This window comes from Magnolia sinica, chromosome 5, assembly GCF_029962835.1.
Source record: "Magnolia sinica isolate HGM2019 chromosome 5, MsV1, whole genome shotgun sequence".
Classification (NCBI taxonomy): Eukaryota; Viridiplantae; Streptophyta; class Magnoliopsida; order Magnoliales; family Magnoliaceae; genus Magnolia; species Magnolia sinica.
In genome coordinates, this window is record NC_080577.1 from 39,776,295 (window position 1) to 40,064,652 (window position 288,358).

The 288,358-nt window shown below is 40.9% G+C and overlaps 4 protein-coding genes and 2 long non-coding RNA genes across 8 annotated transcripts; 2 read left to right on the forward strand and 4 right to left on the reverse strand.

Annotated features, from left to right (window-relative positions):
• Window positions 1–65,144: 65,144 nt before the first annotated feature.
• Window positions 65,145–66,487, reverse strand: LOC131247025 (uncharacterized). Its single transcript, XM_058247470.1, has 2 exons — window positions 66,271–66,487; window positions 65,145–65,677 (listed from the first exon to the last, which is right to left on the reverse strand). Exons 1-2 carry the CDS (start codon window positions 66,485–66,487, stop codon window positions 65,145–65,147), a joined length of 750 nt encoding a protein of 249 aa, XP_058103453.1.
• Window positions 66,488–94,512: 28,025 nt separating this feature from the next.
• Window positions 94,513–109,147, forward strand: LOC131245951 (CASP-like protein 5A2). Its single transcript, XM_058245772.1, has 3 exons — window positions 94,513–95,221; window positions 107,390–107,522; window positions 108,325–109,147. The coding sequence occupies exons 1-3, from the start codon at window positions 95,007–95,009 to the stop codon at window positions 108,514–108,516; spliced, it is 540 nt and encodes a 179-aa protein (XP_058101755.1). The 5' UTR covers window positions 94,513–95,006; the 3' UTR covers window positions 108,517–109,147.
• A 6,156-nt stretch (window positions 109,148–115,303) lies between these two features.
• On the reverse strand, window positions 115,304–118,727 carry LOC131247283 (uncharacterized). 2 transcript variants are annotated; one of them, XR_009171601.1, is made up of 4 exons: window positions 118,488–118,727; window positions 117,978–118,083; window positions 116,180–116,248; window positions 115,304–116,095 (listed from the first exon to the last, which is right to left on the reverse strand). It is a non-coding gene; the product is annotated as an uncharacterized LOC131247283 (long non-coding RNA). The 2 variants fall into 2 exon arrangements; XR_009171600.1 differs by having other exon boundaries at window positions 117,978–118,727.
• Window positions 118,728–140,155: 21,428 nt separating this feature from the next.
• On the forward strand, window positions 140,156–190,223 carry LOC131245952 (mRNA-decapping enzyme subunit 2-like). 2 transcript variants are annotated; one of them, XM_058245775.1, is made up of 9 exons: window positions 140,158–140,424; window positions 146,300–146,395; window positions 150,505–150,656; window positions 151,724–151,851; window positions 158,498–158,596; window positions 172,690–172,842; window positions 173,612–173,715; window positions 173,827–173,894; window positions 189,773–190,223. In XM_058245775.1, the coding sequence occupies exons 3-9, from the start codon at window positions 150,602–150,604 to the stop codon at window positions 189,955–189,957; spliced, it is 792 nt and encodes a 263-aa protein (XP_058101758.1). In that variant the 5' UTR covers window positions 140,158–140,424; window positions 146,300–146,395; window positions 150,505–150,601; the 3' UTR covers window positions 189,958–190,223. The 2 variants fall into 2 exon arrangements, with proteins under 2 accessions (XP_058101756.1, XP_058101758.1); XM_058245773.1 differs by lacking the exon at window positions 146,300–146,395 and having other exon boundaries at window positions 140,156–140,424.
• A 6,543-nt stretch (window positions 190,224–196,766) lies between these two features.
• LOC131245953 (double-stranded RNA-binding protein 6) lies at window positions 196,767–234,714 on the reverse strand. Its single transcript, XM_058245776.1, has 3 exons — window positions 234,163–234,714; window positions 204,884–205,103; window positions 196,767–197,693 (listed from the first exon to the last, which is right to left on the reverse strand). The coding sequence occupies exons 1-3, from the start codon at window positions 234,406–234,408 to the stop codon at window positions 196,981–196,983; spliced, it is 1,179 nt and encodes a 392-aa protein (XP_058101759.1). The 5' UTR covers window positions 234,409–234,714; the 3' UTR covers window positions 196,767–196,980.
• LOC131245954 (uncharacterized) lies at window positions 222,222–223,014 on the reverse strand. The gene is made up of 2 exons (XR_009171046.1): window positions 222,861–223,014; window positions 222,222–222,776 (listed from the first exon to the last, which is right to left on the reverse strand). It is a non-coding gene; the product is annotated as an uncharacterized LOC131245954 (long non-coding RNA).
• Window positions 234,715–288,358: the final 53,644 nt, after the last annotated feature.

The window sequence follows — 288,358 nt, forward strand, 5'->3', positions numbered from 1 at the left end:
AGCGACAGTCAATGTAGATGTGATGGCCTGAATCATGGGGATTCCACGTAGAGAGGTGCAAGCTAGCAAGAAGAACCTCAGGAGTGTATGAAAAAGAGATCACCGCACGCGGTTTCTTTGTGGTTGATTGGTCCACTAGAAATGAGGCAATTGCCTCTCAGCGACCGAGATGACTCATGACTTCCGCCTACTCCACCACATATTCACATACAATGTGTATCCTAGGTGGGGCAACCGTACCGAATGCACTCATCTGATGGTAGACTTCTTGTATAGAGCTGGGTAGGGAGATAAGCTGTCTACCTACGTTCACCCTATTACAGATAATTCAGACTGTGCGCATTGTCTGGACAGATGTCTCACTTCCATTTGGCCGGCTTAGATGCAAGGTTGCTCGAGAGTTCGGCTATAGGCTTAACATGGATGAGGTTGAGCCGATGCACTTTATTAACGATACTACGCTCGACAACATGGGAATCGGCCCTATTCAACATCAAGCCCGGCTCGATCAGTTTGGGGATGAGACAGAGAGTGAAGAAGAAGAAGAAAGTAATGAAATAGAGGATGAGAGCAATGAAGAAGAGGAAAAAAATGAGACGGAAGTAGGAAGTGAGGAAGAAGAAGTGGAGGCCCAAGACTCTGATGGGGGCTCTCCTCTTACTACACATGAGCCCCACCATGATCGGGCTACTATAGAAGCCCGCTTAGTTCAGATCGAGGAGGGTCAGGTTGCTCTGCGACAGGAGGTCAGTGAGACTAGGGCCAAGCTTGAAGAGGGTCAAGCCCTCATGAAATAAAAATTTAAGAAGGTGTCTCACACCTTGAAGGCTATCCTGTGCTGTATGTAGGACAATGGTGCTCCTCCTCCATCACCAGATTCGGACGACTAGTCCTATGTTGTAGTCGTCTTTAAGTTTTCTTTACTTTCTTGTTTCCTGTGTGATAGCCTTGTTAGGCGTAGTAGTAGCGTAGGTTTGATGGTGTGTTTAGTGTTTAAGGCTTTGTTAGATTAGCTCACGTGCATTTCTTGTCATAATTCATGTAAAGCTATATCTCATGTATTGTGACAAATTTTGTTAAATGAAATACACGCAGCTCCTTTTGCTATGAAATGTGTAGAATGCTTGAGAAATTGAGTGTTGTATGGTAAATCTTACATGTGTTGCACCCTATGTTATATATAGGGAATGCCACCTAAGGCCACACGGAGTACGACATGTCTTACACTTGGCGACTCGATTGACAAGGTACCTCCCTTAAGCGATAGCCATACAGACCCCAGTTTGGGCTCGGATCGCGAGACTATGTCGAATTTTCAGCTGGTCACTGGCCCCACAAATGGGTCGACACCTTTTGCACCACCGGTTCCTGAGCAGAACCGTGTGTCCTCGTTGACGCCCCACATGCATTAGGCTCCTCCTCCTAATAAGCTGGAGCAAATGATGCTCCTTATGCAGTAGCAGCAACAGATTTGGACCACTATTGCTGGGGCTCTTGCCCAGAACATGAGTGTGGTTCCGCCGGCATCACATGTGCACCATGCTGGGAATATGAGTGCCAACGGCCTATTTGAGCAATTTTAGCGCTTCCGAACTCCCACGTTTGCGGGTACTCATAGACTCGAGGAGGCCGAGTATTGGCTTGACTGCATCTCTAAGATGCTGAAGCCGCCGCACTGCACTGAGGCAGAGTAGGTCAAGTTGGTCACTTACATCGAGAAGGAAGCCATTCTCTGGTAGGATAACATCCTACGGACCGTTGCTCCTGGTCACGTATGGACTTAGGAGGCTTTTGAGACACACTTCCACGAGAAGTATTTTCCTCTTACCTACTGTAATAAGGAGGGAGAGTTCCTTCACCTCCGATAGGGAGGAATGACCGTGGCAGAGTACAAGAACCAGATCACGGAGCTGGCCAGATACGCTCCTTTAATCCTAGTGAACGAGCCGATGAAGATGCGATAATTTTCTGAGGGTTTGCGGCCTGAGATCCGCTTGAAGATGTGTTACACTAGCATTAACAACTATGCTGAGCTAGTGAGCAGTCCCTGCGAGCTGAGCAGGATGGGGATAGATTATCCCGTATACGTGTGCCCATGGATCCTAGGCCTCAACCAGATTTGCCGAGCAGGCCGTTCCTTGGCAAGAGGCCTCGTGCAGATTCGCCTCCTCGGCTTACGACTCATCGACACAGCTGAGGCGACCTGATGTATGGTGCACCTACTATAAGAGGTCGGGCCATTTTGACACTTACTGCTTCACCAGGATGAGGAACAATGGCTTCATACCCCCTCAGAGGATGAATCGTCAGATGCCACCAACTATCTCGACTCTACCTCTACGATCGGCACTGCCTGCACAGCCTTCTTATAGGCCACCTGCACCATGATTTAGGCCGCTTCAACGGCCTATGGCACTGCAGTCGAACCGTTCTCAACAAGCTCGTGTGCACTCACTTTCAGCTGAGGCATCCAAGATGGCAGTTACAGCACTGCTGGCTTTCGAAGTCACGACACATATCCAAGGTATACTAATCTTCTTATTGGTGGACACCGGGTCCACTATCTCTATAATATCATGCGCAGCAGTCAAGCAACTAGTGCTAAAAACAACTCCTACGAAGGGGGTGAGAATCCTTACCGCCATAGGGACCTTTTTAGACGTTACCAAGATTTGTAAGGGTTGCTCGATAGACTTAGGAAGCAGGACAGTACTCGTTGACCTGATTATCGTGCCACTATACCATTACGACGTTATCCTCAGTATGGATTGGCTCACTGAGATGAAGGCAGAGATCGATTGTAGCACAAAAGTGGTAATAGCCCGTGCACCTAAGGGCACAGTCTTTACGTTTCTAGTACAGGTCAGTTTGCCCTGCCGCATGAGTTGTTACACTTCCTTACTGGAGAATGTTAATGGACCGACATTGGGGAACACACCTGTAGTCTGAGATTTCATGGATGTGTTCAGGACGATACCTGGATTACCTCCTCGGTGCGAGATCGATTTCACCATTGATATAGTGTCTGGTGCGACACCTATATCTCTACCAACGTATCGCATGCCTCCATGTGAGATGAAAGAACTGAGTAGACAGATTGATGATCCGTTAGATGCAGACTTCATACGACTGAGTGTATCTCCTTGGGGAGCACCCGTGTTGTTCGTGAAGAATAAAGATGGATCACTACAATTGTATATTGATTATCGCAAGTTGAACTAAGTCACAGTAAAGAACAAGTATCCTTTGCCCAGGATAGATGACTTATTCGATCAATTAAAAGAGGCACTGTGTTTTTTAAAGATCGACTTATAATCAAGGAATCACCAGTTGCGCGTCAGAAATGAGGACGTGTAGAATACAGCGTTCAGAACCATCTTTGGGCACTACGAGTTCCTTGTCATGTCGTTTGGACTCACAAATGCACAAGCTGTGTTTATGGATCTAATGAACTGGGTGTTTCGACCGTATCTGTACCGATTCATCATTGTATTTATAGATGACATCCTGATATACTCTAAGAGTCGAGTAGATCATGAGGAGCAACTGCGAGCAGTCTTTGATAGGCTCAGGAAGAACCAGTTGTTTACCCAGTACAAGAAGTGTGACTTCTAGAAAGAAGAAGTCAAGTTCCTGGGACATGTGGTGTCCAAGGAAGGAATAGTTGTGGACCTTGCTAAGGTGACCACAGTATGGGACTGGGAGCAGCCCGGTTCGGTTATAGAGGTGAGGAGTTTTCTGGGACTTGCTGGCTACTATGGCCGATTCATCAGGGACTTTTCCAAGATAGCCAGACCGTTGTCTCAACTTACTTGGAAAGACCTTAAGTTTGCCTAGAATGAGAAGGTAGAGGTAGCCTTTCAGGAACTGAAGGACAAGTTCACATCTGCACCCGTGCTAGTATTGCCAGAGCAAGGGGTCAAATATACGATTTACACCAATGCATCTCGTGTTGGTTTGGGTTGTGTTCTAATGCAGAAGGATAAAGTTATTGCCTATGCATCGCGATAGTTGAAGAAGCACGAGGAAAACTATCCTACACACGACCTAGAGTTACCGGCTATCATCTTTGCATTAAAGCTCTGGAGACATTACCTTTATGGAGAGGAGTTCGAGCTCTTTTGTGACCACAAGAGCCTCAGATACATATTCACACAGAGGGACTTGAATATAAGGCAGCGACGGTGGATGGAAACCTTGAAGGACTTCAAGTTTGAGGTCTCCTACCATCCTGGTAAGGCTAACCTTGTGGCAGACATGTTGAGCAGCAAGAAGACGATAGTATTTGTAGCTCTGCTAATGATCGATGAATGGAACATGGTAGAATTTGTGCAAGACTTCGAGCAGAAGCTTACGATAGAGGAGCCGTTTGAGAGCGTCGCACACGTTCATGTGCAGCCACTTATTGATGATAGGATTATTGCGGCTTAGAAGGACGATGAACTATTAGCAAAGATGAGGGAGCAGGTGAGCGATAGTGAAGACTCAGAATGGAGAGTTGGTACGGATAGGGGTTTACGTTATCGTGGCCGCCTATGCATCCCAAACCTTCATGACTTGAGAAGGGAAGTTCTTGAGGTTGCTCATCCTAGTAGTATGACGATGTATCGATATATGAAGTGCTCGTATTGGTGGGACAACATGAAGGCCACATTGCAAACTATGTATCTCGTTGTCTCACGTGCCAGCAGGTCAAGGCCGAACACCGCCGACCTCCTGGACTGCTTCAGCCTATGCCCATAACAGAATGGAAATGAGATTTCATTTTTATGGATTTCATCTCAGGGTTACCGAAGATGAGGAAGGGGCATGACTCCATTTGGGTGATCATGGACCGGTTGACGAAATCGGCTCATTTCCTCCCGATTAAAGTCTTAAACTCCGCAGACGAGTTAGCCAAGCTATACATTAGGGAGACAGTACGTCTGCATGGAGCTCCTATGGAGATCGTGTCTGATCGTGACCTGCGAATCACATCTATCTTCTGGACTCGTATCTAGGAAGCAATTGGTGTGAAACTGAAGTTCAGTACCGCATTTCACCCACAGACGGATGGGCAGATGGAACGGGTGAATCAGGTGTTGGAAGATATGATGCAAGCTTGTGTGCTTGATTTCAAGGACAATTGAGATGACTGTCTTCCCTATACTAAGTTCGCTTATAACAGCAGCTTTCAGACGAGTATTGGCATGGCCCCCTACGAAGCACTTTATGGGCGTCCTTGTAGAGCACCGCGTTGCTGGGCAGAGGTTGGCAAGAAGAGTTTGATTGGCCCAAAGTTAGTATAGGCGACCTCAGAGAAGATCGACATTATCAGGCGTCGACTCCTGGCAGCACAGAGCAGACAGAAGAGTTACGTCGATACGAGGCGGCGACCGCTAGAGTTTGAGGTTGGGGACCACGTATTCCTGAAAGTTTCTCCAATGAAGGGAGTCTTCCAGTTTGGAAAGAAAGGGAAGCTCACACCGAGATTCATAGGCCCATTCCAGATACTAGATCGAGTGGGTGTGGTAACGTACCGCCTTACTTTACCCACACCACTCGCAAGCGTACACAACATATTTCATGTATCGATGCTGAAGAAATACGTTCTTGACCCTTCCCACATTATCAGATAGGAGTAGGTACAGTTAAGTGAAGATGATACTTATGTACTACGATCGACCCGAATTCTAGATAAGGAGCAGGTTCTGCGTTGAAAGGTTATCCCGCTAGTGAAGGTATTATGGACGCACCACACTGAGGAAGAAGCTACTTGGGAAACAGAAGCCGATGTCCGCAAGAACTACCCTTAGATTCTCGAGGAGTACGAAAATGTACTAATTTCGAGGATGAAATTTTTCTTTAAGGGAAGTAGATTGTAATGTCTCAAAAAAATCCGTACAAAGACCCGAGTACCACCTTAAGCAGAAATCACTGAGTATCAAATTCTTTAGAAGTTAGACGAAAATTAATTAAGTACTAAACTGAATTGATCGACGAATTAGCTCGAATCACTTTCTATATGAACTGCAAGATCTAAAACTAGCAAAATCACTAACTCTACATTTTTCAAAAACCTAGGATCAATCTCAAAATCCAGTTGCTCTCGGGAGCATCTTGAAACTCCGTATCAGACCTGGACCGCGCGTCGAAAGCCTGATTTACACGAAACTATACGGTTATGACCGCCTTACTGGGCTTGACAACCATGTCGGGAATCAAGTCCAAGTGGTATCCAGAAACGCACAACTTGAGCCCGGAGCAAAGTGTGTGAGAAATGCGAATATTTTTAGAAAATAAACTCAAACTTAAGTGAATTGGGCCATTCGCTTATAAGCCAAATTTAAGGTTTTAGACCGTCAAATTCTGACCCAACTACACCCTTAGATAAGAAAAATTTCCCTACACATGTCAGTGTACTTATGGCCTTGATCGAGAGACGACAATCGTTGAACTGAAATAGGTCCACCGTGGTCGATCCATAAATCTGATCAAACCAAAATCTTAACCTGGCATATATTTCCATCATCAGGAAACTTTCTTCAAACCGTATGCAGGAAATGGACCTCCAGATGAGCTCCGTTGGCCCGAAACAGCCACTCCTTGGCTATACCTTAAGTATACCATGGCCCTAGGGCCATTGACATCAGTTCTGGGCTTATATAAGGGCCCTAACCCACCCCTCTCTCATCCTATACGAATTTCCAGAACCCTAAGAGAGAGGAGAGAGAAAAGAGAAGGATAAAGTGAGGAGAAGTGAGAGAGTTGTGGTTTATTGCTGGGATTCAATCCCGCTGCTCCACGTGCCGAATCATCCTACCTGTATCGCTATACTGGCGATTTCAACTCCATTTTTGGGTAAGGAATCCTAACCCTAATCTTCTTTAGGTATCTAGATAGGTAGATCGGTGAAATAACTAATCTATTTCATGATTTAGGTGGTCGTGGTGCCGTAGACAAAGGCATAGTGTTCGGACTGAGTTTGATACGATTTTACCGACAGAAGGTACGGACTATAAACGTTTAGGTTATGGTTTTCAAGGCTTTCAATGTCAGTAATGATTTATGACTGACTTGATTGCTATCGCATATTCTTAGATGCGATGTTTTCTGCGTATTATATATATATATATATATATATATATATATATATATATATATGAACTATATTGAAATTAATGCATTTCATGTGTTTGTTGAAAAGTTTGCATGAATATGGAATTATGATTTGTGCTTGCCATGATTGTTGTTTGGGAATACATGATTGTTGTACGTGTGGCAACTCTTTTATGAAAGGATTTGCTATAATATACGTTATAACTAATTTATTACATAAATGTTGATATGTGTAGTTTAAGTGTTTGATAAAATGCCTGAATGAGAAAATGCTTGTTTAAATGTATTTAATGAGCGTGTTGAGATTGGATTCTTAATTACCTTATCTATAGCTACAGTTTTCTTTGTGTGACCTCTCTTACTACTATGTGAATTATGGATGAAATGCCTATGTATAATAACATGTGTACTATGTGTTTGTTGAAAGGCTCAAATGAGATTTATGTTTAAATTGGCTGTCACATGTTACTTAGACTATCACATATGAATGCCTATTATGTTTGAGTATGGTTGAGACTAATACATAGTCCAGAGAATCGGTAATGGTTTACGATTAGTGGCCGAACCAGTTTCGCCGTGACGAATACGTTCGATGAATCCGAGTCGTACAGTGATTATCAACAGTGGTTAGGCCACACGGAGTGCTTACGGTCCATGTCGATTAACTCAACGTATGCTCATACCAGTTGAGCTTATCAAGTAACCGATTGGCCTAATATATGTTCACCATATATGAACGCTACTGTTTGAATCTAATGTACCACTTACCATTGAAAAACTCGTTTAACCTTGGTACTACGATCCGCTAAGACTCATGAGCCGAGCATGGTGGTATGGGACACCGTTGTCATGCTGTCGACTTACGCTAGGGTGACAAGCCTCCCGGTAGTGTCCAGTGAGCAAACCAAACTCATGAGCCGAATACAGTGGTATGAGACACTGTATTCGAGCTGTCGGCTTATGCTAAGGTGACGAGCCTTTCCCGTAGTGACCTCGAGTATTAAATAGGCCTACGATCGGGTGACGAGCCCCCCGTAGTGACCTCGAGTGTGAATTAAGCCTACGCTGAGGTGACAAGCCTCTCGTAGCAACCTATAGTATAAACTCGCGAACTTGCCCATCATATGTGATTAACTAGGATTGACGACCCTAGATGAATCATTGTTTGGGTAAGTGATATAAAGGGATGTACCTTAGCTTCCCGAATCTGCTGTATGAATAAGTCTAATTAAGAACTTGGCTAACACGACCATGCACCGCATTGCATGTGCCTTTGGCATGGGTGTTAAGTATAATAGGAGTTTAGCATGCGCGACCATAAGATGATGTCACAGAGAGAGTACAGGCGAGGGCGTGCATCATTAATACATATCATCCTTGCATTAATCAGAGTACTTAGGAATGCTTGTTGTATCGCTTTATCATTATTGCTTAACCGAATTGATAACATGTTAACCTTTGCCTTATAGCTCCACTGAGTTGATCACTCACTCCCACTCTGGGATGGTGTTTTAAAACACCAACCAGACTCTATTGTAGTTTCAGATGATGGCGAGGCTTACGAGTTGGAGCCAGCCTTTTACGACAACAAGGAGTTCTCTTACCAACAACTCTCTGGCGGGTCTATGTAGACCTGAAGTTGCGTCACCAGGGCTATAGGGATATGGATTAGATGACATTATACTTTATCATTTTGTATATTTTGAAATCATACATGTAATTATTTAACCTGGTAACATGTTCACACTCTGGAGACTTATAATAACTTATATGTTTTATATACATATCACAGTCTTCCGCTTGCGTAATCTAATTGTTTCTGGAGTATGATATGCTGATTTGGTAAATCTCATTCATGTTTAATACACTAATATGAACAACATTTAATCATCATTATCTATGTTACATAAGTGATGCGTTGGAACTCGGGAGTTTAGCGTCTGCTCGACCCCCGATTTTCAGGGCGTTACATAAGGTGATTGAGAATCCTATCTCAACACCCTCATTAATTACATTTCAACAAGTAATTTCTCAATTAGATATTTTATCAAACACTTAGACTATACATCTCAACATACATGTAATAAATTAGTTATAACACATATTATGGCAAATCCTTTTACATAGGAGTTGTCATATGTACAACAAATATGAATCCTAGATTAATAGTCATGGGAAGCATAAATCATAATTTCTTGTTCATTCAAACATTTCAACAAACACATGAAATGCATTTTAGTATACAACTTAGTTTACACATACATGATATATCGAAAACGTCATAACTAAGATCATATGGCAGCAATTAAGTCAGACATAAATCATTGCTGACATTGAAAGCCTTGAAAACCATAACCTAAACGTTTATAGTCCGTACCTTTCATCGGTACGCTTGTTACGAACTCGGTTCGTATACCACGTCTTTATTTACGGCACAACGGCTACCTAAATATTGAAATAAGTTAGCTGTTTCATCAGTTTTTAAATTTTGATTCCTAAAACAGATTAGGGTTAGGATTTCTTACCCAAAAACGGAGTTGAAACGAGTCGAGTAGCTAGACGTAAAGGCGATTTGATGCGTGGAGTAACAGAATAGGAGTACTGCAGCAAACTCCAAGGATCTCCCTTCGATCTCCACTCTTTTCTCCTCTTCTCTCTTCTCCCTCCTAGGTTTAGAGAAAAATCGTATGAGGTAGGAATGGGGTGGTTTAAGACCCTTATATAGGTCCAGAACTGATGTCAATGGCTCTAGGGCCATGGTATACTTAGGGTATAGCTAAAGGGTGGCTATTTCGGGCCAACGGAGCTCATCTAGAGATCCATTGCTCGCATACGGTATGGAGAAAGTTCCCTGACCATGAATCTAAGTCAGGTTAAGGTTTTGGTCCAATCAGATTAGTGGATCGACCGTGGAGGACCCATTTCAGTTCAACGGTCATCGTCTCTCGATTAGGGCCACAAGTATACCAATGGGTGCAGGGAAGTTTCCCTGATCCAAGGGTGTAGTTGGGTCAGAATCTAACGGTTTGAAACCTTAAATTTGGCCTGCAAGCGAACGACCCAATTCACTTAAGTTTGAGTTCATTTTCTGAAGATATTCGCATTTCTCACACACTTCGCTCCAGGCTCAAGTTGTGCATTTCTGGATACTATTTGGACTTGATTCCCACGATGGTTGTCAAACCCAGTAAGGTGGTCATAACCTTATAGTTTCGCAATTATCGGACTTTCAATGCGCGGTCTAAGTCTGATACGGAGTTTCAATGCGCTCCCGAGAGCAACTGGGTTTTGAGACTGCTCTTATGTTTTTAGGAAATGTTAAGTTAGTGATTCTAATAGTTTTCGGTCTTGCAGTTTGTATAGAAAGTAGTTCAAGCTAATTCGCCGTTTAATTCAATTTAGTACTTAATTAATTTTTGTCTAATTTCTAAAGGATTCAGTCCTTAGTGATTTATGCTTGAGGTGGTACTCGGATCTTTGTACGGATTTTTTCGAGACGTTACAGATACTTCCTTTTGCCATCAGCCCAGCCCTAAAAAAAGTTAGAGAATTTCCTTTCCAGATCTTCCAGGACAGATACAGGAACCTTAGATGCAGCAAGGACATGTATTGGGATACTGCCCAGGACGTGTTTGAGCAAGGTGACTCTCCTAGCTTGGGATAAGAATTTCGCAGACCAGCCATTTATCCTATGTTGGATCTTATCCAAAAGAAATTGGAAGTCTACCCTCTTTAATCTGCCCTTAAAGATAGGCACACACAGGTACCTAAATCCAGCCCTCGCTCTAGGGAAACCCAACAAACGCTCCATAATTCTAAGCCTTCTCTTTGGCACCTTATTCGAGCATAAGAAGGAACTCTTAAGAAGGTTGATTTTTTGACCTGAGGCCTCTTGGAAAGAGTTGAGAAAAATCTTTGTGGCTTGGATAGACACACGACCCCCATTTAGAAAAAACAGGGTATCATCTGCAAATAAAAGGTGAGAGATGATGGGGCATCCCTGCTTGAGATGAAACGGATGCCCAAGCCTCCTTTCCATAAGCCTCTTGAAACCTTTGCTTAAAACTTCTACAGTGATGATGAATAGACTAGGAGATATAGGATCGCCCTGGCGGAGCCCTCTCGAGGGCTTGAAGTAGCCTGACGCTTCCCCATTAACCAAGACTAAAAACCAGTTATTAGACCAACACCTCTCCATTAAGCTGATCCATTTCTCACCAAATCCAAATATGATCAAAACCTGCTTCAAGAACTCCCAATTAACTCTGTCATAGGCCTTTTCCATGTCAATCTTTAGAACTAAGTTACCCCCCCCCCCCCAACCTTCCTGCTAATATCCCTAAGCATCTCTTAAGTAATGGCAACATTCTATGCAATGGACCTCCCCCTAGTGGACGCTCCTTGCGCGGAGGAAATTATCTTGGGCAGGAGTAGACTCAATCTGGCTATAAGAATCTTGGAGAATACCTTGTACACATAATTACATATGCTGATTGGCCTAAAATCTGCAAAAGAAGAAACCGCAACCGACTTTGGGATAAGGCAAATCAAGGAGGACGTGAATGCTCTAGGGAATTCACCCCCTTCAAAGAAGAAAACTACAGCTCTGAGGAGATCCTGGCCTATTATATGCCAACGAGAGGCAAAGAAACTCCCAGAGAATCTATCCGGGCCTGACGCTCCATCCTTAGGGAGGGAAATGACAACCTAGTAGACCTCATGAAGGGAGGGAGAAGATAGAAGCTCCTCATTATCATGAGGTGTGATCAATTTAGGAATGGAAGACATGATGGCTGGGTCAATGGAGGGGCTTTCCTTAGTGAAGGACTTCTCAAAACATATGGCCTCTGCCTCCATGATTGCGCATTGGTCTGTTAGGACAGTTCCACCTTCTAAGACTATGGAGTTAATTTCTGATCTTCTGGACCTGTCTTGGGCAGAGGCATAGAAAAATTTTCTATTTTTATCCCCTTCATGGAGCCAAGAATTCCTAGCTTTCTGTTTCCAAAACACCTCTTCCATCAGTTCCGCCTAAACCATTGACTGCCTAGCTGCCGAAAGCTCGATGGTGGTAACCTGGCCTTGCGATTCTTGCATCCTTTTCTCAAGGTCTTCCACTACTTTTTTCAGCTAACTTGACTTTCTGGAAAATATCCCCAAATTCATCTTTGTTCCATCTTTTTAGGGCTCTCTTCACATTCCTCATTTTAAGCTGAATATTTAGCATCGGATGAGGCGAAGACTGCTACTCCTAGGCCGTCTTGATGAGCTGCTGAAAAGAAGAATGGAATGTCCACATCCTTCGAAACTTAAAAGGGGTTGCAGCTGAGTGAGATACCTCTGGGCACACTAGCAAAAGTGGGCAATGATCAGAGCTCACTCTTGGGAGGTGTTCCACTCTGAAACGCCGAAATTGGTTGGGCCAACTCCCATTAATTAAAGCTCTATCCAGCCGAGCCCACACCCTAGCAAAGCCAGCTTGGTCGTTGCTCTAGATGAACCTGTTCCCGACAAATCCTGCATCCTGAAGCCCTGCATTATCCATAGCTTCTACAAATTCAACCAAGCTTGGATCAGCAGATCTCCTTCTGCCCAATCTCTCTGAAGCTTCTAAGACTGCATTAAAATCATCGCAGGCCACCCACGGAGCCTGCCAAGATCTGCTAATAACTGTCATCTCATCCCATAGCCTTCTTCTAGCGATTCTCTCGCAGCCAGCATAAACAAAGGATAGGAGGAAAGGAGGAGTATAACCTGTTGGACAATAATCAAGGAAATCATTTGGTTAGAGGAAGAGAACACACATACATTGAGATGGTTCTTATAGAACACCTAGCTTTTCCCTCCCTCTGTGTAATTGAACAAGGAGGAATGGAATCCCAGCTTGATTCCAATCCCTACTCTTCGATCATCTCTAGCTATAAACTCGAGGAAAGCAACAATCAAGGGGTTATGCTTTCTGATTAACCTTTCTAACGTTCTTAGCATCGGCACATTTCCTACCCCGCGGGCACTAGGACCTTATCCATCAGTGACACAATCAGAACTCATCGCCCTTCTCTTCAGCCTTTGCAATCTGCTATACCAATTAACATCTGCTATCGACTTAACCGCCACCTTTCTTTTAGCTTTCTCACACTTAGTCTCCTGTATAACAGACTTTGAGGGTGGTCCAACCTTGCCTGTGATGGACTCCTCTTGCAGATCCTCATCAGCCTGGATGATGGGTCCTATATCCAGTATATCCTATGCGGACACAGTTTTAACTGTTAGGGGTTGAGTCACTGACCTATCTTCATGAGAAGCTAGGAGCAGTTGGTAGACATTATCCTCATGATAGTCCAGAGTAGCATGCTGCTGAATGACAGTCCCCCTACTGGTTCCAGTCACCTAGGCAAAGTATGGTGAGAGATCCACCTCCAATTCCATCCTCCTATTGGTCTCACAACCAGTGTCTTCTTGGATATTGGAAGCAGGAACCAATGGTGATGAACCCACTGATCTGGATCTCCCCAAGCCTATTCTATTCCCGATGCATCCAACAAGGGATAAAAGGAGCAAATGAGGCAAGGAGGTGGCCTCCCTGATGGGGTCCTCAGGTAGCCAGGTGAGAAGATTCGTATTTTGAATCTTGGTGAAATCGCTTGTGTTGGAGACATCTCGAATAGGATCTGTTCCTGAGATAGCAATCAGTTGCCTATCTACACCACTAACTGCTCCACAATCCGTGGCCGCTCCTGGGTTAGGATTCTCTGATACGGGTTGAGCAGAGGCCACACAGGGCTCTTCAATAAAGACTATAGCAAGGTGATCTGCTCCTGAAGTAGTATTCAGATGCCTATCTGTCATGCTAACTATTCCGCAATCTGTAGCCTCCCCTGGATTACGATCCACGTTGGCCTCGCAGGGTTCTACAACAGGTGGAACTGTGGTTCTGCAATCAGGTAGCTGCCCTCCAACTACGATGCCCTCCTCACTCTCTTTGTCGTTAATTGTCTAGTTGCCTTCCATCCTCAAATTGGGGGCAGTAGTACTACAAGCATGCTGTAGAATATCATCACTGGTCTTTCCCACATTTTGACAAACAAGTGGTAGGCATTCATCTCTAACTACATTTTTTTGCCCGAACCTTATGGTAACCCGTTCTCTCGTCGACTCTATCCTAGGATCATGAATTCTCTAGCCTCCCTCACTACCCGAAGGGGCTTCTTCTTGCTGGGCATGGATTGGGATGACGACATCCCCAACCACTAATCTCAACACTTGGTTCAGATTGGCCCACTACGCCAAAATTGGGAATTTGCGCCGTCGCAAAAATCGCTTCGTTTAATGACGGGTTTAATCCGTCGCTAATGGAAAATGTCCATCGCTAATCCCTTTTCCTGAAAATCCAGTCCAAAAGTTGTGGAAATTAGCGACGGACCAAAATCTGTCGCTAAAAACTTATTTACGACGGATTTCTGTGACAGATTAAATCCATCGCAGATTTTGATTTTGCGATGAAATATCAATTGCAAATTCCCTCCCAAAATAGCACTTCGCGACGGTTTTTAATTGTTTTTGCGACGAATCATGGTCCGTCGTAAAAGGACTTTTGCCTTGAATATTTGTTTTTTTCTTTTTCTTTTTTAGAATATGGTGGAAAATTATGTTTTTTTGTAGTCTAAGAATTATTTTTTAATAGAATTTTAGTGGTTTAATTGTACATATTTGTATCTAAGATTATTTTTTAACAATTGATTGAATGCAAAGAATTTTTTATTTTATTTTTATATCAAATGAGTGGAAATATTTATTATTAATTTTTTTAATTTAAAACTAATATTTAAATGATTTGTAATATCACATGAAAAAGAATATTGAGAAGTTTAAAAAATTTAACAATGTTTGAGAAAAATTGAGATTTTGAAGAGAAGAAAAACGTGATTTAATAAAAATTTATTTTTTGGGGAAAAAAAAGAATGTTGAATAAAGTTGATAATTTTGAAAAAAAGAATTTGATTTCAGGGAAAAAATAATATCCTAAGATAGAAAATTAAAAAGATTTTAAAAAAAATATGAAAATTTTGACAATGTTGAAAAATGAAAATATTTTGAAAAAGAAAATGAGAGTTTATATTTTGAAAAATAAAATAAAATTGAGAAGTTCGATAAAAATTTACAAGTTGGAAAAAAATGCTTTAAAAAAATGGAGAAGTTCGAAAGAATTAAATTTTTTAAGATAAAACAATATTAAAAAATCGATACTTTAACAAAAAAACAAACAGTTTGAAATGGAAAATAAAGAAGTTGAAAAAATTTGTGATATTGAAAAATAATTAAAAATGTTCAAAATTTGAAATTAAAAGAAAAAGTTATTTATAAAAACATCGAGATTTTGAAAAAAAAAAAAATCATTTTAAAAAAGAAAATTGAAAAGTTGAAAACAAAATGATGCCCTTGAAGAAAAAGAAAATCGGCATTTTGAAAATTTTGATAAAAATAAAATAAAATTTGAGAATTTTTTTGAGATTTTGAAAATAAAAATTTAGAATTTGTATTTTAATTTTTTTTTTTTTGAAATATTTGATAATAAAAATGATATTTTGTTAAAAGTTTTGAAAGAAAAATTAAGAATAAAAAAAATGTGATTTTTAAATGGAAATTGAGATTTATCTGTGAAAAAAAAACATTTTTTACTAAATTATTAAGCACATCCACTAATTAAACCTTCAACCATTTTTTAGGCAATCTAATCAGTCCAAATCGAAGAGTAAATAACTTCAGATGTTTAAATCAAATTTCACTCAAATTGTTGATCAATCTTGTATGCCCAATATCTTTCTCATATGTAGCCTGATCAAGGCAAGTAACTAGTCAAATTGAGGGTATTGATCAGTAAAATAGAGTGAATGGACCTGACATCTAAAATGAGCCAAATATTTCAGGTCAAATTTATGACCCAACTTACTGACCTCGTGAAAACCTAAGAATTGATGTAAGTTTTGTGGGCCCCATCATGATGTGTGTCAAACATCAACACCATGCATTTGATGTGTCCCCTTTAGGTTATAAGATATCTCAAAAATCATCTGTATACGAAACTCATGTGGGCCATACCATCTAAAACTATGGGAAGACATCCTAAAAAATATAAAAGCACTTGGTGGGGCCCAGATGAGTTTTGGATGCAACTGAAACTTGGTCTTACCCCTCATCCAAGTGGGACACACATAATGAATGGGCTGGATCTGTGAATCACTTTTAGGTGGGCCCAATATATGATTATGAATGTTTTAAGGAAACCCCTCTCCACTATATTATGTGGTGTGGCCCACCCAAGCCATGAATTGACTTTGTTTTTAAGCATTTGGCCCACCCAAGTCATGGATTGACTTTCTCCATACCGTTCAACACTTTTCTCGGATCGTTTTAAGATATTAACTAAAAAATGGGGCGGGTCCAAGGCTTAAGTGGACTACAAAGTAGGGATTGAACGTCCACCATTAAAAACTTCCTGGGAGCTAGACAAGTTTCAGATGAAGCTGATATTTGTGTTTTCACTTCATCCATGTCTACATGACCTTATGAATAGGTTGGATGGTAAAAAAACATCACGTTGGCCCTTAGAAAGGTTTCAACGGTGGGTGTCATTATCACTACAGCTTCCTTTAGTGTGGTCCACTAGAGCCCTTTACCTACCTCATTATTTTTTTACTCATACCTTACAATGAATTGAGAAAAATGATGAACGGCGCGGATAGCACTTACATCACTGTGAGCCAAAAATGATGCATATCCAAAGCTCAAATGGACCACACCATAAAGAGAATGAATTGAACATCTACCATTGAAAATTTCATGGGGGCCACAGAAGTTTTAGATCAATCTGATATGTGTTTCACTTCATCCATGTCTCTGTGATATTATGAACAGGTTGGATGACAAAAAAGTGTCACCTTGGGCCATAGAAAGGTTTCAATGGTGGAAATCATTATTCCCATGGTTTCCTGTGGTATGGTCCACTTGAGCTTTAGATATACCTCAATTTTGAGCTGAACTACTAAAATGATTTGAAAACATGGATGGATCGAGTGGATAACATAAATACATTCACGGTGGGCCCAATTGAGTTTATGATATCATTTTAGAGGATTATTCAAAAAAATGAATCATATCCCAAGATTAAATCTACCACACCACAAATACGGGATGGTGATTTTCACTGTTGAAAATTCCGTAGGGCCCGCTGTAACATTTTTTTCCATCCAATCTGCTCGTAAGGTCACAAAGACCTGGATGAAGAGGAAAAACAAATTTCATATTGATCCAAAACTTCTGAGACCCCCAAAACGGTTTCAATGGTAGATGTTCAATCCCCCACTGATTTTTACAGTGTGGTCCACTTGATAGTTAGATCTCTCTTATTTTTCGTCTCAAGCCTTAACACAAGCTTGTCAAATGGATGGACGGTTTGGATATAACACATACCTCATGATGGACCCACAGAACTTGCTGACGTCAGCCACCTGACTTCTCAAGCGGACTGCCCTAACCAGTCTCTGTTTCATCTCTCCCTCGTACGCTCGCCTCTCTCCTCTCTCTCTCTCTCTTCCTAGATCTCTCCTTCCTCTCTTCCTGTCGATATCTCTCCCTCCTCTCTCTCTCTTCCTTGCTTGATCTCTCTTCCCACTGTCTGTCTCTCTATCCCCACCCAATATCCTGTTGTCGACTGCCCTACCCACGCACGCCCTCTCGCTCTCTCTGAATCTGTGGTTGAAGGCTTAAATCTCCAGGAACAGTGAGGTATCTCTCTCTCTCTCTCTCTCTCTCAATGTCGATTTAGGGTTTTTCGGATTTTAGGGTGGATTCGATTTTTTCTGGGACTTCGATTTCCTGCCTAGGAGTACCTTGGCGTAAGCTCTATGGGCCACATTTAGACGTCAGCCCAAAAAATAAGGTAGATCTAAAACTTGATTTGATGTGGACCCTCATTTAGAGATTTTGGGGATTTTAGGGCTTACAGATTTGAATGTGGACCCGAAATTGGGGTTTTTCTGATTTTACAAATTAGGGATTTGGGGATTCTAGGATTTTGGGGATCTGAGGATTTTTGGAATTGGGGATTTCACCTTCTGTGTTTTATTTATTTATTTCTCTTTCTTTATTGACATTTTGAAGTCCCCAATCCATTGATCTAGACTGTTCATTAGGTCTAAGGCACATTTCATGTGGTTGCCATGTAAACACCATACCAATCTGATCCAGATCTTAGGGTCTGTCAAGCAGATTTGAATGTGGACCCCAAATTGGGTTTTTCTGATTTGAATGTGGACCCTTATTTCAGGATTTGGAGATTTTAGGGCTTACAGATTTGAATGTGGACCCCAAATTAGGTTTTTCTGATTTTACAAATTGGGGATTTAGGGATTTTAGGATTTTGGGGATTTGAGGACTTTAAATTGGGGATTTTCTGATTTTACAAATTGGGGTTTTTAGGAATCGGGGATGTGAAGATTTTAGGAATTTTGGATTTTAGGATTAAAGAAAATAAGTTTTTAATCTTAGGTTTGAAGGTTAAGCATTGGCTAATTGATGTGGGTGTTTAACATTTTATATGACTCGTACTAGAACCCAACATTTTGGGTACTGATATGAGTAACAACAATCATGTACTAGATCGAAATCCTTATTTAAGCATTAATTCGATCTGGTCTAATTTCAGTCATGATTCATATAGAATCTGGTCTAGTTTGGATCTGGATTTAAATAAGCATGATTTTTTAAAGGCTTAGTTTTTGCATTCCTTGTGTTGTGGCAAAGTTTTGGATTGGAATGATTTTTAAGAACCCATGGTGAAAATCTGGTGACTCGCCTGATGGAAAGGGTGGATCTGATGTACGTTTGTCACACCAAGCGCTTAGCTTGTGGCCAGCAAGCCCATCCAATGCCCACGGGAGTCAGGCTAGCGCAGTGCAATGACAGCTTGTTGAAGATTCCCTTATTGGTTCCATTGGAATTGAATTTTGACTAGTCAAAAGGCTGGTGAAATCTAGGTGTATCTTGGACATGTCCTGAGATCACAGTTCCTGTAAAAATTGACCTAGTTGATTGCAATACAGGCCTTTGTAATTTCCACAAAGACACCTGCAGAGTGTACTTCTTGAGCATGGAAAGTAGTAGCAAATGGGAAGGTTCCCATACATCTAAATCGATAACATCAAAAAAGGTTCTGAGCATGGCACTGTACTGAAATTAGAAAAGAAAATACATGTCAAAGTACTTTCGCGGACAGTGCAGTGATCGGAGACATACTATTTTATCCACACAAGGAATGACACTCATGCAGTTCAAATCATATCTGTGAGGAAGTTCATGAGTACATGGCAAGCTAAAGAAATTGATAAGCAAACATAGGTGATATTTGGGTTGATCATTGGTGATTTTTCGAATTCTAAAATGTTTAAGACATGAATTTGATCCTAGTTTACCAATCAAATGTATATATTTACCAACAAAGGAAGAGAATATTTAACGTACTCTGTTTCCTTGTCCTTGCCAATTGCTACTCTTGTTTTTTGTTCTAGCACTAAATAGATTTTTTATTAGTTTATGAATGTGAAAGCAATGCAAAGAGATGCCCTCTACATTTCTAATGCCCAAATGTGATTAGAAAAGCCATTTGATCAGAGATAGAAGACCCAATTACCTATGCAAGGAAACTCCAGATTACTCTATTAATGCATTGGCTCCAAGTACTGCACCTTATTGCTCAGTGCGCCTGTTGGGTCCAGTTAGATGAAAAGAAGTGGAATTTCTTGTAAATTTGTAAGGTGTTTCTATAGCTCTATTTGTCCAAATAAATTTTTATTCTTGAAGTTAGTGAACAAGGCAACAGCATTTCTCGTAAATTTGGTGCAAGTTGGTGTTTTTATAGGTGAGAAGTGAGCAGCAGTTGTAAATTTGATGAGTTCTGTTTCTTTAGATTTTTATTTATTTATTTATTTTATATTTTTTGAAATATGTTTCTTTAGATTTTTTATTTGTTCATTTGCATAAATCTTCAAAAAAAAAAAAAAGTTCAGTTGCCCAAGAATTTAGTGCAATTTCTTGTAAACTCAATGGCTGTTCGCATTTCGATAGTTGTATCAGTCAAGCAATGGTTGATGTCATTCCTTGTAAAGTCAATGACTCAGTCAACTCAATGTGACTTATGGTAATTCATGCCCGGTTGCTCATGACCTTACCGAGGAAGCAAACATCTGTAACAAGCACTCCGTTGCATTGCATTTTTTTAGTAGTGTGTTTGGTTACACCACATGATATTTCATGATTAATCAGGTACCAATATCATGAAATATCATGATATTGGTCCATCCAAACTTATCTGATGGGGATCCACATTGGATGTTGGGATGCTCGAGAATCTCTTAGATCTGTGCCCTTTGATCTTTGACTATTTTTCTCTGAATGTGGACTATCTCTGTATTTCCTTCTCAGCAGTCTATTCTTAGGTCATTAATAGATGGGATTTTCCAATCTTGAAGATTGATGCATTCCCCATCCACTGTGGGGCCCATCAGATCAAGGTTTGGATTATTGAGCCATGGGCCCACATGTATGGAATCTTGTCTACCAGGAAACCATAACTTTACTGATGTGCGGAACCCTAAAATTTCTCAATTTTCTGTTTTCAAATGCTGCAGTTCGTAAATGTGATGCAACATTTTGGGTTTTATGTCTTAAATTTTAGATTATGCATGTTATGCTGTTGTGAGAATCCAAACGACGGTTTCTTATCTATTTGTACCTATGCAATTAGAAATCCATTTCCAGTGCTGAACTTCGTAGTGATATTAACAGTTCTGTGTCAACTTGCATTTTGGTTTGAAACCATGCTTCAAAAAAAGGTACTTTTCATTAAGGCATATAATGATGGTGTTTGTCATACAAGGATAGAGAAATGGGACCATTTGTTTTTGGACAACTCATAATTACAGTTTTTCAAATTGCTGACAAGCGAATGTGGTGTAGATGCACAACAATCCAAACCTTTCAAGTCATAAAACCCTTGATGATTGTATGATAGCCCAGAAATCACACCTATAAAACAGAGGTTGCATGTGAGGCTAAAAATGAAGCGGGTAGAATGCTCTGTTTTTCCAGATGATTTTAGGGTATTATACCAAAAATGAAGTAGATCCAATCTATTGATAAGTTCACATAAGCCAGGATGAAGGTGAAAAAACAAATATCAGCTTGATCCAAAACTTGTGGCCCACTAATAGTCAGTCACCACTGTTTCTTCTGGTATGGTCCACCTCATTATTGAGGTCTGGTTCATTTTTAGTTATCACTATTTGCATTTCTGCAATGAGGTGTGGTGTGCTTAGAGAGCATCTACTTTCTTCCTAGGGTTTGGGGTTGTGTTGTGTGTAATGTATAGCTTATATTGTCTTTTAGCCATTGGTTTGGTTTAGTTTAGGCCATGTTTCTATACACCCATTATTATTTTTATTTTACTTGTTTTCTGATGGAGTTGACAAATTTGAGAATAATTATCTCTCAAATTCTTGATATCTTTGATTCAGCTTTAAGATCCTTTTGCTTTGTTTCTATACTTTTACTGTCTGTAAATCCCACAGCTCATTCCAACTCATCACCAGATGCATTGCTCCTTTTTTGTTGGAAATTTCTGGTTCTAGGACTGTTTGGCCAAGTTAACAATTTCATCAATAGTTGATCTAATTCTGGCTATTTACTATATATTTAGTTCAGTTTCTTATCAAGGCCTACTCCAAACACATTAATATTTAGTCCAGCTTCATATTCAGCCCAATCTTTTGAACCTCGTGAATGTGATTCTTATTAAACAATCGTGTGAATTATTTTTTGAATGACTATCAGGTGTAAGAATCAAAAAAAATCTGAAGATATTTTTTTTATTTACAGATATTTTAGTGACGGACCAAGTCCGTCGCTAATTTCTGAACAAGCTCGATTTGAGGTCCGTCGCTACTATTTTTAATGACGAATAATATGGGTTTTTTGGAAATTTAGTGACTGATTTTTTATTTATGCAATGGATCTTATCCGTCGTAATCTGCGACAGACCTTATCCGTCACAAAAAAAAAGACCCACTAAACAGCCTCAGACCGAGCGACGGACGAAATTCGTCGTTTATTTGGTTTTACAATGGATTTGGTCCGTCACAAATTCGTGATTTTGGCGTAGTAGAGTTAGATTGTTCCTGGCAAATATTTAAAAAATACCAAATCTGCTAACAGAATCTACTTGAACTACCCTGCTGAAGAAGCTTCCCAAATCCAGAAGAACAGATTCGAACCAGGCGTATAGAGGGATCCTAAACCACCGCACCCAGGTTCCCTCACCTTCTTCTGCTTCTTGCTAGGACCATGGATATAGATCCACAAGGCCCATCTATAGGTGAAGAGGTTTATCGCCCTTGAATTCACTATATTCCTCTCCTGTTTCGAGTGTTATCAGAAATTTAACCGGGGAGATTCTAACAACATTAATCGATGAGGCCGCATATTTGGATCCCTTGATGGCTTCAGTAAGTTTTTAAGGATGGAAACAGAGTAGTCTGCTGCAACTCCTACCAGACTCAGTTTGAGGCTCTGAAGTTTGGTAGAAACTGCATCTACATCCGCTACTGTTGTTATATTCCTATCGTACCTCGGGTCTGGGCTGGCTGCTGCAATGGCCCTACCCCTTTGGCCTCCGTGGGCAACCGCCCTTGCATAGGAATCAGGGCAACCCTGGAACTAATATCTGGGAACGGGATCTGGTGGACTTATATTGCTCTGAGAAGATCGTCTGGGTTTGGCATCCATGATAGATGCTACCCTCCCATCTATTCTCTGATCGTCTAGAACTCCCATGGCCACTCTTGCATTAACTTTATATAAGAAACAAATGAAAGCATATCCCCTAGGACGCCCCGAATCTGGGAATGTTGGGATGAAAACGTCTGTCACCTTCCCAAAATTTTGGAATATTTTTATCAGATCCAGCTGGGAGCATTCGAAGGGGATATTACCTGTAAAAACACTAAATCCATATATTGCTCTGAGAAGATCGTCTGGTTCTGGCTTCCGTGACAGATGCTACCCTCCCATCTATTCTCTGATCGTCTAGCACTCCCATGGCCACTCTTACATTAACTTCATATAAGAAACGAATGAAAGCATATCCCCTAGGACGCCCCAAATCTGGGAATGTTGGGATGAAAACGTCTGTCACCTTCCCAAAATTTTGGAATATTTTTATCAGATCCAGCTGTGAGCAGTCGAAGGGGATATTACATGTAAAAACACTAAATCCATATACCTTACCTCCCAACCTTTGATACCTGACGTACCTCCCTCTCCTAGGCGATCTCCCTTTGCTTGGAGCAGTGTTGGCAATAGGCCTGCCGGATTTGTTTCTTCTTGAATGTCTTCTGTCGCTGCTCTTAGAAGAGGCTCTCCTTCCATTGCTACCCCTGGAAAGGGCTCTCCTTCTACCCGGCATAACTTGCACTGCATAAATATTTCAGGCTAGACTATTTTGGCTCGTCATGGGCTTACGTCGAGCTTAAGCTTACATTAAATAATATAGATTGGTTTGGACAGCTTGGCCCAGCCGTAACCCAAATTGTAGACACCCCTAGAATTCAACCTACCAGACTAGAACAATTATATCAATTAAGCAATCTTGCCATTTGATCTTTTCTTCCAGCATTGGGGCCAATGCCAACCCATTATATCAATTAAGACTTAATACTGCACACATACTGCATCGGGACCCGAAAATTTGGACAATTTAACTTGACTTGCATGCTCCATGTGTACAAATTCTAAGTGCCTGTTTATCATCTATTAGAGTATCAAAGTTTTTCGCTTTAAAATTGACCCAGTCATGCATATCCAGACCACTCTCCCAATGGAGGCCTATGAGTTCTTCATGTTTTAATACAACATTCTGATACCATGTCAAACAACCACTTGCTTTGTTTGGATCTCCCGAAATTCCAACACAAGACTTTCTGCTCTAATACCATGTCAGACAACTATTTGCTCTAAAGCTGGAACTGTTAGAGAATAACGTATCAATGCATATCAACGGACTTTAATATATGCCCAATGGGTGGTCCAACCTTATTCTTTATTTATTTTTATTTTTTAAATGCCATGCCCACTAAACACCTATTGGATGAAGATCTAAATAGTGTGGTCCACTTGAGAATTGAGATCCAAAATAGTGCGACCCATCTCATCTAATGCATAGAACTGGCCACATGTGGCATGTATGCTTGCCCTGGTGAAAGGCATACTATTCACACAATGTCTACAGGCATGGACAATTTCCATGGCATTCAATAGATAGGTCTGATTGTGTAGATGCTCTCAAGCAACAATCAGGGTGGTTACTAACCAGGGTCCACTTTCAATGGCAATAGACCAACAATTCCAATGAAGTGATGCCACCAATGGCTAATTCACAGGCATACACTTGATGGTTAAAATGAAAAATAGTCAATGGTCTAAAATTCGATAAGCAAATTGTCCACTCATCAAATGCTAGGATTTTCCCAATTTTCTAATTTTGGGTTATGATCTATCTACAACAGGTTTTATGATCCAGATTGCCTATCATGTGTGGTCCATTAGTCCATGCATGAGAACCATCATGCCCTATCAAAGTATTAAATAATTCAGCATCAGAACTTTGTTGGGTAGGAAGTGCATGTTTTTAGACTACCGACGAAGGCTATTGTGTATTTTATGCTTTGGCCATTAGGACACATGCTGGGGATTCAAGGCTCAAATCTTTCAAAGACACAACAAATGAATGTGTATTTTTTAATTTCATGGATTAACAAGCTGAGGTTTATTCAACTTTCATGTTGATGTTATTTTTTTTAATCTTATCTAAGTAAATGGATTAACTTGAAATCCATCCAAGCCTTCAATTGGTAAGCTTTGATGATACTATGCACTATATCTAAAAATTCAAGTGCTGTAGAAAAATCCTGAAAGTGAAATTGAAGAAATATTTCAATTTCAATCTGTGTACTGACTACAAATCAAATTATTTAAGAAGACGCATGTTGAGTAGTTTACGGACTGTATGTTGATGGGTTTGCATATGAACTGGTTCTTTAATTGTGAAAGCGTGTGTTTGGTCCAACCAAAAGCATGGGTGGGAAGGTCTACCATCCCAATTAATTGCTATAGAAAGGACGGTGATTTAGGACGTGGGACCAATACATTCCTAGCATGGTTGGACCAAAAGAGGGTGAACCGTAAATTAGCCATAACTTTTGATGGGGTGCACAACCTATCAATCTTTATCACAACAGGTCATTTGAGGTGAACCGACCTGTAAAGTGGGTTGCATCTATCCATTTCACTAGAAAATGTGTGCTTTCAACTCAAAAAACAAAATTTTAAGAAAAAATTACTTTTTTAGTAATTTTGATTTTTATAATATTTTTTTATTTTTAGAGTTTTAGATTTTCTTCTTTTTTAGAAATAACTTTTAAACATGTTAGGACTCTTCTAGCAAAATTTTATTTTAAATTTTTATTTTTAGAAATTAGGCTTTAAAAGAGTCTTACTAGAATTAGGATTTTTATTAGAGTTAGAATTTTGCTATTTTTGGTAATTACAAATTTTGGTTTAGTTTTTTTTTCTTATTAATAGTGTAATGGGAACACATACGGAATGGACAGTTACCAATCAAGTTATTTTTGATTTTATTAAAATTTATTTCTTTCCCTTGTAGATTCAAGGAATATCTGTGAGGACTCCAGAAAAACTCTGTAGATTCAGAGTAGTTATCCTTAAGGAAGATGGTGCTCGACCTCATCATGTCTATCCCTACATCAGACAGACCTTATTTGTTGACAGCAAGTGCTATGGAAAAGGGTCTTCGTGTGAGTTTCCATGCAAATACTTCCCCATTGGGACACCCATCATGGAAAGACGTCCCAGGTCCCACAAGGATGAACAGATTCAATGAAGAAAATAACAAATATTAATTTAACATGAAGCTTCGGCGGGTCCAAATTAAGAAGGTTTTTACGTATGTGGTCCAATTAAGTTTCGAATTGGGTTGATTTTAGTTTCATGCCCTGTCATGATTGATACAAACAACACACATCATGTGGGCCCCACTGAAATTTTTGTTGCATCAAGCAGCCGTCAACCTTCAAATCCTACATGTGTCGTAAGTCGTACATGTCGTCGACACGCCAAGCACATTTAGAAATACAAAACATGAGTGTGAGATGAGTCAAACATTCGCCTTAATTAGGCAAATTCTACCAGGATGAACAGATTCGAGGGGAAAACAAATAATAACCAACATAAAGCTTTGGTGGGTCCTAAGAAACTTAGGATGGAAAGTATCCAATCCCCACTTTTCAATGTGGTCTGGCCCAAATAAGTTTTGAATTTGGGTTGATTTCAGGTCTGCACGCTAATATAATTGGCACAAATGATGGATGGAATGGATGCCATCCACACATAAGCTTTCTATTACATTGGCATAAACTATGTGTATCTTATGTCTCACATGTCCACATGTGGGCACATGTACCAGTATGAGAACCACCTTGTTCGGAGGCTGATTTTCTTCCTTTTACTCCACACACACACACATAGAGAGAGAGAGAGAGAGAGAGAGGAATGCTCACTTGCGCACGTGAGCACCCATCCTTTGCACACGTCATGGGTACAAAAACTCCATGGGCTCAATTTTCAGCATGATTCAAAACTCTAGTGGGCCGTAACAAAGAGAAATGCAAATCAAGGGAGGAAACTATTTCCTTTTGCCATGGCCCATCAGAGTTTTATATCGGGCTGAAGTTTCAAGTGGTGCTACATCACGTGGACTTGTTCAGATTCTGTGCCCATGACAAGTGTGCAAAGGTGCACAGGTGAGTATTCCTCTCTCTCTCTCTCTCTCTCTCTCTCTCTCTCTCTCTCTCTCTCTCTATATATATATATATATATATATATATATATATATAAGTAGATGGATTAACTTGAAATCCATTGAAGCCTTCAATTGGTAAGCTTTGATGATACTAGCACTATATCTAAAAATTCAAGTGTTGTAGAAAATCCTAGAAGTGAAGAGAAAATTGAAGAAATATTTGAATTTAAATCTGTGTACTGACTCCTAATCGAATTATTTAAGAAGACGAGCGTTGTATATTTGGATTTCGAAACTATATGTTGAGGGGTTTGCATATGAACTGGTTCTTTAATTGCAAAACCTTGTGTTTGGTCAAACCAAGAATGCATGGGTGGGAATGTCTACCAATACAATTAATGGCTATAGAAAGGATGGTCCCTATTTGTTGACAGCAAGATCTTCGCCCACCCGAACTTTTGCGCCAGTTTCCAAGCGAAGACTTTCCATTGAGACGAATACCTGGCACCTCCCCAAGTGTTTAGTTTAAGGGTTAGACATGACACTGATTAGAGTTATATTTTTGAGATTGCACACCCATTATAGATGGATCATTATCCAAAATTCAAATTCATTGAACTATCTAATCCTTTGATTAATGGGTGTTTGTTTGTTGAATTGTAATTTCTAGTCTTGGGAAAATTGCGAAAAGGGATGTTATTGGAAGATAATTTCCAAAAGGGTTCAAGAATGAGAGATCAGTAATATGAGTTACCTTTTAGTTGGACTCTCTTTTGGGTCCTTATCATGTCTGCTAGTGAGTTTTTTTGACTCATGGGAACAAAAATGCCATTTTAGGAGAGACAGAGAGAGGGTGATGTTCGTGTGATATCCAATCAGTCCATTTGTGCCATCTAATGTTAGGACGTGAGCCCAAATATCAGCCCCATCCCAAAATTATATCGGTCACACCATAGGGAATAGTGGGGATGGGTACACCCATCATTGAAACACCTCTCGGGGTCCACCATGATGGTTATATGCGAAACCATCTATTAATAAAGCATGCCCCCACAAGGATGAACAGATTCGTTGAAGAAAATAACAAATATTTATTTGAAATAAAACTTGGGTGGGTCCTAAGAAGGCTTCAATGGCAAGCATTTCAATGTAGTGTGGCCCAATTAAGTTTTGAATTGGGTTGATTTTAAGTTCAAATGACACACATCATGTACTCCCCACAGAGCCTTTTGTTGCATTTAGCGGTCGTCAACCTTCAAATCCTTTGAAAGGTTTGCTAATCCTATTTCTTACGTCATACATGTCTACATGCTAGGTGTATTTACAAATATGAAACATGAGCGTGAGATACGCCAAACAATCTATCAATTATAAGGCAAGTTCCACCAAGAACATATTCAAGGGAAAAAAACAAAAATAACGTAATATAAAGCTTTGCTGGGTCCTAAGAAGATTACAATGGCAAGCGTCCAATCCCCACATTTCAATGTGTTGTGGTCCACATAAGTTTCGAATTGAGTTGATTTTAGGTCTGCGCGCTAATATGATTGACACAAATGATAGATGGTGTAGATGCCATACACACATCATGGTAGGACCCATTAAGCTTTTTGTTGCATTGGCATGATAAACCATGCACATACTAAGTCATACATGTCCACATGCATGGGGGCACATGTACAAATATGAACCATGAGTGTGAGATCTTTGGAAATATTTCTCTGATCTTTTGTGAAAGAAATTAAATGATTTAACTGTTCAGAGGGGCACGGCGTACTGAAAAAATTCATGGAGGATTTTTTGAAGCATTCATTTGTTTAGGATATATTGTGGCCCAAGTGAGGTATGAAATGGACTGATTTTTATGATAGAATGTATCTCACATGATGAACAAATTTCTATTTCACACACTTCAAGTTATCCCACTTACGCTCCCATATGCATGTTCACGACCCCCCGCATGCTAAATGGCTCTCTAAGGGCATTTTTTTTGTCCATATGAACCACTTGTTGGATATGGGCATGTGGTTCGCTTGTGACCAGCCACTAGTGGGGTGAGCCCCACACAAGTTTCCTTTTATAAATTTTTTTTTTCTACTTTATTTTTGGAGATTATTTTGTAGATTAAGATAATTAAATTTAATTTTGATGGTTAAATACGATTTTAATTCTGTTTGAATGAGTTAGGAATATTGGATGAGATAAATGTATTCTTTTCTAATCCAAAATTTTCGATCCCTCACTATAAAAGTTAGATGGATCTCTTATACTCTTATGTATTCCACGATTCTTTAAGAAAAAAGAGGAAAGAGAGTTATATATATATATATATATATATATATATATATATATATATATATATATATATATTGCTCATTGGATCATTCCTTATAATATTTATGTTAGCGATTGTAATCCGGAGTCATATTAACCATAGAATCAGGAGGGGTTACCCTTTCTCTACTCTACAATGGTAACGCAGACCATTAAATGTTCATCGTTCATCTTTAGCTTTGCGGAGGTCTTAAGATCGTGTAGATCATTGGACCCTATAGGCGTACCCATACAGGCCATCTGTCACCACTAAATTCACAGGAGGCAGAGCCAATCACCTGGCTCTCTAAGGACATTTTTGTTCCATTTAATTGAGCCACCCAATCGCCTACCTGTACCACAGATACCACTCCCTGTGGTACATGTCAGTGCATCCAATGGCTAAAAATTTGATGTACCACAAGAAGTGGTAGATGATCACGTGTAGGTGATCAGCCACGAAGACAAAATAAGGACTAAGAAAGGAAGTCCAACTATAAAGTAACCTTTTTCGTAATTTCCCATCCTTGGGTCTTTTTTTATTAGTTATTTTTTGAGAGCATGCCTTGTGATAATTTTTTTCCTTTTATTTTATTTTCATCCATTTCGACCGTCCATTAAATACCCACCATTCATTTGGTTAGGTAAATAAATTTTCTATAATTTATTTTGTCCTCATTCAAAAGCCGAAATGATCCAGCAATACAATGCTGTTATGATCGGAAGCTTACTAGTTGAGTTTCAGCTGTGAAATTTCTTTTCAACCGGACCGTCCAATAAACGTCCATCATCTGAAAAGCTAAAGTAAGTTTAAATGCAGGCCACTTAGTGTTCTATTCTTTGCACGGCTCTGATGGAGCCGCGAATTGCCTGCCACCTTTCTTGCAGTTAGTAGGTGATGTAGAGCGGGTCATGGACAGTTTCATGGCCAAGATGGATCAGAAAAAGCCCGGTCGACGATAGAAGTGATTCGGACCGTCGGACCTTAGATCGGGTGTATCTCACAATCCGGAATGATTTATCGGGCGTAAAATATATGAATTTTTGGGTAAAACAAGCTACTTTAGCCAACCAACCCCACTACGCCGGGTTTCGTAAGCCGGACTTGCAAAATACCCCTGGATGGATGGTCATTTCTCTATTTTAATTTCATTTTTACTATAAATAGTAAGTTTTAGTTTCATTATAACTATTCATCCGTCGGGCTTTAGGAGTTGCGCCCAACGTGAAAAGAGCTTAGAATAATTAGGAAAACGGTTTGGTGAAGCCAAATAGGATACTTACTATTTTTGGCCGAAAACCTTGCACACTAGTAGACATCACAACCGTCTATAAATAGTAAGTTTACTATTTATAGTAAGTTGCAAATTCTAGGAGTTTTAGTTGTAGTTTACTTATAATTTCTCTCTCATTGCTTGATATCCCTATTTAAAGGGTTGTGAACTCATTTATTTCATTCATTAATCAAATTCGAATTTTATAGAATTTATTTTCTATTTTGTTTGCTTTCTTTCTCGTGGATTCAAGAAGCATCTGTGAGGAGTCCAGAGAAGTTCCGTGGATTTAGAACAGTTACCCTCTTGAGGGAGACGGTACTCGACCTCATCATGTTCATCCCTGCATCAATTGGTATCAAAGCGAGGATTCTCCTCGGGCCGATGGCAAACAACGAAGGTATGAGCCAAAATCCTGTGGACAGTGATACAGAGATTCGTGATCTTGCGGAAAGAATGGTAGCTTTTCACCAGGAGAGTCAGTTGACCATGCAAGGGTTGTAGGCAACCCTCGACCGTCTTGCGAATGCGCTACTTCCGCCCCGAGCCCTAGGTAGTGCTCCACCACTTATGGTTGCTCCATCACCTGTGGTTAGTATATAACACAACCCCGACTTACGTAGAGTACTACCAGTGGTAAACCATAGGACTATACAAAATTATTCAAGTTCTAGTGACGAGGATCACCTTAATGAAGGTTTTGCCCGACGACCAATCCATGGAGGCGATCATCTAGATCATGCTGAAAGAGACTATCGAGGGAAGGTTGAACTTCCTAGTTTTAATGGTTTATTACGCATAAAAGATTTCCTCGATTGGCTCGCCGAAGTAGAGAGATATTTTGATTATATGGACGTGTCAGATTATAAAAAGGTAAAATTGGTAACGTTTAAATTAAAATCTGATGCTTCTGCATGGTGGGAGCAATTACAACTCTCACGAGCCCACCAGAACAAGGTGTCCATCTCATCATGGCCACGGATGAGACGTCTCCTTCGATCACGATTTCTCCCTAGTGATTATGAGCAGATATTATTCCAGCAATACCAGAATTTTCGACAAGAAAATCAAATCGTCACAGATTACACTGAAGAATTTCAGCAGTTGGCAACACAAAACGATTTATCAAAATCTGAGTCACAAAGGTGGCACGTTTTATAAGAGGGTTACGATCGACAATTCAAGATCGAGTTCAAATAACTCAGTCGGGACCATGGATGAAGTGCTTCAGTTGGAAGATAAGGCAGAAAAGTAGCTTGCAAGAGTTTTGAATCGGCCTTATCCTTCAACTCGACCCCCCATAACGGGTCTCATGCAGGATCCAGTGCTGGCACGAGCAAAAGAACCAGTAGGAGAGCGTCTTCAACCTCCTGCAACCGCAAACCGTGATACGAGGAGTGACTCATTTAGGCCTCAACGTGTAAAATCCACAACAACGAGCCTGAGTAGAATTTTAAATCCTTACGTTCTGTCAATGTCAAACAATTGTTATCGCTGTGGCCAATCGTGCCATTTATCAAACACCCGTCTTCAACGTCCCGCAGCACACTTGACCATAAACGAAGGGGGCACTGAATGTGAGGCCGGAGAAGAAGACATTGGCTTTGATAAACATGAATAAGCCACTGAGAAAATAACAGATGGCGATAAATTGACGGGCGAGGATCATGGCGAATCTCTAATTGTGAGGTGATTATTATATACCCCACGGAAAGAATTACATTCACAGTGACACAATATATTCCATCGTAGTGCACTGTCAATAGAAAGGTCTGTGATGTGATTATAGACAGTGGTAGTAGTGAGAACATCGTCTCAAGAGTGATGGTGGACAAGTCGCAGTTACCAACGACAAAACATCCTTCCCTGTACTCAATTGGCTAGATAAAAAGAGTGAACGAGACCAAGATAACTGAACAATACACTATCTCATTTTCAATTGGTAAAAATTATAAGGATCAAATACTTTGTGACGTGGTTGATATGGAAGCACACCATATGTTACTCGGTTGACCGTGACAGTCGGACCGTGATGCGACCCATCGAGGATGAGACAATGTATACATATTCGTCAAGTATAATAAAAAAATAATCCTTGCCCCTATGACACTAGATAACCACCCTGAAGCTCTCTAAACAATTCAGGAATTCATGGAGGAATCTAAGGGCCCGTTTGGCCGGGTGGATTGGAAGGGATTGAACGGTAATAGGGTGGATGGCATGGATTTCTAGGTAATTATGGCGTTGTCAGTGGATTGTCTGGAGATCCATGGGATTGCTATATCCCTGGATTGCTAAATCCGGTCTGTTTGGCATGCCCGGCTAATCCCGGGATTAAACCTTCTCATCGCTTCCAATCCCTCAAACCAAACACGTCCGGGGCAAATTTGAACGGTTTAGGGTGGATTGGATGGGATTTAAAGGTAATGATGGTGTTGTCAGTGGATTGTCTTAAGATCCATGGGATTGGGATCACACCACTGACTCTGTTTGGCACGCCCGGCCAATCCCGGGATTTAACTTCTAATCCCTTCCAAAACCATCCAATCCCTTCCAATCCGACCGGCCAAACGAGCCCTAAGGAAACCGGCGAGGTATACGCCGTAGTGGCAGAGGGCGAGGAATTGGAACACTCAAACATTCCTCCAAGTTTAAGACTACTACTAAATGAATTCAAAGAAGTCTGACCTAAAGATTTACCTGATGGATTGCCCTCGATGAGGGACATCCAACATCACATAGACCTCGTCCCTGGGGCTAGCCTGCCCAACCGCCCTCATTATCAGATGAGTCCGAAGGAGTGTGAGATACTTCAGGTGCAAGTGGAGGAATTAATCCGTAAGGGTCTCTTAAGAGAGAGCATGAGCCCATGTGCCGTACCAGCTTTATTAACGCAAAAAAATGGAAGTTGGTGTATGTGTGTCGACAGCCGGGCAATCAACAAAATTACCATCAAATATCGGTTCCCAATACCATGATTAGACGACATGCTCGATATGTTAGAAGGGGCTAAGGTGTTATCTAAACTAGACCTAAGGAGTAGGTACCATTAGATTCGTATCTGACCAGGTGATGAGTGGAAAACGACATTCAAGACCAAAAAAGGGTTGTATGAGTGTCTGGTCATGCCCTTCGGCGTATTGAATACACTAAGTACTTTTATACGTTTGATGAATCAAGTTCTAAAACCATTCAATGGCCGATTTGTGGTAGTATATTTTGATGAGATAATGATGTATAGCCAGGATGAGACAAAGCACAGGAAACATCTCAGGCAGGTGCTGCAGGTCCTATAAATTAACAAGTTGTATCTCAATTTGAAGAAATGTAGTTTTTTAACGGACAACCTATTATTTCTAAGATTTGTTGTAATATCCACAGGCATTCGTGTGGACGATGAAAAGGTGCAAGCCATTAGGGATTGGCCGATCTCGACAAACATTCTTGAGGTGAGGAGTTTTCACAGGTTGGCGACCTTCTATCGTCAATTCGTGCGAAATTTTAGCACAATAGCCGTGCCTATTACAGATTGTATGAAAAATGACCGTTTTAGTAGATCGATGAAGCTGACAAGAACGTTCATGAGATCAAGTATCGTTTGTCTACAACACTGGCCTTAGTGCTTCCTAATTTGGATAAGTTGTCTGAGGTTAAGTGTGACACTTCATACATTGGAATTAGAGGAGTATTATCACAGGAAGGGAGGTCAATAGCCTTCTACAATGAGAAGCTCAGCGAAGCTCAAAAGAAGTGGCCGACTTATGAGCTTGATTTGTATGCAGTTATTCAGGCGCTATGACATTGGCGACATTATCTGATTCAAAAAGAGTTTGTTTTGTACACTGATTCTCAAGCATTAAAGTTTATTAATAGTCAGACTAACGTGAATCGTGTGCATGCTAGATGAGTTGCGTTTTTATAGGAATTCATATTCGTTCTGAAGCACAAGTTATGGCAGCAAAACAAGGTGGCTGATGCACTTAGCCGTCGTGTATCACTACTTGTTATGATGAGCAACGAGGTGGTCGACTTCGACTGTCTTAAGGAGTTGTATGCCGAGGATAAGGATTTCAAAGATTCTTAGATGAAGTGCCAAGAAGGTCACCCTAGTGACCTTCATATACAAAATGGTTTCCTCTTCAAAGAGAATCGATTATGCATCCTCCAAAGTTCGTTGAGAGAGTAGATTATTCAGGAGCTACATGGAGGTGGCCTCGGTGAACACCTTGGGCGAGACAAGACGCGAGCTCTTGTGGAAGAGCGGTATTACTGGCTGCAATTGGTACATGATGTGAAAAAAGTCATACAACGTTGTCATATTTATCAGACCTCTAAGGGGCAATCTTAGAATACGAGCCTCTACACCCCATTACCTATGTCTGACAGTCCTTGGGAGGATTTATCTATTGACTTCTTGCTTGGTCTCCCATGAACACAATGTGGCCTGGATTCGATGTTCGTGGTGGTAGATCATTTCTCCAAGATGGCCTACTTTATCCCATGTAAGAAGACCCTCGATGCAACACACGTGGTGAATCTATTCTTAAGGGAGGTCGTACGGCTACACGGGGTCCTCAAGACCGTTACTTCTGATCATGACACGAAGTTCATTATTCACTTTTAGCGAACTTTGTGGACTCGATTTGATACACGACTTCAATTTAGTAGCGCCTACCACCCACAGACTGATGGGCAAACCGAGGTTGTGAATCGCACGTTGGGAAACCTCATTTGTTTTACTTGAGGAGAAAAATTGAAGCAATGAGATTTGGCCTTGTCTTAAGCAGAGTTTGCATTTAACAACATGGTAAACCGCTCGACAGGGAAATCACTGTTCTAGATTATCTGCGGACGAGTGCCTCACCACACACTTCATTGGTCCCTCTGCCCAAGCTCCCAGGCATGAGCATTGCAGCAGAACATATGGCAGACAGGATCATGGGCATCCATACAGAAGTGTAGACCAAGTTACATGCCTCGAATGAGAAGTATAAGGAACAAGTGGACAAGCATTGGCAACAAAAGTGTTCGAGGTGGGCGACCGCGTTATGGTCCATCTACGTAAAGAGAGATTTCCTATAAGGCATGTATCTTAATCCGTACCGTTCCTTAGACTTCCGCGATCCTCTCTGTCAAATTTTGACAACCCGCCACCTGTAGTCGGTATTTGTGCACGACCTTGAGTCGCGCCCTATCAACCATAGTCGACTCGACCCAAGACTTATACCCTAGCAACCGCGCCGTCGCTGTGGTTCCAACATCGTGACTTGCGCACCGATGCAATACTGAAGTCAGGAGTTGTGGGCCCACATATATTTCGAAGAAATACCGCGCATTGCGAATTTCAAGAGAATCTCTACCACCTATCACATCAATCAATCAATCACTAGTCAAGTACACCTCCCATCATAACCCATACCTCTCTCTTCACCAAGTCAAATAAACCCATACCTATCCCATCCCTTTCTTACCAACAAGTCAACAACACCCATGCTTTCCATCCCTCTCTCCCATCCATCACTCCATCTTATCCCATTTCTCTACCATTTTCCAAGCAAAAATAAGAGAGAAAATCCTAAGGAGAGAAAGAACCCAAGATCAAAGCCCATTTCTTACCCCCTCATCTCTCATCCTAGCTCTTCAATCTTCATCATCCTCCATCAAAGTTGAAGCCGTGGAGCTTAGCATTCTAAGGAGCCAAGAAGGAGTGAAATCGGTGGGTGTTCTATAGGTAGATCCTTTCATTTTCTTGCATAAGGCAAGTGGGACCCACCAATCAATGGTGAGGATCCCATCTTGGTCCCTTGGTGTGGCCAATGGCCCACCTTGATCGCATGCATGTATTGTAACGCAAGAGGGGCCCATAGTGGCGAGGCCCCTCCCACAACCGTCGTCTCTCTCTCTCTTCTTCTCTCTCTCTCTATCTTTCCTTATATGATGGCCCACCCGTGATGATCATGGATCTTAACCACGTTGTCCCCTTATGGGATGCCCTTGCTACCCAAAACGGGGCCCATATGGTAGCTCACCTTAGCAACTACCCTGCTGTCCATTTTGGACAGGCTTGAACGCAGGGAAAACACAAATGTTTACTTGATCCGAGTAGGGTGGCCCACTCACGTGGACCCCACCTTGACTCACGCGTATTGTATCCATGTCGTCCACCAAGCAGTGCCACCTTACTGATCGTCCAGCAGTGGTAGCTGCTACCCATTTTTGGGCAGACCCTGATGAAGGGAAAATATGAATATCAGTTGATCCTAAACTCTGGTGGGCCACATTGATGTGGACCCCACTTGATGCATGCATTTTATCCAGCAATGGACGGTGGAGCCACATGATGTATGTGTCCATATCCACACTGTCCACCGTCCAGCTTAGGATGGTGGAACTCATTGATGTAAGTGTTCTATCTATGCCGTCCACATCTCACGTGGGCCCCACCTTGATGATGGATGTATCCACACCGTCCACATCTCACATGGACCCCACCTGGATAGATGTATGTATCCACACCGTCCATTCAGATCGGAGAGGCCACAGGCCTGGACGTTGTAGGTAAAAAATGGAAATATCAGCTTGATCCCAAAAAATTCTGGTGGGCCACTCATGTGGACCCCACCTTAATGTATGTATCTAATCCACACCATTCATCCTATTTCCCAGCTCATTTTAGGCGTTGAGCCGAAAAATGAAGACAAACTGAATCTCTGGTGGGCCACATTGTAGAAAACAGTAGTTTTGGTGATATAGGCTGTTAGGGCCCACTATGATGTTTCTATGCACTGAAAAATATTATATATTGGGCTTGTTAGGCCTGTCATGAGCCCGGGAACCCAACTGGTGGGGTGGATCCTCCTAATGTGGGCCCCACCTATGAAAATCCTTAGATAAACACAAAAAAAAAGAAGATGTTGGACGTTGTTGCTGCCAGCGTCTAGGGGACGTTGCAGCAAGCAGCATCCTGCTACTTGGAGTAGAGGCTAGGTCCGTGGGTCCCACCACAGGCCCCACCATGATGTATGTTGAACATCAGCACCATGCATTTGATAGGTCCCCTTTAAAGAATGGGTCGTCCTAAAAATCAGCCATACACGGAACTCAGGTGGCCCACACCATCTAAAATCATGTGAAGACATGCTAAAACATATAAAAGTACTTGTCGGGACGCACCTGAAATTTGAATGCATCTGAAACTTGGCCTAATCTCTTAACCAACTGGGCCACACATAATGAATGGGCTGGATTTGTGAACCACGGCTTGGTGGGCCCAATAAATGATTATGAATGCTTTAATGGAGTGTAACCTCTCAATTGTTGTGCATGGTGTGGCCCACATAAGCCACAAATTGACTTTATTTTAAGTCCTTGGCCCCACCATAATGTGTGTATTATACCCACTATGTTCATCTATTTTTCCAAGGCCATGGCCCCATTGCATTGTATGGCCCACCATGATGTATGGGTTATGTACACACCGTTTGCCCAATTTTTTCTAGGGCCATGGGCTGCCCCATAAGGCCCACTATGATGTAAGTGTTGCACACGTGGTCCACTCATTGTTTCAGGGCCATGGGCCCCTTGTCATGAGAGACCCACCTCGATTTATGTGTTTTACGCCAGCTATGGGCTACCTTATGCAAGCCCACCATGATATATGTGTTGTATATGGGTTGTCCATCCATTTTTCGGGCCATGGGCTTCCCCATGAGGCCCACCATGACGAATGTGTTATATATATCCTTGTTCACCCATTTGCTTTAGGCTATGGACTGCCTTGAGAGGCCCACCGTGATGTGCATGCTATACGCCCATGTTGGGGGTTGCCTTGAGAGGCCCACCGTGATGTGCATGCTATACGCCCATGTTAGGGGTTGCCTTGAGAGGCCCACTGTGATGTGCATGCTATACGCCCATGTTAGGGGTTACCTTGAGAGGCCCACCGTGATGTGCATGCTATACACCCATGTTAGGGGTTACCTTGTAAGGCCCACCATGTGTGAGTGATGTGCATGTGTTGTCCATCCATTTTCTAGATAGTATAAGGGCCGTGGGCCCCATTGTGAGTTAGATTCCATATTCCAAATAGGTCGTGCCTTAGGAGCAATGGTAGTTAAATGTCCACATTGTAAGCCTTCCTAAGGCCCATTGTAAGCCCATTTTCCACCCTTCCTTATTGGGCTATCTTAAACTATTGTGCTCCCATTAGTTACTAGTAGGATTGTTTTAATCTTGAAGTCCATTTAGGACTTATTTGAGCCCCTTAGGGCATCTAGCGGGCCATATGATAGTATGGTGAAGGAAGCCCGTTCCGGATCCTTAAGTAAGCCACCTAGGCCTAACCTTCATATGAGGAGAGTTCATCATCACTGTAGACGGAAGGATCCATGTTATCAGATTTGTTATATCTACAGTTGAGGATTGTCCCTCATGTTATATATGTGTTGTCCATTTATGGACCCCGCCTTGTGTATAGGCCGATTATCTATGTCGACTATGTGTACGTGCTATTATAACATCATGATACAAGCCATTGAGATGGTATGAGGCCCATTATGATTGTATTAGGCTCATTCTCATTTTCCCTTAGTGGGCTAACGCAAATTAATGGGCCCCCATTATTATTAGTATGATCCATCTCACCTTATTGAGCTATCCCAATTCTTTGGGTCCTCATTGATGCTAGTAAAGGTACCCAAACCTAGAAGCCCACTCTTAGGCCCATGAGTAGGCCATCTAGACCCATCCTTGTTACGAGGAGGATGCATCATCACTTTTGGCTATAGGTAGAAAAATTTGTGGTATTAGATTTGGTATATTTGCTGTTGAGGACCGATCCTCATGTTATGGATTAGATCTGCTGTCCTTCTATGGATCTCACCATATATAGGCCAATTATTGATTACGACTATTTTAGTATACATACTGAGTATGTGTTAGTATAGTATTATGATTGTATAAGGTCATTGTAAGGTTAATTGTTATATGAGGCCCATTGTGACCTTGTGAGGCCCGTTGTGATTGTATGAGGCCCGTTGTGATTATGTGAGGCCTATTGTGATTGTATGATACTCATTAAGATGGTATGAGATCCATTGTGATGGTACGAAACCTGTTGTGATCGTATGAGTCCCATTGTGATTATATGAGGCCCATTGTGATTGTATAAGACTCATTATAATTGTATGAGATCCATTGTGATGGTACGAGGCCCGTTGTGATTGTATGAAGCTCATTGTGATTGTATAAGGCTCATTATGATTGTATGAGGCCCAATTATGATGTAAGAGGCCCATCATATGTATGAGGATCATTATATGCGTGAGGCCCATTGCATGTGTGAGACCCACTATGTGTAGGTGATTATTGCACACCACCCATTCACCTATATGGGCCATGGGCTGTCTTATACTGGCCCACTATGATGTATGCGATTATAATTATACTTGGTATACTCATGATACATGCCCATACGCATCATCTGCATGCTTGTTATGAGGAGTGATTGAGCATAGCATGTGTTATTGGGCTGATTGTTTATATGACTCCCTAAGAAACGGAGTTGCCCCACATGAGCATGTGGTACGTGCAAGTTTAATGCATGACAGGATGGTATGACTCATGCATATCGCATTTTGTGATATGACCGATATCAGAGTTGTGGCCTCCACAGGCATATCGTAAACGCCAGATGGGACACCAAAAATGTTTGGTTCTAGCATTGGAGCACCATATATGTCCCTGGGTGAAAATTTCTAAACTCCCGAGGCCAAGGGATGACCCTAACGTCTAGACCGAGTGGATGCACGAGCGCATGAAGGCCGAATACCAGGAGGCCGCGTCTCCCACTATGTCGTGGTCTGTTGGGAGGGGGTGTGGCCTTACCCGCCTGAGGGAGTAGGTAATGTTAGGTTGAGTTTAACCAGTTCGTAAATGGCTCCGTTATCGATGAGCAGGGCCAATATTTGTAGGCAGATAGTGAGGTCTCTTCCACTCACCCAGTTGTGCGTTTGATGGGGCAGCAAGCTGGCGTAGAGTGTACTAGACCCCGGTGATGATCCCAAAGATGTACTGTACTGATATGTGGACTTATTGAGCAAGAGTTGCATAGTCAGCATTTTATTCTATTGAAGCATAAAAAAAATATTCATTGCATGGCCATTGCATTGGTCAGAGAATTCCATGGTGCGAATCTTTTTCAGGGTTGTTCACTCCTTATTTTTGTAAAAATGAGTGAAGAAGGGTATTTTGGTAAAAATCAGTAAGTTGAGGTATTTTGGTAAAAATCAGTGAGTTGGGGTATTTTGGTAAAAATCAGTGAGTTGGGATATTTTGGTAAAAATCAGTGAGTTGGGTTATTTTGGTAAAAAGAGGTGAAGAGGGTATTTTGGTAAAAAATGGTGCACGGGTGTCATTTTAATGGAGAAGAGATGTACACTACCATTTAAGGGAGAGGTTGGTGAACACCACTATGTAAGGAAAGAGATGGAAGTTGTACGAGGAAAGAAGTGGTGGTGAACACCACTGTGTAAGAGAGGAATGCCTACAAATACCCCTTCCTCTCCTCATTACAAGGTTGTTGGTAGGGAGACAAGAAGGTTGGAAGACAAGGAAGACAAGAGACAAGAGAGGGAAGCTGTTTGTGCGACCCTGCGGAAAGGGAAGTCGTTGCGTGACCCCGTGCAACCCAAAGAGAAGGAGAAGCCCTTGTGCGTCTCCATGCAACACTTTAGAAGTCTCTTGCACCACTTAATATGGGACTTTGTCCTAATGGAAACCTTTTAGGAAACCTTTTGTGCCACTTTTAAAGGGCGGTGCGCCACCTTTTGTGGACTCATTGTCCTAATGAGAAGCTCTTGTGTGACTCTGCACAATGGGAAGCTCTTGCGCGACCCTGCGCAATGAAAAATGGAAAGAGCTTATGCACCACTCCAAGAGGGGATTGTCCTAATACAAAGCTTTTGTTGTCTTAAAGTCTATTCCATGCGCCACTCCAAGAGGAGATTATCATGACTCAATGCTTTTGTTGTCTTAACGGATAGCCCATGCGCCACTTTAAGAGGAGTTTGTCTTAAAGAGAGGCTTTTGTTGTCTTAACGGATACTCCATATGCCACTACTCTCTCCCCTTTGTCCTAATGGAAAGGCTTTTCATGTCTTAATGGATGCCCCATGCGCCATTCTTCATAGAAGTGTGTCCTAACGCATGTGTGCTCCACATTTTAAGGGATGATCATCGCTCCACAATTCAAGGGAAGTGCGCTCCACATTTCAAGGGATGATCATCGCTCCATATTTCAAGGAAAGTGCGCTCCACATTTCAAGGGATGATCGTCACTCCACATTTCAAGGAATGATCATCGCTCTACATTTCAAAGGATGATTGCTCTACATTTCAAGGGATCATTGCTCCACATTTCAAGGGATGATCGCCGCTCCACATTTCATGGGATATTCGCTCCACATTTCAAGGGTTTCAAGAAAGAATGAATGGAAGGATGATCAGAACTGATCTCAACGACCAGATCAAGGGTTTCAAGCCCACATAACCTTTCCACCTTAGTGATGAACATCAAAAGCGTCAAAATGCTACTAAAATCGCCGTTAAAATGCTACCGAAATCGCCATTAGACTGCCTTATCTTTCATTAATTGCGTTGCATTGGTTGTACTTTGTTTTCAGAATCAAGGGAATCCGAGGATGTAAATGAACTTAGAATGAATAGATATCTTGTGATCATTTTTCTCTCATTATTTCTTTGTTATCATTGAATAAATCTCCCAAATCAAACGCATTTGTTTTCTTGTCAAAACATACTTATTCATTCATTCATTCACTATCCACTCGAACTGGTAGTGCTCAACTAATTTGTTGTGTACATTCGCAATGTCAAGGATTTCGGTTGGGGCGTGCGACCAACCTGAGATCAGAAGTTTACCACATTGAGTCTAGCTATCCAAATTTAGGTATGAGACTGGTTTGGATAGAAATCCTTTGTAATGGACCCCACAGCTTGTGATACTACATACTATCATCCCAACTTCATACTCTAGTTTGATCATTTCTTTCGCACCGCATATTACATTGCATCCTCAGCACATAACATTTAGGTTGGTATGTTTCTGCATTTATATAGCCTAGATGAGGCTGATGGTATTCGTAGCTCTTCAAAATTACATATTGTATTACATCTTCGGTATCAGATATTTGGCTCATTATGACTCTGCATTGCATAGCCGATCTGCATTGCATACTCTGATATTGAATGACTTATAGCCTTGTCAGTATTCCGCTTACGCTGATATTTGTGTGCTTGGCACTTATCTTGTGCACACACATACACCACCCTCTAAGCTTTCTATAAGCTTATACACGATAGATGCGTGCAAGTGATGATAAGAAACAATCGAGCTAAGGCAGGAGCGTGCGGCTGAGCTTCTGAAACTTTTGGCATTATCTTATATTTTCCCTTCGTGTATTATACTCAAGTTTTGATATTAGTGGATATGTGATGATGATGTTACCTTTGTCAATTGGGTACACTTATGGTTATGCTCCTTTATTTATAAAAAATAAAAATAAAAATTCACATTGAAAATCCTCCTTATAGGATCTCAGGATTGGAACTTGGCGTATGCGCGCTGGGAGTCAAGAATTGGGTATTACGAAGGCTATCAGAACCGGATTCAGCGATCGGAAATTCTATGAGCTCGTTTTTCGAGTTTAGGGCGTGACATTTTAGACCGGGACATACAACAAGTTGAAGAATAAGAAAATTGGACCCATCTTAATCATTCGAATGATCAATGGCAACGCTTATGTTGTTGACCTTCCAGATGACATGGTGATCTCACAAACTTTCAACGTCACAGACCTAACCGAGTATCATGAAGCAAAGCAGGACGAGAACTCAAGGGTGAGTTGTAAGACCCGTATCATAATCCGTACTGTTCCATCGACTCCCGCGATCCTTCCCGTCAAATTTCGACAACCCGCTACCTATGATCGACGTTTGCGCACGACCCTAAGTCGTATCCCATAGATTTGAGTTGGCTTAATCCGAGACTTGTACCATTGCGACCGCACCGTCGCTGCGGTTCCAACACCACATCTTGTATACCGATCCGATACCCTCGCAGGGAGATGTAGGGCGACGTTCATTTTGAAGAAAATGCCATGCATTTGCAATCTCAAGAGAATCTCTACAACATGTCCCATCAATCAATCACCTCATGTCAAGTACACCCACCCATGCTTTCTTTCTCCATAAGTCAAGCAAACTCTAAAGTCAACCAATCTCTCACCTCACCCATCACTCACCTCACATCCATCACCTATCACTCTCTCTCCTTACAACCCCCTCTCTCTCATTTCCCAAAACACAAATTTTCAAGCAACACCAAAGAAGAGAAAAGTGGTGGACGTCCATAGTTTTCCAAGAGAGAAAGTGTGAGTTGTGTGGCCCACTTCCCACCCCAAAAACCGTCATCCTAGTCACTCATATCTCATCTTCCACCATGAAAGTGAGACATAAGGAGATCGGCTTTCCAACGGACCAAGAAGATCGAACGGTGGGTGCTTATTAGGTTAGATTTTTCATGTTTTGATGATGGGTCAAGTGAAGCCTACTGATTGATGGTATGGATCTCACTTTGGACCATAGGTGTGGCCGATGGCCCACCTTGATCCTCATGATCATTCCATGATGGAGCCATTCTCCATGGACCCCATCATGATGTTTATTTTCCTTACATGAAAAGAGGTCATCTAGACCGTCCATTTTAGGTGGAGAAGGAATCTCCACCGTTGATCTTTAATTTGGTGGGCCCACATGTATTGGGACCCCCTTGATGTATGATTGAATGCTTGAAAAGGAGGGCCCATAGTGTCGAGGTCCCTCCATCACACCTCTCTCTCTCTCTCTCTCTCTCTCTCTCTCTCTCTCTCTCTCCCTCCCTCCCTCTCTCCCTCTCCCTTTCTCTTTCATTTTTTTCCTATCTTATGTGATGATGTGGTTGTGTGGCCCACTCGGATGGACCCCACCTTGGTGTATGTCTTATCCATACCGTCCATGCATATGGTGGCCCACCTGGACAGCACGTCTGAAGGTGGTGCCCACATTAATATGTGTTGTATCCAAAAACCGTCCAGCATCCCTGGACGCTGGACTTCAATGAAGTGTGAATTGACGGGCGGTGTACTGTCCAGAGAATATATATATATATATATATCCGTTGGATTTAAGAAAAATTGGGTGGACCGCTCATACAGGCCCCACCTTGATGTATGTTTTTAATCCAAGTCGTCCATCCCTTTCCCCAGACCATTTTAGGTGTTGAGCCGAAAAATGGGGCCAATCCGACTTTCGGGCGGGCCATAGCATAGCAAACAGCGTGTTTACCGTTAAAATACCCCTTGTCGTTTCTATACATCAAAATATATCGGATATTAGGCTTGTTTGGCTTGTCCTGAGCTATGGGAACCAGTGGGCGGGGTGGATTCTTCCTATGCAGGCCCCGCGCATGAAAAACCACGAAAACACACGATTTCAACTAAAAAAATAATATATGCAGCAGATGCTGCTGCTGTCAGAGGACGCGCAGGCAGTGCCTGCTGCATTTAGGCGGACGGATAGTAGGACCCACGGTCCCAGCCGTGGGCCCCACCATGATGTATGTTCAACATCCACTCTGTGCATTCGGTAGGCCCCTTCCTGAAGTGGACCCCCTCCAAAAATCAGCCATTTACCATGGCTCAGGTGGCCCACATAACAGGAAATAGTGGGATTGAATGGCTGCCATTGAAACCCTTTTTAGGTTGTCTCAGAGTTTTGGATTAATATGAAATTTGTTTTTCCTCTACATCAGGGTATCTGTGACCTTATCAACAACTTGGATTGTAGAAGGACATTAAGGTGGGCCCCACGTGGGACCCACTAATGTGTGTATTGTACCCCACACCGTCCGTGGGACGACTGGTGTACCTCAATCCAGCGCATAGCTGCTGGAGTGGCATCACCAAGCTCTGTGGGTCCACCTGTATCATCCACGCCTCCTAGTTATGGGACCCACCGTGATGCATGTGCTGCATCCAAACCGTTCAACCATTTTAAAAGCTCATTTTATGGCATGAGCTAAAGAATGAGACAGATCTAGGATCAAGTGGACCACCCAGCAAAAAGGTAGTGGGGATTGAGCTTCTGCCATTGAAACTCTTTAGTTGTCACAAAAGCTTGGATCATTAGGAAATTTTCTTTCCTCTTAATCCAAGTCTGTGTGACCTTATGACCAGATTGGATAGAAAATAAATGTTATGATGGGCCTTGAGAATTTAATGGTGGAATTCATTACCCCCCTCTGTTATTTGGAGTGCAGTCCAGTTGATCTTTTAATATGATTCATTTATATATATATACACACACACATATGGATATACTTGTGGCCGTCCGTTGAGACCCATTTGATATACATGAGGCCATGTGATTAGGCTCATTTTGATGTATTTTAAGGGCCCATGGGTCAAGACCCATTGTGATGTATTAGGGCCCATGGGTTGAGGCCCATTGTGATGTATAAGGGCCCGTGGGTTGAGGCCCATTATGCTGTATTTAGAGCCCATGGGTTAAGGCCCATTGTGATGCATTAGGGCCCATGGGTTGAGGCCCATTTGATGTATTTGAGGCCCATGGGTCGAGGCGCAATGGGATGCATACAAGGTATATTGCATTATGTGATTCCATCATGGTTTATGTAATGACATTTATGGCAGGCCATGCCTTTGGAGCAATGTTGGTTTGACGTCCACATTATAAGAATAATGTTGGTTAAATGTCCGCATTATAACTCTCCCTAAGGCCCATTGAGAGGCCCATACTTGTTGTGTGTAGGCCATCAAGGCTCATCTACATTGTGTGGATAGTTCATCACCATATAAAATGCTTAGTATAACTCCATGATTCATGCATACACATCATATGTATGCCCGATATGAGGAATGTTTGATCATAGCATACGCCATTGGGCAAACTATTTACGGGACTCCTTATGAGACGGAGTGCCCACATTATCGCGCCGTACGTGCAAGATTACTGCATGACTGGATAGTGTGACTTATGCATCTCACATACATGTGACTTGATCATTGTACGCCCTAATGACATCAGGGTCGTGGCCTCCACAGGCACATCGTGGATGGCTAAATGAGAAAACAAAAATACTTGGTTCTAGCACTGTGGGCACTTAGGATATCTTTGAAAGTCCTAGAATCCTCCGAGGCCAAGAGATGCTCCAACATCTAGACCGAGTGAAATATGAGTGCCGGTGCCTATATCATGAGGCCGTGTCTCCCACTGTGTCATGGTCGGTTGGAATGGATGTGGCCTTATCTGCCCGAGTGAGGGGGCTATAGGCTAGGCTGAGTATAACCAGCTCGTAAATGGGTCCGCTATCGACGAGCCGAGTAGGTATTGACAGACTTCTGGCTAGGCGGATAGTGAGGTCTCTCTCACTCACTGGGCTGTGCAGCTAGGGAGGAGGCAGTCGGTGTGAAGTGTAATAGACCCCGGTGATTTCTCCAGAGAGCAACCGTACTGATATGTGGACTTATTGAGCAGGAATTGCATATCCATTCATTCATTCATTCACCATTCACTTGGGCTAGTGGTATGTAACTATTTGTTATGTGTACCTTTGCATTGCCAGGATTTCGGTTGGGCGCGCGACTAACCTGAGATCAGGAGTTTACCACATGGAGTCGGACTATCTAAATTTAGGTAAGGGACTAGTTTGGATAGAAGTCCCTTGTGGTGGACCCTGTAGCCTATGATACTACGTACTATCATCCTGACTTCGCATTCCAGTATGGTCATTTCATTCGCACTGCATATTACATTGCATCTATAGTCTTAGCATTTTGAGTTACTATGTTTTTTGCACTTATATGGCCTAGATGAGGTTAATGGGATTCGTGGCTCGTCAGGATTTGCATATTGCATTACATCCTCAGCATTTGTTATTGTCTTATTATGTTTTGCATCGCATAGCCTTTGTACGGCTGATAGACTCATGAACTTACCAGTATATTTCCGCTTACTCTGATATCGTATGATTCATGATCTTGTTAGTATTTCCGCTTATTCTGATGATGTATGATTTATGGGCTTTATGGTATACTTAGCACTTATCTTGTGCACACACTTTCACCACCCTCTAAGCTTTTGTAAGCTTATGTATGATAGATGCCTGCAGGTGGTGTTAGGTTGCAGCAGCGTTGAGCTTGGAGCGTGCAGCTGTCCTTTGGAGCTTTGATTTCGATATATGTATTTCCTTTTCAGCATTGTATTCAAATGATTATATTAGTGGATATGTGATGATGGTGTTGACTTTATGATTTGGGTATACGTATGGTTATGCTTCTTATGAGACAAATGTACATTGGAAAATCCTCCTTGTAGGATCTCAGGATCGAAACCTGGCGATGTACGCCGGGGGCCGAGAATGGGGTACTACGGAGGCTGTCGGCACCGGGTTCGGCGATCGGGATTCTTGTGAATTCGATTTTCGGGTTTGAGGTATGACATGAGTTCTTTTGAAGTTGAGGGGACTAATGTAGAGTGGGTCACGGACAGTTTCATGGCCAAGATGGATCAGAAAAGGCCCGGTCGACGACAGAAGTGATCCAGACCGTCGGACCTTAGATCGGGTGTATCTCACAATCTGGAATGAGTTATCAAGTGTAAAATATATAATTTTGGGATAAAACGAGCTACTTTAGCCAACCAACCCTATTATACTGGGTTATGCAAGCCGGATTTGCAAAATACCCCCAGATTAACGGTCGTTTCCCTATTTTAATTTCCTTTTTACTATAAATAGTAATTTTTAGTTTCATTGTAAATCCATCGGGCTTTAGGAGTTGCGCCCAACGTGAAAAGAGCTTAGAATAATTAGGAGAATAGTTTGGTGAAGCTAAATAGGACACTTCTATTTTTGGCCGAAAACCTTGCGCACTAGTAGACATCACGACCGTCTATAAATAGTAAGTTTACTATTTATAGTAAGTTGCAAATTCTAAGAGTTTTAGTTCTAGTTTGCTTCTAATTTCACTCCCATTGCTTGGTATCCCTATTTAAAGGGTTTTGAACTTGTTTATTTCATTCATTAATCAAATTCGAATTTTATAGAATTTATTTTCTATTTTACTTGCTTTCTTTCTCGTGGATTCGAGAAGCCTCTGTGAGGAGTCCAAAGAAGATCCATGGATTCGGAACAGTTACCCTCTTAAGGGAGGCGGTACTCGACCTCATCATGTTCATCCCTACGTCAATAAGCTAGGTGCCATGCAGTGTGATATTTGTGAGAAATTCATTATGTCCATCCGTTTTGGTAGCTCATATCTTATATAGGAACGCAAAAATAGGGAGATCCAACTCAAGTGAGCCACATGACAAGAAACGTGGGGATTGAACGTTGAAACATTTGTGAAGCTATATATGTTGAGATTTGTGGTTTTTTGAAAAAAAATCAAATATTTAAAATTTCGGGATTTTGCCACCAAAATGTTTTTTGGAAATTTTGAATCGAAAAGTGCAGTGTATACTTTTGTCCCACATCGAAAATGAAAAGAAGAAAATTGTGGTTTATATGAGAATGTTTGTGTAGTATTCTTACACGAAGTTTTGGAGATTGTGACGCTTGAGTTGCGTGTTCGCGCGCACTCGGGCATGGGCATGGGCATGGGCAGTGGGCAGTGGGGCTATAGTAAATGCACTTTGCACGTGTGCATCGTGCCACAGAGGGGTCGCAAGATGGTGTGCTCGCGGTGTAAGTGGTCTAATATAAGCTTAAGTGCGATGAGTCTGAAATGAGATGGGGCTTTATAGGCGACTGAGAATGGTTGGGTTATTAATCCGAAATGGTCAGCCGTTTCTAAAAACGACTAGCTACATTGCAAGCTACAGTCCGAAAACAGAGGGGCCATGATGACCACCTAGCAACGGTCCACTCCCTGGTGCCTATATAAATTGTACTATTCCAGTCCAAATTTCATCATCTCAAAATCACATCTCTCCTCATCCATTAGATCCTAAAGATTGCATCTCCATTTTAGAATACTGTTAACACATTCTCATTTTGATTCTGCTAGAAGATTTGCTGCATTGAAATTGTTCTTAGATAAACCCTTTACCCATCAGCAATTTGATAAGGGAGCAAATCACGCTTTAAGGATAGCATATATTTTACGTGATTAAGCCTAGTGAAAGAAAATAATTAATTTTATTTTTCAGTATTTCCAACACATTTTTCCAACAACAGGAGCTTTGTATTAGGCTAGTATTTTTGCGTTTTCAGCTCATCCTAGTGGGAATGACCATGTGAACGGTTTGGACGGTATAAAAACATCATGGTGGACCTTGGAAAGATTTCAAGGGTAGGCATTTCCCTCCCCACCTTTTCCTAACGTACAGTCCACTTTAATTTTGGTTCTCCTTAATTTTGGGTCTTATTTTTTAACATGAGCTGGAAAAATGGATGGAAGGAGTGGATTTCTCACAAATACCATGGTGGGTCCCACCTAACGTTTTTTATTTTTTTTAAGAAAAAAAAAAATAAGAAAAAGAGAAAACTAATCACCTCCGCCACGTGCTAACTCAGAATGGGCCCCATCTTTTTCACTAACTTATAACCTGTGAAGGACATTCTGCAAATGGCAGGGCGGGCCCTTCCAAAAGAGCACTCGGCCAAAAAAGATGCCGATGCACTCAAATGACAAAGCCACACCAATTGAATTCGAAGAACCATCTATTCTGTTACTATACTGTTACTCGTTGTGTATATCTGGCCCGTATGACGGAGGATTGACGTAATTTTCAATTCATCTGATCTTGATGTTGGGGCCCACCGTTTACATGGTGTGGATGTCCTAAACAAGTGATACCTTGCAAGAAAGACGAGGTTGCATGCTTAGCGTGGAGTTAGCTGTAGGTGATTCCTGCTACAGCCGAAAGTGGTTGCAACCCATTATATCCCTCCCCATTTTAAAATTAATTTTTGTAGCCTGCTTTTTAGAGTTAGTGTTGGACGATGCTTAATTTACATTTAGCATTTGATTGAGAGCTTGTAAATGGAGGTAAACAAGAAATGGGATTGGAGGTAAATGAATTGGGAGTAAATGGCTTAGTTGTGTTTCCATGAAAGTAAATGAAATGCATTTGAAATCCAATGATTCCGTTTGTAGTAAATGGGAGAAATTGGGAGGTATTGAAAGATTTTAGTATATTCATAGGAGCATATGTAATATCCCATATTAGCTTTAATATTCTAAATTAGCGTACATATGTGATATCTAGGAAGTTGGGGTGTATTCTTGTGGACGTAAAAGAAGGTAATTGATAGTAAATGGAGGTTTAGGTGTGTTTGAATGGAAGTAAATGTATGAATATGAAATGAAATTGAAGCAAATGAGCATGTAAATGAAATTCTCTTAGAAATTCTCTGTAAGAGAGAAGATTTGAAAGTAAATGGAGTGAAATGTCTTTTCCAACTCCCTTGGAGAGTCACACGAGTGAAAAAAAAGTGGTCCACGTACATGTCCATCATATACATCATGCTAGTAATACTCTTAAACAATTCAATTATCGACTACATCACTAAAATCACACCGATAGCATAATCCAAATCATTCAAATGTTGTCCATTCAAATGAATGGTTAAAAAAACATTGGTAAGTAGCTTGTTTCTAATCCTTGTATTTGTGGCCCACCTGAGGCTCAAAATTTTCTAATTTTGTATAAAGTATATTTTTCAATGGGCTTATTGCAATCAATCTGCTAAATGTCACATATGTACAATAATATGGGATATCAAAGCTAATTTGGAATATTACTTTTGTTCTTGTGAATATATTGAAAATTTTCAATGCCTTTCATTTCTTTTCATTTACTCCCATCCAAACAGAATATTTGGATGTCAAATGCATATCATTTACTGTCATCCAAACACAACAAACTAAGCCATTTGCTCCCAATTCATTTATCTCCAATTCCATTTCTCATTTATCTCCATTTATAAGCTCCTAGTCAAGCTCTTAGTCAAGGGTTTAAATGATCCAAATTATTTTACAACCATGTAATACCACCATCTTCTTTTATACATTGATAAAAAATCTCATTAGTCACGATTTTAAAAGCAAGAGAAGAAAAACCCTTACAACACTATAGTAGCTTTGGGGCCCGCCATGTTGTATATGAAAGACTAGTCTCTTGACTCGGGACAAAGCTTGAATCGAGAAGAAGATCACCTTCTTCTCTAAGTACACAAAACTTGGAGTTCACAAGGTGATTTTTAAGCCCACAAGAAAATAAGAGAGATAATTTTAAATTTTTATTGAATAATATGTGTATATGATTTCTTGATTACACAACTAATAAAGAAAATCAAAATTCAAATTCAAAATTACCCAAAATAGAAATATTATTTTAAAGTCTAATTTTTTAGTTATAATAAAACTTTTTTAAAGTTTAATATGCCAAAAATACAAATGTCACTGAAGTGTTCCTAACATTATTATAAGCAATTTCTATATATATATATATATATATATATATATATATATATATATATATAAAGATGAAAATATTAAATATCTAAAATTACGGAGATGTATAAAAATTACTAAAATTAATAAATTTTTTCTAAAATAACAATTTTGAATTAGAAGTGTATGTTTTCTTACACGACCTGCCATGTGGGTTGGTTGACTTCAGAACCATTGTTACATAAAGTTTGATATATTGTGTGTTCCATGACGATGCTTGAATAAAAAAATTATGATTCTTTATGGTTAAAATTTTGAATGATAAAATTTTATATTCAAAATGAATTTCTTTGAACCATACGTGGGGCCCAATACATCATACCCTATATAGAAATACTTTCATTTTTGTTTGGACTTTTTTTTTTTATACAACCATATTAAGAATGCATTTGTACCACATCCTACATCATATTTGCATTATGTGGGAATCAAGAGTTGATATTTGAATCATGCATTAAAAAAAATAGTGTGGAAAATTCAGTGAGACTACAACAAGGAGGGCTATAAAATTGCTCCTTAAAGATATAAGTGTTGGACATAGGCCAGTGGGGCCCATTAGTGGGCAATCACTAGTGGGTGAGTCCCATGTGTTTAGGCCTCTTCTGGCCTATTCCTTTTAGTTGCATTTCTAATTCAAATTTGAATTTGGTTTTAGATGGGGAGATAGGGATAAGACCAGATAACTTTTGGCCTCATCTAAACTCATATCCTTTCCTATAAATAGGATAAGGCTATCTCGTCTAAACATATGAAAAATAACGAGAGTAAAAATGAGGAATAGTGGTACATATAAATTTGTTCATTTAGCTTGTCCTTGAGACAATCTAAACCATAGATCGTGATCCGGGGCCATCTATACCGTAGAATTAGAGGGGTGATTAGACCCATCTGCTCCAGTAGTGGATAGGTGAGCTGCTGGATCTGGACTGTTCATCTTCGGCTTTGTGAAGGTTCCATATCATGTAGACCGTCAGATCTTGAGGGCTCACACTTTCGCACTTCCTATCAGTGATATTAGAGCCTCAAGGCGGATCTCCAATTTAATATTTTCATCACGAAAGGTAAGTGGCTCTCTTTTTTTTAAACGGTGGATGTAATGTCATTTTCCTTTCTCGTTTTTTAGGCCATAGAGGCTTCTTCTCGTGGGCCAGATCCAAGCCGATCATTAGGCTTACTGAACCTTTTAGCCTAAATATTAAGGCAATCTGCTCATTAATTGGGCCACTAGCATTCGAAATGAATGGATGGTTAAAAAAAGGCCGTGTACATATGTGACACACCTTTAAGATGATTGAATTCAGGTAGCGACATGTAGATGGTAAGGCCCACTTGATGAGTAACTTGGATCTCACACACGGATTCATGTTGGCACGTGTGCTCATGTGAAGGTGTTGATTGTAAACATGTCAGGAGGGTTCGTTACCACCATTTTGTAAACATTGGAAAAAATTTGCGTCCTGCCCTCTCCGTGGACGGACTCCGGATAGGGGCTCTATGGGGCCCACCGTGACCTATAGATTTTATCCACATGTCCAACCACAGATGGTGCATTCGTGAGAATGCTCAGGATCTAACTATCAGGACTCAGACCCTTTTTCTGTTGAAAGTGAACAGTTAATGTATTTTCAAATCTGGACCGTTTATCAGTAACACAGAAATAATAGAATGTTTATGTCATTGAAGCCACATGTCCATGGCTATTCACCGTGGGACACTATAGACCAATGGTCTGGATTAGAAACCTTGCGATTCCCTGCCAGAGATATAAATGGGTGTAGATTGTGACGTGTGTATTACATTCAAACCCTTAAATAGATGCACCCTACCATGATGATCTGGCAACAAAAATTCTAACAAATCAAATCATAAGATGGTGTCCCACCATCCAGGTTGTCCCCATCAAATGGACCCATGTCAATGTTGGTCCACTCAAGCTTTTGATATGCTTTAATCTTGTGCTCACGCCTATAATGAGCTATCAGAACGGATGGATGGTGTAGATAAAATATACTTTGAGAATTAGTGATCTAGATATCATTAGTCATCGAAATAATCATCAACCATGATGATCAATGTTGATGATAGGATCCATCATCAACAATGATTATTAACAGTAATGATCGGATCCATCGTTAATGGACATGATCACTGGTGATGATAGAACTCTCTTGATATCTAAGCATTTTATATTTTTTAAAAATCCAATGATAATGCTTATATGTGTGACATAATTAGGCTTGATGTGATTATATCTAAGCCCATTTTTCATTGGAAAATAGAAAATTTAGTGCTAGAAGCTCCATATATATAAAGGTTGTGGATAACCTTAGTGGGAGTTAATTCTCCTCCACTAAATGATGCATGCAACCTATAATGGAAGGTTGCACGTTATACAAATATATTCTTATAAAAGCATCAAATTCATCTTTAAAAATAACTTGATTGATCTACACCGCCCATTCGAATATGTGGACTTTCAGATCTCATTAAGATGTGTTGACTACTTTTATACCATAAAATTTGGAATAACATGTAGAAACGTTGATGATTAGTGTCAATACCTTAGATCATAACTAAGTAGTAATACTTGATGCAATGTAGAGATGGCTACCAAAGCATTAATCGTTGAACAGCTTAAAGGACAATTATTCGACGGTAACAACTATGAAGACTGGTCCGGCGTGGTGCAAAGCCTTCTGGACAAGGATGACATATCACTGTGGACACTAAAAATCGGCGCCCACGCTGATTTATATGTTTTTGTTTTGATGGTGGGGGTGACTAGGCTGATTTCTAGATGTTGGAGTCGCTACTAGCTGATGAATCTTAGAATCCCGCGGTCAGCTAGAACCGAGGAATACGTAAGGTTGGAGAAATTCGAAGACTCTTCTACCTTAGGTTGACTCTTGGTCTGTGATTCGGCATTCCGAGTAAGGGACCTCGGTTATAGAGGGGGAAGGTGTTAGGCACCCTCTCTATCCATACAAATGTACGGTCTCTACTTCGTGTGATAGAATACTCTTAAGGGAAGATGAATGTGGTAAAGGTATGACTAGGAACATGTGGATTTCTGATGCGGCAAGATTCGAGTTTCGACAAGCCACAAAGCATACGTCTAACAACGTGTTTAGAAGGCGGATGTGATGATGCTCATGCAACAAGATAAAGAAAAGTAGACTAGACCACTAGGAATTTCTGATGTGACAGGATCCGTAGTACGGCAAGTTATAGAACATACGTTCGCTAGAAGTCTAGAGGAGCAGGGGGGTTAAAAAGGGAGTAGATATCATGATGGTATATGAGATGAGTGGATCTTTAGCTTTGGACTTAGATAGGCTAGAACATGGATTGAATCATGACCAACATGGGCTAGGCTAGAAGAGTCAAGAAGAAAGGCTAGGGGGTAGCTAAAGGATCAAATCTTGGGAGGCTTGAGAGATCCCTCCCTTTCTTCTTCTCCCTCTTTCTCTCACTCTCTTGGATGTGGAGATGCTTAAGGCGTTGTTATTGTTGAAAATGAGAGGAGGAGAGGGCTATTTATATCCTTCTCTAATGGCATTATGGTAATTGTGAGGTTTAAGAGGGGTAAAAGCTGAGGTGGCAAGTGGTGATTGGTTGAGGAGAGGGAAACGCCATGTGGCACACTCTCATTGGCTCTTGGACTTGGTAAAATGGTAAATAGGATCGGGTAGGGGGGTAATTCCTAGAGAAAGTTGACTTTCGGACGTTGTGCCAGCTGTTGCTCGGAGGACACATGCGTTCGGCGAGCGGAGGTAATCAGAGTACCGCCGGCGATAGTCCAACTACTGGCTGGGCCCGAACGTGCGGTCCTTGTGTAGCGTGTTGGTTTGTCCGATGGTCCTTTTTTCAATTTTTGGCTCGACCAGGTGTATTTCTAAGCTGACTTGGCTCGAATGGATCCTAAATTTGGGATTTTAGGCTAGGTTTGGCAGGTTCTAATGGTTTAGATTAGGGTTTTGGGTTCGGGTATGGTTAGGATTAAGGTTTCGGGTTCGGGTGGGGCTTAGATTAGGGTTTCAGGTTCGGGTAGGGTTTAGATTAGGGTTTTGGGTTCTAGTTGTCGATCATGGTCCATATTGTCCTTGTCTCTTCAAGATGTTAGCCTGGGTGGGGTAGCTACAGATGCCTCTCTTTGGCCCAGGTTGCGAGCAACCGAAGGCCAAAGCGAGTGGACACCCTACCCTTCTGGTCAGAAAAGATAGTGATTCGAATCTGTTGCCTACCATGGTATCATTGTCAGCAGATTGTTTGGAAAAAAGATGAGTTGCACATATCATGAAGGTTGAGAAAAACGTTGTGATTGTCTGGGTCACCAATCATAACTCTTTCACGTCAGATTATTAATAGCATTGGAGGGTAAGTCTGAAAAGTAGGGCCTCTGCGTGTTGGTATGACTTTACGAGGATTCTCGTACTCTTTGGTCTATCGTTCCTTTGCTACATAATCACCTTAGGAGTATTGATCCATTTGATCATCAAAATGGTTAGCTGCTCTGCGCGTTGGTGCGGCCTTATGGGGAACTCACTACACCGACTTGGATTCGATCAAATTTTATAAACATCCCGGACTAGGTATGTGCAGGTAATCTTTTGCCATGCAATCTGCTGATTCTGATACTTTCGTTACAATTAATTGTTGTCACTTCAAGTTTGATTATTCTTTCCAGAGATAGATCCACAAATTTCTACTAGCATTCGTACGACTGTCCAGATTAAGAGATCGGGCCAATCGTACATGTATCATGTACGAATTTGATCATCCTCCGAAGAAACCGGAAGGGATCAAATCTTATTTAACTGTTTGCACTGGCCGCAACTAGAGAATATGAAAGATTCCTCAGTATACTGCACGCCGCGTGCAGTTTTGAAAGTTTTTGTTTGAAAGCTATTCCCTTTGGAACTAGACTCCTTGGGGATTTTTTTTTAGAAAGTATCCGTTCGATCTCGCGCGCGAGCGTCGTCGTTCAGTTTTTATTTGCAAAAAAGTCAGATTGCCTCCATTAATAAGTTAATGGGGCTAATGGTTTGAAATATTTTTGAATTTTTAAAACATCCGTCTGATCTCACGGATGGTTGTGATCATCCGATTTTTATTGTACAACTCAGACAGTCAGATGGCCTCCACTAATGAATTAAAGTGGCATTTTATTATATTATATTTGCATTTTCTAACATTTTTTCTTTTTTTTCTTTTTTCTCTTTTTTTTTTTAAATTTTTGTGTATTTTGCATTTTCCTAGCAATTTCCAAGGTGCATTCATTAAGATTCTCAATTTCTCATGAGATTTTAAGACGGAATCATAGGGGTTGAGAGAATCTTTCTCTTTTTTCTTTCTTTGTCTTTTCTAAAGCTTTTATCCACTGGACTAAGGGAAGATCCGGAGTCCCATCCTATCAAAGGGGACAAGCCCACTGTCCCATGTATTTCCGGTCAAGGGCGGCAGTCCAATTACCGCCGGTCCGAGCTTTCGTCCGCTGGTTCGAGTTGAACACTGGTTCGATGAGTGTGATCTCCTTCTCTATTTGTTCTCACCTCCTGGACGTCTAGGGACACCATTGTTGTCCCTGGAAGCTCTCTTTGGCCTTTGATCTTGACGATTTTTCCTAGTCTTCTCACCTTCTTTGCTTTTTAGGTGGATGATTCATGGATTTTATCATGTTTTGCTTTGGCTGGATCCTTTTTGTAGGATATTTTTTGAAAGAATTTATCCATAGCCTTGAATCTTCTTTTGGTTTGGGAGAACCATGATCGGGACCGTTGGATCATTTTGACCAGATCTCAACCGTTGGATCTTACTGGATTTTTTTGTTTTGTGCCAAAGAGTTGGCTAGATTTTTCTATTTTGTTATTTTTTATATTTTTTGTTAGAGTGGGGTGTGATAAGAAAGGGAGCCCCACTCTTTTATTTCTTTTTCATTATTTTTCTTTGTTTTGTGTGGGATGATTTGGACCGTAGGATGGATGATTTTGGGGTCCACTTGAGTGCTTTGATGGCATAGATTTTGATGGTGGGCCATGTTTTATCATGATATACGGATGGGATCTCTCAAGTGGGCCTCACATCATGATCCTGATGTAGTCAGATGTGTCTTGACTTTGATATGTGGTCCCAGAGATGGACTTGTGAAAGTGGGCCTGAGTTGTGGGCCAAAAGAAAGGGCCTTTAAGAAGTGGGCTTTTGATGGGCCTTTGGAAATAAGCTTTGAGCATTTGGGCTTTGGAAAATGGGCCTTTGGAATGGGCCTTGAGAATGGGCTTTAGAAAATGGGCCTTTAGGATAGGCCTTGAAAATCTTGACCATTGACTTGGACCTTTTACTGTTGACTGTTTGACTTGGGCTTTGAGTAGGGCTTTGACTTTAACCTTTGAATTTTGACTTGGACCTTAAGTTGGGCTTTTTTCAATTTTTAGGGCTTTTGTCTTTTAAGCTTGATAGTAAGGGGGTGCTTACCTGTGGGTTTTGCTTGTGCAGCATGCCTCATCGTGGTAGGAATGATGTTGGCTCTTCTCGTCAGTCGGCCAATCCCTGTTTCGTGCCTCCTGAGGGTCGTCATTTATCTGATGTGGCCCGTGAGGGTGGTTCTCCTGCGATCCTAAGGGGTCGGGGAGTCAGGACCCACTGGCCAGACTGGTTCCATGACCCTCAGCCTCTATTTTTCAATGTGCTAGAGCGTACTCTATTTGCCAGTCTGTTCCAGGTTCCCTGAGCAAGAAAAACATGTCTCTTCTGTCGGCTTTGACGGAGCAATGGCATGCTGGGACTCATACATTTCATTTGCCCTTCGAAGAGTGGGGGATCACCCCATGCGATATCTATATGCAGCTGGGCCTTAGGTATGACAGGGGATCTGTCCCTTTTGAAAATGACCTCTCGATACCTTCTAAGGATGATTGGATGAGTTTGTTGGGAATGATGCCGGATGTTTCAAATTTTTTCGACCATCAGTTCAGGTTGCTCTGGCTGTTGTCGAACTTTGCCCGGCGTATCCCTGAAACCGAGGCCACAGCTATCATGAAGGCCCGTGCCCTGATACTATACACTATGGGGGCAATGATCTTCTGCCATGGGAATGAGCTGGTGAGTTCCCGTCTATTAACATTAGTGGCAGATATTACCTTCCCCACACCATACAATTGGAATGCGGCTCTCCTCGCCCATCTGTATGAAGGGTTGTACAAGGCCAACCGCTGCATCAGTAGGTCTCTAACTGGCTTTTATCTAGTCATTGAGGTATCCTTTGGATCTGACTCTTCACCTCTTTGGGATGATTGGAACCACTTTTTGACTGTGATCGCATGCAGGTTTGCTTTTTCGATCATTTCCCTCACTTGGCGCCCACTCTGATCGATCATTTGCCTCCTTTTCCCTGCATGATGCTGTGATACAAGGATAACCGCAGCCGCACGCATATGTTTTCTGATCTCGCTTGGAGGTCAAACATAGACGTCCTGGTCCCGGATGATGTAAGGCACTCAACCGTACCTTTGGTCGAACGCGGCCCTTGCTCCTGTCGCCTAGGAGGCTTTCCAGGCTTTGAAACAGCGTCGTATCCTGGAAGACCCTCGAGTGACGAAGTGGTACCTCGGTGAGAGGCTCTTTTGGCAGTTGGATGGGAGTTCGCTTGTCCCATTCAGTCCACCATCTAGTCCATCTGACTGAAGAGTTGTGCCTAAACGAGAGCTGACTGTTGCTTTGGAGGGTTTTGATGTTAGCACCTTCGTCGACCCAATGAGGGAGTACAGCTCCTGGTGTGAGCAGTATGGTATTGGTCCCATACTGTAGCCTGTTTATGCTCCCGGTGATGGCGCGCGCTTCGCCAGTGGAGGTCTTTTGGGTTCGCATGTCCGCCGAAAGGGTAGAGATGAATATATACCTGATGAAGACTACTAGTTTCTGTTGTATCTTATGATCCGTATGCTTATTTTGTACAATCCTTTCTTAGATATATAAAAAGCTTTTCTCGCCTATCTTTTCTGCCCTTGGACTCTGAAACATTGTTGTTGATGGCCCAAATAATTTTTTGAAGATGAATTGGGCTCCAGGGTCTCATAATTAGACCCTACCGTTAATTGCGTGTGATTGTGGGCTCGGGCGGTAGTTAGACTACCGCTGGTGGTAGTCCGACTACCGCCCACTGACTTTTGTCGGTTCCCCTATTTTGTCAAGTGCAGCAGTGATACAGTGGTGTCAGTACCTGCAATGGTACTCCAAGTACCACCAGCGGTAATTCGATTACCGCCTCCGTCCATCTTTTCTTCCAGCGAACTCTTTTCTTCTCTATCTGCTTTCAAGAACCTCTCCTGGTTATTCTCTCCTTGCTCGGACCGTCCGATCATTCCCTTTTGTCCCCTTCCCTTCCTTTTGTCTCTTTTCTTTGTCCTCTTTAATCCTTTATCTCTTTGTCCTTCATTTCTTTTTTCCTTATTATGGCTGGATTTGGTGGAGCCCATATCAATGATGATGGTGTGGTAGGTGGGGACCCATTTATGGGTGTTGAAGGTGGTTGGATGGGGGTTAATGATGGAATAGTGGGCCCTCTTGAGGAAGTCCATGCTATTTATGGCATTGTTCCTCCCACTATTAATGGTGAAGATGAGATATGGCTAGGAGGATTTGATGGGTTGGATGGGCTTGGTGGATCCATGCTTGGTGGGCCATTGGATGTTGGGATGGTTGGATCATTGGATGGTATGGATGGTGTTGGAGGAATAGTGGATGGTCCGGATTTTGGTGGACAGCTTTTGGGTGTCAGAGATGCTATGTTGATGGGAGTGGATGGTGTGAATGGGATGGATCGGGTTTAAATGGGTGGCGAGCCCCACCTTGGCAGTTCGAGCGGTTTTGATCTGACAGGTGATGGACTCCTGGTGGATGGCCTGGGTCAGATATTTGGTGCGGACTTCAAGGTAGTGATGGGACAGGCAGCTATTGTCAGGGATTAAGGTGCTGGTCCAGTCAGCTACTGGGATACTTTAAACGTTGCCGCTCTTGGGGCATGTGCTTTCCAGACTGCTCCTGATGTGGCGATCATAGGCAGCTCGGGCCCACCTGTTGTAGCTTTTCAGGGCACTCTACGGGATGCAATGGGTGAGTTTGGTTTCTTCCGTCACCATGAGATAGATCTGTTGGACGAGAGGATGCCCATCTTTGATGATTCTCCTATTGACCCGGGGTTCCAGATTGTAGAGGGCGTACCTGTTCAGACTTACCGATTATAGCCACACTGCACCTGTTCTGAGCGGTTGCATATCTAGATAGAGAGCTTAACCGAGTCTGAGATCTTTGAGCTAGGCTCTTTGGGTTTCCGGGAGGTTCTTCACTTTCACCAAGTTTTCCTAGATTGGCGATTGTTGAGTGCGGCTTCGTATGATTGGGTTCCAGCGTTGAACTTATTTTCTTTCAATGATTTAGAGCTAGGCCCATCTTTCGAGGAGTTTGCATGCCTTTCTGGTCTTCCTCTCGCTTGGGAGCCTTATGTTCCTTCATTTGAGCCAGTTCGTCCAACTGATCTGATTCCTTGGTTTGGGTTTCCATCTGCTTTTCCCACTGCAGAGGGTAGGGCTGGTGAGCTTTTGCTTGAGCTCATGTACGATTGTTGTTCTACGACCCGAGGAGGCCCTGGATCAGACCACCAGCTTCAGTGCTTGAATGCATTGATATTCTGTGTCTTGGTTGAGCTGCTTTTCTCAGGCTGGCAGCAGTCATCGCTGTGGTTTTACTAGATGTATTCCGCCACGTACTGTTCCATAGGAGCATTGTTTCTGTGGTGTTGGCGGAGCTCTTTTTGGGTTTGACCGATTGCTCTCTTGGTCACACTCGTATCCTCTGGGGCTGTTGTTCCTTCCTCCAAGTATCTTTCATTTTCACTTTTCTTTTACTCTGATGCTTGTTTGTGACTTTGAATTTGACTCATACCTCCATTCAGGTATGGCTGTGGGAGCACCTCTGTATGACCCCTCCGCTTATGTGGCCTACCTCTCATCGTGACAACGTGCTGTCTTTATTACTTAATGACCTACCTCTTAGTGCGGAAGCCACTGAATCATTATACCGTCATATGCTTTCTCAGCTCCAAGGGTGGGAGATTAGCTAGGAGGCTCCCTGGCTCTGTCGTACTCCTTTGATCTGTAGTGCAGCTCGCATTCATCTGTTGTTGCTGGGCCTCCGGAGATACTGTTCTTATCATCCTACTCGCTTTCTTCGGTAGTTTGGCTTCTGGTAGGATGTTCTTAACTTCACATTTTCTAGATTTGGACATGCTCCTCTTCCTTCCAGCTTGATCGCTCTGTATCGATGAGTCTAGATTTCCTAGCAGGGTTCTTTGGATGCGGAAGCTCTGGAGTTTGAGTCTTGGGCTCTACCCTTGGCGACAGTACCATACTAGCGATGGGTGGAAGAGTAGTTGCTTTATCGTCAGGTCCTTGGTTAGCACTTGATGGATGAGGCTGATGATCGAGACACGGTTGGCGATACTGCTTCGTCCTCCTCATGTGTTGTTGATTCATTGGAGGCATTTGAGGAGCAGTCGTTCATTGATCCGTCGTTTCTACTTGCGACACATGGCCATCTCATATCTAAGATTGTCATCCTTCGTCACTCTTGTGAGGACATGGCTCATCGACTAGCAGTAGGGAGGCGATACGATGAGAGTATGCTTGCCGCACATCGCTTGGAGAGGGATGAAGTCTTTTACCTGCGCATGGAGATAGAGAGGCTCAAGCAGAGGCTGTCGATGTACAAGTGATAGGGACTTACCTGGGGTCCTTGATCTGATTGGTTGCTTGTCCTGTATGGATGGATATATATATATATATATATATATATATATATATATATATATACATATATATTTTCTTATTATTTTTGCAAGTAGGAAGACAAATGATGTAAAAGACTTATTGAAAAGAAAAGGATTTTGTGTGTGTGTCAAAACTTGTGAATGCTAGCTCATATTTGAATTTGTGCTTTGGATGATTGGGATCATAATATAGGGCTCAGCCCACGTTGTGTGTAGTAGTCTGGATTATGTACTATAGATCTTGGTTCCTTGAGAGTATGTCCAGGATCATGTCCTTTGGATTTGAGCAGAGTTTGATAGAACACTGATCCAAGGTTGGTCCTTTTCTTGTATTCCTTTGTTGTTGCCTTAACCTCTTCTGTACCTGCACTTTTTATGTTGTTTTCATTTTTCTAGCCATTTTTGCCCGTAGCGCCCTTTTGGGTTTTCATTACGACTGGCTTTCCCATCATTTTTGCCCGTAGCATCCTTTCATATTTTCGCTACGTCCCGGGTTTTTTTTATCTTACCTGTCCCATTGCAGCTGTGCTGTTTTTACCCTTGGCGCCTTTTCAAGTTTTCACCAAGTCCGCTACATGCCCGCTGTTTTTACTCGAGCTGCCCTTTCAGGTTTTCAACTCACCCTTTTTGCTTGGACATGTTTTTCTCTTTCTCTTTTTTTTAAAGTGCCAGAAGAGATGGAGAGACTTCTTTCATAGCCGGCCACCTGGTTACCTTCCTGTCCTTGTCTTTGATCACAATCGCAAGCTATTTTTAGTCGGATTATTTGGGGATGGTCTTATTTTCTTCTCCTTCTCAGTCTTCTTTTTTAGGTTTTTCTGTCTTTTTCTTCTCCTTTTTTGTTTTTGGTATATATTTTTTTTAGTGGGTACTAGCCTCTTCTATGATGGGAGAAATGACGGGTACTCTTCTTTTTTGTTGTTTTTGTACTGGGCAGGAAGAAAGATGGATATCTTTTGGTGGGAGGAGCGATGGGGTTTTTTTTGTGGGAGGGGTATTGGATACAGCTTTGCAATTGTACTCATTGACAAGGTTAGGTATAGTTACCCATGATAGATTTTCATGTTGTCGGCGTTGATGGGCTCGAGGAGATCTCCTCTCAAACTAGTGAGCCAGAGGGCACTTCCTGGGAGTACTTTTCGAATGATCAGCGGTCCGTCCCATGAGGGTTTGAACTTTCCTCTAGGAACTGGTAAGTGTGGCGGTAGGATACACTTCATGACCATGTCGCCGACTTTTAAACTTCTTTTTCGGACCCTCTTGTTGTAGGCCCGTGCAATCCTTCTTTGGTAGCACTGTGAGTGGCTCAACGCACGCATGGGCTTTTCGTCTGCCAGGTGCAGTTGATCGTATCTTGCTTGTTGCCACTTCCCTTCCTTAACTTCGCTTTCCAACAATACTCAGAGTGATGAGATTTTGATTTCGACCGGTAGCACCGCTTCCATTCCGTATACAAGTTCGTATGACGTTGCGACTATAGCAGACCGTACATATGTCCGATAGGCCCAGAGTGCATATGGGAGCATTTTTTACCAGTCATGATATGTCTTGACCATTTTTTCCAATATGTGGATGATAGTTTTGTTTGCAGCTTCGACCCCACCATTCATCTGAGGATGGTAGGGACTTGACCAATGACGTTGAATCTTGAACTTGTCGAGGAAGTCGCCCATCCTTTTGTTGATGAATGGAGTTTTGTTGTCTGTAATAATGGCCTGAGGGATCCCATATCGGCTGATGATATTGTTTTTCATAAACTTGACTACATGAGATGCTGCGATGGTGGTGTAGGATGCTACCTCTATCCACTTGGTGAAATAATCTACTGCCACCAGGATGTATTCATGCCTATTTGAAGCTTTGGGGTTGACTTTACTGATGATGTCAAGTCCCCAGATAGAATAGGGCCATGGTGTCGTCAGGTTGTAAAGTTTGGAAACAAGCGCATGGATATGGTTCGCATGCTCCTGACATTTGAAGCACTTCTTGAAGTGTTTACAGCAATCTGTCTCCATCGTTAGCCAATAGTATCCGAGCCGTAAGATCTTTTTTGCCATCATATGTCCATTCATGTGTTTGTCATATAGTCCTTCGTGGATTTCTGACATGATCTAGGAGGCTTATGTTTCATCCACGCAGCAAAGAAGGACTAGGTTAAAGGATTGCTTGTAGAGGATGCCCCCGGTGATCGTGAACTGGGCTGCTAGCCATTGGATAGTGAGACGATTAGTTGATGTCGATCCTTTCGGGTACTTCTGATGCTCGAGATATCCTTTGATGTTTGTGTACCATGACTGATCATTCGAGGAGGTTTCAGCTTTGTCTATCTGCAAGCAAAATGCGGGTTCCTCTTGGAGTTCGACAGTGAGCTCCCATTTAGCAACTCCTTCTGGGATCTCCAGCATTGAGGCAAGGGTAGCCAGAGAGTCCGCAAACTGGTTCTTGGTTCGGGGCATGTAAGAGAATGTGATCTCTTCGAATTCCTCGGTTAGATTCTCCAGATAGACGTGATAGGGGATCAACATTTCATCCTTGGTCTTCCAGTCGCCATTTGTCTGATTCATGATGAGCTGTGAATCTCCGAAGACTCGCAACTTCTTCACGTTGAGGATGATGGCTTCTCTCAGACCAGCAATACATGCTTCATATTCAGCTACATTGTTGGTGCATTGAAATGCCAATCGCCTGGATATGGGAATTGGGACGTCATCGGGAGAGTAGAGTATGGCACCTACTCCACTCTCTTTTGAGTTTACGGCTCCGTCGAAGAAGAGTGTCCACACTCCTGCCTTTCTTTTTTCTTCTTCCTCAATTAAGAGGATGTCTTCATCAGGGAAGAAGGTCTTCAACTGTTGGTAATCAGGCAGAGAGTGTACTGTTAGGTGGTCGGCTAGTGCTTGCACCTTGATTGCCTTCTAAGTGACATAGGTGATGTCGAATTTGGGAAGCAGTAGTTGCCATTTTGCTATCCTACCCATTAGTACTAGTTTTTTGAACAAGTACTTCAACGGGTCCATGGGAGGAGCAATAGGATTGGGTAAGTGATCATGTACTGTCGTAGCCATTACATTGCCTAAACTAGGGCGAGGCACATTTTCTCTAAGCTGGAGTACTTGGCTTCGTAGCTTGTGAACCGTCAGCTTAAATAGTAGATTGCTTACTCCTTTCTTCTTGTGTCATCATGTTGGCCAAGGACGCATCCGATTGCTTCTATTGCGGCAGAGATATACTACAATAGTGACCTACCTAGGGCAGGTGGCATGAGCATTGGAGGATTTAGCAGGTACTTCTTAATTTTATCAAAGGCCGTTTGACAGTCGTCATTCCATTCCTTTGGCAAATTCTTCCGTAGAAGCTTGAATATGGGCTCACAGATTGGTGTGAGCTGTGCAATGAATCGGCTAATATACTGGATCCTTCCGAGGAAACCCCGAATTTCTTTTTCAATACGGGGCGGTGGCATTTCAATGATTGTCTTGGTCTTGGTCCCTTCCACTCGTATGCCATCTTTGCTGACGATAAAGCTTAACAATTTGCCTCCGATTGTGCCGAAGACACACTTTTACGAGTTAAGGCGGACCTTGAACTTATTCAACCTATCGAAAAGCTTCTTGAGGTCTTCAAAATGTCCTTCGATTGTGCGAGATTTGACGATCATATCGTCCGCATAGACTTTCATTTCCTTGTTTATCATGTTGTGGAACAAGGCAGTCATGGCTTGCTGATATGTGTCTCCCGCATTCTTCAACCCGAAAGGCATAACCCGGTAGCAGAAAGTTCCCCACGGTGTAATGAAAGAAGTCTTCTCTCGATCTTTGATGGCCATCTTGATCTGATTGTAGCCCGAGAAGCCGTCCATGAAGGAGAAGATCTTGTGTCCAGCAGTATTATCTACCAGTGTGTCGATGTGAGGCAAAGAGAAATCATCTTTAGGACTCGCTTTGTTGAGGTCCCTAAAGTCGATATACATCCTGACTTTGTCGTCCTTCTTAAGAACTGGTACACTATTTGGAGCCATTCCGGATAGTTGGAGACTACCAAGAACCCTGCGTTGTATTGCTTGATGACTTCATCATGAACCTTCAAGGCCCCTTCTGGTTTCATTCTTTGTAGCTTCTGCTTAATAGGCTTCATGTCTAGCTTTGTAGGCAAGTGGTGTACTGCCAAGTCTTCATCGAGCCTGGCATGTCCTCATAAGAGAAAACAAAGTTAAACAACCTCAATCTCAGGAATTTCATCATCCTTTGCTTGTATTCCAAAGACAGTGATCTATCGATGTACACTTCTCTGGGGAGTTGCATTGATCCCAAGTTCACAATTTTGAAGTCATCTGCCACGACGTTGGCCTTCGTTTTGAACCTTTCGAGGGAATCCTCGAGTTCGAGAGTTGTATCATCATTTCCCTCATCCAGGGCTTCATCCAAACCCATGAGCTCGAAGTCCAACTCTAGATCGAAATCGTATGGGTCGACCTCGAACTCTGGTGCTGCGTGTGAAGTGTTTGGCACAGTAATTTTTGAAAGTTTTTCTGTTGTTTTGTGATTTTGAGAAATTTTGATGTTTTTGTGCTTTTTGGAATATATGATGTTTTTGTGTTTTGAAGGTTTTCTGATTTTTTTGTGTTGCCAAGGGTCCTGAACAGGACAATGTTGCAAACCATGATTGGTCTTATCCTAATTCGGGGTACCAACTGCTATTTACATTGGTATTTTTTTGGGAGACCGATAATCGTGGGTGATTCGCCGGCTGACTCGATCGTTATGGGGGTGGCTGTCTAGCCTGGTTCTTTTACCCTTTCGATCTTGTCATTCTGCTCTGTTTGCTCTTGTGGGTCATCCGTCCCGATAACCATGATGTATGCCGAGCTGGGCTCAGATTCGAAGTCTGATTCGATCTCCTCGCTCAGAAGTTGGAGCTCCTCGGGTCCATATTACGGTGGGACCCTGATGTCCGTCCAATCATTGGAAGGTCACTTCCCTTTCTCGATCCAGTGGATGGGATGCTTCTGCCCCTTATATTGATGGTTCGTTAGTGGGGGTATTTTCCCTTAACTGTTAGTGGGGATGGGTACCTCCCGGTTCTTACCTGCATTCTCTGTAATGGGTACCCCTGGTCCTGGGTCCTCTGTGGGTGGCCCTGCCTCCATGCCCCTAGTCTCATGTGATGGGTCTGGAGGTTTTGCCCCTAGCATTAGATGTACTTTTAATGCCTTGAGGATCTTGTCCCACCTTATTGGTGGCCAAATGGACTCTTAGCTGGAATGTTCTATTAGATTGGGCCGTTGGAGGTGATCCTTAAGGGAGATCATCATGTCACCACAGACTGTTCCAGCCTTGATGAACTTGATGGGTGTGCACTTAAATGGTTGCCTCTTCTTAGACCTTGCAGCCTGATCTTCCGGTGTCGGTTGATACCCCAATCCCTGTCTTTATATGTTGGCCCGGACTGGTTTTACTACTATACATTTTCCATGGAACTCGATACGGTAGTTCAAGATTAAACGCTCAGCAAGAGGGATGACATATTTGACTGCAAGCGGGTGAGGGTTGGCAATGGAGTTCACAATTTCGAACTCGAAACTATGATACGATATGTCACCCTCTGCATGCTAGACGTCAATCACTGGAATGTCAGTTTATGGGGTATTGACCACCACCGATAGGATGGTTTCCGGCTCGGCCAGCATTGAGATGATCCGATTTCCCGATAGGAATTTGACCCTTTGATGGAGAGTAAATGGGATGGCTCCAACAGCATCGAGCCATGGCCGTCCCAATAAAAGGTTGAAAGAGGCGGGAATATCAATAATCTGGAATGTGACTAGAGTTATGTTTGGTCCAATCTGTAACTCAATGTCTATTTCCGCTTCTACCGGCCTTCGGGAGTTATTAAAAGCTCAGACACTCATGGTGTTGGGTCAGAAAGAAGATGGTTCTTTCCTTAAATGTTTGGCAGTCCTTAGAGGGCAAACATTTAGGCTCGATCCATTATCTATAAGCACGACTGGTACTTTGAAGTTCTTATAAGGGACAACTATATTTAATGAGCGTCCATGTTTGTGGCCCTCGAGTGGCAACTCCTCATCTGAGAATGTGATCACTCGTGGTGCGAAGAGTTGGCCGATCATACTTGCCACCATTTCTGGTGGTACATCAGGAGAGATGTCCACATCATTCAGAGTCTTTGTAAAGATCTCTCGATGTGATCTTGATGTACACAAGAGTTCCCAGATGGAAATCTGTGCAAGAATGGACTTGAGTTGAGCCACTATGTCATAAGTGGCATCAGCTTTGTGGGTTGTTCCCGTCGCAGTTCCCTGGGTTTCTTTCAGTTTTTTATTGTCTCTTCTGAAATACCTACCATTGTTGCCCACTTCGGCACATTCAAGATAGTGCCATGGGACTGCCTTTGGGTTATAGGAGGGAACCATCCTCCCTTTTAGATATATCACGGGCTCTTGAGGTTGAATGGTGGGATCTGTCTTTGGTAGACTCGAGGACTTTCCGTAAGATGCGACTGAATCCTCGTAGGGTTTAACGGTGGGATTTTCCTCCTCCTTTTGATATGTACTTTGTGAAGGAGGGATCCTCAGGGCATGTGCAAATTGGTGGGGCAAGAGGAGACTTGGAGATTGGACAAGGGGTGCCCCTTACAGGGTCAGCGAGGCGAGATCAGGGAGACCGATCAGAAGGGTGATAGGTTCAGTATTTGACCAGTTTGGATATGTTGGGGGTGGCACTAGCTGTGCCCCTTAGAAGGTGAAAGATTGAGATTGTGAACTGGATGTTGTTGATGCCTTTTGGAGGGGGAGGGGTTGTGATGTCGGTGCCGCTTCGAGTATGAGCAGAGGCATGGTGGGTGCTACTTTGAGAATGAGAGGTGAAGCTATCGGTGCTACTTCGAGGTATATCTGCGGTCCAGCCGGAGGCGCCTGTTGGTATCTCCACATCTGATTTGCTATATCGAGCATGATTGCTTGTATGGAGTGATGTGGGAAAGAGTATATGGGATGCTCTCTTTCGATGTTGTTGACGGTAGAGGTGCCAGACATGCTGGGTCCCGTGGGATGCGATGACAGGGGATTTTGGAGAATGTTGGCCTGATTGGCATTGCCAGCCTGCGGGGTAATTGCGATCTTCTGGCTCTCGATCAAGTCTTGAACCGCATGTTTCAGGGTGAAACAGCAGTTTGTTAGATGACCGGGAGCGTGATGATATGAGCAATACTGGTTTTCATTATAGCCTGGTGGTAGGGGATTTGGCGGAAGCTGAGGCTGAAGTGGTGTCAAGAGTTGCCTTTGCATCAGTATTGTCAGGACCTGACTGTATATTTGCGCTAAAGGGGTGAACTTCCTGCCTAGTATCGCCTGCTTGTATGGGCCTTACGCATTTCCCCAAGGCTATTGTTGCTATTACTGAGGTGGTTGCGCCTGATATCCCTGTTGGGCTTGATGTGGCTGGTATTGTTGGTTCGGTGGCTAGTACTGCCTATTTTGTTGTGGCTTCGGTTACAAGGCGTACTGGTTGCCTTGAGCATTGGCAACGATATTGTTGACCACTGTGGTGCATTACGCGGGAGCAGTACTGTTTCCATTCCCATATCCAACAGGTTTCCCCTCGACTTTGTTTCTTTTGATTGAGGGGGCCTGGTGCGGCTATGGAGAAATGGTTCCGGCTCTAATCCCGGCTTTCACCTGTTCCCCAGCTCGGATGAACTGGGAGAAATTCACATATGGGTACGAGATCAAATATCCATAAATTCTTGGGTTTGCAGAGTGGATGATCATTGATATTTATTCTTTATCATCGATGGGGTTTCTCATTCAGGTTGTCATGGCCCGCCATCGCCCTACGTATGCTGATAAGGACTCCTCGCTTTTCTGTCTCAGGGCAGCCAGGTCTGACCTTCTCGGAGCCATGTTCAGGTTATATGAAAATCTGTCAATGAATGCCTGGGAGAGTCTTTCCTAAGTTCTGATTTGATGGCTGTCCAGCGAGGTGTACCAATCCAGAGCGTCACCTTTAAGGGATTTCTAGAAGAGTCGTATCAAAGCTCCATCATTCCCTGCTATCGCATCGAGTTCCTCATAAAAAGCTTTCAAGTGTGTTGTGGGACACCCATTACCGTCATACCTCTTGAATTTGGGCACCTTGAAGTTTGGAGGTACCCGAGCATCTGGAAAAGGACATAGGTCCCTGAACTTGGTGGATGGATGATCCACCCCCTGTTGCCTCTGCAGCTGGTTCTGCACCATTTGTAGTTGTTCCCACAATTCCTCAATCTCTGCTTTGTTATGCTGCGCATATCTTGCCCCCTACTGTAGGGCTTGTGCTACCTCGTTCTCGTAAAGATCAACTTCCTCGATCCTTTGGTTTGCCAGAATAGGGGGTTGTTGGAAAGAAGATGGACTCCCGGTGGCGGGAGGTAATTGAAATTGAACACCGCTCCCTTTCGGAGGAGGGTGTGATGTACGAAAATGACTCCCGCCTGGGGTATCTGCCAATTTCGGGATGTTGCTCCCCTTAGGGGGAGTGAGTTGGACTCGAAACTGACCCCCTTCATGGGCATCCGCCAGTTCTTGTCTGTGGTTCCTATTAGGGGGAACGGATGTTGTAACCTGATTGTTGTGATGTGTTGAGTAATGATGTGTGGGAGGGTTACTCCCATTTGCTGGTTGTTGTTGATCTTGTGCTGACTCCTCTGAGAGAGGGAGGACAAGATTTACTGGAGGAATGAGGGAAAAAGCAAAAGGAGTTTGAGGGATTGAACTGTTTTACACACTAAGTTGGGTTGCCTGTGTATTTGATGTGGCACTCGGTACCAGGTAAAGTAATAGCTCTTACATTGTTCGGAGGCTTTGGGCCACCTCTAGCATGGTTGTGTTAGCTTGTGGGTCTGTTGGAGTTGCTGGAGGTAACGATGCGGGCATTGGTGTAGGTGCGGGTGCTGATGTTTCTGGAGTTGGTTGAGCTGCCAGCTCTTCCTCAGGGTAGCTTGAGATGTCATGGCTGCACGGGACCGAGTGGTTATGGTTCGGATTAGTGCCTAAGTGTAAACTAAAGATTTTTTTAATTGTTGAATGTAATGGTGAATGTCCCTTGAAAGTAAAATATCACAAACTTTTGAGTCGAGTCTCAGCTAGTAAAAGATAGTAGTCCACAGTGGAGTCGTCATTCTGTTGACACTGAAAATCGGTGCCCACGGTGATTTGCATGTTTTTGTTTTGATGGTGGGGGTGACTAGGCTGATTTGTAGATGTTGGAGTCACCACTAGCCAATGAATCTTAGAATCCCGCAGTCGGTCAGAACCGCGGAATACGTAGGGTTGGAGAAATCCGAAGATGCTCCTAACTTAGGTTACTCCTGGTCTGCAATCCGGGATTCTGAGTAAGGGACCTCGGTTAAAGAAAGGGAAGGTGTAACACCCCGTACTTTCAGGTACTCGGGTGCTGCTATAGAGATCTGAATCGGCTTACACGTGTATGAGAACACACGTGACTCACCTGATGCATCATCATCGAATGGCCCCCAATACTATTTTAGGTCAAGATAGAAGCTATCCGCCCATGGAACGAATTAGATCCAATTTAATCTTTGTTTTTCAAAAATAAAAATAAAAATCCATAATTTAAAAATATAATGGGCATTTATTCTACGTGGTCCACTAATACATATAATCCACCTTAATTTGGGACCGAGACCTAGTAAGAAATTTATAAGCTTAACAGACGTCTCTAACAGGGAATAAAATAAAATAAAATAAGATTAGGCCTTAAAAAGAAGATAATAATAATAATTATTATTATTATAACAATACAAAATCATGGTGAAAGGTAGTCCTAATAACCTATAGAGCGGGACGCGCAACATGATAAATGAAAACATATGTATGTGGAGTAAAGATAATAAAAATAATAGCAAATAAACAATTACAAAAATAAATAGTTTATGATAACATAATAATAATGGAAGAATTAATATTAATATTAGTATTTAATTAGTAACCTATTATGAAAGCCTTAAAAATGGTCCATTGGAATCTTTTAACCATTGACGTTCAATCTTGGGATGATCCGACCCTCATATCAACGGGAAGCCACCGTTCGAGCTAGGAATCAGCTCGTATGGCCCACCTGGACCTTGGATCTGCCCCATCTTTGGTCAGAGGGCATGATAGGGCCCACCTAGCGGAATGGGTGGAGTGGATTTCATCCATACATCACTGTGGACCCCACCCGTATTGCGCGTGTGCACATTTCACGTGCAGCCGCTGTGCGCTGGTCGACCTAGCACATTCTCTCCAAAAAAGAGAGATTTCTCTCTCTCGCCTTGCTGCGGTCAGCGAACGGTCGGGCACCCATTTCCTTTTATCAGTGGCCCACCTGCACTGTCCATCTGGACAATCCAAACCTCACATCTGACAGAGGATGTACGTAATACCAAAACCCAACTTTCACAACAAATTTTCATGCACGTATGGACACACAAACCTCGCTGCAAAACGACCCTACAAACACATGTTTCCGAAAATGGAAACTGTTACCGCTCCACGTTGGCGATCCGCGTGCGTGGAAATCCTTTGATCCCATCCCTTCATCTGCAAGAAATCTCAGCCGTCTACACCTTGTTATTAGGGCTTTGCAAAGGAAAAGATCCAAAAACCTGGCTGTCTTCTTCTCCATGCGAACCCACCATGAAAATGCTGATGGAGCTCTACTTTCTTACTCCTACAAGCATCGTGAAGCAGATTAAAACCCTCCAATAGCGTCGTTTCGAAGATAGGTGGCCAGCACTTGAATCTGCCATTAACGTCCGAGTCTTCTCCCTCATCGTTTTACCGCACCGGGTCGACGTGGTTCGACCCTGGTTGCGCTCGGGCTCGTTTTTGGATACCTCTGACGAGGAGAGAAGGAGGGAGGTAGGAACCCACCCACCATACTATTCATGTTTTATATCCATCCGTCCTGACGGTGAGACCCACATGATGTGTGTATTTCATATCCACACCATCCTTCTATCTGGACGTGTGAGGGCCCTCTGATGTATTTGTTATCCACCGTCCACTGCTTGGGACGGTGGGAATCCCACCTTGATGCCAGTGTTTCATCCTAACCATTCAAACAGTGGGGCCCTGGCGTGGTGTATGGGTTTTATCTACACCGTCCATCTCTAGATAGTGGAGCCCACTTGTTGTGTGATGGGCACGCCATCCATCTATGACGACCCACCGTGATTTATGTATTTTAGCTGCTGATTGGTCGTCAGCAAGCTCTGTGGGACCCACGCACATGTGGAGATCATGGTGGGAGCTCACATCCAGACCATCCGTTAGAAGGACGTCCAGGGCTGGATGTTTGAATATATATAATAATAATATAATATGGTGTGTGTGTATATGCATATAGAGAAGTGGGGTGGCCCACCTATGTGGGACCCACCTCAAATGGAAGTGGATTGGCTGGTGCGCCTCATACCAGAGACGTCACCAAGTTCCGTGGGACCCACCTGACGCGTGCGTTTTGATCCACACCGCCCACCCCAAAAAAATGAGGCAGATTCAAATATCAGGTGGGGCCTACCGTGCTGTATCCAGCACGTGGAACCACCATGATGCATGTGATTTATATCCACGCTGTCCATCCATTATATAGCAGCAGGTGGCTCTGTATTGACGTCACAAATTCTGTGGGTCCCATCTAATGGTATGAGTTATATCCCAACTGTCCTTCCACTTGGCTATAGTGTGGGGTCCACCTTACGTGGTGCATGTGTGGGATGGGACCCCACCTCTGATGAATGTGTTATATACGCTCTGTCCATTCAATACACAGACGTGGGGCCACCTCGGTGGTTGCCTTACATCCACACATGTGGGGCCCAACCTTGATGTATGTATTGCCACGTGGGGCTAACCATGGTACATCTGTTCCATCCAGCCGTCCATCTAGACGTTTTGTTGGGTGGGGTCCACCTTGAGGTAGGTGTTGCACACACCGTCCCTCCATGGGACTCCACCATGATATATGTGTTTTATCTAAACCATCCGTCCACCTGGCCCGTGTGGACCCACCTTGATGTATCTACTTTATCCATCCACGTTGTTGAACGTCTATCAGGTGGACCACACTGCAAAAATCGATGGAGATTAAATGTCCACCATTGAAACCGTTTGGGGTCACAGAAGTTCTGGATCAATATGAAATTGTTTTCCCTCTTAATTCAGGCCTTTGTGACCTTATGAACAGATTGAATGGAAAATAAACGTTATGGTGGGCCCTGTGCATTGTTAATAGCGGAAATCATTATCTCCACTGCTATTTGTGGTTCGGTCCATATGATCTCCCGATATGACTCATTTTTCTGGGGAACGCTCTAAAATGGTCTCTATGAATAGAGCATACGTTCGCTAGAAGTCTAGAGGAGTAGGGGGGTTAAGAAGGGAGTCGATATCATGATGGTGTATGAGATGAGTGGATCTTTAGCTTTGGACTTAGATAGGCTAGCACGTGGATTGAATCATGACCAACATGGGCTAGGCTAGAAGAGTCAAGAAGAAACACTAGGGGGTAGCTAAAGGATCAAATCTTGGGAGGCTTGAGAGCTCCTTCCCTCTCCTTCCCTCTCTTCTTCTCCCTCTTTCTCTCACTCTCTTGGATGTGGAGATGCTTAAGGTGTTGTTGTTGTTGAAAATAAGAGGAGGAGAGGGCAATTTATAGCCTTCTCCAATGGCATTATGGTAATTGTGAAGTTTAGGAGGGGTAAAAGTTGAGGTGGCAAATGGTGATTGGTTGAGGAGAGAAAAATGCCACGTGGCACGCTCTCATTGGCTCTTGGGCTTGGTAAAATATTAAATAGGATCGGATAGGGGGTAATTCCTGAAGAAAGTTAACTTTCAGACGTTATGCCAGCTGTTGCTTGAAAGACACACACGTTCGGTGAGCGGAGGTAATCGGAGTACCACCGGCGGTAGTCCAACTACTGCCTGGGCCGGGCCCGAACGTGCAGTCCTCGTGTGGCGCTCTGGTTTGTCCAGTGGTCCTTTTTTCAAGTTTTTAGCTCGACCGGGTGTATTTCTAGGCTGACTTGGCTCGAATGGGTCCTAGATTTGGGATTTCGGGCTGGGTTTGGGAGGTTCTAATGGTTTAGATTAGGGTTTTGAGTTCGAGTATGGTTAAGATTAAGGTTTCGGGTTCGGGTGGGGCTTGGATTAGGGTTTCGGGTTCGACTAGGGTGTAATTAGGGTTTTGGGTTCTAGTTGTCGATCATGGTCCGTATTGTCCTTGTCTCTTCAAAATGTTAGCTTGGGTGAGGTGTCTACAATCGCATACACTCGATGAGGTTCAAGAGGAACCTATATTGGCTAAAAATGGAAATTTAAGAGAACATAGGGCTGCAATGACCCACTACAATAAGTGGCGTAAATAGAATCGTTCTGCCCGTAATGTCCTAATTAGCACTATACACAAAGAACTCATATCAACGTATGAAGTGCATGACACTGCTAGAGGAATCTGGGAAGTACTGACAAATGCCTGTGCAGAAGTCAGATGCAAAAGTTCGGGCAATGGAATTAGAATTCCAGGAGTAGTGCTGGGCATCGGACCAAGTCGGATCAGATTGGGTCCAACTCGATTCGGTCCGAAACCTACATGGGCTGACCTGAACTCGATCCGATCCGAGACCGAGTCTGGGACATCTGACTCGAACCGATTCGATGCACGTTGGCCTGACCCGAACCGAGCCCAACTCGATCAGGGAAATCGAGTCAGATCGGGTTGGGTACGGTTCGGATTAGGCTAGGTCTGTGGGTCAAACTATATGGTATGTGTTATATCTAAACCGTCCATCCATTTGGAGAGTTCTTCTTAAGGCTTGAGCCAAAAAATAAGACAGATCTAAAGATCAGTTGGACCACACTGCAAAAAACTGTAGGGGATTGAACGTTTACCATTGAAACCCTTTTGGAGATCACAGAAGTTTGGGATTAATATGAAATTTGCTTTTCCTCTTCATCCAGGTATTTTTAATCTTATTAATAGATTATATGGAAAATAAACGTTATGGTGGGCCCTACGAATTTTTTAACAATGAAAATCACTATCCTCGCTGTTTTTTTGGTGTGGTCCATTTGAGCTTTAGATATGATTCATTTTTTTTTCAAATGCTCTAAAATGATCACGAAAAATGGATAAATGGTATGGATATAATAAATACATCATTGTGGGGCCCAAGTAATTTTGATCTCATTTGAGCCGTTCGTACAACTCGGAGCTCGAGGCGCGTCTCCACTTGTCTTTGCACGACACGTATCTACACAGCCAACCTATAACCTGTTGTGTTGATGGGCGTGGATTAGCTACTGACAGGTTGACAGGTCGAGTAGCGACTAGCAAGACAAGCTACTGAAGTGACGTCAGCAAGTTCCATGGGCCCCATCATGATGTATGTTTTGTATCCACACCTTCCATCCACTTGGAGAGATCATTTTAGGGCAATATCCAAAGAACGAGTTAAATCCAAAGCTCCAGTGGACCCTAGCACACAAAACAGTGGGACAGTGACGCCCACCATTAAAACTTCTAAAGGCCACAAAAGTTTTATATCAAGTTGATATTTGTGTTTTCCCTAATTTCATGTCTTTTTTAACTTTTAACAAGTTAGATTTCAAATAAACATTATGATGGGCCTTAGGATAGTTTCAACGGTAGGAATCACTCTCCCCACCGTTTTCTTTGGTGGGGTCCACTACAGATTTTTATTTGCTTCATTCTTTGGTTCATACCCTAAAATGATATCTAAAAATGGATGGACAGTGTGGATATAACACATACATCATAGTGGAGCCAACAGAACTTGGTGAGGTCACTTCAATAGTTGACTCGCTACTCAACCTGTCAGTATCTAATTCGCGTCCTGTGTTGACGTGCACGGCACGAAACTGCCTTGCCTCATGTGGTTTATCCACCACACTGAGTAAACTCTATTGGGACCCACCATGAATGCATGTGGTTTATCCATGCTGTCCATTCTTTTTTCCAGATCATTTTAGTGGTTGAACCCAAAATTGATGCATATCTAAAGCTCAAGTGAACCATACCAGTCCATGAATGCTTCATGTATGTTTACAATTTACCCTCCCATTATAATATTCATAATCATTTTTTGGGCCCACCGATGTGTGGTTCACAAATCCAGACCATTCATTATGCATGTCCCACTTGAATGAGGGGACAAACCAAGTTTCAAATGCATACAAATTTTAGGTGGGCCCCACCAAGTGCTTTTATATGTTTTATGAATGTCTTCACATGATTTAGATGGTATGGCCCACCTGAGTTCCGTTTATAGCTGATTTTTGGGATGTCCCATAATTTAAAGGGGACCCATCAAATGCATGGTGTTGATGCTCGACACGCATCATGGTGGGGCCCACACAGCTCGACCTCATGGGAAGCTCCCATGAGCTCGACTGCATAGAACTATTTCCCTCTCCTCTCTTTGTCAGCTCGGTGCTCGATGTGTACCTCGAGCCATGAGCTGAGAGAGGGATTGGATACTCCCCTGCCACCGGCCCTTAGCTGATGGTTGGTGCTTCATGGACCCACATGATGTATTTATTTCATCCATGCCATCCATCTAGTTTTCTAAATCACTTTATGGTACTAAACCAAAAATGAGGTATATCCCGATCTCAAGTGGACAACACTATAGGAAATAGTGTTAATGAACATTATGTGGATCGGATCCAATCGAATCGGTCTGAATCAGCCACTGATCCAAACTCGATCCGATGAATGATCGAATTTGACTAACCCTACTCGATCCGCACCGATCCAGACTGTCGATTCAGTTCGGATCGGGTCAGAAATGCTCAGCTCTATCCAGGAGTATAGGATGTCAGCCTGTTGCCTCATCAAAGATCATATTTGTAAGATGGAGTGATGATAGGTGCCCTCAGGAATGTTGAGTGTAAATTAACTGAAAATCAAAAGATAATAGCAATGCACCGTTCCTTGCCCGAATCCTGGACCCCAATCAAAAGAATTCTGAACCATTCCGATTCCATCACTATGTTCAGAAACTTTTGTGGCCATTTGGTACGAGAGGTTGAAATGAATGCAATTCAGCCTAGTTCAAAAATCCGCAACACCTCCTCCAAATCTCAAGAAAGGTAATGGAAAGAAGAAGCAGAAAAAGTCCAACATAATCTGCTTCGTTTGCGAAAATTTCGGTCATTATGCCTGACAGTGTGCCCATAAAAAGATGGTAATTCCTAAGTCACTAGATATTTTATATGTAAGCGTTTGTTCTGAAATACTTTCTGTTGATACTATATTTAATGAGTGGATTTTGGATTCAGGCACAACAAAGCACGTGACAAGAAGTCATCGAGGACTCGAGGAATTCCGACTTATAGCTAAGGGAAGTTACAAGGTGTATATAGGAAATAACGCTGTTTAAGACGTACTAGGGATTGATGTTTACCATCTCCATACGCGCATAGGGTAAACAATAATCCTCCGTGATACTCTTTATGCACCAGGCATGCGTCGGAATTTAATTTCTGTTTCCAAGTTATTATTTGATGGTTTTGATATTCGATTTTTTGGGACAAAATTTTCTTTGAGACTAAATAATCTCATCTTTGCATGAGAAAGTTTAATTTCAGATTTATTTATTTTAGACATAGATAGTGATAATGCACCCTTGCTTTATCTGCTATGTCGAATGAAACTGTAGTATCTGAATCTCTAAAATGACACGTGAGGTTAGGGCACATCGGAAAGGATCGTATAACAAGACAAGTACGTTTTGATCTGTTAGACTCCTTATCTAAAGTTGATTTGTCATTTTGTGAACATTGTATGTTCGAGAAGACTTCGAAGAAACCATTTTCCAATGCGGCTAGGTCCAATGGCCAACTAGAGATAATCCATTCAGATATCTGTGGACCTTTTAATGTACATACCAAAAATGAATGTTAATACTTTGTCACTTTCATTGACGATTACTCACGCTATGGATATATATATCTCATCTCACACAAATTTGAGGCTTTTGATTGTTTTCTTAAATATAAAGCTGAGATAGAAAATCAGCTTGAGAAAAAGATTAAAATCCTTCGATCTAATAGAGGTGGCGAGTATACGTCTGAAATGTTTAAGTCATATTGTGAAAACGTTGACATCGTTCGGTAGTACACAATGGCTTACACTTCACAACAAAATAGTATTGCAGAGAGAAAGAATAGGACACTATTGGACATGATTAGATCGATGATAGCACAAGTCAATCTCTCTACCACATTCTGGAGAGACGCACTGTTAACAGCCGTCTACGTCCTTAATAGAGTCTCATTCAAATTCATTCCTAAGACCCCATATGAGATGTAGTCTAGGAGATTCTTTCTCTAGCTAACTTACGCCCTTGGGGGTTTTTGGGATATGGTTTGCTGCCCACTCCGCATAGAGGTAAACTTAATAGTAAAATCATTGAATGCGTGTTCATAAGTTATCTCATGCATTCAAAGGGATACGTTCTAGTTTACGATGACTATGGACGATGGATTGAGATAAAATCTCGAAACGTGATTTTCATTGAAGATAGATACCCCAGCCAAATGAAGCAAAAGATTCCAATAGAACTTTTTAAAATACCCAATGTATTTCAAGAGAGTGGGAGTTCTGCTTCTCAAAATGATGATGCTCCTATAGTTCGTCAGGCCAGTGGGCGAATATCTGAGCAGGCTCTTGAGTTACATCAAAGCGAAAGAGGATTAATTCCCCAAAGATACTTCGATATTGAGGGGCAAACATTCTCTTGCATTGCGGTTGATAATGATGAACCTGATTCGTATCAGGATGCATTATTATCTTCTAACTCAGCTGATTGGGTGATTGCTATGGACAAAGAGATCGCTTCCATGGAGAAGAATAAAGTCTGGGAACTTTTTTATCTTCAATCCAATCGCAAAACGATAGGTAATAAGTGGGTACTAAAGATTAAAAAAAAGGCAGATAGTACGATGGATAAGTATAAAACACGATTAGTTGCTAAAGGTTTCATACAGAAATAAGGCATTGATTACGAGGAGATTTTTTCACCTGTTGCAAAGTTCTCCTCAATCCGCATGATCTTGTCCATTGTCAGAAGTTTAAACTTAGAGTTATATCAGATGGATGTAAAGACCGCCTTCTTAAATGGTGACTTGGATGAAGAGATATACATGCAATAGCACATGGGTTATGTGGACAAAAAGCATCCAAAGAAAGTCTTCAAATTGCTGAAATCTATCTATGGGCTGAAGCAATCTTCAAGACAGTGGTACATGAGGTTCCACTTAGCCGTCACTACTTTTGGACTCATAATGAGTGAAAAAGATCATTGTATATACATGAAATGATCTGGAAGATCTTTTCTGATACTATTTTATATGTAAACGATATCCTGCTAGCTGGTAATGATATGCAATTATTGATATTGACTAAAGATTGACTATTCTCGAACTTTGAAATGAAAGATTTCGGTGAAGCCAACTTTATTCTTAGGGAAAAATCATCAAGGATCACCCTAAGAAATTTTTAGGCTTGTCTCAAGCCACCTATATACAAAAGATTTTAGAGCGGTTCAGGATGAAAAATTCAAAAGCTGTTGAAACCCCTATGGATAAAGTTATCAAGTTAGACAGAAATCATATCCCCAAACTAAAGTTGACAAATTGGCTGTCCTTAGTACCTTATGCAAGCGTAGTAGGGAGCTTAATGTATACCATCCTTTGCACCAGACCGGATATTAGCTATGCAGTTGGCATAATCAGTCATTATCAGAGTAACCCGGGACAATCTCATTGGCAAGCCGTCAAACATATATTTTATTATCTCAGAGAAACAAAAGACCTAATGTTGTGTTATGAAGGCACTAGCCTCAACCTCAAAGGATATTATGATGTTGAGGGAAAGTCTACTTCAGGACATGTATTCTTACTCGGATGAGGAGCTATCTCATGGTTGAGTAAGAAACAGAATCTACAGATCTTTCATCTATGGATGCTGAGTATATTGCATGTTGTGTTGCAGTTCAGCAGTGTGTATGGGTTCACAAATTTTTACTAGGTTTGCATGTTGTATCGAGCATTCGTCAGCCTATATTGTTAAAAATAGACAATACTTCTGCCATTGACTTGACGAATGACCCTAAACAGCACCAGAAGTCCAAACACATTGAGATCAAGTATCATTATGTCAGTGATCAAGTGAGAGATACGAAGGTCGCCCTCAGTTACATTTCTACTAAGGAAATGATGGCTGATCCCATGATGAAACCTATAGTCAAAGATCTATTTTAGGTTTACGTCAGACAGATAGGATTGAGGAAAGCTTGAGTGATATGCTTGTATTTAGTAACTTTGATTTTTCATTAATGAATAGCACATTCCATTTATTCAGTATTAAGTACTAATATAAACTAGGTAAGTAGATTATCAGCAATTTTCATGAGATCATGTAGAATTTCTATTTTTTGTCGGTAGGCCGGTCACCCACTCACACGGGTTGACCAACCTTGAATGTATAAGAGAGGTACATTTGGGGCAATGTTCATACACTGAGGTATGGACTTCTCTTTATTGTGAATAATAAAGGATAAAGATATGAGTGAGTCGTATCCGCCTACAATATTTTAAGATTAAAGATGAGACTGATGAAGTCAAATAACAGAATCACACCATTCTGTTTCATGCGATCAATGTTATGGCCTAAATTAATAGTCAGGTTGTGAGATTATGAGATAAGTCGTACCTCATGTAGAATAACCTACATATTGTAGACCCGACATATACCTAATATTGTTTACTTTACGACGTGGATTGTAGCCACGTGCTGGGACCTTTTACCTACAGATTGTTTTGATTCGATCTAATCATTGCAACGTGTGAGTAGTCAGTCCCGTATGTGACTCTTTGTGTCCTTAGCTACCCTCCTCTTGTGTATAGGAGAATAAGATTGAGTGTCGCTACTTTAGTGTACTATGACGAAAGGTCCTTAATTGGCTAGATTCAGTTACGCTAGGAAAGCAGCTTGATTGATTCGAAATTATACATTTGCGTGGGGAAGATCCTATGACAGCTATACCAAGTTTTTAGAATTATAAATATGCACTTGAAGACTTATTCGCCGATAGTTTCAAGTTATTTTTATCAGACTTTTGCAAACAAATATTCTTTCTTAAGAACATATATATAAATATTGCTTTAAATTGATTTTAGTCGAAATTTGTAAAAAAAATAGAGTTTTCAGAATAACTCGAAAAGTTGGATAAGTGCGTATGTTGGCCGAGTTCTCCGGATCGGGAGTTAACTCCATTCGGTGTGGTCATAAGGACTAGAACAAACATTGCAAAGCTTGAGTTATTGAGTACTAGTTAAGTGGTCACTTAGTACTTTAACACCTGTGAGAAGATTACGGTGATCCAGCTGATCCCACGCCTTTGATTCTTTTGATCGCGATGTTTGGTTTTGATTATTATTAGGAGAGTTAGATGGACAAATTTTTGTACATATCCCACAATATGATTGAACGGGAGATGTTGGAAATATGCCAATAGGCAATCACTAGTGGGTGGGTCCCATGTGTTTAGGTCTCTTCCGGCATCTTCCTTTCAGTTGCATTTCAAATTCAAATTTGAATTTGGTTTTAAATGGGGAGACATGGATGAGACCAGATAACTTCTGGTCTCATCCAAACTCACATCCTTTCATATAAATAAGATAAGGTACTTTCGTATAAACATATGAAAAATAACGAGAGTAAAAAGGAAGAATAGTAGTATATAGAAATTTGTTCATTTAACTTGTCCTTGGGACGATCTAAACCATAGATTGTGATCTGATGCCATCTATACCGTAGAATCAGAGAGGTGATTAGACCCATCTCCTCCAATAGTGGATAAGGGGGCCATTGGATCTGGACCGTTCATCTTCAGCTTTGTAAAGGCTCCATATTGTGTAGACCGTCAGATCTTGAGGGCTCACACTTCCTATCAATACGCTCAAGTGGTGTAGCTGGCCAAAGTTTTGAATTAAGCTGATTTTTATCTCTTTAATCCACCGTGATAAGTCACACCTAAATATGGTTGGCATGCCAGTCAGATTGGTCCTTGTGGTGTGACCCACCTTAGCTGTGAATCTAGCTAATCTGTAGCCCATTGCGTGAATTGAATCTGATGGATGAATAGGATTTTATAAATTTGTAGAGCCCGGATGTTCTGCCCAAGGCGTTTTAGAGGATTTCGATTGACAGGATACGCATGCTAAAATAGATGAGATGAAATCCTCCACTGCACCTATATCACGCAGCCCAGAAACATCCAAGCTTGTTTGGATTCATCATGGTGTTTACGCAGCTACACTCCGTCCAATCTAGTTACTGGGGTCGAAATCATCCTAGTCCACAACTCAGGTAGGCCGCACCATAGGAAACAATAGAAATGTGACAGAAGCCATAGGTTTGTGTGGGGTGTGGAAGCCACTGAGGTGCGTTTGGGATGATCTTAGCCATCAGATTTTGCGTTTTTAACTTGCTAAGTGGGCCATTAAAAAAAAAAAAAACAGTTCATTTGGGGGCACTACTTACACAGCGAGGATCATCGTATCAGTTCTCGTTGGGCCGTGCACGGCACACAATAGGGACTCATATTGTGACCCCTTCAGTGCCGTGACCTCCGTACCGATTGGTGATGTGGGCCCCACCATGATGTATGTATTTCATCCATGCCGTCCATCCATTTTTCGGGTTCATTTCAAGGCATGAGCCCAAAAATGAAGCAGTCTCAGGTGGACCTCCCCACAGGAAAAAGTGGTGATTGAATGCCCACCATTAAAAACCTCTTGGGGCCACAAAAGTTTCCCATCTGAGATTTAGATTTACCTAATTTTTAGGTTCGTACTCTAAATTGACATGGAAAATTGGATGGACGGTATGGATAATATACACGCATCATTATGGAGCCCATGGCATCGACACATCGGTCCCAAATCTGGGCGTCCGCACAATAGGGCCCAAAAATTGGATGGGTTGGAATTTCACTTGAGAAATCTTTCATAAAGAAAATTATTGGTACTCCTGTAGGGTATGATGCTTGATGCTTAGGCACTGGGACATTCTACCCCTGGAATGCTTAACAGAATAAATTTTGAAGCCCACTGCAACTGAGTTACATTCACAAAATCAGAATATTTGGACAATCATAAGCTTTGATTCGTAGAGGCTTGTTTGCCCAAATATGTTTTAAATATTAGCCATCCATGTCCGCCAAACCAATCCAACATTCAGAATCTGATAGTCAAACAAGCTAATTTTCGATTCACGGTTCTCCTAAGCTGGAACCCGTAATTTGGGCCGTTTAATTTGAATTGCTTGCATGGCATGTATGTATGAAATTGCTAACTGATTTCTAAGTGCCTGCGTATCAGCCATCAGTCACTGCCAGAGTATCAAAACTTATATAAACGAATGTTCGGTGGATGAGTTTGCTACTGTCTAAGTTCCGCCATTTGGTTGCGTTAATCAAACGTCCTCATGCTCAGCGGGTTTTTTTAATACAATGAAGCCGTATGGAATAAAGGCGAACTGTACTAACGTATACTTGCATAGCATCTCGAATCAGAACCATCCAAAAAGTGGGACCCAACATTGAATTATGACAAATATTACAGATAAAATATTATTCAACGGATCATTGGTGGATATTAAATGAAGCGAAAGACAAAAATATTCATTGGTCGAAGTTAGATAGAATTGTTAATTAATCAGAATCGAGTATTGTCCAATTAATGTGATTTTCATTGAATAACCAATCTACATAGAGTCCCACTATTTGAACGGATTGGAATTGAGCTGCATGCCACGTGTACGTCAGATGATCCTCACATGTATCCTTTCTGCATAGATTACGAGGGGCTCCCATTCTCGCAGCCTCTTGCGTGGCGAAACCCCCCGACGACCAAAATACCAACGCTTGCCATCTTTGAAACGAATAAGAGCAAACGTCATGCTCGAGATTACAAAACTGAGGAGCTTTTTAGCTCGCTCGTGATGAACCAGCAACAGTCTTTCGCGGCTTCAACACGTAACTGGATGTGTGGTCAGTGAATCAAGACCATCCGTATTCTTGGTCCCGTAATAGGTAGGCTTATGGAACAAGATTTACATATATTGGATAATCTTAGTCATCCAATTAGTAGACATCCCATTCGAACGTGAATGGTCATCTTTTCATTTTTGTCACTCAGTGGGTGCCAATAAACTCATGTCCTTTTTGCGCCATTGGGCATCTCAGGCAAGTCCCAAGATATTGACGGTTTGGAATCATCCACGGGCAACCACTTATAATTTGGAGCCGCAGCGAATCCTGATTGATTTGAACAACGCTGGAGTCAGCCTCGTCAGGAGTATAGTATAGTCGTAGACCGGAGTTTTTTTTACACACACGCTGACACAAGCGCACACACCCCCACACACGCACGCCGTGGGATTTCATCACTGGTGGCGTACTCGAACCCTTGACCCGGTGTTGAAACTCCAGGGAGTCTACCACCCGGTAAGAGTAAAGACCCGTAGACCGGAGTATATGCACACTGTCCTGAGGTTTTCAATTTGCACGAGCGGGGTCCACGGTTTAGCGATCCAGACCGTTGGTCTGATGTAGCCGAACATCAGTGGATCATGTTCGTAATGATCTCCCAGATTGGAAGACTTCAATAGCCCATTTTGGTCATTTTCTTAAAAGTTGAATCTGAACCATTCCCTCTATATCAATCCAACTGTCTCTTTGCAGGCCATAAAATCTAGAGGTTTGAGTGGGTTTCTGGCAGTGGTCCGTCTACGGTGGGAAGCAACGGTCTAAACGAATGTGATACAGTAGTAACCGAAAAAATCTAGATCGGATTATATATAACCCACGTAATACCTTATTGGGTGTTTCCCTAACAGTGGGGTCCACCTTATGTTCCTGTTGTATATCCACGCCGTCCATCAGTTTTTAAAAATCATTTTAGAGAAATTTACCACCATAGACAAAACCTTTTATCCAGTGGTTTCTATGAAGCAATACAAACTTAAGTGGCCAAGTTAGACTAGCACGTGCGGACAGTAAAATTGAGGATGAAAATACGCCTGCTTTTTCTCTAAGCTGGTCTACGGTGAAGGAATTGGCAGCCCTCTCTAGCTACGGGTTATAACCGTTGCCGAAGGCACCATGGCTAATCTATCAACCAAACCCAACATTAGGACAAGACATTGAAACGGGGTCGACCAAGTTGGTCAACCCGGTCAGTGGGATGTGGCTTTTTGGACCATACTCCATCCACATTAAGTTAATTCAAGTAGCATTTTTCTACTGCAATATAAAAGGTGGCAGTTGCAATTTGAATAGCATTTTTCTAATATAAGATGAAAACAACATGAATTTGTGAATCTTTTCCTTCAAAATCATGCATCATGATGTATTCTTCTTGCATTTGGGCATCAATACAAGGGGGCAAATTTCACATGCATCATTTACCGAATCACCTATTAATCTAAACACATATTGAACAATCATTTCTGTAAAAGAAATAAATTAGAGAGGCAAAGAATAAGAAGCGATCAATTTCTTAGAGAAGAAAATGAAAAATTATCCAACATTCTCATATGATGGTTAAATGATTTAACATGTATAAAATCCATCCCGTCCGTCAGGTAGACCATTCCTTATTTGGCCTTGATCCAAAAATCAACTAATTCAACAATCACCCTGTTTAAAAGTATACAGAACGTCAGAAACCACTAAATTCTCATAGCATAGCTAATATTGGGAATCGAAAAGGAATATGAAGAAGAAGAAGAAGAGACTTCTCTATTCATGACACTCTCATTGTAGAAACTCAGATTCCATTGAACTTAAGTGGGGAGTTCCACACATCCAAACAACCCCTAAGGCACATCATCGAAACCAACTAACCATGTGAGACACCGAAGAAAGGAATTGATGGCAGGCTAGGCATGCTCATTTAACTAAACAAATAGAATAAGAAAACCTAGCTGATCATGGATATAGATTGTATAAATGAAATATAAGGAAACATAAGATTTACTAATAATGAGAGCAACAACATGCAAAGTATGTATTTTAGTACTAGTTAAAGTATGCTTTTTAATTAGTGGTAGTTAAAAACCGTGTCTCTGCCTAAAGTTAGAACAGCTAGTAGTTGGGAATAAGCAACCATCTACCTGTGAGATAACTCAGATTCCAATATAACCAGCTAAAAGTCAGTGCAACCAGAACCAGCACGGCGGAAGTAGCCTTCCAACAAGATGATAGGTTCAAATTGGCACAACAACTTAACCCATTCGATTAGTTTGCAATAGCCTTAAAAAATTACTGAAATAACAGTATTACAAGCATGCTACGAATTGGACTAAGCCATGTGGCATATTGACTATTATCTTAAAGCTTAGAACAGTCCAAAAGGGTCATACCCCAGCCAAAGGTGCATCTAAAATCTTATCCAAAATCAGGACCACACACTCCTAGGAATTGAGTGAGGCAACCTAGGAATTGAACGAGGCAAGATAAAAATTGAGCGAGGGAACCTCGCAATTGAGCGAGACAACCTAGGATTGAGCGAGGGAAGCTAGGAATTGAGCGAGGCAGCATAGGAATTGAGCGAGGAAAGCTATAAACTCATCGAAGCAAGCTAAAAATTGAGCGAGGGAACCTAGGAATTGAGCAAGGCAACCTAGGAATTGAGCGAGGGAAGCTAGAATTTGAGCGAGGGAACCTATGAATTGAGCGAAGCAACCTATAAATTGAGCAAGGGAAGCTAGAAATTCAGCGAGGCAAGCTAAAAATTGAGCGAGAGAACCTATGAATTAAGCGAGGCAACCTAGGAATTGAGTGAGAGAAGCTAGAAATTAAGCGATGGGAGTTAGAAATTAAGTGAGGGAACATAAGATTTGAGCAAGACAACCTACAAATTGAACGAGGTAACCTAGAAATTAAGCGAGGGAAGCAAGAAATTGAGCGAGGCAACCTATAAATTGAGCACGGCAACCTATGAATTAAGCGAGGCACACTAAAACTTGTGCGAAGGAACCTAGGAATTGAGCGAGGGAAGTTAGAAATTGAGCAAGGCAACCTAGGAATTGAACGAGGGAACCTCGCAATTGAGCGAGGCAACCTAGGAATTGAGTGAGGCAACCTAGAAATTGAGTGAGGCAACATACAAATTGAGCGAGGGAAGCTAGAAATTGAGCGAGGCAACCTAGGAATTAAGCGAAGCAATGTAGAAATTGAGTGAGGCAACCTACAAATTGAGGGCGAAGTCCATCTCAGTAAATTTTTTGTGGGCCATTGAACTGCTGGATAAAGCTCGCATCTTGGTTTTCAGTTCATCCATGTAAAAATCATCCTATGAACATGATGGATTACAAATAAAACATTATTATGGGGGCATAACAAGGTTTCTACAGTGGAACCACTGTTTCCTGTGGTATGATCCACTTGATATTTCGATATGCCACCATTTTGGGCTGAAACCCTTACTTTAGATAGAAAAATGGATGAACGTCGTGGATAGTCCACATACATTTAAGGTGGGCCCAAATCAGTTAACTCAATATTATAAGAGTGTACTGAGCAAACTGTAAATCCAATTTGCGAGAGGTTTTGGTCCATTTGACCTACTTCAAGGTTTATGATTGGTGAAATTCCCTAAGCAATTCATAAATTTGACAGAAATATCATAAGAATATGATAGGGAACTTCCACGGATTCATGTAATGTAACGGAAAATTTTGTGAATCGCTCGGCCAATTTCATTAATTACTTGGTCAAATTCACCGAAGAGAATTTCACGTAAAGCTCGGTCAAATTCACCAAAGAGAAAATTGTTAGGCTAGTTCAATTATATTTAAAGTTCATTCCAATTCATGTTAACCTCGCTGAATTTCATGTTCGCCTCGTTGAATTTCAAGTTAGCCTCACCCAATTTCAAGCTTGCCTCGCTCAAATTCATTTTTCCCTTGCTCAATTTCTAGGTTGCCTTGCTCAATTTCCAACTTGCCTCGCTCAATTTTTATCTTGCCTTGGTCAATTTTCACCTTGCCTCGCCCAATTTCTTATTTGCCTCACTTAATTTCTAGTTTGCCTCGCTTAATTGCTAGGTCGCCTCACTGAATTTCTAGGTCACCTCGCTGAATTCTTAGGTTTCCTCGCTCAATTTCTAGGTTGTCTCACTGAATTTCTAATTTCCCTCGCTCAAATTCTAGATTACCTCGCTCAATTTCTACATTGCCTCGTTGAATTTTTAGGTTCTGTCGCTCAATTTCTAGGTTGCCTAGTTCAATTTCTACGTTGCCTCGCATAATTTCTAGGTTGCCTCGCTGAATTTCTAGGTTGCCTCGCTCAAATTCTAGGTTACCTCGCTGAATTTTTAGGTTGCCTCACTGAATTTCTATAGGTTGCCTCACTTAATTTCTACAATGCCTCAGGTAATTTTTAGGTTGCCTCACTCAATTTCTAAATTGCCTCACTCAATTTCTAGGTTCGTTTGCTCAATTTCTAAGTTGCCTCGCTCAATTTTTATGTTGCTCAGGCAATTCCTAGGTTCCATCGCTAAATTTCTACGTTGCCTCGCTCAATTTCTAGGTTTCCTCGCTCAATTTCTAACTTCTCTCGCTCAACTCCTAGGTTGCCTCACTCAATTTGTATATTGCCTCGCTCAATTCGTAGGTTGCCTCGCTCAATTCCTAGGTTGTCGCGCTCAATTTATAGGTTGGCTCGCTCAATTTTTAGCTTCCCTAGCTCAATTTCTAGCTTCCCTTGGTCAATTCCTAGGTTGCCTCGCTCAATTTGCAGGTTGCTTCGCTCAATTCCTAGGTTGCCTCGCTCAATTCCTAGGTTGCCTCGCTGAATTTCTAGGTTCCCTCTCTCAATTTCTAGCTTCCCTTGCTCAATTCCTAGGTTGCCTCGTTGAATTTCTACATTGCCTCGCTCAATTCCTAAGTTCCCTCGCTCAATTTCTAGGTTGCCTCACTCAATTTCTAGCTTCTGTCGCTCAATTCAGAAGACTTTTTTTTACTGCATAGATCTTATCTTCCAGAACTCCAACCGAGGAATGAGGATAATCTCATTTGGTAGCTCAATCCTCGCGGTCATAATTATGTTAATTCTGCCTAAAAATCTCTTTAGGTGATCAAGAGGACCCCATTTTTCAATAGATGAGATTAGGAGGAAAGGTATTATCTCAACGCTTCTTTTCTCTGTCTTGCTCTAAAAAATCATTGAATCCAAAGCCCTGGTACAAGCCTCGCTCAATTTATAGCTTCCCTCGCTCAATTTTTATCTTCCCTCGCTCATTTCCTAAGTTACCTTATTCAATTTGTAAGTTCCTCGCTCAAATCCTATGTTTCCTCGCTCAATTTCTAGCTTCCCTTACTCAATTCTTAGGTTGCCTCACTTAATTCCTAGGTTCTCTTGCTCAATTTTTAGCTTGCCTCGCTGAATTTCTAGCTTCCCTCGCTCAATTCCTAGGTTGCCTCACTTAATTTATAGGTTCCCCCGCTCAAATTCTAGCTACCCTCGTCAATTCCTAGGTTGCCTCGCTCAATTTTTAGCTTGCCTCGCTCAATTCCTAGGCTGCCTCACTCAATTCCTAGTTTCCGTTGCTCAATTCTTAGGTTGTCTCGCTCAATTGCGAGGTTCCCTCGCTCAATTTTTATCTTTCCTCGTTCAATTCCTAGGTTGCCTCACTCAATTTCTAGGAGTGTGTGGTCTTGATTTTGGATAAGATTTTAGATGCACCTTTGGCTGGGGTATGACCCTTTTGAACTGTTCTAAGCTTTAAGATAATAGTCAATATGCCACATGGCTTAGTCTAATTCGTAGCATGCTTATAATACTATTATTTCATTAATTTTTTAAGGCTATTGCAAACTAATCGAATGAGTTAAGTTATTGTGCCAATTTGAACCTAACCTTTTGTTGGAAGGCTGCTTCCATCGTGCTAGTTCTGGTTGCACTGACTTTTAGCTGGTTATATTGGAATCTGAGTTATCTCACAGGTGGATGGTTGCTTATGCCCAACTACTGGCAGAGACATGGTTTTTAACTACCACTAATTAAAAAGCATACTTTAACTAGTACTAAAATACATACTTTGCATGTTGTTGCTCTCATTATTAGTAAATCTTATGTTTCCTTATCTTTCATTTATACAATCTGTATCCATGATCAGCTGGGTTTTCTTATTCTATTTGTTTAGTTGAATGAGTACGCCTACCCTACCATCAATTCCTTTCTTCGATGTCTCACATGGTTAGTTGGTTTCAATGAAATGCCTTAGGGGTTGTTTGGATGTGTAGAACTCCCCACTTAAGTTCAATGGAATCTGAGTTTCTACAATGAGAGTGTCATGGATAGAGAAGTCTCTTCTTCTTCTTCTTCATATTCTTTTTCGATTCCTAGTATTGGCCATGCCATGAGAATTTAGTGGTTTCTGACATTCTGTATACTTTTAAATAGGGCGATCGTTGAATCAGTTGATTTTTGGATCAAGGCCAAACAAGGAATGGTCTACCTAAGGGACGGGATGAATTTTATGCACGTCAAATCATTTAACCATCATATGAGAATGTTAAATCATTTTTCATTTTTCTTCTCTAAGAAATTGATCGCTTCTTGTTCTTTGCCTCTCTAATTTATTTCTTTTACAAGAATGATTGTTCAATACGTGTTTAGATTCATAGGTGATTGGGTAAATGATGCATGTGAAATTTGCCCCATTGTATTTGATGCCCAAATGCAAGAAGAATGCATCATGATGCATGATTTTGAAAGAAAAGATTCGCAAATTCATGTTGTTTTTATCTTGCATTAGAAAAATACTATTCAAATTGTAATTGCTACTTTTCATATTGTAGTAGAAAAATGCTACTTAAATCAACTTAATGTGGATGTAGCATGGCTCAAAAAGCCACATCCAACTGACCCGGTCAACCCCGTTTCAATGTTTTGTCCCAAAGTTGGGGTTGGTTTTTAGATCACAATAGTACCTGTGGCTACGGTTATAATCCGTAGCTATAGATAGTCGCCAAACCATAACTATAAACTAGCTCACTTAAAAAGCAAGGGTATTTTCGCCCTCAAATTTACTATCCACGCGTGCTTCATAAAAACTGCCGGATCGTGGTAAATTTCTCGTCATTTTAGAGCATGGACACAGAAATTAATAAGATACCATCTCAAGTGGACCACACAACAGGAAACATTGGTCAATGAACTCTCTCACCATTAAAAGATCCCTAGGGCCAACCGTAATGTTTATTTTCCATCTAACCTGTTGATAAGGTCACACATATGCGAATGAAGGAAAACCAAAATATCGGCTTGATCTAAAACTTTTGTCACCTCAAAAAAATTTTTGATGGTGGAAATTCAATCCCAACTGCCTGGTCAACTTGAGATTTGGGTCTGCTTCATTTTTGCAAATATATCCTAGAATACTCTGTAAAAATTGATGGACGGCGTTGATATATAACATATACATCAAGTGGACCCCACAGTCAGGGAAGCACCCACTACGGTGTACCCGGGTAACACTTAAATCCGTTACCGCAAGAACCGGAAAAATAGCAGCAACCGGGAAAAGGTCAGCCATCCCTTCCCGGTACACGGCGGCTTCGAAGGAAGATATATAGATCGCGGCCGTCCATCTAGCGTGTTTTATCATGGATAGAAAATATTTCAAAAACACACGAATTAGAAAATCCTGTCCATCACATCCTCAAATTTCCATCGGTAAATGCTAGTCCATGAACTATTTTCATCTACCACAGTCGCTTTGAGTGTCACTTTTTATATGGATAGCATAATTGGATATTTGTCTACTTAGAAAACTATCCATCCAAAGTAGGGGAAACCATTTGTACGGACCCGATTGATAATTACTATGCCACTTATACTCTGGAGAGTTAGGCTCTACAACATTTCAGTTCTACCGGCTCCAGCGTATCAGCTGCCCAGTCCAAAATCGTCAATTACAAGGGAGCGTATTCGGTGCGGCCCCGGCCTCACCCAAAACGGTGCGGCCCTTACTGTGGGGTCCACCTTGATGTATTTATTATATATCCACTTCGTACATCTGTTTTTCTATATTATTTTAAGGCAATAGCAAAAAACAGGAAGAGATCCAAATCTTAGGTGGACCATTTCGTAGGAAACAGTGGACGGCGTGGATGTAGAACACATACAGCAAAGTGGAACCGACGGTAAGGGCCGCAACTAATCCGCTCACCAACTACACCGCCATGCATGTCCTCGGGCCGAGGATCACAAAAGTCCACATTTTCCACCGGAGAAAGAAAATGCTTCTGGCGCTAAAATGCGCGACATGGAGTAGTTAGCCAGCGGTAAACCCCTACGCTACTGGAGAGCTCCTCCCTATATATATATATATATATAGAACTTCCTTACGCTGTACTCTCTCTACCTGCTGCTGAAATCAACGTCAGAAAGTAGAGATTCAGCCGTTTCGAGTCTCCTTCTCAGAAGACGGACGGATTTCGATCGCAGAACGAAAGCTCAAACGCTCTTTCCTCTGAAAACACGCGCAATCCGATCTCGGAACTCGAGAGTTTGCTTTATTTTCATGAAAATACTTGGAATTAGGGCTTTTGAGTTATAAAAATCCACTGGATCAGGCGTCGGGATCGAAGACTCGGCTTGCTTTCGTGGAATTAGAGTTTTGAATGAGGGTTTCGTTCTCCTTTGCTTCAAATACTTCGCGATTGGTTATTTTTCTTGCCAGAGATGTTTAATTAGGGCTCTTAGAAGGGCGTTGGGACGGAGATTCCTGAAATAGCGTTTCTATCTGAATCTGCATCTGTGCTTCAAAATCTGTGTATCAGTTGATGGAAATTGGCCTATGAGTTTAGTCCGCTGAAGGGATGAACGCGAGCCGTCCGACGGTTCATCCAGTAGAAGCTCCTCCTTTGATCACCGAAGCAGCCAACAATGTGCCAAGAGTGAGGATGAAGGACATCCAAGGCATGCCTGGTACCGCCGGAGGCCTCGCCTTACGGTTCTGTCAGTTTGTGTTTGCAGTTTTATCTCTCTGTGTCATGGCTACCACCAGTGATTTCACCTCCGTCACTGCCTTCTGGTAATGCGATTCTTCAAGCCTCTTTTCTGCTGTATACATGAATTTCTTCCGTGTATATATGCCCTCTTTTGCTTTTTTGCTTCTGTTGGATATCAGCTAAAAATAAAAAAGAAATCTTTTTCTTTTTATGTAAAGAATGGAGAGAATTGATCTCTTACAACCGACTGTAGGTTAACATGCAAATGGTTTTCGCAAAAATTCTGGCTATAGTTGGAAATAAAAATTCTGAGGTATATAGAAATGGGTTGGAGTATACAACTGGCTATAGTCTATCAGTTTTAAGAATATATGGACAGAATAACTCCCAATTTTTGAGTCGCTCAATGACAACTGTGGATCCAAATTAGGACTCCCAATTTAATCTAACTCATTGGTTATAATCAACCTATGTAATAGACTATTAGATAGTGCTTGATTGTGACATCCTATGTAATAGTTTACTACATTGTGCATGTGGGAGTTTTGTGCTGCTGTTTCCGGTCAGCCTGGATAAAGAAGGAGGGTTGTGTTAGGTTGGCGGCCGGTGTCAAAGTTCTGCCCTTGAAAATAAATGATATCATCCAGGGCAATATTGGAAACAAAAATTCTGAGGCATATAGAAATGGGTTGGGGTGTACAACTGGCTATAGTCTGTCAGTCTTAGGAACACACACACACACACACACACACACGCACACACACACACACACACACATATATATATATATATATATAGAGAGAGAGAGAGAGAGAGAGAGAGAGAGAGAGAAACTCCCAGTTTTTGAGTCATTCGGTAACAACTGCGGATCCCAATCAGGACTCCCAATTTAATATAATTTGCTGGTTGTAATCAACCAATATAATAGACTATTAGATAGCACTTGATTGTAATCAACTTATGTAATTGTTTTTACATTGCGCATGTGGGAGTTTTCTGCTCTTGTTGCTGGTCCCCAGCCTGGATGAAAGAGTTGCATTAGGTTGGTGGCCAGTTTCAAACTTATGCCATAACCTTCATCATGAATCCGAACAATACGACATTCCAAATAGCCGACTGCAATTAATTGGGATAAGGATTAGATGATGATGATGAATGTAATCTAACTCAATTTAAAAAAAAAAAAAAAAAAAAGTTGGAGCAGTTTTAGTCTTCTTTTTAGCCTTCATGAGGAAAGTACCTTGGGTACTGTCTTTAAGATAAAGATTCTTTGGACTGTAGGAAACTGGGAATAACTATGTCAAAGTGTAAATTTCATGGACATAGTATAAAATATGAAGCTGGTGATGGGAGATAACACTCAACTGGATGATCAACACTTGCAGTGGGTGATAGAAAATAGCTTGTGCTGTAATTTTACAAGTGGCGAACAGTTAGGAGAGACAAGATTGTTGATAAGCACTGTTCTCATTTATGATGTATTCCTCATTTTGACTTCTGAAGCGTTGTTTGGGGGGGGGGGGGGGGGGAGGGAACTTATGATGTTGCTAGTTCAATCTTGGTGTTCAAGAAATTGATTCTTTGAGGTCTGCAGGTGTAATCATAGACCATGTTTTGTGACACTAATCTAGGAATTTGTATGCTAGAGCTGAATCTTTGAACCGTATCTCCTTCTAGAATAATAGGGTTAGTTACACTGTTTCTATATTGACACTGGCGCATTTTGCATGCTGATCCCACCAATCTCTAACATGCCTGGATGACGAATTTGCCTTTTCTTTTACCATCCCTTTTTAGGCTGAACAACGAACTCATGATCTAAGTTTGAAATCTCCACCACATCTCTTGGGATTCCCTTCAGTGTTGTTCCTGATTCCCTTGGGCATCCTTGAAATACACAGCAGTGAATAGCGTTGACTTCCCCAAACAAAATTCCTGCAAAGATAAGCAAAATGGCCTTAGCTACATCCATGTTCCCTGCTGCAGTGGTGCTCTGACTTGCACTGAGTGAGTTTTAGGCTTAGTAAGCTTGTATCATGATTATGTTAAACATAGGAAATTTACAAGGTAAGTCAGGGTTCAGGGAGTTTGGGATGAAAACCTGCTGCAAATGTAATTGTGTTTGCCCGTAGCCTGACCATTTGTTGTGGAGGATGGCTTTACCGCAGGTGTCTTAATCGGATGCACTTCTGGCTTCACCTGGTAATCCACTGGCCACAAGAGTAGCACACATGTTTATCAATTGATTGACACACTATAGCCACCCTACTATCATAAGATTGGTGGAATAGCAGACAATCCAGACCATCCAATTGATTGCCCACCTCATGGATAATTATCAAAATTCCAATTCACCATTCTTTGGTTATAGCTCATCAAGAGGTGACCAGTAATTGGACAGTCCAGAATCCAGATACATTGGGATGTGCACCTTGTAGCTTCTTAGGTATGATGCTATTTGTTAACTAGTGCCAAATATGCTGACTGCTAAATTGTATTTGTGAATATGGAACCCCCTTTGAAGATCACTGTATCTTTGATGATGCTTGGCCCATTTTCCTAAATCAGATTTTGCATGTCTCCAGGCTATACAAAGCTAATGGTGTAATGGCCACTGCTGTTAAAAAATCTATTTTGGGACTGTTACGGGGCTGTGTTTTTCTGTAATGCCTGTATTGGTCCCATAATGCCTAACGGTTACCACCATTACCATCCTTTACGTAACCGTTTTGGCTTACCATGGTTCCATGTATTCTCGTTTGATGTTGACTTGCTTTTCCCAATTTAGGTCTGTTTTTAGTCTTGTATTCTATTTATGTTGTACTCCAGTTAAGTCCTCTCTGAAGACTATTCCATTTTCTGTTATTGTATTCAAGAAAGGTATGAAACTTGAAAGGTTAGATGATCACATCATGTACCTGAAATGTAGTTTATTGGGCTATTGTAAATATGACACAGATAATATCTCTATGTGAAATTGAAAAGGAAGCAGATTTATTGGGAGGCCAAGGCATAAACTATGGAGAAGTAAATGTGGGTCGAATTAAAATGGAGCCTTAAGTAATTCCCACAATAGAGGTCAGATAATCAGTATCATTGCCTCCAACATTCAACAGTAGTTGTCCTTTGCCAATGACTTTTAAAGGTTCAGTTGGAGGAGATAGCTCTTGAATCTGAGCATGCCAAGCGGATCAAATGGTAGCATCATTGAAATACATATTTCTTTAACCATTCTTCCAAGTCCTTTTATTTTTTATTTTTGGCCAAAGCGCAACCTAGGTTCACAATGCATGGTTGAGGCATTTGGACCCAATAAGCAAAGCCTAGCTCCAAAGTGAACAGAGTCGTAAGCAAGCTTGGAAAAACAGTAAACATTATGGCTGTTTTGGCCATTATGTAACCATATTGATCACCCCTGTCATGCAATATGGGCGCTGAGCTGGTTGGCTGTGAAAAAAAGGGCTGTATTGGCCCGTATCAGCTGATACACCCCATATCTTTACTGTTACCATTACCATTACCAGGCTGACATGGCAATGGAGGTCCTACGTAGCAATTTTTTTATTTGCAGTTTTCTATCATTTTACCACTTCTTTCTTCATTTCAATCATGAAAGAAGCTCCTAAACTAATTTTAAGCTAGATATCTAGGCCTGTTTTGAGGATCAAAACACAAGACTTGAGGAGGATTTGATGAATTGAAGCAAAGTGGGTCATTTTAGGAAATATTGGAAGGGGTAAATGATCACTCCCCCCCCCAATTTTTCCATCTTTATTATTGTATTCATATTTAACGGGCCCGAGCTGCCGGTGACAATGGCAGCAAACTCAGGCATCGGAGTAGGCAGTTCCATCGTAAATGTCGACGAACATCCGACGGGAGAAGGCGTTGGCCCCTCAACCGGAATCATTAATCCGACAAATAATGGTGCTAATAGTTCAGACTCACATCCTCAATACGGTAGTTCACATCCGTGGTAGCAAGCAGAGGGCAGGAAACACAAAGGAAAGACAGGTGGGTGTAAATCTAGACCGGTTGCGAGCTACCCAACCCTCTACATGGGAGGTTTCCTGGAAGGTTGGTTCCCCATTAACCTCTCGAGGGTGTTTGGTCGTGCCAGTGCAGTTATGAACGTTGTTATGCCGCGGGATTCCACAACCGGCCAATACAGAGGTTTTGCGTTGATTCGAATGGGGTCAGAAGAGGAGCTGGCTAGGGCGGTGGAGATGTTACATGGTGAGAGGTTTGGAGGCTTGCCTTTGCTCATCCAGAGGGCTAGATTCGGTCCTGATTGTAAAGCCAAGCATATCCCTTCTGGCAAAGCCAAGCTTACACAGGTCTCTAGGAAACCAACCCCTCGTAGTTCCTCCCAATCCTCTGAAGGAACCTCTTTCAAAGAGGCCCTTCTTCGCGAGTCCCCCTCTCAGAACCCGTAGAAATCCGATCCCCTCTGTCCAGCTGCCAACATCAGCCTCAACCAGGCCACTGCACCGGCCTCTCCAATCTCGACCTCGGAGAATGTTTTAAGGATTAGCCAAGAATCTTTCTATTGCGCCAAAAAGGGGCTGGAATACACAGTAGTCTTCATCACTAAAGAGGGGACGTCGATTTCCCATGTCCAGAGTTGGATAGATGAATGTTGCAGGATCAAGCCGTCTGCATATGTTATGAAACCCATCGGCTACAACGAACTGTGGATTAATCCAGGTCCGGGAGTAAGGTCGGATCTCCTGATCATGGTTGGGGTTCTGCACAACGATGGTTCGGTTCGAAAGGTCCAGAGATGGAACGATTTCTCCCTCTTTGGTACGGAGGACGTATGGATCCTCATTTAGGCCATACCGCTAGAACTCTGGTTCGAAGAGTTTTTTGTTTTAACAACATCGATGGTGGGTTCTTTTATCGAACTGGACCCCAGATTTAAGTCTGGCGAAGAAATGGCCATCCTCAGAGTCAAAGTAAGAAGAAGCAAAGGGGACAACATGCCTAGCCATATCACAGTTATCGTGGACAAAAGAATGCTTTCTCTGCCGATCCAGAGAGAAGCCCCGAACGAATCACTTCCCAGGTGGGGGGATCTGTGGAGGCTCAGACATCTCCGGCCCGCTTCTTCCATCCCCGGCGACGCTGTAGAAGATGGAGCTACCCAGAATGTGTACTCCCGCAGAGCACGGTATCGGGCTTTCTCATATTCTAACGATCATGCTGACCCTGTCAGCCCTCTCTCTTTTCGCCAGACGGATGGCGTGCCTACCGGCGTGACACGTGCCCCTTGAGTTGAGCTATCGCATCCTGTCAATCTCTCGGTTTTTCTTCAGACACATGGCGATGATCCTGCCCCCCCTCGAGAGATGCTTCTGCACCCCGAGATCGCCACGTGCCCAAGCACTGATCTCGAGATCACCACGCGGCCGACTCTCCCGTTTCCCAGTGCAACACGTGTCTCGCCAACCTCCCACGTTTCCAGGGGCCTTTCTCGAATTCAAACTAGGGCATTTGCGTCGTCCATCCAGGGTTGCAAAAGACACGTGCCGAGCCGATAGCCTTGCTGCCAACACCTGGTGCTGTAGTAGCCTTCACATCGGGTACGTCCCTCGAGGCCGGGTCTACTAATTAGTCTCAGTCGGGGCTCGGATCGGGTTCGCTTCTCAGACCGGGTCCGACTATTAATCTAAATTTCTCCCTTAGCCTTGATCCAGCCGCCCATCAGAGTATCATCACAGTGTATCCTTTGTCATCGGGTCCAAAGTCTTTCGACCTTAACATCTCGAAGAACTGGTCCTCCCCATCGAAGTAAAAGGCATCAGACTTGGATATCCCATCTCTCTCGGGACACGCAGTTTTCAGTAGGCGGCTTAGCACTTCAGACCTCTCCATTCACCTTCCAGAGTGCGGCACTTTGGGAGAGTTCGAGCACCAGTCTTATAACTCGGAGAACATGTCTTCTCTTGAGCCCCTTCCTCCCTCTCCTTCAACCTCTTTCGCCTCTTTTTCTGACAAAGCTCTTATCTCCCTCTTCCGGGAAGATTTAGGCGATCGGGTCATTGACGCGGAACCTCTCAAGATTCGTATCGGCTACTTTACAGAGAAAGGGATCATCTTAGACTAGAAGAGCAATGAGGACGAATGCAGAAGGTCTCTCATCAACACCATTCACCGGAAGAAGTGGATTAGGGATGCGATAGGGCACGTCGTCAGGGCAGTGGGTCTATCTTTCAGGGATTGCCTTGAGGATTACATCGCCCTGTTCCAATGCGTGGAGACTGGTGGCAAACCTTTGGTAGTCTCAAAATCCCCCAGACATCGTTTGTCTAAATCATGCAACAAATGAGAGCTGCAATGGCTTGCTTCATCGATGGAACCATCGTTAGACTCGATCAACAGTGCAGATAGCCAGGGTACTCAGGGCAGTTTGGTTGCCCAATGAAGATCATCTTTTGGAACGTTAGGGGAGTTGGTTCACAGCAGAAAAGGGGACTTATCAAAGACTCCTGCACCTCTCGCAACCCTGATATCCTTTACGTTTAGGAAACCAAAACTTAGACCTTCAGCGATAGGCTCATGGCCTCTCTGTGGCAGGTCCCTGATGCCAAGTGGGTCTCATTGGATGCCATCGGTAGTGCAGGTGGGATCATAATTGTGCGGAGATCATCCAAATGGAAGCTGGTGGAACATTGGACCAGGACTTTCTCAGTCTCGACGATTCTCCTCGACTTATCCACGAATCAGAAGCGCCTTATCTCTTCAGTTTATGGCCCTTCTATCGATGCTAGCAAGGCGGTTTTTTGTTCTGAGCCATCCTCCTCTAGGAGCAAATTCACGGGCCTTTGCTGTTTTGTTGGCGATTTCAATATAACCAGGTATGTTGAAGAAAAGTCTCATGGCAGGAAAGTTTCTCCAGCGATGCGATCCTTTTCTTCCTGGATAGAAGATCACGAGCTCGTTGATCTTCCTCTCCTCGGTTCCAGATTCATGTGGTCCAATGGGAGAATTATCCCCTCTCTCCAGATTGGACAGATTTCTACTCTCTCTAGATTGGGTGGAAGCATCGCCGTCCGTCTCTCAGATAGCGCTGCTGAGGTGTCCCTATGATCACTGTCTGATTTTGCTTTCGTCGGAGGACTTCAACTGGGCCTGAAGCCCTTTAGATTCGAATCGTCCTGGTTTAATTCTAATGGTTTCTTTCAGATGGTTTCAGATTGGTGGAATGGCTTTCAGGTTGCAAGTTTTCTGGGCAGCAAACTCAGATTGCTAAAGGTCAAGCTGAGGCAATGGAATCAGGAAATGATGTCAAATAGGGACTCGGAAACGGATTCGATTAAGGCAGAGTTGCAGGCTATTGACATTGGAGCTGAAGATGGCCTCATGTCGACTGGCATTTTATCTAAAAGAATTCAGCTGATTAAGGCGTTGTTGGCCAGGGTCTTAGAAAACGAAATTGCCTAGAGGCAAAGGTCGCGCACCAAGTGGCTTAAGGAAGGGGACAAAAACTCGAAATTTTTCCATTCAATAGCAAGTATGCATTCGAGGTCGAACAGAATAAGCAGTATCACTATTAACAGCAGCCGTATTGAAGATAGAGACAAGATAGCAGAGGAAGCCATAGAGTACTTCAGCTCGCTGCTTCGCAAAGACTGTTGGGACAGATCGTGGATGGACAATCTTCGCCTGGATGGTCTTCCTTCAGAAGACGCGCAGCTCTTGAAAGCCCCCTTCTCGGTGGAAGAAGTGCGGCTGGCGGTGATTTCTTTAGGCAGCGACAAAACCCCGGGCCCCGACGGTTTCCCCATTAGTTTCTTCTTCTTCTTTTGGGAGGTCATCAAAGAGGACCTCATGCTATTCTCTAGAGAATTTCACGACAGAGGAAAGTTATCCAAGGGTCTTGGATCCTCCTTTATTGGCCTCATCCCAAAAATTCCAGGCGCATCCTCCTTCCAAGACTTTAGGCCTATAAGCCTACTAGGGGGCTCTTACAAAATTTTGGCTAAGGTTTTGGCTTCCTGTCTGAAGTCTATCATCGAGAAGATTATCTCTAGTCACCAGAGTGCTTTCATCTCGAGAAGGCAGATTATCGACTGTGCGCTCATAGCTAACGAGTGTTTGGACTCTAGCCAAAAAAGCAATGTGAAAGCTATTTTTTACAAGCTGGATATCGAAAAAGCATATGACCACGTGGATTGGAAATTCCTCCAATATATGATGAAGCGCATGGGATTCGGAGTCAAATGGTGCAGTTGGATTGGAGAATGCTTACGTTCGGCCCATTTTTTTCATTCTCCTTAACGGGACCCCGAAAAGTTTCTTTAGAAGCTCTAGAGGTATCCGTCAAGGTGACCCGCTGTCTCCCTTCCTTTTCATTATTGTGGGAGAAGCCCTATCTAGGATGCGTCAGGTTGGGCAAGAGGAAGGTATCATTAGTGGCATTAGAATGAAAGGTTTGCCAATTCCGATCTCCCATATCTAATATGCAGACGACACACTGATTTTTAGCGAAGCTAATCAAGTTAAGGTTGATAATATTTGTATCACGGTTCGTTGTTTCGAGGCAGTCTCAGGTTTAAGGATCAACATGGCCAAGTCCAAGATGTATGGGGTCAATATGAAGGAAGAGGAAATTACGAATTTCGTCGCCTCTTTCAGGTGTTCTTTGGCTTCGCTTCCAGCCTCTTTCGTGGGTCTCCCTTTGTGTTTGGGCTCTCCTCCTCAATCCCTATGGGATAAAGTCATAAACAGGTTCCAAATCTACCTGGCCAGATGGAAATGTAGATATCTCTCCTTGAGCGGCTGAATCACTCTCATTAAGGCTTCTCTTTCTAATCTACCAGTGTATTTTATGTCCCTCTTCAAATGTCCAGCCACTGTTTTGGCCAAGCTTGAAAGCCTTCGAAGAGACTTCCTTTGGTTCGGGAAGGGAGATAAAAAGAAGTTCCACTTGGTCAACTGGCAACAAGTTTGCAAGAAAACTCGAGATGGTGGAGCAGGTATAAAAGAGCTCAAGAAAATGAATAGAGCTCTCCTAGGGAAATGGATCTGGATACTTGGGACCGAGGACGATAGTTTGTGGAATAAAATTATCAAAGGCAAATATAGCAAATCGATCGGCGGTTGGTGGACCAAGGATTCCTCTCGCTATAGGGCCTCTCGGCCCTCTCCCCTTTGAAAGGGGATTATGTCTTTGAAGAAGGAGGTGCTCTCAGGCATTGATTTTATCCTTGGCAATGGTGCTAAGATCCAGTTCTGGGAAGACCGATGGGTGGGCGATGCCACCCTCAAAGTCGACTTTCCAAACATTTTCTGCCACGCTTCCAACCCGGCTGTTCTTGTTGCTGATTGCTTTTCGTTTGTAGCTGATAAGCCAGAATGGAACATTGTTTGTAGGAGGAACCTGTTGGACTGGGAAGTTGAGGAGTTCGTAGCCCTGCTTGAGCGCATCTACAGGGCCACGCCAGTCTTCCTCACCTCAGACAAATTAGCATGGAAGGCTGACAAATCCAGCACCTTCACTGTTAAATCTTCCTACTTCCGTTTGTGTCATGTGATGTCTCCTCTTGAAGACCTCCCTCCCGATAAGTTCTGGAAGTATTCGGTCCCTCCCAAGCTTGCAGCGTTCGCCTGGCTGGTAGGATCCAAAAGGATTCTCATGGTGGACAATCTGAGAAAAAGAGGCATGCCCATTGTTACCATATGCCTTTGCTGTATGAAGAATGAAGAAACCATAGACCACCTGTTGATGTTCTGCCCCTTTGTATCCCGGATTTGGTCAGTTTTTCTTACCTGCTTCAACTTATAGTGGTGTTTTCCCGGCTCTGTTGACCTCCTTCTCAAAGCTTGGCATGGGGTTAGTTTGGGCAAGAATAGGACGCGTCTATGGCGTATGACTATCATTGCCATTTGGTGGTCAGTTTGGGAAGAAAGAAATGAAAGGTGTTTCAGGGATGTCTCAAATTCAGAAGTGGTAGTGGCCAGCAAGGCTAAGCGGCTTATTGTTGAGTGGGCGGTTAATGTGGGGGGCTTAAAGGATGTTGATTTTTTGTTTTTAGGAGCTTAGTTGTAGATTGCTTTCTCGGCGATCTCTTTTTCCTTCCCTGTTTTGTTTCCTTCTCTTCTTCTCCTTTTTAATATTTTTCTAGTGATCTTTCAAAAAAAAGGTTAAGCTAAAACTGCCCAACAGACAACATTCTAACGAAATAATGATCTGTTATGCCATTATTCAAAAAATTCCAATATTTTTGGGAATATTTTCAGCACAAAAAGAAGAAGCCATTATAGGGCCGTATTGGCCAATATGCTACCCAATACCAATATTCAAGGTTGGTTGTAAGCCTTAAAAAAATATATTAAAATATCTGGAAATAGGGGAAAAAGGTACAAGTAGAAAAGACTGAAAAGAATTGAAAAAAACTGAAAAGTTAGATTGTAACAACCATAGTATGTGGGTGTGTCAGTCTAGCATATATGAAATTATGATTGATTGATCTGTGCTTGACATTGAACCTATAGGTCAAATAAGCAGAAATAATAATCACCAAATCACTAGCTGTTAAACAATTGATGTCTTTGTTCTTAGACAATGCTAAAAAGTCCAAGGGCCTTAACACCAAAGTAAAAAATGATGGGCCCACACTGGGTAAAATTTAAAGGAAAATGCTTGAAGTCAAAACAGTGAATTCCAATGACCTAAATCTCAGGTGGGAGCAGTGTACAGGTGCACATGCAAAAAGATATCAACACATGCAGAAGTTTGTGCTAGATCTACGGCCTGTTTGGATGCCTGTAAGTTCTTTAAGTTGTGACTTTCAAGTAAAGTGACTTACAGGTTATCTTGTTTGGATGTAAGCTGTAAGTCACTTACAGGTAAATTGGTTTTTGTGTTTGGGTAGCCTGTAAGTTACTTACAGGTAAGAAGTTGTATATTTACAGCCAAGCAGAGCTTGGAGTAGGGAATCATTTCAAGATGTTATAATCACCTAAAAAATCCTGACACCAAACATATCATTCTCTTAAGCCCTCCAAGAGGAATATTTAAGCCAATTCTTATGCTATTCCATGGTGGGCCATTTTTGATATTTTACTTGTACAAGGTGTAGTGCATTAAAATAATTAAATAAAAACTTTAAAAATAGACTGGACCATGGGGAGCTTTAATGGTGGACATTCAATCCCACTGTTTCTTGTGGTGTGACCCACTGTCACAGCCTAACTAAATCCGTCTATTCCAATAAAAGAAAAAGAAAACCGTTGCACACAGAGAGAGAGAGAGAGAGAGAGAGAGAGAGAGAGAGAGCTTAGTGGAGCATCTTCAATGGCCAGAGCTTTTCGGTAATGGAGGTGCGTTTTCCCCTTCTTCCCCTTGTTTAAAAAATCAGACCGTTGGCCTGTAAGTCACTTACAGGGAAGTGGCTTCTGACCTCCAGCCACTGGAAGTTTCCTGGCAGTTTTGCCTGTAAGTGACTTACAGGTGAATTTCTTCCCCCAAACAGCACCTGTAAGTGACTTCTTACAGGCATCCAAACAGGCCCTAAGTAGTTCAACAGGTGGCCTACACTGTGTATATATTTTGATCAACGATCTGATATTGGGTAAACTTGCATGAAAGAGGGATGCCAACATCATCCCTTAATGATAGATGGAGGGAGGATTTTGCACCCAAAGTAAAACATGGCAACTGGGACCTGGGTCCATTCATAGTTGGAATCCACTCTTAAGATGCTTTGGCCAAAATTTAAGGAAGCTCACTGGTCAGGTGGTCATTGATCTCACGTGTATCACATTGGCATGTGTGCCCATATAAATAGGATATGTTTCCTTGAGTTGGCCACTGGATCAACGGAAAAATATTTGTACATCCCAAGTGGTTTTTCACATTTCTCTTCGTTGACTTCAATTAAAAAAAAAAAAAAAATCAGAAAAAGGAGAAAATTGAAAAGAGCAAGGGAGGGGGGCTGTCACGTAGTGGTAAATCATTATTCATGATTTAGCCAACTGATGAAAATATCTCCATTCCTCTGTTATTCATGACTTCTTTCTGGGTGCTAGATATCCTTTTTCTGCTCCTGTTTTCCATTTCTGAAAAATCTTACTTACAAGCACTCTTTATCTGAAAAAGGAATATTTTACTCACAGTGCTCGACAGTGTTGTATTTGTATTCTGGTCTACATAAAACTGGAAACAGCCAAAGCCACCTTGTAGAATATAGGATTGAGTTTTTTGGATGGCTGCATGAAATAAGCTTCTTTATTTGGTATGCCAGTTACCTTGTAGCAGCAGTTGGCTTGCAAAGCTTGTGGAGTCTATCACTAGCCATGGTTGATATCTACGCCCTTCTTGTGAAGCGCTGCTTGCGGAATCCCCGAGTAGTCAGCTTCTTTGCCATTGGTGATGGGGTGAGAAATCTTACTCTGCTAGTACTACGTAATAAAAAGTATTCTGAGTTAAAAGCGTACTGTTTGCGGGAAATGAGTCTAGATATTTGTCAATCATACTTTTGTAAAATGCTAAAAGATTGAAAGAAAAAAAAAAAAAAAAACCTGGCAATCATCCAAAACTAATTGGCAATGGCCATAACATTCTTCACTGGAAATTCATGGGCACTATATGTACATATTGATGTGTATATGTATAAATGCATCATCGTCGTCGTCGTTGTTGTCATCACCATCATAGCCTAGTCCCAGCTACTTGGGAGTCAGCTATGAGTCCTGTTTTGTCGATCAATATTTGAAATACGCATTCTTGTGATTGCTTGGCAAATATATGTAAATGTATATTTATGCATGTTTTCATCTAAGTGCATAGCAGCATAGCCTGGCCCCAGCAATTTGGGTTCAGCTTTTTGAATCCTGTTTCGCCCAAGCTTTCATCAATATTTGAAACAGGAATTCCTATTATTGCTAGCGAAGGTTGTATAACCAACTGCCTTTCAGACATCAACCCTCCTCTGCCCAGCCTAGGGGCCGGGCTTTTTGCAGTCGCTGCCAGTCAGAATTTAGTGCATCACTCGCATAGCTGCATGTAAATATATATACTTGGCAGAGTTTAGTGCATTACTCGCATGGATGCATGCAGATATATGTACTTATATGTGTCCATATGCATGAAGTATATGGAGTAATCTATACCAAACCCTGTTCATTTATTTTGTGCGTACCTTTTTTTGGGGTCATTATCACCTGTGCTTTGCTGCAGATCACTTCCACCCTTACATTTGCAGCCGCTTGTTCATCCGCGGGTATCACAGTCCTCATGGGTAATGATCTTGGAATCTGCGGGCAGAACCACTGCACAGAATTTGAGACGGCAACAGCCATGGCCTTTATCAGCTGGTTCACCGTTTCCCTATCTTTTCTCTTGAACTTCTGGTCGTTGGCGTCCCGATAAAAAACAAGATAAAAAGCCTTCTTAGTGCCTTGGTGTGGTCTCCTCTTTTTTTTTTCTTTTTTTTCTTTTTTTTTTTGGGTCTTGATTGAGTTATGATTGCTTCAAATTGTATATTTCATAACTTGGGTTGAGAACTTCCATAACTGAAAGCATGTCAGCACCGCGTGAAGCTATTCGGCAGTTATGACATATTGGTTTTCAAGAACTTGAATTTTCTTTGCATGAGTCCATAGAAAACCATGCAGTTAACTTAAGATTTAAGGAGGGTGATGCCCACAGTTATACCAATTTAGCTGAACTTGCAGCCATTGAATGAGCAGAAGAAGAAAGCAAGTTCTGGTTTCCTCGGCATTCCCCAGTCTCCAGACACTCACATGATGCTTGCAAGTCTGTTCGTATAGGAATTCCGAGACAGCCATGGACAGGTGGGGCAATGTATCAGTTCTGGTCAATCGGAGGTTCTATGAATTGAAGAGCTGGGTAGAAAGATGCAAGTGACGCAAGTATTCTGGGGGGTAAAAAAAAGAAAGTAAAACAATGCAATGAGGGATTAGTGTTGATTATAAAATTAAAAGAAATATAAGGTTGTCTTGGTCTTTGAGGTTGAAATTTCAGAGTTGGTTGCATGTCTCATCTTTTTGGTATGATTCATTCATTTATTCATCATTGTTACCACTACTACTACTATCATTATGATTATTTGTGGGTGTTAATTTTCTGAGATGAATTGGCATTCCATCAACCGATGCAGGCTCTCGCTAACTTAACCAAACACTCATTTTTACAAGTATTTTGCCATTGAAAAATCTGATAATTTTCAGAAGGGCAGACGCATTGACAAAAATTCTGAAAGCATAAGAAATTGATGTACCATATGAATTTGGCATAAAAATATAATATTACAATCTCCTGGCATGCTATGTTTAGTACATGGTTGCCTCTGATCCAAATCAAGACCATCCAAATCCTGTTGCCTGTTTTGGCAGCTGCGGACCTCGAAAGAACTGGCATTGTTTGGGTGATCTTAGCCACATGATTTTTATTTATTGAATTCGGATTATTGACCACTCTTCCTTTCAACCGTGCGCATGAAAGCCCCTGTAGGAAGCCCAGGGTGATTTTTGGACGTTGTTTTGGCCCACAGTTTTGGACAGTGTAGATTGATGCAACAACATGCATGGTGTATGAAGTATCTGTTGTTGTTTTTTAACGAGCTACCTTTCCAAATATCACAGCATAGGGGATCCCTACCGGTTTTGAGAAATTCGATGTATAAAGCCCATGCGCGCCTTTGATAATCCTCTCTTGTTGTGTGCGTTTGGATGCACTTTTGCAGCCGAACTGGTTCAGGGATATGTGTAAAGAAGTTTTAGATTTGGAATTGTTTTTCATGCTCTGCATTAACCGAGCTAAAACGCCGATTTCATTTCCCGAAAGGCAGTTTACGTTGCTTTGGACAGGCGGGCTCCCAGAAAAAATGGATAAAGGCTGCAAGCATAAAGCACCCAAGAGTTCCAATGTCCGACTCTAGTGACAGGATCCATGGTAGGGCTATTTGGCCCCTTTATCAAACGGCCAAGAGCAAAGTTGAGTGTCCACCTCTTGCATGCCATGTCAATCGCCATACCTAATTTGATTATTTGAGTCTGTCATCATTGTGGATGGGTGACGCAGGGATGAATGTGATGAGGTCAAGCACCATCTTCCTCAAGAGGATAATTGTTCCGAATCCACATAACTTCTCTGGACTCCTCACAGAGGTTTTTCAAATCCACGAGAAAGAAAGCAAGCAAAATGGAAAATAAATTCTATAAAATTCGAATTTGATTAATGAATGAAATAAATGAGTTAATAACCCTTTAAATAGGGATACCAAGCAATGAGAGAGAAATCAGAAGCAAACTATAACTAAAACTCCTAAAATTCGCAATTTGCGATAAATAGTAAACTTACTATTTATAGACGGTCAGGACGTCTACTAGTGCGCAAGGTTTTCGGCCAAAAATAGTAAGTGTCCTATTTGGCTTCACCAAGTTCTTCTTCTAATTATTCTAAACTCTTTTCATGTTGGGCGCAACTCCTAAAGCCCAACGGATGAAGAGTTATAATCAAATTAAAACTTACTATTTATAGTAAAAATAGAATTAAAATAGGAAAACAACTATCGATCCAGGGGTATTTCGTAAATTCGGCTTGCGCAACCCGGCATAACGAGGTTGGGTTGCTAAAGTAGCTCGTTATATCCCAAAATTATATATTTTACGCCCGATAACTCATTCTGGATTGGGAGATACGTCTGATCTAAGGTCCGACGGTCCGAATCACTTCTGTCGTCAACCGGGCCTTTTCTGATCCATCTTAACTATGAAACTGTCCACCACCCACTCTACATCAATGGGACTGACCCAAAACGCTCTTAACAACGTTATCCTAGAATCTCATCGGTGGACTTTCATTAGCCGATTGCTCATTTTGGGCCATTTTTTGTTACAATGGTCAATTTTAGGCCCACTCCATTGGATGGTTAAGATCTTCTGATCAGTACAACTTTTGACCCATGGCCCATAACCAATCCCTGATGTGGCCCACCTAAATGAGCAGTCATATTGTACGCTTCTGCTTGCTTGTGAAGTGTAGATAGAGTGAATATATGCAAGCTTCCCAAGTTGGCTTGTGCATAGGGGCTACGGGTAATTTACTCCTCGAATTTTTAATACGACCTGCTTCACAATAAATGTTAGTTCTAATTAGAGGGCGTACATTTCTTCTTCAATTCACCTTTCTTCGCGCCATTATTGTATCAGTCGTGACCGTTATTCTTCCAAGGGATTCACTACAATATGATTTTCATAAGAACTCGTTAAGTGGTGGCGACTCTTCTACCTCACAAGTGGCATATCTACCTCCCAATCTGAACCGTCTAAATCGTGGAATGCTTCGTGGATGAAGCATAGTCCAAAAAAAACAACATTGATCCAACCGTATAAGCCACCTGATGTTTACCATCAAGCTTGAGCCACTTGCCATTTCTCTTTACCGACCTATTTGACAAATGCCGATCAGACGTTTGCACATTAAATGGGGCCCACAATATGAATGGCCCCAGTTGGTGATGCCATTTGGCTGAGTTGTCACAACTTAGTGATTGTGATAAACGCACATTGCAGTCTACATATTTTTTAAAACTAGGAGGTTGGACATTCATTCCCCCTCTCTTTCACTTTCCCATCACGCGAGCCTCGTTTGAACGCGTAAGGAAGAAGAGATGGTCGCAAATAACGGTTTTCTTTCCTTTTCTTTTCCCAAATGGTCGTTATTGTAACGGTCACATTCAATTCAAGCAAAGGAAGAGGAACCACGAGGCTTTATTCCCGCCATTTCTCTCAAAAGCAACCTCTTCCCATGCCATTCACATGCACTTAACTCCTTATATATACATGAAAGAAAGAACCTCAAGCATTACCAACGTTGAAAGATTTTCAAATCCCATAACAGATAAAAATCCTTTTTCTTTTTTTTTTTTTAATGTCTAGAGAGGATGATGATAGGAGGCAATACCAGTGCTTGAGGAAATATGAAGAGATTGTAAAACAGGTAAATAGATGCCTTGGAAAGGAGATCCATTGTCTAGAGAAACGATTGTGTAATCTGAGCTGTGAAAAAGATGTGCCTTACTCGCCTGCCATGAAAGTCAGTTGTAGCTATACTCATTGGTTGGGCTACACCCGATAAATGGACCAATCTGACTCTTTTTTTTTTTTTTTTTTTCTTTTTTTTTCTTTTTTTTTTTAAATGTTTCATGGCACAGTTCACCTTTTGCACGGTTTGGATGTCTTACACAAATAACACATTGGCGAGAAAGATGGGAGCGTATGTGAAAGTTCATATGTAGCTTCTGCATGCAATAATTTCATTTTGGTTGCATTGGTGTCTTTACTTCCGTTAATTTTCCTTGTTATTTCATGTAATTTAACTAGCAAGAGAATGACTATTGATGGTACGGTTGGTCGAGATTCGGTGAACAAAGCTGTTTCTTTGAGATGGGCCATGCTCCAACAGTCTTCCATGTTTGAAAATCCTATCCATCCAATCTTAGGCTTGCTTTTTATTTTTCCGTGGAATCTGGGTTCCTGTATTTTCATGTTAACCGCCTATATGTAGGCCAAAGATCGAAGGGTCATGATCATCCCGTCATGGAGGTTTTTGGTAAAAATTGGCTGTCCATAGTGCGGCCCATCAGATCACGGTCTAGATTATGTGCCCCACAACTCAAGACCTAAGCATAGTATCTGTATTCTTGCAGGAGGATCATACAATTCTTCTTAATTCGAATGTATTTTTCACGACACAACACACTATAGTGAATACATATATATACGTATAAAAATCATGAACATGAAAATCTCAGTAAATTGAATTTCATGATTATAACATGGATAGAGAATTAAAACAAAACAATCCTAACATTTTTTTTTTTCTGGAATGTGCGCTGATTATGTTCCTGGATGTCTGTTTTCTTTTCCGGTTTGACGAGCTGATTGAGATGGTGGATGCGAGGACACGACGGCCAAAGAGGCGAAGGGTATCATGTGTAAGTCTCCGTACGTCTTCTTTAATCCCTTGTTATACCATAACCTTTTCCAATGACACAGTTACTGAGTTTTGTGGAGGCCTATCCAATGTGATGAGAGAAGGATATGGATCCTTGTAAAACCCATCTAGCATTAACATTTTCTTAGTGTTATGCTATTTTTACTCTATTTCTCTCTCTCTTTTATTACACATACACACATATATGTATGTACATGTGTGCGTGCGTGCGTGTGTATGTATGTGTATATGCATATGTATGTGTATGATCTGCATGTGCGTATACCAAGATGGTATGTACCATGCACATATCATGGCCTGAAAAACTAGCTGGTCTTCTCATCAGGTGGGCCACCTGTACATTAAATGCATTCTATTGCTCAATTCTTTTCGGCTATTCATTTTTCAGTTGTCCATTTTTTGGTATGTGCTGAATGGCCTACCTGATTTCTAGCCGTGTCACAAACATGTTGGGACCCACCTGATAAGTTGCCTCAATCTGGCAAACGCATGCCATGTTCTGCTGTGTGCGGTAAGTAGATTTATGCAAGTCATCCAAACACCCTCACACTCACACACACACACACACACAAAACCAAGTCGTTTCAAGCTTCCAGAAACCGAAAGCTAAAAGACTCCACTCAAAGAATTTATTTTTTTATTTATTTTTTATTTTTTATTTTAAAAAGAGAGCTGTATTTTAGGATAATTTCGCAAAAAGAAGTTGCATTTTATGTTGAATGTCAAATGATAGAATTCTTTCTTTTTCTTCTTCTTTATTTGGTGCAGAACTCAAAAGGGACAGCTGCCTCATCAGCACCAGCAGACACGAGCATCGATGAAGTGCTTGTTCAGACCATAACAAGATTTCTCCATGAACTGAATGCAAATCCAACGGAGCCATGAAATAACTCCTATAATAATTTCTGTTGGCGCGTAGGGAAGGACATTGATATGCCCATCATCGTATTACTGTGATCTTGTCTAATATGTATGGATGATTAAACAAAATATAAAAAGTGTGACTAATTTAAATCAACATTGAGGACGAATGCAATTAAGAGTTTGCATTTAAAATTACACATCAGTGTAGCAACAACATTGCATGCTTATTTACTGACAATACACAATGCAAATGCATTCATTTTTAGAAAATCTGAAAAGAATAGGAAAAAATGTAAAAAAAACAAAATCAAAAGAAATGAAAACTGGAGATTTTGAGAAGTAAAAGAATGGTGTGGAAATTTTTTCTTGCACACCTACATTCATACATGGACATATACATGCATGTGTGAACGCCCATTCACGTGTGTGTGGGTGTGGGGGGTAAGTTCTCGATCCAATATAGTGGACTGCATGGTAGCTTACCATGCATTGAGCTCTGTGGGTCCCACCATGATGTGTACATAATATCAAAGCCATCCATCGGATGCTTGCCATCATGCTGGCCCCAGGCCCCAGAAAATCAGATGGTCTACACCAAAGGAAAAACTTGGGGAGGGAGAGGGAACCCAACCTTAGTTGTGTATGGGGCCCAAAAAGCTATGTTTACAAAATCTGGCCCATTCAATCCCTTCATCTCTAGCAAAAAGATCAGGTCCTGTTGCAACTCAGGTGGGCCCTGGTAATAAAGGGTGGGCAACCCCTCCCACCTATGTTTCCTGTTCTGCGGCCCACCTAATCCCCATATTGGCCTGATTTTTAGGGTCTGGCCTAAATCATGGGGACAAAGTTGATGGGCAGCTTGAAAATCATCCACGCATCACGGTGGGCCCCACATAGCTCAACTGCATGATAGGCTGCCATGCAGCCAGCTCTAGTAGATCATTCTCTATGATGACCCTGGAGAAGCACATTTGTATTAATCTTCAATCTGGAAGTTCAGACCAATATGCAATTATTAGCCAATGCCCATTCTATATTTTCTCCCTGGTTGACGATAATAGGAACGATTCAAATAATCTACACCGCTTCAACTTCTCCTGCTTAATACAATTTCAAGAAAAAAAAATAGCTTATTCCTCTATATTTCACATGGGTTACAAAAATTTAGGATTTGGTTCCGTTACCAATACAGAAAGAGAGAGCTCAACAGTAGTCAGAGTGCTTTTCAGCATTAAGGTCTCTGTTTCAAACACAATTAAACTACACAAATTTTATTTTTTTTAAAAAAAGAAACCAATATGGGAAATGAATGTGTGCACCCAATGTTAACCGAGACTTGGCATGCCCATATCTTCCGCCATCAATAAATGGTGGGTGGGAATCTTAACGTGCATTTCAAAATGGACTTTTCAAATTTGAAATTCAAAATGCTGATATTATGAATTTATGATGTATATGTGGCCAAACTTTAGTTTTTCCATGTTAAAGCATTAACTTTAATTTGTTTAATTAATATTGGCAACTAAACCAATATTAGTACTAAAAAAAAAGATTTTTCTTCTAGGAAAGATGGGTAGTAAGTCAATGCATGATCTGCCTTTTTAAGTCATCGCTCCCATTCAAAATCACACCCAACGTGGAGAAAGCGTGGAGATTTTAGAGCGATAAAAGAAAGTTCAGATCTTTGAATTCCTCACAGAAATCCGATGATATGGCCTAGAACAATAAAAGATGGGATACATCCAGTTTCATGTTCTTGAATGTCAACAACTAGTTCTTGGAACAGACAATATTGAGCACAGATGAAGAAAATGTAGAACTTCAGCTCAGGAAACTGATGATCGGTACTCCGGAAGTCACTTCATGTGGGAGAAACCTGTCACTGGATGTGTGCAAAATACCTAATGAGCAGAGCTCCTTCTGAGCAAATTTTGAAGTGAAACATGAAAAGAACATGAGATGTTCAGAGGAAGAATTCATTCCACATGGGAATATCAGTTACCATCTGATATAGTCCGGGCATCACTTATGTTGCATTCCAGTTTCTCGTTCTTTATTTTTTCTTCATTAAATCCTCCACTGGTTCGTTCATGATATCGTTTTCCTGAAGATAATAAGTGAAACGTTGTAAAACCAAGATATAGAATGGAAGAACAGAACTCTAGATACTATGTGATTAAGCTATTACCAATTTCAGCCACATCACCAACTTCATCAGATCTGATTATTCCTGTCTCCGCAGCTTAAAAGCCTCCACCTGCAAAGCAAAAAATTTGCTCACTACAGTATGAGAAACAAATACAGGAGCATTGAACTTCGCCAAGCTCACACCCATGTGCAATAAAGCTCATGAACACATTGTTGTCAGATGTCTTTAATTTGTCTGTAATCTGGGTCTATGGATGGCATCGACAGACCACTCGATCCCATCAAGCAGTTATCAATCCCATCAACAGCCCACTCGATCCCATCGAGGGGTCATCAATGGCACTCGATATGATCAAAGCTCCCATCGACTGACTCGCGCAATTTTTCGGAATTGCGGATTTTGTTTCCTAATTTGGTTTTAATCCTTTTTAAGGGTTTGTAATCAGGGATTAGGATATAGAAAACATGCTTAGGGCTTTTGGTGAGCAAAGGGAGATCAAAGCTTCTTTTTTTTCTTTTTTCTTTTTTTTTGTGGTTTTCAAGGTGTATTGTCAAATCGGTAAGCTCTTCCATCTCTTGTAACGTTGATGATAATCATAGTGGATTCATTCTCACTTTGTGCCGTGGCTTTTTCCTGCAATGATTTTTCTACATAAAACCTTGTGTTTTCTGTGTGCTTGGTTTGCTTCCACATGTCCCCCCAACACACACCACCATGTACTAGCATGGCAAGATAGGTCCAAGATTCAATCCATCCATCAGAAAGGAACTGCTATATTGATGCCTAATCCACAAATCAGGTTAGTCCAGTGGTCAGGTGGGCCACATTTTACAGCACAAATGTGCAGCTATGACAAACTTGGCTGAAGTTTTATAACCCATCCACCTGTTTCCAATATTGGGGCCCACAGGCTAAGGGAACCAGATTTATTTTTGGGAAAACATGTATAAGATCAGACATACCTGATGGATGGATTACATATTGGACCTATTGTGCCATGCTGGTGAATGCTCGGTGTGTACATGAGCTTTATTGTACATGTATGTGCGCTTAGCCAAGCTCCAAGGGTATTTTCCAAGGAACAACCTTTTGAGTATCAAATTTTCAGGCAGTAGATTTGGAGTTGGCCAAGATTGTGGTTTATCCCAATCATCCGAAGGTCAGGGAGTGCTAATTTTCATCACGCTGTCTGGGTTTTGTTCAAAGAACTTAAGATTATTCGCCCTCAATTCATGGAACTTACCACATGAGAAGCTGCTTATCTACCTACAAATGTCATTGAAAGAAATGAGGAAGCCAAAACAATTTCCATGAATTAAAAAATCCATATTAGATCTTGAATCCACAGACCAATACCACTTTTGTGGACATGAATCATGAATTACTTGAAGAAATGGATCCTACCATCCAAAGGGAACCTGAAAGGAGGTAAAAACCTCTTGTGATATGTGGAATTTTGATCTCGTGCCTGTTTAATTGTGGTTTGTTGGTTTTAAATAGTAAGAATATCTAGTGCTATAAAAATCGGTAGAAGTCTGCCGTTCAGGCAGCAAGTTTCTTGAAGGTGGGCCTTAATTAGTATGCTTAGCATAGACAGTTTGTTGACATGTAGGGTTCTTTACACATGGGACCTTTGATCCAAATTGTTGATCTGATGGGACCCCACCATGGCTGAGGGCCCGCAGAACTATTCCAGATGGAGATGGTCAGTACAAGATCAGTCTTCTACAGTGGAGATACCCCAAAATAGTGAATAATATCCTCAGAGAAAAAGCTTGTGGTTTGATGAATTTGCCTTCCATGCTATAAATCAATGGAAGGATTGTACCTTTGTTACCTTTGTAATTTCCTCAAACGGCAGCTGAGCCCTTCTCAATTCCTCATCATATCTTATCTTCCATCCATATGATTCGCCTTCCTTGGGAGAAGGATCTGACTTGTTACTGGAGCACAGAAAGACATGTGCATATAATTCAGCAACCTATATTAAAGCTGCAAAAATTGCAAGACATGCCCACAATCATGCTATCTATCAAACCCAAGTTCATGAAAACATTCTAAAGGAATTGGGGGAATGTTGTCTGATCATCTCCAATCTACTGAAAATCTTGCAAGCTGAATTTGGTTTGTGATAATTAGTATCAGTTTCAAGTGGAATTAAGGACAACAAAAAGAAATATACGGAAAAAGCTATTTTGTGACCCAAAAAAAACTAATTACAAAAGACTAATTTCTGAGTGGGAATGGAAGGCTTTCGAGTGAGCCAACAAACAGTAGCATCAAGGCTAAATATTGTTGACATTTGCATACTGAAGTGAATCTATGAAGCCTGGCCTTAGAGATTTACCAAAAGGATTAATTGTAATCCCATTGTCAACAAATCTGTTCGGTTTGACGATAAGCCTGTTTGGATTGGTGGAATCCTAAAAGTAGATCTGGAAAGGAAAACTTCATATCGGAAGAAATATGTGGAAATAGACATCTATGGAAAAGAATACTAAATAACCAGTTTGTTTTAGCATTTATGATTTCCATGGAAATGGAAGTAGTTCAATGGTAAAAAAGTGAGAGCACTATCTTAAAAAAAAAAAAAAAACATGTCATGACCTAACTCTAGATGCATGTGTAACCAGCTTAAAGAATATTCAAATAAATACACCAATTAACTAACCGTTTCCAATCAACGAGATGAAGTAAACCTCAACAAAAAGATGAGGTTTTTCCATTCCGATCATGCCCCTTAGCATAAGATCACATAAACAGTAAAAAGAGAGGACCTAGGAATATGAGGATATCCCAAATCTAGCATAAGTCAATCCATGGTCAAATTTGGATTTGATTGTACTGACTAACCATCCCTCTTTTCCATTCAAACTAGAAAATGGCTATTTAGAGAGGAACAAAGGGGGTGAAAAACGAAGGGTTCAAGATGAAGAAAGTACGGGTCCTATTGTCGTTAAAAGAAAAGAAGGAAGATGATTCTTACCTTTTCCTGTACCTCGAAAATATAGAAAAAAGGAAACCTGAAATTGGGGTGGAATTCTCAACACCTAAGGGTCAATCCTGAAACCCTAATAACTTAAATAAAGAGGAAGAAAAGAGATGAATTTCTATTCATTGAATAATAATGAAAATAGGGTTTGTCACAACGTATATGTAAGTTGTGGAAAAAGTAAAAGTGCGCTAAAGCGCTTGAAAATAAGAAAAATAACAAAAAAAACGAAAAGTAAAGAAAGTGAAATAAAGCCCCTAAAATAAGGAAAAGAACAAAAAATACGCCTAAAACTAAAACACACATGTGGTACGGTGTGAAATCCGACCCATAGATCTATGGTCAAGGTACGGTTATGCCGCTCCTGCACTAATAGTGCATTGGAAAATGAGTCCAATGAACCCAACGTCCATCTACATCAACTTCTCCGCTCCGGTACTTTATCTGCGACGCCTCCTCCTCTGGTACACTCTAAATGGTGCACCACTGATGTCCACATTAACTCTCCTCGGGTAAGAAGAATTCGCCATTGGCGAAAGTGAACTCTTATATCTTTCGAGCAAATCGGGGTCAATGCGCTACAGCGCTGCTTCTGTGATCTAAGAGTTACCTGTAATGGGCCTGTTCCTCCATTTGACTTGGAATTTCTGGAAACCTCTGGAGCGAGTGGAAACCACTTCGGAGTCCAAAATTTCCTCTATCTCGTCTCTTCTCGGTGCAGGTGGAAGAGAAGGTAAGATGGGTACGAGAAGATCAGGTAGTGGCCAAGGTCCATATATAAGGAGGGTCTGGGAAGAAACAAGGGAACTAGTGGATAGAGGTAATGGCTCATGAAAGGGAACTACATCTTCCACATTAAATGTAGAACTGATGCTCATGGTAGTAGAGACATCAACAACATAAGCATTAGACCCCAACCTTTTTACAATTTTATGTGGGCCTATGCTACGGGCATGAAGCTTCTTCACGGATCCAGGTGGAAACTGATTATACCTAATACAAACCATGATGTCATCTCCAGGTTGAAATTTCCTAAATCTCCTGTGAGTTTCAGTAGAAAGTTTATAATGTTCATTGCTTGAATTAATCTTCCTCTTGATCTCATTATGTAATGCATGTATATGCTGGGCGAAGGACTCTCCTAACTCTGAAGGACACTGTGGGGTAGCCATGGGGATCAAATTTATGGGGGTTCAGGGTCGAAGACCTGAAACAATTTTAAACGGGCTCATTCATGTGGACCTGTTCACTAAAGAATTATACTCAAACTCTATTGTGGGAAGAATAGTGTCCCACATCCTATGGTGGTCTTCAACCAGACATCTTAACAAATTCCCTAGGTTACGGTTCACTACCTCTGTTTAACCATCTGACTGGGGATGATATGCTGAAGAAAACTGGAGCCTCGTACCCAAAAGATGCCAGAGACTTCCAAAAATAACTAGTGAACCTAGTATCTCTGTCAGACACGATGGATCTAGGTACTCCATGGAGTTGCACAACCTCCTGAAAGAATAACTTAGCAACATGGGAAGCATCTGAGGTCTTATAACAAGGTAGGAAATGGGCTATCTTAGAAAATCGATCAACAACCACGAGTATGGAGTCGTGCTTGCAAGTAGTTTTGGGAAGCCCAAGTATGAAGTCCATACTGACATTTTGCTACGGGGCATATGAAACTGGAAAATGAATATATAAACCTGTATTTTGCTTCCTCTGCTTACCAATTGACATATCCGACATTGCCCTACAATCTTAGTCACATCTCGCTAGAGATTATGTCAATAGAAATGATCAGACACAAGGGCAACTGTTTTATCTCGACCAAAGTGACTTGCCATCCCTCCAGCATGCAGCTCCCAAATTAAAAAATTGCAAAGGGATGTTCATGGGATATAGAGCTTGTCCCCTCTAAAAAGATATCCATCTGTAAGGACGAACTCCGCACTCCTCGAGGGCGGGTCACTAGACAATGACGCATACATGATCTCAAAATCATGACAGTTTGAGTACTCACCCTTGAGTTGCTCAAAGCATGTAACTTGAATACTCATGGACCACAGCGTCATGATATGACGACTAAGCACGTCAGCAACCTTATTCTCTTTTTTGGCCTTGTGTTTAAGCATAAACGTATACTCTTGAAGAAATTGTACACACTTGGCATGCCTAGGGCTCAACTTCTTTTGAGAGCTTAAATATTTCAAGGCCTCATGATCAAAGAACAGGACGAATTCTTGCAGTAATAAATAATGCTGTCAATGGCGCAATGATTGCACAACCTCATAGAATTCCTTGTCATAAGTGGAGTAGCGTTGTTTAGCCTCATTCAGCTTCTCACTGAAAAAGGCCACAGGATGTCCCACTTGGCTTAACACTCCACCTATAGCAATTCCTGACAAGTCACACGCTACCTCAAAGGCTTTGGTAAAGTCAGGTAGATGCATAACTGACGCTTCCTTCATCTTCTTTTTAATTTCCAAGAAAGCCAGTTCCACAGCTTTAGTTCATTGAAACTCCCCTTTTCATATGCAATTTGTAATGGGAGCCATAATTGAGCTAAATCCATGGATGAACTGCCCATAAAACGTAACTAGGCCGTGAAAGCTTCTCACATCGTGTATTGTACGCGGCTCAGGCCAATTGACAATGGCCTTGACTTTCTCAAGGTCTGCAGAAATACCCTTTGATGATACAACGAACCCCAGGAAGATAACACGAGAGGTCAAGAAGGAACACTTCTTCAGGTTTACATAGAGCTTTTCTACTCGCAAGGTATTGCAGACCTGCCTCAAGTGCTCGATATGCTGGCTAGGGGATGTACTATAGATGAGGATATCATCAAAGTACACAACTAAAAACTTGCCCATAAAGAGTCGCAACACCTGGGTCATCACCCTCATAAACCTACTTGGGGCATTAGTTAACCCGAAGGGCATAACCAACCACTCGTACAGCCTGTTGTTGAGACTCAAATATTGCATAATTTTCCCCATTTATATCTTGGTTTTATGAACATGAATCAGCTTAATGTTTTATTTTACTCATGTATATGTTGAAAGGTGAATTTAAGAACTTGGATTGAAAAATGGTGCTAAAAACATGGATTTAATGCTTAAGGATCATAAAGGCAAGGGATGGATCTTAGGAGACCAAGATTGAAGAATTCACATACTAAAGATCCAAGAAAACCAAGTGAGGAATAAAGAGAATCGAAGATTTGAAATGAAGAATCCTAAAATCATCCTGAAAAAGTGTATTCTGAAACTTTGAAGTCTATTTTGGAAAACTACGCAGCGTAAAGTCTATTTTAACAAATTGCACAGTGTGAAGTCTATTTTGAAAATTTTGCGTATATTTGATGTGATTTCTAGAGTTTTCTAACTTTGTACGAAAGTTGGAGTTCTCCATTTATAAATAGGTCTTCCCAGGGCATTCCTATGCATCATTCAAAGCATTCAAAAGCAAGATTTAGAGTTTTTAAAGGGTTTTCAATTTTATTTAAGTTTTATAAATTATTTTTTTTCTTTTAGATTTTTCTATTTGTATTTATTTCTTTCTTGTTGCTTTTTATTTCTGTAATTTAATTATGTATTTCTAGTTCCTTCTAGCCCAAGCTAAAAGAGAAGTACATTGGTTTAATGTTTTCATAGTTATGATGACTAATTATTTTAATGATAAGAAGAATGGTGTATGCATGTTATCTATTATTTAGGTTTTGTTTTTGATCCTCTTGTGAGATCCATATGTTTCCATCATATGAAATCTACATTGATGGATGGGCTTACCCTGAATCAATCAGATTTCCTAGATAGGAGAGGTTCTCAACCTACTACAATTCTTTGATTAATTATCTCATTAATAATGAACTCTTAAAATCACTGGCGCTTGAGAATATATATCAATGGTGCAAATCCACGATTTTGTAATCTTTTATATCATTTATTAAAATATTTAAACTGTTTTATTTTTCCATTAGGCTGACCATAGTGCTCAGATCCTAGTTGTGTTATCTAAGTCATCATGATTTTGGAACATTAACCTATGTGTGGAACTTTGAAGCTTGGGCATTGTTTTAATTCAGTTGAATTACATCTATTCAAAACTCCTAAAATCAAATCATCAATTTAATTTTTTTTATTATTTAGTTTGTTTTGCATTTGATTTTCTCATTCTCATAATTCATCTCCCCGTGGGATCGACCCTGTATTCACGGGATATTACTTACGAACCTCTGCACTTGAAGGAAAGCAATCAAGTTTTTGGCGTTGTTGCTTGGGAAAGACTGAGATAGATTAGATCTGTGTAAGATAGCTAAGGTAAGTTCTTTTCTAAGGTAAGTTCACTTCTAAACCCTCTAAATGTTTTGTAGATTTTCTATTGTTTCTTCGAAAGTAAATTTAGTTAGGTCTTTTAAGCACTAACTATGACATAAGGTTGCCCTGCTTGGGATTTTATCACCCAAGTGTTGTGGTTGTCCTACAGTTGCTGTTTGATCACAAAGATCATCTGCTGAATCTATTTTCCATATTAACGCATGGTTTAATTTCTACATTAGTTGTACTTTTGTTGATTTATTTTTTATTTTTGCTTTGTGGTTTGAAACCTCATGGTCGGCCCTGCCGCCTGGGTTGTTAATTTATTTTTGCTTTATGGATTGAACCCTCATGGTCGGCCTTGCCGCCTAGGTTGTTGATTTATTTTGCTTTGTGGATTGAACCTTCATGGTTGGCCCTGCCGCATGGGTTGTTGGTTAAATTTTAATTTTTATTTTAAGTACCATACTTGCTATTTGAATTAGTGATATTTGTTGTGTGGTGTGGATGGTTTATGTCCTGTTGGAGTAGGGATCAAAACAATCGACTCTCCTCCGAAGGCAGACTAGTTTCATGCCTTGATCATTCTCTTAGAAGAGGCACTCAACATCACTTGGATTCCATGGCAGACCCAATTGAAAATCTAAATCCAAATCTGCCAGATTCAACTATAAATCAAAATAGAGAAAATCAACCTAATCCTTCTCTTAAGGATGAAAATAAAGTTCATAGGAATGTGTTGAACCAACCACGGACTTTATGTGAACATCTACACTTTGAGAGATCAACTTTATTATCTTGTATAGTGTTTTCTGCTCACACAGGGAACATTGATTTTAAACTAGGTGTGATTCAATTGATTCATAAATTTTATGGCTTGGATTCGGAAAGCCCCTACTTGTACCTCAAAGACTTTGAGGAAGTAATTGCAACATTACAAGTAAACAATGGCAATATCGATGCACTTAAGCTTAGGTTATTCTCATTTTCTCTAAAGGATCGAGCGAAAGCATGACTTAACTCTTTAAGACCTAATACCATCACTACATGGCAAGACTTAATTAAGATTTTTTGAAAAAAATTCTTTCCTGAGCGTAAAACAAATGCACTAAAACAAGAAATCATGTCGTTCTCCCAAAAGGGGAATGAATTATTTTTCCAAGCTTGGGAGTGCTTCAAAGACCTTCTACTTACTTGTCCACATCATGGTTACAAACCATGGTATGTGATTGATGCGTTCCGAAAGGGGCTTACCATGGATACCCGTCAGTTCATAAAGATGATGTGTGGTGGAACCTTTCTTGATAAAGATCATAATGAGGCTTGAGATTTTCTACATATGTTAGCAGAGAATACGCAGACATAGGATGTCTCTACTAAATCAGACCAAACGAGACCCATTCCTAGAAAGAAAGTGGGGATGTATGTCCTAAGAGAGGAAGATGACCATAATGCAAAATTCATTGCATTGGCTAGAAAGGTCGATGCCTTGGAAATTATGAAGGTTGATATAGTTAAAGCAAATACTTCCTTAGGTAATTTTTGTAGCATTTGCGGTGGTGCAGACCATGAAATAAAGGATTGTCCAATAATCCCAGTTGTACAAAATATCACGCATGAGCATGAGCAAGCAAATGCTATAAATAACTACCAAAGGTCGGTTATGCAACCAATGAGAAACACGTACAATCCAAATTAGCGTAATGATCTTAATCTTAGTTGGAGAATGGACCACAAATTAATGCTCCCAATGCACCTCAAATGCCTCCACAAAATAACTTCTTTGAGACACCTAACAATGCACCATATGTGCCCCCACAAAAGCGATCATCTGTGGAGGATGCATTGACCGCATTCATGAACTCTCAAGCTCAAATGAATCCATCTCTAATCCAATCAAATCAGGAATTAAAGACGGTCGTGGCTAGGATTGAGACTCAACTAAATGCTAGAGAAAAGGGCACCCTTCCTTCTCAACCTGTGCCAAACCCTAGAAACACATATTTCATTGGAGACTCAAATCCAAGTGAGCTACATTATGAACAAGGTAAGACCATCATTACATTGAAAAGTGAAAAAGAGGTCGATAACAAGATAATGCAACCGGTAGAAATACTGGAGGATGAGCCACCATCTCAAGAAAATGATGAACCGGCTATGGTACAAGAGCCGTAAAAACAAAACGATAAAGAGACTAAGTCATATGAGCCTCCAATTCCGTTCCCATCAAGACTTCAGAATCCGACTGTCCCCATGAAATATCAAGAGGTGTTGAATGTGCTCCAAAAGGTTACTGTCAATATTACTCTGCTTGATGTTATTAGACAAATTCCATCATATGCTAAATATTTCAAGGACTTGTACACTGTAAAGAGGAAATTAAATGTACACAAAAAGGCATTTCTTACTGAGAAAGTGAGCGCTAACAATTATAACTAGCCACTCGTACAGCCCGTCCTTTGTCTTGAAGGCAGTTTTCCATTCATCTCCCGAGTGAGCACGAATTTGGTAATAACCATTCTTGAGGTCAATTTTCAAAAAGATAGTGGTAGAGGTGGCCATCATGTTAAGCATGTCATCAAGCCTCGGGATGGAAAACTAATACTTGACAGTGATCTTGTTTATGGCTCTACTATCAACACACATGCGCCACGTGCCATCTTTTTTGGGCGTAAAAAGTGCGGGCACAACGCACGGGCTCATACTCTCATGAATGAATCCCTTTTTAAGCAATTCATCCACCTGCCTTTTCAACTTGGCATGCTCGGTGGGGTTCATTCTATAGTGAGGGAAGTTTGGTAGGGTCGCCCCTGGGACGAGATCTATTGCATGCTGAATGTCTCGCATCAGTGGAAGTTCGTCTAGAAGGTCCTCAGGGAAGACAACCCAAAACTCCTCTAGGACTGGACAAGCCTCCTGCGGTGTTGTGGATGTGCGCAATACCAAGCAGTCCAAGTTTCTAATGGGCAAGATCTGACTATGTTGGCAAGCCATAGAACATATGTTTTGTACTGACCGGGTGTTGAGCGTTATTGTGATGTTATATTATATGCAATACTTATGACAAAGCATGAGTTAATCAACTGGATTTATGATGGGGAGGATCTTATTTAATTAGCAAGCCACAGAGCATACACTTAAACCAATTAGGTGAAAGAAGTGACATAATGCAATACGAAGATGATGAATTTTGATGTGCAAGGTGGCTGGGAGGGGGAATGAGTGTTGCACTATGTTAATATTGGGTTAGTCGAAGCTTGTTAAGGGTTGAATGGTTGGATGGATGGTTGTGTTGCAAGGACTATATTGAGTGGTTTAGATCAAGACTTGAATTTGCTTAAGAGGCTAGGGATACGAATAGGCTAAGCTAAACCAGGTCTAGGCTGTCCTTCCTATGGCTCTTTCCTATCCTTGGTGGAGGTATGGAAAGTGGATGGCTAAGGGAACCCTGATGAGTGAGGAATGCTCCGCTGGCTACTGGGTGACTATGGGATCTACCGAATGCTTGGATGAGGAGGGGTTTCCAAGGATGATTCGATGATCAAGATAAGGGGAGAGGATATTTATAACCCCTAAGCCCAGTTTTCTTGTAATTCCTGGTAAGTTTAGGGTTGAAAAGGGCGTTGATGGTCTGAATTTAAAATTATCATGTGGCAGCATCTCATGGCTTGGATTGGTTGGTAAAAGGGTAAATATGGGTTAAGAATAGGGGCACTGAAGTCTCTTCTCTAAAGTCACACACTTGAAGTTTATGAAAGGGGAAAACCACACGCTTGGAGGGTACCTGCCAAGAGAGGAGGCATGCCACATGGCTAGCGGTGCCTTGGGTGCTGCCATCCACACATGGAGCCTCCTATCTTGGCAGGCAACCTACTCTACTCGTGTGTAGGCTTTACTTCATATTGGACTTCGGTTGGGCTGGGATTTGGGTCTAATTCAGGCTTAGTTTTGGTTTGGGCTTGGCTAGATGACATGATTGGGTCAATGAACTGAGTAGGCTGACCGAATGAGTTGACTCAACAAGTTGACTCAAGGTTCTAGGGTTTAGGGTTCTACGATTTTAAGACTACGTCGACTAAATTGATTAGGTTGAGCTAGGTCAAGTTTAGGGTGTGAATTATGGTTCCTATGATTTAGGCCTCTAAGATTAGAATTTGGATTAGGGTTTTTGCCATCTATCTAAATAGTTCAATTTCAATCAGCTTATTAGTCCAGGGTGGGGTGTCTACACATACCTTGTTTCATAAATCATATTAATCAAGTCATCAGGTAGGACATACTTGTTTACGCCATATCTTGGCGGGTTTACATATACTAATAAAATGTTGCCACATGTCGGCACTATGTATGAATAACAAATGTATAAATAACAAATGAAATTCTACTTATGCCTTAACGTTGGCGGGTTTACATATACTAATAAAATGTTACCACATGTCGGCACTATGTATGAATGACAAATGAAATTCTACTTATGCCTCAACGATATCTTTTGCCCCATATCCTTCGACGACACATCATCTATCAAAAGAAAAACTACACAGAGTCATACGTACACTCATAGATGAGACACTGCGTTAAAGGACACATAGCCCTCACACAATTAGCACGTGTGGTCGAGCAATGCACTCGACAAGTTTATAAAGATCGATCGAGATTAAAAAATATATATATTATTGCAAGACTATCTCACACGATCATGCCTAAATATATGATTCCTATATACAATTAGTGCTTTCACAATGTCTACAAAAGTTCGAGAAAAATATTCCTCCCAAAACAGAAATGAATCAAAAGACGCGATGAGGAATTTGAGTTTAGCTAAGATACAAACTGATCTCATAACCTTCAAGGATCTCATAACCTTCAAGGATCTCGATATGGACGATCAACCTCTCAAATTTATATAAGGGGCATCCGATGAAGAGCTCGAGGCCTTACCAAAAAATAATCTCCCTATACAACACACCACTGTTTTTTTTTATTTTAGCTTTATATCCTTCCAATTATGTCCAATCTCACTATAAAATGTCCATAGTTTAGTATACCTTGGATCACTGTTGTCCAATGCCATCGTTACAGTATGTCTAGGAATAGTGTAAATAGTTACGACATACCATCAGTGGATCCTCGATCAATTGAGTCATTTCTTAAAAGATCACACTACGGTCACATCCTGCTGATCATCTACCTCAATTGTTTGTTCATATAGGTGATCGCAGGTACTTAATCTATTTCCTTATTTTATTTCCTTCCCAATTGTACTGAACTTCATTTATAAATCAATAGAAATTGATAATTTAGCCTTTAGTTTTAAATTCTTTCAATTCATTACTACATTATCGAGAAACTTGAAGCCTACTATCACCATTGAAAGAAGTCTTAGCTTAAGCAAAAATTTTCTATTTAGAAGGATTAACTGAAAAGGCCAAGCTACGTGTCCGGGGGGGGGGGGGTATTGAATAAGACTATGCCAAATTTAGACTATAATAGCAGAAAAATGATAACCAAATAAAATAAATCAATTCACAATGCTTAAAATGAAAATAAGCCTCAATAATCAAGTATTGAGAGATTGAAACAAATGCAGTTCTAAGGACAACCTTACACCATAAAAACCAAGGGTTTATGGCAGGACAACCTTATTTCTAGAACGTTCTTTGTATCAAAAACTCAAACCAAAGAGGAATAAATAAATAACAAAAAATTAAAAATTTGCAAGAATTTAAATCTAAATTATTACTTCCCCACTGTGCTTGAAATGTAAATATTACAACATTCACATCCACACATACATTCCACAACTTGAATGATAAAAGATAGAAAATTAAGTAAACATTCAAACTACAATACACAAGGATTATAGTGGTTCGCTTATGTGTTCACCAACTGTTAAACAACAGCCACACAGAATGCTACTCCACTCCTAATATCCTCACACGGGATATTAGCGTTCACTATCAAAATAGGTTTCACAGGTTCACCTAAAACCTTCACAGTTGTGTCTTTTTAACTTAGGCTTACACAATCCAAAAATCCACACTTTCTAAGTTTTCTGGCTCTCCTCAGATAACCAAACACAATGAGATTTTTCTAGCCTAATTTCAAAAGAAACCAAAAACAGAATATAAATTACAATAATGTCAAATACCTGAATTTCTCCTTTGTAGCAGCCCGGAAGAACCAAGTCAGAGTAGAGGTTCGAATGTCAAAGTTCAATGTCCAATACTCACTTTATAATGGTTCTATGTTCAAATAGATTTTAAATTAAACCAAAATGGGCTAACTTTAATTGATTTTGATTCCAGAAAAAGGAAAATAACACTTCCTCTTTTCAGATCAGATTGGAATACAAGAAACAAAATCAATTTAAAAAACTAAAGAAAGAGAATATTAAATATGCACACTTAGCTTAAAATGGAGCATAGATTTATCTCTCAGAAGGCCAGATTACAATTACTTCAGTTGTCCTCAATATTTAGAGATTCGTGATCTATTTATAGGTGAGCAAATCGCATCTTCGACTGGTCTAGAGATTGCTACAACTGGTCTTAAAACCAATCGATATTTGAAAATTTGAGCGTGACAAGATAAGGCAGTTTCACGACTGATCGTAGGTAGTCTACGACTGGTCGAAGGACACCTTCGACTGGTCTTAGGTTGATCACGACCAGTCGAAGCCAAGAAAAATACATCGCTGTAGTTTGAGTCGTAGGTTCACGACTAGTCAAAGAAACAGTCGACACTGTTCATATGACTGGTCGAACAGACCCCAGGACTGGTCAAAGCTTAACAAAAAATTTTAAATTTTTGCAACAAACTTACGACTGGTCCAAGAAAATCTTAGACAGGTTGAAGTAGTGCTAGGACTAGTCGAGAAAGATCCAGGACTAGTCTTAGAGCAGACCAGATTCTCAAATATAAAACATTTGCATTATGCATCCGAAATGACCTACTCTAAAGGTCAACCTAAGGTCAAACATACCTTAATAGTGAAGTAAGGACATTGAACCCTTAAGATATGTAACTTTTAAAGAAAGTGAAGCTTCAAATCTTGATATAGCTTTTCCTTAAAAGCTTCAATTACGCAATCTTAAATCTTGACTTGTAACTTGTAAATTCAGTTGAACATTCTCGAGTTTTGACTTATAAACATGTATTGTCTTTCGAAGTCGATCTTGCGAGACAATGTCATGGCTTGACATATCTTAAGTTGAGCATGTGCTTCACTAATATAGTCAACATCCATACACTGAAACTTGCTTCATCCATACATGTTTTATCCATACTGTGTCTCGAACATTTGCATTTATGTAATTTCACAAAGTACAAGCAGTGTTTTTGGCACCACAAATTTGACAACATAAAAGGGGCTTTCAACTATAGCACTTACAATTTCTCCCTTTGTCAAATTAGTGACAAAACACACTTTCAAGATATATTACATAAACCAGAATATATGGTTAAAGACTCATGCACCAGTTATTATTAACTGGCCCACATTCATAATCAATTCAACATATAGTCCACCTCTGTACATACCTGCACATACTCTTCCTGAGTAACATACATCACATAAATCCAATACTATAGACATCCATTAGACATTCATTCTCTCCCTTTTTGTCACAATAGGACAAAGGAAGCAATGATCAAATGGCGGAGGAGTTAAAATGAAAGAGAGAATAAAAAAATTAATCCATAAATAGAGATAAGTCAAAAGCAGTAACAATCTCACAAACAGGGAGAGCAGAAGAGTAATAGTGTTATTACAGTCCAGTAAAATAAAAAGAACTAATCTGAACCAGATGAAGGAGCAGAGATGGAAGGATCAAGTTGATGCATGCCCTTGTTCAAATGCCTAAGATATTTGCGCGTATATTTGAACTATGTGACATTAAAAACATGCATATTCTCAACCTTCTCCTCCAATGCACGTAAACGCGCATCAGACTCAGAAGGCTCATAATCTGGATCATTAGCAAAATTAGATTCAAGCTCTTCAAAAATATCATCCATGTTAATGTCATCATGAGAAAGATCACTAGCATCCTCCTCATTTCCAGCTTCAGCACCACCATTACCATCACCTTTGTCAGGAAGCAAATCCAGCTTCATCTTATTAAGGTTAGAATTGTTAAATATCAGATGATGGATCGGGGCCTCTCTAACAGGCATGTCGACTAACATATGTGTAGCCAACACAGTCATCAAATAAGGAAAATGGATGTCACTGTGACCTGGATGGAGTCGAAACTGAATAATGGAGTGACAAATCAAGGATGGTAAACAAACATGAACACCTCTGACAACAGAATGAAGAACACGAACCATGAATGACATCAATTCGGATTTATTACCCGATCGAGGATACAAGTTAGACACAAAGATTTGTGAAGAACTCTGTAATTGGGTAACAAAAACTTTGAGGGGAGTGCATTCCCTTTATGCTTCCAATGTACGTCTAAATTGCATAAGGCTCTAGTGAGCATACGTTTTTCAGTTTCTGAGGGTTTTTCAGATAAGATATGGATGGGACTGCCCTCATCATTCACAGAAATTTCCATAAGAGCTGAAATCAAATGATGATCAACGTCAAATGGTCCTTATCTTGTGGCTATTTTAAAAGTTAAATTTTTCAATGAAAACTCACTTATGCAAGCGAACATGGACTGGGCAATAGACTGGTATGCTGCCCCCCCCCCCCAAATGCAATAAGTTATCCCAACCTATAGTTTGAAGAATAGTAAGGATATCATACGGTGCAACATAATCTACAGAAACAGGACCTACATAAGATGGATCTTCTTCGTAGAACCGAAGATGACGCTTGGTAATAGGAGTAGATTTGGAAGAAGATGGACCATGGGCTATTGTCTTTCTACCTTTAGATGTCATATGTAACAAAGATATGAAGGAAACAAAGTGTTGCAATGGATTGAGAAATGAATTTTCTCAAATCAGATTTGGGTGAAGAAAAACCCCAAATCTCAACAAAACTAGAAATAGACAACTTCAAGCAAGAGATAGCAGCAAACTTGGCACAAATCCATAAGAAATAAGGAAATGGAATACTAACCTCGACAGATTTGGAAGGTGGGTTTGACTGGTCGGGCGTCGGCTTGTTGGAGAAGGAAGTTGAAATAAGGAAGAAATGAAATTTTCCCCAATTTAAGTTAAACAGCGCGATTTACGACTGGTCGTGGGCTTTCTTCGACCGGTCGTGTCATGACAGGTCGAGGAAATCCTCAATTGGTCGAGTACCACCAAAAATCTGATTTCCAGCATATTTTACAAAATTTGAAATCTAAACAAAATATATACAATATGATACAAATAGGCATAAATAATCATTTTAAAATGTATATACCAAGATCAAATTTCAATTTGTTAAACCTACTTTTGTCAAGCGGTTTAGTGAAAATGTTAGCACGTTGATTCTCGGTAGGGATATATTCCAAAGATATAACATTTTCTTCTACTAATTCACGAATATAATGAAATCTAATGTCAATGTGCTTGGCACGAGAATGCTGAATTGGATTTTTCGAAATATTTGTGGCACTGGAATTATCACAATATAATAACATAGAATCCTGTTTAATTCCACACTCACTTAGCATACGTTTCATCCAAACAAGCTGCGTACATGCATTACCAGCTGCGATATATTCAGCTTCAGCAGTTGAAAGTGATATAGAACTTTGTTTCTTGCTAAACCAAGAAACTAAACAATTTTCGATATAAAAGCAACCACCACTGGTTGATTTTCTATCATCAAGATTACCAGCCCAGTCAGCATCCGAGTACCCAGCTAATTGAACACTAGTCTCGAGTGGATACCAGAGACCGAGATTAATAGTAATTGCGACATATCTCATAATTCGCTTGACAGCAATGAAGTGCGATTCTTTAGGATCAGACTGATATCTAGATCAAATACCAACACTTAGAGAGATATCAGGTTTACTAGCAGTTAAATACAGTAAACTACCAATCATACTTCGATATAATTTCGGATCCACATTTTTACCTGCAGAATCTTTTGAGAGTTTCAAAGTTGTACTCATAGGAGTATCAAAATTCTTACCATTCTCAAATCCGAACCTTTTAATCAAGTTTAAGGAATACTTGGTTTGAGAAATAAAAATACCATCAGATTATTGTTTTACTTGCAACCCTAGGAAATAATTTAATTCCCCAACCATGCTCATTTCAAATTTAGATTTCATTAAATATGCAAACTCAACAGTCATATTGGTACATATTGATCTATAAATAATATCATCAACATAGATTTGAACCATTAAGATTTCATCGTTATGTTTCTTAACAAAGAGCGTCTTATCGACACTCCCCATTTGAAAATTATGACTTAGTAAAAACTTGGTCAATTTTTCATACCATGCCCTGGGAGCTTGTTTTAGACCATATAGAGCCTTTTTAAGACGGTATATATGATCAGTAAGCTTAGAGTCTTCAAACCCTATAGGTTGTTCAACATATACTTCTTCATGTAAATCGCCATTCAAAAAGGCACTCTTTGCATCCATTTGATAAATTTTAAATTTTTTAAAGCATGCAATGGATATCAAAAGTCTGATTGATTCAAGGTGAGCAACTGGGGCAAAGGTTTCATCGTAATCAATGCCTTCTATTTGAGTGTACCCTTGAACAACCTGTCTTGCCTTATTTCGAATAATATTACCAAGTTCGTTAGACTTATTTTTGAAAATCCACTTTGTTCTAATAATATGTTTATCTTTAGGTTTAGGAACAAGATACCAGACATCATTTCGAACAAATTGATTAAGTTTTTCCTACATAGCTACCATCCAGATTTCATCAGAAAAGCGCTTCTTTTACATTTACCAGTTCAATCTGGGATGTAAAACACACGTAGTTACATATGTCTTCTAATTGTCTACGAGTGCGCACACCAGTGAGAGGGTTTCCAAGTATCTGATTGGTTGGATGATCTTTGACAGTCCTTAGTTCAGAATTAACTTGATTTGATGAAGTATCTGGTTTGTCAATCAAAAGAACATCATTATCTCAACTTGGGGCAGGTGTATTCAAGTGATCATCAATGACTACATTGATGGACTCTTGAATCACACCAGTCCTGTTGTTCAGAACACGATATGCCCGACTATTTAAAGAGTATCCTAAGAAGATCCCTTCATCACTCTTTGTATCAAATTTTTCCAGATTTTCACAGTCACATAAAATATAGCACTTGCTGTCAAAAACTCAAAAGTATTTGACAGTAGGCTTCTTATCAAACCAAAGTTCATAAGTAGTTTTATTATCAGACTTACATATATACACTTGGTTGATAATATAGCACGCAGTATTTATGGCTTCAGCTCAAAGATTTCTAGGGAGCTTCATACTATTCAACAATACGTTTCCCATTTCTTGAAGCACTTTATTTTTCCTTTCCACAATTCCATTTTGTTGTGGTGTTTTGGGCGCAGAGAATTCATGCGATATTCCCTGATCGTTACAAAATTTCTCAAAACTGCTATTCTCGAACTCAGATACATGGTCACTACTAATCTTACAGACTTGAGAGCCCTTTTCAGTTTGGATCCGTTTAAGAATTTTTTTTACTTCATCAAGGGTTTCTGATTTATCCCTTAAGAAGGCTACCCAAGTGAATCTGATAAAATCATCCACGATTACTAGTATGTATTTTTTGACTCCTCGACTCTCCGTTTTGGTAGGTCCTATAAGATCCATATGGAGAAGCTCGAGTGGTCTTGATGTGGCAGTGAAAGCTCCTTGTTTGCTTGTCATACTGGCATTCACCACATATTTTGTCTACTTTTTGTGATTTTAGTAGACCTCTTATTAGTTCTCTCTTGCTCAATCTGTATAAATTACGGTAGTGTACATGTCCAAGGCATTTATGCCATAATTCAGTCTCATCAGTATGGACCATGTAACACAATTGTTTAGATGAGCTACCATTGCTTACAATATAGCAGTTTTCAGAAGTCCTGCGACCAGTTAATATTACAGAACCCTTTTTGTTTAAAATTTCATAACCTTTATTAGAAAATTTCACACTATAATTGTTATCATATATTTGAGATATACTTAACAGGTTGTGTTTTAGTCCCTTAACATATAAAATATTTTTAAATAAGGGGAGGTTATAGAGTTGAACCGTACCTTGACCAATAATCTTGCAATTGCTACCATCACCAAATGTGACTGATCCATCAGTCATATCTTTAAGATCGGTGAATAAAGCCTTGTCACCTATCATATGCCTGGAGCGTCCACTATTAGGGTACCACTTCGAATGACTTATAGCTTTGAAAGCGGTGTGGGCAACCAAGCAAGTAACCTTAGGAACTCATTTCATAATTGTTTTGGGTTTAGAAGTATAGTTGGTCTTCTTGTATTTGTAATGACCCACTGAGTTAGATTTTAAGAGCTCCTTAAGGAAATCAACTATCTTTTCAGCTAAAGGATTTCGGTTCTGATTTTTATAGTTGACATAGCTGCTTTTATATTTTTGAAAAGATTTAATATTTTTAGAAAAACTTTGATTAATACTTTTCCCTTCTGAGTTTGAGGTTTCTCCTCTTACAAACTTGGGAGGAGTATTCTTCCGTTTAGAAGGTATATTCTTATCATAGCCCAACCTGGATCTGTCACTATATTTTCTAGATCCGGATAGAAGTTTTTCTAACTTCGAATCACGTTGAGCATACCTCCATGTATCTTTCAAACTCAGAAGAGAAGATACTTCGTTTTTAAGTTTCTCATTTTCAGATTTCAGATTATTAATCAGGGAGGTTATGAATTCTAAATCGCATTTAGTCTCTTCAAAATAATCTGAAATATGGGATTTTTCTAAAACAACAGACTCAAAATTTTCTTTAAGTTTTAAAAACTTTTCTTTTTGAAGTTTTAGTTTTACGGCAATTTTACAACTCTCCTTGTATAGGGCATTGTAAGCATCTTGAAGAACTTCTTCATTTTCATGTTCACTATTCAGATTTTCTTCACTAGTTGAATCATCATGATCTGAAAAAGTGAACTTGGATAGAGTCATAAGAGCTATAACTTCATTGCCCGACTCGGTTTCAGAATCTTCTGATTCAGAAGAGGCTTCAGAATCAGACGATTCATCCCAAGTAGCTAACATTCCCTTCTTTTTGGGTTTTTCCTTTTTAAGACATTTGTTTACTAAATGCCTATATTCTTGGCAGTTGTAACATTGACTATCTTTCAAAGATTTCCAAGTTTTTGATTTAGATTTAAGTCTTTTCTTATCATTTGATTTTTGAAAATCAACTCTCTTTTTACTTTTGAAGATCTGGTAAAACTTTTTTGCTAAAAGCGCCATATCATCTTCAGAATTTTCTAAATCAGAATTTTCTTAAGTAATACATTTAGAAGATTTAAGAACGATAGATTTGCCTTTTGGAGCTTTAAAATTTAATTCATAGGTTTGTAAAGACCCAACTAGTTCTTCTACCCTTATATTGTCCGTATCACGAAGTTCCTGTATCACAGTTACCTTAGAGTTGAACCGTTCAGGAAGTGAGCATAGTATCTTTGCACGCACTTTACTTTCTGGGATTTTATCGCCAAGACCCCACATAGAGTTTACAATGTCATTTAATCTTGTATAAAAGTTCATAAACATTTCATTTTCCTCCATATGAATTTCTTCAAATTTGGTTGTGAGGAGTTGGACTTTAGATTTCTTGACAATTAAAGTACCCTCATGTGTCATTTCTAAAATATCTCAAGCTTGCTTTGCAGTATCACATGATATAATTCTTTTGAACTCATCCAGTGATAGTGTGCAAGTGATTGTATTTAGTGCTTTTGCATTGGCACTACTTTCATTTTTCTGAAGAGTGGTCCATGAGAAATACGGTATTACTCTCATTGATTTTGAACCATCGATCCTAGTCACTTCAGTGGTAGGTGGGTTCCATTCAGTCACTGTGGCTTGCCACACACTCTCATCTATTGATCTGAGGAAAATCCTCATCCTGGCTTTCCAATAAGTATAGTTGGAGCCATCAAATGGTGGAGGCCTAGTGACTGAAAGGCTATCAAAATTTGACATCTTATATATATATATATATATATATATATATATATATAGTTTAGATCGTTAGCTCAGGAAATGAATCTAAGAATAAAGAATTAAAAACGAGCTATTAAGCTCTGATACCACTTGAAAAGGCCAAGCTATATGTCCTTGGGGGTGGGGTGGGGCGAATAGGACTATGCCAAATTTAGACTATAACAGCGGAAAAATGATAACCAAATAAAATAAATCAATTCACAATGCTTAAAATGAAAAGCAGCCTCAATAATCAAGTATTGAGAGATTGAAACAAATGCAGTTCTAAGGATAACCTTACACCATAAAAACCAAGGATTTATGGCAGGACAACCTTATTTCTAGAACGTTCTTTGTATCAAAAACTCAAACTAAAGAGAAATAAATAAATAGCAAAGAATTAAAAATTTGCAAGAATTTAAATCTAAAATATTACAACATTCTCCACTGTGCTTGAAATGTAAATATTACAACATTCACATCCACACATATATTTCACAACTTGAATGATAAAAGATAGGAAATTAAGCAAACATTCAAACTACAATACACAAGGATTATAGTGGTTCGCTTGTGTGTTCACCAACTGTTAAACAACAGCCACACAGAATGCTACTCCACTCCTAATATCCTCACACGGGATATTAGCGTTCACTATCAAAATAGGTTTCACACGTTTACCTAAAACCTTCACAGTTGTGTCTTTTTAACTTGGGCTTACACAATCCAAAAACCCACACTTTCTGAGTTTTCTGGCTCTCCTCAGATAACCAAACACAATAAGATTTTTCTGGCTTCTCAAAAGAAACCAAAAACAGAATGTAAGTTATAATAATGTAAAATACCTGGATTTCTCCTTTGTAGCAGCCCGGAAGAACCAAGTCGGAGTAGAGGTTCGAATGTCAAAGTTCAATATCCAATACTCACTTTATAATGGTTCTATGTTTTAATAGATTTTAAATTAAACCAAAATAGGCTAGCTTTAACTGATTTTGATTCCAGAAAAAGGAAAATAACACTTCCTCTTTTCAGATCAGATTGAAATACAAGAAACAAAATCAATTTAAAAAGCTAAAGAAAGAGAATATTAAATATGCACACTTAGCTTAAAATGAAGCACAGACTTATCTCTTAGAGGGCCGGATTACAATTACTTCAGCTGTCCTCAATATTGAGAGATTCGTGCTCTATTTATAGGTGAGCAAATCGCATCTTCGACTGGTCTAGAGATTGCTACGACTGGTCTTAGAACCAACAGATATTTGAAAATTTGAGCGTGACAAGATAAGGCAGTTTCATGACTAGTCGTAGGTAGTCTACGATTGGTCGAAGGATACCTTCGACTGGTCTTAGGTTGATCACGACTAGTCAAAGCCAAGCAAAATACATCGCTTTAGTTGGAGTCGTGGGTTCACGACTGGTCGAAGGAACAGTTGACAATGTTCATACGACTGGTCGAACAGACCTCAGGACTGGTCGAAGCTTAACAAAAAATTTCAAATTTTTGCAACAAACTTACGACTGGTCCAAGAAAATCTTAGACAGGTCGAAGTAGTGCTAGGACTAGTCAAGAAAGATCCAGAACTAGTCTTAAAGCAGACCAGATTCCCAAATATATAACATTTGCATTATGTATCCGAAATGACCTACTCTAAAGGTCAACCTAAGGTCAAACATACCTTAATAGTGAAGTAAGGACATTGAACCCTTAAGATATGTAACCTTTAAAGAAAGTAAAGCTTGAAATCTTGATGTAGCTTTTTCTTAAAAGCTTTAATTACGCAATCTTGAATCTTGACTTGTAACTTGTAAATTCAGTTGAACATTCCCGAGTCTTGACTTGTAAACATGTCTTGTTTTTCGAAGTCGATCTTGCGAGACAATGTCGTGGCTTGACATATCTTGAGTTGAGCATGTGCTTCACTAATGTAGTCAACATCCATACACTGAGACTTGCTTCATCCATACATACTTCATCCATACTATGTTTCAAATATTTGCATTTATGTAATTTCACAAAGTACAAGTAGTGTTTTTGACTCCACAAATTTGATAACATAAAGGAGCTTTCAACCATAACACTTATATTAACCCATCATTTCTAAATGGTTAGAATGCTGTACGTTGGTGGTTGGACAATCAAGTCAACCATCACAAGTCTAATCCTACTGTTAATTTGGCACATTGAAGTCATATTCAGTAAAACTTAAGTTGAGTATGACTATGGCACTCACACGGCTGATTTAGCATTTTGAGTCATATTCAGTAAAACTAGTTTGAGCACGACTGTGGCACTCTGGACGCTGTTTTAATCCCACACATTTGAGTTAACACATGTGGCCCAATTTTTTTAAAATTATGAATATCAACAACATTGGAAAGATAGACGGCTAGCAACAAAATAAGAAACCATATATATTAAAGGCAGGTGTCCCAGATGATGAATGAATGATCGTTCGGTTTACGTTGAAAATTGTTCAAGATCAGACGGACCCAACGCCTCACAGGTGTGCACCATCAACATGCGTACCGCGATTCACCTCTTCAATCACTTCCCGCGCGAATCGCTTTTGCTTTCGTCGAGTGCGCATACCAACTCGGCGCATCCTACCTGCCGACTCGCTAATTTACGCTAACCCCGATCCGTCGTCGATGCGCTAGTCTTCTCGGGTCTTCTCAACAAAGAGCTGAAGAAAAACTGCTCAGCAGTCCCCGATCTTGCTGCTTTCCGTTGAAACCAGGATTTCAAGAAGCAAAAGCTAGGGTTTCCCCCCCTCTCTCTCCCTGTCTCTGTAATGGCAGGTATCCATCGATCTTCAAGCACTCCCATGAGAAATATACTTCCTCCTCAAGAGCTCCTCGACGATCTATGCAGGTCAGATTTCAAATCTTTAGATATTCCCGCCATTTTCACTCCCCCTTCTTATCTACTCTGTTTTCACGATTTCTTGCGGTTCCTCTTTTCATGTTGATGATTTATTTTTTTCTCGGTTTATGTTGCTTACTGCAACTGAAAATTCTGAGGATTTTGCTTTCAGTCTCGCGATGTTTATGAATTGATTGCCAGGGGTTAAAGAAACGCCAGTATGTAGACTCAGTGGCATGTTTGGTTGAATTGACTGTATTATTGCGATTTGGCTGGAGAATTTTACGCAAGGAATTGTGGAAATATTTGATTCTTCTGGATTTTCATTGCTATTGTTGCTTCGGAAAATCTAGTCCTGGTTTAGATGCTTTAGGAAATTGCTACTTGGGTCTTGTTTTAAGCTATTGTTAGTGTCGTTTGGGTTACGATGTCCACTTTGCTAGCAAAACTTGGCTTCTGAGATATAGTTTTGTCTTTCTATTCTGTCACACTGCTTGTAGGATATCATAGCAGAAGTCGATCTTTCAGATTCAAGTCTGCAGGTCAGTGGTGGTTTCCTTATCAGTTTAGACATACCTGCATTGTTGTTGGTTTTGACTTGTCGTTCATGACTCCATCACCTAAATGTCTCATGACTTGCTATCCCCAGATAAATGGATCTGCTTTCAATTTATACATCTCTCATCTGTATGGACTCTTTTCTTGCACCTTAGGATGTAGTTTCATGCGTTTCTTTGTTTGTCTTATGAGACATTCAACTATACGTATGCTGTCTAAGTCGGTGTAAATTGCTGTGACCTATAAACACGTATTATAACTAATACATTGAAATTAACACTTAGGGGTCATTTGGATGGTGGTAAATGAGGCAAGTTGTAAACGATTTACTAGTAAATCATTTACAACTTGCGTTTGGATGCCCTAAAATGCTTGTAAATCATTTACTAGTTGTAAATGATGTTATCTCTTAAATCTGGTTGAACTCGCGTGGGATTCTCTCTAGATATTTCTTTTCCTAGGTCGAGGTCGGAATTCGAGATTGAGGTCGGTATCCGAGGTCGAGGTTGGTATCTGAGGTCGATCTCAGTTAAATAGCTTGGTCGAGATGATCAGGTTGACTAATGACACACAAATTCTCCGGCCGCAGCCGGGAAACAAAAATGTTGGCCGATAAGGCCAATCCATGAGAAGATGAGGAAGCCGCATCCGCTTGAGGCGGAGAAGCCTCCTCATTATGAGGTGCCATCGCCGGTGAAGAGTCCCTCGAAGACGCAGCTAACCTAGAGTCCGCACTATCATGTACGGACTCCCCGTGGAAGGCTCCTGAGACAGAAGCGCCCCTTGAAAGATCCTCGGAAGAGGAGAAGAGGGAGAGACATAGGGAACATACTGGAAAGGTCAAGTCTCTGGACGAACTGCAGAAGTGGACAGAGGAAGAAGGAAACAAGTCGGCACAGCTCGGACTTCGCTAGACTGGTGAGCGAACAATGAAGGGAAAACCCCTATTTATAAGCATCCAAGAGAGAATGCCTTTAATGCTAGTATCATTCACGAGGGCATGGAGAGACGCTTCGATGCACGATCTCTACCACATGGCGACACGGGGTTCGCCTAGAAGTAGCAAATGAAGCAGGGGTAAGTGTCTACTTGTGAGTTGCCTGAAAGACGAAATAGTGCTCGCCACTCTGTGCATGATTCATTGTACGGCGAAACTGTCATAATATCTTCCTTGATCCTCGTGACATTCACCGTCTTTTTTGATTCTTGCTTTCATCATTAGGTGACAAAATCGAGGAAGATGGACGAACCGAGCTAACCACTCACAGTTTGAATTTCAAAATCCGATGCTCATACGTCAGTTCAAATCCTCACTTCCCAAGCTCATGGACATGGAACTCGGAAGTAAGGGGGTAATTGTTATTGGAAAAATCGAACTGACCAGCCATATGAGACACATGATAAAGATTAACAGAGCGATCTCCCTAAACCACCGATATGTCTAGCACCAGAGAAGCCGAGTTGGGCAAAGAACCCGTTGGCCAAGCTAAACCAGTCAATTGAGCTAGGTAATAAGATTCATCAGCCAACCTGATCTTCTCGAGCAAGCTGTCTAACTGATGTCGACCTCAAACACCAACCTCGACCTCAAATACCGACCTTGACCTCGGAACAAAAATATCCAAAGAGAATTCCATGCCGTATAAAACATGATCGATTTGACGAGATCCTAATTGAAAATCACGTCGATCGAGGCAAAATTGAAGATTTTCTTGAGAACAGATTCCCACTCCAATACGGGCTTCTCTAGCGTTTCTATTAGATCCACTCAGATATGCAGACTGCCTAGAAAACTTATAAATTCATCATCCACCTAAAGCAAAAGGTACGCATAAAAATCCCGACTCCAGTCACACCTACTCTAGGTTCAAGTACCTGACTTAGGCATCGAAGGGTCCTCGGCCACGGCCAACGTCCCATTGTCCATCCTTTTTCTACTGGTGTAGGTAGTCAGTACTTAGTAGCCTATAGGTGAAGTCACGAGTTCAACCAGATGCAAACGATAACAAATGATTTACCACCTTTTCCCCCTTTTCATTTGCCAACAAAAAGCGGGGATTTCATTTGCTAGCAAATGATTTACTAGGAAGAAGCCTCCAATGGCTCTTTTTTGAAGGTTGGAGATACACACATTGTATATGAGAACTCCAACGACTCTCTCTCTCTCTCTCTCTCTCTCTCTCTCTCTCTCCAAACTCACAATCCCCCCTGCCAACGGTAGCAGATCTTGCTACCGGCCTTATAAGTTATAAAAGAGCATTTGAATTCATGGACCCACTTCTATGGCTCACCTACTGCTTGGTTTTATGTGAGGATCAACCCTAAGCTTTAGTGAGATGGGCTTATCCCAATGATCCACTTTAAAATCCACTCTTATATGCCATTTGAATGTTTTTTAATGAATTATTTCTCTAAACTATCTCAGGTGTGAGTACACAATTACAAGATATAAACCATTTACAAGCTATCCAAACACTGTAAGTGATTTACTAGTAAATCATTTACAACTTAAACCATTTACCACCATCCAAATGACCCCTTAACATTATTAATGTTTTAAAACTCAGACAATACACCAACCTGTTATTATGGGTGGTTAGTCCAACTAGTTTGACTCCTAAATGGTTTGACTTGGGAATCCATTTATTTTAAATATTTAAAATAATAGGAATTAATAAATCTGATGTAAGAATAAGTTAAAACATCAGATTTGATATATAAAAATAAAGGCATAAAGCCAAGTGTAACGAGTAAATTCATTAACAGACATAATGGAAACTAGTAGAAGATGGTACTAGAGATGGTCCCCAGACACGAGAGTCTAGGGCATGTAAAAGAGATAACCATCATCATTAGGTCCATTATGAGGATTACTGTGAGGACTGAATGTCTGATGTCAATGTCTGCCACATCCTCCACAGTTATAATTCCTCTAATGCTACATTGATCATGATCTTGTCCACAAGAAGAGGCATCTTCTCGATTGACATTGGCAGTGGGATGCGCTTGATCACCAAAATCACCTTGTTGTGTGGTATGCTATACCAACAGTAGCATCATGACTAGAAGGAGAGTGTTCTCTTCACATGTCAAAAGAAATGCACATAGTTTGTTATTTGTTCTTATCTTGAACACGTGGTTATTTGTTCTTATCTTGAGCACGTGTGGATCACATATGGGGTCCACACTTGCCACATGTGGTGATGAATGGTCCCATTTGGGTGGCCCGCTTCTTATGCTTGGGTTCCATATGTTTTGGGATAGCTTTTAGGCCAACGGGCCTTAGTTTTGTAAGGGATTAAGAGGGGTAATTTGTAATCTTAAAAAATTAGGGGTAATTTGTAATTAAACATTGTTATTATTGGCGCTAATTTAATAATACAAGGGGTGGGCGCATGAGATGAGAACTCTTTAGTTGCTTTCTCCCTCTCTTTTCATTTTTCCCCATCTCCCTTCTCTTCTCCAATCTTCTCCCTAGATTCTACATGGTATCAGAGCATCATTGATATGATACCTTTCTCTTTTCTCTCCCTCCTTTCATCTGATCTTTCTCTTCTTGTCAAGGAGAAATGCTAATGTGTTTGAGCTGATCTAACCTAGCCACATTTTCTCATTATACCATCACTTGGTGGGTAGTGTAATCATGTTCAACAAAGGTGTGAAAGGTCCACTTTTATGCATACCCATGTGATGGGTCAAAGTGGGCCATCTCTCATCTACAGTTGGATCTATACTTAGATTTGAAGGTTGTGGTCAGATTTGAAGGCTATAAATAAGTTGTGCGTGAAGATTATTGATGATCTAGATCAAAGGAAAAAGTTGTATGAATGGAAGCTAAAAAGACCAAGTAATGATCTAGTTGATTATGTTCTACGTGTGCGACAATCAATCTAGTTGAATCCTTTTTCCTAGCGTGCATTTGAAGTTCTTCTCCCTATCAAGATGGATATTAGAAATGAATCAAAGTACAATATTATGTTTGCAGTTTGCACCTGAATTGATGCATTTCCAAATCACATCAACTAAACTAAATGGAACAAATTATTTACAATGGGCCACATCTATAGAGGTCCTTTTGATAGGGAAACAAAGACGTAAATATTTGACTTCCCAAAGCTTGATACAACTGTGACAAATTATGATGATTGGGTACCCGAAGATGCCCAAATTAGGGCAATGTCGTGGAATCATATGGAGCCACATATTAGTGCGAATGTCATCTTCAAGATTGCCAAAGAAGTATGGGATAATTTGAAGAAGATGTATTCGAGCGAGAAGAATCTCACGTGTATCTATGAACTCCTATAGAGTATATTTTTCATTCCAGCAGGAAGATAAGGGTATGGGGGAGTACTATTATGTCCTGCGGGGCATGTGGGAAGAATTGAATGTGTATCAACCAATGTCAATTGTCAACCAATATTGAGACTCTAAAGACAGAGGGAGGATTTTCATGTAGCAAAATTCATCTTGCCTCTGTCTTGAGTCCAAGCTAGTGAGATCTCAAATTCTTGGAGAGAGTGAGATCACATTTGTCATAGAAGCATTCACTAGAGTTCAACGCACAACTAGTATGACCACATAGGGCTCCTCCTCATCTAATCAATCTGCATTTATCTCTACATCTAGTAGAGGAGATGGGGACAGAGGTGGTCGAGGTCACGGTGGTTGATTTGGAGGTAGAGACCCACAGGGAGGTCATGTTGGAGGCCCAAATACTTGGGATGATCGTGGCACATATTTTGGATGTGGCCGTGGTAATCGACATTACACACACTATGGCCTCAACAATCACATAGTTGAGACTTATTGGGAACTAGTGAGAAAGCCATTGTTGGCTAATCATGTCCACTCATCGGAGGATTGTTCTGACGGGCAGTGTACTATTCTACCGCACATGCTGAGTCGAGTTCTTAAGGTGACACAATTACATTGTCTAAGGAAGAACATGCCAAGCTTTTGAGAGATTAATCTACCCATGCCTCTTCCTCTATAATTACTTTTGCCCAGTTAGGTACGACATGTTTCACTTTCTCTAAGAGTTTCCCATGGATTATTGACTATGGTGCTTATGATCACATGACTGATAAGCGTATTGTGTTGTCTCAGTTATTTCATTCTCCATTCATCCCCATTGTGACCCTAGTTGATGGATGTTACATCTACTAGTGTTTCTGGGGTTGGTACTATCTATCCTACCCCAAATCTCTCATTATCGTAAGTTTTGTATATTCCTAAATTTCCTTTGAGTTTGTTATCTGTTAGTAAACTAACCAAAGTCCTAAATTGTTCTATCAAATTCTATCATTCTTATTGTGTGTTTCAGGATCTAAAGATGGGGAAGATGATTGGTGGAGGACATGAATTAAATGGGCTCTACTATTACGATCGTGGAATAAAGGGAACTGGAGTAGCTTTGCAGGTCAACGTTTCTCCTCATCAGTGGCACTCCAGGCTTGGTCACCCATCCCTGAATAGTTTAAAGAGTCTTGTCCCGTCTTTGCCACATGTGTCTAAGTTAGAGTGTGAAGCTTGTGAGTTAAGCAAGCATCATAGAGTGTTTTTTCTTTCTTGTGAACATAACGTTAGTGATAATTGGTAAACCCTTTTACTTGGTACATTTAGATATTTGGGGTCCAGTTCATGTTTTCAGTTTGTCTGATTTTAAATATTTTGTTATCTTTGTGGATGATTGCTTTAGAAATACATGGTTATACTTGATGAAAGACCGTTCTGAGGTCTTTACATGTTTTAAAGAATTTTATATGCAAATACAAGCTCAATTTGATGCTAAAATATGTATTATGAGATCTGACAGTGTCAGGGAATATACATCGAACCTCTTTCATTCCTATCCTTCCTACCACGATCTCATTCACCAAATGTCATGTACACACATCAGTAGAATGGAGTTGCGGAGAGTAAGAATCTTCACTTACTTGAGGTTGCTAGAGCCCTGCTGCTAAATATGAATGTTCTAAAAGGTTTTTGGAGTGATGTAATTTTGGTTGCATGTTATTTAATAAATAGGATGCCTTCATCAGTCTTATGTGGGAAATCTCTCTCTCTCTCTCTCTCTCTCTCTCTCTCTCTCTCTCATAAGCGATATGTGTCAGCCGATGTTACGTTTTTCGAGAGTACTGCATAATTTTTTGAGGGAGGAAAATCTTTGCAACTTGAAGAAGGCTCTACACTCTTCCTTTGGTGCCAGACACAACTTCATTCATTAAGCAAGTTCTTGTGGAATGTTCAGATCTTCCTTCGGTATAGATATACTCCTAGCATTCCAAGAAAGGTGATGGAGAGCTTACCAACATGTCCTTTATCAATCAGGCCACCCCATATGAAGATTCTTCTCTTGAGTCTTCCCCAGTATCGCCTAATGAGGAAGATTTTCCCATTGCTCTCCATAAGGGTATACGTAGTTTGCTTCATGACTTATCTCCTCTTTGGTAGTTTGCTATGTCTTTGTCCTTTGTGTCTATTCCTTGTTCTTTCCAAGAGGTTCTTCACAATGATGGGTGGAAGCATGCTATGGAGGAAGAAGTGGTTGCTTTTCATCAAAATCAGGCTTGAATGTTAGCCGAGTTACTTGTAGGGAAATGTGCAATAGGGTGCGGATGGTATGTACTGTCAAGTATAATCCCTTGGTGGATCGTTTAAAGGCTCGACTGCTTAGAAAGGGATACACTCAGATGTTAGGGGTTGAATACTTTGGCACCTTTTCTCCCGTGGCCAAGCTTCATTCCGTTCATGTGGTGATCTCCATTGCTCCCAATTTAGACCGACCTCTGCACCAACTTGATACGAAGAACGCGTTTCTTCAAAGTGATATGCATTAAGAGGTATATGGAGCATATGCCTGGCTTTGTTTCTCAGGGGAAGTCTGATAAAGTTTGTCATATGAAGAAGTCAATTTTTGTGCATGGTTCAGGAAATTTATTAAGGCGGTACCTCATTTTGGGATGAGACAATCAAGCAGACCCTTTTTTCTTTGTTTTTCGAAACATGACTGGCACTATTGTTTTAATTGCATATGAGGACGATATAATTGTTACTGGTGATACAAGTATCTCTGAATTGAAGTTCTTGTAGAAACACCTTTGCATGAAGGATTTAGGGTATCTTTGATACTTTCTTGGTATTAAGGTAGCAAGGTCGAATATGAGGATAAACTTGTCACAAAAGAAGTATGTGATGGATTTGTTAGAAGAGACATGTCTTTTGGAGGCTACGCTAGTCGAAACTCCCATGAATAATAATGTGAAGCTGAGTATATATGAAGGGGAACTGTTTAATGATCCAGGGAGATATCGCCAGCTTGTTGGAAAATTGATGTCTTTCATGATTACATGACTGGATATCACTTATCCAGTCAGTGTATTGAGTTAGTTTATGCAGGCTCCTTGGGTGTCTCATATGGAGGCAGTGCTTTGCATACTTTGATACTTAAAGGGAGCCCCTAGTTGTGGAATTTTTTACAAGCAGCATGCACATCTTCGAATGGAAGGATATTATGTTGCAGGCTAGGCTAGTTCTCGTTCTGACAAACGTTCGATTACAGGTTATTGAACGTTTGTGAGAGGCAACTTGGTTATGTGGAAAAGTAAGAAGCAAAGTGTTGTTGCTTGATCAAGTTCAGAAGCAGAGTACATGGCTATGGCTCATGGAACATGCAAACTCATTTGGTTGAAGACATTAATGTGTGAGCTTGGGTTTGTGATGGATCTTACCGATAAGGTTGTACCGTGATAACTAGGCTGTGTTGCACATTGCCAACAATCCAGTTTATCATGAGAGAACTAAACGCATTGAAGTGAACTGTCACCTCGTTCAGGAAAATGTGGCTAACAAGGAGATATGCATGCTGTATCTCAAGTCCCAAGATCAAGTGGCAGACATGTTTACGAAGGTTCTCGGTCATGCTCATCTAGATCGATTCTTTTTCAAGCTGGGCATTCATGATATATATGCTTCAGCTTGAAGGAGAGTGTTATTTATTCTTATCTTGAGCACATGTGGTGATGAGTGGTCCCCTTTGGGTGGCCCACTTCTTATGCTTGGGTTCCATATTTTTTTGGAGTTAACTTTTAGGCCCATGGGCCTTAGTTTTGTAAGGGACTAAGTAAGAGGGGCAATTTTATAATTAAACATTATTATTGTTAGTCTTAATCCAATAATACAAGGGGTGGAGTGTGAGAGCTCTTTACTTGCTCTCTGCCTCTCTTTTCCTTTTCTCCCATCTCTCTTCTTCTCTTCTCCCTACAATTCTACACGGTTCATCAAACAAATGCATTGTTTTTGGTTGTTATGGAGGTGGTGAACATGGCCTATTCTTGTCCAAGATCGGAAAGAGTATGAAGAACTTGAAGAATGTGATCATCTTCCAAAATAGGATGCCTGCTAGCAGCTAGGGGATCAAAAACACTTTTGACGTTATGAAGGTACTCAACAGTAGAAAGTGTGCTACAGTTGGTCATTTGAAGCTGGAAACGGAGTTGCATCTCATGCGTTTAAGAATGTTGGAGAAATTTTTCAATAGACATCCATATGGCCCGTGATGAATTTAGTCCATGAATTGTTGATGGCGGGAATGGAGCCATCAAGAAAGCCAAAGAGATTTTTGGCTTTGAAGAATGGAACAAATTGACTCTTCCAAAAAGATAGTTTGAACCCAAATTACTTCAAGAGAGATAGGATTTGCTATTGATGAAGTGAAAATGTGGGAAGGAAAGATTCAGAATCTAAGAAAAGTAGGAAACTGAAGGAAGATAAAAAGAACATGACATAGAATTCAGAGGGAGGGTGGGACTGAGGGAGATGGAAAGAGAGGAGATGGCGCTAACGTGCACTGATAATAAGATGAGCAGAAATATGGGGGTGGGAGGGAACTCACCTACACAGGTAGGAAAGATAACACTAACCTGAACTGGTAATAAGAGGAGCAGAAATACAGGACATGTGCACCGATGATAAGAGGCAGAAACATGGGAATAGGAGAGGAGAGGTAAAAGAAAGACTAAAAAATAATAATCTAGGAACAAGCAAGAGAGTATGTGATTGAAGAAGGAAAGATGACCTTTCAAAATTTATTTATTTTTAAGAAGGAAAGATAGAAGAAAGAAAGATTAGAGAATGAGGAAGGATTGGAAGAATGCTAAGAGAAAAGAAGAAACTGTAGGGCTCTAATACCAGGGAAAGGTTTGAATCCCTTCAAAATTCAGGAGGAATAGATGAGTTCTCTTGATCAGTGTACACAAACTACATAATATGCCCTTTGATAATACACCCTAGGATAAATTTCACAGTTGAAAAACAATACGAGAGGCAAGATTTTCTCTTATCAGGTATATTACCTGAGAATATGTTTGCTTTTTGTCAAACGTTGTAGTATGGGGTTTCCAGCTCAGGGAGTTTGTTTCTACAATCACCTACTTGGCTTAGTGTAAAATTTCACTCTTGATCAACTTGTGCTTTATTTAACGCTAAACAATTTGCATCTCTTTTTTTTTTTTTTTTTTTTTGTTGCAGTCGATTTGTTCTGAATGTACCACAAGAAGACCTACAATCGTTCGAGAGGATTTTATTTCTAGTGGAGCAAGCACATTGGTTCTATGAGGACAACTCGATGGAGCAAAATCCATTACTGAAGGCTCTCTCACTTAGAGAATTCACATCTTTGAGTATCCTAATCCTATAACCTTTGTCATATACTATACTAGTGGTTTATTACTTGCCTATGGGTCCATGAGATTTAAATAAAGAACAAAGTTTTGCAGAGCCATGTAGGCTGTTTTCATATTTAGATAGCAAATGTTGACTAAAATATCACTTTGTATAGCGGGCAAGTCAATAACAGTATCTGTGGAGAGGACCTGAACACCCTGGCAGATTGTGAATGTTTTCTTATGATGATCTTGATATATAGTGAGGGAGTTTCAGCCTGTCCTTGTCCAGGGGATAAAAAGGTCATCAGTTGTCAACAGGTTGGCTTCATGTTGGGTCCTAGAGTACCCATAGCCGGTTTGATCAGGTTCGGGTCTTTTATGGGGACCTGGACCGAGACCTGATTGGGTTCGGGTCAGGCCTGGTTCGGTCTCAGGTCCAATGAGGGCATTTTACAAGGTTGAGCCTGATTGATGGATGGATTAGATCGTACGCTAGTGTGCTGTTTTGACACTTGCCTGGTGTATATGGATTCTCTCACATGCATATATGGCTTACCAAACCTTGTTCCGTTAATATATATATATATATATATAAATAAATTTCAAGTAAAATTAACTAGGCCTGACCCGTACTGATTTCAACCGGTCCAAGATGGTGGACCTGTACTGAACCCGACTAGACCCGATTTTTGACCGGGTCCAAAATGGCAGCTCCAACCTGACCCTGTTTTAAGATTTCTGAAAAAGATGGACCTGGACCCATTAAAATCAGGTCGGGTCTATTGGGTACCCCCATGTCTGGGTACCTGTTGACAGTGTGCATGCTTTTGAACCTTGGTGCTTTGTCATGTCTTGCCCTCTCCTTTATGGGGTTCATAACTTATTCTTGGGTGCATCCCTTCTTTTTAATAAAAAAAAGAATTGGTGGCTTTGTTAATTGTATAACCTATATTGTTATCATTTTTTTAATGGTAGATATTTGATGCTTTATGTTGGCTCAAGGGTTTTATGTTAGCAAAATCATTTATGAGATTTTGATATGACTTTCTGAGAATGTCGTTGTTTTCTTTAATTCTTTATAGTGTTTAATAGCTGTGCTGCACTGAGGCCTTATATTGCACACATTGATGACATATACAAGGACTTCACTTCCTATAAGGTTCGAGTTCCAGTAACTGGAGCAATAATTTTGGATGAATCTTATGAACGGGTAAGTTCATTTTTGAAAAGGCAGAAAACTGGACCAGTCTTATCTTTTTTCTTGTGACGTGAATTCTGTCCAAAATCTCTCTCTCTCTCTCTCTCTCTCTCTCTCTCTCTCTCTCTCTCTGCATTAAAGAAAATCTTGATTCACTTGGTCAACTGAATATTTTATATGTAGTTTCCATACAGATTTATTCATGTTTGGATATGTGCATCTAGATGCATGCATGCACTTGTATATGGATGGCTGGATTAGAACTTGTAACAATTCTGAGCATGCATGCGTAGAAAACTCAAGCTATTAGAATACCTGTTCTAAGGACTCCAACAGTCCAACTTACCTCCCTGGCAAAGATCCTACTACAAATCAAGTTCTCCATTTCCATGTTCGCAACACAACTCATGCCACCCTCTAAATTCAATTGGAGAGGGGGAAATTGTTGAATTGCAGTAGCTTACATGAATGTGAAGCATCATCAACATACTTTAGGTGAGAAGCCAGCGATTGCAGTCTTGAAACCCATCAAACCACATGAGGCTGCCTCTAACTCTTTATTCCATTAGTGAATGCATATGATGATTGCATTGTTTATTTATGGGAAATTTACTCCTTCACACCTCTATTTGTGTGGAATTGGCACTTTTGTTCTTGTTTTTATCTGATAACAGATACACCAATGCTTTTTGAAAGTGTTCATATTTGTACACTTGGCTTTCCCTTATTAGGGATTGGGGATCCTAACCAGGGTGGTTAGCTTGTATTTTTCTCTTCCCTTTTGTTAAAATCCCTTGATATACATTGATACACCATCCTCTAACGGCTCGAGCTTTTAAAGCAAGTGGTTATTTGATGTGGTATACATTGATACACCATCCTCTAACGGCTCGAGCTTTTAGAGCAAATGGTTATTTGACACATTTGTTTCATTTTCTTTCCTGTTATGTTTTTGTTTTCTTTCAATAAAATGATCAATTTAGGAAAAAATTCGAATGCCCAGCATCTCGCTCTTTTTAAGGTTTACTTTCAAACCCAAGACCAGTTTTGTCAAATGGCATCAGCGATCTTGAGTGATCGCTTGTGCTTGATCGCTTATGTGATCGCACAATCACATAAGCGATTGCACACAAGATCGCTTGTGCCTGATCGCTTATGGGATCGCATAATCACATAATTGATCACATTTTATTTTATTTTTTGAAAAAATTTTAAAATAGAAAGGGGGAAAATAGGAAAATTGTAAAAAGAAAAATCTATGAAATTAATCAGGTATAGTTTCATAAAAAGTATACCAAAACAATCCCACTTTATAACACATCTTGTTTAAATGCATGAATATTCTTCGCTCTGGTGATGCAATCCAGCCGGACCAATGAATGGACCTTTAAATAGTCAGCCCATTCATGCAAGAGAATAGGTCTTTCAAAAAGTCGACCCATTCAAATGAAATAAGGGTCGTTTGAACAGTACATCGTTCTTTCAAATAGTCAACCATGCACCCGATAACGCCCGCGTGCAATGAATGTATGATTAATCCAACTTTTATTAATTTGATTCGTAAGTAGCCCATTTAACAAACCCTCTCAACTAGTGGCTAGACTTAGTCCAACAAGTAGGTCCTACCATCCCAGTATATGAATCCAATAATGGGTTCCTCTCAACAAAAGCCAACAAGGCACAAATGAGATTTTGCTCAAACAAGTCATCAAGGCACAATGATCTACCAAGATGGTAAGTCCACAACCAAATTCCATTTAATCCAAACACAGGGTGGCCAATAGTTCAAGGTAAAATCTCATACGTATGTTATAACTGCATGAATCACAACCAGGGCAGTTGGGTCGCATGAGTATAAGCTTGTTCATTTTTTCAGGTATAAGCATGTTCAAACAAGTTATTAATCATCATTTATCAAAAGCCAATTCACACACATAAACCAAATCAAATTATTATCACATCAATAACTTTTTAAGCAAACTATAATTAATAATGTTTAATTGAAACCACAAGTCACAAGTAAGAAAAGAAATTAAAATCCCATAGCTTGAAGTATTAATACAACACACAAAATATAATTACCTTTAAAAAATACAAAATATAATTACCATTTATTTAAAAAAAGGCGTAGTGTACGCTACATACGCTACTCACATGCTACATATGCTACGCATGCTACGCACGCTATGACGCTACATATGCTACCCGTACGCTACATACGCTACAACCTCTGTAGCATATGCTATAGGGAATTTACACTATTTGCTAATGCTACGTAGCGTTGTAGCTATGATATGCCATGGGCGCTATTCAAAACACTGGGCGGAATTACCCAACGGTTGCATGGATTATGCTACTTGGCCCATACAATTAGAAATGAGAGCGAAAAATCAGAGAATAAAAATTCCAATCTTAATAAAGTTATTCCAAAAGAAAACCACCGGAAACTTTGAAACAACTGAGAGAAAAACAGGTGGGCTATGGCATATTTCCACAAAAAACAAAAGAAGTTAGCAAAATTGCTTAAGGACTTTGTTAGGAGGGCCTGGGAAAAACTAGTTATAAGATTCCTCCTGATCCATGGAGACTCTTGCGATTCCCCTTCAAGGACTAGCTCAGGAACTAGGTCCATTACTACTACTAGGGCCTCCTTGGCCTCTAAATCTTCAACCCAGCCATGGAATCCCATGCCAAGGATTTTTGAACTGCTTCCACTAGCTCCCTTAGTTCCTATAGACCCACGCATATCTCCCTTTCTCTTCTCCAGTACCAAGTGTTGCCAGAAATTTCCGCAACCCCATTGGAGCCAGCACGGTTGATGAGATCAGGGCAAGGTGATAATCACATTAACCTTAGATACTTTCAATACCTCCCCAATCTTTGAACTTGAGGACTACTGCCACGTCTCACCCAAACTAGTCTAAGCCATCAGTTGCCCACGCTTAGAGATAACAAATGCAGAAAAAAAGTCAGGGGGAATTAGCCTTTGAACATAACAGTTACATTGGCATGGGTCACTGCTGTTTGACCCCAGGGATGCATCTCCTACTTGTATACCTCTAAAACCTTCCATCTGTCCCATCCCCCCTTCTCCGTTCAAACAAGGTGCTTTTCCCACTCCACCTTCCACCAAAACCTATTGTAATAACCATTTGTCCCTGAATGACTGACAATCTATCGACATCCATTCCAGATATGGGCTTGACACTATTTGGGATCTGCCTTCTTCAGTAAAGGAGCTGTGAGGTCACTGAAGAGATGGGTGCCAATCCAAAAATGTTCCCCTCTACTTCCCATGAGCAGATCCTCTCAACATAGCTAGCGCGCTTGCACTCCACACACGCATTAGGCTTTGTATGAAATTATGAATGCCATTTCAAAAATTTGAGCCTCCTAGTTTAGACAACTGTGACATCATCAGCGGTGGAAGCTGTGGCCTCCGCTGACACACCACACACTCGTTGTGACACATATCACTAGGTGGATTTGGTGAACCACAGGACACAGGAGTACATACACCATTGTCTCCCCCACTGTGAAACCCACCTTCTGGCGACTTCTAAGACAAGGCATGCCTGTTTTGGGTGACGCCCGAGTCCGCCTCCTTATCGTCTCTAGCTGAAGCTTCCTTCCACAGCCCAATTGAGATGGACACAAACCCAATTGCAATTACCAACTTCTCCAGACCTGCCTTGGTCTTCTTCATCTAGACTTTGATCCTCGCCATTCGCAACTCTTTGCGACCAGTTGTGAGTGGATCAATTTCTACAGTCTCATCGACACGTGTTGAACACCAAAAACACATCTTGAATCTAGAACTCAAAACTTTAGAATCTGGATTCATACCTCCTTCATGTTGAACACTTCAAATGTTTGTCATCTAAACGATGTTGACATAAAGCCATCCCCAAGAACAGCCACCAAGAAGATAATCTTGTCCAGATCTTTGTTCGGTCACAGAGACATCCACATAAAAGGTCTACTAAGCACCTTAAGCATGACATCATCGTCTGAAATGCCTCATCTCCACTTTAACCATTCACCAAACTCTTTAATAGAGGAACCCTATGATGGGGACATCGGAGGACCTACTCGGGTGTACCAGAGATGAAGACGACCACCCACATCAGCGCAGCTTTCTTTGTGGATGAGAGACGAGTTCCAGATGGGGCCCGCTAGGCCATTTTGAAGACCCCACATGCATTAGACGTGCATCAGGAAGACCCCACCTTGATGATGCATATGGGCTGCTTAGGAGATCATTTTAGTCATAGGATTGTTATTTCATGTCGATTCGACCGTTGGATCTGGGCCCCTTGGACTCCGATCTTGCTTTCTTTATGTTTCTTGTTATTTTTAGGATTTATTTGGTAGTTGAGATTGATAATAAATGTTTTCGTTTTCTTATTTTGGACAATAGGCCACTTCACTTAAGTGAGTAGCATAGTTGTAATTATGCTGAATTTTTAATTCCGAATTTTTAATAGTAAAAGCACAAGGGGGTGGAGATCCAACCTCATTAGATTTTGTGATAAAAAAAAGAAGAAGAGAAGCTCTTGCTTTCTTCTCCCATCTTCATGCGATTTGAAAATATTTCCATGCGATTTGGAATGAAGATTGGTGCGATGCTAATCTTCATCAACGGAGGTGCAAGGTCTCCATCTATCCCCACACCATCTTCTCTTTTCTTCTTCATTTAGGTATTTTCTTCAGGTTCTTCATTCTCTCCATCCCATATCTTCGTCTTCTCCCAAACCCTACTTTCCCATACCCATCCACAATCCAAACCCTAACCGACCTAAACCCATCCTCCCACGCCACACGTGTGCCCGTACGGCCATACATGTGAATCCCACTTGCTCCTTTTGGTATCCCACCATCATTATATCAAAATCTCTTTCTTCCATCCCCGAAACCCTAACCCTAAACCTAAAATTCCTAATTTTCATACTTTCCCAAATGAACCAAACCCTAATTTTCACCCTAGGTTGTATTAGGTTTTCTATTTTGAAATAGGCTATACCCTATGCTAATTGGATGTCCTTACATCCATTAGATCCTAGTTTCTTTTTTAATTAATGATCTTGTGTTACGATGTTGGTAGCTTAGGCCAGGATTATGCCTTATTTTCTTTTGATTTTCATGATATTTGTGATGAATATAACGATGTTTGTGTTTTTTTGTTAAATATCTTAATTCGGCCATTTGATCTTACATATTACTTAGTCCATGCATCGGTCTTGCATCACCCTCTTTGACCTAGGTGACTGAACTCCCACTCCAACACCTTTCATGAACTTTGGAAGACATCAGAATGAACTCTAACCGAGTTACCTGCAGGCTGCTGCTTACTCCACCTTACAAGCCCACCTACCATCCAAGTGCAAGGGGTTGCAGCCCTGTCCTGGGTTGTCCTGCTCATTGGAGGAGCTCGCCTTCTCATTCTGCAGCATATCGTCCTGGTAGGACTTCATTGCATGCGACGCCATTCTGGCAAGACCATTCACTTTGCTATTTTAGGCCACAAAACATGCTTTACTCTTATTCTTCGGTCCTGTCACATAACCCCCAGATTTCACTTTCATCATGTTGTTGATGACTTCTGGCGCACATTTGTCCTTCTGTATTTAAGATACTTCTGCCCGAGAACCATTTTCCATTCATGTGCCTTATCATATTATCAGCTTCATCTGCCGTCTCCATTTCCATGAATGCAAAACCCTGAATTACTGCTGACCTCCTCATCTTAGAGATGACTACCTCCATTTCTATTCCAATTTCCTGAGATACTTGCTGGAAATTTGCTTCCAAGTCCCAACCATTCCTCCAGGAAGCTTTCTATGGATAGCCTAAGTATCACCAGAATCCATTCTCCTCATGGCATTCTCTCCTGATTGCTGGAATTTATTTGTTGGAAATTACGTTGGGATTCTGCAATTCAATTATGTTGCCTCAGGAACTGCTTATAATCACTAGAAAGCCTTGTCTACCAGCTTGAAATTGGATTTTCTTGTTGAATTTCAGTTTGTGAGCCTGAAATACTCTTCTATGTTGTGACTGGAATTGGTGGTTTATTTATTTAACGTTGGAGTAATGTGGCGGTTGATAAGCACCTCCTGAACCTAGCTCAATATTCATCATGTTGGCTTAAAGTCTTTCAGCCCCATGCATTTCTAAATTATAATTAAAGCATTTTGGAGGTAGTGACTATATTCAAGAAACAACGAAACAGACTCATATTTCTAATATCTTGCACCAAAAATCTACATCTCTCAAGAAATATGGAAACCCACCATAACATGTTGGCCTTTTCGTTTATCTACCTAACATCTAAATCCATTCTTTTAACTTCTCCTTTAGAAAAGGGTGCCAGCTTTGAACAAGCCAGTAAATGCTTCCTCTATGGAACAACATTAGACTGAAATGATTTACTATGCCCCTTTACTTGCCATTGGCTGAAGTGGTGTCTCTATCATTAAAGAGACACCTTCATTAGAAGGTTTTTCTTCCCACAGAAACCAAGTTTGACCTGTCTTATGCATGGTAACACGTCTAAACAAGTTGAAGTAGGTAGGTTATGCTGTACCCGAGCTGTTATTAGTTTGTTTCTCATTATTAGCAGCATCAAATCATTATTTATGTAAGAGGCATTTTGCAGTGTTTACTGGTGAAAGGTTGGAAAGCTGGAGCAAGTTGGAGTTTTCCCCGTGGAAAAAAGAATAAAGATGAGGAAGATCATACTTGTGCCATCCGAGAAGTAATATGCTCTACGTGAAACTACTGTTACCATTTCTAGTTGCTTTATGATTTTTTTTTACTGAAAAGAGTAAAATATGTTCTTGTTGAATGTTGTTTTCTTCCAGCAATCATTTTTAGGAGCAAATGTTGTTCCTTCTGATTTATTGAAAGTCTTTTCTATTGAAATTGTTGTTTTTTTTATTGATGGGATCACCCACAATGGGTTGTACACTGGAACCCATTTCTCATGCCTTCATAACTTTGCTTTCCAGTTTGTCCCTCGAAGTTATTATGTATTTTAAGGCTAGATTGCTTGTAAAAAGGGTTCTAAGTTAATCTACAACTGTTTGTAGATGATCAGTTCTCTTTTTAATTTATTGAAACTCTTTTTTTTTTCAACATGTTAGTATTCCCATCTTTAAAGAGGAAATGCCGCTAATGGTTTTCCTGATCATTATTAGTGGAGCTGGGTTTTGTTGAATGCTATATTCAGAGGGCAGGTGATTGTTCTCCTGCTCTCTTTATGGGCCTGTTTGGGTGACAAGCAAATGCCAGTTGTATCCATTTTTCACTCAGGTGTAACAGGGCTGCCAGTGCTTGACAGGGAAGTTTCTGAACAATTGGAATTTTCTGCACAACTGCAACCATATGAACAATGGATGGCTCTGATTGTTGGGGCATGGTAATTTTATGTAGTGGTGCACATTGCGGATGGTTTTGGTCCACACATGTGCCACCAGTTGGCACATGTGCTGGCTGGTGGTTAATGACTTCCTTCCAAACTCATTTCCAGGGAAAATAGTGCTGATCTCAATTTTGTACGGTACCTATTGTATAGATAGATTGAAAGGATGATAAAGGGGTGCCATCCAAACAAGCCCCATCAATGCAAGGGCATTTTCACACTGGGTTCGAGTGGGGTGGCCTGTGGGATGCGGGGGGCACACTCTGGGTGGGTGGCCCGTGTGAGGCGAGTGGATCGTGTGAAGTGGGGCCCACCGGGGGGGGGGGGGGGGGGGGTTTCGGCGAGGTCGTAACCCATGGGATGTGGGGCCTGGGTTATGAGATAAATGGATTAATTTGCCATGCTCTATCAATTCGAGCTTTTAGAGCAAGTGGTTAATTGTCTTGCATCAAATTTGTATCAGAGCGGGAGGTCTCGTGTTCGAGACTCCTCACTGGGGGTGATTAATGCGGGGGCATTTTCACACCGGGCTCGAGTGGGGTGGCTGTGGGATGCAGGGGCACACTCGCGGTGGGCAGCCTGTGTGAGGCGGGCCCCACTTGTGTGAGGTGGGTGGCTCGTGTGAAGCGGAACCCATGTGAAGTGGGGCCCATGAGGGGGTTTGACCGAGGTCTTAACCCATGGGATGTGTGATGAGGACATCGTGCATACGCACGCCTGCACGCCACCTACACACGCACACACACCACCACCCCTACGCACGTACGTACGCAGAAGGAGGACCCCACCATCGATTTGGCTCGACGACGACGTCCAGGGAGGGCCTCTTAGCTAGAAGACAAGTTTTGGTTCAAAAAAGTGGGCCCGATAGTAAAGAAAAGCCCATCATGGGATCTCATGATTGTGACCCACTCGTCGGATTGATTTCATATTTTAGGTTTTGCTTATTGTTATTATTTAGAACATCATGAACGCTTTAGATTTCTTTGTTTGGTTTTTATTTTAGTTTACTTCATCGCCAAGTAATAGGTTGCGCACATGGTGCGAGTTTTTGGGGTATAGGTTTTTTCCTATAAATAGGCACCCCTTGTAGTTTTTTTCATTCATTCAAGCTTAATAAAAATTCCTGCTTTATTTTTGTGCTCTCTTAGTGAATTGTGGAAGAATTTAAAAGTGGGTGCGAAGCCCTCCCTTTTCGAAGGGCTAACTACGTGGTGTGAAGCCACATCTATCCCCATCCGTCCCTATCCTCTCCCATCTATATATCTCATCTTCTATCATTATTATTGCTTTGAATTTTCCAGTTTTTGCAGCTATTCATTCCCCTACAGCCAGTTTCCAGAATCTAGACCTGTAGGAGGGTTGAAACTTCGGCGGAGCACTACGCCTCGACCTTACGTCGATTGTCGTCAAACTTGGAAGGATTGGAGGTCTCCCCTAGCCGACTAAGGCCTAGGTGCCACTTCGCGGAGGTGGGCTTCCATCACCCGTGCAGCCAGCTCACCCGCTCACGCGCGTTAGCCTCGGGTCACCATCTGGGCGCATGAGCTTTCTTCGGGTCAGTTTTTCCTCTTTTCATTCCTATTTTCTAAACCCTAGCCTTAGTTTGCATTAGCCCTAATTTATTTGCCCTTTTTTTTTACCCTAGGGTTCCTTAAATTGAGATTGGGGAATTCCTTGGATTATGGACTGTTTGCTATGCATGAGTGGTTGATTTCTATTTCCCATTGAGATCGTTTGGCTTATAATTTTTATTGGTCCAGTCCTAGCCTGTGTAGGCCTGGACCCGCATAGATTCCCCTTTAATTGAATATTTAGTTTTTCATGTGGGACGTGGAATTTGTATAATTGTTTCTGAATTGGTTTGATCTAAGCCTGAAATCTTGCATATCATATTTAAATCTCATGTCCTGCATCAAATTTGGTATAAGAGCCTAGGGTTCTTGTAGGGGAATTCACCACATATTTAGGGTTTAGTTTGTTTGAGTTCTTCATGCATCCAATCCATCATATATAGCTGTTAGAAAATCGTGGTCCCTGATATGTGTAGCTGAATTTTAGTAACGGTGTGCAGTCTCCTTCATATAGAGTCTCATAGGGTCCATTAGTTTTTAGACGCATATAGTTGCTGTAGCAGGTCCTTAGATTGAGCAAGTCAGTGTATGCCCACATGTACGGGTCGTGGTTTCGGTTTGCACCCCACACTAAACATAGAGCAACTGCAAGAAACAGTGTCCAAGTTAGCCCAGCAAGTTGAGTCCTTGAATAAGCACTTAGAACAACGCATAGATAAACGCCTTGAAGAAATAGATGCCTCCTTCAGGGCAAACCGCACCACTGGGGAGGATGCCTAATCTCAGGCAGTTGGTTAGGAGGTTAGACCAAGGAATGGAGGCGGCTACGGAGCTGGTCATGGGCGCGTACCTGTACACCCACCCCGTGAGGGACATCATGATCAATATGACCCAGATGCACAACTCCTCAAGGGAGTTAGGGTAGATGCCCCTACATTTGATGGCCACTTGGACCCTAAAGCCTTTCTAGATTGGCTGACGGATGTGGACTACTATTTTGAGTGGTATGATATGTCGGATGCTCGATGAGTCCGATTCACCAAGATGAAGCTTGTGGGTCAAGCAACGAGGTTTTGGGCAACGGTTGAACGAAAGAAAGAAAGAGCGAAGAAACTCCCAATAGTCCACTGGGGAGAAATGAAAGAAACGCTGAAAGAGAAGTACCTCCCTTTTTCTTATCGCCTGCGGTTGATTGAGGAGTGACAGTCTCTTCAACAAGGTTCCATGAGTGTTACTGACTATATTGAGAAATTCGAAGAGTACTTGACCCGCTATGAGGTTGATGAGGACCCCGTACTCACCCTTGCTCGTTTTAAAACGGGCCTCCGTCCTGACATTAGGAGAGAATTGCTCACCAAAGATATAGACACTATCGAATAGTTATATCAAGTAGTGTTGGACATCGAGCAATATCTCAAAGCATTTGTGGGAAGGCGGTTTGATTTTCGCGATTCTAGTGTTAAGGCCAATCCCTCTAGGGCTAAACCTAACACTGGATATCAAAACAAACCTTCCAACAATTTACAGCCTAGGTCCAAGGATGATGAGGGTAAAGAAATTGCCGGGTCTAGTTCACAGGGAAGTGGAGCTACTAGGTGTTTTAGGTGTCAAGGGTTTGGTCATTTTGCTCACCAATGCAACACGAGAGAGGGTACTAAAGTATTCTTTATTGATGGGTCGGTAGAAGTAGTGCCCCTAGAGAGTGATAGCGAAGAGGAAGAATATGAGCCCGTAGAGACTCTTAGTGATGAAGAAGAGGGAGCGCAAGAGTCTGCGACCCTCGCAATTGTGCGTTGCGCTTTGGCTCAAGCAAGAACACTGATGATTGGCGCCACAACATGATCTTTTACACTTATGCAAAATGTGGAGAAAAGAGTTGTAAATTGATCGTAGATAGTGGTAGTTGTGCCAACGTGGCATCGACTAGTACTGTGAGCCGTTTGGGCTTGAAGCTGGAAGCTCATCCTCAACCCTATAGAGTTTCCTGGCTTGACGAAACCTTCATTCCAGTATCACACCGTTGTCTTGTTCCTATTCAGTTTGAATCTTATAAAGACACGCTTTAGTGTGATGTTGTTCCCATGGACGTTGGCCATATTATTCTGGGTAGACCATGGCTCTACGACAGGGATGTCACCATATTTGGTCGTTTAAATGTGTATACATTCTAGTTTGAGGGCAGGAAGGTCAAGCTAAACCCTCTGCCACCCAAGAGTACGACTGGAAAGGAGTCCATCACACAGTGTGTGAGTAGCTCGAAAGAAGCAAAGGAATCGAAGTCCAAGTCCAAACCACTCCATATTCTGAATGCCAAAGACTTTAAGAAAGACAGAGGCGGATGCGATGGTATACGCCATTGTGGCTAGGGAGAGTGTACCAGAGGCTAGCGTAGAGTTACCTACCGAGGCCATTCTGGTAGTACATGAGTTTCGTGATGCCTTCCCTGATGATCTACCGAATGAGCTTCCCCCTATGAGGGATATATAGCATACTATCGATTTAATCCCTGGGGCACCAAACCTACCGCATTACAGAATGAACCCAAAGGAGCATGCTGAGTTGAAGAGGCAGATTGATGAGCTCCTAGAGAAGTGTTTCATTCGAGAAAGCATGAGCCCGTGTGCCGTGCTCGCCCTTCTTACACCTAAGAAGGATGACACATGGAGGATGTGTGTTGATAGTAGGGCCATTAACAAAATCACAGTCAAGTATCAGTTTCCCATACCGCGTCTTGATGACATGTTGGATATGATGGCCAACGCTACTATCTTCTCAAAAATTGATCTCAAGAGTGGTTATCACCAAATCCGTGTACGCCCTGGTGATGAGTGGAAGACGGCGTTCAAGACAAAGGATGGGTTATAAGAGTGACTAGTTATGCCTTTTAGGTTAACTAACACCTCAAGCATTTTCATGCATGTGATGACCCAAGTGATGAGGCCCTTCATGGGAAAATTCCTGGTAGTATACTTTGATCATATCTTGATTTATAGCATGACCAAGGAGAAACACTTTAACCATTTGAGGCAGGTTTGTGGGATCCTTAGGGCCGAGAAGTTGTACGCCAACGTAAAGAAGTGTGCGTTTTTGTCTAGTAGTGTGATCTTCTTAGGTTTTATTGTGTCAGCTGAGGGCGTATCGGTGGATCGGCGGATTCCGAGAAGGTCAAGGCCATCGTCAATTGGCCTAAACCCCGTAATATTCATGAGGTGCGCAGCTTTCACGGCTTAGCCACCTTCTATAGGCGGTTCATTCAAGGTTTCAGTTCCATGATGGCTCCCATCACAGATTGCATAAAAAAAGGAGAGTTTCAATGGACAAAGGCCACCTCGAAGGCCTTCAATGAGATAAGGGTCAAAATGATCGAAGCTCCAGTTACGCGACTTCCAGATTTTTCAAAAGCTTTTGAAGTCGCATGTGACGCGTCAGGAGTCGGCATAGGAGGAGTGCTTAGTCAGGAAGGGCACCCTGTTGCCTTTTGTAGTGAGAAACTGAATAAGGTGAAGCAAAGATACCACCTATGACAAGGAATTCTATGCGGTAGTGCAATCTCTGCGCCATTGGCGTCATTACCTATTGCCGCAAGAATTCGTCTTATTCTCAGATCATGAGGCCTTGAGATATCTGAACTCTCAGAAGAAATTAAACCCTAGGCATGCCAAGTGGGTTCAATTCCTTCAAGAGTACACTTTTATGCTTGAGCACAAGGCCGGTGTAGAGAATAAGTTCGCCGACGCGTTGAGTCGTCGAGGCGCATTACTCAACTCCATGAGTGTTGAAGTTATGGGCCTTGAGCGCATCAAAGAAGAGTATTCTGAGTGTCCAGATTTTGGAGTTGTGTACGCGTCGTTGTTAGAGAGTTCGTCAGGAGCTAGCAGTGAGTATTTGATTTTAGACGGATATTTGTTTAAGAGTGACCGCTTGTGCATACCACACACCTCCCTCCGCGATTTTCTTGTCTAAGAGTTACATTCAGGGGGGGTTGCGGGTCATTTCGATCGAGACAAGACCATTGCCCTAGTGGAGGATAGGTTTTATTGGCCAAGCCTCAAGCGAGACGTGGCGAAAATTATAAGGCAATGTCGTACTTATCAACTGGCAAAGCAAAAGAAACAGAATACAGGATTATACACACCTTTGCCAGTCCCATTCATCCCTTGGCAGGACATCAGTATGGACTTCGTGCTTGGACTTCCCAAGACTATTCGAAAACATGATTCCATATTTGTTGTCGTGGACCGTTTCTCTAAAATGGCCCACTTATTCCTTATTCTAAGACTTCCGACGCATCTCATGTTGCCAAGCTATTCTTTAGTGAGGTCGTCAAACTACATGGGTTACCAAAAACCATAGTGTCTGACCGTGACGTGCGATTCATGAGTTACTTTTGGAAGACGCTATGACACATGATGAATACTAGGCTCCAATTTTCTTCTGCCTACCACCCTCAGACCGATGGCCAGACTGAAGTGGTTAATAGGAGCCTAGCGAGTTTACTTCGATGTTTAGTGGGGGAGTATACTAGGACATGGGACACCGTACTACCCATAGCCGAGTTTGCATACAATAGTTCTATAAATAGGTCCACAGGTGTAAGTCCTTTTGAAGTCGTTACTAGTTACAAGCCTAGGAAGCCTATTGATCTTATCTCCATGTCATTGTCCCATAGGCCATCAGAGTCTGCAGAGTCTTTTGTGCATCACATACATTTACTGTATTAGGAAATCAGGGGAAAGATCACTACTAGTAATGAACATTACAAATTTTCTGCAGACCAACATAAACGTTTCAAAGAGTTTAATATTGGGGACTCTATGACGGTCCGCATCAGGCCCAAGCGGTACCCTCCAGGGTCGTTCGTAAGTTACACGCACGTAGTGCTGGGCCCTTTAAAATTATAAAGCGAAACGGTCTCAATGCGTATGAGGTAGATCTTCCACCTTCCATGGGAATTAGTTCCACATTCAATATGGAGGATCTAGTTGCTTTTCGGGGACCCACTGATACTTTGTCCGGCCCTTCACCCACCCATCCTCATTCCCCAGATTTACCCCTTGATCCATGGCCTCTTCCCGACCTTTCATCCCAGTCTCTGCCTCCCATACCTAGCCTTCACACACCCAGAGAGGAAGTAGAGGATATCCTGGACCATGAGATAGTTTCAACATTGGACAGCGGGTTTCAGAAGTACCTAGTTAAATGGAAGTCACGCCCAGCTTCAGACGGCACGTGGCTCATTGAGGAGGAGCTTCAGAGACTTGACCCCGACATCCTGGAGCGGTTCAGGAGTTTTATTTCGCCAGTGGCGAAATCTTTGCAGCCGGGGAGAGTTGATGAGGACATCGTGCACAAGCACACACGCACGCCGCCTACACACGCACGCACACCACCACTCCTACGCATGTACGTATGCAGAAGGAGGACCCCTCCATCGAACTGGCTCGATGACGACATCCAGGGAGGGCCTCCTAGTTAGAAGACAAGTTTTGGTTAAAAAAAGTGGGCTCGATAGCCAAGAAAAGCCCATCTGGGGTCTCATGATCGTGACCCACTCGTCGGATTGATTTCATATTTTAGGTTTTGCTTATTGTTATTATTTAGAACATCATGAACGCTTTAGATTTATTTGTTTGGTTTTTATTTTAGTTTACTTCATCGCCAAGTAATAGGTTGCGCACATGGTGCGAGTTTTTGGGGTATAGGTTTTTTCCTATAAATAGGCACCCCTTGTAGTTTTTTTCATTCATTCAAGCTTAATAAAAGTTCCTATTTTATTTTTCTGCTCTCTTAGTGAGTTGTGGAAGAATTTAAAAGTAGGTGCGAAGCCCTCCCTTTTCGAAGGGCTAACTACGTGGTGTGAAGCCACATCTATCCCCATCCATCCCTACCCTCTCCCATCCATATATCTCATCTTCTATCATCATTATTGCTTTGGATTTCTCAGTTTTTGTAGCTATTCATTCCCCTAGAACCAGTTTCTAGAATCTAGACTTGTAGGAGGGCTGAAACTTCGGCGGAGTACTACGCCTCGACCTTACGTCGAATCGTCGTCAAACTTGGAGGGATTGGAAGTCTCCCCTAGCTGACCAAGGCCTAGGTGTCACTTTGGGGAGGCGGGCTTCTATCACACGTGCAGCCAGCCCACCCGCGCACGTGCATTAGCCTCGGGTCACCATTTGCGCGCAGGAGCTTTCTCCGGGTCAGGTTTTCCTCTTTTCATTCCTATTTCCTAAACCCTAGCCTTAGTTTGCATTAGCCCTAATTTATTTGCCCCTTTTTTCACCCTAGGGTTCCTTGAATTAAGATTGGGGAATTCCTTGGATTAGGGACTGTTTGCTATGCATGAGTGGTTGATTTCTATTTCCCTTTGAGATCGTTTGGCTTATAATTTTTATTGGTCCAGTCCTAGCCTGTGTAGGCCTGGACCTGTATAGATTCCCCTTTAATTGAATGTTTGGATTTTCATGTGGGATGTGGAATTTGTGTAATTGTTTCTGAATTGGTATGATCTAAGCCTGAAATCTTGCATATCATATTTAAATCTCATGTCCTGCATCAATGTGGGGCCTAGGCTATGAGATAAAGTGATTAATTCCCCATGCTCTATCAGTTCAAGCTTTTAGAGCAAGTGGTTAATTGTCCTACATCACTTATGTTGTTGGCAGGTAAAGTTCTACTTTTTGCGAAGCAAGTTGACGTGTGAACTTTCTCATTGAAACGCTTGTTAAATTTGACCAAATGAGTTTTCCCTTTTGTTTTATCTATGAGCTGAAGATCTAATGTGAGATGCTAGTGATGCTTGCATGTGGGGTGGTGAAGTAAAAAATTCCATGAGAAATAATAAGGCCCCTTTGCATCAGAATGTGCGGTGTCCTGATATGATATTTTGTACATATATATCCTGTAATTTTGAGATCTTTACCATTGATCTAAAGTAACCCAATGGATGGGGTGATGTCTAAGGTACAAAAAGGGTAACGGCACGATATGAGGTTGTAATGGCCCGTGTTGAAATTTTTGGACCATAATGGTCCGTTATGACGATGTGAAACAACCCATGGCCATTACGCGTTGTAACGACCTTGGAAATTTTTGTGCTAATCTTTACTTAAGTAGTTGTTTTTGGGGTAATTAGCGCTATACTCGATTTCTTGTGAAATTCGCATCAATCACTTTAAATTGTATTTGCATGGCTCTAAACTTGTAGATTAGTTAGCGCTACGTTACTCTGAAACCTGGGATCCATCGCTAGTTGTTCTGGGGAATTTTTGGAAGATCTGGATCGGACCTGGACCGCGCGTCGAAAGTCCGATGGCGATGATCTTAGGCTGTTGCGGTCACCGAGTTGGGCTTGACCATCACCTCGAAAATCAAGTCCATGTGACGTTCTGGGTCGATTTGCTTGAGCTCGGAGTGAAGAGTGTGAGAACGGTTGGAATTTAATAAGCTTTTATGAAATCTGAGTCGTGTCGCTTGCGCGACGATTTTAAGCTATCTGACCGTTGGATTCTGACCCAATTTCACCCTCTGATCAGGATAGTTGGCCCAGGCATATCCTAGTGCTTGTGGACCTGATCGAGATTCCGTGACCGTTGAATTGAGTGTGGTCCGCCACGGCTGATCTGAAGAGCCGGTCGGTACGAAAACTCAGCTTGACCTAGATCCATGGTCAAGGAGCTTAAGTCCGACCTTTCGTGGTTATAGGCCCACCAGAAGTGCTTCGTTGGATCGAGTAAGGCATGCTTTGGTTATAACTTAAGTATACCTTGTCCCTAGGGTTATTTTCATCAAGAATAGGCCTATTTATAGTCCTTAAAACCCTAGCCCTCTTTTCCATACGAATTTTCTCTAACCCTAGCTTGGAAAGAGAGTGGAAAAGAGAGAGGAAGTGAGAAAGATAAGTTGGTGAATCATCTTGGATTCTTCTTTGTTCTTCTTCATCTTTGAACCTTCACTTTGAATCGTTCTTCTGACGGTTCTGAGTTCTTTTGGGGTTCAGGGGTTCACACTTGTACACATAGTTTACTATAAGTCTTCCGCTTGCTTTATTCACTTATCCCTGAATCATATCTGTGTTTTGGCTTAATCTATCCCATGGTTTATGCACTAATACAGTCAACATTCATCCATCATTAAATATGTTGCATAAGTGATGTTTTGGAACTCGGGAGCTGAGTTATGCTCGACCCCCGAATTTCAAGGCGTTACACGCGTATACACATCCCCTTTTAGGGTTGTTTTCATTTTCCTCATCTTTTTGACATTTTTGCTTCTTAAGACTATTTTAACCCATTTTTTACTAGATTTGTGCAAATTTTGAAAATTAAAATGCAAGATTTAACCCATTTTCAAAGAATCAAAGATTCGTAGCCAAATTTAGGGAAAATCGAAAAAAAAGTAAGTATTCATTGTTTTTGTTTTTCTTGCTACATGCTTTTGATTAAACATTATATTACCAATGATAAAATCTTGCTAGATTTGTATTCAATTTGGTTTTTTCGAATTTTTTTTTTTTTGCTGGCTTTTGTATAATTTTCATCCATCTTCAAGTTTCTTTAGATGTATGGAATTTAGATCTACACATGCATGCACTAAATTTATGTTTTCATTTTCTTCTTTTTTCTTTTAGGGTTTTTTTTTTAATATATATATATATATATATATATATATATATATATATATATATATATATATATAATTAAGGATTTTTGGGCCCCCCCCCCCCCCCCCCCCTCAAATTTCTTAAGGGGAATGGTGTGACATGCATAAGGATATGCATTAGTGAGATGAATTTCACCAATTGCATGAATTTCGGGCCTTTTTGGGCCATTCGGGTGTGTACCCAAATTAGCTTGACACTATACATCCGAATTTTATTTTATTTTTTCTTCAAATTTCTTAAGGGAAATGGTGTCCAATGGTTAGGGATATGCGTTAGAGGGATGAGTTCCACAGATTGCATGAATTTCGAGCCGTTTTGGGGGCATTCGAGTGTGTTCCCAAGGCACCTAACACTATTCATCTGGATTTAATTTTAATTTTTTCCTCAAAATTTTTAAGGAAAATGGGGTCATGTGGTTAAGGATATGCATTTATAGGATGAATTCCATAGATTACATGAATTTCAGGTCATGTTGGGCGCCATTCAACAATACCCAAATCAACTCGACACTATTCATCCAATTTTAATTTTAATTTTCTTTCTCAAATTTCTTAAGAAAAGTGGTGTCAAATGGTTAGGGATATGCATTAGTTGGATGAATCCAATGGATTGCTTGAATCTCATCCCATTTTGGAGGCTTTTTTGGTAAAACACTTGGATCGTAGATTATTCAAATGCATGTATGGAATTTAGATCTACACATGCATGCACTAAATTAATGTTTTCATATTTTTTTTTCCTTTTTCTTTTTGGTATTTTTATAATTTTGGGTCATTTTTGGTATGAGCATGACGGTTCTCCCCCTCCCCTCTTAGATTTCTTGAGAGGAATGGTGTCACATGCTTAAGGATATGCATTAGTGAGATGAATTTCACTGATTGCATGAATTTTGGGCCTTTTGGGCCATTCGGGTGTACCCAAATCAGCTCCACACTATTCATCCGAATTTAATTTAATTTTTTTCTTCATATTTCTAAAGGAAATGGTGTCTAGTGATTAGGGATATGCATTAGCAGGATGAGTTCCACATATCTCATGAATTTCGAGCCGTTTTGGGGGCATTCGAGTGTGTTCCCAAGGCACCTAACACTATTCATCTGGATTTAATTTTAATATTTTCATCAAAAGTTTTAAGGAAAATGGGGTCATGTGGTTAAGGATATGCATTTATAGGATGAATCCCATAGATTGCGTGAATTTCAGGTCATTTTCGGGCCATTCAACAGTACCCAAATCAACTCGACACTATTCATCCAATTTTATTTTTATTTTTTTTTTCTCAAATTTCTTAAGAAAAGTGGTGTCAAAAATGGTTAGGGATATGCATTAGTTGGATGAATCCAATGGATTGCTTGAATTTCATCCCATTTTGGAGGCGTTTTTTTTTTATGAAACACTTGGATCGTAGATTATTCAAATGCATGTGTATGGAATTTAGATCTACACATGCATGCACTAAATTAATGTTTTCATTTTCATTTTTTTTTTCTTTTTGGTATTTTTATAATTTTGGGTCATTTTTGGTATGAGCATGACGGTTCTCCCCCTCCCCTCTCAGATTTCTTGAGAGGAATGGTGTCACGTGCTTAAGGATATGCATTAGTGAGATGAATTTCACTGATTGCATGAATTTCGGGCCTTTTGGACCACATTTGGGTGTGTACCCAAATCAGCTTGACACTATTCATCCGAATTTAATTTAATTTTTTTCTTCATATTTCTAAGGGAAAATGGTGTCTAATAATTAGGGATATGCATTAGCAGGTTGAGTTCCATGTATCGCATGAATTTCGAGCCGTTTTGGGGGCATTCGAGTGTGTTCCCAAACCATTTGACACTATTCATCCGGATTTAATTTTAATTTTTTCATCAAAATTTTAAAGGAAAATGGTGTCAAATGGTTAAGGATATACATCCGTAGGATGAATCCCATAGATTGCGTGAATTTCAGGTCATTTTGGGCCCATTCAAGAGTACCCAAATCAGCTCGTCACTATTCATCCAATTTAATTTTTGTATTTGTTTTCTTAAAATTCTTAAGAAATGTGGTGTCAAATGGTTATGGATATGTATTAGTTGGATGAATCCAATGGATTGCATGAGTTTTAGCCCATTTTGGAGGCATTCGAGTGGTCCCAAATCGGCCCGACGCCAATCATCTGAATTTAAATTTCTGGTTTCTATATACTTAAAATAACATTGTTTTAACATTATATGTTTATATTTTTGCAGGAGCTTGGGACTTCAAAAAATGTTGCCAAAATCCTATGAATTTATGATTAAAGTCTAAATTTAAGAAAAATGATTTGAATCCCTTTTTGGATGAATCCTATGATTCTATGATTTGATACTCACTATTTATGATTAAACTCCTAATTTGCGATTCAAATTATATTTTTCCTCTTGATCTTTAAAATTTATTTGGCTTCCGTTCATGTTTTTAAATTTGTGAGGGCTTTAAAAATCTATTAAAACATGTCAATTGTTTTATCTGAGAATCCTAGCCATCCCATCCATGGTTGGGAAATGGAAGGCTACAAAAAGAAGGCCAACACATGGACAGTTCAAATGATCCAATGGGCGTGATTTTTTCCTGGTAGCCCAAGAAATATATGCTGGACCTAATGGACATTCCAGATCTGTCGATTGGACCGTCCAAGTGTCCCAATGGAGTTGATATCACCACTAGATATCTGCATGCACACATTCACCACTTGGTACAGGGCTATTGTGAGGGCTGCTATTGCATGTATGACATCTGGTCCGTCCAGTCAGTGCACTCATCCAGTAGTCCAGCCCGTCCGGTACATGCACCCCGCCTATGTATGAATCCAACCCGTCCAATAGGTGTGCCTCACCCATGTATAAATATAACATGCCGAAAATTAAAAAAAATAAAAAAGAAGAAGAAGAAGAAAACACACACACACACACACACATTTGTCACAATTTAGACCAAGTTTCAGACATCAACACTTGTGTCTTCTATAAAGCAGTGAATGGTAAGTTAATGTAAGAGTTCCAACAATTCTACATTTGATTCTGACTCGCCTTTATCTTGTGTTGATCTTGTTTTGGTTAGAATTCATCCATAAAACTTTATTCTGTTTCTTTCTTTCACCTCCGATGATCTTTCCAAGTAATTTTCATCCTTCTTGAAATCATATGCCACTGTGTTGTGATGGATGCAGGTCTTGGAGGAAACAGGTTATGATGTTTCCAAGCTTTTGAAAATGGATGAGTACATTGAAGTTACAATTGGACAACAGAGGGTGCGGCTCTACATAATTGCTGGTGTTAAGGAAGATACTGTCTTTGCACCACTAACCAAGAAGGAGATCAGTGTATGTGTTAGCCTCCATCGTAGGATGCCTTTAGTTCAATGAGATATCTATCAAGCAGGTTTATTAATGAAAGATCAGACTCAACTTGGAGCTCAGGTGAGCCAGTCAACTCGGTATACGAGTAGATGTCCGCCGAGTTGATCAGTCACCCTCAACTCAGAACCTGGGTGGTCCGTTTATTGAGATATGGACCTTTCATTAGGTTAGTGGCAGGGCCTGATTTGTATGTCATGGTCTATCTGGCCATTAGGTCATCAGGTAGGTCATATGTGTTTGCAGAAAATGAATGGTTAGAATGGCTTGGCCATCAGTCCAGATTCAATGTACACCTAAAACCCACCTGATGATCGCACCAGCCTGAATTTTGGGCTGCGGCAGATCCATGATGGGGCCCACGTGAAGAACAGCTCGGGTCTCACACACTACATTGGCACGTGTAGCTTGCAAGTTCCCTTAGCATGGTTTTTGAAATTAAAACAGAATTCTTAAAACAGATTAAGAATTAACATTCAACTCTATGCCTTCGTAAACTTGGACTCGTTTATAAAAGAAATGGAGATCAAGTACATCTCGTGCTTTCACCTCATCTGAATTTCTCCAAAATCTGAAAAAATGTCACTGAAATTTTCAGTGAAATTTTCTGACTCGATTCTCAATCCTCCCAAATGCTGAATCTTAAACATTGCTTTGAAGATGATGGTTGGTCTCTCTACATTCACTTCTTGTCCAAATCAAACATTCAGAGCTACAGCTGTTTTCTTGGTTACAGGAAATTTCATGGCACCGGCTTGATGAACTTCAGCTGCTCAGCAATGATGTAATATCACGTGGAGCCAATGGCCTGAAGCTTTACATGGTTGGCCCTTTCTTGGTGTGAGTGCCCAGCATAGCATGCATGTATTTGTTGTCTAGAATGGCTTATTGCTGTGACTGTTTTTTGGTACCTCACAGTTTTGATGCATAGTTGATAATAACATTGTGCAGGCCTCTTAAAGAATGGATTTCGAAACATCAACCAGCCACAGCTCAAAAATCAGATGCATCTCTCAAAGGTTTCTCCCTCCCCCTTTCCTTTTCATGAAATCATCAATATCATGGCAAAACTAGTTATGCCCCCTTTGTTGTTTTCATCGATATTCATTAAATCTGATTCAACTGAAAATGATTCTTTGGAAATGATGAAGTGATTCACTCAGGGAGACCAAAGATTCCCATGTCCAATCCTCCTTATCAGGATGCCAATTTCATTGGATGGTTAGCTTCAGAGCCTTAGGACGTTTTCAAACCTGGATCAAAAGTCTTTTCAGAAATATCGAAATCTTCCTCGGTTTTGCTGTGCAATCAAGTGGAGATACCAGTTAGAGAAGCAACATATGAAAATGGAATCCCATTGGTTTCATTTACGGTGGATGAGGTCCAACAGACATCTACCCCTTGGAAACTAGCATTGGTAGGCTGGTTTTTAAACAATAGGCAGGTGTTGGAATGGATTAGGATAGCGATTCGAATAGAGTGAGGTGTTAAAGGAGATTTATGTGGGGGCTTGATCCGAGGAATTTTGTGGTGCTGTTTATTAGAGAAGACGAGTTCCTAAATGCGTTGTCAAGGCCCAAGGGACTATCAATCATCGAGGAAGAAACCCATTGGGTTTTTAATTGGAGTCCATGTTATGTCCTTGGCTAGGATTCTTCTTTTGCAGCGATGTGAGTTGGATTTCCGAATCTTCCATTGAATCTTTCTAATGAAGGTTGTCTACATTCCATCATGGGTGCCTTGGGTGAGGTCATTAAGATGGATCCAGCATCATTATCAGCATCCAAAATGGATGCAGCTCGATTCTTTGTAAAGGTGGATCTTGAAAAGGTTTTACCAGATGGGTGAGGATCATGCTGGGTTCAAAAGCTCAATGGATTCCAGTTATCTATGAAAGTAAGCCTAAGTTCTGTTGAACATGCAGATTACGAGGGCATTTGAAGGAGAATTGTCACATCTCTAAAGGGGATGATCAGAAAAACCCTAACAGGCTTATTCTCTAGACCGGCCTTGTGCTTAAGCACAAAAGTGTACTCTCGAAGGAATTGAACCCACTTGGTGTGCTTAGGATTTAATTTCTTCTGAGAGTTTAGATATCTCGAGGCCTCGTGATCTGAGAATAAGACAAATTCTTGTGGCAATAGGTAATGACGCCAATGGCGCAGTGATTGCACTACCGCATAGAACTCTGTCATAGGTGGAATATTTTTGTTTCACCCCATTCAGTTTCTCACTAAAAAAGGCAACAGGGTGCCCTTCCTGACTAAGTACTCCTCCTATGCCGACTCCTAATGCGTTACATGTGACTTCAAAAGCTTTTGAATAATCCGGATGTCGCATGACTGGGCCTTTGGTCATCTTGACTTTTATCTCCTTGAAGGTCTTCGAGGCTGCCTTTGTCTATTGAAACTCTCCCTTTTTTATGCAATCCGTGATAGGAGCCATAATGGAGCTGAAGCCTCGAATGAACCGCCTATAGAAGGTGGCTAAGCCGTTAAAGTTGCTAGCCAATTGACGATGGCCTTGACCTTCTCAGGATCCATCGATACATCCTCAGCTGACACAACAAAACCTAAGAAGATAACACTACTAGAAAAAACGTACACTTCTTTAGGTTGGCGTACAATTTCTAGGCTCTAAGGATCCTACAAACCTGCCTCAAATGGTTGAGGTGTTGTTCCTTGGTTATGCTATAAATCAAGATATCATCAAAGTATATGACTAGGAACTTCCCCATGAAGGGCCTCAACATTTGGGTCATCACACGCATGAAAGTGCTTGGGACGTTAGTCAGCCCAAAAGGCATAACTAGCTACTCGTATAGCCCATCCTTCGTCTTGAAGGCCGTTTTCCACTCATCACTAGGGCGTACATGGATTTGGTGATAACCATTTTTTAGGTCAATTTTTAAGAAGATAGTAGCATTGGTCATCATATCCAATATGTCATCAAGACGCGGTATGAGAAACCGATACTTGACTGTGATTTTGTTGATGACCCTACTATCAACACACATCCTCCATGTGCCATCCTTCTTAGGTGTAAGAAAGGCGGGCACGGCACACGGGCTCATGCTCTCTCGAATGAAACCCTTTTCTAGGAGCTCATCAATTTGTCTCTTCAACTCTGCATGCTCCTTTGGGTTCATTCTGTAATTAAGGAGGTTTGGTAGAGTCGCCTCGGGGACTAGATCAATGGCATGTTGTATATCCCTCATAAGGGGAAGCTCATTCGGTAGATTATCAGGAAAGACATCACGAAACTCATGCACTACCTAAATGGCCTTAGTGAGTAACTCTACACTAGCCTCTGGTGCACTTTCCCTAGATACAAGGGCGTATACCATCGAGTCCGCCTCAGTTTCTCGCTCAAAGTCTTTGGCATTTAAAATATGGAGAGGTTCGGACTTGGACTTTGACTTCTTTAATTCTTTTGAGCCGCTCACACCACTCTGTGTAGTGGTCTCTTTTCCAGTTGTGTTCTTGGGTGGAAGTGGATTTAGCTTGATCTTCTTGCCCTCAAACCACACACTTTCGAACGATCAAATATGGTGACATCCTTGTCGTAGAGCCAAGGTCTACCTAGAATGATATGACCAACATCCATGGGAACAGCATCACAGTAAAGTGTGTCTTTATAAGATTCAAGCTGAATAGGAACAAGACAACGGTGCGAGATTGGAATGGAAGTTTCATCAACTTAGGACACTCTATAGGGTTGAGGATGGGTTTCAAGCTTTAAGCCCAAACGGCTCACAGTGCTAGTCGATGCCACGTTGACACAACTATCACTATCCACGATCATCTTACAGCTCTTTTCCCCACATTTTGCATAAGTATAGAAGATTGTGTTGCGGCATTAATCGTCAGTGTTCTTGGTTTGAGCAAAGGCGCAACACACAGCTGCGGGAGTCGCAGACTCTTGTGCTCCCTCTTCCTCATCATTAGGAGTTTCTACTGGCTCATATTCTTCCTCTTCGCCGTCACTCTCTGGGGGCACTACTTCTACTTGCCCATCAATAAGGAGTACCTTGGTGCCCTCTCTTGTGCCACACTGGTGGGCAAAGTGACCAAACCCCTGACACATAAAACACCTAGTTCCCCCACTTCCACGCGAGCTAGACCCGATAATCTCTTTACCCTTATCATCCTTGGGCCTGGACTGAGAACTGTTGGAGGATTTGTTTTAATATCCAGTGTTAGGTTTAGCCCTGGAAGGGTTGGCCTTGGCATTGGAATCGCAAAAGTCAAACTGCCTTCCCACAGATGCTTTGAGGTATTGCTCGATTTCCAATACTACTTGATACAACTGTTCAATAGTGTCTCTGTTTTTGGTGAACAATTCTCTCCTAATGTAAGAACGGAGACTTGTTTTAAATCGAGCAAGGGTGAGTACGGGATCCTCATCAACTTCACACCTGGTCAAGTACTCTTCGAACTTCTCAATGTATTCCGTCACACTCATGGAACCTTGTCGAAGAGACTGCCATTCCTCAATCAAACGTAAGCGATAAGAGAAAGGGATGTACTTCTCCTTAAGAGTTTCTTTCATTTCTCTCCAGTGGACTATTGGAAGCTCCCTCGCTCTTTCTTTCTTTCGCTCTACAGTAGCCCAAAACCTCTTTGCTTGACCCACAAGCTTCATCTTGGCGAATCGGACCGACGAGCATCCGACATGTCATACCACTCAAAATAGTGGTCCATATCCGCCAGCCAGTCTAAAAAGGCTTTAGGGTCCAAGTGGCCATCAAACGTAGGGGCATCTACTCAACTCCCTTGAGGAGTTGCGCATCTGGGTCATATTGATCATAATGTCCCTCGCAGGGTAGGTATACGGTTGCGCGCCCATGACTAATTCCTTGGCCACCTCCATTCCTTGGTCTAACCTCCTGATCACTTGCCTGAAATTGGTCATCTTCCCCAATGGTGGGGTTTGCTCGGGCGGAGGTATCTAGTTGGGTAACGCGCATATTAAACTGCTCAAAGCGTTGGTCCATACGTTGTTCCAAGCACTTACCCAAAGACTCAAACTGCTAGGTCAGCTTGTTCATTGACTTTTACAATTGCTTCATGTTTAGTGTAGGGTGCAAGCCAAAACCACGACCCGTACGTGTGGGCATACAACTATTAACTCAAGGACCTTCTAATACGACTATATGCGCCTAGATGGGACTAAATGCTTCTATAGGACTATATGGGGAAAACGATACAATACCACTCAATTTCCAGTAACTTATTTACCCAAAGAATCTGTCAACAGAAAATCTAGCAAAGAGATATGGGGATTTTCTGATAGTAGAAAATTCAGCAGCTTATATCAGGAATTATGGACCTCTAAACAGTTCTATATGATGATATTTGATGCATAATGGACACAAATAAACTAGACCCTAAACATGCAATGCATTCTCTTATTAAAAAACTTGGCTTTGATACCAAATTTGATACAGGACATGAAATTCAAGTATAATGTGCAAGATTTTCAGGCTTTAGATCACACTAATTCAGAAACAGTTACACAAAATTCCACATCTCATACAAAAGTTCAAGCACTCAATCAAGGGCAATCTTATGCGGATCTAGGCCTACACATGCTAGGGGCCGGAATAATCAAAATTATAGACCAAACAATAATTAAAGGAGGGTACATTCATCCACACATGCACAAAAATAATTCCTCAATTCAAGGGATTCACAAATTTCAATTCGGGGAACCTTAAAATTGAAGAAAGGTCATAAAATTGGGGATTTGAGTAATTTAGGGTTAGGGTTAAGGATTTGGGTGAAAAAGAGGAGAAAGACGAACCAGAGAGGCACCACATGCGGGGACAACAGTGCAGGCCCAGACGCAGGTGTGCTGGTGGTGTCCCGCACATGTGTGGGGCCCACGAATCAGAAAATGGCCAGCTTAGCCTTGGTCGGCCAGGGGTGGACCACAAAACCACCAAGTCTCGCGATGATCTGACGATTGGTCTGTGCGCGGTGCTCCGCCGAAGTTTCAGCTCTCCTGTAGGGCCAAATCTCAGAAATCTGCTGTAGAAAAGAAATGTTTGCAAAATATTGATGGATTTGTAGGGAGGATGACTGTAGGAGGAGAAATATGGAAGATAGAAGCTGAGGGCGAATCAGGATGAGTGTGGCTTCGCACCATGGTAGTCAGCCCTTCAAGGAAGGGAGGGTTTCACACCCAATTGGATTTCCACAACTCAGAAACTCAGAGAAGTAGAAAATAAATGCAGAGATTTTATTGATCTTTAATGAGGAAAAAAAGACTACAAGGGGTGCCTATTTATAATAAAACCCTATACCCCAAAACTCGCGCCATGTGCGCAACCTATTACTTGGAGACTAAGTAACAAAAAATAACAACTAATCAAAACAATCTAAACCGTCTATGATATTCCTAATAACAATAATAAGCAAAACCCAAAGTACTAGATTAATTAGAATAGTGGGCCACGATCATGAGAACGCATGGTGGGATTCACATGACTATCGGGTCTACTCCAACGAACCAAAACGCAGTCCTCTAACTAGGAGGCCTTCCCTGGATGTCGTCATCGATCCAAATCGATGGTGCGGCCCTCCTCCTTGCGTACGTGCGTGGTGTTGGGGGGGGGGGGGGGGGTGCATGCGTGTGCGCGTGATGTCCCCATCACAGTTTGTTCATAATCATTATTCTGACAATGACACTATCTTCTTCCAATAAAACTAAAGGTTGTTTCGAAAAACTAGCCCTAATTGGGGGGTAGGGAGCAAGAACGTTCTGTCAGCAGCCTGTTTAAAGCCTCTTGGATCCTTTTGTGTGGTGTATACTGTCATCATGGGTTAAAGATATGTTCTAGGTATAACCATTTCACTATTGGAATCGCCATCATCTACATCATTATCACCTCCACCGCCGCTACTCCATTGACTAACATCTAACTCAGTAGCACTGCTACTGTTGTCTTCCTCTAGATCTTTAGTAATCATCCCAATACCAGTAGCACGACTCTGGCATTGAGACTAATGACCATTACTCAAGTAGGGAAGGGTCAGGAGGGGTCTACATTGATGTTCTCGCTATCTTCTTCCGTATGCTTCTCTCTCTCTCTCTCTCTCTCTCTCTCTCTCTCTCTCTCTGTTCAATTAGGGTAGAAGTGGGTGTCATCCTCATCAAATATATTGTCCAATCTTACTAGACATCTTTATAGATCTCCATCTCATTTGATGCTGTAGTGTGTAAACCAACTTCTCCAACCTCTAAGCCTTTAAGATGTTCCTTTGCTTTGTATGTATGAGAGAGAAACAATTCCAGTTCCTTATACAAGTAGAGGAGGAAGTGGTTTTGGTAAGCACTTCTAGTGCAATTGATTTGAGGGCCTTTCACTTCTTCCATAATTGATCCACCTATCAGTTATGTAAAGAACAAAAAAATAATATTAATAGTAATAATAATAAAGTAAAATTAGCAAGCATACAATTTACATGTAGACGAGAACATAGCACATAGTACACATGAAAAGAATAATTTTACCTAGAGCCATTCTTTTAATTTCCTTTTCTACAAATTTTTATTCAAAGGCTCCCATGCAAAATGCATACATATTCAACTGTGATGAATATCCCAACTGGATGAAGGTAACTTAGTGTTAGCAAAATTACCAAATATGTTTACAAGGAGGAGGAGAAAGAAAGTGTTTAATTTTATTAGTAACTAGATTTGCATATCCATGTTTGGCTCCAACCTCATTGTACAATTTTTAGCTTGGCATGAATCTCAACATCTTCAACATATGTTGTCATGTATCAGAACCTTTTTTTTTTTTTTGACGACATAGGGTGTCCTTGTCCCTTTTGAGGCAAGACTATTCCCTGCAGATTCACGCAATCATCCACAACCACATGTATCGGGTAATGCCGAGGAGGGGAGTCGAACCCACACCTATAGTCGAACCTTTGTCAACAACCTAAATAATAATTTTTTATTTTTAAAAAAAAAAAGAGGAAGAAGAGGAAATCAAGAAGCCACGTAACTTTAGTTAAATATCAAAGTAGAAAAACGTGCATCACTTATTTATTACCCGCCTAATGAAGGCCATGGTAAAGCTAATGGGTATATTTGCTCCAACATTTGGCTATCATGGTCATGGTAAAGCTAATGGGTCCAATGTTTGGCGATCATCTTCCAATAATCTTTGTAGTTTTAATAGTAATAATATCGGATAACAAGCTTAGCTCTATCCATGGCCTTGTAAAGGAAGGCCATTGTTAGTACCTTGTCGGTCCTAAGACTAAGTTTATTATATTGTCTTCGGTAGCGCTCATAGCTAAAATGCTACGTGGCGTATGCAGGTAGCGTAACTCCCTAGTAACGTAAGCTACGGGGCATGTAGCGTAAGCTACAGTGCATGTAACGTACGCTATATGTAGCGTAGCGTAGGTAGCACATGCTACCTGAAATCTCCCCTTTTTTAAAGTTTTTCTTTTAATGCTAGTTCAACACCTATTTTAAAATGGTGGTGACTCATCCCCATCACACGTGGCACTACATTAGATCAATTTAGGCCATCCAAATTGTGGTCCATATCGTGGATAGAGCACTTAGATCAATCTAGACCATCCAAATTGTGGTCCATATCGTGGATAGAGCACTTAGAGCAATCTAGACCATCCAAATTGTGGTCCATATTGTGAATTTGTGATGTTTCAATTAAAAAAAAAAAGAAAAAAAAAGCGATTACACTTAGAGATGTCTGAAGGCAAAGAGACAGAGATTTTGCATGGAAATATGTGGTTGATGATCTAGATTCGTAGTCAAGAATTCATAAGAATTATACTTTTTGTAAATTTGATCATATTTTTCTATTATTTTAATTAAGAAATATTAAGTATTGTGTAGCTTACGCCACACACTATAGGGGGCCAAATGCTACGCTATACGTTACACGCTATTTAAAACATTAGTTTATTACCTGCCCAATGAGGGTCATGGTGAAGTTGATGGGTCCAACGTTTGACAGTCATCTTCCAATAATCTTTGTAGTTTTGACAATTATACCGAATAGCAAGCTTAGCTCCATTCATGGCCTTATAAAGGAAGCCCATTGTTGGTCTCAACAAGCGGAAGAACCCTCGTCAGTGGTTCCCTTGAGATCCTCTTTCACTTGCTTCCAATAGTCACTATCTCTAATGGTCACAATAACTTCAATTGATATGCTAGTTGTTTTTTTCTCATACTTGGAGTTTAGCTACTCCCTCGAAGTTATCATCTTGCTTAATTCTCGCCTATGCTGGTATAAACTCTCCTAGAAAATCATATTTGTAGCCAACCTTACCCCTAGCGTTGGCAACTCCCACCCATTTGCAAACTTCTTCATTAAGGCGACTACCCAATTATGATTATATATGTAGGTTGCGATTGTCCTAGCCTTTTCAACTCATCCAAAAACCAGCAAAAACCTATCCTCCCATTCATTCCAAATGCATAAAAAACTCTAATTTCTCCCACTTCTCAAAACCGTAGATTTAGATCATACCAACCCTGTAAAACCTTTCAAAAAGATCATACCAACCCTAATCGTCCTCGAAACCTTTAGATCTAGAGTCCAGACCTAAATTCCAACCCATGTTTCATGTTGAAGATGTCATTAAGAAGATGGTAATCATACACTTCCTATGATTGCTCCTACTTCGACTCCAGTCCTTATTGTGCCCTTTTTCGTCAATGATTCCTATGCAGCTTACCATACCTGTGAGAGTCACCCTTCATATTGCCCTGATTCTTACTTATCTTCCAATTTGTCTTATGTAGATCCCTATCAATACCCTCCTGATGTTATGAAAGAGAGCAACAATATGTTGGTTACTCAAAAGCACTCTATTATAAGGAAATACCAACGAAAACAAGAAGGTTCAAAAAATGTGCTAGGAGATGAGAGAAATCAGGAAAGATACAAGATTTGCCTTAAAGAATTGCAAAAGGTGTTGAGGAAATATTGGAGGATTTCAAAACTTGCATGTCATCCTCGAGTAAATAGCAAAAAAGAATGATCTCAATTCAATGAATTCATTGTATCTAAAGATCCCAATACCTACAAAAAGAGGGGTTGACTGAAACTGAATCCACTATGGGATTATTGATGGATCCATAACCTGATCGATGGAAATTCCAATCAAATCAAAAGATCAGTTGATGAACAACCTTGTAAAAGAGAGATGGATCAACAGGTTTGGATAACTTGATGGATGGGGAGAATGAGATGAAGGAATTGATGGGGATGGATGTGTTTGTCCCATCTCAAGTCCGATTGAAGGAAACTATATTAGAGGCCAATGATGACGACCTTCCAATGACTGTACCCCAGTAGAGGTCAAGGGAGGGTACTAAGATCAGCAATCCAACAATCGAGGCAATCGAATCCACTATTGTACGAGAGGTGGAAGTCAATGCCTATAACATGTAGCTCAGTTGGAAAGCGAAGGAAGAGATAGCGCATATTCAATCATCATGGTATGTACGAGCTATCATTCAGACATGGGCCTTTACCATCAGTTGGTATTGAAGCCCAAGACAATATAAACAAGATCTTAAGCAAAAAGATTGGTGCTACCTACTTCAACTCAAAGATTTCTTTTTGAAGCCGAGTGGAATTGATGCAACCAGGTCACTCAAGCTGGCTGACCAAAAGATCTTACAAATCCAACCATTTGTCTTGATTGAAAATAGGCTTCTTTTTGTGGTGCGCTCTCAAGGGCAGAATCCCAGTCGATCTATATGTCCGGTGGATTGAATTCATATAGCTTCAGAATGTGTTTGTTGAATCATTCCTAATGTTGAATTGGTTGATCGCATATCAAGTAGATGGTGGTTACCAAGAGGAATGTGGACTCATTTTAGCTGTTTCTTGGTATCCCATTTCTTGAAGAGCAGTCCCTCAGTCAGCATTGTGAATAAAATGGTTCAACAGAGTGGCTATTTCTTTTGCAGGTTAGGAGCTATATTGGTCTCCTCCCTTTATTCATCTATTGAGAAATGTGAGAGGAAGAAATTTTGGATTATTCAAGGGGCATTTTCACTTGATGCAGTTCTCATTATTAAAAACATTTCCACATGGATTCCACTAGTTCAGGCTACTACATGGATCAGTCTTCTGGGATCCTTCTATTTGAAGGCCCTTAATATTCCTAGAAGACCTTCTAGAATGAAAAGAGCAATCCTAACAAGATGGTTGACATCACCTCAAAATATTGTGAAATTAAATGTAGATGGTGCCTCAAGAAGTAATTAAGGACTTGGAGGTGGTGGAAGTGTCAAGAGCATTGCTTTGTAGGATTGAAGTTATGCTCTTAGTTTTTGGTTGTTGATCCAATTGTTGAAAGGGACTCGATGTTGCTTGGATATGGGGTTAAAAACACAGGTCGCATGGTCAATTTGATTTGGGTTCAGATCTTGGAGATCAGACATTTGATGGAAATTGAAATTACTAATCTCTTTTGTGAAAGTAATCAAGTTGCTGATTCTTTGGCCAAATCACGTGTGACACTGCCAAAGACTTGTGTACTTACGAAGATCATCTATGTCACGCCCTAGACTCGGTGACCGGACTCACAAGGAACCTGATAGCTGGTTCCAGCCGCAATAGCCTCCGGAGTACCCCAATCTCGGCCCCTGAGACAGGTTCCGATCCTGAGATCCTACAAGGAGGATTTCCATGTCATAATCCGATTCAATTGAGCATACCCAAGATCATAGCAAGTAAATCTCAGAAAATAACAAGGAACACACTGCAAAATCCACTAAGAATTTGAACTTTACAGGTACAAGGCTCAAAAGGAAATACATAATATAAAAAGAAGGAAAGGAAAGGTCTGCAACAGGTCAGCTCGCGCCAATCCAATCCACAGCTCCTTCGCTACTGCACTGGCCTAGGATCTCCTGCACGCATCAATTGTGCATAAGCTTATAGAAAGTTTAAAGGGCGGTGTAAGTGTGTGGCAATGGTGTTCAGAAGAATAAGGAGAATGTAGAAGGAGCCAATGAACAATACCAACGCCTCCAGCCGTGCCGAGGCTAAGTTATGAATGCAATAAGCTGTACCAAGGCTATGCAATGCAATACATGAGTATTGGGCGCCATAACAAGGCGATGCAATATAAGGCTTATACAGCCGATGCAAATACAAATGCGAAGTAATGCCAGTCCTCATATCTAACCCACATATTAAGTACAGTTCCATCATAAAGAATCCACCGGGGTCAAGTACACTGTTGGATGACTGCCGCTCTACAAGACCCAGAAGTCAAACGAGCGTAGGAGACCTCACCACCTGCTTGTGGATAGCCAATCACCAGCGAGACTCGAGGTAGCGGACCCATTTCACGAGCTGGTCAAACTTCGCCTAGCTATGCCCCCTCACTCAGGCCGGTAAGGCCAAACCCCATCTCAACCGACCTCGCAACAGTGGGAGTCGCAGCCTATCGGTATAAGGCCCTCGTGCGCTCATGTTTTCCACTCGGTCTCAGCGTTGAGGTGTCCCCTTGGTACCGTGGAAGTTTAGGGGCTTTCACCCAGGGACATTCTATGCGCCCCAAGTGCTCAAGAATCATTTTCGGTGTCCACACGGCCATCCACAATATCTCTGTAAAGGCTACGGCCCTGATGACGCAAAGGCGAATATCCACATGCTATGTAATGCCACATGCATGAATCACACAATCAACCATGCATTAATCTCAAGCATCCACCGTGCTCAAGAGGGTAAACTCCATCCCTCGGGGGGATACCAACATGTCCTACACAATGGCACGACCATGGCCAATCATACCTCAACCAAGCATGCATATGATGTGTATGTGGGGGGGGGGGCATGAAGAATAAGGGTGCTAGTGAGGTGAATGAGGAGATGTACTCTCTACCGAACTATGAAGGGTCTAGGCACTTAACCAATTCCTCATAAGGAATACAACCTCTAGTGGTGGACCATTTACCTGGGGTAGCCCACAAGACTAAGCATACAAAGCTAGGGCCTAGATAATATGGAAACGGGCCTAACAAGGGACTAAGGTGGACATTCAACCACACTTAGCAACTAATGGACCTAGAGGGGGTCCAAATGGGGACTTTCAACTACCATTGCCCCAAGGCATCTAATCCACAAACCACATAAACATAAAGTTCATATCCAAACCATATGCACATAGGTCCCACAAAAGGTATAAGGAAGTAGGTCCAATACTACCTGTAACAATCATGGCCCAAGGAGGGGAACCAAGGCCCAAAGCCCAAGTCCCATTGGCCACAAGACCCATACATTTAGGTGAACTTAAGGGGCAGCCCATGGACACAAATACATGGCCCAAAAACAAGTCTAAGTTGGGTGGAATGGGCCCTTTACATCAGCCCCAAAACTAGCACATTTAAGTGGGCAACCAAGGGCCCAAAACCACCTTTATCTAGCCCACAAGTCCATCTAAATGGTGGAAAATCAGCCCAACATATGGCTGGGCCAAGGTGGGACGTTTCAGCCCACTCTGGGCCCACTAGGAAGTCTCAAAAATTTGGTCATACTTGGGTCTACAAGGACCATAAAAAGGGGTAGCCAAACTATGCACTAATCAAGCCCAAAAAGGGCACTAATCAAGCCCAAAATATTACCAAAATAGGTGTGCATCATGCACCCTAGCTTTCTCAATAAGGTGGGCCCCACATCTCATACAATTGAGTCCAAAACAATATTCATTTGGGCCCTTACTGAATTTTCAATCCATCAACAATTTGGGCCTGCTGAAGCCCAGATACTTGTTAAAACATGTGGAAAATATTTCCATAAGGGCGCGCAATATTTATAGGGGGGCCCCACAGATGGAGAAAGAGGGTGGTACATACAAAACAGGTGGGCCTGCTGCTGGGCTGCAGGCCCAGGAGCAGCCCATGGCCTTGGCGTCCTGGCCCATACACACATCAAAGTGGGCTCCACACATCCCTGAGGTGGCCCCACATGAGACGTCCACCTGGGGTGGTCCCACACTCCACATGGGCCACCACAGAGGGGGAAACGGCGTGGACACAAAACATACATCATGGTGGGCCAGCCCATGGACAGTCCACCATGTTGGACGTCCAGTAGGGGATGCTGGTTCAGCTGGTTAGCCCCACATCGTCGACATGGACCTCAGATACATCAGAGGTGGGCCCCAGTAAACATACACAAGTCCAGCTGGGCTGGGGCCCAAAATCAGCTACAACTCAAGAGGACAACAAGGTAGCAGAAAATTCTAGCAATGTATGTTGTTGTATCAACTTTGGGCACTCCAATGGAGTGGGTCCAGGGCCTCTAAAAATCTGAAAATTTAGGGCCAAGGTCCCTCATCATGCATACAATAAGGGAAAGTCCATAAAGATGGCCCACCATCAGAGAAAATATTTTTAAATTATGGTTTTATATGAGACAACATTGCTGGAATTTACAGCAAAAAATCCAACAACATACCCATATTGGCCCACTCTTTTGGAGACTCAAATGAGATCAGTTGAGGCTGAAAATTGACATGCTTATAGGTGGGACATACACCTTCAAAAGTCATATATTACTTGGTACAAAACTCCCTACCAAAAGCCCCAAAATCTGGCCTCAAGTTGACCCAAAAATTTGTCTAGACAATTGTAGACAGCAACATATAACTGAAAAGAATTAAATATAAACATTATTCAAAATGGGATTTAATCCCAGAAAATCATGGGATGGACGACCCCAATGGGCCCCACAAACATTCAGACCTTCGCCAATAACAAAAACCCCTTACATTTGCCCCATTTAGGTGGATTTTTTTGGGGCCACATGTCCAAGGTGGACTGTAATGAACGTCCAACCTCCATGGACGGTCTAGATTTTGTTGGTCCACAAGGTGGGCCACACACATTATCAGAGGTTATCTACAAGGGAAAAACAAAGATCCAGCTACAAGAGAAGGGTTTTCGCCACGTTGAGACCCTTCCCTTCATCACACATGCATATACATTCCATTATACAAGATACACAAGATATACATGGATCATATGATTCCTACTTGGGATCTACGGTGGAGATCCAATCTCCATCAAGGATCAAGAGTCTAGATGACCCAAGAATCCCTGATCAAAGGAAGAAAAGGCCATGAAGGGGTCCATGGAGAATGGCCCCTTGCATGTAACATGCATGCAATGTAGGATGGGCTTCAAGCCACATCCATGGAGTCTTGGGGCCACCACAATCTCTTGATGGGCCCCAGATACTCCAATCATGAAAAGAAAAGATAGAGAACATCCAAAATACAAAGAAATCTGAAATAGAAAATATATGCACCCACCTCTAAGGATCCAATCTCCAAATCTACATCAACATGATCTCCATGATCTAAGGAAGGGGTTCCTAAGGTTGAGATGAGTTGTTGAAGGCTAGATTAGAGGGGATTTGAGGGAGAGGGGGCTGGAGAAATGGAGAGGGTGGGAACGTCCATGGGTTTGGTAGGAGGAGAGAAGAGAGAGAGAGAGAAAACGAGAGGGAAAGAAGGAGGGCTTGTTAGAAAAGAGAGATAATTGATTACTTCTCTCTCCTTAGAAAGACAAAACCATGATGAGGCTATGGTGATACAAAGAATGTTGTAGGCTCATAGGTTTTCTAGGTGTAGGGTGTAGGCTTGCTAGAGAGCCTAAGCCTAGGGATGACATCATCACATGGGGAAGTTTGTGATGCTAAGGTGGGGTCCACCATCACACACAATCAACGGTCCAAATCAAGCGTGGCCCATAACTTGCAATGTACACGTCGGTTTCATGCATGAGACGCGGCGTTAGAACCGTGGCGCCGATGCAGATGCAATGGCATAGGTTTCGGGTCGATCTGAGTCGGTTCAACGAGACCAGACTTAAGGATGACCGCAAACACTATATGTAGGTTGCGGGTCGCCGGGATTCAACCGGTAGGACCGCGTGACCTAAAGAAACGGCATGCACACTTGGGTTAGGGTCTTACAATCTGGGTTTGGCTAATGTCCGTATTTGATGAATTAGAGTTGTGTATCCAGTATTTACAGACCATCTGGTAAGGCAGGATTCTCTTCCAGATTTATAAATGTTGGTGGTACCGTCCACCTTGTCTAAAAAAGAAAAAAGATTCACTTGGGGAGAGAGAAGTGGTGATCGCTGCGTGCAAGATCCGGGCCATATACCAGGTGCAGCTTTATGCAAACAGACCATTTTCCAAAAGCTAGATTGGTCCATTCATCTAGTCAGCCACAAGCTTACATTAAACAGCACATCGGTGATTTTCTTCTAACAGTACATTTTTCTCATATGAGTTTAACCCATCTGATGAGTGGCCTGATTTATGGGCCATGGTATATCTACCATCCTCTCCATGTAATGTTTTTGACTGGGTCGTACGCATGTATTCCATATGGTTGTGTTTGCTGTTATTCAGCTTTTCCATCTCTCCTGCATTGTTGCCATAGTGTTCCCCATCATATTTTCTACTTCCAAACTCTAGTCAGCGAGTCAATGAATAATGTACAATATTTTATGAAATGTCAATGCCATATTGCTGGGAGGAAGACCCTGTTGTTGATTATGATGATTTTACAGAAAAAAAAAAAAAACAAGAAATAGGAATATAAGTTGGAGCAAACCAAGTTGAATCCAAGTTCCACTTGATAAATTAAGAACATAACGGCTCATTCAGCAGCATGTTTGTTATAGAATCTGAATCGTACTCTTCAAATTATGATGTTGATCTCCTCATTTATACAACTAAAGGCTTCATGACTGAAGAAAACAATGTTTTTTTTTTTTCCTTTGGGTGCAAAATTTAGTGAGATTTGTTCAATGTGCCCATGTAATTTAATAATTTTTGTTTTTCTTTCCGTCTAAATTTGAAAAGGGGCGTGCGTGTGGAAGGCGAAGAACAATTCTTTGGGAGGCACATCAGCCAGTGAAGCTCTGTTGATCAGACCTGGGTCGGAGATTTATATGGTTGATTCTGGCCCTGGTAAAAGCTTTAGAAATTTCAGGTTTGACACAGCTCAGATCCTAAGGTCAATGGAGGCTGTCTTCTCTGCTACCTAAAATGTATTTCTAGTGTCCCCACGGTCCAATATAGCTGTTTGTTGAGTTCCCTTCGGGTTTTTGACTGCAGCTTGGATCAATGATTGGGCTATAGCTGTGTATAGTGAGTGTCAAATTTCTGTTCTCTTTGTGCACGGGTGTATTTGCTCACCCAATTGTGTGTTATTTTGTAGATTATGGATGATATTTTTATCGATGAGAAAATTGGCAGGTGCTGCTTCTTTTTGATGTAAATGAGCAACGGTAATTGAACTTTTGTCTGTCAATGATTTTCTTTCTGCTAATACTGTTGCATGAGTGCACTTGCTAACATGTGCTACTAACAGGGTGGCCCAATCGTGTTTCTGTCCCACAAATAAGATCTGTTCATCAGGTGGGCTGCTTGTGTGCAGAAAAATGGATGGTTAAAATTTGGCTGACTGTCCACATTCAATATAATGCGTGAGTTGGGCCATCAACATGGTGGGGGCCTACTGATGAGTGGTTTGGATCTTGTACCTGCATGGTCCCAAGTGCACTGGCAGAGGCCCATTTACATTTCCTTCTCAGTGATACACAGCTGACAATCAGTTTCAGAAAATAAAAAATAAAAGCTCAGAAGAATATCTGAAGACTCCACTTCAAATGATATTCACAATTCGGATGATAGTAAATTCAGTTGGGGTTTCAAATATCTAATTTAGATTTGAAAAAAAGATATAAACAGATTATTGCGTGTTTGAGCGCTCATGCTTTCTTGATTGCTGAAGAATCTCTAACCATCTATTTTGGAGGTTAGGGATGCCAACAATCTGACACATGTATCCCATTGAATTTCTCAAACTGCACATTTCTTTTCTTACACGTGTAATAAGATGGCTTATATTTTAGGAAAGGCATTTACATGGTGGGACCCCACTGATTTAAGTCTTGAATCTGGCAAAGGTGGGGAGCTGCACAAGGTTTGACTGTTTAGGCACAATTGACTGCCTGCATTCTCAAACACAGAGTAAGAGTGCTATAAACAGTCAGATAGATTGTATTTAAGTATACATGTGGATCTACTCATTGTATGTATTTTTCTCGATATTTACAAGGGCCCCAGCTGGACAAGAAACTTTGGAAATTTAGAATTCCTAAATCTGTATTTTGGCGTGTCTTGCATATGTGTAGTCTAATGTGGATGGGTGGACCATCTCTATGAAGTTCAAATCTCGCATGCATGCGTACGACCATCGTTTGATGATACATCCAACTCCAATACAACTCGTCCGAGTTGACTCGGACTTGTCAGACCTTGGTCAGGTTAATACTTCCGAGTCTTGCAGGGTGAGGTAAACCTTAGACGAGCAGCTTGAGGCTTTGCGCAAGTCAGGGCTGAGTCAGTACCTTGCAACATGGATGACTCAAAACTCTTTTCATTTTTTCGGTGCGACTTTCTTCCATTTTGTCCATTTTCGTTTCCAAACTAGATATTGAAGTCAGATGATTTAAGATTAAGAGCTTTCAATTAATTTATTAATTTAATAAAATTATTTTATTATAAATATCAATTAAATACTAAACTGCCTTTCATCACAAGGAAAATATGCTTAATTGTATTCTTGGTCACACACACACACACACACACACACACACACACACATATATATATGAGGAACGCTCAACTACGCACCGGTTCGCACGTCATTATGTGCGAACCTTCCTATCAACCGTCGGATAAGGTAGACGGTCGGGATGAAGGCGCTCTTAGCGTGAGCTTAAGAAAGCGAGTTTCCTTCTCTCGCAGGCCTCTTCACCCACTCTCCGAAGGATGCGGCGGAAACCTTTTCACATAAAATTCTTCTGTTGAAATGCTAGGTGGGTCCCACCAAGATGTTAGTGATAAATCCACGCCATCCATACATTTTTAAAAATAATTTTATGATATGAACCCAAAACTGAGGTAGATCAAATTCTCAAGTGGGCCACACAGTATTGATTGAACTCTCACCATTAAAAACTTCCTGGGGCTACCAAAATTTTGGATCAAGCTGATATCTGCTTTTTTTCCATCATCCGGGTCTATATGACCTAATCTATATGTTGGACGTCAAATAAATATCACGATGGGCCCTAAACAATATTTAACAATGAGAATCATTATCACCGCTACTTCCAGTGGTGTGGTCCACTTGAGATTTGGATTTGCCTCAATTTTGGGATAATGCCTTGAAATGATAAGGAAAAATGGATAGATGGGGTAGATTTCTCAAAAACATCATGGTGGGCCCCACCTAAATTTCCAACGAACTTTGCAAATTGCGTGTGTCATTAGGGCGGATTTGATTTCCTGTGAAAGCCTTTTGCAGGAAGTTCTTGCGCAAAGATGCTGGGTGGAGCCCACCACCATGTTTTTGGGAAATATACTCCTTTCATCCATTTGTCGAGCTCATTTTAGGAAAATTGACTGAAAACAAGGTAGATCCAAAACTAAAGTGGGCTACACGAGAGGGAAAATTGGGGAAAGAAATACCTACCATTGAAACCTTCCTGGGCTCCACCTTGATGTTTATATGCCATCAAAACCGTTTATAAGGTCATTAACACAAGGATGAAGTGTAAATACAAAAAATTTATCCCCAAAAAAAGCTTTTATGGTCATAAAAATGTTTCAACGGTTCTCACCGAATCCCTATTGTTTCCTCTCATGTTGCCCAGTCGAGTCTTGGATCCACCTTATTTTTTGTCGTTTGTCCTAAAATTAGCTTGCAAAACGGTTGAACGGAGTATAGTTTCCAAAAACAAGATGGTGGGCCCCACCCAACATCCTTACTCAGGGGCTTCCTGCCAAAGGCTTTGGTAGGAAATCCACGTCACGACGGAGGTTGAGTAGCTAACGCAAATTGGAGACTGGCAAAGGTTGAGTAGCCAGAGTCACTACTGGAGTGACGTCACCAAGTTCCGTGTGCCCCACATGATGTATGTGTTGTATACCCACTGTCCATACATGATGTATGGGTTTTATCCACACCATTCATCCATTTTTGAGCATCATTGTATAGTATAGAACCAAAATTTAGACAAATACAAGGCTCAAGTGGACCACACCATAGGAAGCAGCGGTGATAATAATTCTCACCATTGAAAATTTTCTAGGGCCCACCATGATTTATATTTGTCATCCAACCTATTCATAAATTTACATAAATCTGGATGAAGAGAAAACACAAATATCTGCTCCATCAAAAACTTCTTTGGCCCCCATGAATTTTTCAACGGTAAGGGTTTAATCCCCACTGTGTAGCCCACGTCTATCTTGGATTTGCCACATTTTTGGGCTAATAGCTTAAAATGATGAAAAAAAATGGATGGCCGGTGTGAATAAGACCGTAGAAAACATCACGGCAACCACCCAAAGCCACCGCATGTTCCCAGATACGGGCGAAGGTAGGAGATATGCGTCCCTCACCTCCCGCACCGATTAGCTACTGATAGGTTGAGTAACAAACTCCCTAATGAAGTGAACGTCACCAAGTTCTGTGGGCCACACCATGATGTATGTTTTGTATCTACACCGCCCATCCATTTGGAGAGATCGTATTAGGGCATGATCCAAAGAATGAGTCAGATCCAAAGATCTAGTGGACCCCACCACAGAAAATAGTGAGAAGAGCGACGCCCACCATTAAAAAGTTTTGTGGGCCACAAAAGTTATCGATCAAGCTAATATTTGTGTTTTCCCTTCTTTCATGACTACGTTAACACATGAACAGATTGAATCTCAAATAAAAATTATGGTGGACCTTTTGAAGGTTTCAATGGTGGGCGTCACTCTCACCACTGTTTTCTATGGTGGGTTCCACCCCCGCTTGGATTTACCTCATTCGTTGGACCATATCCTAAAATGATCTCTCCAAATGTATGGACGGTGGGGATATAACACATACATCATGCGGGGCACATGTAACTTGGTGACGTCACTTCAGTAGCAACTTTGGCTACTCAACATCTATCAGTATCCCATCCGCGTCAGCTACTCAACCTCTCTCGGGGACGCATATTTCTTGCAAAAGCCTTCCTGCACTGGGAACCTAGGTGGGGCTCACTGTCATATTTTTGAGAAATCCTATCTGTCCATCCATTTTTTGAGTTCATTTTAAGATATGAGGCCAAAAATGAACTGTATCCAATTCTCAAGTGGGCCGAAAACATGATAATTGAATGTCCACAGTTGAAATATTCGTGGGGCCAAAAAAGTTTTGAATCATGCTATTATTTGTGTTTTCAGTTCATCCCAGTACAAATGAAGTTATTAATGGTATGGATGGCATGTAAACATTACTGTCGGACTTAGGGAAGTTTCAACGGTAGAAATTTCCCTAACTACCTTTTCCTTTAGTGTGGCCTACTTAAGTCTTTTATCCTAATAAATTTTGGTCTTATCCCCTAAAATGATCTCAAAAAACGGATGGACGGAGAGGATTTCTCACAAATATGACAGTGGGCCCACTTGGGTTCACAGCGCAGGAACTTCCTGCAAAAGGCTTTCACAAGAAATCCGTGTCCATCTGTCAGTAGCCAGTCCGCGTCCCCCTAATGACGCACGCAATTTGCAAAGTTTATTGAAAATCTAGGTGGGGCCCACTATGATGTTTTTGAGAAATCTACCTCGTCCATCCATTTTTTTTCTTATCATTTCAGGGCATTATCCCAAAACCGAGGCAAATCCAAATCTCAAGTGGACCTCACCGCAGGAAGCAGCGGTGATAATGATGCTCACCGTTAAATATTTTAGGGCCCACCGTGATATTTATTCGACTTCCAACTTGTAGATTAGGTCATATAGACCTAGATGATGGAAAAAAAAGAAGCAAATATCAGCTTGATCCAAAATTTTGGTGGCCCCAAGAAGTTTTTAATGGTAAGAGTTCAATCAACACTGTGTGGCCCACTTGAGAATTTGATCTACCTCAGTTTTCGGTTCATACCATAAAATTATTTTTAAAAATGTATGGACGGCGTGAATTTATCACTAACATCTTGGTGGGACTCACTTAGCATTCCAGCGGAAAAATTTTATATGAAAAGGCTTCCGCCGCATCCTTTGGAGAGTGGATGAAGAGGCGTGCAAGAAAAGGAAACTCACTTTTTTAAGCTCGCGCTAAGAGCGCCTTCATCTCGACTGTCTACCTTATCCGACGGTTGATAAGAAGGTTCGCACGTAATAACGTGCGGTGCATAACTGAGCGTTCTATATATATATATATATATATATATATATATATATATATATATATATATATATATATATATATATATATATATATATAGAGGAAAGTTAAAAGAGGGAGAGGATGTTAACCATTAATTGCTTCTGAACAGTAGGATGGTATATTGATCCATCTGAACCCTTCCATCATTCCAGCCAACTCTTGGAAGCGACAACAATGAATAGGATGATTCTAAACATCCGGATTAATATGATGCAAGAAATGGACGGTCAAAATTGAGCAGATAAAAATAGAACGTCTCGTCAACTTGCATATATTCAATGCACCCCACGTTTGATTGCTGATGATGTGAATTGTCCAACCTATGGCTTCTAAGAAAACAGACCGCTATAACAAAAATGACCTACATTGGAAGGTTGGGGATCATTCAAACCCTACAAAATTTTCAGCATGACCTGCCAGTAAAGGCATGTAGTCAAAGGACGGATCAGATCGATAATTCGAATGACCTATGTACCCCAGGGCAATCGTTTGCAAGTCGTTCAAGGGAGGTGGACCTGATGTGGTCCTAAAAACGTAGTTTCTTTCTGGAAAAAAAAAAAAAGAAAAAAAAAGCAGTGGATTGCTTAAAAATCTTACTCATGTCATTCCATATTGCCCGGTTTAGCTTTTCAGAATAATTACTTACATCTTACTTATTTGCCCCTCCCACTTGTGTTATACATAGCAGAGAGATATATGAGTACAAATATGATTAGCATATATCTTTTATTAACATGACCCATATCTGGCCTGGCCCTATTTTGATCCGGCAGCCATAATTACTAGCCTGATTACTATTTGGGCATGAACATTTAAGCTCGGCCCCTTCCAGCCTAGTGAAGACTTACCCAAGAGGTGGCAATGAGCAAGGCTACTCCCGGTGCAGCCCTGCAAGTAAAAATATTTAAATGATCAATGGTCTGAAATAATCCAATCTAACACTTTAAATAATAATAATAATAATAATAATAATAATAATAATCCTGAACCTACAATTGAGCCTTTTCATATAAATAGTTCAGATCATGTTTCAATGAGATAACCGATCGTAAGTGGCTTTGAACCGTCCATTCCTTTTGTCATAATGGTTGCCTACTTGATGATTGGATAGGGCCATTCGCCATCATTATGTGAGGCCAGACGCAATGCACTAGTCCTACCTACTGATTGACACTCCCTCAGCTGCTCAAAACAGACAATTCAGATAGGTGACCAACAAGTGCTAAAAGAGAATGATCAGCACTCTCGAAATTCATCTGATCATTGTGATTTCAGAATATGCATCCACAGTGGGGCCTACAATTTAGACAATACCTGTTTTAGTAAATGGTGGGATAAGGACAATAAAAGTTCATTCGCTTTCAATTTAATGCTATACTTGAATACAAGGGAATGTTTGGACCTACTGCTCAATTGTCATTGCATGTTATCTCATTGGAACCTCCCTGTTGTTGGACCTGGGGTCATGTTCATGGATCCAAACCATTTATATGATGGCCCACACCACCATGACCCTTTCCTTAACCTTTGTATGGTGGGCCATGTTTAGAAGAAGAAGAAGAATAGGCCAGCTCATGCACCTTCCAACTCTGCACTTTGATTTGATTCCCAGGAACAAAAAAAACTACATTTGCAACCGTAACTAACTTACCGATGTTTATAAACTATCACAAAAGGAAAAAATAATAATAAAATAAAACAAACGAAGATGCAGAAGATACGCCAAAATGAGGAGAATGGGGAAACAAAAGAAAAGAAAAACAACTCGGAGGATTCAAATCCTCCAACATCAGATTTTCAGCTGCGTCATGCTCTCTATTGCAGATGATTCTTGCGCGTCTTTCACAGCCGTTGTGCTTGCAATCTCTTCTATCTGAGCTGATGGCTTTGTTGGCAGGGGAGGACTGGAATGAACTGGTGGCTGTATCCGGACCATTGGTGGTGGGGCAGCAAAAACTGGCACCACTGGTCTAATACGAACTGGTGGCGCAGCATGCATTGCTTGCGCCATTATATGAGATGAACGACAAGGTGGGGGAGGCAGTGGCGGGGCAGAGTACACTGGCACTGCTGTTCTTATTGTCACAGGTGGAGCCATCCCATGATATGGTGCCTGGTAGTGCTGGAAAGGTACATATGGTGATGCTCCTGCCATGGGGAACTTTTGTTGCCAGGGCCCACGGTTCTCGGGAAGCTTAGGTGATGATGGGTGCCTGTCACTGGTCGTGGTCGGGGATGCGAGCCTGTTCCTTGAAGCAGATTTTGGGCGGATTAATGGAAGGATTTTTGATCCAGTGGCAGAGGAAGGAGTTTGTGAGACTGATGGCCTTTGATCTTGTGTCGGGAATTTTTTCGGGAATGGAAGTGCATTTGGTTTGTTTGCTGTCGCCATCGCCAACTTCTCCTCCTGACGGTATTTAAGTAGAGCGCGGGCTATGGTGATCTGCTCCTGCTCGTCGTTGGTCTCAGTCTCTGCTGATGAGCTTGCAGTTTGCTGTGCCACTGCCAAGGAAAACAAGTGGCAGATCATATGAGGTGAAATTCAAGTATCCAAACCCAGGTATTAATGGGGACCACCCAAGGTTTTAAGATTCGGGAGACTTGAGTGATTAGTTCTAATCTAATTTCATTCAGGCAGGCAGAATTTTATTTTATTTTGGTTTGACACAACGAGTCGGAATTTAAAATAGAGGGTGACTCGGCCAAAGGAACCATTAAGTCATCCCAAGTTGCTGAGTCGTAAAATCATGGGTCCGCCCAATCACAAGTGACATGAAGAGCCACCAAAATTGTATACATGGAACTTACATAAAGCCATCCAGACCATGGCAACTGGGAAATAGACTAGTTTGAATGCTATTTTGGGCTATGGCCCACCAACGCCAACTGTAGGGATCACCATATGTAGGGTCTGGATTGTCAGATAAATGCACTACATGTACAGTTGTGATGACCCTGCACGTGGTATATCTGTGGCAGGAACACTAGGTAGCTCATCTATTATAGCCCAACAGCATAACAAACCAAACTCCCCAGACAGTTAATTATTACAACCACAACTACCAAAAACAATGAAAACTACCATTATTCAAAAAAATTGCATTTCTAGCACATAATTCAGAATCTGTACCATACAACCAATGCATATGTCAACCTTCTTTGAACAGTTTGATTTTGAATGTCAATCGTCTTATGTTTTCATATAAATGGTAGCAGTGTGGCAATGGAGGCAGACGCCGCCATCCACAACAGGCCAGTGTCTTCCCCTATTTATTGTATGAAATGGTACGATACGTGCACACGCACACGCACGACTCATTATTTTTATAGAAAAGCTACTCAAAGCAATTAAGGTTTTATTACTTATTTGGAAAAAATGTACCCCTTTTTTTTTTTTGAGCCCTGAAAAAGTGCCCTTGTGTTTTGCAATGATTTCATCATATGAACATGGAGTAACATTAGGAGCCTGAGTGGAGCCAGGCTTCGTGAATCTGCGAGTCTATTAATCCTTGTGAGATGGTTTATGGAAGCAGTGAATGTTAGGATAGTTTATGGGCTGTTTGGCTTGAAATCCGGGTTTCCTTATGTTACTGAAACATGTGGGTCTGCTTGATCTACTTGGATGGGTGAGCCTACAGGATCTGACAGTATCTACACGATATTAGGGACCTTTCATAAAGACGAAGATGGAAGGCCCATGTCCAGTGATCCGCTGAACTACAATGAAAGTGGAAAAGATCTAATCACCCCTCTTATGCTACGGTTACGATGGCCATAAGACACGATTGACAATTTAGATCGTATAGAACCAGCCTGATGGACAATGGGTATTGTTCCTCTCTCAATTCTCTATGGGGTAACTCTTAGATGGGATGCCTTCATCTTTTATAAAGGGAGGGATCGAGAGGATTGGGAGTTCGGAAGCGATCTCTCCCCCATACCCCAATCCACTCTCATTTGAATTTTGAGAGAAGAGGATTAGAAAAGGAATATCCAACCGACTGGGAACGTTCCGATGTTTAACTGTATGGGACCCATCCACTGATGGTTGCCTGCAAGTGGGCCCCACAGGGCCATATCCAATGCTGCCTAACAAGGCTGAGTTTTTTCTTCTATGGGGCTGAGTTGTTGTTTAGGGCATGTTTGGAAGGTTGGAAAATAAAAGGAGAGTGACATTTTCTTTGAAAGTTATTTCCTAAGAAAGCATTGAGAGAGCAGGAAAAAGTTTTCAGGACTTTTTCCATGAAAACAAATTTTTGGAAAATGTTTCTCAAAAAGTGAACCTCCCAATCAGGGAAAATGTCTTCTTAGAGAGTATTTTCAACCCAAATACTTCCCAAGCTCCCAAACAGGCTGATGAATCACTCTTGCAACACAAGAACAAAAGAAGGCGTGCTAGATGACAACTCAATTGTTGCATGGTAGGACCACATGTTCTCCGAAGAAGATAAGGAATCCATATGTTTCATTCCCAAATAACCCCTTAATGCTCCACAACACGGAAATTCTAAATCTTCCGCTACCATTGATTTACTTGAATAGAGAGTGAGGTTTTGGCTATGACAGTAAGGATGGATAGCATTAATCAGTTTGATTTGACTAGAAGCTGTCTATAATGCACCCATGCTCCATTGACATGTGCAAATTTCTTTGTACTATAACAAGAACTTATGACTGCTCCTGACCTTGATTCCATGTGAGCATGGTGAATCAATCCCTTCATCTCATAGCCTAGGCCCCACGTCTCATGGTTTAGGTCCTCGGCCAAACCACCCTCGTGGGCCCCACATCTCATGGGTTCCACCTCACACAAACCACCCACCTCACACAGGCCGCCCGCCTGGAGTGTGCCCCTGCATTAATGAGGACATCAGAGCATCATCCTATCGTGTCTACTAACGGAGGAAGAAAACCCCGACTAAAGCCCCAGTTTCACTATGGCTGGAGAATTGCTATGTGGGGCCCAACGGGCTGCATTGAAGACCCCACATGTATGGTTTATGCATCTGGAAGACCCCATACTGGGAAGGTGCATGTAGGTTACTTTTATTGGAGTTTTTTACAGTTGGATTTCAACTGCTGGCCCATCGGACTATCAGATTATGGTGATCAGACCATTATGTGATACAGGACCGATACGTGCAATCAAATATTGTGTGAGACTAATCAGCAAAATTAACTTTATTAATAAAAAAAACATAAAACTTGCTATCATCATCACAAACACCAAAATTTCAAGAGAAGATCATGCATAATTCTGGCCTAGGTTACCAAGCATCATCCTACAAAACCATTAAATAAGAGAAACTAAGATCTAATAGATGTAGGGACATCCAAATAACATGGGGTATAGCCTATTTTAAAGGAGAAGATCTAATACTACCTAGGGTGAAATTAGGGTTTAGGAAAATTGGGAAAAACTTAGAATTAGGGTTAATGGGGTAAATTGAGTAGATGGGTTAAAGGGTTTAGGTACTAGGACAAGGGAATTAGGGTTTTGGATGGAGGGAATGTAAGGATTTAGGCTTAATTGAAGAATTTGAAGAACAAAGGTTTGGTAATTCGGGGAAATAGGAAAATTTGAGATTTATAGGTTTAGGGTTTGGAAAAAAGAGAGAAGGGTTTTGATGCAAGGGTAATGAAAAGCCAAAGGGACAAGAGTGTGGCTGTATAGCTCACCCTATGGTTTCACACGTGTGGCCGTACGATCACACGTGTGGGCTAAGTTTGTGAGATTTTGGCTCCTTAGGGTTTGGCTCATCACTAGATGTATAAAGGATAAGGATTGGAAGAATGGTGATGACTTGGGATGGAGAAGATCGAAGAACTTGAAGAACACCTCGATGGTTGATGAAGGAATGAGAATGTGGGGGGATAGATGGAAGCCTCACACCTCTGTTGATGAAGATTAGCATCGCACCAATCTTCATTCCAATTCACATGTAAGTCACCTTCAAATCACATGAAGATGAGAGAAGAAGCAAAGAGCTTTCTCTCTCCTTTTTTTCTCAAAAATCAACTGGAGATAGGTCACCCGACCCCCCCTATAGCTTCAAGAACTTTTCAAAATTACAATTTCAACCATCTTATGAATTTTGACGAAAATGACCCTAGTCTAATGAAAAATCAACTAAAATCACTCAAAAGGTTTCTAAACATAACGTAATCATAAACTAAATCATAAAAGATAATAATGTCCAAAATGATGAAGATGATCCACAATCAATGGCCCGATCATGTGATCCATGCGATCCAACGGCCCAATCTTCACGTCCCTCGAATTCGACGGTCCAAATCACTCCCTAAACAACCCATGTGCGCCTGGGTGGGGTCTTCCAGATGCTCGCACATGCACATGGGGTCTTCAACATGATCATGGGTACTCGCTTAGCCACAGAGAAATCAGTGCGGCCAGCTTCCTTTGATACGTACACAAAGGTGTACGTAATGTGATGTACTCATCATTATGCCTTTTGGACCACCACATTTTAGACTATGAGTCCCCTTTTTTTCTAGTTTATTATTTATTTTGAACTTATTGATGTTTTATAATTTCTTAATCTGAGAATACAAAAGCGGGGGGGGGGGGGGGACTCTCTTATGGCTTTGTGAGAAAGCCCCTTGCATCTCTAGAGACTGGAGAGGGTGTGAGACCATTCCACAAATATCTTTCGTTCTCTTCGATTCAAGTTAACAATATCTTCTTTCTCATCTCTTCCTGTAAGTGTTGTTATGTTTAGCACACATGGATTGTCAAATTTCGTAAGACAAAAGTACTTCAAGGTCAGATCACAAGTATGGAATCACAACTACTCTACATGCCTGAAGATCAGCTCAAGATCGGCATATCTTCTCAAGAAATTAACGCCCGAATACAAGACAAGATCAAGTCAAAGTTCAAGACAACGTGTCTCATATATTTGCTAAAACACAAGTGGTATAACCCTAGAAAGACCTTAGGTTTAGGTACTTTCAAATTTTCATTAAATTGGATTTTTATAAGTATTTTTGCTCTGGAATTCAGCCAACCTAACTTCCTCGGCCAGCTTTAACTTCAAGCCCGAACAAAATAACAAACTCTGTTGAAAATTCGGCTAGCCCGAGAAAGTTCAGGTCAAATTCCAGCAATACAAATCTTTGATTTTTGTGGGAATTCAGCCAGCCGAATTTTGGATAAATCTTATACCGCGCGATTCGATAGCTGTTGGAACGAATCCGGTGGAATCCAGCTAGCCGAAGCCAATCTTAGGCTAGTCGAAGTTCTAACCTCTTTGCCTATAAATTGAGGCTTTCTCTCATTCTAAATTACAACGAAAATTTACTATAATCCTTCTGCAAGAGAGAGAGAGAAACTCAAGTCTTCGACAAGCTATCTGTTGGTATTTATAATTTTAATTTATAGCTTATTCAATTCCCTTATCTCAAGATCTTTTCAATCTTATTCTAAAAGAGTAATCTATACTTTCTTTGAGATCTAAGAGAATTGAATCAAGTAGTATTTAGATTTTTCATTTATAAAATCTATAGAATCCTAGACTCTTTCTGTCTGATTGAACACTATGCCATCTACGTTCAAGAAGTTCTTCTGCTACAAGCTTCTGCTACATCTTCGAATCTCCATTTGAAGATAAGTACATTTACTGTATTTCATTTTAGGTTTGTTTGAGATAGCTTGTGAAAATCTAAATGGAATTTTTATTTGTGATCGCCCGTGAAAATCACAAAAGGGGTTTTTATTGTGATAACCCGTGAAAGTCACAAGAAACTGTATTAGGTTGTTAAGGTGAACCTATGAAAACCTTATTATAGTGAAAGCCAAAATTACGAGAATAGTAATTTTGGGAGTAGAGTAGGTGTGATTGTTTTAAGCACCGAACCACTATAACCCTTTGTGCCTTGTGGTGAATGCTTTATTCTTTTGGTGGTGAATGTTATTTATTATTTCATTCTTATGGTGAATGCTGTAATTTTTTTATCTTTTCTCGCTAGTTTGAAAGATTGATTTTAAAGATATTCGTGAAATAAGGTTGTCCTGCCTAATATTTTGGGTGAAGGTTGTCCTACGAATCATTTAGAATCAAGGTTTCAATACTCAGGCAATTGAGATTTTTGTAATCTTTATATATTTCGCATTTATTTTGATTATTTGACATTGTCCTATTCAACCCCCCCGACAGGACATCGTTAGCTCTCCTTTTCACTTCTTCTCTACTCATCCTCGTCATTCTTTCCTTTTCCTACATCATCCAACTCAACCCATCCATTCCCCCCTCTTTTTCCATGCACACGTTAGTATACATGCACGTGCGTCCGTACGAATAGACACATGTGGCCCTCATTCCTTTGATCTTTTCCCGCATTCCCTCTCTAAAGCACCCTACATTAATCCCTTAAAAGCCCTCTCTCAAAACCCTAACCTTAGGATTCCGATTTTGCCCCAATTCGTCAAATTCCCAAATTCCCTAAATTCCCATCTTTCAAATTCATAACCCTTAGCTATCCAAAACCCTAATTGCTCCATCCTACATCAAAAACCCGAAATTTCCCAACCCCAATTTCAAAACCTAACCCTAAAAGCTTAATTTCCCAATTCTATCCTTCCTAAACCTAGTCATCCAAACCCTAATTTCCTCCAAACCAATCCCAATCCATTCAAAACCACCCTACAATAACCGGGCAGGCCTATACCTTTAAATCCCTTAACTTGACGCATGTCTTTTATATGAATGTGGGTGAATCCTATGCTAGAAGGGAGTTTTACCTCCCATAGGGCCTTTCTTATACTTATTTTATAGTTATGTGAATTGAGGGATGTTTGGATCTAAATGCATGTTGTAGTATAAATCTGAATTTTTAAATTTGTGATGGAAAAGCAATATTTTTATGTTCTAATTGTTTGAGTTGATTTGTTTTATGATATTTCTATTGCATAATAGACTCGACCATTCGTCCTACATCAAGATTGAATGGAGTCAGCTACTCAGTACACAATTCGATTCCAAAATTCCCTTAGCTGTTGAAGAAGAATTTAGAATTTGACCAACCGTTGACAATGAGGTTCACAATCAGAGTGTGTGTGTGTGTGTAGAGAGAGAGAGAGAGAGAGAGAGAGAGAGAAATGCTCACCTGCACACATTATGTGCGCACCTTTGCACACGTGTCTTAGGCACAGAATCTGAACGGTCAACGTGATGCGACACCCCTTGAAACTCTTATGAGCTCAATTTTCAGCCTGATCCAACACTCTAGTGGACCATAGCAAAGAGAAATGCAAATCAAGGGAGGAAATTGTTTCCTTTTGCCATGGCCCGCTAGAGTTTTGTATTGGGCTGAAAGTTACACGTGTGCAAAGGTGCACAGGTGAGCATTCCTCTCTCTCTCTCTCTCTCTCTCTCTCTCTCTCTCTCTCTCTCTCTCTCTCTCTCTATATATATATATATATATATATATATTGTTTCCTGATTTAATTACTCAAATTTCATTTTCTTTGTACTTGCCAATTGCAAGGGTATTCTGCGAATCCAAAATGGAACATAAATTTTTTACTTTCCTTCGATGAATATTGGATTTTTTATTTGAGGGCTTTCATGAAGATCTGTTTGCAAAGAGCCAAAATTCTACCATGTGCCAAAATCAGCTGCAGAGATGCTGATTAGAAAAGAAAAGAGAGAAATCTTCGGACGGAGACTTACATTGTTTTAGAGATGACCATGCAGCCATGGCTGCATTCTTCTCTGCTTGCTTCTTGTTCTTGGCAGGTTCTCCGGTGAATATTATTCCAGCCAGCTCCACCTTACCTGTGAAGACAGGTAGGTGTCCAAGGCCGGAGCGGAACGTGGTGTACACCGGCAATGCTGCTCCCACTCTCTGTGCAATTTCCTGTAGCAGATTCTTGTAGACCCCTGTCTCATCCTGTCCAAAGGAAGTTATATTGAGTTAAGGGAGCTCACTTAGCTGACTGGTTGTCAAAAGCGCAGCTCACTGAGGAAAAGTTTTATACGTAGACACACACGTATGCAACTATGCATGTATGTTTATATCTTTATAACTATCGAGATAATGCTAAACACCCTCCCTAAGGGTGGAAATGAGACAGGTAGCCTGCCTGACCCACTTTTTGTTGGGCTTGGACCTACCAGCTTGGCCCTTTGATCAGGCTTGGGCTTTGCATACATGGCCCAATCATTTTTGGGTCGGGCTTGGGCTCAAGTCCTTTTATAGCCCCACCCGACTTTTTATGCACAAGTGTTATATCCTACAAATATGCCATTCTACTCCTTAGGTGACTGCTGGTTTCACTCCTCTAAAATGTTTATTTCTTTGTGCATGTGTGGCCCACTTGATAAATGAATAGATTAGGAAAATTCAAGGGGGAAACAAGGATTTGATCAATTATGAGGTTAGGCCTCGGCCCAACCAATTTTTTCGGGTTGGGCTTGCGCTTGCTATGCTAGGTCCATCACAGGTTTGGGCCAGCCTCAGGCCATGGATCTTAAGTGTCAGGTCGGGCGTGGGCCTAGCCTGGCCAGGCCCAAACCCAGCCCATTGCCACCCCTACTCTGTTTTATGACAATTGTAAACACATCCCCTCTGTTTAATATTATTGCAAGTGCCTCCTCTGTTAGAGAAGCTGGAGGAATCTATACCAAATAACATCAATACCATCTTCAGGAGTTTCTCTTGCCTGCATGTGACACCCACCATTATTTTTAAATGGTATCCAACCCATTCACCAGAGTCATTCCACCATAAATATTGGATGCCTAAAAAAGAAGTATGATCCGATCAGCATATGGGCCACACCATAGAAAACAATGGACAACCACCCAAAAATCCTCCAAATTCATGTGCTGGCCCCACTTAATACTTGGATCAGCCTGATTTTTGGGGTGTCAAATGGTGGAGTGACCAATCTGAACAGTTTAGATGACACACACGTACTACAGTAGGCCCGCATGTCTATATCTAGTTGCCTATGATATAGGGGTAAACTGTCAATTGCTCAAAGATATTGATCTTAATAGACAATATGATGGAATCTACAACGAATCTGTAAAACAGAGGGAGGAATGTATACAAAGTGAAATCAGAAGGGGAGGTGTCTAATCTTCTGTGGAAAGGGGCTTCTGAAGAAAGAAAGTTTGATCTTTCTTAGGTTGGAAGATGTGTGTAGACCGATCAAAGATGAGGGGCAGGTACTAGACCGCTGGTGTCTATGAACACTGCTTTACTCAGGAGGATATGAGATTTAGCATTGAAGAAGGCAGACTTTAGAGGAATCTGATAGTATCTAATATGGTACCCGGGATGGCGGATGGTTTGTAAGGAGCTCCTCTCTGTATAGAGCTTCCTTTATCTGGAAAGTGATAGCGGGCACCCAATACCTAGTAAACAGGGGGATCTCCTTTCAGCTTGGCAATGGAACTCGGATACATTTTGGGTTGACATTTGGTGTGGCGATACTGTGCTTCACGATCTATATCCAAGTATTGCTAGACTAGCATCTGATTGCTTCATCCGCGTGGCGGATTGCTTCTCAATAGAGGGGAATGTTGGGGCATGGCTTCCTCCCTGTCAAAGAGACTTAAACGGATGTGGAGATCGTTGATCTCGTTGCCCTTTTGGATCTCCTAAACAATTATAAGCTGAGTTTCAAGAGGAATACAAGATCCTATGGACAAAACATCCTTCCGGTAAAGTTCTCAGTAAGTTCCTTATTCGCCTTCACCTCTGTGATGCCATGGACTTCGGGTCCACCCACTCTTTTCATCATTGGTTTTATGGAGCTCCTTGTGTTGTGACCTTCATTTGGCCAGTAGGACGGAAGAGAATTCTCAGGATTGACAACCTGCAGCAAAGATCGCTTGTTCTCCTCAATTTTTGCCTCATGTGCATGGCGAGCGAGGAGTCAATTGATCATTTGCTCATCCACTGCTCGTTTGCCACCAAACTTTGGATACACTTCCTCACTTTGCTGCATTCTGATTGGGACATGCCAAAGTCAGTGAAGGAATTGCTTTGGGCTTGGAGCAGAGGTGGAATGGGCAAATCCGGCAAAGCTATATGGAGATTGTTAATCATGGCAGTGTTATGGGTAATTTGGAGAGCAAGGAATGGCCGTTGCTTTTGAATACGAGGGAGATTGAACCTGAGGCCATTTCTAGAGTAAGGGATATTGTATTAGGGTGGGCTATGTATGTTAAGGCAGCTTCAGCTAGCCTTGCTTCTGGGCCTTTTTGATTTCCTGTAGCTTGGGTTGTATTCTTTCCTCGTGTTTTGCGAGCCTTCTAATGAAATTTCTGTTACCTCTCAAAAAGAAAAAGAAAAAAGGAGGTGTTTATAATTATCCCTTGCATATATATGTACATATAATGTGTTGATTTATACATACGAGTAATGATGCAATGTAGCAGGTCGCCATCATACTATGATGAGGTGCACATGCATTGGATAGGTAAATCCATTTGGACCAATCACCAGGTGGGTCCCACCTTTGGTTGCCCAAGCCCAAGGATCAAGGTAATTGAATAGTCCTAATCATCCAATCGCTAGAAAATTGGCCATTGGACATGCAGCATTATCTACAGTTTTAACACCATCTCAAGGCTTGAGTCGGATTTTTTGCTATAGCAATAATTGGTGGGGCCCACCCATATGTTTTTGAGTCATTGTATATTCATAAACTGATGAGGGATCACTTGCTTATGCATGCATATATGCATATACACACCTATTGACACAATCACCCGACTTTTTTAAGGTGAAATTTCTTTTGATTCTCTGTGTAAAGGTATGAGGGTCAATTGGCATCATTTTGCTAACTTCTACAAGGAGAAGAGGCCAAGTTCACTATTCCTTCAGAACAGGGTCCTTACTTGTTCGGAAATTGGTAGATGCGGGGCCCATGGTTGGTCTATCCAAGGCACTGATCTAACAGCCTCCATCATGGATGGAACATTCCCCAAACTCTAGATTGGAAGGATCCTAGTCATCGAATCTTTGGTCTTTCCTCCAATTGAATGTAGTTTGTTCGTGCATTTCTAGGGGTGTCAATGGGCCAAGTAAAGGGGTACCCATACCCGCCAATGGGTACTACCCCGTGGTTGCACCCATACCCATGTAATGCCTGAAATGGGTACCCATACCTGTAACCTCTAGGGTGTTGGTGTACTCATTTATGATTTGAGATGAAAAAAATGCCATTAACTTAAAAGATCAAATTTTACATAAAAGAAAATAAGAACTATGGTTTTTTCTTTAAAAAACATTAAAAAGAAAAAAGAAAAAAACCAACTTCATGTTGTTTTTTATCCATTGCATGATTAAAAAGCTAGAAACTATCATAGTGAAATTGCATATTTTAAGTACAAGTAAAACATAAGCCCTCCAAATTGTGAGCCCTAGATTAGATGTAGAATGAACCAAAAGTTAAGCTTGTTTAATTATCTGTTTATCATGAATGTTTTTTGGGGGGTTAAAAGTGAAAAATATACCATGGTCCTATTTCAACAAAAGTGCCTAGGAATTGGAGATTATGATTGTTCAATCAATATGATTTCAAGTTTATTACTTAGCGACAGTGATTTCCGCAATTTACTTGGTTTAATTTGAGATATTGTTCGCCGTATTTATAGTTTCCTACTTATCAAGTGTCATACACAACCCCAGCATCAATGACTTTACATTTTATTATAACTCTTCATTTGTTATGTAAATTTTACAAGGAGACTTTTGATTTGGTATATAAATTGTACATGGGTATTACACACTGGCATGTGTACCACAAACCGTTTTATCCTTAAGGTGGGTGATGAGGACATTAGAGGACCTACTTCGGTGCACTAGAGATGGAGACAACCACCTACATCAGCACAACTTTCTTTGTGGATAAAAGACGAGTTCCAAATGAGGCCCGCTGGACCATTTTGAAGACCCCACATGCATTGGACGTGTATCAAGAAGACTCCACTTTGGATGATGCATGTGGGCTAATTATGAGACCATTTTAGTCATAGAATTTCTATTTTGTGTCGATCTAACCATTGGGTCTCGTCGATCAGGCCATCGGGCCACCAGATCTTCCTGATCCGGGCCCCTTAGACTTTGATCTTGCTTTCTTTATGTTTTTTGTTATTTTTAAGATTTATTTGATGGTTGAGTTTGATAATAAATGTTTTAGTTTTCTTATTTTGGATGATGGGCCACTTCACTTAAGTGAGTAATATAGTTGTAATTATGCTGAATTTTTAATTATAAAACTATAGGGGGGTGGAGTTCCAACCCCAGTGGTGTTATTGAGAAGAAAGATAAAAAGAGAGAAACTCTCTTGTGTGAAACAATTTTCCTCTTTGCGTTTTAGGGTTTGTGAGAAACCCTCCATTCCAATTGAATTGTGAAAGGATAGAAGCTTGTTTAGTGGTGGATTCCTCAATGAACATCCTTCCTCTTTCTCTTCTTCTTCTTCTCTTGTCTTCCTCTTTTCCCTTCCATTACAACCTTCTAAACCCTAGATCTTCAATTTCCTATTTTTCTCAATTTCTAAAAACCCTAATTCCAAAATCTCCAATTGCCATGAACCCTAATTTTCCAAATTTTAGATTTACCCCTTCCTAACCCTAATCATAAAACCTACAAATGTCACTTGAGTGTGGAACGTGCCTATACTAAATTGGAAGTTTTATCCTTCAATCGGGCCTAGTTTTAATTGATTTATGTAATTTCTTAGCATGCGAGCATGTGATTTAAGTTAAATCAGATTTTATTTCCTATTGTTTACTCTTAATTACTTGGTGGGTTAGCATCTTTTGTTAATTGAATTACTTTATGGACTCTTTCATTATATCCACATTGCATGCTAGCATAAAATCATGTGTCCTACATCAAATTTGGTATCGGAGCCAGGTTTAGCATAGGATTTTTGTGTTGCATTCACATCTAGGGTTATTAGAGCATACATTGCATATAGAATCTAGGATCATACTACAGATTTTTGTTTCACGTTTGGAGTGTCCCATTGCTAAATTTTTAGCTAGCGCTTTCCACTTATACCATTGCTGAATTTTCAGCGTAGTAATCTCAAGGTGTCACCTTGCTGAATTTTCAGTTTGTAATTTTCAGATTACACTTTGCTGAATTTTCAGGGTAGTATTTCAGGTTAACAGCTTGCTGAATTTTCAAATTAGTGCCTCTAGCGTGTCTAATTTGATCTCTAGGTTGGTTTTGTCTTTGTCATGACATTACCATAGGATTTAGGTTTTCCCCTAAGAGTTACCTTGTGTATGCCCACTCATTCTGGACGTAGCTTTGGTCTACATCCCACTATGAATCTAGAGCAGATTGCCGAGTCCCTTAATGCTATCAACAACTATCTGATGGCTATTGAAGCGTGCAATAGGACCACCACAACTCAATTGACTGTGATTAATGCACATGTCAATCAGCTTGAAGCCTCCCTTCAAGGGAACCCCGACAGTGGGGAATATGTCTAATTACAATTCGAGGATCAAATTGAGATTGTGCCACTTGCAATTGTTAGCCATGCCTTAAGCCAGATTGTAGAAAGTGATGATTGGCATAGGAATTCAATTTTCTACACTACGCCAAGTGTGGTAGCAAAAACTGCAAGGTGCTCATTGATAGTGGCAATTGCATCAATGTGGTCTCTACTAGCACCGTGGGCCGCTTACGTATGCCAGTCGTTCCTCACCCTCGGCCCTATCGAGTCTCATGGGTTGATGCATCTTCTATTCCGGTTTCTCAGCGTTGTCACATTCCCATCCAATTTGGTTCCTATACAGACACGTTGTGGTGTGATGTTTTGCTTATGTATATAGGCCATGTCATTTTGGGCAAGCCTTGGTTGTATGATGGGGACGCAACACTATTCAGTCGCTCGAATACGTGTTCATTTCTATATGAAGGCAAAAGGATTGTCTTGAAGCCTCTCCCACCCAAAAGCATCTTGGAAAAGAAGAATGACGTCAAGAAATGTGGTCCTGAAGGTGTAACGAAACTCCAGCTTAAGTATCTTCCTATAGTTAATGCCAAAGAGTTTGAAAGAGAGACTAAAACTGATTTGATGTTGTATGCCCATGTGGCAAGTGAGGTCACACCTAAGGTTATTATAGAGATGCCACCCGAGGTTATACCCGAGGGTAGTGTAGAGTTATCATCTGAGGTTAGTCCGGCATTGGAGGACTCCAGTGTTGTAATTCCAGAGGACATACAGGATGAGCTTACACCCGTGCGGGATATTCACGCATTGATTCTACCAAACCTTCATCAGGATCAAATGAGTCTCGGAGAGGAAGTAGATTTGGAAAGATAAGTAGATGAGCCTAGGACCCCTAATGAGTGCATACCCATGTCTATGTTTCATAGGCCTTCAGAGTCTGCACATGCATCTACACAACATATGCATGACTTGCATGTGGAGATTAGAAAAAGAATCAAAATAAATAATGAAACATACAAAATGATTGCTGACTCACACCATAGATTTAAAGAGTTTGTTATGGGTGATGAAGTCATGATTAAAATACGTCCACAAAGGTTTCCACGGAGAACCATAAAAAATTACAAGCCCACGACGCTGGACCATATAAAATCTTAAAAAGACTGGGTTCGAATGCTTACTTGATAGATCTTCCACCTAACATGGGTATCAGTCCCACATTTAATGTGGAAGATCTTGTACTGTTTCATGGACCTTCCTCTAACCCTCACATGAACTTTGATGATGATGCCCCTGACCTGTCCCATAACCCATGGCCATTACCTGACTCCTCTTCTCAACCTTTACCATCCGTACCTATGAGAAGAGAGGAAATAGAGGATATTTTAAATTAACAAGCGGTTTCCACATGACATGACGGTTACCAGGAGTACCTTGTTAGTGGAATGACATACCAAAGTCAAACAGTACGTGGATCATAGAGGCAGAGCTTCAGCGACGAGACTCGGATCTCCTCAAACATCACTGCAACTTTATTTCGCCAGAGGCAAAATCTCCTCAGCCAAGGGGAATTGATGGGGACATTAGAGGACCTACTCGAGTGTACCAGAGACAGAGACGACCGCCCACAACAGCGCAACTTTCTTTGTGGATGGGAGACAAGTTTCAGATGGGGCTTGCCGGCCATTTTGAAGACCCCACATGCATTGGACGTCTATCAGGAAGAACCCACTTTGGGATAATGCATGTGGGTTGCTTAGGAGACCATTTTAGTCATATAATTTCTATTTCGTGTCGATCCAACCATTGGATCTTGTCGATCAGGCCATCGGGCCACCAGATCTTCCTTATCTAGGCCCCTTGGACTCTGATCTTGCTTTCTTTATGTTTTTTGTTAATTTTAGGATTTATTTAATGGTTGAGGTTGATAATAAATATTTTAGTTTTCTTATTTTGGATGATGGGCTACATCACTTGAGTGACATAGTTGTAATTATGCTGAATTTTTAATTATAAAACCACAGGGGGTACAGTTCTAACCCGTGGTGTTATTGAGAAGAGAAAAAAAAAAAAAAAAAGAGACTCGTGTAAATGAATTTTCCTCCTTGTGTTTTAGGGTTTGTGAGAAACCCTCCATTCCCATTGAATTGTGGAATGGTAGAAGCTTGTTTGGTGGTGGATTCCTCAAGGAATATCCTTCCTCTCTCTTCTTCGAAATGTATTATTATTCTTCTTCTTTTGTCTTCCTCTTTTCCCTTTCATTACAACCTTCTAAACCCTAGATCTTTATTTCATATTTTTTCCAATTTCTAAAAATCCTAATTCCAAAATCTCCAATTCCCATGAACCCTAATTTTTTAAATTTCGGATTTTCCCCTTCCTAAACCCTAATCATAAAACCTACAAATCTGTCCCTTGAGTGTTGAAAATGCCTATGCTAAATTGAAAGTTTTATCCTTCCATCGAGCCTAGTTTTAATTGATTTATGTGATTTCTTAGCATGTGGGTATGTGATTTAAGTTAAATCAAATTTTATTTCTTATTGTTTACTCTTAATTACTTGGTGGGTTAGCATCTTTTGTTAATTGAATTACTTTATGGACTCTTTCATAATCTCTATACTACATGCTAGCATTAAATCATGTGTCTTGCATTAGTGGGCCACATCAGATAATTGGTAGGTTTCACCTAAATAGTCCACCATTTTAGTTCATGGAATACATGCATATATGTGTGTGCGCGCGCACCTACAAGCTATGCCACAGGAGACCATCCATGCAAGCAGACTGAGTGGCCCAACCGTGATGTACATGTGAAATCTATTCCAACCATTAGATGAGTCACATCACATTAGGCATGGGCCAAAAAATCTGGCCAATCCATGATTCAAGTGAGCCACATTAAGGGATATAGTTGGGAGCAAAAATCCAATGTTGGTTTCACATTAAGGGATATAGAGAGGTCACGTGCACATGCACATCACGTTGAGGTCCCTAATTGGGGAAAAAAAAAATGGATTTCACATGCACAACACGTTGGGCCCTGTGCAAAATCAAGGGTGGGCATCCCCTCGAATTGTTTTCATTGGTGTGGCCCACCTAAACCAAGGACCATCCTAGATTTTTGGTCCTTAGAGAGAGAGAGAGAGAGAGAGAGAGAGGTCACGTGCACATGCACATCACGTTGAGGTCCACATATATACATTATTTTTTATTTATTTATCTATATTTAATCAGGTTTAAGTGAGATTTGGGTATGGGTTGGGCTATACCCACACCCAACCCATCTATTAATCGAGCTCAGAAAAAAAAACCCACACCCACACCCATACCAAGCCCATGTCAAGCCAGGATCGAGTACCCACTGGGTGCACCTGGCCCATTGACACCCCTATGCATTCTTTTTAACCATGGGCTCCACATAATTCTCCTGCACCAAAGAATCTTCCAATTTAGGAGACTTTAGTGACTGGTCCATCCATGATGATTGATGGGGGCTGCAAATCAATGGCTTGGATAAACCACGGGCACGGGCCCCACATCTACAAACTAAGTTTTTAACAAAGAAGTTCCCTACTTGAAACAAATAAGAAATCCACAAGCCGGGTGCATCCAATGGATATTCGAGCTCGACCCAACATGGGTCAGGTATGGGTGTAGTTAAATGGGTGTGGGTGTGGGTTTAGGTATTTTTTTAGCCTAATTAATAAATGGGCTGGGTGTGGTTATACACCAACCCATACTCAAATCTCACCCCGCCCTGAGAATATATAGGTAAATAAATAATAAATAATGTATATATATGTGGGCCGCATTGTGATGTATATGTGAACTCCACTCTAACCATTAGATGTGTCACCCCTTGTTAAGCCCAGCGCCCAAAATCAAGCTGATCTATGATTTAGGTGTACCACACCAATGGAAACAGTTGGAGAGGAATGCTCACCCTTGATCTGTACAGGGCCCACTATGTTGTGTATGTGAAATCCAGTCGATCCATCACGTATGTCACCCATGGATATGAATATCGGTATCATATCGGCCAATACAGCCGTATCGTATCCATATCAGCATGAGATGATACGCGATACGACGGATCGGCCTAATACAAAAAACTAACCCATATTGGTTTGAATCGGTGCTGATATGGGGCATATCGACATCGATACGGCCTATACAGGATGATACGCCCATAAAAGACTAATTTAGAATTATTTTTTTCAAAATTTCTCTCTCTCTCTCTCTCTCTCTCTCTCTCTCTCATTTAAATAATGGAACAAGCTTAAAAACTCATTTTAGGCTAGATGTAGACCTATTTTGGGATCAAAACAAATAATTTGAATGAGATTCAATAAATCGAAGCGAAGTGGACCATTATGGGGAAAATAAAAAAGAATAGCAAATCTTCACTATATATATATATATATATATATATATATATGTGTGTGTGTGTGTGTGTGTGTGTGTGGGAAATGGTACTATGAGGTCGAGCTGTGTGGGCCGCACTGTGACGTGTCGAACATCTATCCCATCAGGTTAGATCCACCATTACATGGTGGGCTACAGGCTTAAAAATCAAGTCGATCCATGACTTGGGTGGGCCACACCACATACAACAGTTGAGAGCGGTTACCCTCCCATTAAAACATTCATAATCATTTATTGGGCCCACCGATATGTGGTTCACAAATCAAGCCCATCCATTGTGTGTCCCACTTGGGTGAGGAGTCAGACCAAGTTTCAGTCGCATCCAAAACTCAGGTGGGCCCCACCAAGTGCTTTTATATGTTTTAGGCATCTCTTCACATGGTTTTAGATGATATGGCCCACCTGAGTTCCGTATACGGCTGAGTTTTGCGATATCCCATAACCTAAAGGGGACCCATAAAATGCACGATTTTGATGTTTGACACATCACGGTGGGGCCCACACAGCTCGACCTCATGGGAAGTTCCCATGAGGTCGAGTTGTGTGGGCCCCACCGTGATGTGTGTCAAACATCTATCCCATCAGTTAGATGCACCATTCAATGGTGGGCCACGGACTTAAAAATCAAGTCAATCTATTACTTGGGTGGGCCAAACCACATACAATAGTTGAGAAGGGTTACCCTCCCATTAAAACATTCATAATCATTTATTGGGCCCACCAAGATGTGGTTCACAAATCCAGACCATCCATTGTGTGTCCCACTTGGATGAGGGGTCAGACCAAGTTTCAGCTGCATCCAAAACTCAAGTGAGCCCCACCAAGTACTTTTATTAATTTTAGTCATGTCTTCACATGGTTTTAGATGATATGACCCACCTCAGTTCCGTATACGGCTGATTTTTGGTATATCCCATAACCTAAAGGAGACCCATCAAATGCACAGTGTTGATGTTCGACACACATCACGGTGGGGCCCACACAGCTCGACCTTGTGGGAAGTTCCCACGAGGTCGACCTCATAGTACCACATATATATATATATATATGGGAAAAGGTTTTATGCGGTCGATCTCATGGGAACTTCCCATGAGGTCGAGCTGTGTGGGCCCCATCGTGATGTGTGTCGAACATCAACACCGTGCATTTGATGGGTCCCCTTTTAATTATGGGATATCCCAAAGATCAGCCGTATACAGAACTCAGGTGGGCCATACCATCTAAAATCATGTGAAGACATGCCTAAAACATATGAAAGCACTTAGTGGGGCCCACCTGAAATTTGGATGCATCTGAAACTTGGTCTGACCCCTCATCCAAGTGGGACACATAATGGATGGGCTGGATTTGTGAACCACATCTCGGTGGGCCCAAAAAATTATTATGAATGTTTTAATGGAGGGTAGCCCCTCTCAACTTTTGTACGTGGTGTGGCCCATACAAGTCACGGATTGACTTGATTTTTAATCCCTAGGCCCACCATGGAATGGTGCATCTGACCGATGGGGCAGATGTTCGACATGCATCATGGTGGGGCCCACACAGCTCAACCTCATGGGAAGTTCCCATGAGATACACACACACACGCACGCACCCCATCTTCTTCTTCTTCTTCTTTTTTGTATTTCAATGTAATGGGCCATTGTTGACATGCTTGATTTGTGTTTAAGTAGAGCCAATTTAGTTGACCTTCAACAAATCAAATTGACAGATAACATTCTTATCAAAGAATGGTCCAATCCACTATTGAATACCTGGTCAAAAAAAAAAAAAAAGGAATTAAAAAAAAAAAAATAGAAAAAGAAAAAGAAGAAGATGAAGAAGAAGAAGATAGATTCCTGGATATCACATTTTTCCTATTTTCATAATATTTTTCTATATTTTTTTGCTTAAAAAAAATTCTAACCGATACAACCCCAATACCCAACACCATATTGTATCATTTTTCCATCGAGCTGATACGTCGACCAATATCGACATTCAGAACCATGGTCACCCAATGTTACACCAAGGTCCAAAAATCAGGCCATTTTACAGTTCAATTGGGCCCTAGTGAAATCAACAGTGGGTGATTGCTCCCAACTATTTCCCTTGGTGTGCCACACCCGAATCACGGATTATTATTTTTATTTTTGCCCTGGCTATAACATGATGTGATTCATCTAATGGTTGTAGTAGACTTCACGTACCCATCACATTGTACCACCTAGTTTCTTCGCATGGATGGTCGGGAGACCGTCTCTCTCATCAAACTTGTCAACTATTTACTTTGACATAGCCATGTGGCCCACCTTAGGTGTAAAATGGCTTGCAATACAAATGCTAGCATGTTGGACTCATGTTCAATTTATATATCAAATCAAAGTCTCCGCGTAGAGTTTATATACCAAATTAAGAGTTGTAATAAAATGGAAAGTTATCGATACTCATGCTATGTATGATGCTTGATATTGTACATGTGGTGAACAATATCTCAAATTAAACCAAGTAAATCGTAGAAATCACTATCACTAAAATAGGCCTAAAATCATATTGATTGAACAATCTAACTTCCCAACTCCTAGACACTTGTTTGTTGAAATGGGACCATCGAATATTTCTCACTTAAAACCATCCAAAAAACGCTCACTAATCCGATAAACAAATTATCAAACAAGCTTAATTTTTAGCTCATTCTACATCTGGTGGACGGCTCATATTTTAATTACTTATTCAGGTATGCAACCTCACTGTGATAATTTTTAGCTTTTAATCACGCATGGATTATTTTTTTTAAAAAAAAAAAGATGAATCCAAAATAACATGCTATCATGTTATATTTATGATTTTTTAAGGGAAAAAAAAAAAACCACAATTTTATTTTTTCTATAAAATTTAATCTTTTGAGTTATCTCAAATCATAAATGGGTATCTGATACCCAATAGGTACACCAACACCTTAGAGGGGATACAGATATGAGTGCTCATTTTAGGCCCAACATGGGTATAAGTATGGGTATGGTTAAGGGTGTGGATCGTGTGGTACCCTTTGGTGGGAATGGGTATGGCCCATCAACACCCCTAAAACTCAAACCTCTCCAAAAATAATTACCATTAATCATATATACACAAAAAATACAAATATGGATTTTCTTGATGGATAAACCTAGAATATTTGTCACTTTCCCTTGCCTAATTCATCAATGACACACTATTTGTCCACATGGCAAACGAGTACAAAACTTGGACCAATCATTGAGTAGACCCTACCTTAAATGGGCCCACACCGTAAAACCCGTGCCACTTGGACAATCATAACCTTAGATTGGAGGATTTCTTTTTTAAGGACTTTAGTTTTAAACATCTACTTATTTTCTTAACTGATGATTCACCATTTGTTATCTTTCCCCAATATTTGATGACCTGTGGTTTAACCAAGGATGTGACCAGTGGTGTGGCCGAATAGGATTCCAGTAGTTGTCCCTAATATGTTGGGATAAGGCTTAGATGATAATGATGGTGGTGATGATCATTTTCTTTCCCCAAAAATTTTATAGTAATATGGTTAGGATTTGTTAAACCAATGTGATTGTGGGGCATGGTGTTAACATCCAAATTGATGATCCTTGTGCATTGCATATAAGGGGATTGGGGTGGAGGATATACCTGAGTCGACTGCCATTGATGCCAATAATGGAGGTTTGCTGGAGAAGATGAACAACATCACTAGCGCTTCCACTCCTTACCCTTTGACCGATGGGGGTTTTTACTACTTGAGTTGGGTGATGGGAGAGGAGACCAAGATTTCTCCTTTATATGTTCAGTTGGCGGTGGAATCCTACCCATCGACAAATTCCTCTATCGGTGTCGACGCCTCCACATCTCTCCATCAAGATGGAGAAAGCCCATTGCAAATGCAATCCCTTAATATGTATGGTACTCCCTACTCATTATTGGATATCATACAACCACATTGGTTTGGGACCCACTGGGCACTCATCGCCTTGATCCAAACTGTCTATGCCCTTCATGTAGACACATGTGCCATAGGTGGCCCATCTTGTGGTTAGATTCCAACATTCTTCCACTTGGATCGCATGTGGTATTGTACTATACAAAGAATGGATCATGAGCAGTACCCTAAATAATATGGTTCATTGAGATAATAATATGGAACTATGGCAATCATCACTTCATTTATCGAAGTTAGACTACATATGATCACACTTATGAGCACTCCCAACAATATGGATCGCTATCGCATGGGCATGTGGTATGGAAATCTCATGCCAAGTGTGATCATGTGTGCAAATTTGCAAGCGGTCTTTCCATCCCTACCTAGAGATGTCTTATGCCTCAAATGAAAGCCCAAATGCACTATTCAATTACCTTATGCATGCATAACATGTAATTAATGAACATATGCTATAAGACCAAAATCGTCAACCAGGCTAGAATTAAATAAGAATGCATACATAATTGTAATGTTTGTATACTCCCACTATACAAACATCTTACGAGAAGTAATTCCTTCATTCGTAGGTATGTAAAGATCCACAGACACCCGAGATTCTGAATTCTTTCTTTTATGACAAAGAACCTTAAGCAAATGCTCCTGATTTAGATGAACCCTGATTGTTTTTTAAAAGAACATTGTACTGCAACGCCCAACACCTAGCTTCGTAGTAGGCGTTCACCTCTGTTTTACAATGAATGAAGCGATAAGCGCCAGTATTGCACTCTTTCACACAACAACCTTCATACCCATTAAAACAAAGCCTAAATTGGACTTCGTTAGGCATCCAACGTAGTATGAATTTGTACATGTAATTGATTCCAACTAGCTAGTGCATCTGTATGTGAGCATAAAGACTATATCATATTTTTTGTCACCCATTTCGTGGATCCGCATTTGGATTCACCATATATCCCAAGCATTCCTCCAATATAGGCTTTGTCAGGCTGACTACAGGACCGAATTGTCATGCAACGGTAGAAACCAAGCTCTCACTAATCTTTACATACTTGCAAGCAGTGTTTTGTTTAAAACCAAATGAAGAAATCACCTCATTAAACCTCAAGTACCACCAATGTGATGCTTACTTTTAAGCTATAGGACTACTTTGCATATCGAATGCTCAAACCTCATGAGTTACAACACCTTTGATTACACCATGTCCTTCCTTTAAGGGTATCATTCTAGGTGTTTCTTCTTTAGTAGGCTTGCCCAAAGAACTCCTAATTATCTCCCACTATTCACTCATTGATCAATTGAGGAATGAGAAGATCTTTCCTATGTGACAAACGTAAGAAAAGTCATGATTTGCTCTCTTAGCCTCTCTGTTTTGGAGTTTCTCCTTCTGCGATTGTATTTTCGGTAGTTTAATGGCCCTGGGGGTCTCTATTTGTATAGTTTCTAGAGATGTTTTGGGGTCCCTTTGAATTGTACAGTTGCTTTGAGTTTTTCCTATTGTTTTTGTTGTTTTGTTCGCTTTGTTTTCCTTTCTTTCTAGGTTACTTTGGCTCCCCTTTATCATATTCTCATTCTTTTAAAAATAAAAATAAAAATTGATTTGCTCCTTAGGGAGGTTTCCAGGTTATATTTTAAAATCGCTTCTGCCATCCTTTAGAATCCCGACATTCCCAGCTTTGACTGTCCTTATAGCCTGCGAATGGTATTAGAATTTGAATCTCTTTAATCCTTCAAGTTAGTTGAAGAAATTGACACTAATAATTTTGGATTTTACTATGGATGTAACCATGCCCTTACAGGTCTGGTTTTGTCTCTCAACTTCTACCACTGATGCAGGACAATTAACCACTCGCTCTAAAAGCTCGAACTAATAGAGCATGGTGAATTAATCCCTTTATCTCATAGCCCAGGCCCCAAATCCATGGGTTCAGCCTCACACGAGCCACCTGCCTCAAATGGGCCCCAAATCACATGGGTTCCACGGCCCAGCCGCCCGAGTGTGCCCCTGCATCCCACAAGCCACCCTACTCATGCTCGAAAATGCCCCCGCATTAACCACTATGGATTCGGGTGATAATATCATGCAACCATATCTATATATGTGTGCCTTTAATGGATGCCACAACATAAAAAACTATCTACAAAAGTGATGTTATACGTTTGTGCAGACCATAGTTGTCTATCATCACTTCTAAGAAGCTAACGTTTCTAGTGACACCTAACTACTTTATTCTTGTTTATTTCCATTATGCATAAGGCTTAATATTGGTTACACACGTGTTCCCCTATGAATCGTAGCATAGGGGAGCTAATTGCACACAATCTAAGTCCTGAATGAAACCCCATCCTAATTTTTTATAGGACCACCATGATGTGCACGTGATATCCACTCCAACCATTAAATGTGTCATCCCATGTTAGACCTAGGGCCAAAACACTAGGCTGACCTGTGATTTAGGTGGGCCACACCAACAGAAACAGTTGGGAGAGAGACGTGTACCGTTGATGATTATGTGAAATTCATGCGAACCATTAGATGCCACACAACAGTTTAGGTCGGGCCCTAAAAATCATACCCATCCTCGATTTAGGTGGGCCCCACCAGGGGAAACAGTTTAGAGGGTAAGCTTCGCCTGTACACTGCTTTTAATCATGAGGCCCACCTAAATCATGGATGTGGCTGGTTTTTCAACCCTATTCCTAAATTTGGGTCACTCACATGGTGGTCGGAGTGGATGTTTGAAACACATAATGGTGGGGCTCATCCGAGCTAGACCACCCCTCTATGTAAATTGCTTTACGTAACAGATGTGGATTGCACGCTTAACCTGCCAGTACGTCACCTCGATGCTAGAAAAGCCTTGTGGAACCACCATGATGTATGTGTTTTATTCACATTGTCCATTCATTTTCCTAAATCATTTTCGGGCATCAACCCAAAAATGGGGCAGATATAAACTCGGGTGAACCACATCACAGGAAACAGCGGTGATTGAACGCCCACCATTAAAAACTTACTTAGGGTGCACTATAATGTTTATTTGCCATCCAACCTGCTGATTAGGTCACACAAACCTAAATGAAGGGAAACCACAAATATCAACTTGATCCAAAACTTTTATGGCCCACAAGAAGCTTTCAATAGTAGGTGTGGAATCACCATTGTTTCCTATTGTGTGGTCGACCTGAGATTTAGATCTACCCCATTTTTGGGCTCATGCCCTAAAATGAGCTAGCAAAATGGATGGACAGCGTGGATAAAACACATATATCATGGTGGGCCCACAGAGCTTTTCCAGTAGCAACATACTAACATGGTCGACATGTGATCTATCTGTAAATGGCATTGAGAAAAAGCAATTTAGGTAAATGGGTGGTCTAGCTTGGGTGGGCCCCGCAATCATGTATTTCAAACATCCACTCTAACCGCTAGGTAATTGAGCTAATTTTAGGCGTGGGGCTGAAAAACCAGCCACATCCGTGGTTTAGGTGGACTTCACAATTGGAGACTATACAGGACGACACCTACCCTCTAAATTGTTTCCCTTGGTGTGACCCACATGAATCAAGGATGGGTCTGATTTTTGGACCCAGGGCTAAACTGTTTTGCGGCATCTAACGGTTTGCATGGATTTCATACAATCATCATGGTGGGCCCCATAAAAAAATCAACAGTGCACGTCTCTCCCAACTGTTTCCTTTGGTGTGGCCCACTTGAATCATGGGGGTAGCCTAATTTTCTAGCCCTAGGCCTAACAACGGATGTCTCTCCCAACTGTTTCCTTTGGTGTGGCCCACTTGAATCATGGGGGTAGCCTAATTTTCTAGCCCTAGACCTAACAACCGAAGGCAAATGTAATGGTCAAAGTGGATTTCACATACACATCACGGTGGGTCCATATAAAAAATAAAAAATAAAAACATAGGGACATTCCACACGTTTCATCCTAGAAGCTAACTTCGGACTTAGATTTGAGCACAAGTAGCTCCCCTACGTATTGTACGCTACGATTTGTAGGGGAGCATTACTCTCTCTCTGTATTAATACTATTGTCCCTTTCCTCGAAAGGTTTGGGATTCTTCTATCCTCTTCACTCAAGATACAGAGGCGCACATGGGTCATCGGGTTTGTCTTCCGAGGAAAGCATGGGCAAAGAAGCAGTTGGCTTTTTTAGTAGCTTTTTGGGCTATTTGGGAGGAGAGGAATGGGCGTTGCTTTGGTGATTCTGGTAAGGAAGCTGCTTTTATGATTCGTAGGGTGAAATCCTTTGTTGCCAATTGGGCTTTGTTGAGGGTCAAATATTGCATGTTAGACCCCAGTTATTACCTGCTTTTACGAACATGATACTGTTTAATGCTCTATTTTAATCGTGTTTGTGTTGCAAGGTGAATTTAAGAGTATGGACTGAAAAGTGTGTTAAAAGCATGGATTTAAAGCTTCGAAGTCACCAAGGCAAGGGATGAACCCCAGGGGACCGAGATCGAAGAATTTACACGTCAGAGATCTGAGAAAATCAAGCCACTCACGTTAAACGGGCTTGGAAATCATCCAGAATGCAAGATCACAAGGTTCCAACTTTATATATGGCTTGAGGACCACAAATTAGTCGTACACGTCGAATTTCAGCCATTGGATCCCTGTGGAAGTGGCTCAACGGACAGATCAGCCCCCAAATCATTGATTTGGGGCCCCCCTGATATCTGGATATGCTTCAATTTTGGTCTCAACTCCTTAAAGTAGATGAGAAACTGAATGGACGGTGTAGATCCTACACTACATCGCTGTGGACCCCACCTAGAAGTCGTGTGTACGTACAACACACGCAAGGCTGCTGAGCACCAAACCAACAGAGTCGGTCAGCATGTGCTAACCCAACTCTGTTCGGATTCAAAAATTTCTTCGCTATGAAATCAAAAACAGGGACCCACGGACGGACTCCAATGGGCCACCATCTCGATCCGAACGAGCAATCCGATCCGTCCATTCGAATCAGGCAAGGGTCCTAACCAAGATGTGGTTGATCTTGATCTAAAACATGCCAGACAGAGGTTGAAAATGCGCTGAATGGCAGAATATTTGCCGTAAGATCAAACAGGTGGGCCGTGTCAACGAAAATCCAAAACCCTCCATCTCTGACCGGTTTTTCGAGGTGAGTTCAATGGACAGAGTGGATTTCCTGTCCGGCTTCGATCAGGGGCCCCACCAATCAATCAGTGCCGGCAGACGTTACGCAGACTTTGTTTTGCATACAGAACTGACGCTCCAGGTCGGCCATCACGGCTGGCTGTTGAGGCAATCCAAACCATTCATCTTCTCAGCAATTCAAAACTCACCAAAGAGGAGTAGATTCCACATGTTAAAGATCATAATTGCATGTGTAAACGAAACATCAAACTTGTTGTCTTTCTCAGTGACTTTCCAACTGCGAAACGTTACTTACTACGTAACTCTCACGCACCACCCCTTACTCTATATATAAAGGGAACAAGAAGAGAGAGAGGGAGGTAGCGAGGCCAGGGCAGTCGTGGAGGCATTCAAGGGGAGATCCAGGGACGAGGGAGAGAAAAAGAAAGAGAGAGAGAGAGTGGCCGGCTGGAGGAGTTATTTCCTTCTTCTAGTTTTTTTTATTCCTTGTTTTCAGAGATTTTTAGTTTGATCATGAGTATGACAGGCTAAACCTCTTCGCTAAGGCTAAGAGGTGAAGCTTGTAGCGTGATGGGGCAATTTTTACAGTTTGGATTCATGTTTATGAACCGATGTTGATTTTGGTTCGATTATTAGGAATGCTTTCAGTTTTTAATGATTTGTTGTGACTTAAATTACAATAGACCTACGATGGCTTTGAGTACTTCCTTTCCCTTATTTTGATTCTGAAGATAGGAAGCCCTGTTTGTTCACCATTGCCCCTTGGACATGGTTGGGTGAGGAATCCTTCCTAACATTCATACATCTTTCTGATTGGTTGTCGATTGGTTTATCTGTTGTTTACTTTGTCTCATGGGCATGGTTTTGTGATGGAATCAACTCCAATTCTCGTCTCTTTGAAAACTAGATCAAAGGAAGTTCAGATTGAGTTTTAGTTATATATCTTCCAACTGGATGAAGATGGGACTCGCAGTCCAGTTGAGTTCATGAATCAAGCGTAGATCTCCCTGATCTCTACAAGTGGATCCTCTGAATCCCTAGTTTCTACCTTTGAATTTCACGAGTTTTAGTTAAATAAATTAACCATTATTCCCTTCCTTTTACCTGATTTAGATTTCATCTTATCCTAGTTCTAGTTTGAGTTAATTTCAGATTACGTACAAGGTTCGGTCCCTATGGATTCGACGTCGGTCTTACCGAGTTTATTACTACATCACAACCCTATACTTGGGGTGTGAACAGGCTTCTTGTAATGCGCTTTCAAAATATTGTTCTTTGCTTTTTGCTAGATAGGGTTGTAAGCTTTTTTGTGCCATCTCGATGCCTTCTTAATAAATTCCTTTCATCTTAAAAAAATCATAACAAAACCATTAAAAGGTCCTTAATGAGGTCCAAATGTAAATTGACAATAACTTCATCTCTCACACACACTTTTTGCCTTATCTCCACTTTATTGTCGTTCCTTGTGAACGCATAACGTTTCGCAACACTGGGTCTCTGGCTCTTTAAAAGCCATTCCATGGAATTTGGAAATATGAATAATGACCCCTTAATCGATCCATCGTGAATCCTTATATGGATCAATTAGCCTTAATCTTAACTAGACAAGAGTTTTACTTTTATTTTTCCATTTTTCAGGCCAAACTTTATGTCATAGCATTAATTATTTAAGTGACCTTTCCTGTTGCAAAAGTAACAAGTTTGGCCCTTCTCACTTTTATCCTTTGTTTTGAGTTGTCATTTGTAACCTTTTGCTTGCCTTTATCCCCATAACCTTTCTTCATTTTCCACAATGTGAGCACTCTTATGTCAATCTCATTTAAGTCTTTCTTCTTCTTGCCCACATTGTAGAATTGGCCCAATCAAGATCTACTTTTCTTCTTGTGGGTAGTAGTTGACCTTGAATGTGGTAAAGCAAAATGAAAGAGAACGAAGCACACGATAGACCATCATGTCATTAGATATGGCCAACTTAAGCACTCTCAACTTAGAGGTTGGCTCAAATATATTCATAATGTGCTCCTTAATATTCTCATCATCGTTATATTTTAAGAAGATGACTTCACTAAAGTTGTGTTATCATCTCCCCCTTATTGGACTTGGTGAATCTTTTCCCGATTTCAGCTAAAAATTCCTTTGTGTTCTTTTTCTCAAGTATAACACCACAAAAAGGCTTTGAAATAGAATGTCTAATGATCATTAAACTTAGCTTGTTTGTTCATTCTTACTTGTCATACTTGGTCACCTCAGTGACTGAGCTTGAATCAATTGGGCTTAAGAGGTTGCTACTCTCTTAAGGCTAAGTAAAGATTTATGCACCTATGGTTTTTTCTATTGTTTCCTTTCATTCTTGGAAGTTAGATCTGATAGGGGAGGGACTGTTGTTGACTTGGGAGCTAACCGATGAAATATTCTTAACTATGACAAGATTGTGTAAAAGATCACATTAGAAAGGAATCACATCAACTCTAAGCATGACTAAGAACTTCACCATGCTAACCTTTTATCTAATCGATGGGGCACTAAACTAGATCATCTAGGATAATGGCCTAAACAACAAACCTAGTGTGAAACCCAATGCATCATTATGATTTTTTCCTTTGGGTCGAACTAGCAACATGCAAGTGTTTCTCACATGAGCTTTAGATGAATGCCAACAACACCAGCCCAAGCAGCACAACACCATTATGGTAAGATGCACCCTTTGATCTCATGTCGTCAACACCATCCACACCACCCATTTAGTTCTCACCACACGACGAAATCCTATGGATCAAATTCCATTTGTTTGGATACAAATCCTACCTTATTGACCCTTAACGCACAATAAGGCGTTATGCTCTTTGAATCAAAGGACCGATGGGCATTCTCAATTACCGCCAATGATTACGGTATCGATAATATCAACCGCTATTATCAATATCGCACAAAAACAATACAATATTGGGCTTTAGTTGGGAAACTTCTCAATATTGATCTATATATCGTAATGAATTGCAATGTATCCCTTCGTGAAATTATTGGAAAAATCACAAAAAAAAAAAAAAAAAAATCCCAAAAATTGTTTTTTAGAATTTTTTGCTTTCATTACATTCCTAAAGAAATTTTAACCACTCCTTTTCAATCGTTTGGAGAGGAAATGGAATTTGGTGGCAAAATCAAATTTGGAGAGCATGCAGTGCCGAAAACCAAATTAGTGATATTTTGCAAACTGGAACAATTTTTTCTTGTTTAAATTTCTTGCAATCAATGATTTTTCATGTTTTGCATGCTCCATCAAAGGTTTTGACCTTCGATTTTCAAATTTGGAAATTTTGGGGGAAATTCGAAATTGCCTCCATTTCACCTATTGAACTTGCAAATGGTGGTTTAAAAATCCCATTAGAGTGTTTAAAGGTTGATCTACAGATTGAAAGAACTTTTTGAAATTAAAAAATATGTTCTTAATTAAAAAATGTTGAAAATTAATTAAAAATAATTTTATTTGAAAACAATTAGATTGACCAAATGTTATGTATGCCTAATATTTTGTACTTATAAGTGTATATATATTTTGTACTTATAAGTGTATATTGATCTTAACATCAGCCACATCTGTTTACTTATTTTCAAAAACTAATTTAATTTTAAAAAATTATTATTAATTTTTTAAATAAATGCACTCTATATTGCATAACATATCCTAGTCTCACTATTTAGTACATTAAATGTGCTAATAAGTGATATGAATTATAGATAATTTCTTTATTTATTATTTTATATGAACTAATTTTTAATACAGTTGCATAAATTATATCTGGCAGCACAGAGTTTAGTACCCTATACAAAAAAAAAAAAAAAAAAACCTTATTGCGTAATTGATTTTAGTAATCTTTTGAGTTCTAAGTATGTAATAATGTCTTTTTTAACACCCCCTAAAGTTTCATTGAAAAATTTGACCAATTTCTCAATGTTTCCCAAAAAACAACAATATATTATGCGATATAGCATATATTTCCCAAGCGATATGTAACACCCCATACTTTTCATTACTCGGGTGTTCCTGTGAAGATCTAACTTAGTAACACGAACCTAGCTCATTGAATGTTCACCTTCATTTTAGCCTAAATGTAACCATACATCTTAGGCTTTGAAGCTTGAATCATCAGATCCATAGTTAATTAGATACACAACTACTAATACACAATCCATCATCGGTTATTATAATTAAATTATCTGATCACTAAAACTACCACTCATTACCTTTAAACAAGTCAAAAAAACCTTTTGTTTTGGTGTGGGTCATATTTGGAATAAATTTAACCGTTGGAAGTAAACTGCATCTGTAGATCGAGTCATCCATGCGTTAACTGGCAAGATGGACCATCACACCACCAGAGAAATCTATTTTTAAGATTTCAATCACCTTTTTAGACAAACAAGACCGTACATCAACCTTTGTGGGGCTCAAATCGCCAAACCCACTGTTCATTAACTTCAAGACTATGTTGCGAGTAACACAACTAAGATTGTAAGGACTCACTACATGGGCCTTAAATCCCACTACTAATCACTATGTGGATAGCCTTTGGACCTTAGGACCTTTTGGATAGGAATGGATTAAGAATGAGGAAATCCAGCCTTAGGTCGTTAGAAAATGCCATTTTATCACATGAATCAAGTTGTGGGGCCCGCCTGATCTTTGGATCTACTTCATTCTACAGCTCGTGGCCCAACATGATTAATTGAAACAAAACAGATGGTCAGAGTGGATTTCTCACAAGCATCGCTACGGGGCCCATATCAATCATGCATGTGCACCAAAGGGAGTGCACCAGCGTTGCATCGAACTAAGGATCGAGTCAACCGAGTGTTGACCCGATGGTTTTCCAAAAAAGAGGGAGAGAAACATCTCTCTTTCCTGTTTCCCGCTCATTCGCACTTCAAATGGGCAGCGTCCATCATCCGATTGTGGGCCACCATCATCATTTGTCCAGGAGATCCAAACTGTCCATCGGGTGTGGCATCAAGGTCCGACCAAAACCCTACCTCCCCCTTGAGATACTGCACATGTGCATAGGCACAGATCCAAACGCAGCTAAGTTGTGTGTGGGACAACTTCAAAGAATGGAAATTGCCACCTAATCTTGGCCCACCATTTGTTTATGGTCGGATAATCCAAACTGTCCATCTTGAAGAATTGTCGATTCCAACCAAGCCCTGATCATCTTCAAGTATTGAAACACGCGTGTAGGAGCACAATACTCAGCGCAAATGGAGGTGCGCTCGGTGTTTTCCGAAAACGGAATTCCCCGATTTCTACTGCCACGCTGGCAATCCATGAGGATTTTTCTCCTGTTATCTCAACCGTAGGGTGCAAAATAATCCTAACCCTCCGTTCATAACAAATGGATTAGGGTTTCCTAGAAAACTAATGCCGAAAATCTCTCTCACGGTCTATTTCTAGAAGCTTGATGCCTATCTCAATCCACACCATCTGCTTTCAATCCAATAGTGTGGGATTGTTAGGGTAACACTATAAGAGAGGTAAGAATCAAGTGCAATTTGGTTTTCCTCCCCGTTCATGCAAAAACCCTAGAAAATCGGTTGGATTGAAGAAACCACGAACCCACCGACTAAAACTTCACCGAGCTTTGATCTATTATGTCCTGAAGTTCCTAGGGGCCAATTAGGGTCGTCCAAAAGCAGCAGAATAAAGAAGGAAGGCATCGAGCGAAATCCACCGTTGAAGGTCAGCTCATCTTCTCTAATCACACGATGATCATGTGGTTTTGATAAAGCTCGGATTCAAGATCCAAGTCAATCGTTCGACGGGCCTTAGAATCTAGAATCATTCAACAGAGCTTAAGTCAAATTTGTTGTGGATAGATTCCAGATCACTATCTAGATCAACATTAAGAAATAATGCTGAAAATCATTTTATGTTTAACCGGGTGTTGTTGCGTCAAATCGGGCCAACTCAGCAATCCACCGAGTTGTTTTGACGAGTCCAGTAGTTTTCCAAACATGTAGGAATTTAAATTTTTTTTAGAGAGAGAGAGAGAGAGAGAGAGAGAAAGGATGAAGTAAGAGAGAAGAAAGAAAGTGAGTCGAAACGTTGAGCTGACTCAGCGACTCAATTCACCCGAATCGAGTCAGCACCTGGTAGAGCCCTGGTTGAGTTTTGGGATCGGTGATCTTCCAGTAGAGAGAGAGGAGGAAGAATATAGGAGGAGCAGAGAAGATGGAGGGGTTGTGCAGTTATGTGGCTGTTTAGTCACTCCCGAGTTGACTCGGCAATGACCGAATTTGCCCTATGATGAGTTGTCCTATCCAGCATATTAGAGTTGGTTGTGTTCAGCATATGGGAAAGATTGTATTCCACTCATTGTTTGAGTCGGGTTGGAAGTCGCCAACTCGTGACCAAGTCGTCGAGTCGAGTTGACTCAATTGGTAAGTAAAATCTTGAATTTTAGGTGCTGATTTCATTCCACTTCGAGATGAGCTAGCCGGAGATTCCATGTGAGAATGTAGGATTGGTAAGCATCTTCTAGGTTTATCTTCATTGGATTCAAGACGAAATCTAGCTAATCAAATTCTAAGTAAATTGATTCATCCAAACCTCCAACATGATTTTAATTAGATTCTAAATTAATCGATGATGCTTCACATGTTAATTGATGTAGAACTCCTAAATCCTTACGAAAGTGTTTGCCTACTTGTGGTAGCGAGATTGAATTATCCTCAAGTGGGTTGAGGTGAATTAACCTCTCAAACTTTCTATTGGAATTTGAGTTTAAATCCAAGCTAGGGTTAATCGTGGTTGAATTCTAAATTGATATAGGGAACTTGACATCCAAAACTCCACCTCTTGATCCACCTTGACTCAATTCGAATTTGGAGTAGTATAATTGGGTTGAGTCAACTGAAGAAGTTGAGATGAGTCAATTCCTAAAGTCTCCTTTAGAATTTTAAAATAACCTTAATTTAAGCTAATTAGCTTTAGAATCTTGATTTTAATGTGGAATGTTTGATCCCATCTCCAGATTTACTCTTTTACGATTTGCATTCGGGCTAGGTTACACCTCCTAAACCACGTTTAAGCAAACTCCCCAATCCAAAGTGAGGATCACCCTTCAAGCTTTTTTACATCATGATAGTTAGCTTCATTCATTTATCTAATTGATTGCTTAATATAGTACTTAGTGGAAATGATGATAAATGCTAATTTCTATTTGAGTAATTCTTCATAAATGATTGATGATTGAATTTAAATTCAAGCATTTGAACATGCTATGGATCTCAAATATCTCTATTCTGATTTAGGATGAACACTTTATATGTGTAAGTGCTTTCGATATTGTATGTGGCTTGTTTTGCCGCTTATAATTACTTGATAGAATTGTTGGAGGTCCTCGAACTAGTGGCCGTTTGTGTAAGTAATGGATTAAATGAAATTATGTGATGGACTAACCATCTTGTGGATCATTTGTGCTTATGTGACTTTTGGGATCATCTCTTTTTGTCGCATCCTTGGATGCACTATTTGCCCAATGTGGCTTTGATGAACCATTTTTGTATAACCTTGCGATGGTCAGTTCCATTTGTTGAACTATGATCGGCCACTAGTTGAAGAGGTTACCACTAAACATCTTAGTTGTTAGTCTCATGAGCTAGGGATGGTGGTATAGGACTCTATGCCTGAGTTGTTGGCCTATGCTGGGTGACAGCCCCTCATAGTGATATTTGAGCTTTCTTAAAATGATTGTTTGTAATTGAACTAATAACGGTTGGGCTAATAATGTATTTCATGGCATGTAGACTTTACCGGGTGGACGATATAAGACACGGGGTTTCTTAGGTCACTATAGGCTATACGATAGAATATTTTACTGGGTGATTTTAAGTTATCATCGCATGCATTCGAACTATTATGGGTTGTCCTTTTTGGATGGACTTTTCCGGGTGCCTAGCTTTCCTTGGGCATATCTTAGAGTACTTTTCTGGGAGGCTAGTTCGCCTTAGGTGTCCTCATTGCATTGTCTTTTCCAAGTGGCTAGTTCTCATTGGGCATAGCTTTGAATACTTTTTCAGGTGGCTAGTTCTCCTTGGGCGACCTTTTTGCCAATTGGATGAGCATCCCCAAGTTTATGAGCATGTGCATGCATTCATGCATTTAAACAGGAATATCATGGTGAAATTTATTTCATGTATGCGTATCTAATGAACTCTGGCTTATTACTATGATGGTCATTGTGAGATGTTCATTATAAACTGTTCCTGACAAACTATGCTTAATTATCGTGATGTTTTGGTAAATCTTGGGGGTTATACTTCGCTACGATAGCCATTAACGCTATCAAAACATATTCAGTGAGTGCAGGATACGTGGATGATGTACAGGTTGATTCTAGTGTGGGGCATGAAGAGCTTGATGATTATGCAGCTCTAAATTCTAGTTTCCTTTCATTATTTAACCCTATGGGCAGCCACTTGTGTATCTGGAATGTATATTTAGCATTTTCCTTTATGCTTGATTTGTTCTCTTCTGCTAAATTGCTCACTCTGAAAAAGAAAAAGGAAAAAATTATATGGCTAAATATGGGCTATCTTTATAGGTTAACACTCGGGATTTCAGAAAACGAGTACTAAACTTGGATTACGAAAATGCGGGGCATTACATGATACCATATATGTATTTGTATCCAAGGATATGATGCATCCGTCGATATCGATACTGAAAACATTGGTTACTACCACTTTGGTGGAACACACAACTAATTCTATCTTCCAATTCCTATAAACTAAGATCTCACCCAATCCATTATCACTAATAAATATTCTCAATGTCCAAAAACAAAGAAGTGGATAACCTAGTCAACTTCGGTCACTATACTTTAACTATTTAGCCCCTTAATCAAGCCATGGACATGTACTGTCTGGATGGGCACAACTCCATCAATTGGTCAATTGTCCTTGGCTAAGATGGATTATTTATGCACTTGTAACCAACATCATGACCTCCTCAACACATTGTATCTAATGTTAATATTTTTAGGTGACAAAAACCATTAAATATTTTTCTCCGGGATGCTCCTAAGAAACTTTCCAATTTTCCTTTTCCTAAATCAATAAAAAATTCAGTCCGCTTGTCATAACTCCAACTATTTTTAACCATTTCACAAAGGTTAGCAGGCATACCGACTCATCCACCATCCAGCATGCAGAATCTGGAGCGTCCAAATCGTTAGTCCCAATCTGCATGCCCCATTTTGTGGTTGAGATGGTATGCCTGTTAGAACCGCTGACACTTTTTTCTTGAAACGCCCTCTCTTCACCTGTTAATCTGAACCACTGACGATTTTCTCTTAAACCATCCATTTGGTGGGGAAGAACGGAAGGTTAGGATTGATTAGTGTGGTTTTCAGGCTATGCGTCATCCGAAGTGGGGCCCACCACTTCAACCGTCTGGATTTGTGTGCATGTGGGGCTTACCGGAGTCCTAGCTTCTACTTTCTCAAAAGGGCAGGCATTTTTTGTCATTTTGCATACCAAAGGCGAGAGACTTTGAGAATCACGCCCGACCCACCAGTCAAGGCGTCAGTTAAGAGACCCAAGCACTGATGGCGCACGTTAGCTGATGGACGCCAGCAATGACCCAATGACGGGACAAATCCAGGAAGCTCTCTGAGAACATGCGCCCCACCCGATCCAGCGCGCGTTAGCAAACTGGAAGATCCTTTGCAGGAGTGTCTTGTAAAAACCGAGCTAATGAAGAAACGGAGCACATTAGCAGACTACAGCCAGAAAACAGTCGCGGGCGAATACGATAAGCCCACACAACCCAACGGCGCAAGTTAACATGCCTCCTGGCTTCCCCGCACTTCCATCCCTTCTAATAGTAGTAAAAGAAAGTGTCGGAAGCCAGGACAGAGAAAGCCGTCTAGAGGTTTCAAAAATAGAGAATAAAACCCTAATTCAAACGGAAAAGGCGAAAACCCTTATACTCTTACCAAAATCCTGGCCGCGAGAGAATGTGATGGGCCCCTGTTAGCGAGCGAATTGAGGGCGACCTCAGCCGCGGAGTGCTCGGCCTGCCTCAGCGTCGTGCAGAAGTTAGGGCTTTCAAAGATCTCGCCGTTAAAGTTGACGGCAGCCTTGAATCTCGGCGCATGGTCAGGCCCTTCCCTTATACACGAGTACGACGGCAGGTTGAAACAGCTCCTCTGCGCCAGCTCCTGCAGCTGGTTCTTATACATCTCCAAAACCCCCCAAAACAGTTCTCCACGGACGGAAAACCACTATCAGCTGGCGGAAAACCCGGATAGAATGACGGAAAACCTCCCCAAGGAGTCAAGATCCGACCGCGTAATCGCGACCGGAAATGCGGGATGGAAAATTGCGCGGCCGGAAAATGGAGGCTTTTGACCGGATTTTTTCGCTGGAGGAGTTTGGCGATATCGAGGGGTTTTAGGTTTTTTCTTAGAGAGAGAGAGAGAGAGCGAGAGCGGCCGGGAGGAGAATGCGAAAGCACACCAGAAAATGGGGTCTTATTTTCCCAGTAGCGTCTTTTTTTTTTTTTTTTATATGTTTCCTCTTATTGGACAACCTTTGATGCAGCGAGGGAGTGTAATGGATGATACTCCAGTATGATGGGGTTTTCCTCTTCAGGTCAGATGAGATGAAGTACGGTTCAAATGCCACAAATAGTGGAATCCCCGCGCTGCTCGACCAGTCCTACAACCTACTCGACCGGTCGAGTGAACAGTGCTCGACTAGTCCTGGGTCTCTCGACTCAAAGTCCAGAGAACTTTATAAACAGTACTCGACCAGTCGAGGGTCGGCTAAACCAATCAAGTGAACAGTACTCGACCAGTCGAGGGTCGGCTCAACCAGTCAAGTGAACAGTGCTCGACCAGTCCTGGTTACGCAAATTTGAGTCCGATTTTGTGCAGGATTCGGAATTTTGAGGCGGCTTTCGCAAAGGGTGCGAAAGAGAGTTTCCTAAACTATAAATAGGAGGTCTCTAGGATTTTTTAGGGCATTCAAAAGGTAAGGCAAGAGAGTTTTCTAAAGTTTTGCAAAGGTTTGCCAAAAGGTTTAAGGCTATCAAAGGTGTGAAAGAGAGAGAGAGAAAGAGAGAGATGAAGCTTGTGCAAGTGAGGCTATGCTCGTAGAGGTGATCTACCATATCTTAGCGCTTCCACGTCCTCGTAATCAGTGAGATCTCTCCGTTTTCTTTGTTTCTCTTATTGTTTATCCACTCCTGCGTGAGAGAAGAAGGTTGTAACGTTCTACTTCATAGTGGATTGTTGATCTGGATGAGGTCCCGTAGTTTTTACCTCTTTGAGGGTTTTCCACATAAAAATCTCTTATGTGGTGTAGTTTATGCTTTGATTTATTTCATCGCTTTATTATCCCATAATTCCGGTTTGTTTTGGAAGGTTATATCCTAAGGTTTTGTGCAAGGCCCCCAAACAAAGTGGTATCAGATCTAAGTTCATTGAACGGGTAGGATCGGTTTTGAATTATGGAAGGTAGCTCTTCAAGGATGATCAGCCTCAATGGTTCTAACTGGACCATATGGAAGGCTAAGATGGAAGATTTTCTTTATTGCAGGGACTTATATTATCCAATTTTAGGCATATCAGCAAAATCCAAGGATATATCTGATGATGATTGGAAGAAGATGGACCAGAAAGCGGTGGGGTTTATTAAACAATGGCTGGATGATTTTATGTTCCACCATGTGTCTACGGAGACCTCAGCCACCAGCGTATGGCTGAAATTGGAAGGGTTGTATGAGAGGAAGACAGCCGGTAATAAAATCTTCCTGATAAGACAACTTATGAATCTCAAGTTCAAATATGGTGGTTCTGTGGCCGAGCACATGAATGAGGTCGGCAATATAGTGAACCAACTCTCCGCTATGAAGATGGTCCTGGATGATGAATTGCAGGCTTTACTATTGCTTAGTTCATTGTCTGACAGTTGGGAGACATTGATGGTTTTTCTAAGTAACTCCGCGCCAAACAGAAAGATATCCATGGAACAGATAACCAGCTATCTCTTCAATGAGGAGAAAATGTAACGCCCTGTGTTTTCAGGACCCGAGTATATAACCCGTTTCCCAAAAACTCGAGTATTAGCTTATAAAATCCAGTGTAAATTTGAACCATCTGTCATTAATCAGAGTTAACAGTAGCGAAGCCAGAATAAACCATGCATTAAATAAAAACATTATGATCATCACCAAGTTTCCAAATGTGGTGCCTATACAGGACTTATACAATCTCAAATAACAAAGTTCAGGTAAGCAAAAACGTGAATCTATCAACTAGTAGTGGAGAATCAATGCGGGTCGCAGGGGCCCCGCCTAGCTCCTCAGCTATCACATCTGCTCTAGCAACTCAGTGAATAGCATCGGCTCGCCCTATACCTGCATCAACTGTTACGATTTGATAGCGTCAATGGCTATCGCAGTGAGGAACACCCTCTAAGATTGCACACTCATAATTCATAATCTAATATAGATCACAAGTCATGCACTTTAGATACACTAATCAGAGCATTTCATATTCATACTCATATAAAGGAAATCAAGCCAATCAATAGAATTTCATCATAAGCAAAATATAATAGCAATCGTAATACAAGGAAATATGTCTAGATAACCAAACAATCAAACATACGATTTTCTATTGCACCCGAAATAACATTGTACGTGAACTCCACAAAATGGCTAGAAAATCGATAAGTGAACTTCAGCTCCACCCGGAAACCATGGTACAAGTGGAATTCGCAAGGCGAATAGAAAATCACTCTTTAAACCTTACCTTCATCCGGAGATCATGTCGTACGTGAACCTCGCAAGATAGCTAGAAAATCGATAAGCGAACTTCAGCTCCACTCGGAAATCATAGTACGATTGAACACCGAAAATGAAGAGACAAACAACATACAAACCCTAGACCACTCAGAAATCATATCGTACGTAAACACCGCAAGATGGCTAGAAAATCGATAAATGAACTTCAGCTCCACCTGAAAATCATGGTACGACTGAACTTCGCAAGATGGCTAAGAAACAACAGATGTATAAATATAACCAATAAGCTACAAAGGGCACCAATGACTCATCCAAGCCATAAAGGTAAATGTGCGATTCAAGCCGTGTAAGGCAGATGTGGATTGCAGGATCATAAGTCCAAGGTAAGTTCCATTCAGTTCATCATTCAAGCACAAGTGGTAGCATATAAATAAATTAATACATATATAATAAGGGATAACATGTTATCATCGAACCATTCATGCATGTTATAATTTAAAAGAAACGTTTATCATCCAACACATGAATTAACTATACCACAAGTTAGCATATTCAATAGTAAAGTAAGAAACTCAGTTAAGGGAATCATGCTATCATCTATATCTAGATTGATAAAATCAAGTGGGAAGCTCAAAGGGCGAGTCTTCACCTTATGTTTGAACTGCCTACACCATTGCTAAGAATTGCGTGCTTCCTTGGAATCAATTCCTACCATCAATTGCAAAGTTGTACAATTAGACCCAAGCTTACACACTATTTAGGGTTAGGGTCTTAACGTAGCGGTTGGATTACCCAGGTTTAGGGTTTTCGTCATAGGGTTTAGTTATATGTTTAGATTTTAAGTTTTGATTATGGAATTGAACTCCCTTTTGTATGGCCGTTAATGATATTACTAAATGAATAAAATTAATGAAATAAATTGGTTATTAAATTTAGGAATATTAACAATATCTACTATTACATTAAATTATCTAATAACAACCCACGATGAATAATAATACTAATAATTCCAAAACAACTCTTAATGGTAACAACATACCTAATATTAGCTAACGTGACATTAATAATTATTTTGATGAAAGTAGATAGTATGCTTCAACATTAATACTAATACTTTAAGAATGACAAAATAAACTACTAATATTTTAATAATGATAACTTTTATATATATTAACTAATATCGGTATGGATAATTTACTAATGGCTATTCATATCTAAATTTAATAATCCTAAAATTTTTTATAATAATAGTAACAATGATAATTAAAACAATCTCAGTTCAGGAAGAAAATGTGGACTTACTTATGTTGATTCGGTAGCTCAACTCAACCTTAACAAGGCCTGAACTAGGCCCAAGCTCTCTTTCTCCTTTCTTTCTTTCTCTTTCCTTCTTCTTTCCTTTTCTTCTATGGCTGACGAGTTCATTTGCCCAACAACCACCCTAGTCTTGAGTCACTAGCTAGGTCAACTCAGCCATGTATCATGGTGCCTTAATGAGTCAAGTTCACTCAACTTGACAGCGAGTGCAACTTGCACTCGCATATTCTCTTTCTCACAAATCTTCTTCTCTTTCTTTCCTTCCTTCTTCTCTCCTTCTCCAAATCTAGTTCTTGCAGCCAAATGGGACAGATTTGGAGTCACCCCAGATCACCAGATCTGAGGCTACGTGACTCGGTGAGTCATTAAGGCAGCACCAACCTGATGAAAACGGGAGGACACAGCTGCAGCTCGATCTCTCACTCTCCTCTACTTTCTTCCTCGTTTTTCCTTCTTTCTTTTCTCTCTCTCTCTCTCTCTCTCTTTTAAAAAAAAAACCTTCCAGCAAGAACCTGGACTAGACCAGGAGCAGACCCGACCCAACCACTGTTGGCTCGACCCGAACTCGACAGCGAGTTGAGCTGCTGACTCACCCGTGCACTGTCCCTTCTTCTCCCCTTCTTTCTTTCACTTCCTCACTCCCTTCTTCTCTTCTCCTTCCATCTACCTCTCTCTCTCTCTCTCTCTCTCTCTCTCTCTCTCTCTCCATAAGCCCTTTTTCTGATGACCCAACAGGGTTTGGACTCGTCTCAGACTCGGACTGAGTTAGCATCGCTTGGTGGAGAAGACGAGCTAGCCATTAATGGCAGGTCAACATCCGATGCCCCTTCCTTCATTCTGCTTCGTAGGATCTGTTTTACTTGATCCCAACATGCCTCCTGACCATTAGTTTCGAAGCTCCGACTGGTTTTCGCGGTGGGTTCAAGCTTTGAAAGAAACGGGCGAGTTTTGGAGGTGCGGCTGCAAGGAGTAGAGCAGCGAAACCTCACCCTTTATTCTCTCTTTTCTTGATGCCCTGAGCAATCTGAGACCGTTGGATGGAGAATGCACGGCCTGGATTGAATCCGCTGTTTGGTTTTCTAAAAACAGCCAGCAGCCAGTGGTTTCCTTACACCAGTTTTCTACCAAAAACCAAATCCATGCGAACAACAATGGATGGTTAGGATTGCTCGCACCGGACGGCTGGGATTGATGGAGAAAACCCCCACGCGGATCGCCAGCGTGGAGCTTTCCATTTTTGGAAAGGAAGGAAGCACAAACAGCCCCCTTGCGCTGGTGTTTTTAGTCACGTGTGTGGGATCCACTGAGTGGAAATTTGGAGGTTTTGGTCAGAATACCCCCCCCCCCCCCCCCCCTCCTAGATGGACGATTCAGATCATGGAACTGATCCATGATGGTGGGCCGAAAATCGTCGAGGATGGCTCTGTCCGTCTGTCCTGACGAAAAATTTTAAAAAGAAAGAGAGAGGGAATTTCTTTCCTCTTTCGGGCGAGCACGGGTCAGCTCCCGTCTGACCATGCCAGTGGCCTGGTGCACATCGAGTGCACATGTAGGTGGTGCACATGCATCAATGGTGGGGCCCATAGGGACGTTCTTGATGTGATCCACTCCGTTCATCTATTTTGTTAGCTCACAATAAGGCTCAATCTAGAGTATGGGGCAGATCCGAGCCTTAGGTGGGCCCTACTATTTGAATTTAGTCCTTTATCGTCGATTGTGTGAATCCAACGGTCGGACTAGTTCCAATTCGACCATCAACAATCAAAATGTCTTAAGGGATCGTTTGTAAGTCTAAGCACCTCATCATAGGTTATTATTCAAGTAATATATAAATTTTAAATTTTATTATAATTATATGTAAATATATCTATATATATGTTTGTGTATCATAATCATGTTGTGCTATAGTATTTAAAATTCCATGTACCTTTCTCTCATTCTTCATATGGGTCAAAATACAAGGGTCTTAACTTACGGCTATCGATTTATTAACCATTGAATTTGTGAATTTAATATTCTAACTGTTGAGTTTTAGTGATGAGTTGTGAGTGTTAAGACTTATTACGTAATGGTTGGATTCTGTGTACTCTTATACAGATATGAGGTTTTATTTTATAATGGTAACACCCGAGTACGTAAAAGTACGGGGTGTTACAATGTACCCCCCCTTAAAGAGAATTTCGTCCCTGAAATTCAATACTTCTACCTAAAATGGGAATGAGGATACTATATTCTACTGTCTCTTAGCATTTACTACATTTCTCATGATGTATGTCTACATGCTCAAGGGCTTGTGACTGACTACCAGGACTAGGGTTGTTACAGAAAAGGTGGAAGTCTCAGGGGTCTACTCAGCAAGAGGCCCTTGTAACACAGGAACGGGGGAGAGGAAAGAACAGGAAGGACGGGAAGGCCCAAGATAAATCAAGAAGCAAGTCGAGTACTAGGAAAGATGTTGAATGCTAGAATTGTGGCAAGAAGGGCCACTATAAGCATGAATGTCGTAAAAATAAGAACGACAAGAAAGGAAAAGGAAAAGAGAAGGAAGATGAATCAGATTCCACTGCGGTCACTTTAGATGACGACGTTGTAGTTATTCTTTTAGTAGATCATGATGTTTGTCTCACGGCTACGAGTCAGGACACCGACTGGGTGATTGACTCAGGAGCTTTTTTTCATACGACTCCATGCAGGGACTCTTCACAAGCTACAAGTCAGGTGACTATGAGACTGTGGAGATGAGAAATTCTGGCATATCGAATATCGCAAGGGTCGGTGATATTTGTGTGAAGACCGATGTGGGCTACACATTGGTTCTCAGGGATGTGAGGCATATCCCAGACATTCGCCTCAACTTGATATCGATGGGAAGGTTGGATGATGATGGCTATGAAAGCCGGTTTACTGGTGGGCGCTGGAAGCTCATCAAGGGTTTGTTGATGCAGCTAGAGAAAAGAAGTGTTGCACCCTTTACAAGGTAAGTGTCAATGTGCACAAGGGTGGGTTGAACGCAGCGGAAGATTCAGCTATTGACATGTGACACAGGCGTCTAAGCCACATGAGTGAAAAATGGCTTCAAGTACTAGTAAAGAAGCGGCTCCTTCCAGACGTGACAGGTATGCCTCTCAAAACCTGTATTGATTATTTATTAGGGAAATAGCATAGAGTTTCATTTATTAAAACTGCTTCTCATATTAATAAAGTGCATGCATTAGATTTGGTTTATTCTGATGTTTGTAGTCCTATGAGGACAAAAACCTTGGGTGGGGCATTGTATTTTGTCACTTTTATAGATGATGCATCTAGGAGGGTTTGGGTTTATGCTTTGAAATCCAAGGACGAGATCTTTGGTGTGTTTAAGTTGTTTCATGCTATGGTCGAGAGAGAGACAGGTAGATCATTGAAGTACATCCGCACTGACAATGGTGGTGAATACATTGGCGACTTTCATGAGTATTGTAAGTCCCTAAGTATACGGCATAAACAGATGGCTCCCAAGACCCCCTAGCATAATGGTGTGGCTGAGCGAATGAATCGCACCATTGTAGAGAGAATCAGATGCATGTTATCCCATGCGAAATTGCCCAAGACGTTCTGGGGAAAAGCAATGTACACAGCAGTGTATCTGGTAAATAGGTTTTTATCAGCCCCGTTGAATGGAGAAGTGCTTGAGAAGGTGTGGACTGGATAGGATCCATCGTACAGTCATCCTAGGGTGTTTGGATGCAGGGCATCCGTTCACGTACCAAAGGATGAGAGGTCCAAGCTCGATGTGAAGATCAGGTAGTGTATGTTCTTGGGGTATAGTGATGAACAGTTCAGTTACAGATTGTCGGATTCGACCAAGAATAAGCTCGTCAGGAGAAAAGATTTGGTTTTCTTTGAAGATCAGTGTATAGAAGACATTGGTAAGCCAGATAAGAACCATCCTAGTTCAGGTGAACTAGAGGACATGAATCCGATTATTCCTCCCATGGTGCCTGATAACGGGGGAGTAAAACAAGGTGCAGATGACGAGGGAGTTCCTTCAGAAGATGGACCAAGGGAGCAGCACCCACTTGATCCACCTGTTGAGCCACAGGTGAGGAAGTCATCTAGGGACAGACAGTCGTCCAAGAGATACTCGCCGCATGAGTACATTATGCTGACTGATGATGGAGAGCCAGAAGATTATTCTTAGGTCCTAGTCGACGAGTATAAGGGGGAGTGGTTGAAAGCTATGCAAGAGGAGAAGAAATCTTTGCATAAGAACCACACCTATGATATGGTGAAATTGCCTAAGAGCAAGAAAGCTTTGAGCAACAAGTGGGTGTTCAGAAAAAAAGTTAAGCAGAAGAATTCACAGACGAGGTTCAAGGCTAGACTTGTGGTAAAAGGGTTTGGTCAGAGGAAAGGCATAGACTTCGAGGAGATATTCTCACTAGTGGTGAAGATGACATCCATACGGGTGTTGCTTGGGTTGGCGGCTATCATGGATTTGGAGATAAAGCAGTTAGATGTTAAAACTTCCTTTTTCCATGGTGACCTGGAAGAAGAGATCTACATGCACCAACCAGAGGGGTTCGAAGTCAAGGGTAAAGAGTATATGGTGTGTAGGCTGAGGAAGAGCGTGTATGGGCTGAAACAAGCTCTACGACAATGGTACAAGAAGTTCGACTCGTTTATGTTGAAGCATGGGTATGACAGAACGAAGTCGGACCACTGTATGTTCACTCGTAAGTTCTTAGATGGTGATTTCTTAGTTCTGCTATTATAAGTTGATGACATGTTCATCATGAGAAAAGACATCAAGAAGATCGATATGCTGAAACAGGAGTTAGGCAAGTCGTTTGCGATGAAAGACTTGGGCCCGGCTAAATAGATCCTAGGAATGGAGATAACTCGTGACAGAAGCAGCAGGAAGCTTTGACTGTTACAAGAGCGGTATATTGAGAAAGTCCTAGAGCGGTTCAATATGAATGCAGCGAAGCCGGTCAGTACTCCACTGGATGGTTATTTCAGATTGAGCAACAGACAGTGTCCTAAGACGAAGGTAGAGGTGGAAGAGATGCAGAAGATACCCTACGCGTCAACTGTAGGAAGTTTGATGTATGCTATGGTGTGTACACGCCCAGACATAGCATATGCAATTGGTGTTGTCAGCCAGTATCTTGCCAATCCTGACAAAAAATATTGGGCAGTGGTGAAGTGGATACTGAAGTATCTAAGAGGCTCATCCAGGTTGAGCCTATGCTATGGTGACAATAAACTTGTGTTAGAGGGTTACACAAATGCAGATATAACATGTGACATAGACTCCAGGAAGTCTACATCGGGGTTCATGTTCACGTTTGCAGGGGGAGCGGTATCTTGGCAGAGCAAGCTATAGAAGGTAGTGACATTGTTGATGACAGAGACTGAGTACATCGTAGTCACAGAGGCATGTAAAGAGATGTTTTGGATGAAGAGGTTCCTACGGGAACTTAGCCTGAAGCAGGAGTAGCACGTAATCTATTGCGATAGTCAAAGTGCTATACACTTGAGCAAGAATTTAAGTCAGCACTCTAAGTCAAAGCACATAGAGATTCGGTATCACTGGATCAGGGATACTTTGGAACAGAAGGTGTTACAGCTTAAGAAGGTCCACACGGACAATAATGGATCAGACATGATGACCAAGGCTTTATTCAAGGGCAAGTTTGAGGTTTGTAGAAACCTGGCTGGATTGAAGAAGGTGAATTCCTCCTGAGTCGGAAAGGGAGAGATTTTATGAGGTTTTCCTCCTCAGGTCAGAGGAGATGAGGTGCGGTTCGGATGCCACAAATAGTGGAATCCCCGCGTTGCTCGACCAGTCTTGCAGCCTACTCGACCGGTCGAGTGAACAGTGCTCGACTAGTCTTGAGTCTCTCGACTCAAAGTCTAGCGAGCTCTGTAAACAGTGCTCGACCAGTCGAGGGTTGGCTCTACCAGTCGAGTGAACAGTGCTCGACCAGTCCTGCAGCCTGCACGACCAGTCCTAGTTACGTAGATTTGAGTCCGATTTTGTGTGGGATTCGAAATTTTGAGGCGGCTTTCGCAAGGGTACGAAAGAGAGTTTCCTAAACTATAAATAGGAGTTCCCTAGGGTTTTCTAGGGCATTCAAGAGGTAAGGTAAAAGGGTTTCCTAAAGGGTTTAGGGCTATCAAATGAGAGAGAGAGAGAGAGAGAGAGAGAGAGAGAGCTTGTGGAAGGGAGACTATGCTTATAGAGGTGATCTACCATATCTCATTGCTTCTACGTCCTTATAATCGGTGAGATCTCTCTGTTTTCTTTGTTTCTCTTATTGTTTAACCACTCCTGCGTGAGTGAAGAAGGTTGTAACATTCTACTTCATAGTGGATTTTTGATCTGGATGAGGTCCCGTGGTTTTTACCTCTTTGAGAGTTTTTCATGTAAAAATCTCTTGGTGGTGTGGTTTATGCTTTAATTTATTTCATTGCTTTATTATCCCATAATTCTGGTTTTTTCTGGGAGTCTAGATCCTAAGGTTTTGTGTAAGGCCCCCCAATAAAGCACTGGGAAAAGACATACAAATTGATCCCATGGCTTAAAATCAGTACGTTCGGTGTCATATGGATTTCCACTGACACAACTCCGTATTACACTGTATGAGGCTGTTTTGGGCATGTCACCGACGCCTGAGAATCCCTGTATGAACAATTTTGCTAGTGACGCCGCCACCAGCAAGGTGGCTAGTGGTTGGTGCTACGTTGACCCACTGAGATGTATGTGTTTTATCCACACCGTCCATCCATTTTGAAAGACAATTTTAATGCTTGATCCCAAAAAAGAGGTAGATCTAAATCTCAGTAATGATTGAATTTCCGCCATTAAAACCTCCTAGGCCCACTGCAATGTTATTTGACGTCTAACCGGTTAATTAGGTGATTAGGACTTGGATAAAGGGAAAAAATATATATCAGCTTAATTTAAAACTTTTGTAGTTCGCAAGAAGTTTTTAATGGTAGGCATTCAATTAACTGTGTGTGGTCTACTTGATATTTGGATCAACCTCTTTTTTAGGCTCATACCATAAAATGATATGAAAGAATGGGTGAATGGTATGGATGAAACATATACATCACAGTGGGGCTCACAAAGCACTGAACGCTAACCATTGGCTAGTGGCCCAGTAGCCAATCTCTTTCCTCGAGTAATCTGAGCTGCATAGACTCATAGGTGGTGAAATCCCACTGCCTGTGAAAAAAAAAAAGGAAAATTTTATTGCGAGTGACTACTGTTGAAAAATTAACCAAGGTAACATTTGTATTTTCCTTTCATCCATATTTATATAAACCTCTTGTATTTGATGGATGACAAATAAATATTACCATGTGTCTTAGGAAAGATTGGACCGGATGGGTTTCTTAGAGCGTAGTCTGCTTGAACCTTTGATGTGCTTTAATTTTGAGCTCATACATAAAAGATTTAATAAAATAGATAGATGGTGTGGACAAGAAACATACATCATGGTAGCACTATAGAATTAAAATGAAGAATACCCAATAATTTTATTTCAACAAAAAAGTGCCAATCAGAAACTAAGATTGCTTGACTGATCTAGTTCATGTGGTGCATCAACAATGAGTTGCACAGTTTAGTTGGTCTATTTTAAGTTGATATATGCTATTTACAATTTCTTAGCACTCAACGCCGGCTTATTAAGCATCGTCAGCCAAAGTAACAAAGTAACTCCTTTCTCTGTAATGTTTTTTGGATTTGAATCCGGATACTCTGCCACAAGCAGATAACTCTATTTTATTTCACTGTGATTATTGGCCCACGTTATCACTAACATTGACAACAATATTACATTAAATGTAATGTTAAAATTGCTCGTAGCAAGGACAGGATTCAGATTCTTTAGCTGGAGTTAAAAGACGTTGTAGATTGCTGCTGAGATGTTGTCCTAATGCACTCATCTCCAGCCAGTGGGCCCCTTTTTCAAATACCAGTCGGTTAAATCTCTTCTTAACAACAAGATACGTGGGATGATGCGCGCGCGCACACAAACACACACAAAAAAGTGCCTTGTTTTTTGGACCTTTACCTTATTTTATATTAACCGTCTTTATCCAGGCCAAGGAACTAAGGGTAAGGACTTAGGGCCAACTTTTATGTAATTACCGATTCAGGGTAGGATTTGTCAGATGAACGGTCTGGATTACCGAGCCATTGGTGTCGTTGGTCTATATCAGTTATCAGGACAATATCACCGTTCGTATGCACAAGGATCGTATTATTTCTCTCTTTGTTATTTTCTTATTGTGTTTATTAATATTTAATTGCTGGTTGTCATCGGTCAACTGTACGTTTGGGTGCATTGCCTAGTTTTTTTTTCGGAAGTGGATTGGCTGGTGTACCACACACCGCTGATGTGGCTGGTGTGTTGACGTCCCCAAGTTCTTTGGTCCCATCCTGAGGCATGAGTTACATCCCAACTGTTCGTCTACTCGATGAGCTAGTAATAAGTGAGTCAGAATCAATATGATATTTGTTTTTCCTTGTTCGGCAAGGTTTGCGGGACTTTATGAAAAGATTAGACGGAAAGTAAATGCTACGGGGGACCCTACTAATGTTTATCAGTGAAAATTAATGCCCCGGCTGCTACTTATGGTGTGGTTCACTTGAGCCTTGTAAATTAGTTATTTTTGGGATCACGAATTAAAATGATTTTGAAAACGGATGAATGGTGTAGATACAATAAATACATCTTTGTGGGGTGTGTAACTTTGATCTCATTTGAACCGTTTTGTACAACTCAAAGCTCAAGCATCAGCGCTTGTCTTCGCACGCCACGCTCCCACACTAGCTACGTTGCTAGTGTGTGGTACACGACGTAGTCCATCTATTTTGAGAGATTATTTTTGGAGATACAATGAAAAGAAAGGTGGATCTAAAACTCAAGTGGGTCATACCAGACGGAAAACTGTGGAAAAAGTTTCTCTGGCATCTACCTTGATGTTAATATGCCATCCAAACCGTTTATAAGGTCATTTCTACTGGGATGAAGTGAAAAAATCAAAAACTTAGCCTGATATGAAACTTTGTGGTCAAATGAATGTTTCAAACGACGGTCACTGACTCTTCATTGTTTCCTCCCATGCAACTCACTTCAGTTTTGGATCCACCTCACTTTTTGTCATGTCTCCTAAAATGACCTCTCAAAATTGATGCACAGTGTGGATTTCTCACAAATATCACGGTGGGCCCCACCTAGCAACCCCAGCACAAGAACTTCAAAGGCTTTCGTAGGAAATCCACATCGATGGATTTCTCACAAATATCTTAGGATAGACTGAGTTAAAAGATAGATTTGTTTCAGTTTTATTGATTTAAGCGTGTGTTTTTGCTCCGCTAATCTTCCTACTATTTATAGATATATTCTATAGCTATTCTTCAAACGTTTATATTCTTTATTCGTTGGTTATGTCAACCGAGGCATCACCTTTTAAATCATTTTCTTGTTACGTTCCTCATTTTGACTATTCCTCTTCTCTCAGCCAAGCTCTATTTCCTTGGGTTATGGCTTGCTCTTTGACCACGTTTCACTTCTAGATATCTCAACCGCACTACTTTGTCGATCACTTAATGACATGTATCATTAAATTAATGCCAGCTATAATTCTACAAAAAGCAATCCAAGTATTTCAGAAAAAGCTTTTCATACACTTCATATCTTTTGTGTAATGCCACATGTCACCTCCCTATTGGTTTTTCCTGAAACAATCAGAAATAGGGTATAACATTGCCCCCCACATTGCTTCACTTTGGGGTAAAATGTGAAAGCAACTTTATTTGGTTGCCTAATGTAATTAATGAAATTGCGGTTATAACCACTTTAGTCGAAGCGGGAATATGTCAAGATGTCCTAGAGGGGGGTGAATAAAACTTTTTAAAATTTTTATGATGATTTAAAACCTATCAACCATATCCTGCAGTAATATGCAAATAACAGGATTTCTTCAATGTAATTCTATTGGCTTCCAAGTCAAGTAGAAGATCCAATCATAAAACTATTCAAAACATAAACAAGTTGTATAACATAGTTCATGATGGATGTGACTGTGTGTGAGATGTGATTCTAATTAGTTCTAGCTAATCATGTAAACATGCATTATGAGAACATTCAGAGAAATCACACAAGCAGTAGGAGTAACTAGCAATCCCAAATATAGTCGTTTTTATAGTGGTTCGACCACGTGTCTACTCCACTTCCAGACGCACTCAACCCTTGAGTGTACCAGATCTCACTAACGGAGGTTTCAAATCAGGTTCACCTCAAACCAGTACAACCTACACAAGGCTGACTCTAGGACCTACACAAGGTACCTAACATGTCTCCACGAGACACAAGTTATGCCCCACACAGGAGCAAGGGTCAACATACAACACCCAGATTTTAAGCCACACATGTTAAAGATCCACACAAGAAACCTAGAGTTTATGCTCCCATGAGCAAAGGTCAACACATAACACCCAGGTTTTAGACCACACAGGTTAAGGACCCACACAAAAGATCTAAGTTTATGCTCTCCACAGAGCAAGGATCAACACACAACACCCCCACGTACTCTCCTGTGGAGGCCTCTTATGAGGACTTGCAAGGGGTGAGAAACACCTTTGACCCAATCCTACAAAAGGAATGATCAAAAGGGTCTTTGGACTCTAATGACTTATAGATAAGTAGATGAGCCCCATTACACACGTTAATGAAGATCTTCTCTTTTGATGATGAAGAATCTTCAGCTTCCTTAAATCGCAACACAGATAATGCTCCAATGTAAGGCGATAGGTTAGTTCAAGGTTATGTTGGAATCCTACTCTATTACATGTTTTCCTATATTAGAAACAGAGTGATTCCAACCATCTATGCATTTAAGGTATCCCATCTTAATGATTTTCCATTAAGGTGGTAGCTGGAGAATCCTTGAATGCGAAAGTTCATTCCTCAATCCACTCTATTGAATATCAATGATGAGGGTGAATTGGAGGATGAACTCCCATGAGAGAAAAAATGCTTAGGATAAGTAATCTGAATTAAACACTCAAAAGCTCTATCTATTTTCTTTACAACAACTAAAGGCAAGCTCTCATTAAATAGGCAAAAAGTTCCAACGAAAATAAAACAGTCATATTTTTTTACAGAGTTCGATATCATCGAGCAGGCTTCGATATCATCGAGCGTATACTCTTGATAATGTCGAATGACCGCTCGATGACACGAACTCAATCTGTCAAATGCTTTTGAACCTTTTTGCCAATAAGTCGAGGATATCGAAGATGCTTCGATGTCATCGGATTTCGAAGTCCGATTTCATCAACGCATGGTTCGATTCCTCGACATTTGAAAACATGAGAGCAAAGTTGCCTTAACAGGTATTGATATGATCGAGCATCCCACGATATCATCTAATTTTGAATGTCGATGATATCGATACAGTTTCGATTCACCGATATTTTCAAGGAATTTTCCTATAAGCTTGCTGGACAGTTTGTGTCCTATTTCGACTACATTGACCTGGTCTCGATATGATCAATATTTGAATATCGATATCATCGAGTGATGCTCGATACTTAAAAGATTTTACCTGAAAGCTTGTTGGTCAGATTTGTATCCCAATCTGATATCATCAAAGGTCCATTGATATCATCGGGATTTGAATTTCGAAGATATCGAGATTCCCTTAGAGACATCGATAATCTCTTGATTTTCTTTAACTGTTTTCTGGACACAAACTGACTAGATATCAATTTTATCGAGCCTTCTCGATGGACTCGAGATTCGAAAGTCGATGATATCGAGCCTGTCATCGATTCATTAATAATTCAGTCCATGATTCATTGTGGTTGCTGGACTTCTGAAGTTCTCATTTGATATTATCGAGTGTGTTTCGAGGACATCGATGACAGGGTCTGATTTCATCGAAGCAAGTATCGATAAATCGACAAAGGCTGAAAACTTAGAAATTTTCCTGATTTTGCAAAATAGTTTTCACACCTTAAACCCTATGTCGTTCTAACCATATTTAAGGGTTTTATATACCTGATGTTTTGGGATATGGGATGTGAGGTTAAGTTTACCGTTGACGAGTTCGGGGCATACATCCAGTTGAGGCAGTCGCTTGAAAGATCTTCCTATGGGGCTCACATGTCTGGCTGACTCAACACTCACGCTAATTGACAAACCAGGGCACTTTCAATCTCGCCCTTTGTCAATTACGTGATAAAGCACCTGAAGTCCTATAAAAGCATCTAGACCAATACCCTAAATTGTGTGTACATAACTCTTTACACAATTTTACAAAGATATTATGGAGTTCACACACAATCTTGAATCACGAAGCTGCTCCTCCTATCTTCTTGCAGCTGCTCCCCCTAACACCTGTACCACCATACACATAATTTCCTTTATGGTGGGATTTGTTCTCCCCCTTTTTGTCAGTCATTGACAAAAGTTAGAATATACCAATCTGAAGCATTTGACTGAAGTTGTACTTGAAACGACTGGGAGAATCAAAATAGGAGAGCCATATAGGGAAGTGCCAATCAAAAGATGAACATATCTCAACATATAACAGATAACGACATCTCATAAGATATGCAAAAGCATTTGAGGGCAGAGCATTGGCACTAATGTTTTAAGAAACAGAATTAACTCCTTCCGGAGCATATACACTATGAAAATTCCATAATTCAACCATTACATCTCAGTTAGAGGACCACAAAATATGCAGTAATCAACATTTATATCATGCATTTTAGAGAATTTTATGCATAATTGAGAGTAGAGAGACATGGTAGCAAAGATATATGAATTAGCTTAATACACATCATGATGGGCCTTTCACATGGGCCTAACATACATCACAATAGGCTCCATCGCTTAGCCCTCAAATGCATCACGATAGGCCTCATCACATAGGCCTCATATACATCACATTGGGCCCTAAACACGGGCTAAATACACATCACAACGGGCCTCAAATACTGGCCGCATATACATCACATTGGGCCTCGACAATTGGAATTGGTATCCGGCCTCGACAATCAGCCTCAACAATCAGAATCAACCTCGATAATTGACATCGACAATCGCCCTATAGAATTAGCCTCAACAATCGGAATCGGTCTCGACAATCAGAATCGACTTCAATAATCAGAATCAACCTCAATAATTGGCCTTGACAATTGGAATCGGTATCGACAATCGGAATTGGCCTCGACAATTGAAATCGGCCTCGACAATCGGAATCGGCCTCGACAGTCAGCCTCGACAATCGACCTCGACAATCGGCCTTGACAATCAGAATCAGCCGTGACAATCGGCCTCGACAATCGAAATCGGCCTCAACAATTGGCCTTAACAATCAGAATCGGCTTTGACAATCGAAATCAGTATCGACAATTGGAATTCGACCTCGACAATCAACCTCGACAATCAGAATCGGCCTCAACAATCGGCCTTGACAATCGGAATCGGCCTCGACAATCAGCCTTGACAATCAGAATTGGCCTCGACAATCAGAATCGGCTTCAACAATCGGCATTGACAATCGGAATCGGCCTCGACAATCGGCATTGACAATCGAAATCGACCTCAACAATCAGAATTGGCCTCAATAGTCGGCCTTGACAATTAGAATCGGCCTACAGTCGGCCTTGACAATCGGAATCGGCCTCGACAATCGGCCTTGATAATCGGAATCAGCCTCGACAATCGGCCTTCACAATCAGAATCGGCCTCAACAATCGGCCTTGACAATCAGAATTGGCCTCGACAATTGGAATCGGCCTCAAAAATTGGAGTTGGCCTCAATAATCGGAATCGGAATCGGCCTCAACAATTGACCTTGACAATCAGAATCGGCCTCAATAATCGGCCTCGACAATCAAAATCGGTGAGAATGGGCCTAATAAGGCTTAAGGGAAGGTCACAATGTGGACATCCAACCATCATTGTCCATTAATGTGGACATTCAACCAACATTGCTCCCAAGCAGTGGCCGCCATAAACGTCATTACATACATCATGGTGGAATCTCACATCGCAATGGGCCTCATATACATCACATTTAACACATACAAAGGTCTCACATACGTCTCATTGGGCCCACTCATGGTCCTTATATACATTACATTGGGCCTTAACCCATGGGCCTTAAATACATCAAGTGGGCTGCATCATGTGGGCCGCTCCAATGGGCCAACATGCATCAAATAGGCCACATCATATGGGTCGCACCAATGGGCCCATATACATCAAATGGGTCGTATCATGTGGGCCTCAAATACATCAAATGGGCCACATCATATGGGCTTCAAATACATCAAATGGGCCACAAATTGCAATCAAGGCGGGCCTTAACGGATGGGCCACCAATACATCAAGGTGGGCCTCATGGATAGGCCATAGATACATCAAGGTGGGCTACATTTACAGACCACACCAATGGGCCTCATTACATGGACAACTCAAATCAAACACGTACATCACATGGGGGCCACATGAATGGATGGTGTGAATATACACATATATATCATGGTGGGTCCCACTATGATGTGGGTCAGAGCTTGGATTACATTTAAAATCATTTCAATAGATGTGTATCACTGTACACTATCATTCGATTGGGCACATGGCCCACTAATGATGATCAGCACTGTCTAAACATTGTCCAGGTAAATTAGCACCATCCAAACATTTCTATGTAAATCAGCACCGTCTAACCATTGGACAACACCGTCCAAACAATCTAGACGGTGTGGAAGAACACATGCCAAAACAATGGGGTCCACCGTCCTGGTCATACGGACGAAGTAGGATATAAAATATACATCATGGTCAGACCCTCATCCTGCTGACATCCTTACAATGGATGGTTGGATACAAAATATAAATCAAGGTGGGTCCCACCCCCACACGTGCCACACGTGTGGGGTGGCCCCACGTCCAACTCAAAATGGAAGGATGGTATGTATAAAATACATACATCGTGTAGGCCCACAACATAGTCCCAATGGATGGTGTGGATGCAAGAACAGACATATCAAGGTGGGGTCCCACCAGCCCACACGCGTCACACGTGTGGGGTGGGCCCCATGCGTCTAAATAGACGGATGGTTTAGATGAAACACTTACATCAGGGTGTGTACCACCGTCCAGCTATTGGACAGTGGCTACAACACATATTACGGTGGTTTCCACAACATTGTCCAGGGACGAAATACATCTGGTGGGTCCACATGTGTGGCCCACCAGCTGTACCAAGCTGATATCTGTATTTTCATTTCATCCAGAAAAGTGGACGGATGGCCTGGATGATACATAGCTGTCAGGTGGGTCCCACGGCTGATGCAGCACGTCAAGGTGGTGGGCCCCACGTTGGATCAAGCTACTATTTGTGTTTTCTCTATACCTGGGCCTGATAGACAGGCAGCCGGGTGGACCCACTTGGCGGACGACATGGATAAAATACATTCATCACAGTGGGTCCACGATCGGTGTGGATCTAGTGGGCCACGCTCATCACAAGAGAGAGAGAGAGAGAGAGAGAGAGAGAGAGAGAGAGAGAGAGAGAGAGAGATCGGTGAGAAGGGGAAGGACTCCACCACTATGGGCACTCCCTATACAATGCATACATCAAGATAAGTCCCACCATATGTGGGCCTTGTAATCATCAAAATCACACAAAAATCACCCACCTCAAGATCCCTTCTTCCTTCTTCCATCAACGTGTTCTATAGCTCTAAAGAATGTGATCCAACGGTTGAGATGAGGCTTAGAGGGTGGAGATGTGAGGCAGGAAGGTGGGCCATATTAGGTTCTCATCTCCTTGGAAGCCATGGATGTCCACTCTCTCTTGGTTGCTTGGGAGATGGAGTTTGAAATGAGAGAGGGAGAGAGGAGTAATGGATGGATGGAGTGGGCGTTGTAAGAAATGGGAATGGGAAGTATGGGTTGGTTTGAATTTAGTGTAAAGGTGGAATGGGTGGGGAGAGAGAGTGTTGATTTGGGAAAAAGAGGGAATGGGTGTATGTACTTGGGATAGGGTGAGGTAACTTTGGGGTATGGAGGGTGTACTTAACTTGATTGATGTGACGGGCCGTAGAGATTCTCTCGGAATTCGCAACGCGCGATGTTTCTTCGGAATAAACGCGGGCTTATATCTCCTGGCCCGGGTATCACCTTGGTGCGTGAGACGCGGCGTTGGAACTGTGACGATGGCGCGGTTGCTAGGGTACAAGTTTTGAGTCGAGCCAACTCTGATATACGGGACACGACTCAGGATCATACGCAAATGCTTATAACAGATCGCGGGTCACTAGAATTTAACTGGGAGGACCACAGAAGCTTATGGAACAGTACGGGCTAGGATACGGGCCTCACAGTATACACATCAAAATTTGTACAAAAGTTGTACTATTCAAAATTATAAACATTAGAATGTTTATACACAAAAAAAAATTGAGGTGTAGAGACCTCAGATATATCATGAAAATCATTAAAATTATATCATTTCAACAACCATCCAGATCTAGATGCATGACCTAGACATGTTTTCCATGCTCAATTATTACTAAGTATATGGATCAACCTTTCCATTGCCATTGATGACATAATAGTGGTCACTAGTGCGAAGACCCTCCATAATTGATTTTCCTGATAGATCCAGAATCTTGCACTTTTGTTTGTCAAAGGTAACCATATGTTTGTTGTCACATATTTGAGAGATGTTTAAAAGATTATGAGTCAATCCTTTTATGCAAAAAACATTCTCCTTTTTGAGCATTTCCATTCCTTCTATGGTCCACATCCTACTACCTTAGCGGTGCTTCCATCATCGTAAGTGACTTTCCCATCATTAAGATCTGAATAATTTAGAGAAGGGATTTGTCACCTGTGACATGTCTTGAGCACCCACTATCTAGATACTATTTAGTACTATTGCTTGTTGAATGATTTGAGTGAATAACAAGACAATTTTTCTTTTTTTTCACTACCCATTTAGTGACTAGATTTCTTGTTATGATAATTTTTGCTTCATTAAGGATTTTGGTAGGCATGTTGGGTAACTGAACCATGTTTCCCTATTTCATAAATTCATTTGTTTTCTAATTTAATTAAGCCACTTGATTCAATAGCTCCTTCATTCTCTTGGTCATTCTAGGTGGAGATGGGTGTGTTGTGCCTTTTTCCATATTGTTTAGTGGATTCTTAGTATTCTGTATTATTTTTTCGGTTTGTCTGTATTTGCCAATATGATTTGGACCGGAGTTAGATTAAATCCACTTAGGAGCAATACATTCAAATTTAAAATGGCCAGAGTCTCCACATGAATGACAGATAGAAGTAGCTTTTGTTTTACTTCCTGATGCAACTGATTTCTCACTCATTGATGCTGCATTTTTGGAACATGGTTTGAACTTTTCATATCCTAATCCACTCTTTTCTTTTCCAGGTCTTCCCATCCTTAAGAGTTTTTCTAATTTTTCATTACTTTGGAAAAATTTATAATTCAGTTCAACAGATTTTCTGGATTTCTCTAATTCAAACATGAGTGTGTGATTCTCATTCTTTAGATGCACATTTTCTTCTTTCAATAGATCAATTTGTTTTGTCAGTTTTGATGATTTAGATTTGAGGGACAGATTGATTCCTTCTAGCTTATCATTTTCAGAGAGGTATTGTTGTAGATCATTGATTAGGTGTGTATTGGCTTTTGAAGTTTTATCTAGATCCATTTGCAGTAATTTATTTTTATTTTCACTAATCCCAAGTCTTTTAAGGATATTGATGCTATGGATATAAAGTTAATTATAGGCATCCTGCAGTTTATCCTTCTCTTCATCTTCTTCTTCTTTCTCTGTCTCCTCATCATCAGATGGGAATGATTCAGTGGCTTGAGGTTCTTTGATTTTCTCAGTTTTCATGAGAATGTTGGAGGCTGTAGAGACCATAAGAATTTTTAGGGATTTTTGGTCTCCATCACTCTCTGAGTCACTACATTCTGAATTTGACTCTTCAGTATCATCCCATGTGGCTGCCATTGCCTTTCCTTTGGTTTTCCTATTTGGGCATTCAGTGGACAGGTGTCCAAACGTTTGGCAAGTGTAGCACTGTGGTTCTTTGGACTTTTTACTAGATTTACCTGTAAAATGTTTGTTATCCAACTATCTTCCTTTAAATGGTTGGCTAGGGTTTCTATGGAAGAATTTTCTGAACCGTTGAGCTAACAGAGCCACTTCCTCATCTTCATTCTCCCTTTCACTTTCATCTTCCTCATTTATTGTGTTCTTTGAAGTTTTGAGGATAGTATTTGTCACGCCCCAAACTCGAAAACCGGGTTCACAAAATTTCTGATCTCTAAATCCAGTGCCGATAGCCTCCGTAGTACCTCATTCTTGGCTCCCAGCGCCTATACGCCAGATTCTGATTATGCGATCCTACAAGGAGAATTTTTTCAATGTACAATTATGTCGTAAGAAGTATAACCACAAGTATACCCAAATCACAAAGGCAACATCATCATTACATATCCACTAATATAAACATTTAAAATACAATGTTGAAAGGGAAATACATATGTCGAAATCAAAGCTCCAGGAGTCCACTGCACGCTCCATGCTCAACGCTACTGCGACCTAACGCCACCTGCACGCATCTATCGTGCATAAGCTTATAGAAAGCTTAGAGGGTAGTGTAAGTATGTGTACAAGATAAGTGCCAAGTATTCAATACAATGTCATAATCATACAATGTCGAAAATACTGTCAAGATCATGAATCATACGATATCGGAGTAAGCGAAAATATACTGGTAAGTCCATGAGTCATACAATATCAGAGTACGCAATGCATATCATAATGAGCCAAATATCATATATTGAGGATGCAATGTAATATGCAAATCCTGCCAAGTCCGTCTAAGCCATATAAGTGCAGAAACATAGTAACCTAGAATACCATATGCCGCGAATGTAATGCAATATGCGGTGTGAATGAAATGACTAAGCTGGAGTGTGAAGTGGGGATGATAGTATGTAGTATCGCATGCTACGGGGTCCATCACAAGGGACTTCTATCCAAACCAGTCCTATACCTAAATTTGGATAGTCAGACTCAATGTGGTAAACTCCTGATCTCAGGTTAGTCTCGTGCCCTAATCAAAATCTTGGCCATTACGAAGGTACACGTAATAAATAGTTGTGCATCACTAGCCCCAGTGGATAGTGAATAAATGAGTATGCAACTCCTACTTAATAAGTCCACATATCAGTACTGTACATCTCCGGGATCATCACCGAGGCCTATTACACTTGACGCCAGCTTGCTGCCCTTATGCGAGCGCACAACTGTGTAAGTGGAAGAGACCTTACTATCTACCAGCCAATATTAGGCCCGACTCATCTATAGCGGATTCATTCCTCAAGCTGTTCAAACTCAACCTAGATATTGCCCCCTCACTCAGGTGGGTAAGGTCACATCCCTTCCCAACTGACCACGACATAGTGAGAGACGTGGCCTACTGGTATACGGCCCTCATACACTCATATATATCTACTTGGTCTAGACATTGGGGCGTCCTCTTGTACCAAGAGGGTTTAAGGATTTTCACCCAGGGCCATTTATGGCGGTCCGATGCTAGTAATAGATTTTCGGTGTCTCATCTGGCCATCCACGACATGCCTGTGGAGGCTACGACCCTATTGTCGCTAGGGCATTAGTAATCACAACATATAATGCAAGATGCATGAGTCACACAATCCTGCACATACCTTGCACCCATGTGAGATAATCTCCACCTATCAGGGAGTCTCATAACAACCTGCCCAATTACATATGCAATGGTCAACCACATCTCATAATAACATGCAGATGATGTGTATGGGCATGTATCATGAGCTATGCTATCACATACTCATAATCGGTATCGACAACCGGCACTAATAATCGGCCTCGATGATCGGAATCGGCCTCAATAATCGGAATTGGCTTCGACAATCAAAATTGGCCTCGATAATCGAAATCGGTAATCGGCCTAACAAAGGGCCTAAGGAAAGATCACAATGTGGACATTTAACCACCATTGCTCATCAATGTGGACATTTAACCAACATTGCTCCCAAGGAGTGGCCCAAATAAAGCCTTACATATAGTGGGCTCATGGCCTCACATAAGAGCCTAATACACATCACTATGGGCCTCACTCATAGGCCACATATACATCCCAATGGGCCTCGACACATGGGCCATAAGTACATCACATCAAGCCTTACTCATGAGCCGCATATACATCACAATGGGCCTCGGCTCATTGGTCATAAATACATCACATCGGGCCTCACTCATGGGCCGCATATACATCGCAATGGGCCTCGGCTCATGGGCCATAAATACATCACATCGGACCTCACTCATGAGTCGCACATACATTACAATGGGCTTCATATATATCAAGTAGACCGCATCAATGGGTCGCGCCAATGGGCCTCATATATAACAAGTGGGCCGCATCAATGGGCCTCATATATAACAAGTGGGCCGCATCAATGGGCCTCAAATACTTCAAATGAGGCCGCATCATGTGGGCCTCAAATACATCAAATTGGGCCGCATGACATGGGCTGCACAAATATCATATTGGGCCACATATACATCACAATGGGCCTTATTAGATGGGCCGAAAATACATCGCAATGGGCCACGTCCCACGGCCTAATGCACACCCAATGAGCCTCATCACATGGGCTGCAATTGTATTAAGATGGGCCTTAATGGATGGGCCATAAATACATCGAGATGGGCCGCACTAATGGGCCTCAAGGGAGAGCTTGGGTTACACTAAAAATCATATTAATAGTTGCAGGTGTAACATGTGTATCACTGTACACTATCATTCTATGGGGCACATGGCTCACTATGATGATCAGCACTGTCAAACATTGTCTATGTAAATCAGCACTGTCCAAACATTGGACAGCATCGTCCAAACATTGTCTATGTAAATCTTCACTGCCCAAACATTGGACAGCACCGACTAAACATTGTCCAGCACCGTCTAGACATGTGGATGTTGTGGATGAAATAAATACATCGTGGTGGTGTCTATGCTGGCAAAATAAGTGGACGACTTGGGGATCACATACATCAAATGGGGCCCACAGAACTTGCAGGCGCCAATACAACAGCAATATAGCAGCTAAATGCTTGGCTGCTGGCCAGCGTACACCTACTAGTCTACTTTTATTCAACAGGTGGGTCCCACGTGGGGCCCACCAGATATATATACTATATGCATACCATATATATATTATTTTTTAAAAATTTATTATTATTATTTTTTGTTCTACATGGCAATAGCGTCCAGTGTCTATTGATGGATGGCTGGATAAAATACATACATGTAGGTGGGCCCCACCCTCACACGAGCCACATGTGTGAGGTGACCCACGTCTAAGGAAAATGGATGGAAGGTGTGGATATACACATACATCACAGTGGGGGCCACAACACCATCTAGAACAGTGTTTTACATCACGGTGGCCTGCACACACAGCACCGTCCAGATGGACGGTGCAGATCACATACGTTATGGTGGCCACCCACTGTCCAGAGAGAGATGGACGATTAAGATATAAAACACATACCTCGTGATGGACCTACAGAACTTGCTGCATCAGTGGCAGCTCCAGTTGCTGGCCGTCCAGCAGATGGACGGCCTAGATGGTTCACATGCATGGGGAGGGGGTCCACACGTGTGGGGCCCACCAGTTCAGCATCAAGCTAAAATTTGTATTTTCCTTTCTCCCAGCGTCCAAAGATCGGACGGTTAGCGTGGGTTCCATCCACGCATTAGGTGGGTCCTGTCTAGATGGACTAATGACGTGGATGAAATCCACATGCAGGTGGGTCCCAAGTAGCTGGACGGCATGGATCATCATAGGTGGGCCATCATAAAAAAATATATAGAAAGAGAGAGAGAGAGAGAGAGAGAGAGAGAGAGAGAGAGAGAGAGAGAGAGAGAGAGAGAGAGACGTGAGAAGGGGAGGGACCCTGCCACTATGGGCCCTCCCTATACAATGCATACATCAAGATGGGTCCCACTACAAGTGGGCCCTCAAATCATCAAATCAATGGTAGATCACCCACCATTTTCGTTTCTTCTTGGTCCGATGAAATCCCTAGCTCCTCGACTTCGTTTTTAACGGAGGATGATGGAGATTGGATGATTGGATTGGTTGGTAAGGAGTGGGCCACACCAAGCTTCTCCTCTCTTTGGGAAGCCATGGACAATTCTCTCCTTTGGGGTTGCTTGAAAATGGAGAGAGAGAATGAGAGAGATAGAGGCGATGGGAGAGAAGTGATGGGAGATAGGGATGGTGAGTGATGGATGAGTGTACTTGACATAGTTGACTTTGGGGATGGGTATTGTAGTTGGGGATGGGTGTGAGTGATGGGAGTGATGGGGTATGTACTTGACATTTGATAGGATATATTCTCTTAGGATTTACAACACGCGGCATTTGCTCGGACTGAACGCGGGTCCACATCTCCTGGCTCGGGTATCGCCTCAGTGCGCGAGACACGGTGTCGGAACTGAGGCGATGGCGTAGTCGCAAGGATACAAGACTTGGGTTGAGCTGACTCTGGAATACGGGATACGACTCAGGGTCATGCACAAACGCCGGTTACAGATCGCGGGTCACCGGAATTCGACTGGGAGGACCGTAAAAGCCTATGGAACGATATGGGTCTTATAGTATTTTTGGGTTTAGGAGTTTGCTTGAAGAGTAGTTTAAATGTTTGTAGGGAACCTATGAGTTCTTCTACTTTCATTTCATCCGTGTTTCTACATTCTTCAATAGTTTTAACTTTCGAGTTAAATCGTTTCGGTAAGGATCTCAGAATTTTCCTACAAATTTTTAGAACCGGAACTTTTTCTCCTAATCCACCCATGGAGTTACAAATGTGTTCAGTTTTGTGAAAAACTCCATGAAGGTCTCATGCTCTTCCATTCTGAGACTTTCAAACTATGATGTTAGGTGCTGCAATTTGGATCTTTTCACAGTGCTGGTTCCCTCATGGGTTGTTTCCAACAAGTCCCATGCTTGTTTAGCAGTTCCACACATTCTAATTTGATTGAAGACTTCTTGGGAAACAATACAGTAGATAACATTCATTGCTTTAGCTTCAGACATTTGTTTTTCTTTGTCGAATGCTGTCCACATTTCTTTGGATTTCGGTTTGGTGATAGTTGTGCCATTTTCAAGTACTATTTGTTCGGTTGGTGGCACATATCCTTTTTCAACAATATCCCAAACATCATGATCCAAAGATCGCAGAAAGTAATGCATCCTAGCCTTCCAGTATGCATAATTTGATCCATCAAATACGGGAGGTCTAGTTACAGATGAGCCCTCTCCTTGAGCCATATTACCAACTTCAGTCAAGATCACTCTCTAGGCGGTGAAGCCCTTAAGAGAGACCCTTTCTGATACCAATTGAAATTGCGGTAATGACCGCTTTAGTCAAAGTGGGAATATGCCAAGATATCCTAGAGGGGGGTGAATAGGACTTTTTAAAATTTTTATGATGATTTAGAACCTATCAACCCTATCCTGCAGTAATATGCAAATAACAGGATTTCTTTAATGTAACTCTAATGGCTTCCAAGCCAAGTAGATGATCCAATCGTACGACTATTCAAAACATAAACAAGCTATATAACATAGTTCATGATGGATGTAACTGTGTGTGAGATGTGATTCTAATTAGTTCTAGCTAATCACGTAAACATGTATTATGAGAACATTCAGAGAAATCACATAAGCAGTAAAAGTAAATAGCAATCCCAAACACAGTCGTTTTTATAGTGGTTCGACTATGTGTTTACTCCACTTCCGGCGGACGCACTCAACCCTTGAGTGTACCAGATCTCACTAACGGAGGTTTCAAATTGGGTTTACCTCAAACCAGTACAACCTACACAAGGTTGACTCTAGGACCTACACAAGGTACCTAACATGTCTCCACGAGACATAAGTTTATGCCCCACACAGGAGCAAGGGTCAATACACAACACCCAGATTTTAGGCCACATGGGCCAAGGATTCACACAAGGAACCTAGAGTTTATGCTCCCATGAGTAAGGGTCAACACACAACACCCAGGTTTTAGATAAAAAAGGTCAAGGACTTACACAAAGGACCTAACTTTATACTCTTCATAGAACAAGGGTCAACACACAACACCCCCACATACTCTCCCCTCGGAGGCCTCCTATGAGGACTTGAAATAGGTGAGAAGCACCTTTGACTCAATCCTATAAAAGGAATGATCAAAAGGGTCTCTGGACTCTAATGACTTACAAATAAGTAGATAAGCCCCATTACACACGTTGATGAAGATCTCCTCCTCTGATGATGAAGAATCTTCAGCTCCCTTGAACTGCAACACGTATGATGCTCCAATGTAAGGTGACGGGTTGGTTCAAGGTTATGTTAGAATCTTACTCTATTACATGTTTTTCTATATTAGAAACAGAGTGATTTCAACCATCTATGCATTCAAGGTATCCCATCTCAATGATTTGCTATTAAGGTGGTAGTTGGAGAATCCTTGAATGCAGAAGTTCATTCCCCAATCCACTTTATTGAATATCAATGATGAGGGTGGATTGGAGGATGAACTCTCATGAGAGAAAAAAGGCTTAGGGTAGGTAATCTGAATGAAATACTCAAAAGCACTATCTATTTTCTCTACAACAACCAAAGGCAAGCTCTCATTAAATAGGCAAGAAGTTCCAACGGAAATAAAACAGTCATATTTTTGACAGAGTTCGATATCATCGAGCGTATACTCTTGATAACGTCGAATGGCCACTCGATGACACGAATTCAATCTGTCAAATGCTTTTGAACCTTTTTGCCAATAGGTCGAGGATATCAAAGATGCTTCGATGTCATTGGATTTCGAATTCTGATTTCATCGACGCATTGTTTGATTCCTTGACATTTAAAAACATGAGAGTAGAGTTGCCTTAATAGGTATTGATATGATCGAGAATCCCTCGAATCATCTAATTTTGAATGTTGATGATATCGATACAGTTTCAATTCACCGATATTTTCAAGAAATTTTCCTATAAGCTTACTAGACAGTTTGTCCTATTTCGATTACATCAACCTAGTCTCGATATGATCATTTGAATATCGATATCATTGAGTGATCCTCGATACTTAAAAGATTTTACCTAAAAGCTTGCTGGTCAGATTTGTGTCCCAATTCGATATCATCGAAGGTCCATCTATATCATCGAGATTTGAATTTCGAAGATATCGACACTCTCTTTGAGACATCGATAATCTCATGATTTTCTTTAACTGCTTTCTGGACACAAACTGACTAGATGTCGATTTTATCGAGCCTTCTCAATGGACTCGAGATTCGAAAGTCGATGATATCGAGCCTGTAATTGATTCATCGATAATTTAGTCTATAATTCATTGTAGTTGCTAGACTTTTGAAGTCCTCATTCGATATTATCGAGTGTGTTTCGAGGACATTGATGACAGGGTTTGATTTCATCGAAGCAAGTATCGATAAATCGACAAAGGCTGAAAACTTAGAGATTTTCCTGATTTTGCAAAACAGTTTTCACACCTTAAACCCTATGTTATTCTAACCATTTTTAAGGGTTTTATATACCTGATGTTTTGGGACATGGGATGTGAGGCTAAGTTTACCTTTAACGAGTTCGGGGCACACATCCAGTTGAGGCAGTCGCTTGAAAGATCTTCCTATGGGGCTCACATGTCTGGTTGACTCAATACTCACGCTAATTGACAAAGCAGGGCACTTTCAATTAATGCGAACAACCGTCCGCCCCTTGTGTTAATTCCTCGTTGATTCCACCTAACTGAGCTAACCTGAATGACGGTCGTTACCTCTTAAATGTCGGCTGTCCTTATGACATGTTTCACATATTCATCTCGTACAAGGAGTCATTATTACCCTTTCATCAATGTGCGCATATCGCGAATGATATATAAACACTATGCAGGGTGAGTGTTTTCCTTCTTGTATGTAATGACTTGAGATTTTGGTGCACATACATGCATCTGCATCTGTATACATGCACACTTGCATCCATCTAAACATTCATGTTGTAACACCTTGAATTTTTATTATTTTGGATTGCCAAAAATCGTTATATATATATATATATATATATATATATATATATATATATATATATATATATATAAACTGGCCATGTCATCACTTACTGACCCTTGACGCTTGAGGTGAGCTTATATGCGGCTAGTATCGATTAAGAACCGTACAAATAAGATTGATCGACCGTAGAAAAACCAATGAATCTAATCGATCACTTAAACATCGAGTTTAATCCTATAATTTGTTCACATAGGGCCTAAATCTAATCGACCTACCACTGACTAATCAAACAACCGTAACTAAATTAAAGATCTACCCAAAGCCGAGTCAGTTATGGCCCAGATCTTGACTAATGAACCAAATTAACCTAGTTACTCTTTTAGCTTAAAATCGATGGTTTAGAGTGATCATGACCGAATCACCATTTTCACTAATTTTGAATAGGCCACACTGTGAACTTAGTTAATCCGGACCTTAACAACTGCGCCTAATAAATCTCCCTACCCAATTTATTATAAAAATGCCCCGATTACCCGAACAAGCTCTAGACTGCTCGTTAATGGGCCACAAGCTCCGAAGTCATAGAGTAATGTCCATCTCACTGGGCTTGTGGTCCATCGTGGACAATGGACTCAAACGATTCCTTGAAATGGACAATTTTTATCGTCAAGCCGGTACTTGTCAGACGCAACTCTCCCAAGTAATAACTTGAAATTTGAATTTTTAAAACAATTACAATAACTTATGACATTCTAACCGTTATATTTTACCCAAATGTGCACCATAGGTTGAAGATATTTTCCTGCACTCATCCGCCAAATCTGACCCTTGATCGAGGAACGGTTATTGATCGCAAATCAGACCCTTGTAATATATCCTTGCATTTGTTTGCTGTCAAAACTTGGATAATCGCTCATCAGACCATGGGGCATCCATCTCATAACTCAGATGGGCCAGGGGGCCATCAGGGCAGCCCCAAAAGCCATAAGTGGACCCCAAAGGGTCACTTGAGGAAGTTATTGGCACCCATGGCCAATTGGACAAAAGTCCAGGCTATAAAAGCCCTCAAACCTCTCTCTCCCTCACTCACACATCAATTTCCAGCAAAAGTGAGAGAGAGAGAGGAGAGAGGAGAGAGAGAGAGAGTGAGAAAGAGGGGGCTATGAGAGGGAAGGGAGCTAGGAATTTGGAAATTTCACTCTCCTACCACCGCTATTCGTCAGAAACCACGACCCTACTGCCGTAGAGACGAAGTGTAGCTGACCAAAGGTAACCATTCTATCTCTCCTCTATTTTCCTTAGCTTAGGACGCTTGCATGTGTCCTGACATGCAATCCCTTACGGACCCGACGCCACTAGAGCGTCTCCAAGGACCTTCAATCTACGATAAGTGTGGACCATTACCTCTAGGTGGCCCGTCATCACGCCTAGAGCAAACTCTAGTGATTTGTGTGGAAAATTTGCTTGCATGTTGCAGTTTTAGTATGAAATTGCTAATTTAGAACTTATGCCTGAAATTTTCCTAAATCGGGGAAGGAAATTTCAATTCAAATTTCCTTGATGTATGCATTATTGAATTGTCTGTCAAATTGTGAAGTTGCATGTGCATTATCCCCAATCTTGCTGATTTCATAAGTTAGATCTTGTTGCATGCAACTTAAATATGTAGATTTGGTGTATTGCTGTTTGTACTGTCGAATTGTTGAAATTTGTGGAACTCTTAGCTAAAAATTTCCCTTAATTATTGAATGAACACTATGGACTAGTACACACGCCTCTTGTAGACCCAAAATGGGGGAATTTACTACCCACACCCCACCACGTAAGATAAATCCTCCCTATAGCTAGCTGCAGTGTTCATTCCCACACCGTGATCCCTTAAAACCTAGATACACGTACATGTATCACTAGGGATTCCCCAAATTATGCACAGCTATGTCTTGTGCCCTAATTTCAAATGTGGACTATAATTACACTCACCTGATTCCCCTCACAACTATAAGTTGATCGACTTCTACTTGTTGGTCATGTATTTACACATTGCGCCCTTTTCAAATTGGTTAGTCAACCGGGATTTTCTTGGGCAACCCTTCCGTTGGTTCAGCCCACGGGCGAGTTTGGCCTGACTAGCCAAACTGCAAGCTGTCGGCTGCAGTTGGACTACGTGAGACGTTGCTCTCAGGTCATACAGCTCGTGGTTCATCTTGTGGGGACAGATTAGTCCAATGGTTGGCCATCCTTGTACGTTAACCATTTTTGTATACGTCTGATGGAACCTGAGTCACCCTGTAACCTTTGCGCCCACTGACAACCATAAGTTTTGGCCCACAAGACTCATGAGCCGGGGATGGTGGTTTGGGACACTATGCCCGAGCTATCGGCCTACGCTGGGGTGACGAGCCTTCCTGTAGTGACCAGTGAAGACTATAACTCGTGAGCCAAGGATGGTAGTGTGGGACACTATGCTCGAGTTGTCGGCTTACGCTGGGGTGACGAGCCTCCCCGTAGTAACCACGAGCAAGACTTTATATGTCTTAAGAACCTTTGTATGATATTGATTTATGGGAATGACGAACCCACACGGGCCAAGGGTCGTGAGAGCCATACGACCACAGCCACCAGAGCCGCCCGATCGGATTAGGGCAATGATCTGTTGGGATGTCTCGGTTTTCCTAAATTGCTGGATGAATGAACATAATTAATCAACTTGGCTAACATTTTACATTACATTACATTATTTAATTTTAGCGATTCGGCAGTCGAGGTCGCACTGAGGGAGTGTTTGTCATATGCAATCGTTAAATGTTGTCGCTCAAGGGAGTGTTGTTAGAGAGGGCATACATCATGTCATTGAACCATGCATTTGCATTTGTACTAAATTTTTTCCTGCGAATGATAACATGTGTAACTTATTGTTAATGGTATCCATTGAGTTGATCACTCACTCCCACTCTGGGACGGTGTTTTAAAACACCAACCAGACCTCATCTTAGATGCAGGAACTACAGAGCCTGACACGCTAGATGAGGTGGCCATTGCATAGTCTTTTTTAATTACAGGAATTGCTCAAAGCACAAAATTTGGGGTGTTACAGGTGGTATCAGAGCAATAGTTTAGAATTAAACTAGGCCATGGGGTGTGGACTCATCATAATGCATTCACTAACATAGAGACAACCCTTTAGGTGGTAATGTTAGGCCCTAAGGGAAGCTCCGGAACTAGCTGCGACTAAAACTCTTAGGAATCATAACTTATTATAAATAGTAAACTCACCGTTTATAGATAGTCATGATCTCCGATAGATCTCATGGTTTCCGGCCAAAAGAAGTAAGTGTCCCACTTGTCTCAACCAAATCCATTCCCCAAATGTCTCTAAACATCTTCCCTATTGTACGCGACTCTTAAAACTAGAAAGGATCAGAGGCCCTAGTCGATCTGAAACCCTACTATACATAGTAAAGGCGGGAATAAAATAGATTTCTCGGTCCATTTTAGCCTTGGAATCACCCACTCATTGCCCTACACCTATCCTGGACAAAGAACAGTGCTGTCACCAAATGACTCCGAATAAATTCAATGATCGATAATAAGAACAAATTTACAATCCTTTAAATAGTGATACCAACTTGAACTCCCTAAATTTCATATCTTAATATAAATAGTGAACTTTCTATTTAAAGCAAATGCCCTATCTGTCTTAACCATGTTATGCCCCTAATGTTTCTAAGAACTTTTCATTTTGGACATAACTCCTAAAGCTCAAGGGATGAAGAGTTATAATCAAACTAAACTTATTATAAATAGTAAAAATGGAACTAAAATGGATTTTCGACCACCAATATGATGGAATCTCTCCAAATAACTAATTTTTCTGGCTAAAGTAGCTTCTCTTACCCCAAAATCATATAGGGTACATCGAATAACTCATTTTGGTTTGTGAGATATGCATGTCGTAAGGTTTTGACGGTCCTGATAGCCAAAATGGGGCGTTGTCGCCGCCCAGGGGATGTGCCCATGACCAGAAGGAGAGGGAGTGGCATTGCTGCCACCGCCCTGGGTTGTGCCCACGCCAGGCTACACAAAGCCTGGGCATTGCCGTTACCCGGGGGTGTGGCCATGCCCAGGGAACCCCCACCGGGCGTTGGCCCCGCCCGATCAGCATGGCCATGCCGGGATTTGGGCAAATTCTGCATCAGCTGTGAAAAAATCATATCTCCCTCGATATAACTCCGATTTAAGTTATTCAAAAGCCAAATTAAAGATTAATAAGTTTTTTTATGTAAAAATAAATAAAAAATAAAATAAAAAATTAAAATATAGTTAACTTTAGGATGTTTTAACAACTGTCCAAAAATTGTTAGTTTTAGATAGTTGTTACTTCTAGAATTTTAATAAATTTTCTAAGACTCTAAATGAATTGAAATTTTATGGGATTACTTTAAAATTAATGATAAACCATCATAAAAAATTTAAAATATTTTACTAATTAAAAACATAGAAAATGTTACAAGGAATAAAGACATTATAGAATCATATAGAAAGTCGTTGGTTTTGGACAACCGGTACTTGCAGAATTTTTATGATTTTTATAGAACTTAAAATGAATTAAAATTTTATGAAAAAAAAGTAAGATTAATAATGGATTACTATGAAAATTATAAAAAAATAATATAGTAACTAAAGGTGACAAAATATGTTACAAATAATAGAAGGGTTGAAACCAAAAAATTTCTTCAACTTCGAGTTGCCAATAGATTAGTCATGTCTTTTCATATTAAAATTGAGTATTTGACGTCTATTTAGGAATCATTTATAATCGTACTAGGAATCATCCTATGATTAAATTTGATTATATATATCATTTAAATTATTTTGGTGCAATTAAGTTAGGACCCTTGAGCAGGATTGAGTTCATTGTTTAATACTCTATAAGCTCTATTAGTGGCGGACTACAGTAAAATATTTTGAGTTTTCTTATTCTCTTATGGACTTAAGATTTAAACAACATCGAGAAGGCGATATTCTTTGTCCTTCCTTTTCTGCGTCCTTATTAACATTATTAACACTCTAAACCTCCAGAATATCTTAGAACTTTCGATTATTCCTTCCCTCTTGAAATTAATGAAATTGAAGTGCAATTTGCTCATAACCCACTAGCCATAAGATCGAAATGGTAATATACATATAAAATTTTATGTCATTAGAAACCTTTTTAGGATGATTTTTGACCATAGGTATATTGAGAGATTTATTAACCTCTAATTTGGACATAGATTAAAACGAGAACTCTTTTAGACCAAGACCCGAAGGACAACCTTATAAGTAGGAGATTTGAACTTTTCAATAATGGGTATTCCCTAAACATTTATGTTGATCAGACTACGGAGTTACGAAACTATACACCTGTGAAGCATTCGCGGCTTGACCCAATTCTCAATCATGGGCGACTACCAACGGACTCACTGCTTAGGCCGAGCAGAACACTAGGATCCACCAGGATTAAGAAGGGATGCAATGAACCTTCTACCCTGGTCAGGTAGTGATTAACGTATCGGCTTCAAGCCCACTACAACTGTCTCTCCGGGTTAACCGAACATTGAAAACATATATTTTTACTCTAAATAGAAGGCAACCGTTATCATAAATCTAAATCTTTTGAAAACAAGAAGACTGGAGTAAACCATCAAAGTGAAAATTTTTAAGGGGGGTAGACTACAATAAGCCATACTAGCATATTTAGTTGCACCCTACCATGCATATGAAAGTGAAATCAATAGAACCTAGATGTACTATATTAGAATATCTTTACCTATATACATTAGGCAATTTCGGGGACAATTTTTTTTTAAGGGGGTAGATTGTAACACTCCGAATTTTTTACTATTTTGGATTGCTAAAAATCCTTATATATATATATATATATATATATATATATATATATATATATATATAAAACTCGCCACGTCGTCACTTACTGACCCTTAACACTCGAGGTGAGCTTATATGCGGCTGGTACTGATAAAGAACCGTACATATAAGACTGATCGACAGTAGAAAAACCAATGAATCCAATCGATCACTTTAACATCGAGTTTAACCCCATGATTTGTTCACATAGGGCCCAAATCTAACTAACCTGCCACTGACTAATCAAACAACCGTAACTAAATTAAAAATCTACCTAAAGCCGAGTCAGCTATGGCCCAGATCTTGACTAATGAACCAAATTAACCCAGTTACTCTTTTAGCCTAAAACCGACGGTTTAGAGTGATTATGACCGAATCACCATTTTTGCTAATTTCGAATAGGTCACACTGTGAACTTAGTTAATCCAGACCTTAACAACTACACCCAATAAATCTTCCTATCCAATTTATTATAGAAATGCCCCGATTACCCGAACAAGCTCTAGACCGCTCGTTAATGGGCCACTAACTCTGAAGTTATCGAGTAATGTCCATCTCACTGGGCTTATGGTCCATCATGGACAATGGACTCAAACGATGCCTTGAAATGGACAGTTTGCATCGTCAAGTCGACACTTGTGAGACGCAACTCTCCTAAGTAATAACTTGAAATCTGAATTTTTAAAACAATTAGCCCCGTCACTTAGGACAATAAATTATGACATTTTGACCGTTATATTTCATCCAAATGTACACCGTAGGTTGAAGATATTTTTCTACACTCGTTTGCCAAATCTGACCCTTGATCGAGGAACAGTGACCATTGATCGCAAATCGGACCCTTGCGATATATTCCTGCGTCTGTTTGCCTTCAAAACTTGGACAACCAGTCATCAGACCATGGGGCATCGATCCCATAACTCAGATGGGCCAAGGCCATAGGGCAGCCCCGAAAGCCATAAGTGGACCCCAAAGGGTCACTTGAGGAAGTTATTAGCACCCATGGCCAATTGGAGAAAAGTCCAGGCTATAAAAGCCCTCAAATCTCTCTCTCCCTCACTCACACAACAATTTCTAGCAAAAGTGAGAGAGACAGAGAGGAGAGAGAGAGAGTGAGAGAGAGAGAAAGGGGGCTGTGAGAGTTAAGGGAGCTAAGAATTTGGAAATTTCACTCTCTTACCACCATTATTTGCCAGAAACCATGACCCTACCACCGTAGAGGTGAAGTGTAGCTCACCAAAGGTAACCATTCTATCTCTCCTCCATTTTCCTTAGCTTGGGCCACTTGCATGTGTCCTGATATGCAATCCCTCAGGCACAGGGCCTCGACACATCAAATTTACGGACCTGGTGCCACTAGAGCATCTCCAAGGACCTCCAATCTATGATAAGTGCGGACCATTACCTCTAGGTGTCCTGTCATCATGCCTAGAGCAAAATCTAGTGATTTTGTGTGGAAAATTTGCTTGCATGTCGCTGTTTTAGAACTTATGCCTAAAATTTCCCTAAATTGTGGAAGGAAATTTCAATTCAAATTTCCTTGATGTATGCATTGTTGAATTGTCTGTCAAATTGTGAAGTTGCATGTGCATTTCCCTAATCTTACTGATTTCATAAGTTAGATCTTGTTGCATGCAACTTACATGTGTAGATTTGGTGTATTGCTGTTTGTACTGTCGAATTGCTAAAATTTATGGAACTCCTAGCTAGAAATGTCCCTGAAATTGCTGAATGTACACTATGGACTAGTACACATGCCTCTCGTAGACCTGAAATGGGGGAATTTACTACCCACACCCCACCACGTAAGATAAATCCTCCTTATAGCTAGCTGCGGTGTCCATTCCCACACCGCGATCCCTTAAAACCTAGATCCACATACATGTATCACTAGGGATTCCCCAAATTATGTACAGCTATGTCTTGTGCCTTGATTTCGAATGTGGACTATAATTACACTCACCTAATTCCCCTCACAACTACAAGTAGATCGACTTCTACTTGTTGGTCTTGTATTTACACATTGCGCCCTTTTCGGATCGGTCAGTCAACTAGGATTTTCTAGGCAACCCTTCCATTTGGGTCAGCCCAAGTGCGAGTTTGGCCCAACTAGCCAAACTGCGAGCTGTCGGCTGTAGTTGGACTATGCGAGATGTTGCTCTTATGTCGTGCAACCCGTGGTTCGTCTTGTGGGGACAAGTTGGTCCACTGGTTGGCCATCCTTGTATGTTAACCATAGTTGTACACACCTGCTGGAACTTGAGGCATCTTGTAACCTTTGCGCACACTAACAACCACAAGTTATGGCCCATAAGACTCATGAGTCAGGGATGGTGGTATGAGACACTATGCCCAAGCTGTTAGCCTATGCTGGGGTGACGAGCCTCCTCGTAATGACCAATGAGTACTATAACTCGTGAGCCAGAGATGGTGGTATGAGACACTATGTCCGAGTTGTCAACCTACGCTGGGGTGACGAGCCTCCCCGTAGTGATCGCGAGCAAGACTTTATATGTCTTAAGTGCCTTCGTATGATATTAAGTTATGGGAATGACAAACCCACACAGGCCAAGGGTTGCGAGAGCCATACGACCACGATCACCAGAACTGCACGATCGGATAAGGGCATTGATCGGTCGGGATGTCTCGGTTTCCCCAGATTGCTAGATGAATAAACATAATTAATCAACTTGGCTAATATTTTACATTACATTGCATTATTTAATTTTTACAATTCGGCAGTCGAGGTCGCACTGAGGGAGTGTTTGTCATATGCGATCGTTAGATGTTGTCGCTAGAGGGAGTGTTGTTGGAGAGGGCATGCATTATGTCATTGAACCATGCATTTGCATTAAGAAGAGCATGTAGGATTCTTTGAATGTATGCCTTTCACTAAATTTGTTCTTGCGTATGATAACATATGTAACTTATTGTTAATGGTATCCACTGAGTTCATCACTCACTCCCACTCTAGGACGGTGTTTTAAAACATCAACCAGACCTCATCTTGAATGTAGGAACTATAGAGCCTGACGCGCTGGATGTGGCGGCCATTGCATAGTCTTTTTTAATTCCAGGAATTGTTCAAAGCTCAGGTAAAATGAATTATAAGAACCCCGCTTCCGCAAAGCATAAGTGGCACTCGGGATATTGGGAGTCGAGTATCTACTCGGCCCCCAAAAAATCCAGGGTGTTACACATGTATAAATGCATTCATGCATGCATGCATACATAAAGTATGCAAGTTGTGATATGTGTGATCAATTTTTATTTTGAGTGTATTGTTGATTAATAATTATATGGTTTAATATATATATATATATATATATATATATATATAAATGTATGTATGTATGTATGTGTGTGTATACGTGCACTCTCTTTATTCATACACCTGTGATTAATTGTTCATTCATTTACCAGCTCAAATCTAACCGTGAAACACACACTAAATCCAACCATTCATATGCTGTATAGGGTATGCAGCCACCTACTCATCCATCCATTTTTCAGGATTGTAATTTAATCATCTAAGCCATTTATCCGATGATCCATCTATCTGATCAACTAAAAACACATCTTGCACCCATTTGAGTATGAAAGTAACCATACATTAACATGCATATCAGATTAGACTCCTAATCGTTTGATTATTTTATATTTTATCATCTAACCGTACATCATACATGAATCTGCTAATTGGGCTGCCTAAAAAAATCACTATGATAATTCTCACATTTCTCCGGACAAATTTACTAGAGTACTTCTTACATTGGGACATGATTCAACAAGTTTTAGAGGTCCATGTATCCATACGTACAAATGTAAATCTGACACTCTATATCTCGCAACCGGATAACCCATTCATAAAATAAACCATACATCTACCTCTATGCTCATTGAGGTACCGCATGGTCCACTTAAATCTTATTTTCAAAACATCCCAACCATCCATTCATGTACGGTATAATTCTTTAATGGAGCATTATTAAACGTGTGTAGCATGCCCATTTAAGTTTTAACATTTTAAATAGTTAATAGTATGTCTTAAATATTATTAAATTTTAATAAAATATAAATATAAATTAATTAGTATTTAAGTTATTATCAAGTAAGTATTGAATTTAGGAATGAAAATGCATGTGACTATCATCAGGGGTCACTAATTTAGACCACCCATCAAAATGATCAACCCAACAATTTCAAATCATCCAAGTTTTATTACTAGATCAACCAACCATCCGTTCGTTGACTTAAACCAATAAAATGAAACCATTAAATCCATACACAAATCAACACCATCTAAAGAACTTCTCAATTAGTCATCCATCACCCAAATTCATCCATCAATTTGACCCATCAACCTACCCACCGAATCAACCATCCATTGTGCGTTAATAATTTTACATGTATGCCCATGTATACACTGCTCACACATGGGCACCATGTCACATGCACACGCACAACCACGCACCATATGCATCACTTCATATACACACGTGATGCGTATTTTATAATAAATGAAACTAAAGAAGGTGGTTGTTTCACTTACACAAAATGTCATTTAAATATAACCATTTTATTCTATTTATTTTATTTTTTCACATGCGTGTATTGTGTATGGTGGGACCTATATATTATAAATAGGGTGGTGTACGCATAAGAAGGGAAATGTGAGAAAAAGATAATAGAAAAAAAAAAAGAAGTTTCGTGAAACTTTTGTTAAGGTGGGTGATCAATCTCTAATATGAAATTTTTTATTAATTTTTTTAATCATTATTAAGATTAGAGTAATATATATATATATATATATATATATATATATATATATATATATATATATATATATATATATATATATATATATATATATTAGATTTCTTAGATTACTAAATTTAATACAAAATAATTTTAGAGTATTATAATTATGTAGGAATTAAATTATTTTTTGAATCCAAGTTATAAATTAATTCTGCTGGCGTAAATTTATAAAGTAACTCAAGTTATTAATTTTAAATTTTTTTAAAGACTAATTAGAAATAATATACCAGAATAATTCATACTAATTAAAATAATGATATGTATAATATAAGGTAAATTTTAATAATAACTAAAGTTCAAATTTAATAATTTAGTATAACTTATTGGAATTAAATATAAATTGAGTACAATTTCAATTTGGTAATACTGATGTATAATTAACTAAATTAAATTTAAAATTAATTTAATATTGATTAACTTACTTGTTCATTGGTATTTTAATTAGGTTATAAATTTTAGGATTTATAGAATTAATTTTGATTAGGTAAATTTAAATTTCAAATTTAATTCTAAATAAATAAATAATAATAATAATAAATTCAAATTTTGGCATTTGATAAATTAAAATTTAGATATTAGAAATTAGTTATTAATGTGGATTTTCTATATATGTAGTTACCTACCCTTAATAGGATGAACTTTAATAAAAATAGAAATTCAATTATTAGGATTAAAAAAAAAAAGAATCCAATTAATATGTTTAGAAAAATCTTTCCTATAATATATTAGAAGGAAACATAAAATTATTTAAAAAAAGAGTCATTTTTTATTTATATATTACTAAATTAATTAAATTAAAATTGTTAAAATCTAAATTATACATTAATTTATTGGGATTCGGGATTTAACATAAGTTACTTTTAGAAATTCTTATGCTTTATTGATTTACAAATTTATAAAGAAATTTTAATTCGATTTTAAGTAAAATTTTAATTTTGATAAATTAATAAGTTATATGCAAAATTAATTCTAAATTTATAATTGAAGATTTTAATTATTTAATTAAAATAATTATTGAGTTAATAGGTATCGAACCTTACTATAACTTCTATGCATAATTTGAGAAAATTGAAGAATATGTGATGTAACTATGTAGTTTGTAACTAACCTGGAATAAGTTGTATATTTAATAATTTCGGTTTGGATGGATGGTAGTTACTTATATCATGTGCATATTTATTTTTAATTAATAATGAAGGTTGGAATGTGGGTGCACTACCCTAGGGATGTCCCTAAAAGGCATAAGCAGGTAGGGCGATGTGTCCCTTGGGTGAAAGTCTCCAAAGCCAATAAGTAGGGCGATTGTGTCCCTTAGGTAGAGGATCCTAAAGCGAGCAAGTAGGGCGATTGTGTCCCTTAGGTGAAAGACTTTAGAACCCACTAGATCCTTTGAAGTCTCCTTTGTGTACGGCATATGAGTACAAGTATGTGCGTGGACATATGCCAGAGCTACAACCGGAGTAGTAGTCTGACCAGCTAACGTATAAATGGGTCCCTCACCTCAAGGTACTAGTGCGTGTGCGTTAATGCAACGTGGCCATCCACTTGGATACGGTATTGTAAAATATAATGGTTGTTTAATTTTATTATTTATAGAATTCATTGAAAGTTTGGCATTCAGAGCATATTTACGATTCTAGTATTGCATTCATCTCATCTTTTAAGATTCAGTACTTGAATTTGTGTTTTAAAATTTAAACAAAGTATTTTCATTATCTATACATTTTGTATAATTATACAAATTTCAAATTTGGGTTAGATACGTTCCCACGAGCTATTATGCTCACACCCACATTAACAGTGTTTTGGGGCTCAGAGAGTAGTCAAATGCGAAATGGAGCGACGATCTAACCATCTGTATAGTCATAGTGATCTTCTCTATTTATGTTAAAAAAATGTATTGTAAAAAAAAAAAAAAACTCAAAAGTGAGTCTAAACATTGTATTTGATGAATATTTGATTTATTGTAATTAGTTTTTATTAAATTTGTGGTTGAGAATGTTAAAAAAAGAATAATTAATCACAACCTGGAATTCGGACTCGGGTCTGGCCAACTCGAACATCGAATTTTGGGGTGTGATACTGTACCTCTTACTTCTTCTTTCTCATCCAAGCTTCTCTCTTCGTATAATCTTCCTTCAATCACCATGGCCACATCTTCCTCCTCTATTCCAGTCTTCCACCAGGAGACTTTCATTAAGGATTTATATGTTATTTCTTTAGGAGTTGTCAATGACCTCTTCTTCAATGCTCTTGTTAAACTGAACAAGACATATTTAACACTCGGTCCGGCTTTTCATCCTGAAGTCACTCACGAATAACTTCGTGAAATATAACCATATTTCTTAAGGTGCCCCGATGAAGTTCTGTTCGTCCAATCCGATCATTTCTCGGATCCTACCAATGCTTTCAAACCTTTAAGAGCATGGGCAAAACCGATGAATGGTTGGGCAAAATGGTATACTCGCATAGATGCGCAACATGGCGATATATGGAGGCAAGTTGGAATTTATGAGTGTAGCAGCCTTTCCTTGCATGAATAGCCAATACTTTCCTCCTTACAACAACCTCGACCATTTGAAGTCAATCGACCAATACCATTCCATTTCAAATGTGGCCCCATAGGTTCAACAATCATGGATGTTTGTGCCTTTACACATCTTCTCTCTTTTGGTGAACCTGTTTATCCTAGTTTTGTCCTAACAGATAAACATCCATTTGTCCTTCCAGAAAAGTCCAATAAAGCTTATTCCACTTTCATGGCTATCCAACGTAAATCTCAAGATGAAGTTGATGATTACGAGCACACAAATTTTCTCAAGATGTGGATATGTTGGTATTTACTTTGTGTTAGTGTTATTCAGATTATGAAGGAATACATTCATTTGTCTGAGGCACTTGCTCAAGGACGTCAGTTTGCCCTTGCCCTATACGTGCTCAGCCACTTATATCGGAGTATGTTTGAAGTGACCCCCAAAAGTTTTTACTATTTCGGTGGATCTATTTGGTTTGTCAGTATGTGGCTTTATAAATATTTTGGGGCAATTTTTGTCAAATCCATTCACATTATGTTGGATTTCTCTTTTTTTAGCCATCATAACATCCTTTGCCCTAAAATGAATCATTCTTTTGTTGAATACATGAACTTCTTCCTTTCTCTTAGCTCTTTCTATCCATTTAATGATAAAGAATTCAGTTTGACTTGGTTTACAGAAGAATATGAGTCGACCGATATCGAGATGGCTAGTCTTAGAGATCAAGTTTTCAAAAGCTATTGATTTGCAAAGACATTCCATATGGTGGCATAGTAGAAACATGTGTCAATGCTGAAGCCGGTATCGAGTAATACTGCCCCAATCTCCTTGCTCATAAGTTCGGCTAGGCCTAAGGCATTCCTTATCCATTCATTCATCAAACTTGCAACCAGTCTCTGAATTATCGGTCAGTTGTGGATTCTGTCAGTGTGTTCCATACCCTCCGTAATAATTTTGACTTTGTGAGCTCCGCTTTCATGCTTCCTCTCTTTCCCAGTTGTCACCAGCAACTATTTTTTGTTTTACCACTGGTGAAAATTTTATTATGGGACTTTAGTCTGTGGATCCCATGAGTTAATCATTGCTTGACTTTCTCTTTCATTGTCTAAAGTGGAGAAACTAATGATTGAGAAGAAGAAAACAACGACCGAGGGTGCTAAAAAATCGATGGTACCTTAGTCGATCGCGTCTCCTGTTCATAAGAAGACACGATCAAAGAAGACAACATCAGTTGCATCAACTGTCCTGTCTTTAACACCAATAAGACTGTCAAACCATCCCCTTTCTCATTAATAAGATTGGTAGAGCCAGCTTCACCTGAACCAAAACATAGAAAGGCTATAGTAGCAAGTCCAGTCAAAGTTGTCTCTACAACTTCATCTGTTCAAGTATCTACAGTGCCTCCGGTTATTCTTAAATTTTTAGAACTTGAACCTCTTACAACCCCTCTTCCTACATCTCTCATAACTTTTGGTCAGTCGGCCTTAAGATCCTTATGTATTTCTTCTTCAGTCAAAGCTATTGCAGCTTTCAAAAAAATATTATAAAACCAAGATTTGGCTGGATGTTCCTCTTTCAAAATACTCGTGGGAGATGGAAGAAGCATATAAGAGACACAAGGATGCTTACTTCAACAAGGCCTTTAACAAATGGAAAAGAGAAAAGGAAAGATGGGATGATCATAATCTTCCATTTGATCACTTTCTCGAACCATATCAGCCTAATCCTCCTCCTTTTCCGCGTTCCAATCGAGATCTAGTGAAATTTTGGTGGGAGATGGAAGAAGCATATAAGAGACACAAGGATGCTCACTTCAACAAGGCCTTTAACAAATGGAAAAGAGAAAATGAAAGATTGGATGATCACAATCTTCCTTTTGATCGCTTTCTCAAACCATATTAGCCTAATCCTCCTTTTCCGTGTTCCAATCGAGCTCTGGCTTTAATTATTGATCTCACCAAAATTTCACCAATGGTCAACATATTTATCATCGTCGTTATTTGGTTTGATATAGGTAGACCTATTTATATTAATTTATTTTAAATACTTTTATATTCCAATTTCACTTTCTAATTCTCCCTTTTCATTTTCATAGTGACCAGGGAGCTCTCGGCATCTGAGAAACAACCTATCTCTGCACTGTCTCCTCAGGCCGAGACATTGTTCTCAGATATTCCAGTCGACACAGCTCAATCTCCCACAAAAAAACCTAACAATTTTTTATTCTAAAGAGACTATGAGTGACATTCATCGACCAGAAAAACTTGTTCACAACCACAAGTGTAGGGTCGCGATGTAGTAATAACTCGGTGAGAACGAGGTCGAATCCACAGGGAATGGGGAACACGGTCTAGAACTAATCTAAGTTTAACTTGGTTGGTCTGGGTTTTTAATCCAACATTTTAGAAAGAAGGTTTTAATTAATAAAGATAAAAGACTAAGGATCCAGGAATCCACCTATAGCAATCTCAAATTAATCTACTTGATTCAATGATAACTCGATTGGAATCGAAGTCCTATCCTATCTAATTGGATGATGAAGCGGTTAAAATAGAATCTGAGGTTTTATTGGATTAGTTCACACATGAAGATCCATTGCATTGATTGGAAGAGATTCCATCATCCTACCATGCCCAGGAGACATTGATGAACAACAGGATTTACCAATCTCCATAACTCCAAATAGATTAAGAAGATATCAAAAGCTTACACAGAATCTACTGCTATTAAAGTCATAATAATCATATAAAATTGAAAATATTTCTCGAATCAAACTAGAAATCAATGAAGTTCAACATAAACTTGAATCAAAGTAAGATAAACGTTAAAATAAACTATAGGTTTCATTCCTTAGCTTTAGCTAAGATATTAGCCTAACAAGACTAACATCCTATAAGAAAAACAAAAAGATCAACTAGAACCCACGAAGAAATCAAAGTAGAAGAACATTTGTCGGCGCTCCACCTTGGCCTTCTCTCCCTTTTTAAACCCCAGAAGATACTTTAGAACGTCCTAGGGATTCCTATTTATAGTTGTGAAACATCATCTTTTGCACCGACTTAGAGATTTTACAAATCGACCTTGGATTTACGCAGCAGAGACTGAAGTCAAGCTCGAGTTGTAATTGGATTTTGTCTTCAGCAGTTGCCCAATTTTAGTCATACTGAGCTTGGGTTCGGTCAGACCGAACTTAAGTTTTGGTCGGACTGAATTAACTTTCTGTTGAATCGAATTAGCCCTGAATTTCATTGTTGGTTGCTAGACTTTTTTGTGCGATTTTGGTCCGACCGAACTATCCTGTTTTCTGCTGCGGATGAAGCAATCTTCTCCAGTTTTTTCAACCTTTGCACTTGGTTTTCTTAGATCTTTGGCATGTGAATTCTCCATTCTTGGTCTCCTAAGATCGATCCATTGCCTTGGTGATTCTTGAGCATTAAATCCATGCTTTTAACATTCTTTTCAATCCAAGCTCTCAAACTCACCTTGCAATACAAACATGTATAAAATATACACTTTAAGCATTATCATGTTCATAAAACCAAGGAATAACTAGGGAAAATATGCAATATTTGATACTCAACACCAGACATAAAGTCACACTTTTGAAGAGGTAATCACATATTAGCCTGTGGAGTCTTTCAGTCTCCTTTTGTATTATATGACCTTGTCGCTCGCTCATGATCAGGGTCAAGGAGTTGCAGAGTTAGTTGTGCCAATGCTACAAGATTCATTCGACACAACCATTTCTTAGGAGATTCCAGCTTCTTCTATTCAGTCTTCTCCATCCTTGGAATTAACCGAGTAAACAGATCCAATCCGTGATCATAGGGTGGTCATCGCAGACAAAGTAGGAGTAAAAGAGGAATTCTCTCGTCCTACTGAAGATTCTTTTGATTGTTATGTACCCACAAGGATCCTTATGGTCGATGTTACTGCTCCATTTCCTGTGCTAGTCGATACTTCTAGTGTCTTCCCTTTATCGCCTGAGGACACTCTTCCTATAGAAGATATTTTATCCTTCTTTGACCAATCCCTTGCCAATGATACTTTGGTAGCCGAGCCCCCAATGCCTTCATCAGAGTTCCAACAATTTCAAGTGAAAGTATGAATTCTCATTCCCTCTAGGGCCTCTGACATCACTTCTTCAGGATCGGTTGAGAGACTCAATCTTCTTATCCGTCGCTACCAAACTCTCTCTCCGTCTGACAAATCTTTGTCAATTAAGATGCCTGTACTCCATGAATTTTTTAATCTAATTCATGAGTACCACGATACAATCACGGTGGTTGACAGACTCCAATCTGAGCATACGGTTGTGTCCCTAAAAAATGACCGAGGTTACAACTACTTGGGAGTAGCTTTCCACCATCTACGACAAACTGAAGGAGTTAGATTTGACTCTAACTAACTTGAAGGCTCAAATCTTAGTGATGGAGGATAGACAAAAGGCATTAGAGGAAGAGGGAAAATCATTGATTGAGATTAGACGTGGTCAGAAATCCGAGGTCAAGACATTGAGCATCTTCATGCAAAAACATATTCCATTGATCAGTCATATGGTACACTCAGACTTAAAGACTAAAATTGTGCTTGATCAGCAGGAGGTGAGGTGATCAAAATGGCAAGAGATGATTGCTGCTTTTTCCTCTTTTGATTTTTAATTGTCATAGATTTTTCTACCTCTTCAACTGTTGTACTGTTGGCTTGTAATTCCCTACTTTTAATGCAATCGGCCACAATGCCTTCTTTAGTAACAATGCCTTTAATACTTAGTTTTTTTTTTCTTCCACAATGCTTAAAAGGAACAACCACCCTGACAACGTGGCATAAATATTAAAAATCATGCACCCGCCTATTCCATCTTCCTCGAGAACATTTCGTGTCATTAATAAGCACTCCAATTGTCATGACGCTTCGACTTCGAGCACGCTAGGCTTCCCTTAGCCTTATATAAATGAATTAATGGTTCTTTCCCCATGACGCACTTAAATCTTTCTTACTTCCAAATTCAAAACTTCTATTTTTTACTTCCTACCATGGCCTTTTCACTCATTTTCTCTCTCGATCGGGCTCAAACTTTTTTTTTTTTTTTGGAAATTCTTTTCCTTGAGATTAATTCTTTTGCACATTCTACTCTCCAAATTGAAATTTACCCATTTGTCCATAAACTTTAAAACATTGCAGAGAATTATGCTCCTTTAAAAGAACTTCTTAATGCTCTGGCTAAGCTTCAATGCATCGATAATACTTATTTTATTAACAGAAAAGACCTCAAAATTCTAGAAGCTCGTGAAGACGAACATGCCACAATTCATAAGGAATCAAACACTCTCTGATTAATATGACGCGGCTTGTTATAATCACCTTCACTGGGCTAGACAACATCATTTCAATAAAGTAATATCGTGGACCCTCCAAGTTCAACATAAAGAGGCCGACAATGATCTCCAAGAGACCAAGGGCCTTTACCCCGGGAGGGCTTCAGACTACTCTCAGACCCTTTTGAATTTCATCAACTCTCAACTTGATATTTATCAAGCTCTGTCACATGAAAGTAGTGAACAGAAGAAAGAAGCAGAGCATACGACCAACATAATCGGTCATTGTATCGACCAGGTTCTGTGCTTCATTGATCGTGTTCTGAAAAGTGAAGAATCTTGGAAGACTCAAAGGCAGACATCCGAACTCATTAGGGAGTGTGCCTTTAAGGAATTTGAAGAAATGAAAACAACTTATGCTTAAACTACATCTCGATCGGGCCTTCTCTCTCTCTCTCTCTCTCTCTCTCTCTCTCTCTTTACACACACACATATGTATATGTATATAATCAACCTAGGTCCTATTTTGTCCTTCCATATCAGCTTATTAATAAAACCTATATTTCCTTACATTTGTCTTTAATTCTCGACTGATTTTAGTCTATTATACATGAACTCTGATCAATCTAGCCAATGTTTGGCTTGATATTTCCATAGCTTTCTCAAACTAGGGTGATAAGTCTTAAAAAATTGACTGTTGATAGGTTTTTTGTGATTCTTCTCCACATGTCGCGAAGAACATGAGCACCTCCATTGAGAACCTTTATCACCGTAAATGGTCCATCTTAAGTGGGTGACCATTTACAAAAAGCAACATGTAACGCCCCGAATTTTCATGGCCAGAGTTTATACTCATGCCTGAGAAAATTGAGTGTTAATAATGTAAAACTTGAATGTTTTAAAAATTGTACATTATTATTATTATTATTTTAAATCGCATCCGGATACATTCATGAAGGTCACATTCACAAGAATAAAATCGACTGGATTGATTATTTCATCAGAGTAAATAAATTCAATAAATAATCAAATGCCTTTTCAATGGAAGCTTATTACATTAATTGAGTTCGCATCGGAAGTATAAAACTAAATAATAAAACTATCTTCATATTCTTTCAGTATAGTCTTCTATAGGGAGATGATCCTCTAGGTCTTCAATCTATACATCACATGCATTATCTGTACGATTAGGAGAGGGTCAATGCCCTACTCATAGTGATGATCATCCTTTAAGATTAACAGTAATTCATGAGATTCATAAAAGCAATGTAAAGTTTTTGATATATCCCGTACTCCACAAATATATGAGGTATCAATATGCACAAGCAATCTACCTGAGATTCATGCCTAGCAAAGTATATGCGGTTGATCACACTTAGTGATTGCCACAATGTGGAATACGATTATAGTTATCTGACTCGCCCTGCATCCCATACTACGAAGATTCGCCGACGTGTCCCACGTTTAACATGGATTTATGCGGTTATCTCAAGACGAACACAACACATGAATGGGTGAATCATGCAACCTGGATTGGAGCGACTAATTGCAACATCTAACCCCCCAAAAAGAAAAGACGAGATTGGAGCGACTAATTGCGACATCCAGCCCCCAAAAAAGAAAAGAATTAATGTAACACGTATAACGATTTACATACACTAATTTGTGCACTATCACCCATGAAACATGAAATTACATGTTGCCGTATTATGTCCACAATATTTATTCCATCGCTAGAAGAGGGATTCCCAACATAGTACTTGCACCAAAAAGGAAAAATCCATTGAATCATGGAAGTTCAGGAATATCAAGACACATGCCCAAGCCCTTTAAAGATAGATAGCATAAGGCCAATAACATAAAGAGAAGAGTGGCAATGGCCAAATCAAAAAGATAAAAGTGGTAATGACCAATGTAATAAAGAGGAGAGCGATGATGGTCAACTCAATAAAAGAAGAGTAGCAATGGTTAACTCAACAAATAGACGAGTGACAATGGTCAACTCAAATATAAGGAGAGTGGTAATAACCAACTCAATAAAGAGGAGAGTGGCAAGGGCCAACTTAATAAATTGATAAAAGCAAGGGTAAGGCTTGTATCCATTGTCCCACATAAATTCTTAAAGATCATCCGTAATCAACATTACATTATAATTCGAAAGGGCAAATAATTGATGGTAAAACATATAATTGCATGGAGGATTCTTAGTAACATGAAGGTATGTAAAAGACAAGATAAATATAACAACTTAAATTAATGCAAGCTTAAAGGATAAAACCCTCACCTCTAATTGTTTGGTCGTTCTCAGGCAAGTTTAGGGTCCTAGGAAATATTAGGATAAAACTCATTTCTCCTTATCCTAATTCAGAGGATTCGAGTATAGTTAGGATTAGTTGTAACTAAATTTCACTTAGACTTAAGGAAATATGAAGGATGTCTTAGTTATGCGATTGGCCTTCCTCTCTCCCTTCTTTCTCTCTCTCTTTCTTCTCTTTTCCCTTCCTCGTTCCTTTCTTTCCTGTCTCTCCTCGTGGTGTGTTATGCAGCGCTAGTGGGTCGTTTTTATATCTACTTCGGCCTTCCAGGCCTTTCTTGCGTAAACTGCGCAAGAGATAGCTATCTTATGCACTACCCCCGGTTTTCTTTGCGGAAATTGATTGTTGCTTCCTTTACTTTCGGCGGAAGTTTTGGGCTGAAATCTAGGAGCGTTTGATTAGGGAGTGGACCCTATCCATCGGACGTCTTGGATCAGTCCCAGCTCTTCTCATCCTGGTCGAAATCATCACCTGCTGCGGTTCGTTTTTTTCTCGCCATGGCGTGACAGCGAAGGAGATCCGCGTAGGTGATGCTCATCCGACGCTTTTAGACACCTAGACAGGATTCGTAATTTCCCCAGCCATGGTTTGGACGGCTTGGATTTCATCCAGGACATTCTCCCGTGGTTTGCTGCGCGTGAGAAAGGAACGCACGCGTTTCCTCTTTCGTTACGGAGGGAGAGTGGTCGGTTCGCGGAACAGCTGGCCTTTTGGAGGATTCCGTGGGGTCCACTACCCTGGACATCCGGGAGATCTGGTCCCTCCATCCAGATCTTCGCAATATCCCTGTCCAGGGATCAAGATATGACCCGGATGCAAGGCCCGGACAGTCTATACGGCTGATTGTGTACGGCCCACCCTTCGCTGGTCATGGAATGGAAACACCGAGGATTTGATCATAGCCTTCACTAGCATCAGATGGACGGTTCGGATGACTTACATGGGCCATGATGGTGGCCCATGAAGGCGCCAACGGATGACAGTCCGTTTGAAATTTGCACGGCGGGAACGAGAGAGATTTTCTGTCTTCTGAAATTCATCGGGTCAAAGAGTCTCTGATCGACTCCGTGTTTTGGTGTGGTGCGGGTGTGCACTCCCTGTGCACACGCACCTCCTAAGTGTGGGCCCATGGTGATGTAGTGTAAGATCCACACCTATTCGTTTTTCCATCTAATTTAAGGGGTTAAGCCCAAATTTGAAGCATATCCAAAGATCAGGTGGCCAATATTTGAATGAATATCTGTTTTAGCCACCGATCACGCTGATCCAATGGTCAAACTTTGTCATGTACGGTTCATTTATGAAACCTGGGCCTGATATAAAGTTTCATGGCAAAAGTATCATAGGAACCATGTGATGTAGAATTCAGTGGTCTAGGTTGATGGCATTTTTGTAATTATTGTTGATATGAGAGTTTTATGAAATGTAATGGGTCTACATGGTAGAAAGCATGTTTCCAACCAATTTTAACAAATGAACTTTCATCTAAATCATTACGGATAATTGGTTATTCGCTAATTCACTCAATGGAAGTATAAATGTCAGTCACATAATGGATGGCATTGTCTTTAAAATTAAAGGTCAAATGGCTTGATCTATGAATGAAGACCATTCCCACGGTTAGTTTTATGTCAGGGCAAGTATGTAAGGCTAGGATAGTTGGATTGGTATCGTACACATGTATATATTATATTGAATCTTATAGTAACGCTCGAGAACTTTCGATGCTGATGTAACACCCCGGTTCTCGAAACCCGAGTACACTACTCGTTTTCCAAAAACCCGAGTGTTAACTTTTGAAAATTACTCAAATTTCATGTACATTTTTTTCTTTATCAGAGTTAGTAATTTTAGTAGAATAGGAGTAAATCAAGTATAATAGGGAGTCCAAATATATAAAACCAAATATTTTAAGTGGTTCCTGAAAGCTTATACAAACTAATGTCTTAATGTTTTACAAAACATGATAGTACAAATTTAATACAAATGAAGTCAGAAATAGAGAATCGCAAGATCATCTGGCTTCTCTTATTTCATATGAACATCAACATACGCATCATATGCGTCTCCTGCACACTAAATATGGTTTGACAGCGTCAATGGCTATCCCAATGAGGTATAACCCCCAAGATTTAACAAACATCATGATAGTTAAGTGTAGTTGTTAAGAACAATGTATAACAAATATTTCACAATGATAATCATAGAAATCAGATAAGGTTCATTAGATACACATTTATTAAATAAGTTCTACAAAGATAATCTTGTTTAAATGCATGGATGCATGCACATACTCACAGACTTGGGGATGCACATCCATTTGGCAAAAGTTCGCCCAAGGAGAACTAGCCACCTGGAAAAGTACTCAAAGGTATGCTTTAAGGAGGACTAGCTACTTGGAAAAGACCATACAAAGAGGACACCTAAGATGGCCTAGCTTCCTGGAAGAGTACTCTATGTACGTTCAAGGAAGGCTAGATACCTGGAAAAGTCCATGCGAAATGGACAGCCCATGGTAGTCGAATGCATGCAACGAAAACCTAGGATCACCAGGTAAAATACTCTATGGTACAGCCCATAGTGACCCAAGAAAACTCCGCGTCTTATATCAACCACCCGGTAAAGTCCGTATGCAATGAAGATGTATGATTAGTCTAACCATTATTATTTTAATTTCAAACAACTATTTTATGGAAGCTCAAAGGTTACTATGAGGGGTTTGTCACTCAGCATGAGCCGACAACTTAGGCATAGTGTCCCATTCCACCATCCCTGGCTCATGAGACTAACAAATAAGATGTTTAAAGGTAACCTACTTAACTAGTGGGCAATTATAGTTCTACAAGTGGAACTTATTATCACAAGGTTATATGAAGATGATTCTTTAAAGTCACATAGGGCAAATATTACATCAAGCCACATAGGGCAAACAATCCATTCCAAAGATGTGATAAATGGGATTATCCCA

Bases quoted from the DNA above. Each gene is read 5' to 3' on its own strand.
- LOC131245953 (XM_058245776.1), bottom strand. From the start codon at position 234,408: ATGTATAAGAACCAGCTGCAGGAGCTGGCGCAGAGGAGCTGTTTCAAC. The intron at 205,104-234,162 runs GTAAGAGTATAA...TCCTTTGGACAG, and splicing joins CTCTCGCGGCCAGGATTTTG to GATGAGACAGGGGTCTACAA. The intron at 197,694-204,883 runs GTAAGTCTCCGT...TTTCCTTGGCAG, and splicing joins ATGGTCATCTCTAAAACAAT to TGGCACAGCAAACTGCAAGC.
- LOC131247025 (XM_058247470.1), bottom strand. From the start codon at position 66,487: ATGCCACCGCCCCGTATTGAAAAAGAAATTCGGGGTTTCCTCGGAAGG. The intron at 65,678-66,270 runs GTAGGTCACTAT...CCAACAATGTAG, and splicing joins GCTCATGCCACCTGCCCTAG to CTGAATATGAAGCATGTATT.
- LOC131245952 (XM_058245773.1), top strand. From the start codon at position 140,345: ATGGCAGGTATCCATCGATCTTCAAGCACTCCCATGAGAAATATACTT. The intron at 172,843-173,611 runs GTATGTGTTAGC...TCTTGGTTACAG, and splicing joins TAACCAAGAAGGAGATCAGT to GAAATTTCATGGCACCGGCT. The intron at 173,716-173,826 runs GTGAGTGCCCAG...AACATTGTGCAG, and splicing joins ATGGTTGGCCCTTTCTTGGT to GCCTCTTAAAGAATGGATTT.
- LOC131245951 (XM_058245772.1), top strand. From the start codon at position 95,007: ATGAACGCGAGCCGTCCGACGGTTCATCCAGTAGAAGCTCCTCCTTTG. The intron at 95,222-107,389 runs GTAATGCGATTC...TTGGTATGCCAG, and splicing joins ACCTCCGTCACTGCCTTCTG to TTACCTTGTAGCAGCAGTTG. The intron at 107,523-108,324 runs GTGAGAAATCTT...GCTTTGCTGCAG, and splicing joins TCTTTGCCATTGGTGATGGG to ATCACTTCCACCCTTACATT.